At 46.6% G+C, this 284,928-nt stretch overlaps 12 protein-coding genes and 1 long non-coding RNA gene across 22 annotated transcripts in view; 7 read left to right on the top strand and 6 right to left on the bottom strand.

The window, feature by feature from the left end:
* Positions 1 to 3,105, top strand: part of pde3a (phosphodiesterase 3A, cGMP-inhibited) — a 98,306-nt gene extending 95,201 nt beyond the window's left edge. For all 4 annotated transcript variants that reach the window (XM_035427732.1, XM_035427733.1, XM_035427734.1 and 1 more), the window contains 2 exons: positions 9 to 276; positions 807 to 3,105. In XM_035427732.1, the coding sequence (XP_035283623.1) occupies positions 9 to 276; positions 807 to 1,117 (579 nt within the window). In that variant the 3' untranslated portion in view covers positions 1,118 to 3,105. The remainder of the gene's footprint in view (positions 1 to 8; positions 277 to 806) is intronic.
* An 11,246-nt stretch (positions 3,106 to 14,351) lies between these two features.
* Positions 14,352 to 40,063, top strand: slco1c1 (solute carrier organic anion transporter family, member 1C1). Of its 2 annotated transcripts, none has more exons than XM_035427308.1 (15): positions 14,352 to 14,484; positions 20,668 to 20,828; positions 29,409 to 29,550; positions 30,890 to 31,022; positions 31,579 to 31,700; positions 32,197 to 32,346; positions 32,741 to 32,839; positions 33,307 to 33,555; positions 34,216 to 34,380; positions 34,787 to 34,982; positions 35,713 to 35,878; positions 37,447 to 37,658; positions 38,396 to 38,460; positions 38,987 to 39,104; positions 39,661 to 40,063. In XM_035427308.1, exons 2-15 carry the CDS (start codon positions 20,682 to 20,684, stop codon positions 39,884 to 39,886), a joined length of 2,190 nt encoding a protein of 729 aa, XP_035283199.1. In that variant the 5' UTR covers positions 14,352 to 14,484; positions 20,668 to 20,681; the 3' UTR covers positions 39,887 to 40,063. The 2 variants fall into 2 exon arrangements, with proteins under 2 accessions (XP_035283199.1, XP_035283198.1); XM_035427307.1 differs by lacking the exon at positions 14,352 to 14,484 and adding an exon at positions 15,890 to 16,243.
* Positions 40,064 to 44,178: 4,115 nt separating this feature from the next.
* LOC118232374 (probable tRNA-dihydrouridine synthase 1) lies at positions 44,179 to 54,175 on the bottom strand. The gene is given in 13 exon segments (XM_035427309.1): positions 44,179 to 46,117; positions 46,706 to 46,806; positions 46,998 to 47,100; positions 47,618 to 47,753; positions 47,846 to 47,993; positions 48,500 to 48,600; positions 48,835 to 48,926; positions 51,538 to 51,799; positions 52,130 to 52,252; positions 52,717 to 52,834; positions 53,268 to 53,389; positions 53,498 to 53,625; positions 53,821 to 54,175. Coding segments are annotated over 12 exon segments (1,437 nt in total). The 5' UTR covers positions 53,590 to 53,625; positions 53,821 to 54,175; the 3' UTR covers positions 44,179 to 46,078.
* Positions 54,176 to 54,383: 208 nt separating this feature from the next.
* On the top strand, positions 54,384 to 180,158 carry cog5 (component of oligomeric golgi complex 5). Its single transcript, XM_035425284.1, has 22 exons — positions 54,384 to 54,440; positions 55,412 to 55,551; positions 56,040 to 56,097; positions 56,924 to 56,978; positions 57,136 to 57,205; positions 61,170 to 61,290; positions 98,944 to 99,074; positions 123,930 to 124,089; positions 124,504 to 124,616; positions 124,914 to 124,991; positions 138,709 to 138,790; positions 144,067 to 144,271; positions 147,237 to 147,398; positions 149,462 to 149,561; positions 156,718 to 156,828; positions 158,842 to 158,904; positions 162,256 to 162,359; positions 166,722 to 166,959; positions 170,872 to 170,948; positions 175,026 to 175,152; positions 175,662 to 175,741; positions 179,608 to 180,158. Exons 1-22 carry the CDS (start codon positions 54,392 to 54,394, stop codon positions 179,717 to 179,719), a joined length of 2,436 nt encoding a protein of 811 aa, XP_035281175.1. The 5' UTR covers positions 54,384 to 54,391; the 3' UTR covers positions 179,720 to 180,158.
* Positions 69,549 to 75,918, bottom strand: gpr22a (G protein-coupled receptor 22a). The gene is made up of 3 exons (XM_035425288.1): positions 75,523 to 75,918; positions 72,978 to 74,113; positions 69,549 to 71,198 (listed from the first exon to the last, which is right to left on the bottom strand). The coding sequence occupies exon 3, from the start codon at positions 71,192 to 71,194 to the stop codon at positions 69,896 to 69,898; it is 1,299 nt and encodes a 432-aa protein (XP_035281179.1). The 5' UTR covers positions 71,195 to 71,198; positions 72,978 to 74,113; positions 75,523 to 75,918; the 3' UTR covers positions 69,549 to 69,895.
* A 424-nt stretch (positions 180,159 to 180,582) lies between the features above and the next one.
* On the bottom strand, positions 180,583 to 190,320 carry LOC118231475 (HMG box-containing protein 1-like). 2 transcript variants are annotated; one of them, XM_035425286.1, is made up of 11 exons: positions 190,181 to 190,320; positions 188,448 to 188,619; positions 187,964 to 188,174; positions 187,551 to 187,674; positions 187,332 to 187,443; positions 185,360 to 185,475; positions 184,106 to 184,262; positions 183,740 to 183,884; positions 182,819 to 183,118; positions 181,837 to 181,978; positions 180,583 to 181,635 (listed from the first exon to the last, which is right to left on the bottom strand). In XM_035425286.1, exons 1-11 carry the CDS (start codon positions 190,193 to 190,195, stop codon positions 181,618 to 181,620), a joined length of 1,512 nt encoding a protein of 503 aa, XP_035281177.1. In that variant the 5' UTR covers positions 190,196 to 190,320; the 3' UTR covers positions 180,583 to 181,617. The 2 variants fall into 2 exon arrangements, with proteins under 2 accessions (XP_035281177.1, XP_035281176.1); XM_035425285.1 differs by having other exon boundaries at positions 188,427 to 188,619; positions 190,181 to 190,319.
* Positions 188,198 to 209,423, top strand: LOC118231480. The gene is made up of 4 exons (XR_004766075.1): positions 188,198 to 188,279; positions 205,415 to 205,503; positions 207,842 to 207,904; positions 208,553 to 209,423. It is a non-coding gene; the product is annotated as an uncharacterized LOC118231480 (long non-coding RNA).
* On the bottom strand, positions 190,985 to 206,789 carry LOC118231478 (cAMP-dependent protein kinase type II-beta regulatory subunit). Its single transcript, XM_035425290.1, has 11 exons — positions 206,290 to 206,789; positions 203,083 to 203,118; positions 198,505 to 198,557; positions 197,963 to 198,046; positions 196,238 to 196,344; positions 195,122 to 195,275; positions 194,729 to 194,830; positions 194,561 to 194,635; positions 194,233 to 194,301; positions 193,894 to 194,029; positions 190,985 to 193,552 (listed from the first exon to the last, which is right to left on the bottom strand). The coding sequence occupies exons 1-11, from the start codon at positions 206,552 to 206,554 to the stop codon at positions 193,419 to 193,421; spliced, it is 1,215 nt and encodes a 404-aa protein (XP_035281181.1). The 5' UTR covers positions 206,555 to 206,789; the 3' UTR covers positions 190,985 to 193,418.
* Positions 209,367 to 219,526, bottom strand: pik3cg (phosphatidylinositol-4,5-bisphosphate 3-kinase, catalytic subunit gamma). The gene is made up of 11 exons (XM_035425283.1): positions 219,307 to 219,526; positions 215,370 to 217,381; positions 214,745 to 214,810; positions 214,113 to 214,338; positions 213,587 to 213,690; positions 213,108 to 213,254; positions 212,819 to 212,909; positions 212,353 to 212,483; positions 211,621 to 211,732; positions 211,350 to 211,510; positions 209,367 to 211,083 (listed from the first exon to the last, which is right to left on the bottom strand). Exons 2-11 carry the CDS (start codon positions 217,368 to 217,370, stop codon positions 210,802 to 210,804), a joined length of 3,321 nt encoding a protein of 1,106 aa, XP_035281174.1. The 5' UTR covers positions 217,371 to 217,381; positions 219,307 to 219,526; the 3' UTR covers positions 209,367 to 210,801.
* A 2,869-nt stretch (positions 219,527 to 222,395) lies between these two features.
* On the top strand, positions 222,396 to 239,596 carry nampt1 (nicotinamide phosphoribosyltransferase 1). Its single transcript, XM_035425287.1, has 11 exons — positions 222,396 to 222,551; positions 229,353 to 229,509; positions 230,820 to 230,923; positions 232,222 to 232,350; positions 234,318 to 234,476; positions 235,139 to 235,275; positions 235,945 to 236,170; positions 236,500 to 236,619; positions 236,722 to 236,862; positions 237,554 to 237,688; positions 237,943 to 239,596. Exons 1-11 carry the CDS (start codon positions 222,498 to 222,500, stop codon positions 238,054 to 238,056), a joined length of 1,476 nt encoding a protein of 491 aa, XP_035281178.1. The 5' UTR covers positions 222,396 to 222,497; the 3' UTR covers positions 238,057 to 239,596.
* Positions 239,597 to 240,140: 544 nt separating this feature from the next.
* Positions 240,141 to 245,051, top strand: sypl1 (synaptophysin-like 1). The gene is made up of 5 exons (XM_035425291.1): positions 240,141 to 240,777; positions 242,572 to 242,690; positions 243,364 to 243,568; positions 243,768 to 243,959; positions 244,240 to 245,051. The coding sequence occupies exons 1-5, from the start codon at positions 240,706 to 240,708 to the stop codon at positions 244,369 to 244,371; spliced, it is 720 nt and encodes a 239-aa protein (XP_035281182.1). The 5' UTR covers positions 240,141 to 240,705; the 3' UTR covers positions 244,372 to 245,051.
* Positions 245,052 to 246,736: 1,685 nt separating this feature from the next.
* LOC118232280 (cadherin-related family member 3-like) lies at positions 246,737 to 257,105 on the bottom strand. Its single transcript, XM_035427144.1, has 19 exons — positions 256,938 to 257,105; positions 256,260 to 256,462; positions 255,695 to 255,851; positions 255,282 to 255,367; positions 254,904 to 254,998; positions 254,115 to 254,216; positions 253,886 to 254,031; positions 252,918 to 253,110; positions 252,066 to 252,225; positions 251,495 to 251,597; positions 251,296 to 251,394; positions 250,383 to 250,621; positions 250,114 to 250,282; positions 249,391 to 249,650; positions 248,889 to 249,082; positions 248,420 to 248,442; positions 248,265 to 248,290; positions 248,102 to 248,150; positions 246,737 to 247,985 (listed from the first exon to the last, which is right to left on the bottom strand). The coding sequence occupies exons 1-19, from the start codon at positions 257,038 to 257,040 to the stop codon at positions 247,630 to 247,632; spliced, it is 2,763 nt and encodes a 920-aa protein (XP_035283035.1). The 5' UTR covers positions 257,041 to 257,105; the 3' UTR covers positions 246,737 to 247,629.
* Positions 257,106 to 258,190: 1,085 nt separating this feature from the next.
* Positions 258,191 to 279,377, top strand: atxn7l1 (ataxin 7-like 1). Of its 5 annotated transcripts, none has more exons than XM_035425662.1 (11): positions 258,191 to 258,435; positions 262,978 to 263,073; positions 266,833 to 266,906; positions 270,479 to 270,635; positions 271,247 to 271,617; positions 273,315 to 273,397; positions 273,698 to 273,969; positions 274,259 to 274,445; positions 274,586 to 274,707; positions 275,454 to 276,198; positions 276,707 to 279,377. In XM_035425662.1, exons 2-11 carry the CDS (start codon positions 263,030 to 263,032, stop codon positions 276,722 to 276,724), a joined length of 2,073 nt encoding a protein of 690 aa, XP_035281553.1. In that variant the 5' UTR covers positions 258,191 to 258,435; positions 262,978 to 263,029; the 3' UTR covers positions 276,725 to 279,377. The 5 variants fall into 5 exon arrangements, with proteins under 5 accessions (XP_035281553.1, XP_035281552.1, XP_035281551.1 ...); XM_035425661.1 differs by adding an exon at positions 259,008 to 259,071 and having other exon boundaries at positions 258,193 to 258,435; positions 275,454 to 279,377; XM_035425660.1 differs by having other exon boundaries at positions 258,193 to 258,435; positions 275,454 to 279,377.
* Positions 279,378 to 284,928: the final 5,551 nt, after the last annotated feature.

Genomic DNA, 284,928 nt, shown 5'->3' with positions numbered 1-284,928 from the left:
CGTTCCAGGGGGACGAGGAGTCCAGCCTGGGCCTTCCCATCAGCCCCTTCATGGACCGGTCGGCGCCGCAGCTGGCCAAGCTGCAGGAGTCCTTCATCACGCACATCGTGGGCCCGCTCTGCAGCTCCTACGACTCGGCCGCCCTCATGCCCGGCCGCTGGGTGGAGCCCGCCGAGGGCGAGGAAGAGGAGGGGGCCGACATCGACGAGAACGAGGAGGAGGACACGGCGGAGGAGGAGGAGGAGGAGGACGCGTCCACGGGCTCGGAGGCCTCCCGTAAGACCGCTTTTCCGCCGCGTGCCAGCAGGATTCCCACCAGGTTTGGGTTCCATTCCACTTCAACTCGGTCAATTCAGGAAATTGATTGGAATTCACTTCCTGAAATAACTGAATTGAAATGAAATTTACCCCAATCCTCTCCGCATGGCGTTTGGCCTCAACTCTCTCTATAACATTCTCGTCATTTCTTCAGTTTCAGTACCTTCATAAGCCTTATTTTATTCAATTGAGCACATATTGCTTTTATTCACAAGTGCAATTCAGAGAGTTTTGCATTCGCAAATATTGATTGAATCCTGGCCATAAGTCTTACCAGTATGTGCTGGTTTGTGTTTCAGTTTCGATCCTTGACTTTTGCTTATTTAGATGTAATTTACTGGGGAGTGACACTTTCTGGTCAGCCCAGGTAAAGACTTGGTGTCCGTGAGAACTGGGCTGAAGTGAAAATGTAAGCTGTCAAGCTTGGGAAAAGGCTGTGATGTCAGCTGGCTCAGATTCTCTCTCGGTTTTGTGTTCGAATCTCACAGAGAAACGGGTTACCAAGAAACGACGAAAAGTCTTCTGCCAGATTACCCAGCACTTACTAGAGAACCACCAGATGTGGAAGAAGGTGATCGCAGAGGAGGTCCAGAAAGAGGAGGAGGAGTCAGGGCGCCACAGTAACCCCACTGAGCCAATCCTGGCCATCCATGAGGAGGAGGAGGAGCCAGGAAGCAAAGAGGAGTCTGTGGAAGCCCTGGAGCAGGACGTGGAGACTGAGGAAGAGGGGACAGAGCCCCTGGAGGAGGAAGAAGAAACCCCGGCTTCTGAAACCCTGGTGGTTGAGGACCCAGAGTGAAAGAAAGTTCCAGAAGAAGAGCGAGGGAGCAGATCGCCAGTATCCAGAGCCAGAACGTTTTTTTATTTTTTTTTAAAGAACAGATTCCTGATATTTTGTTGCCAGCACATCACTTAGACACAACACTGTAGAAGTTTGGGGAATATGTGCCTAAAGAAAACAGGGTGGGGAAGAGGCTGGGATTTGGGGAAATGGGGGAGAGGGCAGGGTGGCGGGTGGTGGGGGGCATAAGGGATTCTAATGCTTTACACCTTTATTAATGAGGTCCGGTCCTGGTTCAGAGAACTCAACCTTCCGTTTGAGGAAGCTTCCACAGTACAGGATCACAAAGCTCTGAGACTCTACACCCATTCCAACCACTCCCCTCTTCAACCCCATCCCCACCCCCACCCCAAAACCCCTGCTTGCAGTGGGAGGGGAGTCTGACCACCCAGCACCCCAAATCCAATGAGTTCCCCGTGGACTCTACAGACTGGTCCGTTTTTGTAAGAGTACTTTTTTTTTTTTTTTTTTAGAACAATGATATTTTAAAAATTGAAAAAAATTATGAAGCGCATTCTACACACGACACGTGGATCGAAGCTGCTCTCATGCTGTTTCCCAGGGACACCAGTAGCAGTGCGCGCTCAGCGGACAGTGGGAAGTTCAGTAGCACCCATTCCGTTGCTGTGAGTAGAATGGGGAAGGGAAATTGAGCCGTACAGGTCTGAAAAGCTTTATCCAAATTCAAGGAAAACAACAGTGTTTCACGTCGCACGGTGTCCCGTGTCCTTTTTTCCCCCACCTATGGTTAACGCCGTTCATAAAATCTGTCAAACCGCCTCCACAGTATTGTAAGACGTAAGAGCGAGCTCCGCCTATCTACAGTAGCATTCAAGATGTGTCATTGCTGCAAGCCAAATCCCTGCTGTTATTTTCATTTGCCTAAGGTTTTCTCGCAGATCTTGTTGGCCGTCACTTGTCTCCAGTGAGTGCTATACTCTTTGTAAATACGAGAAGGATTTATTTTTATTTTCTTACAGTTAGACTTAAAAAAAATTTTTCTTTGTCTATACCTGGCCAAAAAAGGGAGCTTCTTGGTTATTAAAGGATCACTAGCTGTTAAGGGAGTCATTAATGTAATTAATTCGTTTCTTTTTTTATTTTTGAAGCCTTAGTATCGTCAACGCATTGCAGTATATTTTGAACTGTTTTTTCAGCTATTTCCCATTAAAACTATTGGCTAGTGGTTTATAGCTGTTGCATCTGCATCTGTGCAGACAAAAGGGACAAAAGGGACACCTCAAAACAGATGGTCTGAACAGGGAGCTATTGGTCCGTCACAGAGAAACCAGTCTGTCGACCAATCCTCATAATCCAAAGTGAATGGTGTGGGACGAGTGCAGTGTAATTTTTTTTACAGAAACGGGAAAATAGTCAGACCAGATTCGCAGTGCAATAACTTTTGATCTGAGCAATCACGAAGCGTGATTGTGGTCACTGTCTGTGCGTAGACTCCACGCAGTGTGTAGACTAGTGCATTACTTTCATTACCATGCGCAGAATGTCCCGAGAACAGTATACTGTACATCTGGCTCACATTGCGGTTGTAACAGAGCAGTGTTTGTCCGGCGCTAGCAAGTATCTTAAAGCTTTAGTGAGAGATTCAGAACAGGGAAGCATGGCAGCCACATACCTGAGTACTGAGAACATCGAACCTCTTAAAGAAATCCCCCCCAACCAGATTTTTTTTTTAAAGTGCGGTGCATTTGTGCGGTGATTACATGGGTTCTGCAGAGTAGCAGGATGATGAGAAGCAGCATGTGAGGGCTTTCAGTGGAACGTCCTCTGAGGGGGCTTTGATTCCCCTTCCCCGGGCATCCCGAGGATGCCATTATGTTCCGGAACTCTCTGTCTTTTCTCGTCTGGGGTTTCCATGGCAGCGCGGTCACACTCGCGCGCGCGCGCAGGGATGGACAGGGGAGCAGCTTCCTGTGCCCCTTCTCCCCTTGCCCCTCGCCCCTCGCCCCTCGCCCTGCGATCACGCAGGATGCCGGGAGGCCCCCCCGCCCACCCCCCCCCCCCTCCACCGACGCGTTCGCGTAGCTGTCGACGCGCAGCGACTGATTGGATGTAATCGCTCCTCAGATGGAGCGGGACCGCAGCACCAGCCTGCTCTCTCTGGACGCTGAGCTGCTGATTGAAACAGAACTCAAAGCTGAGTGAGAAACTGGCCGGGCCGAAATCTGTACCTTTGAAGGCGGGCCCATTAAAAAGGCAGCGGCCATGCATTTCACCAGGCCTGATGTTTCTTGGGTTCCCCCTTTGAACAAATCTGGCGTACACTATAAAAGCAATACCTCTTGTTCCTTTTTTTTCTTGAACGTTATTTTTGCGCTCTCAGATTTTCAGGATTTTCGGTTTTTTTTGTGTGTGAGTATGCAGTTCAGTGATCGGTGCCAAATAACCAAATTTTTACATTTTGGATGTTACAATTGCCAAAATTAGTCCTGAACAAGTTTTCAACCCTTTTGTTCCAGGTAAGACCAGCTTCCATTAGAATGGAGGGCTTGGCCTTTTGAGGTTTAGCCGAAAGGTGGAATGGAATGTTGACCATCATGCTGCCTTGTGATTGGACAGAGCCTGTTTGAACGCGTTAAAGGCAGATTTAGCAGGATGTGGGAGCCCTGCTGAGTATAACAGTGCTCCATGCAGCGTGCCCTTTGACCCCAGTACGGCTCTCAGTCCCTGTCACACATCGGGCTGTAATGTGAATATGAATAGAGCCCTTTCAACAACTTCCCTCTGCGGGGGAAAAAAAATAAATAGTGGACAGAGGGGAAAAGGGGGGTGTTTATCAGCCCCTGAGTCTCACACTGCGCACTCGAAAAGATGAAATGTTGGGACTTACATAATCCAGTTATGTCAACAGGTTCCACGTAACTTTAGTAGCATCAAAATTGTATTGTTTAGTTACAGCGCCTTGATTACCTGGAACCTGTTGACGTAACTGGGTTATGTAAATCCAAGGTTTCGTTTTTTTTCCCTCAGTGTGCTCTGCGATGGTTCGTTCAGGACGGCGAGGCCGGGTATGCTAGTGCGCGGGCTGCAGGCGGGACGGCTAGCCGGGTATGCTAGTGCGCGGGCTGCAGACGGGACGGCTAGCCGGGTATGCTAGTGCGCGGGCTGCAGGCGGGACGGCTAGCCGGGTATGCTAGTGCGCGGGCTGCAGACGGGACGGCTAGCCGGGTATGCTAGTGCGCGGGCTGCAGACGGGACGGCTAGCCCGGGTATGCTAGTGCGCGGGGTATGCTAGTGCGCGGGCTGCAGATGGGACGGCTAGCCCGGGTATGCTAGTGCGCGGGGTATGCTAGTGCGCGGGCTGCAGATGGGACGGCTAGCCCGGGTATGCTAGTGCGCGGGCTGCAGACGGGACGGCTAGCCGGGGGAGGCGCACGATGAGTTATCGTCAGTCGCTCTCCCGCCGAGGCCTCGCGCCAGGCGCTCAGACATCACACGCTCATGCCAGCGGCGAGGAGGGGAGTTAGGTGTCCAGGCCACATGCACTCCACTGCAACTGATTACACGTGTGACCGCTGCCCCATGGGAAATTTTCTGACTTTTTTTTTTTTTTTTGCGTTTCAGTCTCGCTGTTACGCTCAGAAACTTTCACTCCTGTGGATTCCCATCTGGGAGCAATTTATTTTCCCTGCCGCAAATCTGAGATTGTTACTCGATCCTTGTTCGCAGTGTTGAGTAAGCTGGCGGGGGAAGGCGTCGGGGAGACGTTGTGCTACCGTATCCAGCGGCGACGCTGTCCGGCGGAGCTCCGAGCCGTCTCCAGGGTTCGCCGCTAGCGTGACCGTGTGCCAGCTAGTTTCACTGCCGGCATTGGGGAGGTTACAGTACCTCCTGTTTGTCCAGCGCAGGCCTGGCACCGCACTCGAACAACATGGCTTTAGTATGCAGTCACGGTAAAACATTCTCGGTGCAAGTTGCAGTGCAGTTTAACCGCAGTGCTGCTGTGGGCCTTCCTGCAGAGGTACTCCATTTTGGTGCAGTAGATCCTGACCCTGCCAGCGCTGGCCGTGTTCAGAAGGCCAGCATGATAGGCCAAGCAGAGGCACCTTCCTGTCAGCATGGTTTTTCACGGCCTAATTGACCAGTGCTGACTCATCCTGTCGGCCAATCGGCTGCCTGCGATCGGCCCGCGTCAGACGCAGTCCTCCGGCGCGTTGATTGCACAGCTCAGGGAGCGGGGTGCGGAGTGAAAATGAGCGCCCAGCCGGCCGCACACGTCAGCGGACGTCGGTACCTGCGCCCCCCCGGCGCTGCTGCAAATGGACAGGCCCGCTGCCGCAAATTGGCCCAGCGGGTTGCGTCCCGTCCGAGAGCAGGGCTCGGCTACGCGGCTCCACACGTCTCTTTGCACAGGCCGAAGCGGCGGCGCCGGAGACGGGGAGTTGATGGGGAATGAATGGCTGTTCGCCCCGAAGCCGGGGGAAGAGGAGAGCTGCATCTCATCGACGGGACGTAGGGAAGGAGGCCTCTGTCGTCGGGCAGGAGTCTCTCTTCTCTACGTGGGCGCGGGCTGCGCCCCTTTTGTGATGTGCGCAGATGGAACATCGTGTCCCGCAGCCACTCGTCTTTGTGCTGCAGCTTTTCTTTCGTGCGATTGTTTCCCAGCGCGAAAAACGCGCGCGGCGGGATCGAAGCGGTCGCGGCGACCGGGACGGTGCTGTGGCGCACTGCGGCGGGGGGCGGAAGGGGAGACGGGTCCCCTCGTGAAACCTGGTATTTTTTGTGATTTTGAACGGCCTCTTTTTTCCCCCAGCTCTGGCTGTAACTCAGGGCCACAGCCCATGCCTCAGACGTACAGGCTTATGCAATGGTGATGCATTTGCTGGGAACATGGGCACCAGTAGCACAGCAGGGGCTGTATGTGTGTGTGTTACTTTCGCTCGCTGTTTGAACCGATCACCTCCAACAAGGCCAGCTGGGCACCATGATCGATGTGTTAAATGTGACGTTTACCCACCCTTCTGAGGTAACTGATTTAATTTGTTGTACTTTTAGGGTTTTTTTTTGTTTGTTTTTTTTTTTACTTTTGTGTCCATATTTTCCACCTCTAAGTGCCATGTCCCTTTTATAGTTACGGGGTGTGTCTCGCAGTGATGAAAATGCCCCCCCCCCCCAAATGAAGCTGTCAAAGTGCTGTGGGGAAATGAACGCAGTGGCAGTTAGCGCTTGTGGGACGTCCCTTATGGCAAGAACAGGGTTACTGAGATTTTTAGATTTACTGTGAGCATTTCAAAGTGCTCCAGTGCTCCTTCAATAGTTCCCAGTTCCTCCATACTTAAGACCCCCAGTGACAAAGTCTTGCTGGGGATCATAATGACTGAACAGCCCAATGGCCAGTGGGGACTACGACCTTTTCCAAAAACCGCTCCCTCCCTGCAGCCCGCTCCCCCCAAAAAAACTGTCCAATACATTAAAGCAATGAGACTTCATAAACTGTGGTATTACTACCAGTTAGTCACACTTTGAAAATATGGTCTTATTGATCATTTGGCAACATGTTATGTCTATTGTTTACGCATGTAAGTGTTGTCATGACGACCTCTGTTCTTAAAGAGTGCCTGAGTACTCTTGTTGATGGGAAATATTTGCCTTGTTTGGCCAACAGGCAGTTTTTTTTTGTTTTCTTTGGGGCTCTATTTCTGTGTTTTATTTCTATTTAATGAAATATGCTGTGCACCAGTTAATACTAGTGAGTACACTTTTCAGATGCCTGTGACACATGAAGACAGATACTTCAATTTGCTTTTGAAGGCTCAAATGTTTTTTTTTCCCTGTTTTCTGTTTGTTGAAAGGCAGTGCATATTGTTGTGCTGTTGTACAGTGCAATTTTCTATTACAAAAAGGAATCATTTTCCCACCATTACAACACTAGTTCTTCTCAAGACAATCCCTTCACCAGGTTCAAGCTGGTCCACATCTTGAATGCAGGGAAAGCCCTTCTTGTGCTACGAATGTCAGGTACACATTTTTAGTATGAAAATACACCAGTACATTGTATTTTCATGCATGTATTTCTCTTCAGTGTGTAGTTTTGGAATCGCAGTTCTGGAGTCACAGCTGATTCCGTCACAGATATTTGAGTTACATTTTAATTGGGATCTATATCTGCCAAAATATGGCCTCCAGAACCCTGCATGCATTTGACCGTTGCCTTCTGTAGGCGAGAACTGACCTCCTAATTCTATATTTACAGCAGTTCTCCTTAGTGCTGTAGCAGCTTTCTGGGACAGTGGTAAAATACTGATTTTTGAATAACAGGTTATTCAGGTCATGCAGTAAAAGAGACGTTCCTGCTCCCTCACTGATCATTTTTCTTCCTTCACGTCACCCTAGCATTATGATTTTTTTTTTTGTCTTTACACGTTGTTATTCATTTGCCATAATCGTGAATATGCCTAATTATTGATTACAAGAAGAACCAAACAAGCTTTACAATGAGACTTGTATTTTTTATATAGTTGGCACTTCACTGACTGAATAATTCTGTTCTTCTCACTAGTATCTTGCACTTAACACATGTAGCAATACAAAAAAGGATAAATATGTAATTCACAAGTATTTGTTAAGTGAAATACTCATTGTTAGTTCATGTTCCATTTTGTACAAAATATATGCTGTACAGATAAAAAAAAAATTAAAACGACAACAAAAAAGTCTTTTAGATAAACCTTATTTATTTTTACCGTTTTTTGTAATTTAGACACTATACTGTAGCTCCTATATTGCCAGAATTACTGGAAGTGCCTCTTGGTATAATGTATTATACAGTAAATATGTAGAACCTATTTGTCACAAACTGAGCAGTGTGGATGTTGTAATGTGAATACAGTTGAATAACATGAATTTAATTCTGTGGTACTTGGTTGTCTGCGTTTTTATTTCTGCTTGACCGTGAAGGTGCTGGAGGAACTTCTGTCTCGGAGAGGAGCAGCGAAGCCTTGACTCGCTTCCGCTGACGAAGCTCCCGTAACAGATAACCCGTATTGTGTGCGGTGTGCCGTTCAGAATGTGTGACCGATCCGTGATTTGAGGATGAAAGATTTTACACGCGGTAGCCCATCGGGGGAAGCACTTTGGTGCCTGCGCTCGTTCCAGCTGTCCCCCCCCCCTTCGCCTGAGAGGGGAAGGCAACCGCAAGAGGATAAGCCAGACATAACATGCTCTCGAGGACAATAAAATGGTGATGAGAAAACTGGCAGATCAAAGGGAAATGTGTTTCTGGCTGGCAGGACAGACTTTGAAATCGTGCGCAAGGAATTCATTAGCCTTATTTTTTTTATTCCTTGGCCCGTGTTTGAGTGGAGTGAAGCACACTCCTCCAGCTGACAGCCAGCGTTGATTGTGTCATGTAGGCAGAAGTGTGGCCAGGGTTGACTTTGTTCTGAGCATCCTTGGATATGCAGCTGGTGACAACTCCCAGAATCGCAGAAGGATCAATCAACTTCTTGGTTAAACCAGTTCCTCAGACGAGATTGGGTGTACTCAGGATGAGATGGCTGTAAGTAACCTTTTAATGCTCCCAAAGTGCCCATTTTAAATAGAATGTTGTGGAATCATGCCCCCCCCCCCCCCCCCCCCCCCCACCCCCAGAGGCTTCTGATATCGACATTTATATTGGCGTCAAACACCTCCTGTTCTCTCACATGACACACACACATGCACATGCTGCATCTGCACTTTATGACACTTTATGTGCATAATTTAATTTCGCTGAGAAAGAGGGAGGGGTGAGTGTCACTTACGCACTGTAAGTGGGTTGAAACACAGACCTCAAGAGCTGCTTCCTCTGAATTCATTAGTTTAGGAATTGTCTAAAAGCAGTAGTCTTAGGTGTCTTCTATTCTGGCTTCCAGGAAGTCAGCTTTAGACTCAGTCAGAATGGAATTAAGCAGCGGCTCTGGTCCTGACATGCTGTTTTTACAGTTCATTCAAACTGTAATGGATGGTAATTATAATTTCTGATGGTTTGCAGCTGTGCTGTTGTTTTATTTAAAATTGTTCTGGACAACTAGTTTTCCTCACTAACTTCCTGTAATGAAGTGCAGTGTGAGTGTGTGTTTGGTAGTTACATGAGTGGGACCAGCCTTGCTTCTTTTCTAGTCATTTTGATATTCTAATTTTGATATTATATAACTGAATGCACACACAATATATTACTTGCCGTTGAATGTTGTTTTTTGAAGGATATATACCATGATTCTAAAGCTTTTACTGTTTATTGTTTCCCCCCCCTTTTTTTGCTTCGTGAATTTTGTTTTTTATTTTGTATAACTAAAAGCAAATACAAAATATTGTTTAGCCTGTCGAAGGCTATTTATGCTATTTATGCAGTTGTCTGTTTTGTTCACTTGGGGGTTAATGACAGGAGAATTTGTATGAAATCACTGGTTGATCACTCGCTGCAGGTTATAGGTATTACCCTATAGAGAACACTTACATATTGCATATGAAGCCTCTGGTGTGAAAGACAGGTATATGGAGTATAGGAGAATTTATGTGAAATCACTGAGCTCAGCACACAGCGTCCCAGTTGTCTGCCCCTATCTGCAGCCTTGATTGGAACATATGAAAATTAATCTGAAATCACCAAGAGTGGGTGTTTCACTTCGGATAGTATTACTTTATGAACACACTGACACAAAGCCCCTGTGGTAAATTACAGGTATTGAATTAATATGAAATCGCTAAGAGTGGGTGTTTCACTTCCAATTACTGTATTACATTTACGTGAAGCCTGTGGGGTCAATGACAGGTATTTGGAGCTCAGACAAATTCATATAAATCACTGTGTCAAAAAATGTAGGTAACATTGAATACACTAGGGCATGAAGCCCCTGATAGTCATAGACTGGTATTTGAAGCACAATACATTAATGCCCGTCACTAAGCAAATGTATTATGTTCTTAGACAACAGAGAACGCTCGCATGAGATGCCAGCTTCTGTTTGTGTCGTGGTCATGATATTCAGCAAAGAGTAAAGCTCCACAGGGTTATCTTTTTATTGTGTTGTTGGTGTATGTTGCGGAGGGCGATGGGTGACAAAACAACTCACATACAGAACATATATGTATGATTGATATGTATGTGTTTTGCATACACGCATGTCTGGAGGTTTTACACACATGCACGATGTCCAGGTGTTTTTTAGTGACATATCTGCTTATGTAAGGACCAAGAACGAAGCCACGAACAGTGGAAAATATGGCAGTGAAATACGACATGTAGAGACACAGCGAAAGATCTGTGGGAAGGTACCACCACACAGCTAGACTAGAAAGCTATTCTGGTCTGTAAGCTCTTGTAGCAGCAGGGGTGAATCAAGTCCTTTAATTATGCACTCAGAAATGGCGCCCCCACTTACTGTGACACTGTCACAGGACTGGACACAGTGTGTGCGTACGCAGAAGCAGTCCTCAACCCCATTCAATAAACCATATCTATAGAAAGACATCCTTTTGTGGTTTACTTGCCTGTTTGCGTGCTTGTTCTCTGTTCGTTTACAAGGACGCATATTTGAGTTGAGGCACTTCAAGATGCCAATGGGGACAGGTGTGTTTCAGTTCTCAAGAGGTAAAAAGTCTTCCGTCCTCATGTGGTGATGCCGCATTTTTGTATTCCTGAGGCTAACACTGATGTTCTCTATTTCTGCACTCCACTCCACTCTGGATAAGACTGTTTTTTAAAGTGATTTTAGTGCATTGTACTGTAATCCGGTCTAGTCATAGTTCGCATTGTCCTGTCCTTCCAGAAAATTAAAAGCATCAATAGAAAGATGTTTCAATTGTCATCAGACCACTGTATTGAAGCAATTGCCCTACTTGGATGCTTTTTTAGTTAAACATAGGTTGGGATGTGCATGGGTTGTATGTGAGACACTTTCCAGTAAATCTCAAGATACATTTCAAGTGCAAAACAAAAGCTACTTTTTATTGAAATGCACTGCTTTTAATGTGAATGCACCGACTTAAAATGAAACCAGGCAGCGACAGATGAGTGCAATTCACAGAGTTATTTGTCTGTGACAGCCGAACAGAAGAAAAGCCGTCCAGAGGTTCCAGGGCAAGAGAAGAGGGATCCGTGAGTGATTGAGTTGCTCTGTATAAATCCCTTGGAAAAGCATGTGCTGTAGTGTAAGGTCTGCATCTAGCATCTGGTCAGAAGAAAACAAGACCAGGTCAAAACCTAGTATATGGCTGGACCAGCCGACCAATGGTGTGACGTCATAACTCAGCCGACCAATGGTGTAACTTCATCACTCACTCAGTCGCTCAGTCACAGACATTCGCGTTTGTAGTGCTGGCCCCACTGTTGCGGTCCAGCCAAAAAGAGCAGAAAGGGAGACAAGAATCCATGTACTGTAGCGAGTGTTTAATTTGAGTAATATCCTGCCATATGGCTACCTTATGGACAAAACAGTATGCACTGTGGGGAAGTACATGTATACATCTGCTAGTATAGAATACAACATTATATGTTCAAGTCTATCCCAGGCAACATCCTCTATCAGTATTAAGTTAATATGGACCAGTATAGATATCCTGCAATAATTGTACAGCCAGACTCAAGTAGCTTAGTAGCTGGTCTGTGCAATTATTGGGCCAACGGCCTCAATTGCTTGTGCAGCTGGTGTATGCTGACCGTGGGAGCCAATTCGACAAGTGGTGTCGCTAGGAGACCGTGAATATAGTGCCAGCCAGAACCCTACCCCAGATAACCCTATGGCCAGTTTTGCATTGACCCACCAGACTGAATGTTCAGCACCACTGCCTAACTGACAAGTGCCTAGCTGGCTGTGTTACCTAGGAGACAGAGGTTTTATTCTGGGGTTAAATATGGAGGATAACCTCAGACACACAAAAGCAAGCCATTCCATAATTTCACACGCAGGTTTGGTAGTGGCATGAAACAAACCCATCCAATTGAATGAAATGCTAAGAAATACATTTTAAGCACATTGCTTTGTTATGATGTAGCAGCATAAGTTATGTCGATGAGGATACTGCCTTTAAACTCCTTTACTTCTCAATACGATTACAAACGAATACAACCACTTAGAGTATTACCCTCTGTTGAAAGATGTATAGACCATTATTCTGACACTTCAGAGCTCATGGTATTTATTTTCCCTAAATCAGTTGGCATTGCCACTGTAAATTAGTTAATGCAAATAAACTTAATCTAATTGCTGGACGGTATCATAGGAATCTGTGAGTTAATGACAACAAAGTTCATTGTTCAAAAATGCATTCCTCACGTCTATCACGCCAAACCACATTAATGAACAAGAAAAAACCATTTAAACCCTCCACAAATTTCCCAACGGACCACACTGTTTAGATGAAGTCAATATGTCCCTTTTTAGTGGAATCCCAGACCTAATGTGGTTTGGGGACCACATGTAAACATATAGAAAAATAAATGGAATCAATATATACCACACCGACGTAAGAACAAGTCGAGAACTTTCTATGCTTTATTTGCTGCAAATCCTTCCTGCAGAAAGGTCATTTTAAGTACTTTCTGAGACTGAAAAATCTAACTATGAGAACTAATCATATTTCTTTCAGTTCAAATACTCATTTTACTGTAAATAATCTTTTTTTGTAGACCCATTCCCTCTAAAATCCTTGACAGGTAGCAATGTCATCGTAAATCGGAAAACACATTTTGTTTGAGAAAGCTGGAAAAATCGGCTCTGAGATTACTTTATGATGAGAGCAAACATTCTGTAAAGGTCTGTAAACGTTCTAAACCTTTCAAATACAAATTCACTGGTTGATGGCTTCATAGTTACTGACGTACAAAAAATCAGCATAGAGGACACATCTCAATAAGATTTTAAGAACGCTCCAAATACTGCAATGGAAGAATGGAAATTTTTGGAGTTAGGTCCTAAAACTGCTCTTGCAATGTTCCTTGTACCACAAAAATAATGTCCAAGTGACACCTAAAAAACCAAATAAATTTTCACAGTTTGAATGTTTGCCCTTACAGGAGCCAAAAGCAGTTAACTGGGAATTCACTTTGCTGTTTAAAGTGTCACTAATTTACACAGCCAAACTACACATCACCATGAGTTCACTGGCAAGGCAAGGAAAATGTGCAAAAATAAGCATTACTTTAAAAAAAAAAAAAAAAAAAAAATCACCTCTGCAGACAAAATGGCAACTTCCAATTATGCCTGGAACTAGAGGCCGAGCATCACCCCTAAAATTAGGCACAGTGAACAAAGAACAAAGACAAGGAGCAAAAAAAAAAAAAACAATGGACGGCTTTCACAGCTGGCATACCACAACCTTGTTTCAGTATGAACTGTTTGATGTCAGTTTGATGAACTGTGCTGCAAAGTACTACAGAGACATCCAGCACTTTCCTGTGCAGGTGGTACAGAAAGCAACAAAGAATTTCTCGCTCCACTGAGGAGTTTATTTCCAGAGGAAGGCCCATCCAGCGATCCCCCTTCATCTGTTCGGCAACGTCTGACCAGACTTTTGGTTTCACATGCGACATAGGGGCGGCATAGCTCAGGAGGTAAGACCGATTGTCTGGCAGTCAGAGGGCTGCCGGTTCAAACCCCGCCCTGGGTGTGTCGAAGTGTCCTTGAACAAGACACCTAACCCCCCAACTGCTCTGACGAATGAGAGGCATCAATTGTAAAGCGCTTTGGATAAAAGCGCTATATAAATGCAGTCCATTTACCATTTACATGCGCAGGCGGACGGATGTTCCCCTTTCAGTTGTAATTGGCAGAGACAGTGATCAGTGGCCACTGTTTGCCTCTCACACGAGCAACAATAGTTAACTGCGTGAACGCGACCTAGAAATAACCAATCACCAACTCCCACAGACAAAGGCTCACTTCTGCTCTGATCTCGTTGTTTTTTCTTTATTTGAAAAATAACACAATGACAATATATGGGGCTGAGGGAGGGGGAGAGGAAGGGGGTGGGGTGGATGCGATTATAAAAGTGATGGCTGTGATATTTCTGTACATTCAACACCATTGCAGGCTGGGTCAAGGTTCAGGTTTGTGAAGCGCTAAACCAATAGGGTGCCAGGACACCACAGTGGGGGACAAACTCTCCTTGAGGAAGATCTGCATTTGGCAAAACCACAGGATAAAAGACATAACTGTGTTATATTTTTATGTTAAGGTATTATACAACTGACAAGTGGTAGCCCTGTGTGTGCATTTGAGAATAGTACTTGAAAGAGAGGATAAACTGAGTTCCGATATTGAGTAAGGCAGCGTTTGGATACTATAGTTCCCAGCATTCATCCCCATCTGCCAGCACCAGATTCTAAGGTATGCTGTTGCTTATGTGAAAAGACTGTGTATCTGAATGGAATTCATGGCTATTTTTTAGTAAGTGTATATCCTGATTGATGCATATGTCACCAGAGTTAGTTCTTTCAACAATTAAGGGTTGTGAACAGATCAATGGATTGCTTCTGCAGGTGCTAAAAGTGTAATGAGGAATTTACACACATTACCCAATTTGGCAGGTCAAAGGGGTGAATCCCTTTACAACAGTCAACACAGTGAAATGTGTCAAGAATTTGTAGGATCACTGCGGCTCTTCTTGTTTCCAGTAGTATTGATGGTTCTGACACTACCAGTTTGCCCTTCTACAATAGAAAGTACAAGATGAAGAAGGAATCTACCATATATTCCTTTTTTAGTACTGGTGATGCCAATCATTAAGTGATGAATTAGCGGAGTTGCTGCAATAAATGCTACAAAACACGTTCATGAGACGTTCAGCGTTTAAATCAGCAATATCTGACGAAGGCCTGTTCAAATGAAGAATTTGCTACAGTGGGGGGGGGGGCATTTCTTTCATCAGTCTGCTTTGCACTGTGGGCACCTGTAAAAAACGAATGTCTGAATATTGATATTCCACTCTAGTCTCTCCAGGAACTTCAGAACAGCCAGTTTGACTTCATCAGCATTTTCACAGGTACAGCCAATAAACTAGAAATTTATGTTCTAAAAATCTGGATTTGATTATTGAGTAGTGGAGAGCATCAGTGAGCATAGATACACTAAATAATGCATGGGACTGGATGTCACCCCTCTGTGCATTATTGCTAAAACTCTATCAACATAAATAATATTCAGAGACATTTTTATGAGGAACATTGCATAGCTGGTTTGTCTCCATGGAGACGAAGCACAGGGAACGGCGGGGGGGCTTGAGGTAAAATTCACGTATGTACCAATCATCAATTCCTGCAGCAATAATGAGCGGGTGGTGTTTTAAATGTGTACGTGGTGTAGGATCACTAGATGATTGATGGTAAACTCATGGAAAGGTGGATTTATTTTGTAATTTCTAAGTCTATCACTTTTAATTATAATGCGGAAAAGAAGGCGCGTATTAATTATCTGGTCAGATGCAAAGCGTCCATTCAGTTTGTTGCGTTAGGAGTCGCTTTTGTGAAACGCGCAAAAAACAAAACAAAAAAAAAAAAAAAAACAGGCACAAATCGCTACAGTTCGTTCACACGTAACCTATCGCCATGTATGTTATAACACATGCCGTGTTACTTGTTGAATGGCCCAAAAGTTTTCCCATATTTTCTTTTGGCAACCATTCGCAGCAGGCAAATTAAATTCCATACGCATTTGCTGAGAAGCTCCCCTCTGGCTCCCTCCCGCTCTCTCCCTCAAACGTTATCACATGTTCACAATTCTTCAAGCGGCTTGCACAAACTAAACAAGGCTTGAAACTGTTTCGCTCCTCGGGGACGCTATTGTTAAACCTGGCTGATTGACGTCAAAGATTATTCTATTGGAAACAATGTCTGAATTAACCCCAAAAGGAAAAAATTGTATTTGACAAGAACTTCTGAGAAATACCTTCAAGACGTCCTCGAAACACATCCTTTGTGGGAAGTTTCTGCGTGAAGCTTGTGACATCAGATCTACGGCGTTGTCTGTACATTGCACTTCACCATCATCGGGAATACTTGCAAATCCATAGCTTGTATAATACCCCCAGCCCTCCCTCAAAGCACAGTTAAAGTGTAGTTTATGAATCGTTCTCAAAAACACGACAAAGGTAAGTTATTGTATCATTTTTCCACTTTTCTTGGTGTGGCAAGAACTAAGCGCTTCTTTCTAGTTTTTGAATCATAATTTTGCCCATTAGTAGCGCGCGTCGTTGCGCTGGAACACTGAGCTAAATCCGCTGTAACAAATGGTCAACTCTTTACAATATTTGTATCGGTCGACCATTTCCAAGATGTTTTGTAATTGCGGGTGAGTGCAAGGTCAGTTTTCAGTTTCACATTGAACAATGACCAATTAATTATATTTCCATACTGTGTATTTAAGTCACGTTTCGGGTAATTTTGCTTTGATCATTGCCTTTATATCTTGGCGTCTTATTTTTCCTAGTTTTAATTGGTGAATATCCACCTTTACTTGGTTAATATTGGGGAATATTATGTATTTGTTGTGTTAAAACCACTACGTTTTTCATAAATACTATTACAGTTTTTAATTTTATTATTTACATTAGTAAGACTGTTGTGGTTACTCTTAAGGGTTTAAGAATAGCTTGGTTATGAAGGGTGGTCTTCTGTGTTGGAGCTTTAGTGGGCATCGGCTAAATATGCATGCGCTAATTAAGCAAAGTGCGCGTGGTCAGGGATACAGAGCTGGTTGTCATGACGTCTGACCCTTAAAAGCTATTCACATCTATTAAACAACCATATATGAGTGTCCGGCTGTCTACCAACTGTGGTGTTTCATACATGTATGGCGCCTTGTAAATGCTGAAATTATATTTGGAATGCGGAATTTACATGTTTTTTTATTTATTTTATTTTTTAATTTTTTTACAGAGGTAGAGAGCTAATCAGATAATATGGGAAAATGAATAACTGAATGTAGTTTTTAGAGCACAACCATTTTTCTGTACAGTTTGTTGAAAATTAGTTTATCATGCTGAGATGAGAGTCGTCTATTATATATGTATTTAAACCTTTATACAGTATGCTCGACAAGAAACCTTTTTTTAAAAAAAGGTATAAACTTCATTTCCATGTACAGTGAAAGAATTTATGTAATCCCGGTCAACTGTTGATCCTAATTATAAAAAGGATTACTTGAGGAATTCCAGTGTGTAGGCATCAAAATCCCATAAAAGTGTGGTAGTTACATGCATTTACTTGTGAACCAGATTGTATACTTTAGACCAGTGTTATGAAAATATAGCTTTTTTATTTGCCTGTATGTACAGTAATGAAAGGCCATTAAGAAGTGACATATAGTTTATTTATTGATGTATTAAGAATAAAAGATTTGGCCAGGGCAATCTGTCTTGAAATCAAATAATTGGTTTGTGACTCATTCTACATTTTGAAAAGTCATACCTGTAATTAAATCTTAGAAGTACTGGAAATACTCAAAATACTTGAAGATAATTGCAATCTTTAACTAATATGTACTTGAACACAATAGCCTAAAATACTGTATATCACCAATTTCATAGAAGAAATCAAATACCCCTCTCTCTATACACACACACACACACACACACACACACACATATATATATATATATATATATATATATATAATTGATTTTGAAAGAGGGCTCCTTATTGCAGTATGGATGGCAGGAGCTTCAGTCATGAATGCTCAGCTGGCTTATGTTTCAATAGGAATGTATTAAAGTGGACATCAAGGACTAAAGTGACATCTGCATTTAGATCTATGGGAAAGACATGTGTAATCAAACCTTACTGACTTCCTGCCAGCACCATAAACACAGTCTGTTTTCTTTCGGGGATCTGATAAGCGACACACTTCTGTAAACCACCTCACTCATACATACATACATCATTTTTTTTCAAAAGGGGTCTGTGTTTCCATAAGAAAAAAAAAAATCATTAAGTGCATGCCACAAAGGCTTGGCTTCAAATAGCACAAACCTGATGTCAGAATCAATTCTCATGTTTCTTCTTCTTGCCTTGGTGTGATGTGCGTGTGACTTTTCTTTGTTCCGACTGGTCTTTGTATTCCCGCGCTATTGATTACGTCAGCAGTCTTTTGTGGAGTCCACATTTTGCCCATCCTTAGTTCCAGTGTCAGTAGTCTCTGGTACTTTATCTATTGGATTTAATTTCTGTCTTTCAGTAACAACGCTCTAGGTGTAGGAGTACTGCATATATCATTTTTTTTACCATGTAGAGGTGTTGAGTCTGAGTCTGACAAGTGAACCTTTTCAGAACTACTGTCCTTTGGACAGCTTCAGATTGGCTCAGTTTAATTCTGCAGTTTCACAGGACACTTTTTCTTCCGGCTTCACCGTAAGACGGCAACAAATCCAAGCAGTCAGCACTACGCTTTGAAACAACTGAGCAAGCTAAATCTCAATTACCTGGATAAATAAACATTATTAGTTCCAAACCATGATTCTCCATAGTAATTCAGCTGGGGTTTTAATTGATGCGTCTGTTTTTATCAATGGGTTGAGATCTTTGATCTCTGCCACTGCATTAGGCTACATGGAGGGGAAGCTCATTTTAGCTGATTGTCTTGACTATTAAGCATCTCACACTGATGACCTCATTCAGGTCTGCCCATAGAGTTTATTTTCTTCATTCATACGCATGTGTTTCCTGAGCTGTGGTTGCACAAGGCTACAGCTACGGCCCACTCAGGGATACAGTGCTGTAGTTATGCGTTCTGCCAGCAGGGGTAATGCAGTTATGTCACTGTTATTTTGGCCGCTGTGTGACTTGAGATTTCATTTATTTTTTGCATTTATTGAAGAGGAGAAATCCTCATATCCTCCGTTTGGTGGGATGTTAGCCCAGTTAGCATCATGGTAACTGCCTTTTATGTTTTGGGTAGGTAGGTAAATGGGGAAGATGCTTTGAATGGCGTGAGCAATCTCTTAGGAATTACCAAGGGACAGGGCCCTGTAGAGAAGAAGATCCCACCTGCTTGTCAACCTCCTCGGGACCTCGGCCCATCTTAATCTCTGCTCGTAGAAAAACGTGCCATTTCAATGGGAGGGCTTCCCGAGGCGATACCCTTCCGTATGAAAATGGCACATGGCTTTTAGAGAGCTGGACCAATGGCTCCTTATCCTGAAGCAGGAGTCATCCCACTCTGTAGAAGACACAATGTCGTGCACCTACATGTAGTTCAGTTATGCTTCACCTGTGGAGTTTCCAGGGGTCTGTACAGGCATACTATATGTAAGGGCATGCCCAGGGGACCTCCCTATGATGGTGGCCAGAAAGGGCAATAAAACAAAACAAAAAAAACTCTCGATGAAACATCGTCCACTCTTTCCTTTTCGGCTCTCACCCATCACGTACCTCGTGCCTCTCTTACCACCGTCGTTTACGATGCAGTGCCACTTACGAGACCCAGCATTAAAGTTGGAGGCTGCTAAAACAAACGCAGCTTGTTTAATTTATGAGTGTTACCCAAAGTTACCCATCCCTGGACAAAGGCCAGATGATGCATCACCTCCTTGGACCTATGTTCTACACTGCCAACACGGAGTGAACTTTTTTTCACCAACAAAGATGGACATGTGGACGTTTTTCTGTCCACACTTAGAGAACACCTACTTAAGACTGTGACATCTGAGCATAGCCACTTAGCCATCCACGTGGACCTATGCATTTTTTTACAATGAGTGTAACTGTACGCATTTCTTTTGATAATGAGCTGAAAATGCACTGATGCGCTAGACTGTCTGTACAAGATACGCAGACCACAGGAGGCCATATCACCTCGCGCTCATTATTTCTCTCTGAGTAACCTGTCTTTTTTCTTATAATGGGACGGATCTATGCATGTGGTTCGTATTTAGTAATAATGAATTCAAATGTGACATTGTATCCCATTTTTAGTATTTGATTATTTCACCTGTACGCATTCTTCATTGTCTCAGGGCGTGGCATGATGTGCGTTGGTCTGCTTAGGCCCTGTTCATACTTCCCTCTGTTCACACACTCATTGTTCTTTTCTTCCCTACGTGTGCTAGCTTGAGCTCCCACTCTCCGACCAGCTGTTCTACACACATTAATATTACCTTCTGGTTACCTCGTATTATTGCTTACCTTCGCTTTCCTTGTAAATAATAAACCCCTTTAATTTATAAAATTGATGAAGCCATTCTATTCAGAGAATAAAACAGCTTTAGTAATAGATTACATTCCTAATACGTATTGGTAGTAAGTATTATTGCAAGGGTTTTGTAATTCCAATTGATTTTCCATTAATATTGTACTTTTAATAATTATTCCAAAATGATGGCTTAAGAAATTTTATGAGTCTGATTACTACATTTTGGTGCCCAGTATAAGAAGTAGTGGTGTATCGCCTATATAAGCATGTTCATAACCTTGCAGATACATTTCGCCTAATGACCTCTCGCCATCATTGTTGGTTGATAGGACCATAATTACACTGGTAACTACAAAGGATTCACATGCCTCAATTATCTCTTTACAGGGGTGCATGCATCAATGCCAAGAAATTGTATTAGGGAAACTTCACCCAAGGAAAAGGATATCTTTCTGTGGAGCATGGAACCTCTTTCCAAGGAGGGATGGTCACCTGGAAATGGACCCTCAGCATCCAGGGGCCAGCGCCCCTGTTGCTCTAAACTAAAGGTATGGGGACAGATTTGTCCAGTCTGTGAGAACTTTCTGCTATCCCTTCCCCTTCTCACCTGCTCTACTATAAAACTGTTCTAGTGTATTGCCCTGATGTCTGATGACTACCCCACAGTCCACACCCACTATGGGTGGACAGGAGGAGGTGATGGTTTTGGGTGTGCACGCTGTTATAAGAATGCTCAGCGCCCTGGTTCACAGCTTCCAGGGTGAAAATGCTTCTATAAAACGCTAGCGACTGACTCTGGTATACACTTTTTGCGGTTTCCGGACAGGTACTGGAGACAGTGCATCAGTCTGTGCTGCGTCACTTCCTGAAACAAGTCCTATTTCGTCACCGTTCATGCTTTTTCTGTGCCTGACACTGGGAACGTGGGCATTCCACAAGGACACAAAAACCGGAAAACCTCAGCACATTCAGTACCCCGATACAATATGAAATGAAATGGGAAATGAAGGTTATCCCTGCTATTGTAATGATATAGTATAGCTATGTAGCTGTGATTTGTTCACTATGGTGGGTGGGCTTGGACGGCCTTTGACTTTTTATCTCAAGTATGGCAATTATAAGCACAATGACAGAAGTGATTTCTTTGCCCCTGAAAATATGCAGTGCTGGTATGTGGTGAGGTATGCAGTGAGGTGTGCGGCATTGGTTCAAATAATGGAGAGTTTCTGGCATACCAGAGGAATGACAGGGCACATCATCCTTCACCTGTTTACTATTTCCTGTGACTGGCCATGTCCACAGTACCATTATAATCCCCTTAACCCCCCCCACCCCCACCCCACCCCACACACACACACACAGAATCTCAGGTTCAGACCAGTCACAACCAGATGATCTACAACAGGAGAAGGGCGCGGAGAACACTCCGGAAAGTGAAAATCGTTCCGCTCCGGCTTCAGTTTTTTGATCGCCCTGCACGGTGAACAAATACACATCCCCCGGCGAGCTGTTTAATGGTGTGGTTCAATGGTAGTTTTTCTGCCTCCCCCACTGCTTATGGCTCACACTGGGTCAACCGCTCGTGTTTTGGAGAGTAAGAAGGTGTGAGGGAGTTGGGGCAGTCGAGTGGGGTTCTGTTTCATGTTCAAAGTCGCCCGAGCCCAGTGGGTCAGTGAGTAGGGGCCCCTCTCTCTCACCAGCGCCCACAGCGCATGGGGACCCTGGTGCCGTCTGGTCCCTGCAAGCCTCTCCGGATAGGGGGACATTTCCTGGGGCCAGAACCTGTGAACTGAACACATGAAAATGTTTCCCAGCGTAAATTACGACCGGGTGGCGGAAAAAGCAAACCCCGGAGCTTTCTGTGGCAGATAATGAATAGGGATGCGTCCCAACCCCGATTTTAAACGTGTTGCTTAATGTTGTGAATGTTCACAGAATGCAAAGCTCCTTGAACGACTTGCTGTCTGTGTGAGTTGCGGTGAACTGTAAGCCGTGTCAGATTCGAGTGAAATGCAACTCGATGAAATTTGTACCCAAAAGAACTGGTGTGCGCCAAAACTTGATGCACTGACATTTTGGAAGTCCGGTAAGCCCAGGGTATGGTAAGCGAGTGTTTTATTTTATTTCTTGCTTTAATGAAAAAGTATGGCAGGTTGTGTTTATTTTTCATGAAAGAGAAGTCACTCAGAATAAAAGTGGAAAACACATTGTACTGTGCACCTACTGAACCCTTTTCTAGACTCTAGCCTTATTGAAAGGCCTGGAGGATATTTCAGAGCCAGTAAATAGTCCCCACATTACGTTTGGGCTCCTGTCGATGAAACCAGAATAGAGGGCTTGTTCTTACTGCTGGATTAAACAATAATGAAAAAAGCTTCTCAAAGAAAGATAATCTGCTTTTAAAGCAACTAAATTCACACACACACACGCACACACACACACACACATGTGTATATATACAGTGCAGTACATATGTATTTTGACACAATTTTTGTTGTTTTGGCTCTGTACTCCAGCACACTGGATTTGAAATCAAACAATGAATATGAAGTTTAAGTACAGACTTAAAGTCAGCTTTAATTTGTATGTAATTACATCAATATCAGGTGAACCATGTAGGAAGTGCAGCCACTTTTATACATAGCCCCTCCCCCATTTTGGTGGACCAAAGTAATTGGACAAATTATCATAATATTAAACATTCATCATATTTAGTGCTTGGTTGCAAATCCTTTGCCTTTGCAATGTCCATCGACGTCACCAAAACTGGAAACACGTGTAACCGTCCAAATGCGTACGGACTGTACTGTATGTGTGGTGTGTGGGCACGTATGTGTGTTTGTGTATTTGTAGAACTTTTTAACTGAGAAGGTCATGGTTTAGCGCTCCTTTCAGCAATAATATAACGAGTCTCACAGTTTGGCTCCTTTCTTAACACCCGAGGGGATTTTTCTCCCCCCCCCCCTCCTGAAATGTGAATAGGAACGTGCCATGTGCACGTGAGGCTTACGTTGACTGTTTGAAAGCACACTGTACTTTTAGACAAATGTATTGCCTGTGAAAAGGGCATTTGTACAAAAAAAACGGCTGAAGTGAATGAATGGAGCGCTCGAATGAAAGGGCAGGTTCTGATTCATAACACGGCTGTTCAAGGCCACGTAAGGCGGGCCAAACCAGCGCCGTTTCTCCCGTGTGTGGAGGCGCTGGAGAGTTTGCCTTGCATCGCGTTCAGTGGGAGATATGTTGACTGACAGGTCGCAGACCTCTGAGCTCCTGTTTTTGCCGTAGAGCATGGAACATGGCACGGCGAAGACAACGTTTGTAGGAGTTTCACACCACTCACCCTGCTGCTAGAAGTAATGTTACGAAGTACCTACTAGTGCATTATGGGTATACCTTACTACGACATAGTTTATTCCCTGATTTGGGATGCCCAATTGTATTTGTAGGCATGTGCCACTGCTACAGTGTCCCCTCTTAATTTGGGAGGGGCACAGACTAGGACAAGCATCCTCCAAAATGCACTTTGTCAGCCACTGTTTCTTGTCTTGACACAGTCTGCCAGCTGAGCTGTGCAATTACTGGCCTGTAGGAACGGCGAATGTCACAACTGGCACGGGCATGCGCTCACACGACCAGAAGAGAAGAGTGAGTGTGTGAAGATGTCCTGTCACCTGCCCTGTCCGCTGAAACCCTCCCTCCCTGTACAGTACATGCTAATTATGCCACGCCAGGTCACACTGAGCACTGGCCCGTAACACAGAACTTTTACCTTCTAACGGCAGGGCACTTTAATATTCCCCCCGTGATGCAGAATGAGACTTTCACATTCCGATAGTATGTGAAAGTCTCATGGAAATGTTACTCCGCCACACCGTGGCAACAAATAGAATCCTTGTATTTCACCCTCAGAACATTGGTGTTGAACTTGGGGAAAACATTCCCAGATTGTAAAACTTTTGGATCTTTGCCTGGACATGTAACAACCCCTGTAAATGTGCTTTTTTTACGATGTCATATTTTATGCTACATTTTTGTTAGCTGTGCATACTGTCAAGCAGAGTGACTGATTCTCTCTCTGCTTTGTGTGCTTTGTGACATCATCGGTTGTGCTGATATTCTGCATTCTATCACTGAACAGAAGCAGTGTAGTTCTGTTGTTTAATTGCTTCTGGCAATAGTTGCTCCACCAAGCATTTACAAGAGCACAGGGAATGCTGGGAAATGTTCATGTTTGAATTTGAGACAGGGATTGGGTGCATGTATTTCTCCCACCAATAAGGTTACAGCTTTCACAGAACATTTAATGAGATATAACTGCTGGCTCAGAGGAAATGGTAGCAAGCAATAATTAAGATCTGTTCCATTGATATTTAGGCAGAATTCACTTGAGTATAAGCTTAATTTAGATTGGTGGTTCAATGCAAATGAGCTTCATTAAGACTTGCTGTGCATTTCAATTTCTGCTCTTCGTGTAAATTGATGCTGCGTTTGCCTGTGCCAACAAACGAGCCATATTACTTAATTTCTTTCAACAATCAAAAGAATGGTCATGGAAGTGAGAATCTAATTTAAAATGAAAATGGCTGAATCCAGCAGTTTCAACTGCTCTCGCTGCTGCTTGTTTAATACATAAAAGAATTGGCATCAAAGGTTAAAACATCCCAATTATGCAACATCAAGTTATTTTATTGCCATATCAGTAAAAACTGAGTGGGATTTGTTGCAGTGGAGCTCGAAAGTCAAGACAAACAGTCACACAGTTCACACAATGCACACGTCAAATAGATTTGATTTAATTCTTGTCAAAGATATACAGTAAATTATCCATGAAATCGCTACTTTCTTAGCATAGTGCAAGACTTTGTTAACAAAGTTAGTAGAAATCCTAGATTAGAGACCATGTGTATTATTTAACCCTATTTATTTTGGCCCACTTCAGAGAAATGTCAGTACTTCTCAACTCCAGGTCCTGCGGACAGCAGTGTCTGCAAGTGTTTGCTCCAACTACGGACTACACCACCAGATTTCACTAACTTCCTGACAGTGGCGGTTGCTGAGGTGAAAATAAAATGTAATATAATTTACATACAATGTAAATAATTCCACATGAGCAACTTGTTACATGAAGTTGATGTAACTTTACTCAAGTACTGCATTTAAGTAACTCTTCAACAAATTTTTTTTTTGTTAAATTCTGAACTGTAGGCAATTCCATTTGAAATACTATTGTACAATGTAATACTGCAGTATCAATTGTATCCTCCAGATACTGCAAGTGCAATTGCAGTAGCACGGGGATATGGGAGGAGATTTGCGCAAACAGGAATTACTGAAATAAAATAGCACTCTAATTTAAGACTGCAGAAACCGTAGCTGTAAATTACCTGCCAGGCGTGTGAAACAGAATGAAGGAATGACTAAGAAAATCTTGCAATGATTTCAGACAGAAGAAGAAGAAAAAAACAGCAACATGATGTATGTCAGAAGAGCCTGGATTTGTCATCTGCTCCCAATTTCTGAATTAAGCATTTCCAGTTTAGGGTCAGTCAATTAGCCAAAAGGCTCCCGTGCTTGGAGGGGGCCAGAATAGTCCAGCGCCCACTGGCTTGTGTCCTATGAGGGGGGGGGGGGGGGGGCTCTGTGTGGGGGTGTTGAAGCCTCCTCAGTCTGCGAAAACAGTGAATGGCACCATGGACCGTGACCAGGGCACTCTGACCTAGTTTGAATCTGTTTGAATTTTGCAGAAACCGTAGAAACAAGGCCGGTATTCTTCGCAACCTACCGCATGCCCAGATGGAGTTACCAGAGATAATTGATTGTTTTCCTGGCAGAAGCAGGGGGGGCGCTGGCCGGCGTTGTCGGCGACCTGCGGGGTGGGGTTAGTTACGATGCCGGTCCTTACCGGTCTCTGCTGAGCTTTTCTCTCATGTTCCCTCCTTAATTTCGGCCTTAATTGATGACATTGATATGAAATGGCAGGAGGTGTGAAAGAACTAAGCTAAACATGTCGCCTGGCATTTGAACTAGTGAGGCCTCAAAATTGGTTTTTCACATTTATGACCCACTGATTTGAACTGAAAACAGGGCTTTGCTGTGCACAGCTAAACCGTCTTGATTGGTTCAGTGTACCAGTCAGTAGCTTCACTTACCGCTTTGTTTCTCACATTCACACCGCAGTTTCTCATCACTAATGAAGAACCGCTTTCTGCTACCCGTTCTCCTCAGAACTAACATCACAGGACCTGAGATTCCCCGTCTGCATTTCATAATACTGACCTGTTTTAGCTGTCAGAAACTATAAAGGAAATATAACTGCCACTTGCTGTGGCGTTTGAAAATCTCCGGTGTACTTTCTGTAATTTGTCCTGAGCTTTCTTCTGATGAATAAAAATCCTCATGTGACCCCAGAAAAAAAAGGTTATCCTTATTTCCCCTGGGGTGAGCATGTGGTACTGCAGCATGTGTGACCCTCTAATTGCAGCTTTGGCTTCAGATCCATGGACCCCACTCTGACACTAGAGGCATGGAGGGGGGTGTCTGGGTTCAGGCTATCAATAGAACTGTTATTGACATAAGAAATTCCATCTAGAACTGTGTAGAATTACTGGACTTATGCTGAATAATTAGGGCCCTATGGTTTGCACTTCGTGGAGAACCTTGTGCAGAATCACAGGACTCAGTAATAAACATGGAAATGCGTTTAAATTGAAAGGGCGCACTGCAAGACATCGCACATTATCATGTTCTGAAACATGAAAAGGTAATGATGCAATCCACAGATTAACTGCCCTAAACTCATGAAAGCACCTGTGTCCTCCCAGCTGAATCAAGCTATTGCAACATGTGGAAGCAGCTGCCTACAACTGCACTTAAATGATTGTCATTTAAAAACCACTGTCTCGAGTACCAGAGGAGCTGTCAAACCATTCAGTTTTTGCTCTCGCTTATGTGAATGTGATAATATTTATTTCCCCCGTCAGGTCGTACGCTGATTTGCAAAACAAACCTACCTGTGTAATTCAGAGCTGCATTACGCACGGGTGACTGTGTCTTGCTTCGTTGCTGGCAGTGACGCAGTACTAACAGCTGTCCCACAGTGGAAGCTTTCTCTGCCTGCGGTGGATGAAACAGTCAGTAGGCCGGGCACATCGTCAGCTCGTCATGTCCGTCCCGAGTTTGCTTTTCTCCCCCCCGGTGATTTGTTTGACCTGCGGCTTGCTGCATTGTTGAGTTATGCGCCGGGGCCGGTGGGGAGTTCTGAGCCTTGTGTGGGACGAGTTCACCTAGCTTTTTTCTCAGAGCCCTGCTTCAGACTCTCTCCTAGGCCTGTGCGTGAGGGAAGCACCGCTGACGTCCGATTGCTGACACACGGCTGTGCTATAAAGACAGCATACAAGAGACTGGTACTGGTGAAGGCAAGTTTACAGGGAAACATAGGTCAAAATGACTTTTCTGTTTCGACATACTGCAGAAAATAGACTCCTGCTGATATTTTTGGTATTGCTGGGGGGTGAAGGTTTTGTTTAAAGAACGGTGTCTGACCTCCAGATGTTTCTCATGAAATTTAGTGATGAATAGACTGTTTACAGTAGCTCCAGTTCAGCTGAAGAAAACATAGTATAAAATGTAAAAATCTAAAAATATTAGATAAGTAAAAATAATAAAAGCCAGTTAAAGTAATACAATTTGTTGTATCTGTTATAATTAGTAAATTATTCAGATGTGGTAATTAATATTCTTTAAAGGTCTGTTGTCAGAAGATTACCACTTGGTACATTGAATAGCTGACTCAAGTCATCAGAATGGAATTTTTTCTTGGGGTGCGATGGATTAAAGTTGTGAAATATCGCAACCAGCCAGGCTATACAGTACCTTACACAGTTGTAGAATATTTAGTTGTATTCTAAAATCTAATGGGAGTCAATGTAAATGATCCAAAACTAGCAATATCTGTTCATGTATTTTACTGTTAAAATCCAGGACAGATTTTGAATCTCCAAATATGTATTACATGAATAAATTCAAGAGAAATGTGAAAAGGTTTTCTGTATCTGAGTCAGAGTTCATTTCCACCTTGAAGAGATTTATTATTTTATTTATACATACAGTAGCTACTAGCAGAACATTTCACTCCGGAAATACAGTGGTGAAGACATTTAAAAGTGCGCCGGAACAAAAATGATGAATCATGCATCTGAAATAGACATTTATTTTTGGAAAAAATAGCAGTTCACGAAATCCAAAGATCCTTGCGATCCTTTTTATGTTCTGCGAAAGGGAAGTCTGAAGAGTTGTCCTGGTGTATTTGTGAAAAATCCGTACACTCTCCTACTTTAAAAAAAAAAAAAAAAAGGAAAAGGAGTCTTTTGGTGGGATGTCTGGTCGAGGGCAGCTGCTGAATACAGGATTGAAAACAAGGCTCCCCATGCTCACCCAGCACACGTGTGTTATTCTCAACCCTTACAGCAGACCAACATGGACCATCAGCTGTTTCCAATTATCGGTCCTGAGTCACTGCCTGTCTTTGGCTGGATGTGTCAGATGTGCTAGACTTTCCCTCCTAATCCTTACTCTGTCCAGTCTGCCTTTGAGCTGTGCCGCTATGGAAACACGGCTCATGCTTCCTCACGCTCCGGCTTTTTGATCTTTTTAGTCTGTATATGTGCATTTCTCTCCGTGACTTTGGTCTAAGCGTAATTTTATATCGCGTTTGAACCTGGGCCATGTTATGGTACATGTCAAAGAAAAAAACACTGGGTTTTTGAAGCTTCTTTCTCTCTGTCTCTTTCTTCTTCTTTCGCCTACTGCTGGGTGCTAAATAAATGGGATCTAAAAGCGAGGTGTGTTTCTCTACTCCCCTTGTTTCTCATTCTCTCTCTCTCTCTCTCTCTCTCTCGCTCTCTCTCTCTTTCTCTTGCCCAACATGTCATTTTCACATTTGACAAGGCTTGTCAAAGCAATGCCAAAGAAAGGTAAAAACAAGAAGTTCTGTCAGTTTGAGAATTTCAGAACGATTAACTGTACTGTAGCATCATTTAGAGTTAATTGTATTGTAAACCAATGTTTTTTTTAATCCACTATTGTATAAAGTTAAAAAGTGTCTCTCTTTTTCTGTTTCTTTCTAGATGTTTCTTGCAGCCTTATCCTTTGCCTATTTTGCTAAGGCCTTGTCTGGAAGCTACTTGAAAAGCACTATAACTCAGCTGGAGAGACGGTTTGATATTCCCAGTTATTTAATTGGAGTTATTGACGGAAGCTTCGAAATAGGTATGTAACATTTCTGTGTGCCACTTCGGTGTCCTTGCAGATTTTTTTTTTTGTTAAGTGTATGGAACATTCTGGGTGGGTGTAAGCACGCATCCAGAATTATTTTGTGTTATCTTTTGTAGAGGATACATTTAAATCTGTTTCCAAATTACAGTCTTCATAATGAGTCTCCGCAGTTAGACTTCAGCAGAAACACTTTTTCATAGTGTTACTCACATTATACAGTGAGCAAAAATATCTTCTGGTGGAACCACAGATCCCGGTTTATCAAGGTGAGCTCCATTGACAAGTGTTTTGTGCAGATTCAGACCCCCATGAATTACTGATGGACGCGATGTGATGGGCTTTCGTGACCTCTGTAGTAAAATGCCACGCGCTGTCAATCTCTGCACCAGCGAAAGTGGAAACTTTCAGACGCTCTCCAGACAAGAAAAAAAAAAAGGCCTGGTTTTATCTGTGCACTCGTGCACCATTAAAGCGCCTGCTTGTACTGTATGGTCACCGTGTGTTTCAAACTGGCGACCCGATCAGGAGCGTACAGTTCCAGAGGCTGCTCGCTGTCGCCGCATTCACGTTTCAGCCGGCGATGTTTCCATAGGAACAGAGCAGCGGTCCCAGCAACATGGCGGGATTTATTTCAGCCAATTAGGTTAACTAAAGAGCCTGTGTTTTTTTTTTTCCCCCCATTGGCTGTCACAGCCACATCACCTGTGTCCCCCGACTGTTCTCATGGCACCAGTCCACCAAGCCCAAGTTTAGGAGGGCCAAATTTGATTTGAGCTTCAAAAGGAGTTTTGCAAATTTCTTTTCAGGTGGAATGCAACGGCACACTAAAAGCTAGAGTTCACACCAAATGTAAAAACAAAAAGATAACTACTTTTCTGTTCAGTCTGCTCAGCTATAGACATTGTTTTCTTTATGCAGTTTTCAAGTGTAACTTAATTTCTTGGTGCTCCAGTGTGGAAGGACCTCACAATTCAGCCAAATGAGCCAACTTTTACGTGTGAACAGTGACTGCCACAAAGTTATTTAGTGACTGTGGAAAAAAGGGCTACCTTTTGACCCCTTTCAGAGAGCTGTTCACCTCTGGCACCTCCTCTTGGCTGGTGCTCAGTGGTTGTTATGGCTTTCTATGAAAAAGGAAAAGAGCGTGTTAAACCACATTATCCTCACAGTTCAGATTTTGGATTCTGGCCTTTTTGTTGTCATGTTTCTGGTTAGGACCCAGCAGCCAATAGTGGTGGCACAACTGAGATTTTTGGCACAAAAATGGAAGCCTTTTTGGCACTGTACACAGATCAGCCGTCCTTCTAAAATATTCTCTCGTGCATGTCCCTAGGTAATTTGCTGGTGATAGCATTCGTGAGTTACTTTGGAGCCAAACTACACAGACCAAAGATCATTGCCATTGGCTGTTTCCTAATGTCTATTGGGACATTCCTAATTGCGATGCCGCACTTCATTATTGGACGGTGAGTTGGTCAAAGTTATTAGGATGTAGGCTTTCCTTTCAGACCTCAGACAGCGGATAGAGAATAATCAAGTTAGATTTGTGCCAGTGGACATGTACTGCTGTTGTTTTATAATGCCTTTCAGTTCATAGACTGCTTACAGCTTGACCTTGTTATCTATGTATGTATCTCCCTCTAATTGTATTGATCAGGTTATTTGCTTCCATTCATTACTGGATGCAATGAGCTGTGCTGTATAATATATTTTTATTAGAATATCTGCCTACATTACAGGCAGAAGCATTTAATCAGTACATTCATAAAGGAAATGGCACTGCATGTTTTTACGAATAAATGGTATAGATTAACCATATATTGAAAGAAAAAAAAAATAGGATATAAATTACCGAGACCACGGGTGGAATTGTGGAACATCCGTCTTTGCTGCAAGTGTACTCAAATGCGGTCTGCTCCTGTAATTGCTCTTATTTCCTTTAGTCTGTCTAATGGGATCTAATGGTACGTGGTGCTTTCTCCCCTCCCTCGCTAAACAGTCGCATTGGTGTTTTGTACGCAGCTATAAGTTCGAAACATCAATTAGATCTTCAGTGAACTCAACCAATAACCTATCTCCATGTCCAGCAAGCTCACCCGACCTTCTGCCTGCAGGCGACGGGACCCCCGGACTGCCCAGTACAGGTAAGAGGCGTCGCTCCCACTCCCACAATGCAGTGCTACCGCTGTCACGTTTTCTTCAGACGTGGAGCACTGAGCTTACAGTACATGGGTCTTCTATGTTCAGTCTTTGTATTTTGAGCCTTAACCAGCATGCAGTGGGTGAGAGAAAATCCAGCCAATCCAGAGCCCACACACCATTCACTCACACATTCACACCTATGGGCAATTTAGAGTCTCCAATTAGCTTGCTGCATGTTTTTGGACTGTGGGAGGAAACAGGGGTACCCAGTGGAAACCCCACAGACATTTGATATAGGTAGACATAGGTAGAACATGTAAGCGGCACACAAAAAAGTCCTCGGTAGGGATTCGAACCCGGTACCTTCTTGCTGTGAGGCGAGTAGATCAAAAGTCTTTGAGGGAATTTCAGTGTTGCTGCATTGCCTCCACAGAAGTTATTGTCACACTTTCTAGTCATTGCTGCCTGTTTTTCTGTCTTCTGTTCCTCTGTCCGTAGAAGGGTGTGTACGGGAGTCCAGCTTCTCCATGTGGACCTATGTTTTATTGGGGAACGTTTTGCGTGGAATCGGGGAGACCCCAGTGCAGCCGCTGGGAATATCATACATCGACGATTATGCCCGCGAGGAAAACGCAGCCTTCTACATCGGTAGTGCCTCCATGTACACAAATTAGCACGTTGGCTAAAGGCTAAATCATCGGAAGTTCTCACTAAAGCAGATGACTACTCATCATACACTGTTAAATTTTGTTGATATCGTGCATTATTTTATTAGTCTATGGATTTGTTCACTTTTTTCTTTTTTGATAAGATTTACATTTTCATGGTTTTTTCATGGTTAGCTTTTGTGTTATGACAGATTTACACCACCTATGACACCACCTGTTACACCGCTTCTCAGGCATAATTTTGTGTGGCTTCTCAAAATTAATCTTCATGCAAATATTGTTCAGTTGAACAGAAAACTAAGATTGTCACCTCTCTTGCTATTTTTGCAGTCTGGTTTTGAAACTCATGCTGGCTTATAATTTCTGTGTTTCAGGATGCGTTCAAACAATCTCCATAATTGGTCCAGTTTTTGGCTATTTACTGGGGTCTTTATGTGCCAAAATATACGTAGACATTGGATTTGTTGACATGGGTGAGTCCAAGAGCGAATAAAGGCCTTGTCATACCAGTAACACCATACTTTACAGCTGTTCATGCTAGTATACTGCTTGTATTATGTAGATGCTGTCTCCTAAGCAAAACACCCACTTTACCCTCTGGATCTGCTCCAGAATTTTGTGTTTCCTCCAAACGGAACTGCATAATATCACAAGCATTTTGGCTAACTTGGCCAGCTCTGCACCTGCAGTTGGAAAGCTGTGTCATTGTTTAATCTGGTTTAATGTGCTTTAAACAAACCCAGAAAAAAATACAGCATTTCATTCATTTATATATTTGAATAAACGCCGGTGTCCTTGTGAATCTTAGGAGAAAGACCATACACTGTTTAGAACATAAGGCTGGGCAGTTATACTAATATGCTGGCTCTTCATTGTTCTGGTAGCCATCTTTATTAGCGCATGAAACCTCCCTGAGCATGCTCTGTTGTGTCCCTTTCAGAGAGCATCACCATCACCCCGGGGGACGCTCGCTGGGTGGGGGCCTGGTGGCTGGGGTATCTGATTGCTGGCGTCATCACCCTCTTCTCTGCCATCCCTTTCTGGTTTCTGCCCAAGTCCCTGCCGGCGTCACCGTCCCAGCTGGATGCCAAGTGCTCCCCGGAGCGGTCCTACTTCATCAGTGACTCTCCACACAGAGAGGCCAAGTACAGGCCAGAGGAACCCACCAACTTTGTGGAAATGGCAAAAGGTAAACAGTCACATTTTATCCCTGTTGAACTCATATAACCTCTGTAAGGCAATCCCTGACATCGGGAATCCTTCCTGTTTGCCACCGAGGTCACATTAGCCCACCCATGTGAAACAATAGTATACTAAGCATACTTGATGTAGACTTTAATTATACTTCAAGTATTCTTAAGTATGGAATAGTAAACTTCAGGTATACTTCAGCATACTATTTTTTTTCACACGGGCTCTCTTGCTGGGCCTTGAGGGCTTGAGCTTTTTGTTTGAAGATTATGTCAGTTACAGGTGGCAGTGTGGAGTAGCGGGTAGTGTAAGGATATCAACCCAAAATTCAACCCATCATTTTAACCCAAAATTCACAGGTTTGAATCTCTAATGGATACAGAACACTGCTTTCGTGTGTTTTAGCCGAGACTAGTTAATCTGTGTTAGTCAGTGGAATGTACAGTAAAATACATTTTTAAGTCTATGGTAATACATGACTGTGTATGTAAATAATATGCAGTAATTTTAAAATGTACTACTGATCCTCCTCAACCATTCAGTGATTTACGTCATGTAAGGCATTATTATTTAACATTATTTAATTTTAAAAAACATTTTGTACTGAATCTGGCAGTGATTATTAATAGAAATCAAATAAAAATTCTTGTTTTTGCAGAATTTCTACCGTCGTTGAGAAGCCTGTTGGGAAACCCTGTATACTTCATTTACCTGTGTGTGACTATCATCCAGTTCAACTCCCTGATCGGCATGGTCACTTACAAGCCCAAATACATAGAGCAACATTACGGACAGTCGGCGTCGAAAGCAAACTTCCTGATGGGTAGGGCAAGTTCTTAACTCTTTATATATTTAACTCACCCTCTTGCTCTTCGCACAGACGGTTTTTGTGTCCACAGCGATGAGAGCTGGGCGATAACAATGGGACTGCTTGTCAAAAGATGCATGTCTCTGAAGCTGTGCATTGATGTGCATTTTGAATAGTAATATAGATTTTTAAATGGGGGGGGGGGCGTGGTGGATGATACTCCTTTCATCCATGAAACGTATTTTTTTTTACCTCTCCTGGCTTCACCACTTCACTTTAATTGCGTTTGAAATTGCTTTGATGTAAATGAGGGAGTTGATCCCATTTATGAAGCGAGCGTCCTGTCTGCCAACGTGACTGGCGCACAGGCAGTCGGGTACCCTTCTTCCACCGTGTCCCTAAATGTGCGCTGCCCTCGCAGGTGTCATCAATATCCCGGCAGTGGCCCTGGGGATATTCTCGGGGGGTGTGATCATGAAGAAGTTCAAGCTGAGTATCATGGGAGCGGCCAAGTTTGCATTTGGAACCTCCCTCCTGGGCTACTTCCTGTCCCTCTTCTTCTTTGCCATGGGCTGTGAGAACTCCAAGGTTGCAGGGATAACCATATCTTACAAGGGGTAGGTCTGTAGGGAGTCTTGACTAATAGTATTATTATTATTATTATTATTATTATTATTATTATTATTATTAATAATAATAATAATAATAATAATAATAATAATAATAACAATAATACATTTCATAGCAAATGGACTGCATTCATTTAGCACTTTTATCCAAAGCACTTTACAATTGATGCCCGTCATTCACCCATTCACAATGGTGAAAGGCAGCCATGCAAGGCACCAGTGAGCTCTTTGGGAGCAGTTAGGGGTTAGGTGTCTTGCTCAGGGACACTTCGACACTCCCAGGGCGGGGGATCGAACCGGCAACCCTCCGACTGCCAGACAACCACTTTTACCCCCTGAGCTATGTCACCCCAGAACTTTCTAGACGACACAAAAGAAAGGTGTAAAACAAATAAGGAATACATTAATAGGTTAGATCTTGAATATTTACACTAACATCTCTTGGCTTTTGGTTCTCGTGTTGACACAGCGAGGCTTCTAATTAAAAACCTAACTAATAATATGTTAATAACTAATATTGCTGGTTAGCATGATGTAGAATTCTGCGATGCTATCAAATGGCTGCTGTTATTGTGCCAAACCAGTGAAGCCTGCTAATAGCATAGCTACGGATAGTTACTATGGCAAATATTAATTTGTGATTCAAAATGATGTATCAGATAAATGTAACTAAGGACCAATTTATTGTCTCCTCCTCTACATGAACTAACGCTAATAGAGTGGATGGAATATCTTACCATGAGAGGGCGCTGTTTGCAGACTGCAACTCTGGGTGCTTGTGTTCTGGGAAGGACTGGGACCCTGTGTGTGGGGAGAATGGGATGACCTACATCTCCCCTTGTCTGGCTGGCTGTCAGTCCTCCAGCGGATCTGGGAAAAGCACAGTAAGGCCACCCTGTCATTCTTCAGATACCTTCATACAGTAGCTATGCATGCATGTGACTGGGTTTCTGTAGTGCAGACATGAATATTCATAGTATTCTAATGTTTATGGAGAATACCTGTATATGTATAGTGACCAAGAAAATAGAAACAGCGGTAGGTAACCTCAAAGGGGTTGGTGTTCCTTTAATTCAGCACCTAACACACGCAGCATGCATGTGCTCTAATTATGGCTGATGTGTGAAAAAAGGCCACTTGAGTGAGTTAAAACGAGAGGTGATTGTTGAGATGTGCTTATGGGAAACTAGCTCCGCTTGCTGATGGTTCATACGGTGAAGTCGGCTTAGAACTCTGAGGAAAAGACATCATCAAAGGGGGACAGTGGGCAGAAGCGCATGTGCCAGGTTAATATGTTCCATGTAAAGCAGGTGAGGAACCACAGGTCAAATGACGAGTAGTAGCAACTTTTGTTAAAAATGGTGCAGGCCAAACACCATAATAAGTGCTTTTACATTGGTGCTTCCATTTTTGGCTGCACCGCAACAGCGAGGCCAGCCCTACAAACGCGAATGTCTGTGACTGACTGACTGACTGACTGACTGAGTGAGTGAGTGATGAAGTTACACCATTGGTCGGCCGAGTTATGAAGTTACACCATTGGTTGGCCAGATCACATAAGGGTTAACGTGCATTTTGTTTAAAATCTCTGGAATGTTCCCAATACAAAAACGTCTTTTTTAATATGAGCAATCTATGTTTAAATACATCAAAGTGTTTCACACCAGATTATTATTTTTGTTTGATCTTAAATCCCGACTAGGGTCAAAACAGTTCCTTCACAGTAGTGTTTTTATAACGAAGTACTAGTATTTAAAAATAAAAAACTACAGGCCTGCACAAATACAAAAACATACTCTTAGTTTCTAAAATTAAAGCATAAGTAGTCTCTTTTGTAAAGCTGGAACTTGAACTGTGAACTTTCCTGAACTCTCCCTCAGACAAAGATGAAAAAGTACATATTTATCAGTCCAATGTAAAAGAGAAATAAGGTGAAGCTGAAACATTACTGCTCTTGTGTAGTTATTGGTATGGATTAATACAGATGAGCAGAGCAATTTCCAGTGGCAAGATCCTCAAAAGTTAGATGTTTCAGAAGGATAACAGGAAAAAAAACACAGTAAAGTTATCAATTAGGAGAAATACCACTACAAAATGGCATAGCTAGTGTAGCTACTATGCAAAAACAAGTCTCTAGTCAAGCAACTATAACGTATACTTCTGTTTTGCATGTTACAAAATAACACAAGATCGATGCATGCTTTATGTTGTGCAGTGCTGTTATGTTTTTTGATTGCTGAGGAATTACTTCCAAGCTAATGACTTACTGGCTACTGTTAGTTGTCAGCCTAATGCCACCCGCAATTAAGCACCAGCTCTTTGTTGCCTAAACCTTGTGTGAGCGTGACTGGGATCCTCCGTCTTCTCGTGCCTGTGCGTGACTGGGATCCTGGGTTCTTCTCGTGCCTGTGCGTGACTGGAATCCTTGGTTTTCTCGTGCCTGTGCTCCCAGGTGTTTGAGCACTGCAGGTGTGTGGCGGCGGCGGCGGCGGTGGCGGCGGCTGCAGCGATTGGCTCGGCGCCCGGGAACCTCACTGCCGCGGTGGGCCACTGCCAGGCCCGGGAGGGCTGCGACCGGGTCTTCCCCTACTTCCTGGCCCTCTCCGTAATCAGCTCCTTCATCATATCGCTGGGCGGGACGCCCGGCTACGTGCTGCTCATCAGGTGAGCTCTGCGGCTGGGTGTTACCGTGGCAACCACACGCGCTCTCGGGTGTGTCGTCGCATTGATAACTGAGGACCAGGCACTTTGCTTCTTTAGGGGGAAAAAAGCTATGGTGGAGCAATAAGATTTATTGTTGCTAATTGCTATAAAAAGTGACCTGCACTCTTGTAAGTTTTTTGTTTGTTTGAATATAATGTTTTAATTATATTCCTGTGCCAGCTGTGGCCAACCGGATTTTACGGTTCCCCTCTGGGGTTTGGGTAAATTTACCAGCTGTGTACCACTGGGGCGATCATGTTTTAGGCTGTTTTGGAGAATGTTCAAATCATGAGAAACAATCTGAAACCAATCCCACAATGACCAACTAAGTGGTGAGGATAATTCCGTTATGAAAAGTGTGTTGTGTAATACTGTTATAACACAGGTAAGGTAAGAGCACGGTTCATTTCCTTGTTTTTTCATTTTTTGGCTGGACCGCAACAGCGGGGCCAGCCCTACAAACGCGAATGTCTGTGACTGACTGACTGACTGACTGACTGACTGAGTGTGTGATAAAGTTACACCGCGCATGTCTGTGACGTTGGCCGGCTCGGTCCAGCCATATACTAAGTTTTAACCTGGTCTTGTTATGATTAATTTAACAGTCCTCATTTGTGAAATGTTATTTTATTGCACATGAAGACACACACAGATTCATCATTTCCATACGTTTTACAGTGATAATTTTCTTTGTATAGATGCATCAAGCCTGAACTTAAATCCTTCGCGCTGGGTCTACACACATTGGCTACGAGAACCCTAGGTGAGCCCTGAGAAATTTTTAAATAAAGTTTTTAAATAAACAATTTTTAAATAAACATGTGCAGTGATTAATATCAAGTTATATCAACCCTGAATGGTCTGCCAAAGGCTCAGTTTTTGCACACCATCAACGGTGGAATTCAAACCAATCAGAGCACTGCAGCACAGAGGGAGATTCAGTTGCTCAGAATCTGCCAGTGATTTATTATGCAATGTGGACTTGTTCTGACTTGCAAGGTTTATTGTTTTTAGCATGCCTGTGTGCTGAAATCTGATTTGATTTTAGCCCCTCGCTACAATTCAAGGAGAGCAGCATAGGAGCAGGGGCTTCATTAAAGGGAATGGTGCCAAACAGTCCCTCTTCCCATCAGCCCTCCCGTGTTTGAATTAGATGTGGTCTCGGGATTTTGCTAAACAATGGTCTTCTTCTTTGGTTTATGGTCAGCCCAGTCAGTGTTTGACTTTGATGATGCGGTCTTGGGATTTTGCTAAATGATGGTCTTCTTCTTTGGTTTGTGGTACCACAGCGGGGATCCCAGCTCCTATATATTTTGGAGCGATCATTGACACCACGTGCCTGAAGTGGGGATTTAAGAGGTGCGGAGGGAAAGGGGCCTGCAGGATTTACAACACCACGGCCTACAGGTACCGCCGAGCTGAGGCCAGGCATCTGAGACCCCTCCATTTCTGTCAGTTCCTTACTGTCAGTTACCTGAAACCCGTCCGTTTTAGTCAGTTCTGTACTGTCAGTTACCTGAAACCCCTCCGTTGAAGTACTTTCAGTTGTCTGATACCCCTGTTGTTTCTGTCAGTTCTGTGACATCTCTAAAGTAGTGTCAGTCATTGTGACACCCTTCTGTTAAAGTGCTGTCAGTGACCTGACACTCATTTGAAGATCTTCTACTTAAATTGTACTTAAGAGAACCATATCTCACAAGTATCACAGGAAACAACATGGTTGGGTTTTGGCTTCTTGAAGAGTTTATAACAATTACAAGAGACAGTCAAATAATTTTACTACCTTTTTAAAACCATTGTGAGGTTTTTCTGTTCTTTTTTGAACATCACTGGGGCACTGCTTTGAAAGGATAGACCTTTGTTGGGGAGTTTGATATGCTGAGACAGAAAAGACTGCTGTTGTCACCCAGAGTTTCCGCTCTCCCTTGCTCTCCCTCTCTCTGCGCCTCCCTGCCACCCGCAGGATAGTGTACCTGGGCCTCACGCTGGGCCTGCGGACCGCCTCCTTCCTCCTGTGCGTGCCGGGGTTCCTGTTGCTGCGGAAACACATCAGGAAGGAGGAGAAGAGCGCTCTGGCCAACGGCGGGTCGGAGGCGGAGTCGCTGAGGAAGGAGGAGGCCAGCTCCCTCTCCCGCGACCAATCCGCGCAGACCCCGGGGTGCGACCCGCACCGGGAGACGCGGTTGTGATTCGCGCGGCGTTCCCGCGCGGTCGCCGAAGCGTGGCAGAAGTGCGGAAGAAAGCCCCGGGTCGCCCCGGACGCGTTTCATAGGACATAAATTATATATTTGTACAGGACCTGTGTAGATTATGTGCAAATAAAACGAAAGTTGTTTTTAATATAATTGAAATAATTTTTCTTGAATGTATATGCTCTTTTGCAAAAAAAAAAAAAGGAACTCATTCTTTTGTAGCAAAAAAATTGTTTTGTATTTAATTTTATGAACAAGTATTTGATTTCAAAATAGTGTTTATAGAAACTTGTTTTTTTTTTTTACCTAAGCAATAGCCTAGTTTGTGTATTTTTCTAAGAGCACTGTACACAACATTCTGCTAATGTTATGCAATCTGTTAGTTAGCTGTTTTCCTGTTCCCTCTTATTTTTGGTTTAAATTCAGTACAGTGCTGCAACTGTGGAAATACTCCTCTGCTTTTGCGTATCCATTAAAAAAAAAAACATTATCCGCGGCAAGTCATTTGTGTACAGGATAACGCCTATTTATGTCTAGGATAGGCCAGTTTACTGCAAGACTTTCAAAGGCCTGTAATTCAGTCACCCAGCAGAAAGATTCTGAGAGCTCTTCATCAGGTCACCTGCTGAACAGCCATTACAGACCCCTTAATTCAGGTAATGGGAATCATCTCAATTAGTCTTTTTACTAATAGGGATGTGGTGCATTTGCACCAGCTGGATATCACAGCCCCAGCTTGTTTTGCGATTAGTTGCTTTGTCTGCAGAAGGACTTGTTATGACGCTGCATTCATTCAAAGCAGTAATTTGTTCATTTGCATCAAACGCATTGCGATTGGTCTTAATAACAGCTTTGTCATCGGCAATTAGCTTGTTATTTATTCAGAAAGAGCAGCCACCAGGTCACATGGTGACTGAATTGCGGGCTACCAGTTGCACAGCTGAAAAAACAGAGCAGAGCAGGGCTTTGCCAATATGATATTTTTTCGTAAGACCCAATTTGGCCAAATGAGTCAGTGCTCATCATTAAGTATTCTTATTCTCTATTCAGTATTATTTGCAGAAGACGGTCAATGTAGTACGTATCACCGCTTTCTCTTATAATCCCATTGTAAATGTTAGTGAAGTGCTGAAGTATGTGACCTAGACAAGCATAATGGAAGTGTCGCAGAGAGTTGTCCAACGTGCAGTGCCGTTACTGAATTGAGATTCTACACTTAAGCCTTGGGAAATACCTCATTGTATCCATATTACCTGATTGTATGCGTGTTTTTGTTGAGATTGTATATACTGAGGCACAAGTGCTCCAAGAGTAATACATTGATTTAAACACATTTGGTGTGTATCCTGACATAACACTTCTTGGTCTGTACATTTTGTTTATGTCAAATGTCCTGGGCAGGATAAGCCTCTTCTAATAGAATATCCTTATTTTCAAGGGCTTGCTGTAAGAGACAAAAATAAAAACAGAATAGTGCACAGTAAACAAGGGTGAAATAGAATGTTAGGACAGAAGGACAGGCAAGGTGAACTAAACAGGTAAATAACTGCAAGAGAAACACAATGAACCTATTGTTCCAATTGTGGAGCATAACACTGCATAGAACATTCCGACGAAAATGTCACAAATGAAACGTAAGGCTACGCAGGATTCAACCTAAGTTAGGTTCAGTACTATTTCCAACAGAGGATATCAGTTAAAATTTAAAATTTGTTGTTAAAGTCTTTAAGATATATGAACTTAAAAACTCAAATTAAAGATTCTTCCATTCATGATGTTTGGCCTAAAAATGTCCAGGTTGGGGAGCATTTTGTCTTGAACCTTGCAGGTTTCTGTTTTAATTAAGACTCTGCAAGAACAATCTACCATCTGCAGTACAAGTTGTTTTTAAAATTTCATGACCCCCAGGACAGGAAGGGATTATTTTTCCTGTTTACAGTGCCAAGAGTTCTGGGTTGTAATCCTGCCCAACTTTGTTAATATGACAGACAAGCAGTTAATTTATTGTGTTCCTTAAGGACTCTGGCTTCTAACAGTGAGGCAATAGGGCAGACCAGCACCCGCTTTGGCTGTTGTCCATTTGTTTGTTAAGATCACAACTTAAAATACCAAAACATATGGCATTAAGCTGCTGGGTTGCAGTCATCAAGTGGAACAATTTGAGTGTTTGTTTCAGGGGCTGTTGTTTTCTAGGCAGGAAGTTAAGTGTCCAGAGCCATTACTTAAGTATGATTAAGAGCTCAACCCGCAGCCTTTAAGCATAAAGGACAAGTTGGCAAGTGTGGCAGAGTGTACTAGCCTGAGCTTGTGTGTTTAGCACGAGGGGGGGGGGGGGGGGGGGGGGGGGCGCTTGTCTTGATGCTGCTTTTCGTGCTTAATTTATCCTCACCGCCTTGTTGTTCAAACTTGCTGTGTGGACAGTCTCCTGGCTTTAATATGAACTTATCAGGAGTTCCTTGTGTGTTTCTGTATGTGACCTGTATTCGATGTACGGATGTAGGGTAATTCAGCGAGGGGTGGAGGGCGGGGAGCTGTTCTGCCGAGCCTTTTACGATGTGAAATGAGTTTCAAAGATCCCGTCTGAGCTTCTGAGTTTAGTCTGGTTTTTTTGTTTTGGTATTCCCACTGACTTATTTACCATTCTCGGTCGCTCGCATGTGTGAGTGTGTCGCAGGTCGTCGAGGTCAGCCGCTCAGCTCGCTTCCTGCGCTTCTTTAGTGTTTTTTAAATAACGGACGAGGGGGAGCCAGCGCTCTTTACTTCCACTGTGGGAATTGCAAGGAAGTTCAGTGTATGCTCAGCCAGACAGGAGAAGCACTGTGTCTTCAGTTTATACGTCCGTACTGCAGCTTGAGCAAGTTAAACAAGCGCCAGTCTACCCCCCACCCCCACCCCCCCCTCCCCCAGTTCCCAGCAGTCAAAGCAGCAGAGACCTTGCCTTCACTACTGGACCATAAGGGCTCGAATCTTGCTTGCCTTTTCCTTTATTTTAAGTGCCCAGTTTGACATGGCGCCCATAGTATATGGCAGAGGTTAGAGATGCTAGCAGCCGGTACAGCGTGTTACGAGCTCATAATTTTGGGTATGATGCAGCAGACTTTCAGGACAGCTTTTTGCTACCGGTACTTTCCAAGCAGGAAATGACAGTGGAGAAACACTGACTCTGTACAAGGCTGAGCGACAAGCATCTGCAGAGGTGTTGATGGGAGGCGAAGTCCAAACACGAAAGAATTCAGCAAAAAGTGCATATTTCACACGGCTGTGCACAGATCGCAAAACAGCTGTGTTTGCTTTAGACCGCCATTGTGTGCTTTGGATGTGCAGAGCAGTTTCACAGCAAAACGAAGATGAAAGAAATGTAATTGCAGACTACTAGCGTTTTGATGGACGTCAAACTTTCCCTTAAAAAAAATGCAATGCTTACAGCAGAAAAAAGTACTGAAACTTTTATGGCTATTGATGTTCACAGTCATAGTCCAACCCCTTGGACATGGAAACAGCGAAAGCAAGCATAGAGAGAACTCCCACGTGTTCCCATACATCTGTACTCATTTTCCAGTGCTCTGTGGTTTGAGTGTTTGGGTTCTCGTAAAAAAATATATATATATGAAATGCATCACTTATATATGGTACCCTCACAAATTCTTGCCACAAATTAGAAATGATTAAATGTGCAACATTTTCAAGATACGAAACAATACGACTTTTAGGGGCTGTTGAAAAATGTTCTGCAATATCTCACCTATCAAATGCAATCCTACTTTAAACACAAATATCTTCCACTAGATGGAAGCAAAACCCCAAGTATATCACAGCAACAGCTCTGCGTACAGTTAAGATTTCTTTTATTTCTGTAGCAATGGATTTTAGACAAAAAAATTATCATGGGAGCTTTCTTTCCATTATTTTTAGATATAATTTATTTAAATTACATTTCTGTTCCTAAAATTCCATAAAGTTAGAAGCAGATGGGAATCTTTAACAGAATCGAAGAGCAAGCACTACATTAAGACTTAAAACGGCAAATCATTTTAAACTTCTGAAAGCATTTGATCCATTGAATAATTGACTAAACTAAGTCAATATTCATTTCAGTAATATACCTATTTAGTTTCACAAAAAAACCAGTGTTATTATATGGCACATTTGTATTAAACATTTCTTATGAAGGCACTTGAAATAGTGATGGGAGAGTCAGTCTTTAAAAAACCCCAAAATGAGGGAAGCTATCATGAGAGATCCATTTTGAGAGTTCATGAAGTCCTGAGCCAATCAAAAGAGACACTGGCTGGTACACAAGCCTTCATTTTTCTGAGCGGTTTGCTTTTACATTCTTCAAGTTCCTTTTATTAAAAAAAAGAAAGAAAATAAAATTGTTGTAAAACTACACCATGCTGTCTTTTTTCTGGTGTGCAGTTCCCCAGTTTCTTAAGTAAAAACATGCAGCGGGACACTCCATACAAAAACACAAGATGACAGAAGATGGGAACCAGTGACCAAGGCTATTAAATTACAAGAGGAAATTAGTGGCTTAAGAATTGATTTTCTGAATTTCACAATTCCACAACTCTTTTAAAAAATCATACAAAAACAATGAGGGAAAACATAACTTCATGTACGTCCCCATTATGCAGAAATCAACAGCATCATTTCACTATGCACTACTCTGTCACTTACAAGTTAAACATTTAAACAATCACAAAAAAGAATCCACACAGCATGCAGTTACTACAGTACATTTTCAATAGGTCAAGCCTGCCAGTGTTCTTCAGCTGAATTGTACATTCACTCGCGCTCTTGTATATTGTAAGGACAGTAACCACAGGTAATTGTCAAACCCTCATTGCCAATACAGCCCTGACAGTAAAAGAATGCTACATTTGCAGCTGTTCATAAATCCAGAAACACAAGTCGCACAAATCTGAACAGTACAGTGGACCCCACTTGGCTGTAAGAATAGAAAGTGGATGTAGTAATAAAAATCCGTAAGACGGAATCATTACTATTCAAAAGCGTTCAAGAATAGTTTTCAGCATTAAGCATTCACAGAATGAAGAATCTTTTGATTCCACTCTTAATTTATTTTCCTTTTCTTATCAGGACTATAAATGAGCTACAAAAAGCTGCATTTCCATTTGAAATCTTTGTATTCTCGTGCCTAGTCTACCTAATACCTTTTTCAACTTCACATAAAATGTTTAAGTAAACAAGATCACGTTAAGTGCCTATTCTTCAACAAGACAACTGAAAGAAAGGTTCTTCCTGCCAATGAAAAACATTGCCTGTCGGAACCTTTCAAAGACAGGGACAAAATCATTCAAAACAAGGGAGACGGAAAAAGAAAACTAACTGCCCAGGCCAGTTTGAGTGCAACTAAAAAATGTGAAGGAGCTGTATTTAACATTGAACAGGTTATCTAAAAATAACGTTGTTATGTGATTGCTGCCAAATCACATGATGTGAGTGAAATGGTTTGTTCATTTTGACCATAATTCTAATAAGTCGGAAATCCAGGAACATAACTATAATTTTTCTCAGATAAAATGCATTAACTGAGTGCTTCAGCTGAGTAGACAATGCCACCATGTGGCTGATACATTTAGCAAAGTTCATATCCAGCACTGCACTGCGGTTCCTTGCTAGAAATTCTCATTCCTAAGATTATTATTATTATTATTATTATTATTATTATGTGAGATAGTTTGAACCGTACAGTATTTTATAAACCCATTTTTACACACCTTCACTCTCTGTTCCATTCATTTGAATGCAGTTTCCTTGAATATACCTCTTGTAAGAACAAAATTTTCTAGGATGGATTGTATTCTTACAAATCGGTTGCAGTGCATAAGCAAGTAAATTTGCCAATGGCAGACCCTACAGCTTTCCAATCTGTACCCCTCTCAGCGGAGGGTCAAGAGCTGCAAATTCTTTCCGCCATTTTTAAAGTTCAACTAAAATATCCAACTATCTTGACACGAGATTCTTTCTTCCTGTCCAGTTTCTTCCAGAAAAGATGTGCCTGTGTATCATTTTGTCCATTTTGACGGACTCTAAAGGGGGGCTGTCCTTACTGTTGCCTCAGTATACAGAGAGAAAGGTGCTGTAGGGCTTAGAGAGTGAAAGACAGCGTGGTTCTCTTACATTGTGCACAGGAGTCAGTAAACTAGCAGCAGAACACGTCCTGCCTTATTGATCCTTCTTGTCTCCAGATCCTTGCTGGAGTTCCTGGTTTAAACACAATAATAAGAGATAGGGTTCAATGTAATTGAATGAAAGAAAATAAACACAGTGACACTGATGACACTGCAACAGAAGGAAAATCGAATAAACTGGATTGCAGGGTAAATGTCTTCTTTAATGAAAGACTAGTTGAATGAATTGGGCACTATTACTGTAATTAACAGACCAGTCCTTCCCTGTCTTTGGCTCAACAGTGCAGTTGAGACATGAAGAAAGCAGGGTCTGTGTGCACTTCTGAGTGCATGTGTACAGCTTATATGCATGTGGGGAAAATGTGTGTGTGTGTGTGTGTGTGTTTGGGAGGCTGTGGGGATGTGTATGTGTGGGTTTGTCCGGGAGGCTTCTTGGATGTCTGTGTGCGAGTGTGTGTGCCCGTGTACATGTGTGTGTGTGTGTGCTTGGGAGGCTGTTGGGATGAGTATGTGTGTTTGTGTAGGAGCCTGTTTGGATGTCTCTGTGTATGTGTTTGTGTAGGAGCCTGTTGGGATGCGTATGTGTGTGTGTGTGTGTGTGTGTTTGGACATCTGTGTGTGTTTGTGTATGTATGTATGTATTGATGTGTGTGTGCTGTACCTGTAGTTGCAGGTGCTCCTTCAGAAGACGGTCGTACTCCAGAGTTAGGCCCTGTGCCTGTCTCCTCATAGCCTCAGCCTCAGCACGAGACTTCTTCAGCGCTGTGGACAAACACCTTTCAGAAGAACACTCTACTGCACGTACCCTGAACACAGAACCACAGCACCTGCACATCAGCACCACTCTTATTCCCCTGCACGTACCCTGAACACAGAACCACAGCACCTGCACATCAGCACCACTCTTATTCCCCTGCATGTGCCCTAATGAGGAGGCAGTGTGGATTACCCACCATTCCCTGCACCCTCCAGCTCCTGCTTCAGCTTCTGCACCTCCTTCTGGAGAGCCTCCTTCCCTTCAGCACTCTTCCTGTCCACCTTCTCCACTTCCAGGGCCTGGGAGAAAGAGTTCTGACCGTCACCTCCTTGCCCCAAACTTCAGCCTGATACTCCTTATCCAGGGTGCTTTCCTGAGCAAAGCTTGAGTTTTCCTTTGTGGTACATTATGCATTCATACAGGTAGATTGTCTTATTCTATATGCGCTTATGCACCCTATAGTCTGGAACAAATCCTGTGCTAGTGGGTGCCCTCCTGTACCCTCTGTCCTCCGTGGACATTGCAGTATGGGGCTGATTAAAACCACCATCAGACATTCCGAGTTGGGTAAGGATAGGGAAGAAAGCAGCAAGCCTGTACTTGTTAAATAATACATGCAGTCGCATATTAAACTGAAGCAATTTAGGTTAAGCACCATAACTCACTGGCCCAACAGCGTTACCCAAACAGGATCTGAACCGATGCAATGACCATCTGGCAACGAGCTCAACCCACTCACCACTACACTACAGTTCCAGAAGGAGAGAGACAGTCATCTTTTAGGTAGTCCGCACAGCCTTCTGCTCTACCGCTCACCTGTTTTAGGCGCTCGTTATCCTCCATGTACTTCTTGGCCGCGTGGTTGGCGTTCTCAGCTTGAGTCTGCAGGGCCGCCCCCGTGCCAATGGAGGCGGCCAGCTGGTTTATCAGGGTTACGACGCGCCTCATGACACTGTGAGGACACACACACAAACACAAACACCAGCTCACAGTTTACGCTTCAGGGGATCAGGGGTCACGTGACCGTGCGGAGGACAGACTCACAGCCAGAGGAAGAGGGAGAAGCCGGAGATGTAGAGGTTCCTCTGGGCTCGGAACAGCTTCATGTGCAGGTGGTCGAACATGTTGGGGTGCAGCTTGTCCTCTTTGTTCGCTTCCGCCCCCGAGTACTTCCGAACTTCCCGCACGGCATCTACGCGGGAGAGAGAGAGACAGGAAGTGAGGAGGAATGCTTTAGAGCTCCAAAGGGACCTGCCACACCTAGCCAACAGCAAGTGACAAGAGTCATTCCCACAGAAAAACACCAATTGATTACGAACGGATAGTGTGGAGCCTTTTCATAATTATATTCATGGAATCTTGGCTGCCAGCCACCAAAGACCCATTAAACACGGGATGGTACGATGTGAGAATCACTTGCGTTTGTCTATGATGCACACAGTGGCGGAAAATGCATAGATAATTCTCCATTCGTTCATGAAGTTATGAGCCAATGAAAAGATATACTGGCTGGTACACATGCCTTCATTTTTCTGAGTGGTTTGCTATTACATTCTTCAAATTCCTTTAAAAAAACAAAAACAAAAAGAAAATACTTGTAAAACTACACCATGCTGTCTTTTTTTCTGGTTTGCAATTCCCCAAAAACTTTTTGTCATCTGGATTTCAAAACAGTGTTAGCCACCCAAGTTTACTCACCAAGGAAAAGAACAATGAGAATTATTATCATTGTGAAAAAGCCTTTGTTCCAGTATGGTGCAACACTATCCCATATACTGAACTTGAAAACTTTCTGCCACCTGCAAAACAGAACACATTAAAAACACTTCTTCTCAGTCAGAAATATGCAGATATGCAAAGATGTTAAAATTATGACAACCTGAACATAATTCATAATTCCTTATTTCTTTAATTGTACAGACAGTAAGTAAAACAAAAACTGCTTTTCAATTTTGTGTGTTTTTTGTAGTTTTAAGTTTGCAGAATGTTTTAGTTATGGAAAGAGTGAAGGCATGGTTGTCATGGTGCTGTACCTCTGAGCTCCTATGAAGGGCAAACAGAGGATTAGGATGATACCAATCTCCACATAGAGGAAGAGTGCCACTACCGTCCACTGGAGAGTCATCTTTGTGAAACAGGTCTCCTGAAACAGAAAAGGGTTGTGGTTTTGCTGAACATTTTTGCATGAACATTTTCAAGTTTATGCAAACTTTGGAAGCAAATCAATATCCTGTTTCAGGGAATAATGAAGTTGCAGAAGATTAAAATGCAACGTTATCAGATTCAGTAGTGCACTGGTGTAGGGCCACGGGAAAACAGAGAACGCACGTCTAGCAATCAAAGGAAGTTATCTTAACTTTCCTTGCGTCAGTATAACAAGAGTGCCAGATGGTAGCAGCTGTCAAAAATGGAATGAGAATAATAACGCCGATACGCTGTCACGTGACACAGTTTGCCAATCGTTGCATTCTCGACTGACTCGACTGTACCATGGTCCATGGTTCTGTGGCTATTTTTAAATTTCTGTAACACTAGCCAACGACGAAGCCTATGTTTTCAAATGTAAACGGAGATTATTCACAATGACAAATAAATGAAACGTTCTTTGTCCACAAAGAAAATATCAGCAAAATATTGACAAAACTTCTAGTCACTGAGGGACAAGGTACGTCAGACTAGTTATGCAGCAACGTAATGACAGATTGACAACGAGCTAGCAATGAGCAAAGACCGAAGTGACTTGCTAGCCAACACACTATTGTTATTCTTTTTATTTTTAAGAGGCACACTATGTAACTAATCATTAACAAATACCCTTGCTAACATGCCCTTTTTTAACTATTTTCCTGAAATATGAGCAATGCAGTTACCGGCAACGCTTCAGAATCAGAAGATTACGTGCGACACACCTCCAGATGCTGGAAAACGGTCTCGTTCTCATTACGTCACACAGCGTGTACATTTAACACAAAGGTTAAATTTAAATCAGAATGCTTATAAAGAAATACAATAACGTTGGTCAACGTAACTCGTAACGTTTAAAAATGCACACAAAATCCTAATTTATATGTTTTATGTTGATGCAAGGGCTGGTTAAGAACACGTATTCGATTCCACGGGTCATGTCCTTTAAAGAGGACTGACAATGTTGTTAAATGGAAGAATTAAAGGCGGTCATGACAATCGTTACCATTATTCGTGAATTCAATTTATATGCAAGCTAACAAATTATTTTGCACTTTTGCAGTGAATATTTTTGAATAAATGTACAGGTATTTACACCAACTCTAGACAGATTTTGGTTGACACCCATTACAATTCATGCAAATAATGTTTGAAAATGACTCAATTTAGTGTAGTTTCCGAAAACTACAATAAATGTATTTTTCTTTAAAAGTTAATATGTTTGTATTTGCATAACGGTAACTGAACTATAACATGAGAAAAGAGAGCCCCTATATCACATTGTGGGGTGTCCTCATACATTTCTAATAAGACCTTTTTACATTTGGGTGTTCACACAATAATGCACTGACTCCTTATAAAACTATTTCTCATGTAATTTCATTTGCAGCAAAGATCACAAGTGATCTGATTGCAGAATGTAGCATCACCCCGAATAACCCATGTAACTGCATTATTACCTAGAATGTGAACACTGTCTTTAGCTCAGTGACCCAATTGTATCTCTGGCTACTCCTTGCAGATGGTGCATTTTGAAACCTGCAGCAGACCAAACTACAGCTTCTTGTGCCATCTTGTGTTCCTTTAGGTACCAGGTGTACATGTGAGACAAATCACAGCAAGAAGGTCCTGGGTTCGAATCCTGGCCTGGGCCTTTGTGTGTGGAGCTTTCGTGTTCTCCCCGTGTCCGTGTGGGTGTCCTCAGGGTACTCTGGCTTCCTCCCTCAGTCCAAAGACACGCAGGTGGGTTAATTGGAGACTCTAAATTGCCCGTAGGTATGAGTGTGTGTGAATGGAGAGTGTGCCCTGCAATAGATTGGCAGCCTGTCCAGGGTGTCTGCCACTTGCCCAATGGGACAGGCTCCAGCACCCCCAAAAACCCTGCCCAGGATAAACGGGTATAAATAATGGAGGAATAATAGCAGATATATACTGTATTATGAAATGCTGCTAAGGAAATGGTTCCGTAGCACTGATTCAAACAATCAATTTTTCATTTGGACTCTTTATTTGATAAAAATTTAAAAGTAACGAGAAAGGTAAAATCACAGTCCGCCCAACTCCCAAGGGCGTATCACGAGCCGTAGGTGTGGTGGAGGTAGTCAATGACAGCCGAGGTGCTGGAGAGGGCGTTGAACACCTTCCTCTCCGGCTGCGAGCTGATGCGTTCCATCATGTAGATGAGGTGATGATGAAAGCAGGTGAAAGGCGTCCCGTGTGCCAGGGCAAGGTCCACCCAGTCCCAAATGCACTCCAGGGGGGTCTCCTCGTACCCCGCAAACATGGCGGGGTTTGCCAGCAGGCCCCGTGCAGCCATCACTCCTGATGTAGGAGAGAGGAATAACAACAGGTATATGAGCTGAAAAACTATAACGCCGGCCTGATCAGGTCACCCTTTCTTACAGGCTAAAACATAAACAGACACAGAAACAGGTTTCAATATGATCTGATATGGTTTGCAGGGAAAACTATAATGCTGAAATTATTGAATGCCACTAAAAGGTTTCTCTGATTGAGACACCTTAGGTTCAAAGACAGAAATATACTGAAACCCTTCTTTGTGTGTTAACACAGAGCTAGTGCATACCATCGACTCCTGTCAGCTCATGGGTAGACTCCACATCTCTGAGGTTCTTGATGTCGCCGTTGGCGATGACCGGGACAGAGAGGCTGTCCTTGATGGTCCGTATTGCGTCATAGTGGACCGGTTGATGACGCTCCTCTGCTGTACGGCCATGTACGGTAACCCAGGAGACGCCGGCAGCTTCTGCTTTCTGACACAGGTCCACTGTGCGCCTCAGATCCTTGTGGATTCTGCCATTATTAAAAAATACAAAAACAAAGAGTGGATAAACGTCATTTTTTGATGTTGCATTCAACACACTGAACTAGTACTGCTGACACAAAGATTAACAAAACATGATACGTGAAGGCTAGAATAGAAATACTGGCCTTAACGTCATATAAGTCTAGCCATCGCACATTCATTTGACTGTTAGATAAAATGTGCTTGATAACTGACGTTCAGCATAAATGCTCACAGGCAAGCCGGTTGACTTAACCACACAACGCCTTTACAAACCTTGAGAATAGGTTATCTGCAGACTAGCCTTGCTTTGCCTTGCTGCAAATGCCAAAAATTACCTTATCTTGATGGACACAGAGTAATTGGGGTTGTCCACTTGGTTTCTGACCAGTCGAACCATGTCTCTGACCAGTTCAGGCTTGTTAATTAAGCACGCACCATATCCTTCAGCCATCGCCCACCTGGAGACAGACAAACAGTATGCGCCATGTTTACAGTCAAGGCTATGCAGTGTCTATGTGACATTTCGTTCAAATTTAATTTTTTACTGGTTCATTCAACTGGGAATTCACACTTTGAAATTCACACTTGCTCTGCTAAACTGCTCTTCTGCATAAAACTTACTGCAGTAGTTTAGTAATATTTGCTATAATGGAATTATAACAAAAGAAGAAGAAATCAGTCTGTCCATCCTGTACCATGCCGAACGGATGAAATAAAATACAAAAAATAACTGATATTTGACACTTCATCCATCAGAACACCTTGCATTACCTGTGGCTGCTAATACTTCAAAGTTTCTATGTTATATAATTTACACAGTATCCTTTGGAAACGGTACTGTGGAGTGATCAAGAGATAAGGCAATGGAGGAGCATAATAAGGGATGTTCTGTGGACCTGTGATTTGATGAAGATGCTCTTACCTCTGGGGACAGCCACAGTTCAGGTCTACCCCATCAGTGAATGGGGAAACCACACAGGCTGCATCAGCCAGAGTCTGAGCGTCGCTGGCAGCAAACTGCATGATCAGGGGGCGATCCCCTGAGAAGGGAGACAAAATGCCAAAAACATGTTACCTCATGGACCAATATACTATTTTTTCCAGCGCCCACCTTAGCTTCAGTGCTGGATGGCTGAGAAATATTCCAATTAAAACTCAATTCTGTCTTTCTGCATGACATGAAATACTAAAAATGACACCTTTCATCAGAGGTCCTAACTCAGTAAGGTAATAAAAGATCACATACCACTCGATTGATCTCATAACTTTTACCTCTCTGCCACAACCAAATTCCCAGACTCTCTCTCTCTCTCTCTCTCTCTCAAAACGGACAATTTAATTAACACTTGTTTAACTTAAATTCACAAAAACATGTAAGATTCTGCGCCAAACATCTTTTTCACAAGACAAATTTCCTTGAGAGTTTGTGTTGCAAAACTGATTAACAACTGAAAGACAAGTACAGAATCTTACTCTGGCTGGTTGTAAATTCACTGTCTCTGGCTTTGACAGATCGCATGAAGTCGGCTGCAACTATCATCGGAGTGAAGCATAAGTCACAGTCATATTTTCGCACTAGAGATCTGAACGCCAACCTGGAAATTAAGAATAAAGGTCATAATGTTAATCAATGAATGTCCTGAAAATGCAGGTGTAGCACTCGCTGAAAAGCCACAATACTGTATTCCTGCAATGTAACTTACTTTGAGTAACGGACCATCGGAGCGCATATTTTCACAACCTTGCCTTTTTCAAACATATCCATGATCTGTGTTGATTCCGTGCTGGCGTTCATTTTCAGCTATTTACACCCGTGACAGCGTATGGAGACCTGCAACAGAACAAGTATTTTTGCAATCCATGGAAGAACAGCAGCTAAGGACCCACACGCACTCCGAACACAAAATGTGAGCTGGTTCAGCTAAACAGCCCTCTTCGCAAGGTGTGTGCTCACCAAAAACTGATACTGTGTGTAATATCACACAACTAATTTAAAGCAACATTTCAGGTTTGTAAGATGCCTTACCATTCGCGGTGTCCCCAAGCTGGGTAGGTGAATATCATTCACTTCGTTCGAATATATTGTCCATCGTATTCGGATTTATTAGTTATAGCAAGCTAATTCCATTTCACGTGTACTAAATAACGATAGAAAGCACTAGCTTGGTTCAGGGATCTACCGTTAACACACACAGGTTTGAGTATATCATTTAGCCGCTATTTAAAACTTTAACAAGTCAACTATGACAGCAGATGTTATTATTAAGACATACATATTAGACCCACTCGTTTAAAATGTCCAACAGACAAAAAATTCAATATTTTTAAAATGTCATTTCAGGTCCACGACTGCACACTTGGCCATAGCGTGTTATCGTGGGTGGGACTTAATTATGACCCTTGACCTGCACATTTTTTAAATATATGTTTTAGAAATATGTTTTCTAGAATATTAGAACGGATTTTATACTAAATTTAGATTTTTATTTTCATTGAATATTTTGCGAATGTAAAGTATAAATTGTGGGTGTTTAAAAGCTATTAGGATTTAACTTCCCGGCGCTGCAATTTTACGTCATTGTGATGAAGTGGCCAACATGGAAGGAAGTAAAGAGATAGCTTCATCGAATGCACTTCTAAAAGATGGTAATTGTATCTTTTAAGTATATTCGTTTTCTTATTTAATATTTTTAAATTGTATTTGTATAGTTGACGTCATTTCCGGTCTCAAGTTTGATGCATTATTCAATGCAGTTGCTTATTTAAATGCTAAAATTAACAGGGAGCCACTTATATTAGCTTGCTAGCAAACCAGCAGGCTACCTAAATGGCATACGATAGCTACTAATTTAGTTGTAACTAATTTAAAGAAGTGTTTGCTGCTTGTTGTTGCCGAAGTGTGTGCGTTTGTGCCGCCCTGTCCACTCGCCTGTCTATTTTGATGTCTGTCCCTGTCTTCTATGTGTCTCGAGCTCAGAACACTCTATTCAGTGAATCCGCAGCGATCACTTTGGTGATTATAATGCTTACTATGTTATCCGTGGATTTTAATTACTGTCGTCTGCGATTAAATTATTGCAGGAGATCGCTCTCCTCTGGACAGAATCACCAGAGAGATATCACAAAAGTAGATTGTATTATCACTACAGATGCAATTGAGACAGAACTATTCAGGGGAGTGTAATTGTCAAAATGGTTCGTGTTAAATTTTATGTCCAATGTTGTAATGTCTTATATCTGAATGCACTTTTAATGGTGATTGGTTAAATATCGTTATTAAAAAATATATTTCAGGACCCTGAACCTGGATTACTTGATTTAAATTGGTAGCATTTGTGCCCCTGATTTTAAAGCATTGTCATACTGTAGCATTGTGGGAAGGGGATTCAATCTAACTCCTAAGAAAACTGTTCTCCAACTAATGTGCTTTGCTGTTTTACTTCAAAATGCAAGTTGAATAGACATTATTGTCATAAAAGGAAAGAGAGAAAAAGAAGCAAAAAGCCTTTGACTCAACCATCAAGCTAGATACAATTCTTAGAATGAGGGTAGATTTAGCCCACTGAATACATGCCTGATAATAATCCCATCTGAAGCATTCTTTGGTTCTCTCTCAGAATGCTATGTAGATTTCTGCACCGAGGACTTTGATGTGAAAACCTACACTGCTCAGGCCATTCACCATGCGGTCATCGCCGAACAGCTGGCCAAACTCGCCCAGGGCATCAGCCAGCTGGACAAAGAGCTCCACGTGCAGGTACCTGTCACTGTCTCATTCATGCATCTTCTATGGAGCTTATTTCTTTCTTTCTTTCCTCATTGTATTTGGTTTTCAAACATTTTTGTCTATGACATTGAGTAGAAGGATTTTTTTCTGGTAGGGGCAAGGTATTTTCATGTTAAACAACTACTTTGAAATAACATTTTTGGAAAAGAAATGGGGTGACAAGTAGTGTACAGCCATTTTAGCCATTCCCAGGCTTATTTAAAGCAGCTTAGTTCACCAATTTGAAGCTGGTAGCATCCAAATTAGTATGTTGAAAAGCATAGTTGGGAATTTGAATGTGGTTTCCTCTGTTTATAATATCCAGTTAACATGGGTGGCTTGCCTGATGAACACTGAGTGGGCATGTAATGATGCACCATTCTCACTGTGCCAGTGCAGTTTAGTGGAGCTTTTTAAAAAAATTTTTTTTTTAGAAAAATGGATTAAAAAAAATATATATAAAATATCCTTTTTTCAAGGTGGTTGCTAGACATGAAGACTTGCTGGCTCAGGCAACGGGGATTGAGTCCCTAGAAGGTAAGTTTTCCTTGCTGTTTGGCAGAAAGTTTTTTGGATGTTTTGAACATTTCAAGGTTTTTCATCATTGGTGCTTCATTGCTAGAGTCAAGGACAGTACAGACAGTTTTAATATCTTGCTTTGTAAAATGCGAAGGCAAAATAGCCTGTGTTCTCTTCAGACAAGTTGGGTGCAGTGTTAGACATTTGCCTTTGGGTTTTATTTTATGGGTGTGAAATATTTTACTCACCATCACTAAATATGGTGAAATTTACATATATTCATGATTATTCCTTAATTCTATCACACACAAAAAAGAAATAGTGAAGCCACCACAAGGTGGTGCTGTGGTATTGGGGTTTCGCAGCCTCCAATGGATTATGGTTTTGAGAACCTTTTCTAGTAATACAGAGACACAGAGTCTATAAAAGTTCTCTTTTCTTTATGCCTTTCACTGAGGTGGGTTAAACCGTTCTGAAGTTTAAATGTGCTTTAATGTAGGTAAAAAGCCAGAATGGCATGCAGTGACGATAAATTATTGCCATTTTTTATTTAAGTAGACGATTATTTATTTTGCATTCGGTGAAAACGTGGCCATCCTTTTGTGGTGAATGAAATCCTAAATACATAAATTGTGGGCTGCATTAGACCTCTTCTCCCCAAAGGTGCATATTTGTCACACATCAAATGAACAATGTTAAATGACCCATAACATAGCAATGCATTTTTCACCCATCCAAAATCCACAACATAAGCAATAAGTAGTGAAGCAAAACTCTTGTTGTCTTTGTCTGTTCTAGTTATTGAAAGTCTGAATGGATCTCTCTCTTTTCTTAAAATGTGCAGGTGTGCTGCAGATGATGCAGACGAGGATCGCTGCACTGCAGGGTGCTGTGGACAGGTACGAGTCTATCAGCCCAGGGGAAGCTCGCTGAGACAGCCAGAGATTATCCTAAAATCAGCCCCAGTTTGCAGTGCATTAACACTTACATTGGGTATGATCATTTGTTTGAAATCAAGTGGTTTATTTGTTGTTTTCTTGCCATTTCTCTATGCAGGATAAGGACTAAAATCGTTGACCCGTACAATAAGATTCTGGCCCGGACTGACCAGCTGGCCAGGTTGCAGGTAGGGATGAGTTTTTGTTTTTGGGGGGGGGGGGGGGGGGGGCAAAAGCTAATTCCTTCCACCTGCGGTAGACCTGTGGCCCCCAGGGTGAAAGAATACGGAATTGCCGCTGAATTCCGTGTCATTTTGGCTTGGTCACCCCTGCACCCCTGGCCCGCGCCTGCACTCTCCCCCAGCGAGGTGATTTCCATGTTTATTGGATGGGAAGTCTGGAGGAGAGAGAGCCAGCACATTTCTTTTGCGGATTGAGCCGGGGCTTCTTTTAAACGGCGAGGGAGAGAGCCCCTCTCACAGAACCGGGTTAGTTTTGATTGTGTTTTTATTGCCTCAGACACTGCAAAGGCACATATTGACAATGTGGTGTCACCTTGACAAGGTTTCTAAGAGACGCAACATTGCTATTGGAATAGCCGGGGTAGTTCTCCTGTAAATTCGCAGTATAACATCAGTGTCTCTCTCTTGACTGACTACATTGTGTGTCTTTTAGCTGCCTGACCGTAATTTCACTAACTCCTAAGAAGAGTGAGTAATCGTGAATTATACAAGTGTTTGAGGGAAGTGTTTTCAGTGATAAAATTGTTTAAGCAATGAAATGTCACGGGAAAGCAGCAAATGGCTAGTAGTAGTCCCCGCATAATCAAAAATAGACTCCCGTGGCTCTAAATCGGGTTATACGGCGGCGACATCACACGTCCATTAGATTTCTGCGGTAATGAAACCTTTATGTGGCATCTTTGCTTGTGGAAAATTATGTATCTATCTTGAGGTATGACATGTTTATTGAATTGATTTATTGAAGCATCGAATTACGCGAAGGAAAGAGCTGTGTCATTTACTCTGTTGAGAAATGACCTTGTAGTTTTCCGACAGGAGCATCTGAGCACCTCGGCTTTGTGTAATTTACTGGTCCTCTCTACTGATAATCATGAATTACTGCTTGGACAGGGTACAGCTGTAGTCCAGGGACTCAAGCGAACCGTCTTTTGAGGGTAGTCTCTACCTGCGCCTACTGTGACATCATTGCTTAAGCACGAAGCACTGTCAATATGTTCCATTTAGAAAGATCAATAGAAAGCAATCTGGTGACTCGCATGTAGCGAGTTTCATTTCTCTCCCCGCCCCTTTGAGTCTCTTGGCCCAGTGAGAAACCTTACCTCATGTCGGGGGGGGGGGGGGGGGGGGGGGTTGGGGGTCTCGGGGGGGTCTCCTGTTGCCAGGGTGTCAAGGCAGGTCCTGAATCAAATGGAAATTTGCACGCCTCTTAATCTGGCTGAATTGTGTTCTGAGGTCAGGAGGAGATCATTAGATGTTAAAAGACATGTGGGTTTGTAAGTGTCACGGCTGTTCAGAGTCACTGTCTCTGTCTCCTCCTTCCTGGGTGCTGCGGGGGACCATATTGCACACAGAATCTCCACACAGAGGCACAGTCAGTGTTCGTGTGCCTGTCCCCCCCCCCGTCCCTGAGATGGAATGGCTGCCGTGGGTCGGGCGCAGCTGTGTGTCCTTGTAGGGACGTGCTGTGCCGAGGCCATTTCATGTCTGGATTTGATGAACACAGGTGAACTCTCACCTACTGGGTGTGCGCTCTGAAGGCCGATAGGCATTTTGGTTTGGATTCAGGAATGGAGGCTCGTGTGTGATGGATGAGTGATTTCCCGGGTTGATCTGCAGTGCGAAGGTGAGAGGGCCTCTCAGGGATGTGGAAGAGGGGGTGAGAGTGTGGGGGAAATGGGAGAGGGCATGAGGTAGCGTGCTGTGACAGAGGTGGTTGTGAGGGTGTAACATAGGTGGAGTTGAGGGTGTGAGGGTCTAGCAGGGGTAGAGGTGAGGGTGTAACAGGGGTGGAGGTAAGGGGGGAGATGCAAGGTGTGAGGGTGTAGCATAGGTGGAGATGAGGTTGTGAGGGTGCAGCAGGGGTAGAGGTGAGGGTGCTGTGGCAGTTTTGCTGCAGTATTTCAGGGATTAATGAGAGGAGAGTGGCGGTGACATGGTGTTAGATTAGGTGACTGGGGGGGGGGAGGGCTGTCCTGGGGGTGGAGACAGGAGAGATGGGTTTTAGGGCTTACGTGCGCAGTTGGAGCCAGCTTGTTATTTACTGCGCTTTCCCCGCCCCCCCCCCCCCCCCCCCGCGTGCCCTTGACACAGGTTCCCCCAGCTCTGCGGGGTTTGGATGTCATTCCGCCTGCGCGTGAGCCAACCGCGCTAATCAGTCACCGCGTTCGCCAGCCCGGGGAGCCGCTCCCCGCCCCCCGCCCGCACAATAGCGGGCACTCTGTCACTCCCCGATAAAGCCGTCAGTTTGACACGCGCGGGCATGGGGGGGGGGGGGGGGAGAGCGCGCTGGCGCACATATGTACCCTCTCAGCACCAACCAAAATACTTCTGCCCTTTCCCCGTGCCCTTCAGAGACCCCCCCCCCCCCGCTGAACGAGCAGTGCCCGTCCAGCGCCAGAGCCAATATTTATATTCCCTTTGCTAATGGAAACGCTATTAGCATTCTGCGTTTAATTGCTAATGGAAGCAGTGTTAGTATTCCGAGCTTAATGAAGTGTTTCCTACAAAATGGTTCACATTTATTTAGCGGCGGACTTGTAACAGTGTCGAAAAGACGTGTTTTCGCGAGGGAAATGTCCTTTGTTTTTCTTCGAACGAGGGGGGGTTTGTTCTCTGAGCGCTCGGGTCGGGTCCGGTTCGCCCGCGTGGCGCATGAGAATGCTCGTGGCGCGCTGGAAGGGGCTTTTTAAAAACGCATCGGCGCTGCAGCTGCAATGCGCAGCGTGTGAATCAACATTCGGTGACATCACGGTTTCTGCATTCGTTTATTTTCTTTCTTCGTTTCATTATTAAATGCCATCGCAGCTTGCTGCCTCTTGTCCACAGTTGGTCTCCTTATTGTTTTTATTTGATTTTTTTGTGATTGTCAGGCTGATATTCAGGGTAGGTTAAAATAACTCATAAATTACATATTACCCATTTATACTTACGGGTGCATACTGGAGAAATTCAGGTTGAGTGCTTGATTTAAGTGCCCTCTTCTGGGAATAGAAACTTAAACCCTGAAGTTTCTGGCCTGTTTCTCTAGTTTTCCAACCCCTTTGTAGACTGTATACTCACAGTGAAGTGGGAACTTTGTGTGAATAACAGTTCAAAGGGACAGTCTCATTTTCTCTACATACTGTCAATGCATGTTTGAATGAGTTGGACTGCAAGGTTCTGTGTGTGTGTGTTCATCCAAAACGGTTTTTGTATTCAGGGGTCAATGATGCTAAACTAAAGCAAATTTCTGTTGCTACTTTTACCTTTCTTCAAGCCAAAATTGCCAATTTTATGACTGAAAAGTCTACGCTGGAGTGGCAAGGGTTTTTGTGATTGTGTACCCATGCTGACAGCCATGTTTATTTCTTTTTGAAAGCTTTTAGATTGTTTTTTGAAAAGAAAATGGTGGCCTCTTTGAGTTTTGCAGAAATTTGACAATAAATGGGGTTTTGTGTGAAATGTGTGAAGAAGAATTGGTAATAACATGTTGAGTGAAGTGTTGACATTGTTCCTTTTCTTATTGTACTTTTGTTTTCTTGTGATCTGATTTTGTATGTTTTCAGTGTATAAGTATGCACTTCATTTCTCTGTGTCCTTGGATAGAAACATGATGTTCTATAAGGGGATTTAAAAGTCAAAGTAAAACATTTGGATTTTTTAAAGCTTTTCAAAAGTTCTTGAAGTCTTCCCCTTCCTATCCTGTCTCTCTCTCGTTCTTTCTTTAGGTTGCCAGTAAGTGGCAGTTAACTTAATTTTTAATGCTCATTTTTTAGTCATGCAGTGCTTATCGTTTTTAGTTGTTGTGACTTAAAGAGGAAAAATGTCTGAGATGTAATGACTGTGTGTTGCCCCTCTCTCTCTTTCTGTCTCTCTCTATGTCTCACGCACACACACACACGCACACACACACACACACACACACACACAGGTAGCGTGTGACCTGCTGAGGAGGATCATCCGGATCCTGTACCTGAGCAAGCGTCTGCAGGGCCAGCTGCAGGGGGGCAGCCGTGAGGTCACCAAGGCGGCGCAGAGCCTCAGCGAGCTGGGTGAGTCTGAATTCTCCTGTCCTCCGCCCCTGGTCCTGTTCCCCCCCACTGCGGGGAGGGCCCCGTGCCTGTGTTTGGGAGGGTACAGGGGTGTGCTATCTGATGGCTCTGGCACTTTACCTGTTGGAAAAAATTGTGGGCTTCTGTTACCTTTTCCTTACATTACATCAGCGTCCATATATCTGTGTATTTCAGGTTTTTTTTTTTTTTTTTTTTTTTTTTTTTTGCTGTCTGTGACCTGATGGCTGATGGGAAATCAAAGCTGCTTTTAAAGACTGCCCTTCCTCTCCGTCGCTCAATGAAAGTGCGATTGATTGCGGGGTCGGGGGTCTAGTGCGGGGCTCATTTCTGTGATGTGTAACTGCGATCGATGGCGAGGGTCAGTGAAGGTCACAGGGGTGAAGGATGTGGAGGTCAGGCCCCTGGGCCCGCGTGTTTTCTGTTTGTCTGTTCAGTCGCAGTAGCTGCACCTTGATGGCGCTCGGATGCACGGCGCAGAGTTACCGCTAACCGGTGAGGTGTGTGTGCCTGCGCGTGTGTGTGTGTGTGTGCGCGCGCGCGCAGGTGTGCACACCGGTGTGTGCCAGAGTGAGTGTGTTTTACCCCGAAGGCATTCATCTTGGTTTAGCTGTGGGGTATTTTTAAAATGCACAATGGGCTCTGCTTTTGAAAATTGACTAATGTACGACCCAAATGTGCCAAAATGGCTGACCCTGATTTTCAGCAAAATACCTTGGGAAGTTTATGTGGGTTTGTAGGCCTCTGGAAGAGGAAGGCTGCTATGAAATTCAGTTATCTATTTATTAATGTATTTATTTGTGAGCTGAACATAGAGCCAGATGAGGAGTTGGTTACTTTCCTATTGTTTTTGATGACAGTGTGGTGATTACATGTAGCAGATGAATAGAGAGATCACAGTGAGCCTTGAGTGTGTCTGAGGTCAGTGTGCAGGGGTGGTTTTAGTGATGGCTGTATTTGTAACTGATCTGAGGTCAGTGATGCGGGAGTGAGTTCAGGGCTGGAAGCATCTGTTGTTAACCAAATGTGCATTTAATATGAATTGTTGAAAGCTACCTTTGTTCCTGTGTTACTGTTGCTGTCGAGCAATTTCAAGTGGAAGGCTCTATTGTGTTCACCAGCGACATTATTTAATTGAATTTAATGCGACGACAAAAGAACTAGGGCGGCAAATATTCACCACGGATTACCTCTATTTCGTTTTTTTTTTTCAAGTAGGAGCAAAATGAGCTTTTAAGAAACTCGATTAATTCAGCCGAAAGGACCGTCACCTCGCTCGCTCACTGTTTGTCTCCCCCTTTGGCGGCCATTTTGGTCTGCAGTGCCCTGGCTTCTCATACTGTTAGCTGACACTCGAGGGCTTGATTTGTGGTTACCGGTAAGAAGTATGACTCTGCTTGCTAGTGTGCGCCGTGTCGGACGTGCGCGTGTAGTCAGAGCGTGGGGGGGGGGGGGCAGGGACAGGGGCAGGGGGGGTAGCATTCAGATGTGGTATTTTGGTGCTGAACCGCAGGCCTGATCCAGGAGGGGCTGCCGCCGCTGTTGCCTGCTGATGATTGACGGGGCCCATGTGACTCCGCCTTCCTCACTCCAAATTCTTTAGCCGTGCCAGACTGCATAAACATGTCTGCCGCTGCATAGCACCGCCCTGACTGGCGTGGAATGGAAGAAGAGCAATATTTAGCCGTGAAGCTATTTCTTTTCTGTGGAAAGTGCTGCGCCCAAATTCCAGTTTTAGTTTTGTAAAATAAAAAATACCATTATGCAAATATATTTTATGCCCACCAGGTGTAAGGCGGTGTCTTCATTATTTGGAATGGCCCTCATGACAGGAGCACTTACCGAACCCTCTGAATGGATTGGCCTCATTGTGCTTTGCCTGCAACACAGGAACTGAAAAATCCCTGAATTTCAAAATGGGGGGGTGGGGGGGGGGGTGGAGGGAAACGGTTTCCCATGATGATGTCATTCATTCAGCCACCACATAGCACCCCATTTATTATTCATGTTTGCATGAATATTGCAGAAGCGCCGATGGGCCCCGCGGCCGGTGGGATTGGTGTGCTCCGCTTGAGCAAAGTGGCTGTTTTCTCACCATTTGCCTCCGCTCCTTTCACAGCCCACCCCCCCGGGTCCCGCCTGTGAATTTTCCACCGTGCGCGTTTAAAAAATATTATATATTTATTAAAGCCTTTATTTTTCTAGTTCTGTTTGCATCTGTTTGTTAAAACCTGAAGGGGCTGGGTGTTTGTTTGAGATCTGTTTTCTGGTGGAGGTGCTTTGTAATGACCGGGCCTCTTGGGCGTGGTGGCTGGGGGGTTTCGGCGGGAATGAGAGGACACGGAAGGCGATTGGAGAGCGGGCGGGCAGGCGGCGGGACGAGGCGGGTGGAGCGTGCGTCTCCGCGCGAGGCCCGCATTAGCGCCGCTGATGTGCGCCGTGCGCTCGCCCGCACGTCCTCCGCTCGCCCGCACACGTCCTCCGCTCGCCCGCACGTCCTCCGCTCGCCCGCACACGTCCTCCGCTCGCCCGCACGTCCTCCGCTCGCCCGCACACGTCCTCCGCTCGCCCGCACGTCCTCCGCTCGCCCGCACACGTCCTCCGCTCGCCCGTCGGTCCCTGAGCGGGGAGCCCAGCGGTGAGTCATCCGGCGGCGAGTCCTGATGAGCGGCTGGCTACCGCTTCTTTTTTTTTTTTTTTTTAAATTAAAAATCGAAAAATCGTTTTTTGCCTGAACTGGACTTTTTTTTTTTTTTTTGCTTTCCGGCAGGGCGTGTCATTTCCCTCGCTCCTGGTGAAATTTCGTGATCTCGTACCTGCGTCTCCAGGTTTTTTTTTTTCTCCCCCCCCCCCCCCCCCCCCCCCCCCCTCCCCTTCTCTCCGGGATCCCTGGGGCTGTTTCCTTTTAAGAGGGGCGTCCTGAAATTGACCGTGATCAACGATTCGTCAAGCGCAGGCCACTGCATTCGGGCCCCTCTATTCCGCTCCGTGATGGCGAAATTGCACTAAATTACAGACCGGCGCGCACGGGCCTAATACAATAGAAACACCATACAGGCAGGGTAATGTGATTTACCTCACTCTCATCTTTTAAAGCCTGCTGGTTATGCAGGCCAGACCAGAGAGAGGAGAGGACAGGAGAGATGGGGCAGGGAGGGAAGGGGGGGAGAAGAGGAGAGATGGGGAGGGGCAGAGAATTGAGAAGAGATGGGGGAGAAGAGAGAAGGGGAGAGAGGAGAGAGAGGGAGAGGTTGGGACCATAACGGCACTGCCTCCTTGATGAGAGAGATGGAACATGGGAATGGGCTGTCTGAGAGCCATATATTCCCTGCTGCAGTCTGTTCATACTGGCCAGCAGTGTGGCTTTGTGCTTTGGGAACTAGGCTTGTACCCACCAGGTCAAAGGTTCCTGGGAGGTTGTGACCGTGACCAAGGTGCCTAATCTGTCCTGCTCTAAAATATATCCAGCTGTAGACGTAGAAAAAAAGCTGTTTATGCACAGGTTCCTCAGGATATGCAAATAATGGCAAGCAAATACTGTAGTGCTATGTTAACAGGGCAGGCCAGTGTTATCTTTGGAATGGGGGCTGGTTGAGAGCAGGAGTTTGCTTGCATTCTAATGCGTTCATTTTGGGGTGCTTTGAGGCTGCTTACCTTGGTGTCACTGGGACTTCCTCGAAGAAACGCAGAGGTACTGCACACATCTTCTGTCTTCAGGACTGGCCGTGAATACTGATGATGTTTAATGTCGCAGGGGGCTTTTTGTGGCAGCCCTTAGCTCCTCCCACATCTTTGCCCCTTAACCCTTTGAACATTTTTGGAATGTTTTTCAAAGTTCTAAGTCAGTGTTCTAGAGCTCCATGCTTTCAGTTACCAGCCGTAACTGTTACATCAGCGTTAGAATGTTCAGTTCAGAACATTCTAATCACGGATGTGCGATCTTACGCTGTGGAGACGGTTGAAAGCTGAGGGCTTGGAGAGGGCCCGGGGGGGGGGGGGGGGCCGCGCTGTTCGGCAGTACCCGCCAGCCCGTAACTGCCCGCTCACGTCCGTTTGGCGGGTTTTAAAGGGGCTGGCGGCGGCGGCGGCGGCGCTAACGAGCGTGCGCGGGGATATGAAACGTGATGAAGTGCAGATGGCCGCGTGTGGCGTGAGCTGTGGACAGGAAGCCGCTCCTCTAGCTGCCGGCGCGGTGCCGCGTTTCACCGTGCAGGGCTCCAGCGCGGTCACACGCCCAGGACTCGTGGTTCCCTGGAAGAGAACTCCGCGCCGCGCCCTTTCGTGCCTGTTAGCCTCCCGTCTCAGATGAAGGTTGCTTGATCGCTTTCCTGAGTTGATAGGTTTGACCTGGGTTTGCTCAGATTAGAATTAGCTTTCCTGTGCTTCCACTGCAGATTGGAAAATTGCACCTCTTCGGTTTTACGGGTAAAATGTCAGTCGTGGCACTTTTAGACCATTTTTAAAAGCCAGTGTATCCTATTTTGTGAGAGGTAATGAAAGAAAAGTAGAGTGTATGGAAGAGGAATGAGAGGAGAAGATGAGGACACTGGGTAGAGAGGAAGAGAAAGGGAGAGGGGAGTGTGGATGAAAGGAGAGCAGGCGAGAAAGAAGAAAATAAAAAGTGGAGTTGACATCTCCGAATGGTTTTGTTTTTTTTTTTAAGCGAAAAGCTTCTAATATCGACCATGGCTATACAGGCCAGCGGCTCTCCTGGCCTGCTCCGCTTTAATGCGCAACTTTTGTTTCACTGAGATAATCAACTTCCCCCCCCTCAGGATTTTCCCATGGGGAGTTCGCTAATCTCTCTGTCCCATGTTTGCAGTGCACCTGCGGAGTGAGGGAGACAGCTTTTAGCCCACCTGCTGCCTCCGCCCCTGCCCCAGCCGGCGGGGGGGAGGCTGTCCGCCCCTCGTTGGAACCCAGAATTAACACGGCGGCGTTTTAGGCCCAGCGGGTCGTTTGGCGTAGACGTTCGCCCGTTTCCTCACGACAGACGCGCAGGATTTTCAGCGCGCGGCTTTTCGTCTTCGGTCCGAACGGGCCTTCCTTCCTTCCTTCCTCCATCCTCCGTCCCTCCCTCCCCTCGGCCTGCGGGTGGCGTGCGCACGCCTCCTCCTCCTCCTCCTCCTCCCCCGGGGCCGTGACCGTCACGGTGTCATTCCTGTGGCAGTAATGCACGGCGTTTGATTTATAATTGGATTTAATTCGATTGCCGGCCGTAATTGAATCACGGCGTAGGTACGGCGGCGTGGCGCTAATTCAATCTGCCCGTCGTTCTCTATTCCGCGGGATGGCGGTAACGGGGGCCAACGCTGATGCCGGCGTACGCTGCTGATGTCCTCGGTCTGAGTCCGTGCGGCCTTGTGGGAGGGTAGCTAAGAACCAGTGTTGTGGCAGCCCTATGTGTAGACCCTGTGTGAACACCAGCCTGTGCTGGTAATGGAATTGTGCTGGTATGAGCATCAGTCTGTTGGAATCTTGCCTGTATTACCTTCAGCCTGTGGTGGTAATGGAATCTTACCTGAATTACCTTCGGCCTGTGGTGGTAATGGAATCTTACCTGAATTACCTTCAGCCTGTGGTGGTAATGGAATCTTACCTGAATTACCTTCAGCCTGTGGTGGTACTGGAATTGTGCCAGTTACACACGCTGTGTAAGTCTCAGCCTGTGGTAGTAATGGAGTAGGGGCTGTGTAAGACTCAGCCTGTAACGGTAATGGAAGCATCAGAAGCAGGGCCCGGGGCATCGTAGATCTGCGGCCATACTGGAGCGGCATCATATCGGTGTTTATTTGAGATGGCAGCGATGGACCAGCCTGCGGGGTTGGCAGCCGGTGTTGAGGCCCCCTCCGTTCCGTCCCTGTGCCAGCCCTGGACTGGCACGCCGCCCAGCCTCAGTTGTAGTCATGTTTCTATCCTTGGGCCTTTTGGCAGCAGTGGCCATGGAGCAGGACACATCAGCATCCCCCACCCACTTCCCTGCACAGACCGACCCTTTCTGAGCACCTGCTTGGGCCAAGCGATAATATTACCCACATCCCAGTGCTTCACAGTACACAGGGGCTGAGCTCGTCCCGTTTTAATTATTTCACATTCCTGGATGTTTTAATTATTTCACATTCCTGGATGTTAGGGCTCCTAAAGTCAAATTTTCAAATTTTCAACCCCATTTTTATTTCTTCCCCAAAGTAATTTTAGCTCTTTCTGTGGAAAGGCAATCACATTCACTTACAGTACACTGTCAGGTAGAAATAATACATATCAAGTCATTATCAACGGTATTTTATGCAGATTACTTATTCCTTCATGAATATTGATGGGAAGGAAGAAGGTTAGAAAGAACAATGTAATGCATATATACCTGGATTATTCTGGAATCTCATGGTCAGATTGGAATAATTCAGTATGTGTTCTCACACAGAATCAGATTTGCTTGATGCATGGCTCTGAAAGTATGTGGTCAGTGTGAGAAGTCTTCACTGTAAGGTGTTAGTTATAGAAAGGCAGTCTTTGGCCTGAGCAACACTTTATGAAGTATTATGGTGTATGTGTTTCTCCCCATCACTCTAAGCTCCAGTTTGCAGACTAGCTACGGTCCTGTTGTGTATGGAATGGTCATTTTCAGTAACTCAAGGAGATTAGATAGAACATTTGCGCTCCTGTTCGACTTGCTGTGTGTCCTTGTAGAATGAGCACAAACCCAAAAATGGCAGAAATGGTGTGTAGCTCAGCCAGCCCACTGGTTAGCCAGGGTTAGCTTCTGTTTTATGGCATTAGCGCTAACGCGGTGAAGAGCTTTTAGCGTTTCCTTCAGGAGTGCTTTCTACCTGCGCTGAGAGCGCGCGGTGGTGCTGTAGCTCCTCGTTTTTTTTGATCTGGCAGGCGTTGGTGTATTTTATTTCAGGCCCGCGTTAAGCCTGCCCCCCCCCCCCCCGCACCCACCCTGCCACGGTGACACAGAGGCCTGCCCAACTCCCACTCACAGCTCCGTTAACTTCACCCTGTCCCCTCCAGGAAGAGAAGACTGATGGAAAGCGGGGGGGGATATTTTCATTGTGCGAGGAAAGAACGGACGGCTTGTGAATATTTAACGGTCTCTCTATGAATAAAACATTCATACGGCTGTATTTCCGCGGGGCCGTGAGGGGAGGGCTGCCCCGCTCGTATGAGGGATGGGGGAGATTAAAAGAAAATATATTAAAGTAAATAAAAGAAGCCGAATCGAGCAGCGGCGTGTCGCTGAGATATGACTGCAGTCACTGCCACTGCCGGCGCGTTCCCCTGCTGAACGGGACAGCGGGCGACATTAGAGACGCCCTGATAGGCCGTCCCCCGTCCCACCCCCTCGCACCCCCCCCCCCCCCCCCCCCCCCCCCCCCCCCCCCCCCCCGGAGGTCTAGACGGCCTCAGCGGATGCCGTTCATTGTTATTCCGCGCGGGTACGAGGGCTGTGACTGCGCAGGTTTTCTCAGAAACGCACGACCTTCCGCCGTCTGATGGGCTGATATATTGAGATGGCTGTGGCGGCGGGGGGGGGGGGGGGGGGCGGTGGGGGGGGGGAGGGCGGCGCGGGTCATTACTCGGTCTTTTATTGGGCGTTGCATGCACTTGATAATTAAAAACACCTCCACCCCCACCCCCTCCGCTTCGTGCCGGCAAGGTCAAACGCTTGGAATGCCGCGGCCACTTTGCGGTGTCGAGGACCGGGTCGACCTCTTCAAGAGCCGCCGCTCGCTGCCGACAGCTACGATGCGGGCGCGTGCCCCGGCCCCTATCAGAGCAGGCCCCTCCGCTGCCAGCTGGAGAGGCGGGGTGAGGCTTAAATAAAGCAGGCCTTCCTGGCTCTGCGTTTTTACAAATGTCAGCCGCCGAGATAGGAGCGGCGGTTGCTGCACAGCTCCGCAGCGCTGCGGCGGCATAGCAACCGTCGGCAGAGGGGCCCTAACCGGAGAGTCCCTGGCAGGGGGGGGGGGCGTCATTGCTACCCCCCCCCCCCCTCCCCTCCTAGAGTACACACTCCTGGTCCCGAGGCCCCAAGGAGATCCTTCTGCTCTGATTCACGAGTCCGCCGAGACGCCGCCGGGAGGACGGGACGGTGCAATCAATCTGGGCCGCGTGGGCCGGTCGGCCCTCCGCAGTGGGGAGAGGTCAGGCCAAAGCGGGGGGGGGAGAAAACGCTGGTGGACGCGACACAGAGCATTTCCCTGTTTTAGGCTATTTATTATAAAGGGACAGATATGTAGTGCCTAGGTGTCTATTTTATGTACATATATATTATATACACGTCTAAGGTATATACACAACGTATATTGTTACTGTTACAAAAAGCCATGCAATATGTACAGCATATTTTGTGCCATCCTATGAAACCTATCGTTTTTGTTTTCACAATAAATAGTAATAAATTATCCCACTCTGATAACTCTGTACATTTGATACACTCATATTTACACAAACTGCTTTGGACAAGTGGTTCCCTTAATCACGTGTCTTCTGTGTACCTGAAGTGAATTATTTGTCCTTTATCTTCATTGTTATTTATTTTTCTAAAATATTTAGTTTTTTTTTGAGAAAGTAGTCTGTCTCTTTACTCCACGTCTCCTGAGGAGAGACATTTCTGTCGCAGTTCGCTCTCCTCGAAAGTCACCTTTTTGTTCCTTTTGGGGTCGATCCAGGAGTTGTGGATGACCGTGTTGTTGGGCAGGGGGTCGGCCTCCACGATGGACACCACCCTCTTCTTCATCTTGCTCTTCAGAACCTTCTGGAACTTCTGCCTGGTGAAGGCGTAGAGCAGCGGGTGGAAGATGGTGGTGCCGTAGGCCATGACCAGGAAGCCCAGCCGCAGCTTGACCATGAGGTCGCTGGGGCCCACGCTCAGGATGACCGTGTTGAGCACGGTGATGGGCGTCCAGCAGAGCAGGAAGGTGGAGATGATGAGCAGCGACATGCGGAAGACCCTCTTCTGCCTCTCGCGCCGCTCGCGGTGCCGCTTGACCGCCCGCCGCAGGGCGATGATGACCGAGACGGACGTGCGCATGCCCAGCATGGGGTTCCTCCCCCCGCCGCTGCTCTGCGAGGCGTCGGTGGCCTCCTGCTGCGTCGTCATGGAGATGGTCTTTTTCTTGCGGGCCTTCTTCTTCTGGCTGGCGTGGAAGCGGGTGCCGATGCGGATGTTGAGCGCCTGCAGGATCTTGGAGTAGGTGATGAGCATGACCACGGCGGTGAAGAAGAAGATGGGGATCTGGGCCAGCAGGTGGTAGTAGAGGCCCAGCTCCGTGTAGTACTGGTTGGTGTGGGCCACCACGGCCGCCGCCGTCCCGTTCTGGTCCGAGCGCTCCTGGCTGAAGAAGCCCACCTCCATGAAGGGCACCAGGAAGCTGAAGAAGGAGAGCACCCAGATGGCGCCCAGGAGCACCACGGCCCGCCCCATGGTCAGCACCCGGTTGGCGGGCTTGACGGAGATGTCGTAGCGGTCCAGCGTGATGGCCAGCACGTTGGCGGCCGTGGCCACGCTGGCGAAGGAGACGCAGGCCTCGTGGAAGCAGCAGACCAGCACGGTGTTGCCCTCCAGCGAGAGCAGGATGATGACGATGGTGAGCGGGATGCAGCAGACGCACACGATGACGTCCAGCACGTGCAGGTTCATGGTGACCACGTTGCTGACGGAGTTGATGAGGTTGGACTTCATGCAGTAGAGCACCAGCACGGTCAGGTTGCTGCTCAGGCCCAGGACGATCTCCAGCATCAGGAAGCCGGTCAGGGACACCTGGAAGCTGACGGGGTACGGCGCCGCCGCCTCCATGGCCTGGCTGATGGACTCGGTGTTGTCACGGACGGTGACGTTGCTCATGGTGACTTCTTCTGCAGGCACGGGGGGGATATGCATTATCCTGCGGGGGGGAGAAGACGGGTGGAGGGAGGTCAGGTTGGCAAGGCGCAGGCATACCTGTCCTCCTCACGTTTGCGAATCTTGAGCGGTCTAGGCTATAACTGGAACGCTTGGTTTGTTTTTATGGGGGCGGAATTAATAGAATCCTTTCTCTGCGGGGAATTTTCAAGTGTGCGGAAGAAGATGTTCTAGTTTTAAAAGTGGACTGCTTAGGTATTTTTTTTTTTTTTGCTTTTGAATTTCTAAAACTCAGCAACTTTGGAAATTCTCCGCAGGCTGAGCTTTCAGTATGAGTGACGGGCGCTTTCAGTCAGTGCGACGTACGGGCTGCAGAGAGGAGGAGCATAAAGGCATCCTTTGTATCCCTAGTTGGATCACCTTTATTTGCATTCTGACCGCAGGGCAGGTGGAAATCTTTCAACAACATTAAGCTGCCACGAAAGACTGAGTACCATCAAGGAAAATGTTACTTGTGCCTATAGAGTGCTATTCTGCCTTTACACGAATGTATCTGTTGCAGCCAAACTGCCTTTGATCATTTTCAGTGTAGAAAAGCTGAGGGTTTGTTTCGGTTTTTGGAAAACTTTTTGCGGCCAAATGACACGGGATGGGAATGGCGTGTTTGAAATATTTATCAAAAGCAAGAAAATGTTATTCTATTTTTAGCACACTTGTGTTATGATGCACACTGGTTATTTCTATAAATAAAATCACAATTTGAGGGATTATATTGGGTAAACTGTGTAACACAATGCTTCAGACTGCTCTTTGCAGAGTTCATATGGAACTTTCTCAGGTGTGGGAGGTCTCTTGTGATATGTGGGCTTTGTGGTGGGAAGGCAGTGGAGGTCTAATCCAGGGTAGAGAAGGAGAGGAAGAGGCTGGGAAGATGGGAGGTGATGGTTAAGGTGTACTGTAGATGAAGGGGTGCTGTGGGTAGCTAATGGGTGTAGATGAGGAGATGCTGGGTAGCTAATGAGTGTAGATGAGGAGATGCTGGGTAGCTAATGAGTGTAGGCGAGAAGGTGCTGGGTAAAGCGTAGAAGCAGAGGCTGAGCAGGTGGCAGATGCTTGGTTTGGTGTACAGAGGAGTAGATGCAGCAGGAAGGTGTGGACATAATGTGTAGAGCAGGAGGTGTAGCAGATGGGAGAAACTTGATGAAGCTGGAGGAGGTGCAGCACATTGAATATAGGCTACTAGATGAAGTCTGAGGCAGTGCAGTGGAGTAGAGATACTCTATTAAGGCTGGGTCTATGTAGCAGTTTGGTGGTACTAGATGAAGTCTGAGGCAGTGCAGTGGAGTAGAGATACTCTATTAAGGCTGGGTCTATGTAGCAGTTTGGTGGTACTAGATGAAGTCTGAGGAGGTGCAGTGGAGTAGAGATACTCTATTAAGGCTGGGTCTATGTAGCAGTTTGGTGGTACTAGATGAAGTCTGAGGAGGTGCAGTGGAGTAGAGATACTCTATTAAGGCTGGGTCTATGTAGCAGTTCGGTGGTACTAGATGAAGTCTGAGGAGGTGCAGTGGAGTAGAGATACTCTATTAAGGCTGGGTCTATGTAGCAGTTTGGTGGTACTAGGTGAAGTCTGAGGAGGTGCAGTGGAATAGACATACTTTATTAAGCCTGAAGAGGTGCAGCAGATGAAAGGGTCTGCATTAAAGCTGCAGAGGAAGAGGTTGCCAAGTGAAGGTCACACAGGAGAAGGAGGTGCACTGGGACTGTAACTAACCCGCCCACCCCTGCCTCCCAACCCCCCGCGCCCGGCCGCGCGACTTACCCTTCCCCCGAGCGCCGCCTGTGCCTCAGGAGCCTGTCAGTGGGGCCGAGCCGCGGCTGCCTGGTCCGGAGAGACTGTCATCGGATCCCAGCATTCTCCCAGTGCCCCTCTCTCTCTCTCTCTCTCTCTCTCTCTCTCTCTCTCTCTGCTCTCCGCTCTGCAAGCACGCCCTCTCGTGTTCCGCCCACAGCCGACCTCCCTTCCGAACGCCTCCCCTCCGCCTCGGGGACAGCTATCTGGCCCCCGCGCCGCGCCGCGCTCCGCTAGTCGAGAGGCAGCGTCTGGAACGCTGCCACGTGGGGCGGAGAGCGCGAACTCCGACGCCCCCCCCCCTTTTTGTTTTGGCTGCCGCGAGCTGCTGGAGGGACAGGCGAATCAGGAGCAGACTGTCCGGGCCATCTCCCGCTTACCAGCGCTCCGTACTCCCGGCCAACCGGGCCGCCGAAGGTCTGTAGAACTGGCAGGCGCAGAGCACTCTGGGGAAACGCGCATTGTAGTATCCACGTGTCTTTATTTTCTTTTTGTCCTTTACACCACCCCTCTCTTTTTGTCTTTTTTTTTTTTTTTTTTTACATCTCCGCTCTCTCTCCGGTCCGTCGGGGGAAAAAAAACGGGTTGTGCCCTCGTACGCTGCCGCGCGGTCCGAGCCGCGGGTTTTCCGCGAGCGCTTAGATGGAAACGATTTGCGTTTGTGAGGGCGCGGGTTCGGCGAGTGAGAGAGAACGCGAGCGTCCGCGCTCCGGTCCTCCGAGGGTCCCTCGCTAATGGAAGACCCCTCTCGCTCTCGCTGTGTCACCTTCCCCCGTCTCAGAAGGGTCCGTCACCCGCTGCGGGGGTACAAATCCGCCTTCAAGTGTAAATCAGAACCAATCCGCCGCTCTGGCTCCACGGCAGAGCAGAGCCACAGACCTGCAGCCGGGCAGGACGTGGGGAGAGCCGGGCTGTGCGTGTGCCTGCGCAAAGGTCTCAGTGGAAGGTCATCCCGATGAGGTGGAGATAAAAGCGGGTCCGTTAGCCCTGCAGCCTGCAGGGGGCGCTGTGAATCACACTCCGGTCGCAGAGGGAGCAGGCGAGCCAGGCCGCAGACCGCGACGTCCGTCGCTGGTCCATCTCGCAGTCACGCCGCCCTCCACGTCCTGCAGAGCACGGGGGGGGGGGCAGAGACAAGGGGGGAGTGTTAGTTAAAGCCAACCTGTCTGGAGGGGAGCTGACGGCTGCCCTGGATGCTGTACACCCCTGTCGCTCTGGGACCCGGGAAAGCGCGGTCGCGGCCCCAGAAGGCGAACGCTGTGCAGAATTACCTGTCATGCGAGGAGAGGGGCGCGCGGCGAGGACTAATGAGCGAGGCTGAGAGCCCAGGACGGCGCGCGCCCCGACATCCTGCCCGTTTCTCTGAAACCAGGCTGCTGTCGCTTCCTGTAATGAGCGGGGCGCGCTCCCTCCCTCCCGCCTCGCGCGTGGCTCAGGAGAGATTAGGCCCGGGCCCCGCTCCACACACAGCGCAGGGAAACGCTAGCAAACGTGAACTTCCCTGACCAACCAGGAGGAGAGTGCCCTGGACTAGGACAGGGGGGTTTTGGGTGGGTGGGGTTAAAGGGGTAAAGGTGAGGTCAAAGGGCAGGAACCCAGTCCCCCCCCGGCTGGAGCGCCCGTTTGGCGAACAGCCTGCTTTCCTGATGCCGCTTTGCGCGGCCAGCGGCGCTCCAGGCTTCTGAACTTCCCGGATAAACTCACCAACGAGCGGGCGGTAGGCTATCACCAGGCAACACGTTGGCACGGAGACTGTTCTCCAACCCCTGCCCTCCCTCCCCCGCCGCCTCGCTGGAGCTCAGAGCAGGGTGGTTATCGTACTCCAGCAGTAAGGACCGCGCGCTGCCTCTGTCTACGCACAACATCGGACCGCTTCTCTTTCTGACCGGTCGTCGCAGCTCGTCTCTTTATTCCTAACTCAAGGAAAACTTTCATCCCTTTGGGGTCGCAGCCTTTTCTTATGAGCTGTCGACGTGGTCTGGATTAACGGCTGATGAAGAAACCGTGTCTCAGACAGTGGTCTGTTGACACTGATCTGGCGTGACTAATGCGTGGTGATAAGCGAAAGAGTCCAGCCGAGAGCAGCTACAGTAACACCGCGCTGACAAATCTCTGAGAAGCATTCTCTGAAACATCGAAGCACGTTCTGCCCGGCTCTCTCCTGACGGAAACAGGAGCGGACAGCAGTTGCAAATAAATAAGCACCGAGCGGCACAGTTAGCACACCTACGAAAATCGGCTACTTGTAGCCGAGCGCAAGCAGAAACAGGCTTGGCGGACACATCGACCGGCGCGGGCGAACGCGGCACACCTGTGTGCAGCGCGCTTAATTAGCGCTATCGCCGCTCGCCGAGCGTTTGCTCTTCTCGCGGCTCGCTGAGCAGCGCGCCGCGATGTTTGGCTTTCGCGGCGCGTAGCGCTCTCCAAACAGCTCGTCGGAGCGAGCGCGAGCGAGCTCCTGGTTCCCTGCTGCCTGCGCGGGGCGCGGGGGGGGGGGCGGGGGGAGGGCTGTTACCTTTCAGGCGAGATGTTTCGGGGGCTCCAAGTTGTCCAGTGCAGCCCGGTCTCTGGCCTCTCAGCATCCAGCTTTACCTGGGCACCCCCCCTGGCTGTAGCAGCCTCCAGGAACGTGGGGGGGACGGGGTGGGGGTGGGGGGGGCAGGGGTGTCTCGCGCTCCTTGGCTGAGCCGAATATCCTCTCAGTGCGTATGACAGCCGCTTCTCCAGCAGTCCCTCGCTCCCCAGCTATCCGAAAACGCAGCGTCCGGCAGAAAGCGCCACGGAAGAAACTGACAGTCCTGCTCTAGCGCTCCTCCTCTCTCACACTCTCCCTCTCGCTTCTGCGTCCCCCTCTCTGTCTCTCTCTCTCACGGGTGCTCTCTCTCTCTCTTTCTCTGTCACACGCTCTCTCTCTCCCCACTCTCGCTCACTGGCTCTCTCTCTCCCCACTCTCGCTCACTGGCTCTCTCTCTCTCTCTCTTGCTCTCTCTCACTCACTGGCTCTCTCTCTCTCCTGCTCTCTCTCACTCACTGGCTCTCCCTCTCTCTTGCTCTCTCTCTCTCTCTCTCTCTCTCTCTCTCTCTCTCTCTCTCTCACTGCAGAGGTTTGCAGTGCTCTCTCCTGCCCTGATTGGTCCCCTGTAATGGGCTTAACCCTTTCCTCCCCGCAGCGCCTGCTCCTTTGTTCAGCCCCCCCGGGCTGGTCCCAGCCGTGATCTCTCCACAGAGGGATCTGACACGCTTGGCGGGGTTTTAACGCCGTGGCAACGCAGGGTCCCGCCAGCCGCCCCCCCCCCCCCCCCCCCCCCCCGCTCCCGGACGCAGCATGAGGACACGGGCGCAATTACAGAGCAGCAGGAAGTGCCGCACGCGCACACACACAAAAAAAGAAAAAAGCAGCGGTACTACTATTGGACGTGTGCGTGAAATATTAATGGCAATGAGCGGGGCGAAAATAGAAATGTTTCCCTGTGGTGGTGGGAGGAGAAAAAAAAAGGGGGGATTGACTGAGGGAGGGGGGTGGGACTGAGTGAGATGTTTTTTTCATGCAGGAAACAGAAAGAGAGGGAGGGAGAGAGGGAGAGGGAGAGAGAGAGGGAGGGAGAGAGCGTCTGATTGATAGTTTTAATTACGTTTCCCTGTCGGATTACAGGGGCAGCGGGCGTCGGCCATTCCTTCTTATTTGCCTCATTTGGCGGTGTAATCAGGGCCCCGGGGCCGGCGCGGGTCTGGCCAGCGCGCTCCGCAACGGGCCCCCAGGAGCCCTGTCAGGTGGGGGGGGGGGGGGGTGGGGGGCGTGGAGGGGGGTGTCTTCGTGTCATTGCCTTTCGCTCTTCGTACATTAAAAAAAATTCCGTATACCGCTGTTGTCATGCTGCTAAATGCGAGCACATTGTTCTGCCTCTGGGCTTCTTAAATTGAATCCACCTGCCGGACAGGGTGACAGAGGAGAGGGGCGGGTCTTATCTGAAGCAACAACAACAAAAAAAAAATCCAAGATGCAAAGCATATCAGTATGCCTCACCTCAGAGATGCGTGTTCTTGCTGATACTGGACAGTATTAACGTTACTGCTGTTATGACCCAGGTCTAGAGGTCACTTCCAGGACTGTGTGATTCGGCTGTCCCTCTGGCTAGCGGCACGGTGTTCATGCTAATGAACAGGTTAGCCTCTGTGCCTGTGCGGGGTCTCAGGTTTTACGTCTCCATAACTCACCCCCGATGTGTCCTCTGTTGCTCTGTATCTATTAGCCTGCGCCCTGGGCAGTGCTCTTGTTGTTCTTGTAGCATGCGCTGTGTGCATCCCGGGGGCAGGTAAAGCCGCAGATGGCCCCTCGCGTCGTGAAAAGATGAGATACGGCACTTGCGTCCGGACAGGTCATTACGCAGTGAGTTATTGCAGCTCTTTAATTAAAGCGTGGTTAAGATGCGAACCCGTTTTGTCTGGCTCAGTGTCTCTTCAGCATTGTGTGTGTGTGTGTGTGTGTGTGCTTGCGTGCGTGAGTATGCATATTTTTGCATTTTTCTGCTGACGTTTCACAACGTGTCGAAGGTGATGTCAGATTGGATGGATGGATATAGCAAATGGAAATAGTTGACAAATGCACTCCCTCAGGGATTCTTACATCCTCGTAGTAGTTTAGAGGCCATGCAAGGGAACAGGAGAGATCATTTTAGATCGCAAGTGTCAACTTGAGGTGAGAGCAGCCTTGTTTGAGTGTTTTTCCATTGTTTGGTTCACGACTTGATTGTACACAGGTGTTTGTGTGTGTTTTGCCTGTTAGATAACGTGTGTGTGTGCATGCATTCATGCGTGCTCGTGCATATGTGTGTGTGTGCGTGCATTCATGCGTGCTTGTGCAAACGTGTGTGACAGAGGGGCGTTCCATTCCGTCTCACTTTCGTTGCCGTGGCGACCCAAGGAGCTCTCGGTTTGAGAGCGGCGGACGTTTCGCACGCGCCCACTGAGCAGCGCCCAAAAAGGCCTTCGATTGGGTTTGGGCGTGTAGGCCGGCCACTTGGACTGTCTCTCTCTCACTCTTCCTCTCTCTCTCTCTCTCTCCCTCTCTCTTTCTCTCTCTCCCTCTCTCCCTCTCTCTCTCTCCCTCTTCCTCCCTCTCTCTCTCTCTCTCTCTCTCTCCCTCCCTCCCTCTCTCTCTCTCGCCCTATCTCTCTCTCTCTCTCTCTCCCTCCCTCCCTCCCTCTCTCTGTCTCTCTCTCAGAGGGAAGGGAAGAAGCAGCGCTCATCGCGTAATCACCTCAGTGGATTATCACATTAACTCCTGCGGCTACAGTTTGCCGCCTGTCGTGGCCTATAGGGGGCGCTCCGCTCCCCGCGGGAACTAAACGGCCGCGGATGTGACGGCTCTGAGCAGACGGGCCCGTCTGAAAGCCCGTTCCCATTTTTAACGGTGGGGGCCGGGAGGGGAGGGGGGGGGAGCGGTGAACGATGGACTGCGCTCCAAACTTGGCGGCGTTCGGCAGAGAATGCGGTTTAATATTTCATGCGGGCATTAATATTTCAGGCCTGTTTTCTGCGTTCCCCAGACTCCGCGGTCTGGTATTGGTGCTTTTTTCTTCCCTCTGTCTCAGCCCTTTCTCTCTCTTTCTCTCTCTCTCTGTTCTCTGCCTCTCCTCTCTTTGTCTCTTTCTCTCTCCTCTCACCCCTCTCTCTCAGAGCGTAGCAGGCCCGTGTATACCCGAGCAGGTTGCTAAATCGGACTCCGGCTGTGCTGTAGAGCAGTGGGCAGCCATGTTTAATTCCTAACTAACCAACCCAAAATGTTCTCATAACGTCACTGGAATGTTACGTCGGTGTTATAACCAGTACACGGCGGCAACGTTGCGAAAACGCTTTGCGCTCGCTGGGTTTCCGGCTTTTCCCTCCGTCTCCAGCACTGGAGCGCGCGGACGGGAGGGGGGGCTCCCGGAAGCCCCCGGCTGGGCCTGAGGACTCGCCCCTTTTCCGCCGGAACGCTGGGAGAGACGGGAGGCGCGCGATCGCTCTAGATTAGCGCTCCGGGGTCGCGCGCTAAATGGAGCTGTTAGTTTGAAATATTCAAGCGGTCTGTTCTGTTTAAATCACGCCACGCTCCGCAGCGTCGGGGGCTGAGGGGAGGCGGAGCCGTGACAGCCGCGGTCTGGCTCCGAGGGGAGGGGAGGGGAGGGGAGGGGCAAAGGATCTCCCTCGTGGTGCCCTCCTGGAGGTCATTCTGTGTGTGTGACTGCGCGCTCGTTGTCGTTTGCCAGGAAGGGGATGTTGTCATGTGAAGCTCCGCCCCTTTCGGGCAGCTATTGGCCTGCCTGCCTCTCAGGCCTGCTAATGAATCCTCACTAACACTCGAGATAGCAGCCATGACTATGTGGACGCTCACTAGTAATAAGGTCTCTGTCTCATGAACACACATGCACACAAAACACGTACACAAAACCTCTCAGTCACACACAAGCACAGGGCTGCCCAATCCAGTTACTGTGGATCTATAATCCTGTAAGTTTTCACTCCAACCCTAATCAAACACACCTCATTCAGCAGCCGAGCTGCTAATTAGCAGAGCCAGGTGTGCCAAATTAGGGTTGGAATGAAAACCTGCGGGAAGGTCGATCTCCAGGAACAGGACTGGGCAGCGCTGCACTGCTCACAGAGACGGTGGGAGTCCTCTGAAGCAGCGACTGTGGGGCCTGTGAGAGGAGAGTTACACCTCAGTGACGATCAGCCTGACCCAGACAGGTCAGCGCGCTGGAATGAGAACTGTGTGGGGGAGATGATTACAGCCGCCATCTCCGCTCGGTGACCGCCTGAACCACTCTCGCTGGGGACCCTCTACACAACCACCCCCCCCCCCCCCCCCCCCCCCCCCGCCTCGGCAATATTAACCTGAACCACTCACGGTCACGACCGCCGCTGTCCGCTGCCGTCACTGACCCCCGCCTGAACGGTCCTCTCTGCTGGCCACCTGATCCTAAATTATTGCTGCTATCTCCACCTTGAGGGTGAGCGCTGACCAGTTACTTCCTTCATACAGAAGCGTGCTCGACGCAGGTTTGGCCTGTGGAAACATTGTGCCATACTGCATGTCTGAGGTTGTTACAGCCTCGTGTATTTGGCTGTTTTGGGCTCTTATCTCCATTTCGTGCTGGTGTACCCTGTTTACCGGGCAGGGCTGCGGTCAGGGCTCTGAGGCTGGGTCTTCCGGCGTGGCAAGCTGGTGGCACAGTGTGTGGCTGCTGTCCGTGTCGGAGTGGCAGTGACCTCATTGCCACCCTGCTGTTATGGAGGATTGTAGAGCTGTGTGGCACACAGTCACGTATACTCTACTCTCTCTGCCATCTTTTCAGCTCTCTCTCTCTATCTCTCTCTCTCTCTCTCTTTCTCTCTACCTCTCCCTTTTCCTCACTCTCACTACCTGCCTCTTTCCCTTTCCCTCTCTCTCCCTCTCTGTTTCCCTCTGTTCCTCTTTCCTTCCGCCTCACCCTTTATCTACCTCTTCCTTTCCTTCTCTCTTGCTTAATCACATTATATATCTCTCTCTCCCCCTCTCTATCTCCCTCTCTCACTCACAGTATCTCTCTCCCTCTCTCTCTCTCTCTCTCAGGATTCACACTCTCCTTGGCCGCAGTCCGAGCCCAGTGCCCGGCTGCACACGCATCATCATATATCTGCCTTTAGCCCTCCGCTCTGCCGAAACGCCTCGCTCGCGCCCATTTTATGGACTCGGCGCGTCTGTCTGTGATTACGGGCGGGGGCACGAGCGTTCGCCTGAGCGTAGGCGTCCGCGCGTGGGCGGGGCAACGGGGGCAGGCGGTCCGTAGAGCGCTAAAACCACGGCGACGGTGAAGTAAAGAAGCCGTAGCGACTGATCGAGCGCGGCAGCGGCGCCTGGGAATATCGGGATTAGGCCCCTCCGTCTTCCCAATGCCTGAGCCGTCCCGAATCAGCCGATTCGATTTGATCGCCCGGCGTCCCGCGCCCCTTCTTCCGCCGCGCTCACAGGAAGCGGGCCCCTTCTTCCGCCACGCTCACAGGAAGCGGGCTTATGGGACCGCCTCTCGTTTGAAGACGGATGAAAATAAACGGAGTGGCTTTGGCAGGGAGATTAGACATGGGGGGGGGGAAGAGGACAGGGTGCGGTGTGACGGTGGAAGAGCTGCTCTTGGTCACGTTCCCAGCGCCTGGGGGAGGCTCCCTTCGCGTGTGGACCGGAGACCGGCCCAGCAGGCCTCGTCCTGACCTGGGAAGCGCTCCAGTTCGCCGTCCCTGCGGACCGCGGGACAGCTGTGCACCGCGGGGTGCGCACTCTCAACCTAAGGGGGATACGAGGATGTCATCCGCCCCGAAACAGCACTCCTTACTATACATGTATATATCCTTTATTACATTTCCGTTACATCCATTATACCTTTGCTTTTCTCCAGGCTGGCCAGCGGAGGATGGATTCCCTCCTGTAACAGAGTTCCTCTTGAGATTTCTTCCCATCGGGAGTTTTTTCTCACCACCGTTTGAGGGATTTTCTCTCCACTGGGGAGTTTTTTTTTATTTTTTACCTTCTGCGATTGCTATTTGGGGGTTCAGGCCTGGTTTTTGCCCTCCTGTTACTCTGTAAAGCATCTTTGTCACAGTTTTCTATAAAAAGCGCTATGCAAATGCAATTGATTCCATTTGATGTAGTGTGGTATATACACAGGCACTGTTGAGAAGGATGATGTTGTTCCTTGTGGTAATGGGCATTTTTTCTAAAGCCTGTACTATTCTGCTTCTAACCAGAACCTGCAATAAATGTCCTTTTGCCAAAGGATTGCTGCAGCTTGATGCCATCAGACCCACCATTGATCTAAGGTACAGGTGGATAATGTAATTGTAATGGACTTATGTTTGAGCAAAACGTGTAGCTGCCTACTGTAGCTGGCATCCTGTGGCTCAAAAGGGGTAGCTGGATATTGTAAGAGACAAGCTGTTGATAAAGACCATGGCTGGATACTGTGAGAGACGGGATTTATAATGAATGTGATGGCTGATGGGTTACAGTGCTCATAAAGGATGTAATATTTCGGGTGTGTGATCTTTAAAAGACGCAGCTGTGCTGTACTGGATGTATTGTTTGTGATGGATATAGGTAGTGAGGACCCTGCTGATGAGGGGCTGTAGATTTTCTGGTGCGCACGTTTGTTTCCAAACTTTAAGACTGCAGGTAGAAACAAAGAGAGGCCCAACGAGACATCAGTCACTGTATTCGCTCACCGTGTTCTCCACTGATCAGTTTTAGCGTTCGCTGGGCTGACAGGAACGTCTCAACACCGAGAGCGTTCAGCGCCCTTGTGTGCGGCCATGTTCGGACGAGGTCAGCGCCGCTCGGGGGCACGTTAACGCGCCGCGGGCGGCACCGCTCTGAATTCCAGCGCGGGCGCGGCCGAGCGTGGCACGTCCGCATCCTCTTTTACTCCGCCTCGACGCATTCCCGTTTAGTACCGCCGTTCTGTCGCTAGGTTACGGAGTACTCGGGCTGGTCGATAGCGGGTTTACTCTAGGCTACAGGTAGCTCAGGAGGGCGACATAGCTCAGGAGGTAAGACCGATTGTCTGGCAGTCAGAGGGTTGCCGGTTCAAACCCCGCCCTGGCCATGTCGAAGTGTCCTTGAGCAAGACACCTAACCCCTAACTGCTCTGGCGAATGAGAGGCATCAATTGTAAAGCGCTTTGGATAAAAGCGCTATATAAATGCAGTCCATTTACCATTTACCATTTACCTCTCATAACGACCGCGTTCTGTGATGCGCAGGGTCATAGGGACAGCACAAAAGAGCACGAATAAAAGCAGGGCCGTGTCCCACAGCTGATCCACACCTCGGGGGGGGGCTGGGGTGGGGGTGCATGACAGACGCACGTCCGCCTCCTCCGGCGACGGGCCGGGTCCCCGCCTGGGAACGCCGCCCCCCCCCCCCCCCCCCCCCCCCCCCCGGCGACCGAGGCCGGCGCCGTTTTCCACAGGCTGCTCGGAAGCGAGGGACTTCCTGTGGAGGCCAAACATCTGTTTACGTTCGCAGTGTCAGAGAGCGGCGATGAGGCGTGGGAACGAGAGGATCTGCCGGGGGGCCGGGGGGGGGGGGTGCGGGGGGAGGACGGGGGGGTGTTGGGTTATCTAAAACAAGAGGGGACCAGGGACCCAACCGTCACCCGTCATCCTGTCACACAGCAGCGAGGACAGAGGCTCCGCGAATCAGGCTCATCAAATAAAGTAAATACTGTGTAAACAAATAGTCACGGGAACCGTAACATAGGGAGGAGGGGGGGGGGGTGCTACAAATGGTTTCCCAGGACAATACCATGCGCCCCTCATGGTGAACAGTAGTGACGGGAGGGATTTGGCGGGGGACCGCGCTGTAGCCGCTGCCTCTGAAAGCCGCGGTGCTTAAATAAACTGCCGTGCCCTCTCAGCGGCTCTGGGCATGTCTGGACTGCCACCCTGTCTCTGCCGTAATCCCCTGGCAACGCCGCTTTTCCCAGCCCGCTGACTTCAAAACAAACCGTTATCTGTCCTTCCAAAGGGGGGGGGGGGGGGGGCGGTGCGGCGGTGGGGCGGTGGGGGCCCGTCACATGAGAACAGGCCCCACAAAGCCTGCACACACCATTAGCTTCATACAGCCAGGCGGAGACAAAGAGCCCTTAAGGTCGCGCCGCGTGCTTCAAAGGAGTTTACTGCCGCTACCTGCCGTTTCCATCGCTGAAGCAGATTACACCCTGTTTTTTTCTTCCCCCCCCCCCCCTTCTCCCCCCCCTCCTCTGGTGGCCTTGTTGAGTTACAGCCTTCAAGGCTTCAAACCCATTGCTTTTCTGATGTGTCACTTGGCGATAGAACCTGGTACGGTCACTCGCTCTCAATTTTCACAGTTGGCTTAAAATGCTGTCTGTTTGCAGTCTGCCCTAGAGAGCTCGAAGCGTGTTCCTTTTGAACTACAATTCCCAACATGCAGTTGGGATGTGTGCAGAATCCCCCAGTTCATGCACCCTGAGGTCAGGTCATTTAGTTTGCTGAAAAATGGGGCTGCCAAGAACCCACAAAAACTGAGCATTTGCTTCCAAAATTCTGCTCTGCTTTCTGTCTGGGACAGGGAGACACTGCCGGGTCAGATTGTAACCTGGCACAGACGAAGATAAATGTCAAGAACTGCACGCTAGTTCGATAGCATGCCTTGGCATCTTTTTTTTTCCCATTGAATCCAGTATAAAGAAGAAAAGAGAACATTTGCTAGAAGAAAGTGGGTAAACACGCAGGCTCGACAGATGCAGGATAGTTACAGGAAGTCTGGTTAGTTTGTACGTTCAAAATATTGAGGGCAAGAAGAATGACCAGAAGCTGTATGTGTTGCGTTACTTTTGTATCCTGATTTTTGTATACCCGACACAGTTATACCTTTTGGGAAAGAAACTCAAGTGTATCCCAGGGTGATGACCACTAGAGTGTCAGTGTTTTTTTTTTCCTGGCCCAACATAGTAGAAAATATGTGATTGAGTCCACAGTCTTTATGAAGTCATGCTTGTGTGCATGTTAAATACAGTGTTGTGCAGGTACTGCTGTTTTGCCGCTCCAGTGACATCACTAGATTATGGAGAAGGCCTCTATATATTTTCTGCTCAACTGCATGTTTGAGGCCCTGCTGTGTTGGTCTGGATGTTGTAGATTGGGCAGTAATCCACGCACAGATAATGAAACATCTGTTTTTAATCCGGTCACGCTTACAGTACAGATGCAATATGGCGGGAGGAGGTTGGGTGGTGGTGGTGGTGGTGGTGGTGGTGGTTAATTTGTTTCTTGCCCGTGCGGTGATGCAGCCCAGAGGCCAGAGCTGAATCCTGACTCTGCCAAGGCCCGAAACGCTCCTTTAATGAGAAACGCTAAAGCCAGATTATTCCGTCGCCATCGGTTTCGGGGGACGGGTGTACAGCAATGGGATCGTGTGCAAATGTGATGGGGTATTCCAAACGGGGAAATAAATGGGGGGCTGAATTTGTTGTTTATAAAGTTGTATTTAAAGAAGAGTAAAGTAAAATATAATACAAAAGAAGGTGGGCTAAGGACAAGCACATGGCAGTACCACCCGTTTTGGGGACTGGAGAAGCCTCCCTCTCGCTTCCGGAATACTCCGGAGAGTTTGTGTTTACACTTGCCGAATGAAATGTAAATGATGAGAAGGATGGAGGGAATTAGGCGCAGGAGCTGGCTTCCTGCTGGCTCCCCGTCCTGGCCTGGGCTGGCATTTCTCTGGGTGTCGCAGAAGGGAGAGCAGTTGGTTCACTTCCTGTCTTCATTGGTGTTTGACGGGCTTTTGGCAGACGCTCAGGCAGCTTAAGGTGTGTGTGTGTGTGCGTGTGTGTGTGTGTGCGCGCGTGTGTGTGTGTGCGTGTGCGTGCGTGCGTGCATGCGCGTGTGCACGTGTGCGTGTGCGTGTGTGCGTGTGCGTGTGCATGTGTGTGTGTGTGTGCGTGTGTGCGTGTGTGCGTGTGTGCGTGTGTGCGGGTGTGTGGGTGTGTGGGTGTGCGTGCGTGTGTGCACGTGCGCGTGCATGCTTGTGTGTGTGTGTGGTCAGCTCTCCGTGCCGTTCGAGCTCAGTTTCCCAGGCGAGTGCTGGAGCAGATGCTCTCTCAGACCGAGGTGACGACCTGGCGCCCGTCCAGGAGCCTGGGGGGGTGGGGGGGGTCGCTCGCTCCCTGTGGACCCCCGTGTGACTGCCCTGGGCTCGTATGGACGGCAGCACTGCACAGGGAGGGGCTCCAGGGAGGGGGATGGAGAGCAAAGATGAGCGAGAGGGAGAGGAAGACTGAAGAGGGGAAGGTGAAGGAACAGGCAGCAGACGCTTTTGGGGATGAGAGAAGATGGTGGGATTAAGCCGGAAGGATAAAGGAGAAAGGAGAGGGGGATTTAAGAGGAGGACAGGGGCCAGCGCGCATGCTTGCACCCGCGGCTCTCTCTGTCCACCGCTCTGTGTGCGTTTAGGCTAGCCTTTCAGTCCCCCCTTCTCTGTGTGCGTCTATAGCTGCCTGTTCAGTCCCGCCACATCGCTCCTCTTACCTGTAACGGGTTGTGTGCGTTCATTCGGCTGTAGGGAAGCCGCTGCCTTTGTGCATCTTAAGCGCCAGGCTAAAAATACGAGCGACGCAAACTCCAGAGCTCTGAGCGCGGTCCGTACCGCGCACTGGAGGAATGTTCCGGGAGCTCTCGGGGGGCGGGGGGGATGGGATGGGGGGGGAGGCTGGGCTTTGGGTGTTTGTGTGAGGATGTTTAATTGATGAGAGAAAAAGGCTGCTCTTTTGTTTATAAGCGAAGCGGTTGGGGCCCGGTGCCGTGCTCAGAACCCCCCGCTCGTGTTATGGTTCCCCGGTCACGCGGAGGCGAAGGCCGCTGATGTGCGTATCGAAATAAACGTTTTGGTTCTGCGGCCCGTTTGTCATCAGTTTCAGGTGCTTCGTGCCCCTGAAGAATGCCGCCGTCAAACCGCGGGTCGCCTGTTTTCTGCCTCCTTCCATAAAGACTGGAGTACAGAAAGAAGGATGTTTTTCCTCGCTAACACTCAATAAATTTGAGCCCATAGACCATATTTTTCTTTACCTGTAGTGGTAGTGATTATTTAGTGATCGTTAATACACTACTTGGTGAATATATATCAGGGAAGTCTCAACATCGGGAGAATCTGCTCCTTCCTGACCAAATATGTCGTACAGCTACTAGTCCAAGCCCTTGCTGGCTGGTTTATGGGCCTGTACCATAAGGTCTCTGCAGCTAGTCCAGAATGCCTGTGCCAGCCTGGCCCTCGCCCTGCCTGAATGCCCGCATGCCACGGCGCATCTGAACGCCCTTCACCGGCTTCCGCTGGCTGCCCGCGTTCAGCACAAATCGCTCACGCTGGCACGCCAGGCTGGCACGCCGGGGCTGGCATACCAGGCTGGGAGCGGAGCTGCCCCTCGCCATCTTCAGACAATGGCTGCACCCCACCGCACCGCCCGCTCCAGCCAGACCTCGCTGTTCAGCATCCTCCCGCCAGCTGGCCGTCCCCCCCGGCAACCACTCCTCACAAACCCCCCCCCTTCTGTACCCTCATCTCCCGCTGGAGGACTGACCTTCCCAAACAGCCAAAAAGGGGGATTCGCCGACTGTCTTACACAAACTTCTAAATGCGCACCATTTCAAACTGTACTTGTGTTTCTTAAAAAAAAAATGCTTTTCTCCTTTTATCTGTCTTGAGGAATGCACCATGACTTGGTATTTGACGTGTACTTTGGCTTAGAACGTCGGCTAAAAGACTGAATCGTGAATTGTTGCACCAGCCCATTGATTCACTGAGGGGGAAAACAAAAACTTTTTCTCAGCTCATGTTGCGCTTCTGTGACCGTTGAGCTGCAGGGTTCCAGAGCCACACAATCGGCAGCCGTGTGGGAGCAGAACGCCCCAGCGGGGTGAGAGGGAGCTGCTGGTGGGGCTTTGTGTCCGTTAAGCGGGGGCCGGGGGAACCGGGGTGAAACGGGGACCCGTCGGTCAGCGCTCCCCGCCTCGCGGTTCCCCTGCGGTCGGAACATGACGGTCCGCTCGACCGCGGGCCCCCGTGTTCCTCCTGCCTGTTCCTCCTGCTCCCCTTTTGTTTTCCCTCCCCTCAGATCTGCCTTTGAAGCGAGCGTGTGGGGGTGTGAGTGCATTTACACAGCTTGTGAGCCTAGCAAGCCTAGCTCGCTGTCATTCTGAATCGCTCGTCCCAGCCCCGAACGCCATCCCCGTTCCAGGCCGTTACACCTTCTCTCCTGCTGAAGTCTGTCAGCTGCTACGCCGGGTTTCTACACGCGCAAGCACAGCGTTTATAGTGGCTGTTACTCAGGGCGTCTGTGTCTCTCTCACACGGTGCACCGTACTGCCTGGACACCGTTATTTATCCAGGGTACGCAGTCAGCCGCCTCATTTCCTGTCCTTAGGAAGGCAAACCGCCTCGCAGGCGACGGTCAAGCTCTGAAGAGCACCGGGCTTCTTAAAATGGCTCCAGCGTTTTTTTTTTTTTTTTTTTTTTTTTTTTTTTTTGGTGCAACAGACATGGACACACCTGCAGCGAATGCGACAGCGTTCGCGCACGGCGCGGGGACAATCTGCGGAACCCGACGCGCTGTTTTCCCTCCTTTTAGGCGTAAACGGCCGGGCCGGGCGCCGCTCGCCTCCCTCTGATGACATCTTTTTGAAATTGAAAGGACACAGAGCACGGCGGCGGCATGGTCCTGTCCTTTCAGATGACAGCAAATGAATTTGGCTGCGCTGTTACAGCCACCGAGCTGAGGACTCGCAGGACCGAATTTAGATTGCACATTTAGCCGCGACTGAGGGGGGTGGGGGTGGGGGGGTAAGAAACACACATCTCGGGTTATTCGCCTTCCCTTTTCTTTTTCGGTGAGGGGCGGGGCGAGACAGAACCGACAGAGACCACCGCGTTCTTCTCCTGCCTCATTTAGGAGCTGCCTTTTAATTGGTCTCTGCCTGAATACATTTTCCTCACAGGTAGATTTCATGCTGCATTTCACCTAATGTTTATTAATCAAGCATACTTTATTTCTTGATTTTTCTTTTTTTGTGTGTGTGTGGGTTGGGGTGGGGTGGGGTGGTGGGGGGCTTTTAATCAAGAGACTAGTTCTTCCAAGCTCAAAGCAGAATAATTGCCCTGCTGCGTTTAAACGGTTTGCTGGAGAGAGGGGGGTTGCTGGCTGGTTGCCAGGTCAGTTATACGTTGAAGGTGCCCGTCTTTCGGGTTAAATGCGGAAGGTAATCATGATTCATGTGAAACAGACGGCCGCTCGCTTCGCCCCGCTGAGTGTGATGGAACGGGACCCCGCTGGCGTGCGCTCCTGCCACGGCGGGGGCTGCCTGGGGGGGGGGGGGGGGGGGGGGGGGGATAGGCTGCGGCGAGCTTCGCGGCCGTCACACGGTCACAAACACTTTTCAGCTGCGGCACTGCGGCCACTGGCTTCCTGAAGTTATAGACAGATGTGCGGGGTGGATGGAGGGTGACATTACATTACACCAGACTTTTATTACACCACACCACACAATACTACATGACACAGCGCTATTACACACTACACTGCATTACATGATGATATATTACACCACTCTACAACACATTGCACCACACTATATTATATCACTACTACAGTACATTACACCACACTATATTATACCACACTACACTACATTACATTACACCACACTATATTATACCACACTACACTACATTACATTACACCACACTATATTATACCACACTATATTATACCACACTACACTACATTACACCACACTATATTATACCACACTACACTACATTACATTACACCACACTATATTATACCACACTACACTACATTACATTACACCACACTATATTACACCCCACTACACTACATGACGCCATATTATATTACATTGTACTGCACTGCATTATATCACACCACACTATATTTTATCGCACTATACTACATTACATTACACCACACTATTACACACTACATTGCATCACACTACACTACATCACCTTATTCCTTAATTTGTAGACCTCCTTCTGCAGAGCTTCTCCTGCACGCCTTGGATTTGTACCAGTCTTCTGCTCACCCCGTCAGACGTGTGGTTCTGACACAAATTATTGTGAAGTGCTTTGCTCCACGGTTAGCGCATCACCCAGGGTTTGAAGCATTCACGGGTTGATAGATTGATGTACTGGAAGAGAGCTATAGGAACAGCTGTGTGTGAGCTCCCTATGGTTTCATCTGTTCAAATAAAGACACTGTATCACAGTGACAGAGGCAATGATTCTTATCCCTCTTTTTATTTCACCAATTCGCTGAAGTGTGTTCTAATTGATTAATATTCACCCTTGCTTTTGGAAGCGCCTGCATGTATAAAAAAATGAAAACGTGGTGTTCATGTACCGCATACCACCCTCCCCCCTTCCATCAGGAGCCCTTTTCTGGACCGGCGTCCAACTCCATGCTTAATTGAATGAACGCGGGCCAAATGCCGGCCGCCCTGCGTCTTCTCCACCTGCTCCAGCCTCTGGGGCGCGCTGCTCTCAAGGTCGTGCCCAAGTCCTCCGGTCCCGAACTCGGTCCCGAGGAGAAGAAACGAAATGCGAGCTGTAACAGGGGTCGCCGTGACGATGAGCCACGTCAAGGCTGTCGCGCATCTAGGTCGCGCATCTAGGTCGCGCACGGAGGTCGCTAACGAAGGTCGCTAACGAAGGTCGCGCACGAAGGTCGAGTGTGAAGGTCGCGCACGAAGGTTACGTTTAAGGCCAGCGGTTTGGGGTACTGGTCTGAGGAAGCGTCCGTCCCCGCGTCAGTCCAGCGCTCGGGGCCTGGGGAAACGCCCTGCCGTCCTCGGACCGGCGCGGAAGCTTCCGGAGCGGCCCCGTGTGACAGCCCCATTCGTCTCCCTGTCATCCGCCTGGCTGCGGCGGGCCGTCGAAGGCCCCCCCAGCGGCGCGGCCGCGGCCCAGTGCTGTCAGGCCCCTCTCCGCTCTAACCTCAGACACGCCAGCGCCCCTGTGTCACGCCTCGACAGCTGTGTTGACTCGGGATCGGACCTGACACGCATGCACACACACGCGCACACACATTCTCTCACACACACACACACACACACACACACATTCTCTCACACACACACACACACATTCTCTCGCATACACACACACACAAGCACACACAGCCACCCACCCACACACACAAGCACACACCGCGTGCGCACACACACACACACACACAGAAAGTTGGCACACAGGTGACCTCTGATGCCCTTGGAAAATATAGCCCTGAATGCTGAGGAAAAAAGGACAGGGAACAGGCAGCGGATGGCCACGTACATCCCTGGATGCACACACTGACATGCGCGCGCACACACACCCGAACGCACACATCACTCAGGGCTTCCCCTCCCACTTTGACTTGTTATGACAGACTGTCCCAGTGCAGTCCTCGGGGTGAGCGCGGCGTATGCGTTTAATTAGCCGCTATTTTACAGAGTCTCTCGCCCCATCTTGGTTTGGAAGACCGCGGTCCGTTAACAGGACTGTAAAGAAGGGACTATGGCAGCGGAGGGAAATAGAATTTTGCCCCGTCAGGTTAGGCTGCGCCTGTGTACATGTTTTAGGAGCCTGTGCAGTATTGATGAGCCGACAGCGTTTGATGGATGAGGCCCGGCGCAGACGCCGCTCCCTCTCACTGCCTCCGAGGACTGCTCTCTAATTACTCCTGTGAGCGCAGACTGTGTGCGTGTGTGTGTGTGTGTGTGTGCGTGTGTGTGTCTGTGTGTGTCTGTGTGTGTGTGTGTGTCTGTGTGTGTCTGTGTGTGTGTCTGTGTCTGTGTGTGTGTGTGTGTGTGTGTGTGTACGTGTGTGTGTCTGTGTGCGTGTGTGTGTGTGTGTGTGTGTGTGTGAGAGTGTGTGTGTGTGTGTCTGTGCCTGTGTGTGTGTGTGTCTGTGTGTGTGTGTGCGTGTGTGTGTGTGTCTGTGTACGTGTGTGTGTCTGTGTGTGTGTCTGTGTGTGTGTGTCTGTGTGTGTGTGTGTCTGTGTCTGTGTCTGAGAGAGCGAGTGAGAGACTGGCTTATAATTAGCCGTACCGCTTCGATACGATAAATAAATACTAATGTCTTCTTGATTTTTATTGTTCCCTTGTTGACGCGCGTAATGTCGCTGACAGAATTGCGTGCTCTGAAGTGCCGTGTCTGGTCACTGCAGCAGAGCTTCACACCCCTCCTCCCCTCTCCTCCTCCGATATCGCCGAACGCAAACCAGGCTGCGATGACAGCGCTGATGTCACGGCCGCTGTCGGAGACACCTGTACGCCTCGCCTGAACGCCGCGCAATTAAGGAGGCGAGCCCGCGAGAGTCGCTTTCCCTCGGCTCTCGCCGCCCGCCGTTTATCGATTGACCGCCGCGCCTCGAACCACACAAACACAACACCTCGCGCAAACGGACAGGGCGTTAGCGAGCGAGCACCGCCGCCGCCGCCCCCGCACCGCATCTGTAGGGACGGAGTCGGGAGATAATTAGTCGCGGGGAAGCGGCGGACAGTGCCGGGAAGGCCGCCCCCCCCCCACCTCGCCCTGTCAGGGAAACGTCCGCGCCGCGCCGCATCGCTAATGGGGCCCGGTCGAGCGGTTACCGCCGGCGACATGCAGGCCCGCCTCACGCCGCTTAATTAAAGCGTGCGACGGGACGTGCCCTGGATGCCCTCGCTCGCCGTCCTCTTCTGTCGGGATTTCGCAGAGCCGGGCGCCCACACTGGCGTTGTTCCATACTCCCCCAACCTCCGCCTCTCCATCTGGGGCAGGGAACACATGTCCACCCGTCTGCGAGGATCCAAGGTTGCTCGTGCGGTCGGAACTCTGCCACTATCGCGATCTGATGGGGCTTGATGTGCGGTTACATCCCCCGAGCTGGCAGCCAGTCTATCGCTGATTCGGACCAATCGTTATGTTCAGCTGTGGAGCACGATGTCATATTATTGGTTCTTGCGTTCGAAAGAATGTGATGTGATCACCCATGACAGAGCCTATGAAGTCTCACTTTCCCTTCAGCTAGTGTCAAGATGAGATGCTGTAGATGGTATCAGGTCAGATCCTTGGCGTGACTCAGCTGTGCATTGAGCCCCCAGCCTTTCAGGATCACTGACCATCCAGCCTGTGCTGGAGACAAACGTCCCTGAATCTCTGTACTCTCTCTGTGAATGGAAGAAGCTGGATGCACAGAGCCAGTATGGGGTTCATTATGCCAGTATGGGGTTCATTATGCCAATGGGCTTTCCCAGGTCCTTGGGGTCTATACTCTAGCCTACCAGCAGGTGGTGGAGACTATCTTCCCTGTGGCCTGGTCGAAGGCCCAAGACCTTCTTTTGGTGATTTGAGCAGTCCACCTTCCAGGGCATTGACCCCAATCCAATCTCATCCTCTAGTTGTTTTTCCCAGGGAAAGTCAAATTCATGTCATATTTTCTTTGATTTTGTTGTTGTTGTTGTTGTTCATTGCTGTTTAATCTCCAAACACCCGCCTTTCCTGCTCATTTTTATTTTATTTTCTTTTCCTTGTTATTCGTTTGAATCCGAAAGGGCTCATTCGCGCACGGGCGGGGCTCCTTAATGGTGCTTGTGGGGAGCGTGGCTCTCTCAATTTGTCTGAAGCCAGAAATGACAGCACTCAGAAAGAGAGATGCATTATGTGCTATTAGCAGCCACAATGAGCGGCGAATTGGCACATCACAGCTATTACATCATTTATTTCTGTTTTTTATTCTGCGTATTAAGCAGTTACAGTTTGATACCCAGAATTTGTCACAGACGTCTGGTGTCTGGCTTCGGGGCGCAATTGCAGCTGACCGTCGGGGAATTGTCCCAGTTCCTTAAACACTATCTAACCCCCCCCTCCACTTCCTGTACCCCCCCCGATGAGGGTGCGCTTTCTCCCTGGCTCTTTCAAATAACTGCGTTTTCTTGTCTCGATCGTTTAGCAGCAGACTCGTGTCTGGTCTGTGAGTCGTCTTACCGATCGGAGCGTCCTCCCAGGGTCCGTTCGCCCACCCCCCCCCCCCCCCCAACCACCGTTCTCCCCCCGGCCCCTGCCCTCCACCTCCACGCCGTTCAGGTTCCTGCCCTCCACCTCCACGCCGTTCAGGTTCCTGCCTTTTCTGCTCCATTTCAGGAGACGCGATGGCGTGTTTCCCGCTCTTAAAGCCAGCCCTCAGAAATGTGCAGTGCATTTATGTGTTTTTCTCTCCGCGCCGTATCGCTGGGGAAACCGTGTAGCCTTTTTTTATTCAGCCTCGCTCGAGCGTTTGGAAGGCTTTTTCACTTCCCCACGCTGGGACTAAACTCTCCTGGCTTCCCCGAGCCTCCCGAGTCACCTGCCTTTCTTCCTCGCCCTCCTTTTTTCCCTTTTCCCTTCTGTATTTCTCGCAATCCCCCTCTCCATTCCTCCCTCCCTTCCCTTTATCAGCAGGTGTGATGGTGTCCTTTTTCCCCCGTGAGGAGAGAGAGAGAGCTCAGCCGATCGTCAGGAGGGGAAGGAGTTGTCCGTTCATTGAAGCACGGGGCGGGACTGACGCTTCGCCGTTAGCGTTTGACCCGCCGCGGCGAGCGGGGCGTGAACGAGCCTCGTCCGCACGTCCGGGCGCAGACGAAACGAGGACGGGACGCGGCGTTCCCTCGGACGTTCCCGCTCAGACCCCTGTCCGACGAGGCGCAAGCGAAATGAGCTCCAGCACGCTGAGCATTAGCCCACTTGCAGTCAAAGCTGTCCGTCAGAAGGAGGCTCGTGTTGTAACTGCAGACGCTGTCACTGTCCAGTTTGGCCACCCTCGCGTATACATGTGGTCTTCGCTTTTCGCAGACGGAGAGGGTTGGGCCTGGTAATTGTGTGTCTGCGATTTTCAGAAGGAAGAGCAGATTTATGCATCAAGCTGCAGGCGGTGTATTGACTTCCCCCCCACCCCCCCCAGCACCTGGATAATTCAGTGTTCTAGCCGTGCTTGTAATGTCGGTGTTCAAAATGAGTTTTTCAAAAGTAAAAGTGAAGGTATTGCCAAATTCATTTATTTTTCTTGTAATTATCGTCTTTTCCTTTAGATACACAGTGAACAGTGCAGCGTACAAAGAGCTGTGGAAGCGCTAGGACCTCAGCAGGCGTGACGCGTGAAGTGTTTATTATCGAGCTCGTTAGACGGGAAGTGTGATGAATGAAAAAAAAGCAACCGAGGCTTTCGAAGCCGTGGGAGACCGGGCCTCAACCAAAACAAAGCGGCGCGCACGTGACTCTGTAGCGGTCCTGCGAGAGGTTCGTTTGCACGCGCGAGGACAACATTTCGATTTCCATACGGACCCTGGCGGGGAGCGGGGGGGTCTGAGGAGGTGGGGGAGGGGGGGCGGGGGAGCGTAGCCGAGCGCTCCTCTGGAAGACGAGCTGCGCACCTTTGTGGTAGAACGCTCGCCGCGCACTGGCGGGGGGGGGGGGGGGGGGGGGGGGGGGGGCGATGGGGGGGAGGGATTATACAGCAGATGAATCTGGGTTGCGATTCTCGGAGTGGGAATTGGACCCGCACCCTGGGGAGCCCTCTTCTCTTACACGCACTCTTTAATAGCCACAGTGATTCAGCACATCTCTCTTAATGTCTCATCAGCATGTGTGTGTGCCCATTACCGCGATTGGCTTTCCTGTTGATGCTTGGTCCAGAGGGAGGGCTCTCCCCTACTTCTCCGCTCACGCTACGCCTAGCAGCAGCCTTGTCTTACCCGCGCTCGCGCGAACGAGTACAGCACCTGCCCCACTTCGCTTCAGCTGCAGGACGAGAGAAAGATAGACGACGTACGAATTCTGTTCAGAGTGTTAATGGCTGACTGTCTGACACACAGGCGTTAACGGCACAGGGCATGCCAGTGGAATTACACCGCTGAGGTGTTGATACGGGAAGCGGCTAAGCTAAGGCCTGGTTACCTGACCCAAACCTGATAGGGCTGGAAGGTACATGTTGTGTTCGGCTCGGGTTGGGCTGTGTTTTATTACCATGTATCTGCTTTCGTACGGTACCAGGCTGAATCATTATTGGTGATTTCTTTTGATTAATGCCATTTAATTGATTCAGGATATGTACATGCAAATTATTGAGACATGATTACACTGATGAGCTGCGTCTGAAGATGCTTTGCAGCAGTCGGTGTGTATTACTTCTACTTCGTGTTATCTGGAGAGACCGTGTTGAATCGATGGAAGATGAAGGCTTTAAAATTTTATTGAAGAGTGTGGTGAAGCAAATGTGTGTGCTTTTTCTCCAAACTTTTTCCCAAAAAAGTCATTGCAGTGCTCCGCAGACCCCAACATTAAAAAATCACAAATAAAAATTTCTCGAAGAGTTCCCAAAACTTAAAGCCCATATAACCAAGCCCTTGTTTTGCCTCAGGTTGGGTACTGGTAAAAGTATAAAGCCTTGGTTTGAGGTGGTCAGATCTAGACCCTGGTTGGGCCCTCAGGCTGATCATGTGACTGGGGGGGAAGTGATGGTGGATGGGCAAGCGCACAGTAAATTCAGAGCTTACAGTGTGCCAGGCTCTGGACCTTGTTGTCTGGCTCGTTTGATGGAGAGGGTTTGCTCGCTGGACCTCTCTGCAGATATCCGAATTAATGGGGCCTCAAGACAGATGGGTAAACATCCACCATTCTCTCTATCTCTCTCACACTCTCTCTATCTCTCTCACACTCTGTCTCTATCTCTCGCACACACACTCTCTCTGTCTCTCACTCTCTAGTTCTTGTCTCTCACTTTCTCACTCTGTCTGTTCGTGTCTCCTCCTCCCCCCCTCTGTTTGTTTCTCGAGCTTTCTGGGCCTGCTCGGCGCACGGCAGCGATGCTGCCGCTTTGATGCCGTTGTTGTTTGGTGGGAACTTTCCCCGAATCGATCCCCCCGCAAAGCCCCTCCAACCGATCGCCCCGTTTCACCCCCGGATCCCCTCCTAACGAGGATCTAATGAGAGCCATTAATCAGACGCTCCGCCTTCTGGAGCGGGAGATCGGGGCTCCCGGGAGTGAGAGAGCCGGGCCGTTCTTTAAACATTTATCTGTCCGCGGCATAAATCAGCCTGACGGGCGTGTGGGTCACCCCCTCGCCTGAGCCTCGGTCCGCCTGGGGTGGGGGAGGGGGGGTGCTGCGGGGGGGTGGGAGGGAGGGTGTTGACAGTGTTCTCCCACTCCTGAGTCAGGAGTCCTCACAGGGTCGTCGGTGTCACGTCCCCCCGCGGGACACCGTGCCCAAACACTCACGGCACCCTTGGAGCGCCTCGCCTCCCCACCCGGGGGAAATCGATCCCCGCCCCCGCCCGGCTTGGGCGAGCTCCAGGGGGCCCGAGGGCCCGCTCGGTTGGCCCGGGGCCCGTCTCCTACGCGGAATATTTGGCGATTGCTTCCCATCAGCCAGGCTGTGGCCGTGGCGCCCCCCCCCCCCCCTCTCCGCAGTGCATTAGAATCCAAACGGCCCCCACCGCCGCCATCCGAAAACCCGCTTCGGGGGCCAGGCTGACTCGCATACCGTTTAGCCTCACTTTGATTGATGTGTTCAGCTGGCCACTGGGATGCCTCCGCAGGCGTTGGCAGTGATATAAATTACATTGTGGAGAGGCGGTATTAATGCATCAGCAGCCAATGGGCAGGCTGTTTTAGTCGTATGTCAGCCTTTCACGTTTCAGTCAGCTAGTGAGTAAATGTGACCGTACAGGCAACAAGTAGTGCCAGTAATCATTACAAGAATAAAACATTGTGTTGTCTTGCAAAAGGAAAAGGGGGGTGGGGTGGGGGGGGGTACAAGCTAATTAAATTGATAAATTAACTGCTAATTAAAAAATGAATGTCAGACAGCAACTCTCCGGATGCCCATTTATTGAACCGAAAAATGCCAACCGGTTTGTGCCGCACTTGTGTTCAGTTTTTCCAGCATTAAAAAAATCTGAGATTGATGCTGTGTCTTGTTTATGTTCCTGTGTTATGAACAGCGTGGGCTACTTTGTTGTTCCCGCTGAGATCAGTTTTGCAATACATTTTACTTTTTTTATTTTATTTTAACGCGAACCATAACATTGGTTATTTACTGTCCGGGTTGTTGCAGGAATGAATATAAATGACAGTGGAAGTTGTGTCTTATAGCTGTGTGAATGAAGCGCACCCTCGTGTGAATGAAAATGAGTCTGGATGTAATAATACTGCTACCTTTTGGCGTCTTGCCCATTTTGTACCCTTTGTGTTTTATGAGCAAAGGCTGCAATTTACTCTGTTGACTGTTTACCAATCATATACCGAACTTCTCTCTTGATTTTATTATTTCACTGTTTACTGCTTGGTCTTCACATAAGGTGATTACCATTCCTTATTGTTGCATTTCGCCCTTGGTGCCCTATCTTTTGGCCATGGTGTGCCGTTAAATTTAGATTCATCAAAGGCCAATGTGTCCTTCCCCCAATGCTGACCCTGTATGTGTGCGTGTGTATGTGTGCGTGTGTGTGTGTGTGTGTGTGTGTGTGTGTGCCCATGTATATATGTGTACATACTATGTGTGTGTGTGTGTGTGTGCCCACTCATGCACACATGCATAATGCGTGCGTGTGTGTGTGTGTGTGTGTGTGTGCCCATGTATATATGTGTACATACTATGTGTGTGTGTGTGTGTGTGCCCACTCATGCACACATGCATAATGCGTGCGTGTGTGTGTGTGTGTGTGTGTAGTTGTACACAATCATGTTTTCACCTTGAAAGTGGGAGTGTAATAAGCAGTAAAAACACTGGGACCCAGGCACAGCAGTGCTTTAGTACTGTTTGCAGAGACAGAGAGAGAGAGAGAGAGCCCAACAGAGAAACACCATATTACTGCGCTAATAGATTGGATTTTGTTCCACATGACGAATCGACTGTAATTTCTCCTGCCTGCTGAGATGGTCTGGAGAGATTGGCTTTCGGCTCAACTAAAATAGAAAAAAATATATTTTATAGGGAAATGCGGGCGCAATGAATAGAGGGAAAAAACGAGCAAAGGGTTGACATGCAGGAAATTGACAGTGTTCAGTGTGGATATCAGATTCTGGACAGACGCTGATAAAGTGCCCGGCTCAACCAGCCTGGGCGGGGACGTGTGTTCTCCCCGCGGCCAAACCGCGCTCGCGACCCTCATTGCTCTCCGACATGAGGTTTTTTTTGTCTGTGTGTGTGTCTGCATAATAAATATGATGCATTCCTCTTTAACTTTTGTTGACAGACCGGGAATGGTTTTGTCGAATCTCGTTTGCGAATGCGGGGACGGAAGCCTGGAGGGTTTAGAACCCTGTCCCGACGCCGGGGACGGAAGCCTGGAGGGTTTAAACCCCGGTCTGACGCGTGCGTTCTTCTCTTCCAGATTACCTGTCGCAGGGCGTGGATCTGTCCGGGATCGAGGTGATCGAAAATGACCTCCTGTTCATCAGCCGGGCCCGCCTGGAGGTGGAGAACCAGGCCAAACGCCTGCTGGAGCAGGGCATGGAGATACAGGCAAGAGCACTGCACACACGCCTGGATCCATACCCATAATGCACTGCACAGAGAACCAAGCCCATGCATATCTGCTCCATCCTGAGCCCACGCATGTACATGTGCACACACTCATGCACACACACATACATACATACACACACACACATACATACATACATACACACACACACACACACACATACATACACACACACACATACATACATACACACACACACACGTACACCACACACATTCACGCACACACACAAACACACACACACACACACACGGGGTGCAGTTAGGAAGCACACCGCTACGCTAGGTAGTTTAGGATACGCACACACCTGCTTTTATTAAATGTGTGGAAAAATGACTGTTTGAAGTGTAATATAATATAAATTCTTTATATTCTGTGCACAAATGAATATTCCTACTCCAGCAAAGTCTGGTGATCTGCTTGAGCATCAGAGGTGAGAGCACCAGTCTCTCAGTCTGTAGCTGAATGGAAGTTTTCTAAACGTTAAAAAAAAAAGCGTTGAGTGCGTCTATCCTTAACGCAGAGAGACGCTAACCAGACCCAAGCCTGAGGCCTGGCTGCATTAATGGGGTTCTGTGACCTCACAGGGAAGCAGCTCAGAGAGCGAGGGAGGGGCACTTTTATATCATAACGCGGCTTTGAGTATCGTAGCGTGTTTTGTATGCCGCGCCGTACGCTGGCAGGACTTCTGTGGTTATCCTGCGAGCGCAGCACCGCTGAGCTTAATTGAATTGAGAGATAAGGGGGGAGAGAGAGAGAGAGAGAGAGAACATGGCCGTCGCGGATCACCTTGTCTCTGCGCGGGGGAGTCCTCCACAGGGGACCGGGGGGCTCGGTCGAGGAACACGGCGAGCAGATGGCGGACTCGCCACTTCCTGCCATCACCGCGCAGAGGTCTGGGGGAGGGGGGGTGGGGGGGGGGTGGTGTGTGTGTGTGTGTGTGAGGTACCGCGTCACACTGCATGGCACTGACCAAGGGGGGGGGGGGAGCATAGAGCCGCAGGAGCTGGGAAGAGAGGAACAGAGGAACAGAGCCAGTGATCGGACGTCTCAGATAAGGGATGGGCTAACGCAGGGCAGTCCAAACCTGGGCCTGGAGATCCACCGCCCTGTGGGGTTCCATTCCAACCCTAATCTGACTTGGCACATATGACTTCGCTAATTAGCAGCTGAAGAAGATCTCCAGCTGTTGAATGCGGAGTGCTTTGTTAGGGTTGCAGTGAAAACCTGCTGGACGGTAGATCTCCAGGAACAGGACTGGGCAGCCCTGGGTTAAGATGTTGGCCTAAGTATCTGAAACATCTCCTCCATCTCCTCCCCCCATGTTTGTCAGCATAAGCAAATGTAGTAGCAACCCAAAAGGGAGGCAGAGTCCAAGTACTGAACTGATGTCAGGATGATCCTTCATGAAGCAACCCTTCGATGTGGTGGCTTTGATAGGCAAGGCGCACAGGCAGGTGAGATTCATAACCGATCCACCCGCCTCGACCCGCTCGAACCCTCGGCCTTGCGCCGCGTTAACGGAAAGCAATAATTAGAGCGCGGCGTGCGCTGTTGACATCTTAATCCCCCCGTACAGCATTACTAATGGGAGGAACAGCGAGTGCGTGACATCCCTGATTGAGCTGTCAGCCCCATAACAAACGCGCGTGTGTGTGCTGTAGATGCAGTGTTAATGGTGGTGATGTGGGTCCGGTGCAGGCAGCTGCAGCAGGCTCTGTTGTGGGCCTCTTCTCCCTGCGTGTTTTTCAGTCTTTGCTCATTTTTTTTCACATTTTTATATATTTACATCTATATATGTGTTTATTTTTTTAACTAACATATTGATATTTGTTTTCTCTTTATGGGGTTTTTGTTACATTTTCTGTCAGGCTGTGCTTACTGTGAGTCTGTTTCCTGTTCCTGTATTTCATTATCTGACAGTTTTCTGTACTTGCATATTGCATATAGTAACTGTGTTGGAAGACTTTCAGTTATCCCCTTCCTCAGCATTAGCTGCTTCCTGCTGCCTTACAGAGGTGCAAGAACACTGGCGAGCCATTCAGAGTTTCCACATCTCTTAGGGTATCACCAACAATATTTCTGTTCTGGAAAACCTTTGAAAATGGTCTAAATATAATCCTAATGTCCTTGGGAAGTCATGAAAATTGTCGAAAAAATCGATTGCTCCTATCCTCAGGACTGCTTGTCTTGCTATTTGGCAACTTCATTCATTATGGTTGACATGTTTTTCATAATACGCTTATGTTATGCAGTGAAATGCTTCCATCCTGATAAACCGGCTTTAGCGTGTCAGTTAGCTGATGTTGCGGCTGAACTGGCTAGCTTTTAAGCTTTCACATTAAGCACGCTACCAAAAGACACTGCCGCCTGCCCTCGCCTGGAAGAACGTCCGCAAACCTGTCCGTGCAGCGACAAATCATTTGAAAGTAACGTGGCTCAGAACTCCAGCTTCAGTTGCCTTATTTCACAGGAATTAGACTATTGTAAAAATATAAATAGACCTTACCTTCATTTCAAATTGTCGTTGAAAGCTTGTTTAAATATAAATCTGGTTTGTGTGGGAGCCTTGCTAGAATGTTCCGCTGCTGCAGTGAAGAGTCTCAGTGGAAGGGATTTCAGGGATGGATTACACTCCTCTCATTCACTTAATGCCTCAAACATCTTTGCTCTGCGGGTCAACAACCTGTCAACAGACATCAGTGGCATATTCTGACAGTACATCAATGTGTTATTGTACTTCTGCCGGAGTGAAGAAATAATGGCAGCTTATTGCTTCAATCAGTGTTGAAGGAGCAGCAATGGAATTTGCACTCTTGAAATAAGACAGACTGGCATTAATGGCATCAGCATCATAATGTTTTGGTTTTAAAGTAAAAGTACGTCGAGATCTAATGTGATTGCTTAGCAACAGTATTCTCATGCAGCAGCCATTTTAACATGGGCTGTTTTCACCACACTTTACGAAGCCAACTTGAAAAAAAAAATGTATTATAGAGATTCCACCAAGTAACTGTCTGTTACAAGGACAGACATGTAGATACAGTATGCACACACATGAGCACACGCGCACACATAATCAGAGTATAAGGTCAGTATGTGTAATACCCTTTTTTTTTTTACCCAAAGTGCACTGCTACACTGGAAGACTGATAACTCTCATTCCCAATTATCTAGGGATCAGACAAACAGGCAGGAGGCGGTCCAAGATGCATTACTGCGATCCGCACAATGGATCTCAGCCTCACAGAAAGCCAAGTCGATACTTGTTTCAGTTTATATATAGACATATATCCTTGGCTTCAATCGCCAGGCCATGATAAATGTAAGCCTGTCCTTGTGTGCCTTTTATTCGGAAGTGTTGATGCTGCGACGCCAGCCTCCCCTCCGGCTTATTTTGTCTTGTAGGCCAGTGAGCTTCCCCCCCCCCCTTTTTTTTTTCTTTTATAGGATTCCGGCCCTCCTTTTGCGGAAAAATCAATGATTCACATTAAATAATTCAGTGCTGTGCCTTAACAGACTGCCCGTGAAGTAAGGTAGCCCTGCCTGTGGGCCGTCTTTATGGACCAGTCTGTCCTGGCCCATTATTACCCACTTTCTCAGCTCTCCGGCTCCGTTCCTCATTCTGAGGCGAACAAATATTGCTCATGCAAATGCGCCTTATGAAGCAGAGGCCGTCGCTTTTCCGGAGGAAACATTTCCACACCGCCGTCTCTCGGAACAGGCGGGAAGATCAAAGCCGCGAAGTTGTCGCCGCCGTTGTTTACCGTCCCGGCAGCAGTTGGTGTTGTTGTGCTTTCATATGCAAGTGCGATCATGCAATATTCATGATCGATTTCCTCCCTCGTTTGTGGGATTGAGGAGGGCGATGGAAGGCGGTGGGTGTGCGCGTTTTGATCGTCGGTTTCGGTGTGCCCTCGGTCGCCCCCCCCCCCCCCCCCCCCCCCCCCCCCGCCTCGGCTCGGCTCGGCGGCAGCGGCTCTTAGCAAGCGAGCGATCTCCGCGCCCGCGCGCCTCGGCCGACTGATTAATCTAGCGCCTCTGCGCTCACTATTGAGATGCACGTTTTAAAACGCGCCAGGAAAGCGAACGTCCGTGACGCGGACCGCAAGACGCGGTCGGTGGCGTTTTCTTGCGACGAGTCAGGCAGCGAGCGCTCCAGTTTGAAGAAGAGTGAAGTGCCACGCCCACCCCTTCCGGGAACACAGTGGGTTTAGCCGGCAGTGCATCCAAGATTATTTTCTTATTTATTTATTTATTTTTTAAAACCTTTTTATATTATTGTTGCAGAAACACGGCTGCATTTTGGACTGAGGAACGGAGGCGGTCGGTGGGAATTGCGTCGACCTGCCGAATTTATTTGGAAGGGGGCGGGGCTATTAGGGAGGGTGGTTTTCAGGCGTTCGGTTCAGTTGGCCGTCCGCGTTGCTGTACGTGCTCCTCTGGAAGGCCAGGCGGCGGTAACTGCCCCTGCACAGCATTCTAAATTCCATCTGCCTCAGCCCCACGTGCCGCGGCAGCCCGACATTTATTTCGGGTTTTGTTTACTTGAGGGGCCTGTATGCGACACGTATCGAGTGACTCGCGTGGCAACCGTTTATAAGTGGCATATATGATGAACTCCCACAACGTTCCCGTACTTAGTAAATTTATAAATGGCAATGCGCTAGTTGTGTGACAAGCGCATGATGTTTTTTTTTTATATATATTGTTCCGCAGCTATCTTTGTTTTGTTTTGATCCGAAGGTCCTTGCGCTTATTAAAACAGCATGTGGTCTTGTTCGTTCTGCGACACTCTGAGAAGTTTAATGTAACCTTCGTCTAGTTAGGCCAGCTGAGAACTTTTTGTGGTGAGGACACGGGGAATCAAATGGGGTAAGAAAGGTGGGCGAGTGATTTGGCTGCTGAATGTAGAGGACCAGTTTTGTGGAAATTCGACCTGGACACCGGGGTTAACGCTCCTACTTTTTCTAGAAGTGCCCTGAGATCTTTAATGACCACAGTGAGTCTGAACCTTGGCGTGTCTCATCTGAAGGATGGCACCTTCCGCAGAATAGTGCCCCCTATTGGTCCGTCTCCCAGGACACCTCCTTCCCCTCCACTAACCGAGCCCAATCCTGCTTGGCTTCAGCATTTCATCTGAGAAAGGTGGTTCAGCTGCTGGCTGTTTGGTTTATGACTGAACATCAGTCGCAGCAGTAAATGTGAAATTTGCTATTGCTAATAACGTGCGGGAATTCATTTTATATGACATTCACTGGTTTGCCTCTCACAAGGGACCTTGTTTTCTGAGTACAGTTTCAAATGTGTGGAATAGTTTATTTTTTACTGTGATCAAAAATTTTATGTCTTGTTTCAGTGCACTTGCACCACCGCCCTTCCCAAGATTACAGTCTTTTTCATCTCAATACCTTCTAAACTGACTGGCTGGCAGGGGGATATGGTACCCTATACACCAACACAACCTACTGACTGCAGTGAAGAAACTAGACATCATATGCTATCTGTATCAGACATTTAGTACAGTACAAGTATGTGTTAAATAACAATAATCACAATATTGCATACAGGGCTGTGGAAAAAGTATTTTTCCCCTTTCTGATTATTGCATATATGGCACTCTGAATGATTTCAGATCTTTAGACAAAATGTAATATTAGAAAAGGAAAACAGTAAACACAAAACACATTTTTAAAATGATTATTGAACAATTTGTCAAACACTCATATCACCCATGTGGAGAAAGTACACTAAATTATACATGGGCTATATCTGTATTAGGAACTTTTTTTGTATAAGAAATATTCCATTTTGAGAGATCCCTCGTTGGAGTCCTTTGCGTATACTCAGTGATTCTCAAACTCTGAGTCGGGGAAACTCGCCTCATAGAATCCCTGCTAAAGTTGAACTTTCCCAGTGCAGTGACATTGCTCAAATGTCAGGACATCATCGCGCTGTTGTGTTGATTGTGCGTCTCCTCAGACTCTCTCAGGAAGGGGGTGATGCTGACCTACTGATGCGGAACCCCTTCCTGTCCACGCGAATGGCACCACAAAACGCTCGGACCGTGAGAGAGATGAGTCATCTAAATCTTTAATTTCTCCATCTTCTTTCGTCTTTTTAATTCATTCCGGCCTCATACATTTGTATTGGCCGCTAAAGTGAGCTGCGTAGCGAGAGGGTTCGAGGCGACGCAGCCGACGCTCTTGCTGGAGTACCTCGGGGGAAATCAGTTTTCTTGGGGGCTAGGAGGGAAACGGGGGGTCTGATTGCCATGGCGACGCCCTTGCCTTGCCAGCCACAGAGGACGTTGAAAAAGGCGTGACAAGCTAGACGCCATACAATGGCTGGGCTGAAGTACCCTTTCCAGACCCACTAAGGACCCTTCCCAGACCCACTAAGGACCCTTTCCATGTCCACTAAACACTCTTTCCAGACCCACTAAGGACCCTTTCCATGTCCACTAAACACTCTTTCCAGATCCACTAAACACTCTTTCCATGTCCACTAAACACTCTTTCCAGATCCACTAAGGACCCTTCCCAGATCCACTAAATACTCTTTCCAGACCCACTAAGGACCCTTCCCAGATCCACTAAGGACTTTTTCCAGATCCACTAAGGACCCTTTCCAGATCCACTAAGGACCCTTTCCAGATCCACTAAGGACCCTTCCCAGATCTACTAAGGACCCTTTCCAGATCCACTAAGGATTCTTGCATGGAGCTACCCTTTCATACAGGATGCGTGGGGCTTTAGGATATTGTACTTGGATACACTGTGATCATCATTACATGTTGTACATGTTGTACCGTATTCAGAGATAACATGACCTTTAATATGGAGCCAAGCAACACTCCTAACATAGCCACATTCTGGGCTCTTGGACATCATGGACTTATTATAGACCTATTATAAACTTACAATCGACTTGGATGTCATAGACTCTGAAATATTTTGGCCTGCTGAACAGTGAAGTTATAGGTGCAGTCAAGGCTCTTACACAGGGAGATATACAGAACAATTGCCTGCTACATTCTGGGCTAACATCAACACTCTTACATCAACACTCTACTGAAATAATACAGAAATATGGACTTTTACACAGACATGGTACAATAGAGATGTCGTAGTCTCATACACTGACAATGTCTGAATGCTTATACGGCGATATAAATGGGGACAATCACAAAGTTCCTTTTAGTGCAGGAAGCATTTTCATTTTGTTATGGCACCTCATGGCCCCAATGAAGAATTTTGACATAAAAGTCGCCCCGTGTTATGATTACATCATATTTCTTACTCTTTTGTTGCTTCTCCTTTTTGTCTTTTGGTTCTGAACCATCACCTGCCGTGTCCCCATATTCATGTCCTGATATGAAATGTATATGACAAGACAATGGTAAATGATCATATGAATTACTTTCACATTTATATCTTCATGTCATGACATATACTTTCAGACAAATGAAAATTGTGTGTTTTTTAGAGGCTATATAACCTAAACGTGATAAGGATAGTCACATTCTTATAGTGTCAGTATATGGCTGTTACTATGGTATTGCAATAGTCCATTTTTACTGTCACCGGGCATATTCACCCTGTTTCTAGCCTCATTTTGAGAAGGCTCATTCTTCTCTTGTGATGACCTATAGCGCTGTTTTATTTTTGTTTTATGTGATATCTATACTTGACCAAGACCTTTGTAAGTCCGAATGATGGTTGGCCCCATCAAATTTGTGTAGTGCGTGAGCTTCTAATGCATTTTAATCCAGCGAGGAAGGATCTCTTCCTTCTCATCACACTGATAAGAGAGCAGACTGAGCTCTTAGGGCTCGGCTGCCACCATCCTGACCCAGATCTGTGGTGAGCTCAGGAGTGCTGTGCCGTGGTTCACAGCCATAGGTTTGGGGGGGGGGGGGGGTTGTAAATTCAACCCTGCAAAATTTCCCAATGTAGCACGTATGGATTTATCATGGTGAAGGATGGCAGGGGAGACGGCTCACGAGCTCAGCGTTAGCCTCTCTGAGATTCCCCCCGCCACCCCCCCCACCCCCCCACGGAGGAGATCTAATAAGGACGTGGCGCCCGCTTCTGAGCCGCTTCCGAGCCGTCTGGGACCCGCGTAGCAGTGGAGCCCAGAGAGGTGTCCCGCGCTCCACGTGACTCCGCCCCCCACCGCCGAAAATCTCAGGAAACGTCCGCTCGCTTTCCCTGGTGTGCTCGTACATGTGTGTGTGTGCGTGTGTGCGCGTGCGTGTGTGTGTGTGGGTGTGGGTGTGTGTGTGGGGGTGTGTGTGGGTGTCTATGTGTGGGTGTGTGCGCGTGTGTGTGCGCGTGTGTGTGTGCGTGTGTGTGGGTGTGTGTGTGGGTGTGTGTGGGGGTGTGGGGGTGTGTGTGTGAGCGTGTGTTCATGTGCGTGGGTGTATGAGGTCTGCCACGCTCTGTGCTAAGACAGGCTTAGAGAGCCGCTGACATCATTCCTACAAAGGGCTCATTTTTTCCTGTTTTTTTTTCTTTCCTTTTTTTCTCATCTCGGTGGGAGTTTTTTTTTCTTTTTTCCTGACGTTCCGTGTTGAAAATGAAACGAGCGAAGTGTTCCTGCCAGGGATTCTGTGTCTTCCGCATGACGGAACACGTGTTGCGTGCTCCAGAAATCGGACTGTAACGCACACTGGCAAACGTGTACGATTATGTGATGCGCTTCAAATCGCGTTGCTGCTTCCACGTAACATTCGATGTGATTTGACTGTGTGTGTCAGCTCGGCCTCTGCGTGAATGGCAGTGAGTTCTGTTCAGCCGAGCTGCCCGTGGAGTGCTGCGGTTTCAGACGGATGTCCTGAACAGCAAAGCACTACTCCACTTGTGGAAGATCACAGTTAACCATTTTGACTTTGGCTCATTTGTGAAGGGCGTCGCTGTGTATTGGGTGGATCCGGGGTCAGCTGTTTGTTCCCCAGTCTTCCTCTAATTGATTAAAATTATGTTATTTCTTTTTTCTTAAGTACTCTTTTTTTTAAAGATATTTAGCAAATACGATGAACCCTTTGAAATACAGTTTGTACTCATCACAGTCCTATAAGGTTTGAAAGAACATTATGGCGTACTTACTGTAACTGTACAAGGAATAAGCGATCCTAACAACGCTGATAATATTATAGTATTTCACAGGTCCTTCCCCCTGTAAAATAATAATATTGTGACTCAAAAATTCAGTTGTGTACTTACAGTGCAGTAAGTATTGCATTCTAATAACTGTTACAGAGAGCAATAAAGATCTTAGAATGGCTTTTCTCCGCAACAATCGTTTTATCCCCAGTGACTGTTGATTTAATTTGGCGCCATGTGGGAGTGGGACATTTTGAATGCTTTAATTGCCAAACTGGTTCCTGTAGCGGTGCGGGATCCTTTACCCTCACGCCGGATGATCCGACAGCGCAATCTCTGCGGTTAATCCACTAATCCGGTCGCTTCGGCTCCACCCTGAGAACGTTTTACCCAGGGTGCACCGGTGCAGAAGGCGTGCGGGGAACAAAATTAAAAGCGCTGGCAGTCGCACGGCACTAATGAAGCCATATGACGTGGGATTAATGGTGGAAGCTTCTGTGTGAAAGCCTCCTACACCCTGAGCTCTAGGGTCTCCGCTCTTTCTCGCTTGGTTATTGGTTCCGCGTTTAGTCCAGCTCGATTGGGGTTAATTTTGAGATTTGCCACCATTCCCTTTATTCGGATATGTGTAGCACTGTATAGCCTAACCAGGAGGTTTCAGATTCCGGCCCTGTTGCAGGTGGTAAGCTGTTGATGTGTGGTGTTCTGAAGGATACCTAGTCTGAATTTCTTCTGTAAATATCCAGCATTGTAAGTGCGTAACATTTACAGCGTGAGCCGTGTGTGTAAGACGCTCTGGGAAGAGGCGTCGCTTGGCAGCCTCCCACATTTGTGTTTCCCTGTCGTGAGTGATGTTTGATGTCGTCCTCCCTCATGCGTAGCGTTCCGCAGAACACCGCTTCTGTCCGCCTGTCCTCCTCGTTTTGTTCGCCGGTGACATAATATTAAAGCTGCGGCTCCATGTTTTTCTCCCCGAGCGCGGCGCTGCATTTCTCACCGCGTAGCGGCCTTCTCTCGCTCTGAAATATCGCCCAGAATTCTGCACTGCTTGCTGTAAGGTGGCAATAGAGGCTCTCACATCTGTTGTTGTGAAATGAAAAGACTGGACTGGTTCGGCTCTGCGTTTCTTATGACATCATCAACCTGCGTTCCGGTTGTGGTGAGAACGCAAGGCCCTGTACCCTGGAGCTCTAATGTCATTTATAAAACAACAGCACATCTTTATTTAGCTCTCCCACACATTGTCAAAGCACAATGAACAACCTTCCCTGCTCTCTGTTATGGAAAAATCAACAACGTCAATCAGTACCAGTTATGTTGCTGTGAACAAGGATCTGTATTCTGTCATTACATTAGAAACTAGACACAGGAAGTCTCTTCAGCTGGAGAACCCCCTCAAAAAACTATTGCAATCTTTATTATAGGGATTATGTTGTGACCGTTTTTTTCATAGATATTAAACTCTTGTCATTGGGTGTGTAATTGTGTGGATCGTATAACCACAGCCAGTTCCTGAAATAGCATTCAGACTACTCATGTCATGTATTAATATTGTTTTCTCTGTGTAATTCAGGATGAGGTCATTTGATACATTAGCCCTTTTGTAATGAAGTAGGTCAAAATTGATGTTCATAAACCTAAATTAGTCCCGTTTTCATCCTGCTTTTTAAAAATGTGTGTCTAAAATGGCTCCCGTTGCAGAAGAGGTCTTATTTTCCTGTACATTTTTTTTTTCCCGGTGGCTACCACCTTGCCTAGAAAGTCTCAATATTTTATGACCTTGCTTTGCCGGGGCGCTCCCGTTCCCAGAAACGAGAAGCCCCGCCCGGAGCGGAGCAGGGGGAGCCGAGGCACGTGTCCGATGCTAATCTGAGTCACACGGTCCTGTGGCGCCCCGACGCAGCGCGTTTCGCCCGATGAGTAACCGCGCTCTTGCATAAGCCAGTCAGGAAAGCATTCGTTTCCCCCCCCCCCCCCCCTTTAATGAAGTGAGTCACCGCTCTCGGGTCGCTAATGGAGGAACGACGACTGCGCCCGGGTCAGGGCGAGCGCGCACGTTCGCAAAGGGGAGGGCGGGGCGGGGGGGGGGGGACTCGTCCGGGCGACGGTCGCTAAGGTAGATATCGGCGGTCGAATAGCAGCGGGGCTGGACGAGTGGCAGTTGGGGATTGAGACGAATTCGAGGAGGGAGATGCGGTTTGGCTGAGCGAGGGCGCGTGCGAATGTAACGATGGGGGTTTAGCCGCACGCTAACTGTCGAGTGCGATAATTCGCCTTTCGGTTTTCAGCTGATATCGCGCCTCCCCCCGTTTCCCCCCACTGCTCTGTATTCACCGCCTGTACCTCCGCCCCGACGCCAAGCCCCCGTAAACGAGATAGACGACGGATGCCGCGGTCTAAGTTGCGACCTGTCTCTCTCTGCGAGAGTGATTATTATTCATGGATAATTGTCTCCCGACTGCGCGGGGGAACCTATTTATAGACGCGATCGCAATTTTCCAGAAAGGAGCGCAGACTCCGTGGCGCGGCGCTCCGCTCCGCTGTGCTGAAGAGCGCGTCCTGCTCGCGCCGCCGTGGTTACGCTGGTTTTGCCGGTTCGCTCCGAGCTCCTCTGCTTAATTGGCCGGGGCGAACGGCGCGCTCCTGTCAGACGCGGTTAAGCGCGACGGGGCCCTGGGCGGCCCCCGGGGGGGCGTGGGGGGGGGTATTGGGAGCCCCCGCGCCGGGGTTGAACCCGGACCCCGCTGGAACACGGCGTGCAGACAGGGACCCCGGAGAAGTCTGCTGCCACGGCGACGGGGTGCGTCTCCAGCGCGCGCGCCGGCTCGGCCACTAGGGCTCCGGTTGCCTCCTCTTGACTGTGAAATCAATAGGTGCTGGAGAAACTGGGCCAGGCCAAATGGATTGGAGGGGCCGGGGGAAGGGGGGGGGGGCTCTACATTCTTTTTACAAAATGGTACAGGAGCAGATGGGTCTTCGTCCTTGGAGCCCGGACCGTCATCATCACACTATAATGTGTGTGCGTGTGTGTGTGATCGTGTGTGAGCTCAGAAAGGCTTGCATGAGGAGGAAAGGAGTGGAGTGAGATACGGAGAGAGGGGGAGGGCGAGAGGGAATGAGAAAAGGAAAGTGAAAGGCTGTTGTCATCCCCTGCTCTTTTCCCCCCCTGTTGGGTTTAAAATGAACCAGCAGGTTTGCTTTTTTTTTTTTTTTTGTTGCAAGCTAATGCCTAACAAATAAGGAAAAGCTAATTTAATGTTGCTCCAAATCGTGCATAAACATAGATTTAATTGAGCGGCCTGCCTTGTGTGGCAGGAATCAGCATATTTATGCCGGAGCAGAGCAAAGGTGAAATTGGATTTTTCTCTAGCACCTAAAAAGCGACGCGCTGGGCACCTGGATCGGGGATTACACAGGTATTAAGTACGGCGCAGGTCTTCGGCTGCAGCTTTTGCAATCACGAGGTTCTGTTAGGTCAGAGTCTTTTCTGCTGAATCTCTAAAAGCGAATAATGCCATCAGCTTGTGTGGAAGGGCTCGAAATTACAGGGGGCGGAACCTTGTGAAAGCTATTCTTTAATCTGCTTCACCTGAAAATGCCCTGTCTTTTAAAAAAAAAAAGAAAGAAAAAAAGGGAAGAAAACCTTTTAGAATCTTTCAGCAGAAGAATGGAACGGAAGCCTCTTTTGAAATCTCATTCTCAGTCACACGGAGTTCCACCCCTCCCATCAGTGTCAGCGCGCGGAACCCGCCGGAATTTCCTGATGATGTTTTGGGTGCCTGGAACATCGGGGCCCCATTGGTATTCAGCCAGGCGGCGCCTGGTCAGTGAGAGCCGTCACAGAAGCCACCTGCGAATGGAAAAACTCAATCCGGTCTGCCCCTCCGCAGCTGAGGCCGGCCTTTTTCCCATTTTTCTCGCAAAAGAAATGTCCTCCTCTTCCTCTTCCTCCTCCTCCTCCTCTCCCGTCGCTTTTGGTGGTGAAGAGAGGAGAGAGAATGCACCGCACACAAGCGCAGATGTTCCATCTGGAGGGGATGCATTGGCGTTGCTTGTGTATTTTGGCGGAACAGTAAGCACAAGAGCGTCGCCTTTCTTACAGGGCTGTCCCAACTACAAGCGGAGACACGGCACTATCAGGCCCTCCCAGCGACCCACGCAGTGCCGCGCGCTGAGGAGATGAATTCCTCTCTCCTGTCTTTCTGTCTTTTCCCACCCCCACATGGGACTTCTTCGATGGCGCGGTTTTCTCGAAGACTTCTTATCGGTCTGATGCCGGGACGTCTAACAAACGGATTACATTTGACGTGAAACGGCGGGAAACTCGCTTCTGCTTGTTACTGCTTCAGGTGTACAAAGTGCTGACTTGAACCTTCAGCTGGTTTGTCTGAAGCCAGGGGTTGGATTGGCCCGGCCTTGCCAGTGGCTTTAGGTCTATTGAAAACGACATCCGAGCAGAGCAGTCCTTGAATTTTCATGGACTTGTTGGCATTTTTCTTTCGCCGCCCTCCCCATTACCTTGAAAGGTGCTCGGTTGTAGACTTCTACCTCACCAGTCACTTGAAAGGTCACTTCATGTGATTTTATCCTCTTTTTATTTTTTTTCCCCCCCCTTTTCCTTCTTGAGCTTCCTGATTCGCCCACTTTCGGGGAGGGCTACGTGTTACAATAACCTTCACATCAGAGGAAAGACCTCTTCGTCCCTCAAGGCCCCAAGGTTGCGGGGAAGACAAATGGCTTCCGGCGTGTGTCCCATTATTCTTTATTTCCCTTATATATTACGTCCCTTGCTCAGAGCAGAGGCAGCGGCAGACCCCCGTCCTCCAATGTGAGCTCCTAGGGGGGCTTTAATGGCTGAATCCCCCCCACCCCCACCCCAATGCGGCACCTGCTAGTGCCATTGCGGTTGTGTTAATCGGTACCAGGAGAGATCGCGTATGATCCTGGCTTAGTCACCTCGTTTCCCCTCCGTCAGCCTGGGAACAGCCTGAGAGGGGGGGAGAGCCGGTGTGTTAGCGAACGAACCGCTGGCTTGTGGTGGAATGTAGCGGAGGGCTGAGCAGTGGAAGAGTCCGAATGCCAAACGTGCGAGGGGAATGCCAGCCGAGCGGAGGAACGTAGGGGAAAAAAAACAGCGAGACTCGGACGCAGTTTTGGCTTTTATTTTTCATGGTTTCTCTTTCCTTTTCGCTCTTTAGAGTTAACGGTGAGATCGTTGAGCTCGGTCAGTAAGGCCGTTGGCCACAGGTTTTGTCTCCCGGGCATTTCAGGTTGGGGGCTGTGCTGTGTCATTAGCCGTACAGTCCTGACGAAGTCGAAATGTGAACTGCTTGCATGATGAAATAAAACCTCTTTATTTGTTTTTGAAGCATCAAGAAAGTGTACAAATGTATTCTTTTTTTCTTCATATTCTTAAGATGTTCCTGTGACCCAGCACCTTGTGTAAGGCTTTTTTTGGTGAGCATATGTTTGCTTTAATACTGTGTCCTTATCCAGCCTGGCCCATCGGTCCACAGGGGCCCTGTGGGTATTATGATGAGCTGCCATTTCTCGGCCTGCTGCTCTGTTAGGTCCTGCAGCAATGTGCCAGGAGCCCACGATCTAGCAGCTGTGATCAGTGAGAGATTTGGTAGCTCTCCTGTAGTACTGTGTGGAAACGCACGCTCCAGCTGGCTTGCTCCTTGCACCGTGTGTGGGCGGTAATTACACACACTGTGATCCTCTATCCCCTTAGGTCACCTTTCCCTCTTGTCAGCGGCATTCATCGATTGATCGCCTTATTCCGCCTTCTATTGATCCAGCTACCAACTGGTCAATAGACAAATAAGCCTGTTGTGACTTGGTTTATAATAGCACTGATGACACTCATATACTGATTTTCTGTCACCCTTGGCACGCACTTCTTTATTTTGTGAACGCTTAAAGGGTCCATTCAATCATATCTGATCGTACAGCGCATGCTTTATCCTCGCGGAAACACAGCGAACGCACAGTAAAGGCACAAACACACAGCGCGAGGTGCACCATGTCACCTCAGGACGGCACCTTCTTGCCCAGCCTTGAAACCGCTTTATATTTTCACTGCGTGTGTAGGAAAATAAAAGCTGATGTGTCAAACCATTTTGTTTTCTTATTTCTGCAGTGTGTGGACAGGCAATGACAAAGTGATTATCTGATGAATGATTTAACAAACCATTTTCCTTTTGATATTGCTCGACCTTATTCGACCTTATTTTTGTCTTTTTGAATTTACATTCCTCATTTGCTTCATTTGCTATTCCTATCCACGCAGCACGTATTTGAAACATAATTGAACTACATTTTGAACCAGCCAGATTCAATTCGACTTTGAGAAACTAATCTAAGCATTTTTAGCTTGGTGATTTCTTATATTGCGGAGGAATACTGTGCATATATGCTTACAGGTGTGAAAGGTCACTAGAGATTAAGGAAAAAGGGGTCCTAGTTGGTCTGAATCTGGACCAACATTCTCTGACAGCTGTGAAATGTAGTCAATCTTCTTTAATTCATTTTTTTTACGGGTGTGTGGTTATCTAGTAATTGGTGATCTAGCAATTTGAGTGTGCGGAGCTTTAGTAATTTGTGAGGGAGAGATAAAATCAGTGCGGCCAGGATTAACGTTTGGTTGCCTTGGCTTGCATCACTGCCTCCAAACGGATCCCCACATACAAGCGCTCGTGAGTCACCAGGAGAAGTTGCCCGTTGATTTATTAGCAAAGCATGCACACCTTGAATTCGGGGCTGATTTACGGTATCTCACTCGAGCAGTCAGCCTGGTCAGGCTCACGGTGCCGTGAGGTTGCGAGCCTGGCGAGCGGGGCTGGCGGTAATGGAAATGGCGGCTCCTTGTTAGAAGCAGCGCTCAAGTTACGAGTGCACTCTGTCAGCCCCTCTTTGGCCATCGCGTCAAGATGGCAGCGCCGCCGGTTTCTGAGCCTGCCCCGATGTTTGCTTTGCCAGGGAAGTTATTTCCCTGTGTCATTGTTGCATCTGGCTCACTCATTGGGAATGCAAGTGGGTTTGTCCTCAAAGGGCTTCCGCCATCTGGCTTCACAGCTCTACAGCAGACTGAAACAGTCTCTAATAAATGAGATGGGGAGTAATGTAATGGCTCTGCAAGTGTATACCAGTGCGGGCTAATAAATAAGGCTGTTGTAATACAAATAATTGTAATCGAAATTTAAAGAGTCAAGGTGAAATAAACTATTTTCATGAGATGAGAAATTAATTTTCATTGCTTTGGCATTTGACATTTTAGTCTTTTGTTGTTTGTTATGGTTATCATATTTGCTATGGCTACATCTGTCATTTAATTCCTTTGATGTCAACCATTTTTAGAGTCCATTACAGTTTTTGGATTAGGTCCTTGCAAAAGCCAAGTGGTAGTTTCAAATCTGGGAATTTCTGATATGAACAGCATATTTGCTCTCAGCCTAATTACTGAGTAAATGATGTATGTGATTTAGGGTTGGGCGACATCGGCACAGTTTCAGGCATGATTAACTTTTCTGAAAAGCTACTCTGGTCATGATTACTAACCAGCCAAAATGCTCACAGGTATTCCTGTATTTCAGAAGTCTCAATTAGCTGCAATGGTACTCCCACCAATTGTGATTTTTTTCATAAAAATGAAGCAGAGTAATTTGCACTGTAGTGATGTAGGTTCATTGGCCTCACCTCTTCAAGGGACATATTTCAGTTCATGTCTGACAGTAACATTATATTGTATGTATGATGGTACATGCTTCACTCTACCGTTGGCCTTTTTTTAATCAGTCAGTTATGTGCAGGTCCGTTAGGGAAAACAAGGCACCTGGATTAATGAATAAATTCATGGAACAGTGCGGACCCAGCACGGAGGTGTTTTTAAAGAAGCAGACTGCAACTCGGGACAAATGAAAAAAAAGCTAACATAATGAGCTGAACTGAACATTGAACTCAAAGATCTGCATGTCTGACCAGGCATACGTAAGTTGAATTAAGTCCCATCATTCCCCTCTGATCATTTTCCCATGTACTGCATTTGCACAAATACTTGCATACTTTTTTAAGGGCTGTGAATTGCCCTTTAAGATGTTCAACACATTTTTTTATTTAATTCCTGTTACTTAATCATGAAAGTAATACTTTTTGTCTGGGTAAAGCTTAGTATGTATGGCTAATGGCGACGTTGGTGTGTTCAAGACTTGCAATGATGGAGAGTTTGGTAACAGGGACAGAATATCCAGTATAAAATGTAAGTGCGATGATAAACTGTTGATGATGTCATAGGTTTGTTCTCACATTTTGTCAGTAACAACATCCCATAGCAAAGGGCAACAGAGAACTACAATTATCTGCTGCCATGGCTACCAGTAATAAGCTCTTGTGTTCCTGAAGGCACCTCTGTTTGAGGATAAACATCTGTCATGGGGAAGTGCCGTGCCGCTTTGGAGTTCAAATTTATTCTGGTTTTCCGCACATTTATCCTGGAGGGATGACGATGCTGATCCTTTTACACAATATAAATCTTCTGCCTTAATGTGAGGAATAAGTTCTGTGTATTCCAACGCCCTTCCCATTTTGGCAGTGGAAGTTTGAGAGCCAGGTTCAGAGAGAGAACAAGCGTGCATTTGGCGCCTGGCCCATGGTGTTTTTAAGAGATGGATATTGTTTTCGCTATGTGATGTGTTTTGATGTTCCTCGTGTAGCGTATGGGTCTGTTTGTCAAGATGTGTAAATTGCTTTTTTTTTGTACCCCGCAGGAGTGTTTTGAAGTGAGGAGGAAAAAACATGGCTTTCTACAGTTTCTGCATAGTAAAGATGAATGAATTGAATTCCATGAATTGACCCATTTAGGTCTACTACTTCTGTACAAATGCCTCCACCAGTATTTCTCATGGAAAGTAATGGTCCAATTTAGTCGTGGTAGCAAAGTGGGGTGGTAGTTAAGGAGGCAGGGTTTCGCCAGAAGGTTACAGGTTCAGTCCCAGATGTGGGGAGATGCTGTACTGGCAAGTTGGATTCTGAAGGTTCATGTTATCCCCGCTGCTTTTTGAGCCTGTGTATAGCTATATTCATAAAATACTTTAGTACATAAAACTAGCTGGCATGCCTGTGCTTTCTTATGTAAAATAGGCTCAGGGCTTCTGTGCAGACCGTGAGAGAGAGAGTGCGTTCCTCGGGCTGGGCTGTACAGTACCTCACAGGCACTGAGGGACCCCTAACTGCCGGGGGAGAACTTTATCAGAGGGACCCCTTCATGCGTGTCCACAATAATGAACCCATTAGCCATGAAATTGGCTTTCCCGATAAAACAACCGGAGCTCAACCGGAGATTTCGCCCTTCCCCACTTTTGTTAAAAACTTAATTAACGTTCTGCTGCTGGGGATCCGTATTAAGTGGCAGAAAAGGGGCGATTCGGGATGTGTCGGTGGCGCGTTATCTAATTCGCCGCCTCCTTGACGCTTCTGTTTGTTTAAGACTTGGTCCACTTCACGCTCTGATTGTTAATGGGGGGCTGGGGGAATACTTATTATGGACGCAGGTCTTCTGAATTCTTTTGAAGACTCTTTGAAATACGTCATGCACTTGAGCGTAGTGCTTTTTGTGATTTAAGGGCCGTTTGTCCTCTCAGAAATCCTTGTGTGTTTTTTTCCTGCTTCCGTAGAGCAGAGGATAAATCAGAGAGAAGACTTCACGGGCTTTTGCTAGCTAAGTATCATGTTTGCATTATGGGGAGGCCGTGTGATGTAGTGCCTAAGGAACTGCGATTGTGACCCAGGAGCTGCAGGTTTGAATCCCAAGTTTAGGTGCTGTCAGCTTACCCCTGATCGAAGATATCTGCTGCAGTGAAAGTAATTTATAGGGCTGTCTGCCCAGATAAAATGAATGCAGTGTAAATGTAAGAAAGCTTGTGTTTTATTCTGTTTTATTTTATCTTTTTTTACCTCACTTGCTGGTTTTAGTTTTGGGCTCAGTCTGCAGTTTTCGCTGAGTTTGGAGAAACCCCAAACTCTCCAGACAGTTTTTTTCTTTCTTCAGTCTGACTGCCGAGCTTGGCAGGTATCGTCCAGGACCAGAATCCATCGGCTCAACCCACGGGCCCTGCTCAGGTCGCGCATGCGGCAGTCGCGGTCATCGTAAATGAGTCATCACGGTCGTGCCCTTTGATCGGGGAGCGAAGCGTCTAAAAATCGCTACTCTCGCGGCGTCCCAGAACTCCGCGCGGGGACGGGTCCTTGGCCTGTCAGATCGACTGCGCGGTGTCAGCCTGTCACCCGCGCTCGAAACGTTCCGGGCAGCGCAAACATTCGATCCGTCCGCGGCGCTCGCTGATTGACGGGGAAGCTCAGACAGGAAGGCTGGCGGTAATAAATGTGGTTCGTGTTATTCTGAAAGATGCGCCGCGTGATGGGGTGGGGGAAAAAAAAAAAGGTTTCACTCCATTTCTTATCGGCTGTCGGTTTGTTTGACAAATATCCGGCCCTGCTTTCTCCGTGTGATCGACAGCGGATCAAACAACGAAGCTGTCGCTACCGCTTCCTCACTTAGCACGGCTCGATGTTTTTTTAACACCTCCGCCATTTTAATGCAACCTTATTTTTAGTACAGTACTTCTTTAATTATTTAGCGTTATACTTACCATAATTATAATTCTCCAAGACAAGCCGCATCGTAGTGTGTATTGTAATCAAATCCTATACAGGCTGCTGGCCTAATTCTCTTCTCCCATGTTACCACTTTCACTCTCTTATCCTCTTTTGTTGTGTTAGATAACCATATTTCTCTCTTCTCATTGGGTGGACGAACGTCCATCCTCCAGACATGTTCACCCACCCTTTTCCAATCTTCATCCAATCATCTCCTAAATACCTGCTACCCAGCTCTGGGCTCCGCCCTCAATTTCTTGTCTCGTCTGGGTGAAAAAGGTCCGGTGGCCATTAAAATTTTTGGGTTCCTGTTGATGGGCACAGTTATGCAGCTGACTGTGGAGGAGGGATCTGAGCTGTCTGCTGACTGGGGTCTGCCTGGGGTCTCTATCCTGGGGTCTGGCGCCATCGCTGTTACTCTGTAGCTTCGTCGGTCTCTTAGGGTCTCTGAGAGTTAGCGCTCGTCTGTGCTATAGCCCCTGTAGCCTACTGTGTGACTGACATCATGGAGGTACCTATTTCCCCTACCGTGGGGATAGAGAGCCAGTGAAGACGCTAACTGCTAAGACACTGCTCTCATATGGATGAGTGTTTGCACGTGCGTGTGTTCCTGCGTGAACGTGCTTGTGTGTGAGCGTTTGCGTGTTCGCGGACACGTGTGTGTGCCTTCCTCGGTGTGTCGTCCTATGAACGCGCGGAGCAGCTTTAAATGCACTCGTCACGTCCAGATCACACTGATTTTTTTTTTTTTTTGCCTTCTTTGCAGATTTATCTGTCATGATGACTATGATTGCATAACAGACAGGTAGATATGGAGGAAATAGACCCAGCGATGAAACAGACCCACTTTCTCCACACCTCAGTGCCGGCACACACACAAGCCTGCAGCCAGCAGCATAGAGCTGTCATTTAGAACAGTGTGTGTGTGTGTGTGTGTGTGTGCTGGAGCTTTTATTTAGCACAGTGTGCTAGAGCTGTCATTTAGTGTGTGTTAGAGCAGGCAGTTTGAACAGTGTGGGTGTGTGTGTGTGTGTGTGTGTGTGTGTGTGCTAGAGCATTTATTTAGCACAGTGTGCTAGAGCTGCCATTTAGAACAGTGTGTGTTAGAGCAGGCATTTTGAACAGTGTGGGTGTTGGAACAGGCATTTAGAACAGTGTGCATAATTAGAGCAGGCAGAGAGAAATGATTTAGCACAGTGTGTTAGGGCAGCCATTTTGTTTGTGTCAGAGCACACTGTCTGGGAGAGTTTCAGCACCTCACCCTGTTCTGCAGTATTCACTTTGTCAGTGCAGCCGGTCTTCATGGGCTTGTGACTGTTTGAGATGCGAGGCCTGCCAGAGACCAGCCAAGCACCTCTGATCCGAGCTGATCAGAGGCTCCCTTTGGAATTCCAGTTTCAAGTGAAAGTTTACCGTCTGTTTGCTGCTCGTTGACGTTGGTGTCATTGTGAATTGCGTGTGTTGGTCTCCTGAAGAAGAATGACACCCCGCTGTAGGATCACCTGTGCCGTAGGTGCAGTGGTGTACAACTGTATCTCCCGCCCCCCCCTAGGCTTCAGTCATGCAGAAATGTGTAACACTCATGAATCCTGGAATTCCTCACCTCTACAGCAGGTGTAATTTTTTGCACATTTCCAAGGCTCTTCTTTCTGATTGAAAACAGGTGGTAGGATTGCCGTGGAATTAAACTTTGAAAAATATTTTAATGTATATCACAAATGTGTCAAAAAAAGTAAAGAAACCATAAAAGCAGATGTTCCTAATAGGGGCCCAGACATCCCTAAAGAAGAGTTGTCATGTGGTATGGATTGCCACAACGAGCGTGGTCACGTGATTGATTGTTTGCACCGTCATTATGGAAGGTTTTCACATGATGAAAAGAATATGGCTGTGCGTGATTGGCCTTGTTTGACCACCCTTGAGGATTGTGGTCATTGTTCATGCAAAAGGGTGGTAGTGACATTTTGCTGGCTGCCCACGCAGCAGATTATATGTTGGCTAAAGCCTGACCCTTCTTTCTTCTCCTGATGAATTATACAGGTCATTCTTTCAAAAACATAATTATGTTTTGCTTAATGGTAGCATTTACATTTAGCCTCTGTCTCCCCATGACCCACGAGGAACTCTTGTAAATCTTATAAGAACAAAAAAAAACCCTTTTGCTTACCAAAGATTGTCAGCATACTGTACACATGGACTAGGAGTACTCGGTGTAATGATGCCCATTGCGGGTTGGATTTTGATGTTGCAGAAGCTCTGTGTTCTCAGATGTGAATCACTTATGTTTCACTAGTTCTGAATCTCTGCAGAATGGCTCAGGAGTTGGTGAGCTGGCTGAGAGCTTACACTGGCTGAATACAGAGTTGCTCAGTGTCTGAAAGATTCTGCAGTACACTGTTCCACCATTGCAGCTGAGTCACCTGAGATACCCTAAAATTGATTTAACCTCCAGTGAGAGACCGTGCAGGCATTTTGTCATTTCTGAAGTGAGCAAAATACCTGGTATACCAACAGTGTGTGAAAAAAAACCCTGATATACCAACTGTATGAGACAAACACAATATACCTACAGTGTGATAAACACACCTGGCATACCAACAGCGTGAGAAGCATGCAATATAGGCCTATCTACTGTATGAGGAGCACACCTGATACACGTAGTGTGATAAACACAGTATGTGAGTTTTGCACTGAAATGACCTGCAGAGAGCTGTAACCTGCAGTGAGATGTGCTGGCATTGAGACCTGCCTCTGAAGTCCCAGCGATAATAGCAATGCACCCAAGAGGACGACATCCGCACCTTTTTTCTGAAAGATAAAAAGGGAAAAAAATGTCAAGTTCAGGTTTGAAATATTGAATTATCATATGCAGCTATGTGTCGGCTAATCTGATTTGCATTCACTTTTTACTGAGTATTTTGGCGGCGGTTGACCTCCCCTGAAGGTCTTCGTTCTCCCCCGTGTTCTCGTCTTACGGGCAGGAGGCCAGCCAAGCCTTTTAACTGCATTTTGCTCCTGCCGGTAAAGGAACAGATCGTTGGACACCTGTTAGAACAAAGTGCTAATTCTGGTTACAAAGTGCAACATTACCTTGACGTGAGCGAGGCAGGGTTCCGTGAGGAACAGAGCGTAACAGAGATGTCTGGGAGCTACACGGGAACGCGGGGATATTTGCCTCGGCACGATTTCGGTCACGTTAGCACGTTAGCGGTCACGTTAGCACGTTAGGACGTTAGGGCATTATCCAGCAGGTGGATGTGACCCGAGTGGCAATTTACAGGCACTGCCCCACACTGGTTTTGGGACAGCCACAGTAGCCCCGTTTTATGCCCCCCCCTGCTCCCCCGTACTTCATGAGTCTTCTGTTTGGTGCTCTTTCATGCCCGCCTGTTATTTGGCTTTTTTGCGCTGTTTGTTCCGTGTGCAGCGGGCCACCAGCGTCTCGAGTGCACGGGCACGGGCGCATACGTGACAAACCGGTCCTCTTTCTGCTGGCACGTTACCCCCCAGCAGTCACACAGCCGCCAAACGGCAGGCTGCGCCACGGAAACCTGCGCTTCGTACGCACGCCACGCGTCTTCAAAAGGCACCAGCTGCGCCCCAAGCAGCTCCGCTGTTCAGAGAGAGAGAGAGAGAGGGGGAGAGGGAGAGAGAGGGAGAGAGAGGGAGAGAGAGAGAGAAATAGAGAGAGGGAGAGGGAAAGAGAGAGAGATGGAGAAGAAGGGGAGAGGGGGAAGGAGAGAGGGAGAGAAATGGAGAGAGGGAGAGAGAATGAGAGAGAAATGGAGAGAGGGCAAGAGAGAGAAACATAGAGAGAGAGAGAGGGAGAGAGAGAAATGGGTAGATGGAGGGAGAGAGAGAAACTGAGAGAGGGCGACAGAGGGAGAGAGAGGGAGAGGGAGAGATGCTGTGAGAGAAAGCTGCTCTGGCCTCAATCCTGGCTTCCTGCGTGTGACTCACCAGGGGAAAGATGCTCCCAGGAGTGATTACGGACTGAACAATGTGCCGATTGCTGCAGAGCTCTCATTAATGAGCGCTTTCATCAGGACCCGCTCTCCACTTTATATCTCATCTCACTGCCATTAGTGCAGCAGGAACTTGTGCATTATCCTGTCCTCTGATCTCTCTCTCTCTCTCTCTCTCTCTCCAGTTTCAAATTCAAATTCAAATACGCTTTATTTGCATGATCTTGTATCACTAGAGCAGGGAATTCATAAATGATGACATTAAAAAAAGGAACCTTTCACTCTCTCTTTCTCTGTCTCTCTCTCTCTTAAATCTTTATTGGCATGACAAAATTTGCATTTGTATTGCCAAGGCATGGCAAGGAACATGTGAAACCTCAGATGACAAACAGTACGAATTGGATAATATGATCATATATGCATACACATACACGTAAACAGTAATAATAATACTCTCTCTTTTTATTCTCTCTTTCTCTCTCTATCCCCCCATTCACATACTGACTGCATGTGCTCATTTGAAGGTAGCACAGTAGTAGCCTGTTCTGAACTGAACTCCCACAAACGCTCAATAAAAATTCAAAATTTTTTCTTTTTTTATTTGATTATTTTTAGATTTTCTTTCAGTGACGTGCGCAACTTGTCGTTGCCCCTGATTAAGCCAGGCGAGGACGCGTTCTGTAATTTTCGTCCGCAGCTTTGAAAGGAGTTGATTCTGGGTATTCTAATGTGACCTATTTTTTGCCGGACTGCTTGCGTCTTCTGACGTCAGCGCACGGCAGCACCGCGGATTCGCACGCTTTTTTTTTTTTTAACGATTTACACCTTGGAGGGGAGCCCGAGTCTCAGGCCGTCCCTGGCGTCTCCCGAACGCCGCGCTCGGCGCCGCGCGCTAACGTGCTTCACCGCGCTTCTCAGGTGCGCGCGTGTTTGTTTGCATCTTTTATCCCAGTGCGTTTCTCACATTCTCGGCTCTCGAGTCTCAGGTTTGCGTCGCTCGTAGCTAATCGGCCCCAACAGAGCCCTGGGGGAAGCTGCCTGTTCTCTAGCAGCAGCTGGGTTGCGTGCGGATGTAATTATCAGACGCGTCTTCTCTTCATTTTCCCAGAACCCCACTCAGGTGGGAACTGCCCTGCAGGTCTTCTACAACCTGGGCAGCCTGAAGGAAACCATCGGTAATGTGGTGGAGGGGTACAGGTCCTCCATCCAGGAGAACGTGGCCAGCGCCCTGGACATCAAGGTCTTGTCCCAGCCAGGAAACGCCAGAGGTGCAGTGTGTGATTGACAGTTACAGACGTTCATTCCAGTCTTAGCATTTACACTAGCGGCCGCAGCACATACTTCTTCCAATGTCATACAACATGTTGAGTTGAATCATAAATCGGCCAAGCCGTTTCAACTTGGTGATGATAAGATGACATTTATTATGTAATCTGTTTTGTTAGTGTTGATACTCTGTTGTGTGGGTATGTGTGTGAATGCATACATTGTTGTTTATGTGAATGTTTGTGATCTATACATCTGTGTTTGTGTGTGTGTGTTTTATATGTTGGTGCGTGCGTGCGTGCACGTGTGTGCATGAATGTGTGTGTGTATGGATGGGTGTTCTTATTTGACGGCGTTTGTGTGCATGTGTGTGCGTATGGACGGGTGCTCTTAGTGACGGTGTGTGTGTTTCTCAGGCGCTCCAGGCCGGGCAGTGATGCCGACCCCAGGGAACACGGCTGCATTCAGAGCTGCTCTCTGGACCAACCTGGAGAAGCTGATGGACCAGATCTGCGCTGCCTGTGGACAGGTATGGTATGACCAGGGCTGCGTCCTCACACAGCGCTGGCTCTTAGCTTTAAGAGGGGTAGATGCTCACCTGTATAACAGGAACTGGATGCTCAGAACCGATTATTATATGGTTGAGATGTCAATAATTACAAGTTTCATGTAATAGCATTGTTTTTTATCGCATCTGATTCAGCTGTAACATGTTTTAAGTGAGTTTAACTGTTCAGTCTGTTATATTGAGGACATGGCTGGACCCCATTGCTGCTGTGCTGCCGTTTCCTGTGTTCTCTCGTCATTAAGGCGTGTCCCTCTGCAGGTCCAGCACCTCCAGAAGGTCCTGACTAAGAAGAGAGACCCCGTCACGCACGTGTGCTTTATCGATGAAATCGTCAAGGTGAGACCGGCTGGTTTCTCTTTCCGTGGGAAAGGCACCTCAGAGAGACCAAGAGGCTCGATTCACATTCACTGGCTCATATTTCCTTGGTTTTTACTTTTCAGGACAACAGTTACTCCAATGAAAGTATAGTCTTTCGTTTCAGATATTCTGTGAAGTCGTGTGTGTGTGTGTGAACGAAGCCCTGCCTCGTGGAGTGTCGTAGTGTGATGTTAAAGTTCACCTTTGTGGAGTTTGTGTGGTGGTGTGTGTTGAGAGCTCGCTTCCACAGGGTTTGTTTGTGTTGTTATGAAACTTAACTTGCGCAGGGTGTTTTTGTATGTAAATGTTTACTGTGTGAATGTAGCCTGACCTTGGTGAGTGTTTGTTTGTGTTGAGAAGCTTCTTAACTTGTGAAGGTTGCATACCCACCCCACCCCCCGCCGCCATTTTGGCTCCTTGCGCCTGTATTTCCCCTGGCCCTGCGATCAGTCCCTTGAGGGCCCGCGACCCTGTGTTCAACACGTGCACCAGCTGGCTGGCTCATTAAACACTGAAGGGATCAGTGATTTTACCGTATGTCAGACAGCTGTCAGCCTGTGTGCCTGCTGATGTTGTAGCTACACACGGGGCTAGCCATCTCACACTGTTCACTGAATGGGGGGTATTGGGTAATGTAGTCAGTAGCTGTTGATATGACTGCAGGAACCCCCATACCTCTTTGCTGTTTCTGTGAGCTAGTGAGAGGAGCTGTGCTTTGGATATAGAGCACATTTTCTCTCCATTTGGTTTCTCTTGTTTGTCTTGTTGTTCCGTTTATGTCCTTATCTTTTCTTATTGTGCTGTCATATCTCTCCCCAGCTGACAGTAATAGCCTTTTGCTGCTCGAAAGTGTATGGAGTTTAGTACCGGTAAATCAGCCACTACCGGATAATCCGGGCCGAAATGACTTCTTTTAATGCGAAGGAATAAAATGAGCGTTTGTTTGCTCAGGTCATCTAAGAACAATAAAGCCCGGTGCGTTCAGCGGCTTTGTGAATAACGCGCTTTTGCTCTTGCTGTTGTGTTTGAAGTGTGTGTGTCGTAGGAGTGGCCTTCATACGACGGGATTGTGTTTGTGGGCAGTGTGTGTGTGTCTTCGCTGGAGCTCGCAGCAGCCGTGGGTGTTGCAGTGTGTGTCCGTGTCTTTGTTAGGCGCTGTGTTTGAGGTTTTGCCTTGAGTAGGTGGTGTGTGTGTGTGTATATGTGTGTATGTACGATTGTACATGTGTGTGTGCGTGTGTATGTGTGTTTGTGCATATGTGTGGATTACCAGCTACCATGGGTATTGTGGTCTTTGTTTCTCTGTGTCTGTGGTAGGCCCAGTGTAGTGTGGTATGTGTGTGTGAGAGAGAGACTGTATGGAATTTGCACATACCTAGGTTCATGTGCTTATACTGTGTGTGTGGTACCAGCTGTCATGAGTTCTGTCCCATTAGCAGAGGTCGTTAGATTGACAGGCTCTGACATGGAGAAGACAGCTTTTTCCACAGCAAGTGGGTGGAGTTTTAGGCAAGGACAGTAGAGAATCTGCTGTTGGTGGGAGGAGATTCATCGATCACCTTCACCGAGGTATATTTAGCATGCTGTTGAAGTAATGTCTGGAGATGGCTTTCAACGAGCTTACGCTCCCAAAATGATTAAACGAAAACAAAAGCAGACAATGTTTTGGCCGTGCAGCTGAGGAAGGTCGCTCAGACAAGCAGTGATTTTAGATTTAATTTATGAGTATGTACATCTATAGTTTGCACACATCTCCAAAATACACTTACAGAAATACACAAATGGATAGAGAGGTGGTTTCCCTCCACTGTCAGTGCTGGAAGAACTCTACCTCTGCCCCTGGTCTCTGGTCTTTCCTGTCCGAAATGAATTATTCCTGATGGTTTTAACAGCACGTATCTCTCTGTGTGACTTTCCTGTATTCTTTAAGGAGTCCTGCAGGCATGGGGAAATGTTGGGCGAAGGGCAGGGGGTTGTGGGACTGATGTAGGGGTCGGTACGAAAGTTCCAGTGAGAAATAATTGAAGGCGAGGAAAGAAGGAACTGAAGAAGCTCTCTGTCTCCCTTCTCTCTGTACGTCTCCCTCCATCCGTGGCTACCCCTTCCCCCCTCTTTCTGTGCCTCACGCAGACAGACTGAAGTGCGGTAATAATGAGGCTTATTAAAGTTCAGAGGACTGAGTGTCAGAGATGTGTGTGTCAGTTAAGGGCCTCAGTAACGTGAGTGTGTGAATGTGTGTCCTGGAAGAGCGTCTCATCAGCCAGGCTCACGGATACGCGAGGAGGCTGCTGATTAGATTTCTGCTTTCCCCCATTTCCCTCCTGCAGGGAATGGCCAGCGGCACGGCCTTTCCTGTGCCGCCGCTGCGCCCCCTGTGGGTTAGCAGAGAGTACTGCAGCGCTCACCTGCGAGCCACGCCTCCAGCGCAGCATGCTGTATGAGAGCTACAGCCAATCAGAGCAGAGGACCGCCCGTCAATCATAATTGCACTGTGGTCACCTGACCAAGCCTGTCCAACCTAGACCACGCCCCTTGTAATGTCTTAACTGTGAGAGGGCTTTCTTGCCACAGGAGACCGAGGTTCAGATTATATCTGCTTTTTTTGATAGTGCTCTGTACAGTATGTCCGCCATTTTGTGCCCTGTGCACACCAACCCCGCTCTCTTTTTTTAGAGAACGCTGCACAGCTCTCGATATTACTGAACACAATATGTAACTAAAGAGTGTTAATAATGTATGATACTATTAATCAGGCGGTAAACAGTACAAACTGTACCGCTACCTGTAATGGGATGACATCACTTATGTCCGTCACTGCACACTTCTGGTCACACACAGTAGAATTACATCGCTCTGGCTCGAGCCCTGGTTGTCTGTTCCATCGTGTCCTCAAGTGTTACAGACTCAAGGTCGTTGTGAACTATGTAGCTACCTTAAGTTTGAGTGGTGCGTTGATGAGGATGGTACGAGGAGCTGACCAACCAAGGATAATGAAACGATAACCGACGGTGTGCTACATTCTCAGAGTGGCGTTCTCCCAGCGTATGCGTCATGCCCAGACGGTCCTGGCTGTTCCCTTTCGCCCCCCACCCCCCCCCCCCCATCGTTGCAGGCATGGCGTGGCTGTGGGATCTTGAGTGCTGCTATCGTTGCGATATGGTTCATGCTCGTGACAGAAGACTTGCAAAACACTTGACCCTACTGCCCAAAGGCTCACTAGCTGTAGCACAGGAAAGCTCGCACAGGTTCTGGCCGTGACTGTGCTGGCCCAGGTGTTTGTGTGTTTGGTCCTGGGGAATGATGTTGGGTGGGGCCTGACAGGTAGATGGAAGGTCATCATTTCTAACCGATCCTTGCTTACGCGTCTCAAAGGGACAGTTCATTTTCACATAAAAACTGATATTCGTAATTTATTCATATCTCCACTGGAAACAGACAAGTCGTAAAAATAGCTTTGAAGTTACTCGAGGTCCGTTGTCTTGCGTTAGATTCACAAAGTCCCCAGTGCCCGGATACTAGCTGTTGTAAAGCTGTCAGGTTGAAAGGAACTATTTTTAAGTGCCTGAAATATCTCTCACCGCACAAAAGAAAACTGTCTGGGCCAATTGAAAACATATACTAAAACTGAAATATTATCAGAAAACTCCAGAAAGTGAACTCTTCCTTTAAATCCTATCTTGTGTGATAAACTGTCTTTGTCCTTTCTTTTCACCTTCTTTGGAAACTTTTTGTGTGTGTGGTAGAGCGTTGCCTCCTCCCCACCCCCGACGACTAAATTAAACGCCTCTGACTCCGTCCTCCTGGGCACAGGCTGTTACATCACCACCCCGCATGAGAGCATCGGGAAGCAGAGACTGGAGAACGACAGCCTAGCCTAGCCTAGCCTAGCCCGGCTTTCATATGATCAGAAACACGTGCCCCGTTAGGCTCATAAACATCAGAACGATACAATTCTCTGTCTTTTACTGATGTCATCTACGCTTGGAGCGATAAGATGCCGATATTAGCGTGATCGCTGCTAACGCTGCCGCAGTGTGTCAGTAGTCACGTGTTCATCGCGTGCTGCAGTGTTAAAGTGTGGATTCGAACGTTCCCGTCGTGTTTCACGAGGTGCTTTGAAGGACCGGCAGAGACGCCCGCTACCTGTGAGTCTGTGACGCGGGGCTTCTCCCTTTAAACGGTAAATCTCGTCCGAGCATGCTCCGCATGGAACTCACAAATCCACACGTCGGCGCGGAGCTCCGGCGCAGCTGCTGCCGTGGTGACCGCAGGCTCGGGGGCGGGGCCTCGATTAATGCAGAGTCGCCCTTGACTGTTTCTGCAGGGCACGCATTAGCATTCCGCGGCTACGCGGCTGCACAGCAGCACACACAGAGCTCAGAGCTCAGAGGCGCCGCGACCTGCTCTGCCCTTACATACAGACAAGCGCTCACAGAGGGACCTGAGACACAACACACATACTCACGCTACACTCGTACTACGCACACACTACACACACACACACACACAGACACACATACACACACAGAGGGACCTCATACGAAGCACACACACATCACACTACACTCATATTACACTCACACAGCACACATCACACTACACTCATACTACACACACACACACATGTACAGAGGGACCTCACACGCAGCACACACACATCACACTACACTCATACTACACACACACACACACACACATACACACACGCAGAGGGACCTCAGATACACCACACGTACTCACAGTACTCTCACACCACACACACACACACACACATACACGGAATGGGACCTCAGGCACACAAACATGTACACATGCGCCTAATCCAAATGCGCACATAAAAAGTCATACAGGTAACCAGCAAACACACATGGTGACGTACGCCCTTTCTTTCTCTCACACACACCTGCATACAGGTATCCAACCCACACGCATGCTTAGTGTACAGCATATGTTCTTTGTATGCCTTTATCCTCGGCACAAACAGCCCTGTGTAATTTAAAGGCCCGCGCGCGTCTGCGAGCGGCAGCGTGTAGCAAAGACCGGACCCGGGAGAGCATCCGAGGACAGCTCCGGTGGACCAGACCAGGCGCGCAGGAGCGTGATCGATTTCCCCGATCGCTCCTGCTCCGTGTGCCCCCTCCTGCTCCGTGTGCCCCCTCCTGCTCCGTGTGCCCGCTCCTGCTCCGTGTGCCCGCTCCTGCTGTGTGTGCCCCCTCCTGCTCCGTGTGCCCCCTCCTGCTGTGTGTGCCCCCTCCTGCTCCGTGTGCCCCCTCCTGCTCCGTGTGCCCGCTCCTGCTGTGTGTGCCCGCTCCTGCTGCGTGTGCCCGCTCCTGCTGCGTGTGCCCGCTCCTGCTATGTGTGCCCCCTCCTGCTGCGTGTGCCCGCTCCTGCTGCGTGTGCCCGCTCCTGCTATGTGTGCCCCCTCCTGCTGCGTGTGCCCGCTCCTGCTGCGTGTGCCCGCTCCTGCTGCGTGTGCCCCCTCCTGCTGCCTGTGCCCGCTCCTGCTGCGTGTGCCCGCTCCTGCTATGTGTGCCCCCTCCTGCTGCGTGTGCCCGCTCCTGCTGCGTGTGCCCGCTCCTGCTGCGTGTGCCCGCTCCTGCTGCGTGTGCCCGCTCCTGCTGTGTGTGCCCCCTCCTGCTGCGTGTGCCCGCTCCTGCTGTGTGTGCCCGCTCCTGCTGCGTGTGCCCGCTCCTGCTGTGTGTGCCCCCCCCTGCTGCGTGTGCCCCCTCTGGTGCTTCGCTCTGCTGTAATTCTAAGGGCCGTGGGGACAGAAAAGTCGCAGCGTACTCTGAGCCTGCGTTCCGTACAGACTGCTTAATTTCGGCTGTAAACGTGCTCCATAAATACACTCCGCTTGCTTGATTATTGATTGATTGACCGGTTGATTGATTCGTAGATCAATCCCTTGCGCTATGCTTGCCGGACATTAAAATTGCCAGTTTACTGCTACCGTGAAATTGAACGCTCAGCATATCAGGGGACTTTATTGTGAAGGGACTTGCAGATTTGCCCTCTGTGATTGCTGTAGACCTAGCCAGTCAGTCCACTTTTACTTTGAGATCCCTACGAGTGGCTTATTCACTCTAAATTGCGGGACGCTCAGAATGCCTGGAGACTTTTATTTTGAAGGGTCTTGTGGGCGTTCTGTACGTCGCCGTTGGCAGCACGGGTCTGCCTTTACGCCAGCCATTATGCCCACATTGCCCGCCGTCAAATTTAGCCCACAGCCGCGAGGCTTCCATCATGTGTGTCATCACATGGAATGAACCAGGAAAACATTTAATGAACCCACTCTCTCTCTCTCTCAGAAGTCACCAGTTCATTACCGTCATCCTGACCTGTTGGCCAGTCTGTGTGTGTGTGTGTGTGTGTGTGTGTGTGGTGTGGGATTTGTTTGTGTGCTTGTGTGTGTGGTGTGTTTATGTGTGTGCATGTGCTTGTGTGTGCTACACTGTTTTAAAAATAAACGTCCTTTGAGGTTAAGGGATGCCACTCCCAGTATGTGAGCCCAGGGCATTCTGGGAAGTGTTTCACGATGTCCCTGAATGCCTTCTGCTAGTTCATCGCTAGCAGGTGGTGATCTGTTTAGTTATGCTGCGAGAAGCTGGCACGTTAAATTTCTGTGACCTCAGCCCTGAGTGTTTGTTCTGTTCTGTTGGGTTGGGTCGGGTCGGGTCAGGTTGGGTCGGGTCGGGTTGCGTTGGGTTGCGTTGGGTTGGGTTGGGTTGGGTTGAGTCGGGTCGAGCCGGTTTAGTTGTGGCGTGTGGTGACTCTGATCACAGTCGTTCAGCACTGCCTGTTCTACACCACAACTATCCAGGTCAATATTTTTAATTATGCGTACGAGACTGCTCTCAGCATGAGAACAATTGGGTCGAGTACAGATTGGATCCTCTGGGGTAGTGTACAAATCAGACTCACTGTGTGCACACGCACACACACGCACACACACATATATAAGTAATCTTACTGTGTTTTATTAGTAGATAGCTAAAAACAGGGAATGATTGCAGTACTGTGTATGTGTGTAGATGACAGCTGTATTGTGTATATGTGTAGATGATAGCAGGAGTGTGTGTGTGGGTGTGTGAATGATAGCAGTATTGTGTGTGTTTTTTTTGTGTGGATGATAGCAGGATTGAGTATATGTGTAGATGATAGCAGGATTTTGTATGTGTGTGGATGATAGCAGTATTGTGTATATGTGTAGATGATAGCAGGATTGTGTATGTGTGTGGATGATAGCAGTATTGTGTATATGTGTAGATGATAGCAGGATTGTGTATGTGTGTGAATGATAACAGGATTGTGTATATGTGTGTGGATAATAGCAGGATTGTGTATGTGTGTGTGGATGATAGCAGGATTGTGTATGTGTGTGGATGATAGCAGTATTGTATGTGTATATGTGTGGATGATAGCAGTAATGTGTGTGTATGTGTGCGAATGATAACAGTATTGTGTATATGTGGATGATAGCAGTATTGTGTGTGTATGTGTGTGGATGATAGCATGTTGTGTGTGTATATGTGTAGATGATAGCAGGATTGTGTGTGTGTGTGTGAATGATAGCATGTTGTGTGTGTGTATATGTGTAGATGATAGCAGGATTGTGTATGTGTGTGGATGATAGCAGTATAGCTATGTGGCAGGGTGCTGGTGCCGTGGCTGGGTGAATAGCTCCTGGGGGGTGGGAAGGGGCTCCTCGCCGGCGTGTGCTCCCTGTCACCAGCTTATTTGACACCCGCTAACAAGCCGGGGCCGAGCAGACGGTCCCGCCGACAGCCCCGAACGGCGATTACCGAGCCGCCGCTCCCGCCGCGCGCTTCCCATCACGCAATTCCGTACGGAGCGGCGGAGCGCGGTGAGAAACCTCTGCTAGCGCTCCGACCGAAAATGAAGCACGTTTCGCGTAATTACTATGGCCGCCGTAAAAATAGATTCCCCCCCCCCCCCCCCCCCCCTGCGGACTGCTGCCCGCTTCGGAGGGAGTGTGGACGGTTTCTATGGAAACTACACCTTTTCCCCCCCCCCCTCCCACTGTGACATCTGCGAGAGTTTGGTTTCCGCGAAACAGATACGCTCGTAACGAGGCTTGGCACTCCGCCGCTGTGTAAGATATCGTCGGTGTCCTCCGACGTGAAACGGCTATATTTCCTAAAGCCTCGGCAAAGCCTAGAATGGAGGTGAGAGGCAAAGATGTTGATACAGTGTTTTCAGATGGCGATTATTTAACGCGTGTGAACCGTTCTGTATTTACACTCGGTACGCCGCAGATTTGGACTCGCTGGAAGTTTTGCTGTCTGTTATTGTGAACTTTTCCCTGAACCTTACACATGACAAAGAACAGGGAGAGGGACCTATCTGTGGCAAACTGCACAGGCCCTGTACACGTCGTATTTAATCCCTGCAGTGAGCGTCCGCGCACGTGTTTGTGCTCTCAGAAGACGTAGGAGGCGTCGGTTCTCCCCTGCCTTCGGTTCTTACGGGCCACCGAGGTGCACGCAGGGCCAGGGCTGCCTGATAAGTCTGCTTCTCTCCAGAGAGTCAGAACAAATCGATCGCAGACTCGGCAGGTCGGCGTGTCTTGATGTATATTCTGTGCCGGCGGGTCACAGCCTTCGCAGCTGAGTGCACCTGGGCACTGCCGTGTGTGTGTGTGTGTGTGTGTGTGTATTTGTGTGTAGGAGGAAGTGGGGTAGTGCGGGCTCGACTAATTTCAAAGAATACTCATGTCCGTGCATGTGAACATGTGTGTGTGCGTGTGTGTGCGTGTGTGTGTGTCTGTGCATGTGAACATGTGTGTGCGTGTGTGCTCGCGTATGTGCGTGTGCTCGTGTGCACAGAGTGCGGAGGCCGTGGTTCCATATGTGGGCAGATCAGTAGTTTTTGGCTGTAGAGCAGAAGGGCCCCAGGACAGCATCGTCTGCTGTTCACAAGCATAGATTAGCAGCCCGTTCGCTGGGTCAGGCTGCTGCTGTGTGGAGTGAGCATCACTCCACCGCCTGTCCTCTCGCTGAGAAAGCCGTGTGGTCGTACGACCGGGAAAGTTGTGAAAAGTGAAGTGGGTGTTGTAGCACAACCTACAGCTCGTGCTAAAAGTAGCTGTGCTCTCAGGAGGAGGTGTGGGAGCACTAGGAGATGTTCCTACTTAATGCAGGGTGTTTATGTATCTTCGCTTTCCTGCCCAGCACAAGGAAGTTCCTGTTAGCCCATAGCGCTCAGCTTAAAGGTGTGGCTACCTGATGCTGATGGGAACCTCCCACCCCCCCCCTACCTGGCAGGCAGCACCAATCGATCCCCGCTCCCCTGAGTGCCAGAAAGGTGTTTCTATGGGCAGGATACTTGTGCAGTTATTTCTGCTCCTGCCTCAGGTTACGTATCGAGCTGAGTCCAGGCTTAATAACTCTTTCTGCCGCTCTCGTTACTGGAGCTCAGATTGAGACGAAGGACGCCGCTCTCTCTCTCTCTCTCTCTCTCCCTCTCCCTACGCCTTGTGTTCACATGGTGCTGACGTCCTCGCTGATTTGTGCTCAGATGCGCACACACTGACGCTCACACAAATACACACACTCACACAAACATACATCACACAAACACACTCAAACACAAAAACACTTGGACACACACGCACGTACACACACACACACACACACAAACACACAGTAGGGCCGAGTGCTGTGTGCCCTTGCCTTGTGATGCATTTATCCCAAATAAAAGGGGACATGTTGTAAGACACATCCCAGGGGGTGTGAATTCTGAAGTTCTAGAAACCGAATCGCTTGTAGTCGAGGAAAATATCCAAGTACAACAGTTGTTCATTGGGAACAGTAAAAGTTATTTAAATGAGAAACTACAGAACACCAGCCAAAAACAACAAAAATATACAAAGGCCTTTAAAATCCAAAGAGCTCCCACACGATACATAATAAGCAAAGATAACAAATGCTTACTTTTAGTTTTCACGCTTAAACTATGGCACTTAAGACAGGGCTTCATTAGTCCTGCAAATGCTCACATTTCATGGAAATCATTTTTCAAAAATTAAAACATGTGAGTATAACAATAGCTATCAACATGTGCATCATTAAGAGGGTATTAGTATCTAAGTATTAGATATTTTCATGTTGATAATTTGAGCGGAGTTGTAGAACACACACACACACAGGCACACTCCAATGAGCACATTCAGGGGTCACTCTTGACATGACAGGTATACCCTAACAATTGTAATCTTCCCTCCCAGCAGCAAATTGGCCTTTAATGCCCCACACCGAAGCCCTGCTAGTCAGTTTGCATTAGCTCTCGCTACGATACCAGACCACGAGCTGTGTGCTTAGACGAAAAATCAGAGCTTTAACGGGATGCAGCACTCGACTCTCTTCATGCTGTTAATGGCGCATCGCACGTACGTTACCTTGAAAAACTTAAGCGGAGCACATCGATGCGCCAGCCAAGAGAAGAAGACGAGGGGGGGGGTGGAATTGCGAGCCAATTTCGAAGCGACTTTAATCTGAAAGCGCGCCCGCCTTTTGAAGGCTCAAAACCGAGGCGTAATGAGAGGGTGAGAAAGCACGCGTGAGTAATTGGCAGCACTTCATGTGCTGTCACACCGCGATTGAAAACGCTCTCGTCGCTCACAAAGGCCGCTTTGTTTAACGCGTGCCGCCGACTCCACAGAAGAAAAAAAAAGCCCCACCCCCCGCCACCGGTGACGAGCGCTCGAGTTTTGTGCTCGGCCTCAGCGATGCACGACGAAGGATTTGGGGTGACATGGTAATTGTGAATCGAAATCTGTTGCTTTCATCGCTCTTTGACTGTTTCAATGTCATAGCCGTCTTCGCGCTGTAAATGCGAGACGCTCGTTCTCGACGCGGACGAGGGCGAAACGCCGCGGGAGCGATCTTTCCAGACGCACCCCGGCAGCTACAGCGTGCCCTGAATGTCGGTTATTGAACCCCTTAAGACGTTCAATCGCATTATATCCGTTTGGCAGACGCTGTCATCCGGGGCGGCTGGCAAAACAAAGTGCGTGAGTGCCGTCGCGCGGGTTAATAAATAAGCTGGTGAGAGCGGCGCTGCTGCAGGAGCGGGTAATTAACGGGCAGGAAGTGTGGAATCAGCGGCACTGTTAGCCGAGTCTGCGGTCCTGATGGAGACAGTAACCTGACAGCCGAGCCATCGCAGGGCCCCGAACTGCGGGGCTGTGATTTAGATCCTCTTCTCTCAACCCCCCCCCCCCCCCCACCTGACCCCCACTTCTGTTTCCACACTGCCCCCTGCATGGTGCCATCGCCGCCATCTTTCACTCAGGGTGGGGTTCTCCCACGTTATTTGGCCCCTTGCTCACTACCCCCCCCCCCCTTAACTGAATCTTCCATTTCTGTCCTCTTGCCTCTCCCTTGCTCTCCTTGAATCGTTCCCCTGACCCCTGACCCCTCGCCCCTAGCTCATCTTCACCCCTACGGGACACTCCCACTGGCCCAACCACGAAGCTCCCCGCTCTCAGCCATACAAAACTCAGCCCGCACCCCACCCCTGTGCTGTCTACCCTGAGGCCCGGCGCTGTTGCTCGTCACGCGCCCCCCCCCCCCCCCGCCCCAGCCGCACGCTAACGCTGAGGGAGCTGTAGCGGGGTTTACTGGGCAGCCCTATAAGCCCTGTACTCTTCATGCCTTAATTGAAAGGCATTAGGTGGGTTTTTTTTATCCTTAGCATGTCGTTTTAAACCCAGTGAAAAATCCCACCTGTGCCCTGGGGTATTTCCACAGCCGAGCGCTCGCCCGCCCTCTCTCCCTCTCCCCCCGTTTCTGGCGCTTCTGAGCCTCTGCACCGCGAGCCTGACGGGGACAGGGGAGGTATTTTTAGAAGCTCTCGGGACTCGCGGGCGATGGAGTAGATGGGGGATTTTACCTGTGAAATTGTGGCCTCAGATGTTGGAACTTAACCGTGGAATGTGTGCACGTGTGCGTGTGTGTGTTTGAATTTGTGTGTGTGTGTTTCTGTGAGGTTGCGTGTGTGTGTGTGTGTGTGAGGTTGCGTGTGTGTGTGCGTGCATGGTTGTGTGTGGGTGTGTGTGTGTGCGCTCAGTCCTTTATTATGAAAAGCACTATCTAGGTGAGCATAAACCCCCAGTGCTAACAGATTTTAATATAAAGCATGGTGGGTATGTAGAGCAGTATTTATTGGATGTGGGAAACTTGAGGAGGTCCACATTCAAAAACAGCCTGATACAGCTTTTCTCTGAGCCTTCTGAATGTTCAGCCCTGGTCTGGGTGCCCTTTGACTTCCATTCAGTGTAGAGGCCCTAAACGACAGGTTGTCTGTGGGGGAGTACACTGTGGTGGGGAGACACATTTATCGACCTGTGTACTAATTTTCTCAGTAAACGGCTGTTGTGGGCGTGGCCTGTGTTCGCTGCCCCGCCCAGGTGCACTCGTGCTGTTCTGAGGCCGCTTGGCCTCTGTCGTGGGGCACGTCCTCTTCCGCCTGTCTGAATTGGGCGCCGGAGGTGTCAGTGAGGAAGGTCGTGACCTTGAGCGGTTGTTGCGGGGGCAGTAGGAGTCGGGGGGCAGAGTGGGTTTGGCGGTGATGCTCTGCAGATCCATTAAGGAATGAGTTATTTACCGCGCGGTAAGTGCTAACCAGCTACGGCCCGTGACCCGTTCAAGCGCGGAGGAGGGCATTCTGGGAAATGCGTGACATTGATGCGGCTGCGATTGGATTTCGGGGTGAAAAGACACGGCGCCTCGTAACCAGTCCTTTCAATTTTCCGGTCTCTCAAATACACTCCATCTCTCTCTGTCTCTCTCTCTGCCCCTCCCTCCCCCGTTTTCTCCTTTTATTTCCTGAGTCGCGTTGAATTGGGCTCCCCCACCCCCCTGCCCCCCTGTTGCCCTTCTCCCTGAGATTGATTGGGCCTTTGTGGCGGAGGAGCACCTCATCCTGTCACTCCGAGGTCCCCCCCCGCGCAGGGGGGGGGGAGAGCGCGGGAGAGAGCGCGGGAGAGAGCGCGGCTGTTTACCTCGCTCTCCGCGCCTGTAATTGTCCCGTGATGCCATCGTCCGCCCCAGTTATCGGGTTCAGATGCGTAATTAGGAGCCTTGTTTTAAAAAGGGAAGTGACATTAATCAAGGCGCTAATCGTTCGCGTCCCGCCGCGACTCGGCGAAGACGAGGCACCCCGACAACCATTACGCGCGATTCAGCCCGTCTCCCTCGACGACGGCGGCAGCGGCGGTGGCGGCGTCGAGCGGGCGCGAGGAGCAGCCGTAAATCTCGCCGCAGACCTCCGATGTCGAGGAACCGAGCGCCTAACGTAGTTTTCTGAAAAACAGCGCGAGCGCGAACGAGGGGAGCGCTCGGGTACAGACGGGAGGCTCGGAGACTCTCGGCCATTTTCTGTTCCGAGGGCGCTTCGAGATGATGATGATGAAATGTGCCTGCCCTTCACCGTGCCATCAGTCATGTTTACCGCTCTCACTCTCGTTTATTTACAGAAGCCTCGCGCGTCCGTGGGGGCTGTTTGACTTCTCTTTTTTCATTCGAGGCTGTCCAGAGGGCCGTTCGCTCCGATTCACCCCAGCCCTTGCACACTTATTTCATCACGGTCCCGATGGTGCAGGTCCGCTCCCGGAGCTGTTTCTGTTTGTTTTGTTTTGTGAACGCTCTCTCACCCGTCACCTGTTTCCCCGCAGGACGGACAGGCGGACATCATGTACACGTTCTGGAGCTCCGTCACCCAGATCCTTTCCGTGGAGTTCCAGAAGGCGACCGGGGGTGAGTGCTCTGATCGATGCGTGTTTGACGGAGTGTTGCGGATGTGGTGTGACAGCCCGGTGAGTGAATGCCCCCTGCCCCCCTCTCCCCAACCCCCCTCCCCCCCCCACCCCCACCCTGCCCTCTTCCCCCTCCTCTCAGTGAAGCTCTGCAGGTACAGCCAGAGCGATGAAGACACACACACACACACAAGCTCAAATAAAACTTGCCTGCGTCGGCACAGGCCTGATGCAAGCATTATGGGGCTGGCGTTCCATCAGGCGCGGTAGCGGCCGGCCCGGCCCAGCCCAGCCCGGCCCGGCTCTGCAGTAATGGTGTCAGCCATATTTCCCCGTGGAGAACGGCCGAGCCGCCGCCTCTCTTCTCCGCGGCCTATAAAAGCGCAGATGGATTTTATCCCTGCGGTGGGACGCGGTGTGAAATGATGGCTCATCCCAAATGATTCATTCCCCCGGACCGGGCGGACGGACCGGATGAAAAGGATGTCGCCGCGGCAGCGACTCCGCCATCAATCTCCCCGACGCGCGCGCGCGTGCCCGTTTCTAACGGCGTTCCCCCCGCGTCTCCGCGCGTATTTCACACCGGAGTGTAAATAAACTCCTGTTGTATTTAGAGAACGGCGGTGGGGGGGGGGGGGGGGGTGGAAAGGAGGCGTTTTAAGTTTGCGGCGAGCTTGTTTACACGGAGCTGAGCTGATAGGAGGAGCCGATATTTCTCGCGGTTTTTGCCGCTCCCCAGTACGTGCGGAGGCAGCTTTGCTGTCCTCCCCCCGGTGTTCGTCCAGAAGGCGCGAGCGAGCGAGTGTTTGCTGCGTCTGCTGCGTCTCTCCATATGTCGCCGTTCTGCGAATTCGCCGTGTAGCGGCGCGCAGAAGGCGGACGAGCGTAAAGGGGTGAACGTGACCTCCCAGCATGCATTGCGTCAGCTACTCCTCGCTCCCCCCCCCTCCCATGTAGAATGACCATCTGCAGGCCTAACCTAAGCCCCTCCCCCAAGCCCCTGTCAGTTTCTTCAGCACACTGCGCCTCGGGTGGAGTTATTCAGGGCTCCGCCCATCACATAGGCCCCGCCTTTACTCTCCAGTCATTAAATGGAGCTTCAGTGCAGTGCCGCTGTGGTCTGTTCCAAATGGTGATCCCCAGCTCCATTCCAGCTCGAGCTGGTGCATGCATTTCCTGCCTTTATTAATTGCTCCCTGTGTGGGCGTCAGTGACCCCTGACCCCCGGTCCCTGGACATGGCTGCCTGTGTAATCCTCTCTGGACGGGGTGTTTAAAGACACAGAGCTGGCTCCTCGTCTGCTAAGTTGACCTGCAGAGCTTGAGGGTGTTAAGATTTGCTTCCTTGTAGTTATTTTTTTCCCTTTCATTATGTGTGCATGTGTGGGAGTATAAGACAGAGGTCTCGCTGAGTCCTCTCCTTAAAAAAAAAAAAGAGAATAGAATGTGTAAGTTGGGTAACTTATACGTACGCACACATTGATCTGTCTGTCCCTATTTGTCCACTGGTTTGTGTATACAATGTCCTGAACTTTATAAACATGAGGTCTGAAGCATCATTATTCTGTATTTTGTCTTTAGGTACCATTAAATACAAGGTAAATTGGTGCTTACTGTTGCCAGAATAAACCTTTTTTTAGTCAGTGTGGATTGGTTTGTCTTTAGCCACTCCTCCTTCAGCTCCCTCTGGCTCACCCTTTTGTCCCCTATATGCTGCCCCATCTCACTCCTGCCTTTGCCCCTCCTCTTCTTGTGACTAAATCTATTGGGGGAGGAGCTAAAGAAGCCCTACATGCTGTAGTTAGTAGGTTTGTCCATCTCCATGGGGATTATTGATTAGTTATTAAAAGAAGCATGTTAATCAAGCACAGCAAAGGGTTTCAAACACAGATCTGTTTTGATCCAGGTTTTTTTTTCACGCCTCTGTTTTGAAGTCCGTGCAGTTTGTTCTGCCCCAGAGAATATAATTGTCATCCATTTCTACCTTAACGAGACTGATTTGAAGCGGTATGCATTTTTATGCAGATCCAATTAGATGATCAGCTCCGACAAGACAGAACTGAAATGGTAATGGTTTAATTAGGGTTGAAAAAGTACTCCATAAATGCATAATATTCCAGCAACACTAAATTATACATTCACCAATCCCCTCGGTTGCTCCATGAGAACCGTCGACATAATGTTCTATAATTACCCATTAATCACTTCAGTTATTAAAGTTCAATTATTATCATATTAATGATGATGTGATTTGGAAAACGGTCACCTGACGTATTTGGGCTCGACGTTCACAAAGCTTTCCACCCCTTTAGTCCGATAGCGTTTCCAGGATATTTGTCTTCTTTTTTTTTTTATTTCTTCCTCGAGCTGGCCTGGGATTTGTGAACAATGCGGCTGTGATTTTCAAGATCACCGATTCGCAGCGAGCCCCCATTTGTTTTCCGCCTCTGAGTGAAACCGTATCACTCCACTCAGGCGCACTCTCGCGCGCCTTGCTTCACCACACCGCCATTTAGCCGCGGTTCGTAGCCAGAGCGGCTTACAATGCGAGCGCAGATGCGACGACTGAAGTGCCGTTGAGGAGGAAAGTATAGTCCCAGGAGAAACAGCGAGTGCGTGAAGTGCAGCCCCGAACTGACAACATGCAAACGATCCTATTTAGCATCAAACTGAGTTATGCAAACAAAAAACCGAAATTATCCAAAAGAGCTCATTAAACTGCATTAAATGAACAACGGCAGAGAGCCCCAGGCTCTGAAAGCAGAAGTTAGGCCTCATCGGGAGTCAGGGCTGGGGAAAGCGCTGGAGATGGTCGTGGTGGAGGAGCTGAAATGGAGTCTGAACTGCGTCGGGAAATGGCCGTTCGGACTGCTCCGGAGAGCTCGTTCCACCATCGAGGGGCCAGAGCAGACAGTGGACGTGACCAGGGAGAGCAGGCTCGGAGAGGGGTACATTTCGGAAGGGGGAGCCAGACGTCCCAGAGTTGCGGTACAGAAGGGTCGAGAACGGTGTGGAAGAACTTGACTGGCCTGCACAGAGAACTGACCTCAACCCCATCCAACACCTTCGGGATGAATTGGAAAGCCAACTGTGAGCCAGGTCTAATCGCCCAATCAGTGCCCAACCTCACTAATGCTCTTCTGGCTGAATGGAAGCAAATCCCCGCAGCAATGCTCTTACATGTAGTATAAAGCCTTCCCAGAAGAGTGGAGGTTGTTATAGCAGCAAAGGGTGGGCCAACTCCGTATTAATACCCATAATTTTGGATGAGATGTTGGATGTCAGGTGTCCACATGCTTTTGACCTAGTAGTGTACAATATATCCACACATATACAGGCAACCAATCACACACATATGCACGCATACTGTATATGTACAAACGTATTCTCACTCATACAACACCTTTGACTATAAACTTGAACCTGGGTGCTTGTTCAGTATATGTGTTCAGTTTGTGAGAGGTTTCCACAGAAACCTCTCACAAATGAAGGCTCTGTGTGGCAGGTGACTTTCTCCCTACAGTAGGAGATATAGTCCAGGGCATTGTTTCACGTCAGACCTAATGGAGCTCTTGGCTTCTCTGGAAGGGGATGTGTTTTTAATCAAAGATTGATGGAGGACAAGTTGTGTTTAATCTCCTGGTCAAAGAGACAGCACAGGAGTCAGGGAAGTTTTTCCTCTTTCTCCCTATTTCTCTCTCTCTCTCTCTCTCTCTCTCTTTCACACACACACATATACGCATGCACACACACACACGTCTGTGTTCTCTATTTGCATGTCCCTTTAAATGCAGTTCCAGGCAAGTCAATAACACTCGCATCTTCATCTTAAGTCTTTATCTAAGTCATTACATTAAGCATTTGATGAAGATTAATCTTAGATTAAGCATTAGACTTTGAAATCGAATCACCTACAGACAGTACATCTATATGTTAATAGAAGATAGTAGCAGACAGGTAGCCTTCAAATTAGCTGCCTCTGTGCTCACTGCTGACGTTCAGACTGAAAATTCAAAATGGCTGCTGGCTTTGTTGTCCTTCTATTTTGTGTTCTGTAAGATTATTTACTGGAGACTTGTAGATCCCTGAAACTAATTGTTGGAGATCTTAGACAAACACAGCCTAAATGTATAATAGTACATAATAATAATAATCATTATTATTCTTATTATTAGTAGTAGTAGTAATAATTATCTTAATGATAATCCTAATTATACTCAAAATGTTAATCCTTGTATGTTTTTTAAAATATTTCTATTTTGATATCACTAACTGTGTATAGCGGGCAGAGCTATATTATGTTAGCAATGTAGTACAGCTCATTTTTCCTTCAGGGGACTGATAGTTTCCCCTCATTTGGCATCTTTAGTAAATTCTGAAAACTTGTCAAACCTGAGTGGTTTTTACAGAGGATGGCTTCTCCTTGTCTTTTATGTGCTTTTGTGTGCCGAAAGTGAGTCTGTTGCTGTCTGTCTTCTTCGGTTTGATTGCTTGAGTGCAGTTGATAGTCTGTTGGCAGCCAGTTCTGCCTGTTTTAACAGCCAGCGTTGTGCTTAGCGAGTCTGTGAATCGTCAGGGTTTTTTTGTTTTGTTTTTTTTTTTGCTGTTGTTGTTTTTCAGAACGCTTAGATAATCAGCCAGAAGTGAATTGCTTTTTAAGGGCTCGACTGCTGTCAAGTGTGCTTCATGTTTTTTTTTTTTGTACGGTCTTCAACAAGGGATACATTTTGCCCTGTGGTCTGATACATTAGGGTGTAATTATCATGATAATTATATAATTTACTATAATTTGTGCATTTTGATGTTGGTGAGGCTGCTTGATGTCAGTGGATTTAAGAGCTTTCGGCCTTAGCAAAAGCTCTCAAATTGTATCATGGTAATAATAATCAGGGGTGGGTTTCTTATGTACCCTACATGAATTGATTATGTTTAATTATTTATATTGTTAGCTACTGTAGCATTGGATAACACCAAGTGGGAACTATATTTTAACCCCTGTAAAATATCCCAGGTGCAAATGGAAGTGTGTGCTTCACTGACAGGACAAAACAGAAAAGACTGCATAAAGTTATCTTTTGTTTGCAAAACCTTTGAAAATAAAATGTCATACTATAAAGACCCCTCTCTCCCAGCCACCCACCCTCTCTCTCTTTCTCTCACATATTTTCTTCGCTCCTGCTCTCCATCCTGATTTCCTGACGACACTCACTCACTCATTCACTGTCACTCACTCACTCACTCACTCACTCACTCACTCACTCTCTCCGTCTTCTCCTAGCCTCCTCGTTCCTGAAGCAGACTCTCGAAGGCGAGTACCCGAAGCTCCTGCGGCTGTACAATGAGCTGTGGAAGAGGCTGCAGCAGTACAGCGCCAGCATCCAGGGGGCGCTGGCGAGCAGCGGGGGCCTGGACCTGCCCATTGACCTCCCTGCCTCCGACCTGGAGCCCCAGAACCTGTTCATACAGGCCAAGCAGGACTACGAGTGAGTGTGGAGGGGGTCTATGCTGGATTTGTAAACTAACGGTTAAGGTTCATAAGAGGTTATAACTGGCATAATTTATTCCGGTACATTCACTGTTTGGTTTACAACTCTTCGGTGATAATAAGAAGTAACTGGCTTTTCCTCAAATCTTACTAATCCCCTTTGAAGAATTTCTCTTTGAACTGCCACGGACTGATTTCAAAGACACTATACTGTATACGTTCATTTACAAAAATGTCTGCAGTTTTTCTTCCGGTCCTTTAATTATTATGATATAACGGAAAATGGATTGGTAAAATAGCCGGGGAACAGGGTACATATGGGAATTTGAAAGCTAATTTCTCTCACTTATGTTTATTGCTATTAATTAGTTGGCAGACACAGTGAACCAAAGCAAATTACAGAGCGTTTCATCTGCAGTGAAAATGGGCAGGCACACTCCAGCCGTCTGCAGAAAACCTGCGAACACCTACAAGTAGTCTGGATCGAAAACGATCTGGCAAAAAGACGTCAGGGTTTATGGTTTATGTTCCAGCCGTTATCGCCAAAACCGCTCCGGTCACGTTCCGGTGATGGATACAAGTCCCTCCTCTGCTCCGACCGCCTTCCTCCGGTTTCCCTGGAGACGTGAGTCTGGGATAAAAGATCGATCTCGGCGTTCGGTCTGAATTACCGCCCTCGTAAGAACACGAAGTCTCGATGAATAACGAGCGGCGAACTAAACGCTTCCTCTTCATCTTCTTTACCGGCGCTCGTCTTCCGTGGCGCACCCCGCCGTGAGGCGCTGGTCTCTCCGGTGAGAGCGGTCGTTAATACGCGAGCTGTCACGCCGCACTCCACGAAGCCTCCTGCAGATATTCGTAATGCAGAGCAGCAGGCAGTGCGGTGTTTCGGATCTCCGAGCACTTCAGAAATATTCACCCCCCCCCCCCCCCCCACAAAGCCCGGAGAAGCTCTTGTGGAAGACAGCTTCCTGAAATTCTGTGTTTTCTGTTTATTTGTATGTGTGTGTGTGTGTGTGTGTGTGTCAGTTGAGGCCCCTGGGGGGGGAGGACGTGCAGGAAGAGTTGAAAGTGTCTTTGGTTGTGCGTCCAACGCAACGGCGCTCGCGTTCTCTCTGGGAAGTCTCAAAGTCAGGAGAGGGGTGAGAAGGAGACGGAACGCTGGCTGCTTTTCACTCAGGGCCCTCACCTGCCCTTCTCAGGAGCCCCCGGAGCAGCGGTAAATAACCCTGTTCCTGAGATCTGCCATCCTGGGGGTCTTCACTCCAACCCTCACACAACACACCTCGCTCAACAGCTACAGATCTTGTTCAGCTGCTAATTAGTACAGTCAGGTGTGCCTGATCAGGGCTGGAATGAAAACCTACAGTTTGGAAGATCTTCAGAATCGTGCTTGGGTTGATTACTCTTGACCTGGAGTAAAGGGGCATCCACTCAGAGAGGGGAAAGGGCAGAGGAGTCTCAAACGATTCCCCAGTGACAGCCCTGCCATCCACAGAGGGAGAGGAGATATCGATTAACTCGGCCTTGCCGGATGAGCTTGGCGATGTGATCAGACCCGACGAGGCGATCTCTGTCGGGGGGCGGGGGGGGGGGGGGGGGTCGAGGGGGGTTTTGGCCAGGGCCCCCCTTTCTCCGACTTTTTGACCTTGTAATTACGCAGAGTGCTCCGTGCGAAATTGGTTTTCCATGGAAGGTCCTCCAGTGTCCTCGGAGAAATAAACAAAGATCCCTAATAACCTCCCGTCTCTGTGGAGATGCGTACGGCCGATGAGACGTAAACAAGAGGCATGTAAGGGTGAAGGGGCTGTAATGGAGGAGGAGTCTTTACACACAGCTGAAACTGCATCACTTTATTTACTTTATTTAGATTATGATTCTTAAAAAGGGTCATCATTTTCCCAATCATTCAGAATGCCTTGCGTGTATTTATGCAGATGAAACCAAGTGGGTCAAGTTAGTCCCTTCAAGGACAGAAGTGTCTCACTGAAGGATTTGGACCTGCAGCCATATGGTTTCAAGAAGTACAGTAGCTTCTGCAACCCACGGGTCTGCACTGCTGTGCACCAATTACATGTGCCGTGTTTGTCTTAAAAAGATAAGCTGTCCCTCAAAGAATAAATCAATTTACGAGGTTGTCACTGTCCATTGTTATACCAGGAAGTAAAAATCCCACATTCTGTCGTTGACGTGTAATTTATACGCGCACAATGAATTTGATCGTTCAAATGTGTGTCTGAAACTCTGTACTGTCATAATAATACCGCCCCTCAATCTGGCGCCGCGAGTGTCTGGTAACGTCTGCAGAAAACTCTCTGACCAAGAGTTGAAAACGCAAGAAGTACTGTTACTGTTTGCTGACTGAAGATAGGACAACATAGGACAACATTCTAGCGCTTGCAGAAGTCATCTCTGTTTTGCGTCTCGGTGCATTTGTGATGTGATGTAATGCTTGGCTTTGCAAACGGGCGCCGTGTTTGTTAGAATGCCTATTTCTGGATCTCCAAGCTGTCGTGGGATAAGGTGCGACTTGTGACATGGAAAGCAGTAGTGAACGTGGGGGAGGCTGGCTGCCTCGGTGCAACTGTTCAATCTGCTCCTTCGAGCATCTCCGGGGCCGACGCCGAGCCAGCTTAAACCCCGCCGTGTCGTCACCGCCTCCTTAGCGCTCACGCGGGGCGTAACGGCGCTGTCTCCTGTTGTTGTGTTGTGCTGTGAGGTAAGCGACTGGGCTCGTCCTCCGAGCACGTCGGGCAAAAAGCAGTTCCTCGGCAAGGCTCAGCCGGAAAGCACTGGGGCCCGGGGCCGTAAATCGGGGCCCCCTCCCTCTCCGTCCATTAAGTCATCTTTCCTCTTCTCGTTATGCGCCGCGGTGTGAGACGCGGTACAGGTTTCCACGGTTTCGCTCCCCGTCAGACGTAGTGAAGTGAACGTGGCGTTTGTGTCCGTGTCTGTTTCTCCAGCCCGGAGAAGGCCCTGAAGGACTCCCTCCAGCCCTACGAAGCGGCCTACCTGTCCAAGTCCCTGTCCCGCCTCTTTGACCCCATCAACCTGGTGTTCCCGCAGGGGGGACGCAACCCCCCCTCCACCGACGAGCTGGAGAGCATCATCAAAACAATAGCCAGGTACAAGCGCCATCCCTCACGAACTGGTAGATATACAACCTATGTCATATAGACTGCAACCGTAACAGTCTGTGTCAACTAGCAAGTCCTATGCCATTGCCATCTACTTAAGAACAGCTAATGTAAAATAGCGTCCTCTTACAAGCATGTACACTCCTAATGAGCACTACCCTATTCTGCCATGCCCATCTGTAGACCGGTAGTTTACCACACTGCTGGTTGGTATAATATAACTCCCATTATATTACACCAGTAGTGATTACAGTAGTGCCCCCTCACCTCTTTGCCTAAGGCTGGGTCCCATAGTTCTGCCACCTTATATGTTGTAATGTAACACTACCTCCCTATCTGCTATATCTAGTGTAAGTACTGCACTACCCCTGACAGTGATTTTCTTTACCATTGTCTAAAGTAGTAGAACTACTACCACCCTCCCAGTATAGCCAGGTCATGTACTACTGACCCTAACACAACAGACAGGTAATGTAACAGTGACCCTACCTGGCTCTGGTTACTAAATACTGCCATTGTGCTTTGTGGATAACTGCTTTTAAGTTCTGAGGCAAAATTGTCCACATTATTATTGAGAGGAACAATTTTCACTGCTTCTAACATTGGAGAGGCCATGTCCTGGCCCAACCTCCTATGACCCTGTGTTTGAATGCACTACAAAAAAACAAAAAATAAGTCTTGTTTAAGAAGTATTTTCGTATTATATTAGACTTATTTATTATTATTAATTACATTTTATATAGCACTTTTCCAGATGCTCAAAGTGCTTTACAGTGAAGGGGAACTCACCTCACCCACCACCAATGTGTAGAACCCACCTGGGTGATGCACGGCAGCCATTTTGCGCCAGAACGCTCACCACACATTAGCGAAGGTGGAGAGGGAGAGAACATTTATTTGGCCAATTAAATCTGGGGATGATTTTTAGTGGCAAGTTTTTTGCAAGAGCCAGATCTGGGATTTGGCCAGGACACCGGGGAACCCCCTACTCTTAGCGATAAGTGACATGGGATCTTTAATGACCACAGAGAGTCATTTCTATTTCTATTTGCTAAATAAGACAGAAAGATTGCCAATGAGGTAAGGCAGTTTGTCTCATTTCAATATTTGCCAGTGTGGTAAGACAATTTGTCAAGGATGCAGTAACTAAAAGCAAGCTAATATTTTCCAAATGAGAGAAAAAAAAAGATTTTAAGTCTCATTTGAAGAATAAAACGCGTTAAGACAGATGGTTTTTGTAGTCCACTTCCCTTCCTGTGGCCCTGTACTTTACTGATTTGTCTACAGACAGATAGTACAGCGCCTTAAACTTTACCTGTTGCTTCATTAAAAGACCCAGCTGAGTAACCAGCCTCATCACGTTGAAGCCTTCTTATGAATAGAAGCTAATGGCTCCGCTAATGCAGGCTACCCCTTGGCGCAGTGCATTACTGTTCGCCGATCGAAACCCCTCAGCCCCCCCGCTGTTTGACTGAAGTTGCGTACTGGCAGAACCGATTGCTGCTTTGTAAAGTACGGGAGTTAAAGTGGCAATTCATAGCCCTTTTAAGTACAGTTCAGAACGTGTTCTTTCCGCTTCACGGGGTCGTAGGATGTTGTAAGATGTTATTTGTGATTGAGACCGCCCTTTGGCGTAGGGAAAGGAGGAAGTCTTTCTCTTCGCACTCCTTTGTATTCCCCGTGTGGCAATCATTCATTTTTAATTTGACAAAATGAAGACGTATCCCATCATGGCCGTATGCAATGCTGTGTCTGGATACTACCTCCTCAGTGTGAATAATAAAAAAGGCCATTTACTTACACTTGGCCTACTGCCTGTTCGCACACTTTCATATATGCTTTCATCACATATACTCAGTGCTTATAATCTCCATGTGGGCTCTGCATACATAATGTTGTCACCTCTGTACTTTCACAGTCATTATTTTATATGGTAATATTATTTTATATGGTAATTACACTGCAAGAGCATAATGTGTAAGTACGAGTGTGAGCCAGGCTGTCGGACTCTTGACGCAGGTTTTTTGGGCGTGTCGTTTTCTCCTCCCCAGCGAGCTGAACGTGGCGGCGGTGGATCCCATCCTGACCCTGGCCGTGGCGAAGAACGCCGCCAAGACCGTCCAGCTGTTCTGCGTGAAGTCCGAGCAGCTGGTGAGTTTCTGCGCAACTGGGCGGTTTCTCTACTCTAACTTTCTTTGAAGTTTCGGAGAAGGCGGTGAGTTCACACACACACGCTCGGGCAGATTCTGCTCAGTTGGAGACTTTCTGAGAAGCTAGCGAGATCCTGTGAGGGTGGAGTGTGAGGAGGACCGTGGAGAAGAAGGCCTGAGGCTGTTTGAAATGGGGAAACCATCCTGATAAATAAAGCGCAGTGTGCCTTCTCCTCTGATGTCAGATACACATTTGAAAAGCTGAGTTTGTGTTATGTAAGCTTTCGGTAGTTGTTGAAATTCAGTTTCACCAGTGTGTGCCTGGAGCTACAGGCCTCCCTGTACTGTAGCTACCAGGTGTTTTCCGTTATCATTTTCCAAAGGGGGTTGGGTAATTGGGAGTAGCAGAGCTGAGATAAGCTGGTTTTAGATTTGCTACTGTGGTTTCAGATGAGGTGATTCATTTATTAAGTGTCAGCTTTCATTATCACCTAAATCAGACAGTCAATATTATTTTCTTTCAGATTATTGCAGCGGTTGTTGCCAAATAATTACAACTCAAAGTGTGTTTGGTTTCCGCTTTTTAAAATTTGTATTTGAACACAGGAGTTATTGTATTTCAATTTTCCGACCTCTCAGTAGCAACTGCATAGCTGATTCCATTTTCAGTGCTGTAGCCATTTTCTTATACTGTATGTACTGTAGCTCAAACAAAGGTGATGACTTGGTCTACAAGACGCAGTACATGACCCTCTACAATGTTCATGTCGTACTGCTTAGAAAGTGCAGGTTATCTCTGCCGGTCTAGTTAAATTGAGAAATAGTTTGAAACCGGCGGCAGGGGTGTCTGCGCCTGTATTCTGATGGGTCATGAATTCATTACTGTATCAAACTGAAGTGTAATTCAGGTCATGTTCCGAATAAAGGGAACCCCCCCCCCACCCCAAACCTCTCTGAGTTTGCTGCCGCCAACATGTCCGAAATGACGAAACACGTTAACAGCGAGGTAAAAAATAACTGAGTACAAGAGCTCGGGACCCTAGAGGCAGTCTGTACGCGGTGAGAAAGCTCGGGGTCAGTAGTTTTAAGGGCACTCTTCTCTTTGTTGGCGTTTTGGCTGGAGCTGGGCTCGTTGTCCTTCCGGCCCCAGAGAGCGCGCTGAAGCCACTCACCCAACTGTCCGGCCCGCAGGCTCGCGCTCGACGCTAAATTAGCTTTCCGCAGCCAGAGTCCACCTGTGAGCGCTGTGGACTGCGATCCTCGCCTACCGCTATCAGGCAAAATAAAAAATCCCTCATTCTTGCCCTCTCTTCTTTGAATTGTTTTTTCTTTTCTTTTATTTTTTTGCTTTCTCCCACATCAGACGGACCGGCCATCGCTCTGATGATAATGGCTGGCCAGCTCCTTTTGAGCGGGAGTCGGATATAGTGGCACCCTGTGCTGCCCGGAGGTCCAGGTTGGGCTCTCTGTCTGAAAGGGCCCGACTTGCGGGTTGTTAACTGTCATTTCATGTCACAATTTGAGGATGCCTTTTATGTTTGGGGTAAAATTGACACCAGCCGTTTAAATTTAGACAATATTCATGGAAAATATACGCCTTCCTAATGTCTTCCAAATCACTAGCCTTTTATCTCTTTTTTTTAAAAATCTCTATTTATCTTTAATTTGTGGAAAAACATCTCGTTTTAGCGCCTGAGGTAAGTGATTGTTTGAAAGCTGTACAGGAAAATGCCACCAGAATTACCCACAAAAATCAGAGGTAAAAAATTAAAAAAAGATTATATATTTTCTTACGTTTTTGCAGCTACAGCGCCTGGGGTCAAAATGACCCCACACAACGCCTTTGTATCCTAAGATAGTACAGGCCTTTTGAAAACAGCATTATGTTTATGGCACGTCTATTTAATCCCGCCAAATTTAGAAAAATCGTATCGTGTCAAGATAGAAAAAATAAGTTTAACTGGTTTTTAAGAGATGTCAAACACTGAACGGGGTCAAATTGACCCCAAACATAATGTGTGGCTTAAGTCATGCGACCGTGTACAATCTCCTCACTGCTGAGCTCTTTGTGTTACATCCTTTAGCCAGTAGTGGCGTGTGCATTTATTTGAGCTTGTGGGCCATATTAGTCTATTGGTCTCACAGTGTGTGGTATCTGGTCACAGTAGTGCTTTGTCCTGTAGTTTAATAACACCTTTAAGTTAGCGCTTTTACAGATTTATGCACATTGCCGCAATTTCCTGAAATGAACGTGTAATTAATGGGTAAGGATCTGAAAGCTGTATAGCGCTTGAATTGCTGGAGTTTGTTAAACCTTGGGGGTTCCATTTAAAGTCTCGCCCTCCCCCATGCGCCCCCACATCCACGCCCAATCCCAGGGTTTATTGGTTTCTCTGCAGCAGCCCTTGTAATTTGAGATGTCATTCGGAGCCCTTTGTACGATATGTAACCCTCGTGGCTGCAATCGTCGGTTCGGCTGGTAAGTCTTTAAAAAAAAAAAACTAAAAAAAAACGATTTAAAAGGCATTTCAGAAGGAGAGCAAATGAAAGCCTGCGAGCAAGGAGGCCCGAATGCTAAGCTACTCCTCTTCGGATAGAGAGAACGGCGTGGAAAAAAGAAAAGAACGCGCCCAAAAGTGGGGAACGAGAAGGCCGGGAAGTCATTACAACCCGTCCCGCACGGCGGACCCCCTTCTGCTGGGCTCAGATTACGCCCCCATCTCTGACCCGCTAATCCCAAATGGAATGGCCCCGGAGTCGCCGGCTTTCGCGATGCGGAAAATGGGGTTTTTTCGGACGCGAGTTCCGGACGCCCACCGCCCAGCTCTCTCTCTCTCCCCCCGAAGCTGTCCGTCTGTTTGCGATCAGCGGAGAGCGGAGCACCGGCGTGTCATCAAGTAAATACATGAGTAACGGCAGTGGTGTCACAAGGTCACATGTCACAGGCCTTCAGAGATTAAGGCCCGGTCACCAGGGCGCTCAAGTCTGGCTTATAACCTTATAATGTCATTCACATTACAACCTGCGACTCCTTTGAGCCTGTGAGTGCAGCCCAGACGGAGTGCTTCTCTCTCTCCTGAAGCCACAGCGTTTTCAGCCTTGCGTACACAGCTAGGCTGAAAGCTAGGTGACGCGGGGACACCTGTGTATTTCGGTAATCAATGTGAGCTTTTTAATCAGTGCGTAACTCCCCAGAAACCCATGCCACAGCTAAAGGTTGTACTGATTAGTCTCTTGTTTGCACAAAATCAAAATGTATTCAAGAAAATGTATTCTGGCTTCAGGTGCCGCAAGTGTACGTGGGAAATTCACTTTGCTATAACGCGTACTGGACATGTTTGGTGTGGTTTTTTTATTTTTTTATAATTGTTGTTATAGTTGTTCTCTGCCCACTTCATTTCTCTGCTCAGCTTTTGGTACAGCCTTCCAGTTTATCTCACAAAAGCGGAGATTAAATCTCCTTTAAAAGGCGAAAGCCAGTAAGTCTGCCTATTTCTCTCACAAAAACCGGGGTCAAATGAGTCTGCCCGTCTGCCTGAATCTCTTAAACCCAGATTGATTAAGTGCGCCTGCCTAAATACGTCTGCCTGTTTCTTTTTGTCGCCACTGAGCTTGATTTAGCCTGGTTCATTTAGAAAAGGTGAGGTCAATTATGTCTGCCCATTCCTTATTAAAACGGTGGTCAGCGGAGTCCGCCCGCTCCTTGTTCAATTGAGGTTGATTTAGCGAGCCTATTTCTCTTATAATTTGTGAGAGCTGGGGTTGATTAAGTCTGCCTGTTTCTCTTCTAAGAGCAGGGGTCGATTAGGCCCCGCCTCCTCTTAAACATGGCCGTGTGGCGTGATGGTGGAGGGGGGGGCCCGGGGCCCTAAAGGCTATGGGCTGAGTTCCCAGTTGGGGCACAACCGGCCGTACCCTTGAGACAGAGCACTTCATCAGATCGCTGGAAAACCCCAAGTAAGCGTCTGTGCTCGCCCAGGATAAGGCCGTCCGCCTCCCAGGGAAATAAATAAAAATAAGGCAGAGAGCTGAAGGAGATGATTAAATCTGTTTCTGTTTCTCTCATAAACGGCGAGGTGGACTGACTCCGTCAGCCGTCCTGGAGCAGTGTCTCCTGCCGTTGGTCTCCTGGAGCAGTGTCTCCTGCCGTTGGTCTCCTGGAGCAGTGTCTCCTGCCGTTGGTCTCCTGGAGCAGTGTCTCCTGCCGTTGGTCTCCTGGAGCAGTGTCTCCTGCCGTTGGTCTCCTGGAGCAGTGTCTCCTGCCGTTGGTCTCCTGGAGCAGTGTCTCCTGCCGTCGGTCTCCTGGAGCAGTGTCTCCTGCCGTCAGTCTCCTGGAGCAGTGTCTCCTGCCGTCGGTCTCCTGGAGCAGTGTCTCCTGCCGTTGGTCTCCTGGAGCAGTGTCTCCTGCCGTTGGTCTCCTGGAGCAGTGTCTCCTGCCGTAGGTCTCCTGGAGCAGTGTCTCCTGCCGTTGGTCTCCTGGAGCAGTGTCTCCTGCCGTTGGTCTCCTGGAGCAGTGTCTCCTGCCGTTGGTCTCCTGGAGCAGTGTCTCCTGCCGTCGGTCTCCTGGAGCAGTGTCTCCTGCCGTTGGTCTCCTGGAGCAGTGTCTCCTGCCGTCGGTCTCCTGGAGCAGTGTCTCCTGCCGTCGGTCTCCTGGAGCAGTGTCTCCTGCCGTCGGTTCGGCCTGCCCCCGACCTCCCCTTCAGAGGGAGCGATATTGGAGCAGGCAGCTGATTCGCTCTTCTTGCCTGTCTCCTTCGGCGAGGATTGATGGGGTTTGCCTGAGAGCTAGACGTTCCCAAGCTAGGCTGCGGGGCCTGGCTTCAGGCCACTGTCTGAGTTCACCTGCTCTTCCCAATAGCAGTGGTAATGCCCTATGTGCTTGTAATGTATTATTAAGTTGCAATTCCCATACTTAATAGTTCCAAGTGCACACACACGCACATGTAGACACACACTTCACAGTCATGCACGCCAGCCTGGCCACAGTCATGCACGCCCAGGCGGCGCATTAATTTTGAATTCGCGGCGGCGTCCCCTCCTGTCACGGGCGGATTTGGCTTCTCATTTCCACCGGCCACCCCTGGCAATTTAGCCTCGTTTGCCGGGCTGGCGCAGCTGAGGCCGCGCGTCGCGCGCGGGGAGGTTGTTATCGGGGGGGACGGCGTCCGCGCGGCGCTCCGCAGCTGCGCTCTCCTCTGCGCGTGTGAAAAAGGAAGGAGGCGCGTTAAGCGTGGGCGTGGGAGCGCGCCTGCCCCCGCCGCGCATCAGGTGTACCTATTTTGATCTTCTCCAAACGGCGGAAATGAACACGCTCTGGACTGTAGCAGCGCGGCGATGGAAATAACGAAGAGGCAGGGGGGACGGCCGTTTGCTGAGAGACAGCAGAGTGGTTAACGCTCGCCCTCAGAGGAGTGGAGCACGCTACCCGGCATTTCAGTAGCCCCGTACTTCTTTCAGCCCTGCACGCTTTGTAGCGTAGACCTCTCCCACTGATACGCTGATGCCTCCGGTCGCTGATGCACTGCATGCTGCATTAAAAGGGGCCTCTGTGTGAAGCCCTGTGTCTCCCACGCCAGACCGGGCCACGGGCTACAGGCTACAGGCTACAGGCTACAGGCTACAGGCTACAGGCTACAGGCTACGGGCTACAGGCTACAGGCTACAGGCTACGGGCTACAGGCTACAGGCTCCCAGCTCCCTGGGAGAGTCGTCGTTATTTACTCTGGAGCGTTCGGGGGTCAGAGGTCGGCCGCGGCGGCACTCAGCGGTGATTGATGACGCCGCTGCTCCACCCGTCGTGTTCTTCAGAGCGATCACAGCTGCGGCTTCGGCTCACGGATCGAACGCTGCTCGTATTTAGGAGACTGTGGGGCGAACGCTGGATTGATTTTCCAGAGCGTGTGTGTGGGGGGGGGGTGGGGGGTATTCAGAGGGGAGGGGTGAAGGCAGTACAGGTGTAATGAGGGTAACTGTGCTGACCTACATAAAGCCCTGCCTCTTGATGAAGGCTTGTGGCGGATCGTGCTCGCGTGCGGCCCCAGAGCTCCGCCCCGGTTCTCGGTTCTCGGGTTCAGGGACTCGGACATTACCCACACGCTGGCCACCGCGGTTTGCGGCTCCGGCCAAAGAGGCGCCGCGGTCACCGGTCAAAGAGGCTCCATGGTTACCGGTCAAAGAGGTGCCATGGTTACCGGTCAAAGAGGCACCACGGTTACTGGTCAAAGAGGCGCCACGGTTACCGGTCAAAGAGGCTCCACGGTTACCGGTCAAAGAGGCGCCACGGTTACCGGTCAAAGAGCCGTCGCGGTCACTGCCCGCTTCTCTTCTGTTGTCTGTCTGATTGTAACCCGGTTTCCCCTCAGTGAAATCCCATGCGCTGTATATCAGCGCACTGCTCAACACCTTGCCTGGCATGAGCACGCATGTGTGGCGAGGTGATAATTAACTGTTGCCATGCCATTTTTAGATTGTTGCCATGGCACCCCTACAAAGTGCTCTACAATGTTTTTTTTTTTTTTTGTTGTTTGTTTGTTTTTTTCCCTTGATCTGTGAATTCCCCATTTTTGACACGGTCTCACCTTTTAAACCGGGAATTCAAGACGTGGTTCACCCCAAAGTAGCACATTTTTTCTCTTCTTGTAAGTGGTTTTAAATTTTATTTTCCCCATCACTTGTGCAGATCAGATGGAAGGCTGATGCGGGGTGGGGATGCACGAGCCTCTCGTGAACGCAGGGGGTGGGGGGGAGGGATGATTGTGACATGGAGACAGTAAGCCAGCTGCGGCCGCCTTGTACCCCAGTGGGCAGACACACCTGCAGGTAGCGTGGATGTAGCTGAGCTGCAGCATAGGAGCTATAAGAGCTACTTTTTCCCAGAATCCTCTCTGGTCTCCCCTGAGAAGTCCCTCTGGCCTTGAGGTGTGACCATCTGCTGGCCTTTCCCCTTCTCGTTTCCCTTCTTTTCTGTTTTCTTTCTCTCAGTTTTCATGTCTGGTGTTGAGAATCGGCTTCTGTCCTTCTCTCCGCAAATCATCTCACCGACTGACCAAATGTAGTAGCGTGGCTGCTCCACTAGGGGCAGACCCTGTGAGGTGTGCCCGTTCGGTTGCTGTGACTCCAAACCCACCTTCCGTCCCTCCCCCTCTCTCTCTCCACAGCTGTGCACCCAGGGCGATGCCAGCCAGGTGATCGGGCCCCTGACGGAAGGCCAGAGGCGCAATGTGGCGGTGGTCAACTCCCTGTACAAGCTGCAGCAGGCCGTGGGGAAGGTATTTATCCATCTCGTCTCCGTTCTACCCCTCCAGTCTATCGCTTGATTTAGGAATATAGATCTAAGCAGAGTGCTCTGATGAAAGATGTGGGGAAAAAAAGAAAGAAAAGAGAAAGAAAAACAGTAGTGCTTGGTTGATTTTTTTTAAAAATCATCTAAAACAAAATGAAGTGAGATTCAGCAAACCTGGTTGATGATGGTAGGACTAACAGGTGAGCGTTTAAAGTTGTGATGCATTATGCTACATTCCATTATAGGTGGTCCCAGGACCTTATATGTTAACTGCAAATAACAAAATGTTTGGGCACAGCATGCAAGAAAGCCTCTATAACAGAAACAAATAAAACTGGTTGGTTTCTGTTCATTTCACGAGCATTTATACTGCAGTAACTGTGATGAATAACTGATGTGTATGCGGTATGCGTATCCTGGTTGCTGGCATTGAGAATGCAGAGAAACTGTATCCACATTTCAAATCCCCCTGCTTGCATGGGCAAATTCTGCTCACTTTTACAGTGTAATGAAAAATAATACTACCACAAGATAAATCAGAAAATAGAATTAGCTATTCGTATACATAATTCAGGTAATTAATTTTTTCATTTCTAAAGGAGCAAAATAAATGAAATGTACACAGTGTACTTTGTTATGTAACAAGAGCAACACACAGGGGTTCAGATGGAAGCCAAAAATCCTGAATTTCAGAGCGCTGTAGACAGTGTGCTTTGAACTCTGCCATCCATTGTCCCCTGTTGGCAGACCTATTGCTCTAGGTTCTACAGATAATCCTAAATTTTCTCTCTCCTCTGCATGTCGCCATGTTTAATCAAGCCAATCTACTCCCCAGCCAACCTCATTAATGGCTGGGCCAAAGTCTACCTTCTGGGCCGTTGGTTGATTAATCAGGCCTGGTGTTTGTTGGCGGGGGGGGGTAGGGTGGGGTGGGGGGGGGGGGGAAGATCGGGCTCATTTTGGATGTACGCGATCCAGCATGGAAGGGACATATCAGAAGAGGCTGCACAGCCTTCACTGGGGGTTGTGCTGGGGATCACCACAGTGCTGTGAGCTTAAATCGTATTCACAGTCACTCGATGCAGTAGGATGAGATTTTAAAAAAGCGCTTGAGCTGCAGCAGAAGTGGTGGGGGGACATTGCCGGGAGAAGCAGAGTTTGTTTTATTAAAAATACATTGGAGTAATTCTTCTTCCACCGCTTTGATGATTAATAGCCTAATGAAACGCAATTACCCTTGCGGTGAAATATTTAACGGGCGAGGTTATCGAAATTTTAATTTGGGAACGCGGCGGCGCGGCGCGTATGGCGCCTGTCCCCCGGAGCGGGGAGCGCACAGCCCGCGGGGGAGCGATGCTATTGGACGCCCGGGACGCTGTCCTCCTCGGCCGGGCGATCGCTGCCTGGAGCCAGGAGGGCGGGTCGCGGCCTCCGCTCGGCTCCCGGCGCGCTCCGTGTAGTTTTAGTGAGCGTGCCTGTTAGCCAGACGGCGCGGCGTGTGTGTAGAGAGGGGGTGCGACGGGCTGGGCTGGGCTGACCCCCTCCATCTGTGCTGCTGTCGCTGGTGTGCCTGGCGAGCCGTTCGCCTGGGACACGCAGGCGCGCGATTGGCTGCTCCAGGGCAGCTCTCTGCAGTAAAGACTAGCGCTCTCTCTCACGAACCTGGCCACAGGTACGAGGAGCTTTCAGTTTTTAATGTTTCCGGGGGGGAGTCGTCTTCGACGGGGGAGACGGTAGATAACGTTTCAATCACATTTATCCAAACTCCTTTCGGGGCCATTTTATTCTGCTGGGTCACTGGCCGCAGGGCTTGTAATAAAGTTGTTGTGACTTTAAGGAATTGAAGGAGTAGAGCTCTGCCTGGATGAGGCCTCTGTGATGTGACCTCTCTCTCTGAAATGACCTCTCTCTCTCTAAAATGACCTCTCTCTGTCTAATGTGACCCCATCTCTCTCTCTCTCACTCTCTCTCTCTCTCTCTCTCTCTCTGTGTTTGGCAGGTGATCTCTGGGATGGCCTCGTTCCCTCCGGCTGCAGAGCAGTCCCTCACTTCTGCGTTGGAGGTACTTTCTGCTCTCATTCTTCCTGCACCACTGACACCTCCTGCCTCTGCACCTCTGACACTACCTCTCACTGAGCCACTGACACTACCTCTCACTGAGCCACTGACACCACTTTTCACTGAACCACTGACACTACATCTCACTGCACCACTGACACCACTTTTCACTGAACCACTGACACTACATCTCACTGCACCACTGACACCACTTTTCACTGCACCACTGACACACCTCAGGCTGCACCACTGGCCACGGTGCCACTGGCAAAAACTTGTCACTGTTTTTGACTTAGCCCAGTACATATTCCATACTCCACCCCACATCACTCAAAAACACAATATCTCAATACTCAACAATAACTCCAGCACCTCTCCTCTGTATTTGTGCTGTTTAAGTGCATATTGAATGGCGAGATAGGCACTAGATAGCTCTATACACTTCACATCCATGACAGCGCGTCATGCCTTAATGAACATGCTCAGCATTGACACCTCTTTGCATGGCTGAGTGTGTAATGCTGGATTACCGTAGCCCAGGTTACATGCGCATCACTCCACGCTGCTCACCTCATCTCCAGCAGCGAGCGGTAAGGAGGAAGGAACGCCGCGGTCGTGCGGTCATGCGGTTAGCGGGCTCCGCTGTCGGGGTTTCATCTGTCAGTCTGCGGGGATGGAGACATCGGGAGATTGACAGGGAAGCGCGATTCACACTTCATATGGCGCTAAACCTGCACGGGGGGGGGGGGGGGGGGGCGTTACGCTGCTGACGGGTCGCCTCAAACCGAAAAGACAGATCGGTGTGGATCTGTTCCGTCCTGTTGGGAAGGACTGCTGTGAATATCGGGTCACACGGAACAGGACCCCCCCCCCCCCCCAGTCGTTTTTTCAGGCTGTTTGCGGGCCCCCCTCTCCTCCTCCTCCTCCTCTTCCTCCTCCTGCATCTCTTCCTTCGGGTTGCTGATATTCGGACCCACGTCCCTGTGTTAGCGTAGCTATCAGAAGAGCAAACGGAGCACTCTTTGTTTTTCTCTCTCCCGCACTGCGAGCACACAGTGATGTTCCAGAGAAGGGCCAGGTAGCGAGGCGGGAGTCTCTCGGGCTGCATCCTGACCTGCAGATTAAATGATTTCTCCTTTCGCCTCACAAAAAAAAAAAAAAAAAACATCTACTGAATTTGTCCACTATAGGGACCAACTTTTTTCCAGATCGTTATAGGTTCTCTGTTCATTTACTTTGGCTTCTTCGCTCCCTGTCCTTTTGTTATTGTTTCATGAATTGTTGAAGCCTCGTGCCGTCTTCAGTGGAATATTTATTTTAAAATGTTTTCAGAACTGATTTATACCATCTTTGTGTGCAGAGTGGGCATGTGCCGATATTAAAATTTCATAGTACAATTATCATTTTCATGATACATCAGTATAATCTTGCTAATTATTGAATGAAGTTATAAGTCTTAAAAACAGCATTAAAACATACTTCAGTGACAAAAATACAAATTTACCCCAATTAAAAAACATCTGTTTCAATAAAACATGTTGTAAAACAAATGTAAAAATGTTAACATTTTCGCCATGCCAAACTAGTATGAACAAAATACAGAATTCAGAAGTGAATATAAACTTTTTTTTTAACAAAACAACATGCAGCTTACTGTAGTAAATATATAAGTAAAAGTACAAGTACAAGTAAATGTAAGCATTTCAGCCTACTTTTAAACAAAGCAGTAACTGTGCAGCTTATTCAGAAATACATGTATTGGCCCTCTTTTAAACACAAAAATAGCTCCTTAATTTCACCAGAAAAGAACACGTGCAGCATGTTCAGAAGGGGGAAGGGGTGGGGGAAGCTCCGTTGTTTCTGGTGACGTTATCTCCTGCTGCAGAGATGTACTGCATGACCTCTGCCTTCCCCCACGGGGCGATGAAAATGAGAACGGCTCCCCCTGTGTCCGAAGCCGGTTACTGCTCTTCTCCAGTTTTACAGGCGGCTGGCTAACGTTAAATGTTACGGCCGGCTATTTCCGTAATGACTGTGATATAAATGAATTAAATAACCTTTAATGTTTTTTTTTTACCAAGATATACAGCTGTGTCGAGGAGGGGAGCTTATCGTCCCCTCCCTAGTGCAGAGCCCTGCAAACACACGCGCTCACGATCGGACACACACACACGCACACACTCACGCTCACACACACGCACATGCACACACTCGCACGCACACACTCGCACATACACACACGCACATGCACACACTCGCACGCACACACTCGCACATACACACACGCACATGCACACACTCGCACGCACACACACGCACATACACACACGCACACACTCACATGCACACACTCACACGCACACACTCACACGCGCACACACACACACACATACACATGCACACACACCGGTAGGGCCTAAGAGCAGGAAGTAAATTACGGGCACGATGTGAACTTCACCACGGGCGAGTTTTGCAGGCGGCGATCTGTGCGGGCGATCTCTTTATCTGCCTGTCGCAGGGGATTTGCTGAGTCACACACACACGCTCACACACATGTGCACACGCACACACACAGGTAAGACCTAAGAGCAGGAAGTGAATTACGGGCACGGCGTGAACTTCATCGCGGGCGAGTTCTGCGGGCAGAGATCTGCGCGGCCGATCTGTTTATCTCCCTGGTGCAGGGGTTTGCTGATGGACGCGCACAGACGCCAAAGGAACCGGCCTATTGAGTTTAGATTGACCTCGCAGGAGATGGAACACCGGATAAGCGGATCGGAACGGGGGGGGGGTCTGCGGAGGTCCCCCGGACGGAGGTGGGGTGGGGGGGAGGGGGGAGGGGGGAGGGGGGTGCGTCTGATGTGACGCGCGCTTTGGGTGGCCGCGTGTCACGCGGGGAAGGGAAAATGTCATCCGCCAGGCTAATTACATGTGGATCACAGGCGAAATGCCAGCCTGTCCGCTGCTCAATAGCGCTTCAATGCCAAATGTCCGTCAGTCACACGTGCCCCACAGTACCCCCGCGCACGCTCCCCGGTGCGTCCGCGTGCGCTTCCTCCGGATTCGCCGCCGTCCTCCTTTGTGCCGTGGATTAGGTTGCCGAGGCTGATTAGGTTTCGCCTTCAGATAAGGGAAATAAATTGCAAGCCTCGAGTTCAAAAGAGGTAATTGGCTTTTAAGTAGGCCAGGATTTTTTTAAAACTTTTTTTTCTTTTACTCTGCTTCTTTTGTGTCTGCGCTCATTAGCATATGCATGAGCTTGAGTCAGCGTGCGCGCGAGGGGGTGTTCATTCATGTGGCGCGGAGACTTTTAAGCCTTTTAACCTCTTCCTGCCCCCCCCACCCCCCGCTGCAGTCGCTGCAGGCCCTGATGGCCGCCGCCGTCCAGCCGCTGCTCCTGTCCGTCAGCGACTCCGTGGAGGCCATCATCATCACCATGCACCTGGAGGACTTCTCTGGGTGAGAGCCGCCTACATTTCCCACAAGGCCGTTCTGCACTGGGTGATTAGGGCCCTGCAGAAATTCCCAATCAGCTGACTTAATCCTTTCAGGTGTAAGATCACGAGTACGTGTGTGATTAGAATGTTCTTAACTGAACATTCTACAGCCGATGTAACAATTGCTACTGGTAATTGAAAGCAATGGAGTTTGACTTAGAATTATGTAAGAACATTCCAAAACACCTACTCTTCAGAGGATTAATCAGGAGGCATGTAATCTGCGTTTAAACTCTTTATCTGCCAGATGTCTAATCTCAGAAATTACTTGATAAATACCACAAGAGCATGGGGAGTTACTTCATGAAAGATTCATTATTAAAAGCTTGCCAGTGGTTGTCATCACAAATTAATATTGTGACACAGTTAAAAGCGAGGGTCGCCAAAGTGGAGCACGGACACGCCAAGGACATCTAGAAAAATAACAGACTGCCCACCGATCGGCACGATTAGTATTGTACACGTGTAATTTATTGTTGGATGTCGAGAAAACCACAATGGACCGGCATTTCAATTGCCATAAATATCAGAAGTCAAAAATGGAGTTTAATAAATGCAAGGGGTGATCTTCCACCAATAAACAAAAGACGAATGGTAGCGTAGAGGCCTGGCATAATGTAGTTTATGATTTTACACGGCCATTTGTCAGTGAAAACAAATGGCTCATCCTATGCGAATGACTCCAGTGACCATTCTTTACAATGTAGTTACTGAGATGGGTGTATTAACCCCATTACCTCAAAACTAGGAAAATGCAAACCTCCAATACAGTCCCTCCATTCAGTTTAAATGATAGTAAATCCTCTATTAGCATAGAGATCTTTGTCTATCATACGGTAATGAAGTCACATCAGTATCATTTGCACGCAGAACTATTCTGAATGAAATAGCGTATGTTTTATTTAACTTGTTAAAAATCCATAAATTAAATACACAGGGTAATAAACCATATGTGTAGAAACTTTCAATGAATTCCCTGAAAAACTCTGCACATACTGTTACCCCAAGCAGCTTTAAGGTAATGCAATTCCTTCAGCCAGCATGTTAATTTTTCAAAGCAATAATGATTATTTTTTCTGCAGTACTTCCCCATCTTGCTTAAAATTTTGTGCATTGTCTCTCCATACTGTTGAGCAGAATGATAAGTGAGTGATAAGCACACTTTTACTGTGGACAATCCACAAGCTCAGAAGCTTCATTTCCAGTAATGCACTTATCGAGATGATCAATGTTAAACAAGTGGTTTGAGAAAAGAGGACCGTGACATTGTAATTCAGGGAGGCAGGAACTGCCGTTGACAGAAGAAGTCGGGATCTTCTAAGGGCCTCACAGATGATACATAATTCAGTTCCCCGTTGGCCCGTCTCAAAGCTTTTCAGCGTGACGGAATGTCCCCGTGTAGACACGGCGAAGCCAGTCGTTACCCACAATGCCGCACGTCCGTTCCATTTTTAAGGCCTTATTTTTACATCTGTGGGACTGAATGTGCCGCTGGAGCGTCCCGGCACCGTGGCCTTTTCTGGATGAAAGGAGGCGCGGTGGACACGCTCCCCGCGCCCGACCGGCTCGTCCGCCGGGAGACGGATTAGCAGGTGAATGGAAGCCATGCTTCCTTTCAGAGAGCGGGGACTTCCGTCGTCTATGTCTGTGGGTGTGTGTGTGCGCACTTGTGTGTGCGTGTGTGTATGCACGTGTGTGCACACGTGTGTGTGTGTTTGTGTGTGCTGTGTGTGTGCGTGTGTGTGTGCACGCGCGCGCGTGTGTGTGTGGAAGGGGGGGTTGGGGGTGTGTATGAGTGTCTCAGTGATGGGGTGAGAGGGCTTCCTGATCCCACAGTAGGGGCTGTCACTGTCAGTCTGTCCTGTTAGTGCCCCACCGTTGAAAAACATTTTGAGTGGCATTACCCGTTGCGATAAGCTCAGGGTGTGTGTTCCATTAGTCGGGTAATTATCTGTTAAACTGGCAAATAACGGTTTTAAAAGAAACAGTTAAAAGGGTAACAGTTAAAACATTTGTTCTGATGAGTATGCATAATGGATTAATCATCATGTGTGAAACCCCGTGGCACGATCAGGTGACGGTGGAGGGGGCTCCTTGGAGCCTGTATGGTGAGCAGTGTGTAATACTGGCTTTGCGGTGCTGCTGGATTCAGATAATTACCGTACTTAGCCTATACGCATAAGAGCTCGAGCCCTTAGCACCTGAACCTGCAACAGCCCTGATTAGGCCCTCCTCCAAGCGGCGGACTGTAATTGTGATTTGCGTGAGGCTCTTTTTTTGAATCGGTATGAATGAAAAGGGGAATGTATGTGTGTGAGACGAGAAGGAATGTGAGCACCGTGGCAACGCAACGTGTGTGTGTGTGTGTTTGTGTGTGTGTATGTGTGTGTGTAAGTGTGTGTGTCTCTGTGCGATGGCTCTTTGTGGGGACCCATTCCCCCCCCCGGTCCAGACCCGCACGTTGAGATGCCAGCGCCATTGTTGATGGTGCACAATGTAAATTTTTTTTGGCTGCCGCAGGAGAACCCTGGTGACACACAGGACAAACGCATCTCAACCCCGTCTGTGCAAAGGAAGGGCTACAGGATGCCTCTGGATGTAGAGCAGTGCAGTTCTTAGACTAACTCTGGACTTATGTAAACTCACCTGTAAACTTGTGAAGGTCTAACTAAGCTGTTTGGTTGCACTGTCAATCAATCTTGTATTTGTTGTGCATGGTGGCATTTACAAATAGGTTGCCAAGCAGCTCCTCACAATTGACATTTTCCACAGGGAATATTAAAATACCTGAAAAAATACAAAATGATTCCTCAACCCATTAAAAAATAGGCACTGAGCTCCTGGACAATTGTGGGATAGAGAAAAGAGCAGCTCGAGTCAGCTCGGCCAGCATGATGACAGGGTGACTCAGGTCCAGCTGTGACCAGCTTCGCACGCTGTTCGCCAGTATGACCCTTGCAAATGAATGCTTAGAAGAACAAGCCGTCTGTCCTAGTGCCTGAATGTCAAATTCACACAAAGTGCTATACCTTGGTCCACTGGAAAATTCCCATTCATCTGAAATGCGCTGTGGGAAAATAAAGAAAATGCTCTTTTCTTCATGTCAAGAGAATGAAGGGCGGGGTGATTAAAGCAAGGTTTTCAAGTACCTCAGTGTCGGAGACTTGTGTGGCCATTTTAATCAGCATCATCTGACCCATATGTAGACTATTAGAGCATATTCCATCCACATGATATCATCAAGCAGAACAGCCTTTTTGTCTTCTTTTCTTCTGCGACATTCCCCTCACGCTGCTCTTTGTTTTTATCGAGCTTCATTAGAGTGCGCTGAATTTCAAAATGTCCTCCGAGAAAATGCTTTTCTCACCAGAGGGAGATTTTATCACGTCCATGTGTGAGTTTGTGAGCCATTGTGTGTGCACCTGCTTGCTGTTGCTAATCACCCTCGCACACACAGACGCATGTACGCATACACGCACACACACACACGCATGCACACATACACACGCACACGCGCACGCAGTCTCACTTGTATGCGCACGTGTTTGTGCATGTGTGTATGGGCTTGTTTGTGTGTGGGCGTGTTAGTGTGTGTGTATAACTGTGTGCCTGTGTGTTCTGAGTGATCATTAGTGCTGTTTACTGGTTGGTGGGTTGGTGGGGCGGGGATGTTATTGATCTTAAGGGGAAGTTAATCACATTGCAGAAGCATCTCTGTAAACAATATGTCCCACAAAGGAAATGAGGCCTTGGAGTGGCTCTTGTTTTCTGCTTGGTTGGGATTCGTTTGGTTTTATCTGCAAGATGTCTGTGCGATTGTCGGGTTTTGGTGATTGTTCATTATTAAAGGGAAAGTAACACTGCGAAGCGCCTCATTGTTTTAATGGCTACTGACCTGTTCCACCCCATCCAGTGAGAGTGATGAATGAGGGGTGATGGGTGAGCTAGGTGTGGGCCCCCGTCTGGCCTGGGGAGGGTCTGGGGTCTGAGGAGTCCTGATATGTGCATGTGTGTGAGCCTCAGGCCTGTGTATATGTGACATGTGTGTGCGTGTGTGTATGCCCCAGGCTTCTGTCTATGTCTGACACCAATGATAAACTGCTGTGTGTGTTAGTACGTGCGTGCGTGCATGTGTGCATCTATGTATATATGCCCCAGGCCGCTGTCTGTATCTGACACTGATGATAACCTGCGTGTTTGTGTGTGTGCGTGCCTGTTTGTGTGAATGTCTGTGTTTGTGTGTGTGTGTGTGCATGCGTGTGTGCGTGTATGTGTGCGTGTGTGTGTGTGTGTGTGCGTGTGTCTCTCTCTCTCTCTCTCTCAGACCTCTCTCGGCCCCGGGGAAGCCGGAGGTGCCGTGCTCTCTCTACATGAAGGAGCTGCAGGGCTTCATTGTGCGCGTGATGAGCGACTACTTCCGCCACTTCCAGTGCCTGGACTTCATCTACGGCAACACGGAGGCCATCGCCCGGCGCGCCATCGAGCTGTTCGTCCGCAACGCCAGCCTCCTGCGCCCGCTGGGCGAGGGCGGGAAGATGAGGCTGGCCGCCGACTTCGCCCAGGTGAGGGAGCTCAGCGCGCCTGTCTCTGTCCCCGCCTCCTTCCTCCTCATCATCATCTTCATTATCGTCCTAATCACAGTTCTGCTGCTCTACAGCTCTTCAGCCAAGTGTTTGTGTCCCTGCATCTGTCTGTGTGCCTGTATGTGTGTATCTGTGTATGTGTGTGTGAGCATATGCTTGCCTACATGTGTGTGCATGCGCACATGTCTGTTCCTCTGTGTGAGTGCGTGTGTGTGTGTGTGTGTGTGTGTGTGTCTGAGCATGCGTGTTCCCACATATGTGTGCAAGTGCACGTGTCTGCATGTGTGGGTGTCTGCATCTGTTTGGTCCTCGTTCTTTGCGCTTACCCATATGCTGGATGCTAGCAGTGTGCGCGGAGCGCAGTTCACACACATCCTGCCGTGGATTTATTCACTGAAGCATATTTAGCGGTTTTTATTTGAGGCGCTGCAGCCTCACAGACGCGGCGGTGTTGCGCTGCGTCCGCGCTGCTGCTCTGAGGGAAGGGAGGCCTCCTCTCCGCGGCCTCTTAAAGAGCTCGTTCCCGCGTCCCGCTCCGCGTCCTTTCTGGCTGCAGAGCGGCGGTTTCGTCCGAGGGCTTCATTCGCCCGGCCGCGCGGGGCAGCCAGACCTACAGACACGCTCGCAAAATGGGCCCCGGCCTTCTCAGCGGGCACACACTGTGCCAATTAGACCAGGAAAGGGGGGCGGGGGGGGAGCGCTGAGGGGGGAGAGAGACGGGGAGAGGAGGTGGAGAGAAGAGGAGGGGAGATTTTGAGGGAGCTGGAAAGGGGGCGGATAATGTGGATGACAGAAGATCTGTCCGTCTCGCTGTTTCTCACGCCCCCCCCCCCCATGGTTTCACACTCTCTCTCTGTCTCTCACTGTGTCTTTCTGTTGTTCTTTTCCTCTGCTTTCTTACCTCTCTCCTACTCTCCTTTTTCCTCCCTCTGTTCTTGCCGCCGCCTACGATCACTCTCGTCTTCGATGTCTTGTGATCTCCCCCCCCCCCCCCCCACTCCCTCTCTCCCCCTCAGTACCTCTCCCTTCAGCAGTGGTCTGTGTAGTTAATGGGAGCTCCAGGCCGCTGTGCTCCGCGCAGAGCCGTAATGGCCGCCGTTTCCTCGTCTCTACCTGTGAGCGAGGCCGATCCCCGCAGCCCGCCGCGCGTGTCACCCTGGCCCGCTGCAGACCGCACAGCCCGAGATGATATCGTGCCAGTTCTCCCCGGGGACGCTTTCCGGAACGCCAGAGCACTTCAAAGCGAATCTGACGTTAGCATTTGCGGCGTCCCCAGCTTTAGGGCGTCGAGTCTGTCCCTTTCCTCCTCCCTCTCTTTTTCCCTTGCTCTCTATCTCTCTCTCTCTCATTTTTTCTCTCTCTTTGAAACATGTCGCCTGCATACAAATGCTCAAGGCTGCAGTTTAAGAGCAATCAAACGTTTCCTCCCCTCTCTGTGAGTCGGAAGACCTTATCATCCCAGAGTCAAGGGGAAATTAAAATGGAAGTCCTCCGCAGCAGGAGGACATCTTTGATTAGGGGGGGGGGGGAGGGGGGCGTGCGCTATGACCCGGCAGCGGCTATATCATGTTGCAATTTTCCGTCCTGCGCAATTTCTTTCGATCTCCCGCCGCTTTTGAAGTCACAGGAGAGTTAACCTCATCCCCGCGGCGGGAATAAAAGCGCGATCCGGATCCTCGTTCCGCGAACGCGGGTGAAAGCGATGGCGGTAAAGGCGGAACGGCCGCCGTTCTCGTTATTTCGGAGGTGCCGCCGGATAGCCTCCGATCCCCGCGGGAGGGGCGAGGGCCTGGCGGAGACGCCCGTGCGCCGCCGGCAGTCTGGGGCGGCGTGTTAGCGTGTTAGCGTGTTAGCGTGTTTATTTAGCAGGGACGCTGCCTCCCCGTTCAGCCTGGACCCGTTTCACAGTCACCCACGGGCTCCTTTTCATCCTCTGTCCCTTTGGCACTTGCTAATGGACACGTAGGCAGATGCATCTAGAGATAATCATTAAAAATAGAGATGATGCTGTACAAGCAGTCCAAAACAAAATAAGTAATGACAATAATTAGAAATGTACGACTGCAAATTGTACATTGCATCGAGTATAGGATATCAAGTATAGATTTAGTACTTTTGTTTACTTCGCAGAGGATCCATATATTTATATGTGAGTGTGTTTGTCTGTGTACTTGTGCATGCATGTGTGTGTGCATGTGTGTGAATGCGTGCATGTGTGTGTGCATGTGTGTGAGTGTGTGTATCTGTGTGAATGCGTGTATCTGTGTGTGTGTGTGAGTGTGTGTATCTGTGTGTGAATGCGTGTGAGCGTGTGTGCATGCGTGTGTGTGAATGCATACGTGCGTGTGTATGTGTGTGTATCTGTGTGTGTGTGTGTGTGTGTGTGCGCTTGTATCTGTGTGTGAATGCGTACGTGCGTGTGTATGTGTGTGTGTGTGTGTGTATCTGTGTGTGAATGCGTGTGAGTGTGTATCTGTGTGTCCATGCGTGTGTGTGAATGCGTGTGAGGGAGGGAGAGAGACACTGTGTCAGTGTTAGCGTACAGTCAGTGCAGAGCAGCCTCTGTCGGGGGTGTTAATTGGCCGTCGGCGCTGGTTGGAGTCGCGGCCTCAGCTGTGGGCTCTCCCCCCTGCATTAGGGCTAATGAGCAACAGCGGTGCTGTGAGACGCAGCTGCTCCTGTCCTCCAGAGGGGGAGCTGTCTCACGCTCCTGCAAACCCACAGCTCACACGTACCAGCCAGGGTCACGCTACTATACTATATACTATAGTGCACTCTGTTCTGTATGTGCAGTGCACTCTGTTCCGTATGCGCAGTGCACTGTGTTCCGTATGCGCAGTGCACTGTGTTCCGTATGCGCAGTGAGGTCTGTATGCGCAGTGCACTGTGTTCCGTATGCGCAGTGAGGTCTGTATGCGCAGTGTGCTGTGTTCCGTATACGCTGTGAGGTCTGTATGCGCAGTGCGCTGTGTTCCGTATGCGCAGTGAGGTCTGTATGCGCAGTGTGCTGTGTTCCGTATGCGCTGTGAGGTCTGTATGCGCAGTGCGCTGTGTTCCGTATGCGCAGTGAGGTCTGTATGCGCAGTGTGCTGTGTTCCGTATGCGCTGTGAGGTCTGTATGCGCAGTGTGCTGTGTTCCGTATGCGCTGTGAGGTCTGTATGCGCAGTGCGCTGTGTTCCGTATGCGCAGTGAGGTCTGTATGCGCAGTGTGCTGTGTTCCGTATACGCTGTGAGGTCTGTATGCGCAGTGCGCTGTGTTCCGTATGCGCAGTGAGGTCTGTATGCGCAGTGTGCTGTGTTCCGTATGCGCTGTGAGGTCTGTATGCGCAGTGCGCTGTGTTCCGTATGCGCAGTGAGGTCTGTATGCGCAGTGTGCTGTGTTCCGTATACGCTGTGAGGTCTGTATGCGCAGTGCGCTGTGTTCCGTATGCGCAGTGAGGTCTGTATGCGCAGTGTGCTGTGTTCCGTATGCGCTGTGAGGTCTGTATGCGCAGTGCGCTGTGTTCCGTATGCGCAGTGAGGTCTGTATGCGCAGTGTGCTGTGTTCCGTATGCGCTGTGAGGTCTGTATGCGCAGTGCGCTGTGTTCCGTATGCGCAGTGAGGTCTGTATGCGCAGTGTGCTGTGTTCCGTATGCGCTGTGAGGTCTGTATGCGCAGTGTGCTGTGTTCCGTATGCGCTGTGAGGTCTGTATGCGCAGTGCGCTGTGTTCCGTATGCGCAGTGAGGTCTGTATGCGCAGTGCACTCTGTTCCGTATGCGCAGTGAGGTCTGTATGCGCAGTTTGCTGTGTTCCGTATGCGCAGTGCGCTGTGTTCCGTATGCGCAGTGAGGTCTGTATGCGCAGTGCGCTCTGTTCCGTATGCGCAGTGTAACCCTGTCTCTGTTACAGATGGAGCTGGCAGTGGCCCCGCTCTGCAGACGGGTGGCTGACCTCGGCAAAGCCTACCGCCTGCTTCGCTCCTTCAGGTGAGTCTGTGCCGCCGCCCCCCAGCTGTCCATCTGTCCATCCCCTCTCTATACCAGCGGTTTTCAACCTTTTCTGATCCAGGGCCACTCACACAGGCTTGATGGCATCCAGGGAACCCCATCTGGGGTTAAAAAGGGTTATATTTTTTATATTTTGAAATATTTTCCCAAATCTATACATAGTCATTGCATATCAAGTGTGGCCAGGGACCCCCTACAGTACCTTCAAGGACCCCCATGGGTTTGCAGACACCCTTTTCAAAACCCAGGCTCTATCCAATAAAAACACCCATCCATAGCCTTATACTCTTTCTCACAGCCTTATATCTACCATCCGTCCATCGTCACATCCCTGTGTCACCCAGCTATCCCCAAACCCTTTATCCATCCTTTAACTCCACCTCTCCATACCTTCACCTGCATATCCCTCCATCCAGGCAGTGTGTGTGTGTGTGTGTGTGTGTGTGTGTGACTTCTGTTCTGGGCAGCTTGTTGGCACCCCTCACTTAGTGACCTGCTGAAATAAGCAGACTCCTGGTCCTCCGGTTACATCAGCCGTTATCTGCGCTGACTTTACAGCACAGCCCGTGTCTCTTTCATAGAGACGCACGCGCTCCAACCCGCGTATCGCTGGGTACGAGGCGCGCGATGGGGAAGCCTCCGTCTTTTACGAGGAAGGAGACCTGATGCGCGGAGACGGGGAGGCTGGCTGGCGCTCTCCCGTAGCCTAGCGCCACTAATCGCTCCCGACAAAGGAGCCCTAACGAAGACGCGCTCCCGGCGAGCGACGGAGCCGCCAGCGGCGTTCTCGTCCCCGCCCGCGTCGCCTCTCGCTTACCGTCAGTTTCGCGGCTCGCGCTCTGTCATAGGTTAATGGCTCCGTTCATCGCCGCTCGCGAATCGTGAAAGCCGTTCCTGTTCAGCTCTGTTTAAAGCCCCTGAGCCCTTTTCATTCAGCACTTACGCTGCTGCGCTTGCGTCCAGATCTGGTCACACGTCACCGTCTGGCTGGTGGAGCATAGCTCAGGAGGAGTTCCAGAGTAGTCTTGCTTTGGGTGATGGTGAGTGCCCTGTATGTGTTCTAGAGTGTTCCTGAACGTGGACTCTGGAGTGGATTCCACTGTGCACGTTGAATCCGCCCCCCCGCCGATTGTCGTACATGCACCCGTACGGCTGGGGTTGTAAGGCTGGGGTTCCATGCGGGTTGTCACCAGCGTTTGCGAATCTTCTGTTCCATCTCGGAGGACAAGCTAATCGAATGAGCAGCGCGTGCGTCGCTCGGGCTGATCGGATCAGGCCGCGCTCTTCCCCTTCGGATGCTGATAATGCCGGCCCCGCCGCTTCCTCGCTTATCTGAGATGCGCGCGCTGCCGGCGGTTTCATCAATCTGCCGCCGGTGGCCTCTAATGCACTCCACCGCAGACGGCACGGCTTTTAAGAGCAGCCTGCCAACGTCTGCGCAGCCTGCCAACGTCTACGCAGCCTGCCAGCGCGCTTCACAGAGTTCAGCTTCATCAAGCCCAAATCCTGCCCACATCCTACTAGCGTCCTACTCACATCCTACTCACATCTTACTCGTGTCCTACTCACATCCTACTCTCATCCTACTCACATCACACTCACATCCTACTCTCATCCTACTCACAGCCTACTCACATGCTACTCTCATCCTACTCACATCCTACCCTCATCCTACTCACATCCTACTAACAACCTACTCACATCCTACACACATCCTACTCACATGCTACTCACATCCTACTCACATCCTACTCACATCCTACTCACCATCCTGCTCACATCCTACTCATGTGATTCACACTCTGCACTTCCACACACTTCCTCCACCATTTCTGCTCCCTCCACTCTGTGGCTACGGCATGGCTGCCCTGGAGCAGTTCTGCTTTAGCACCAGAAAGCACGGGGGGGGGGGGGGGGATTTCATTAGAGGCTCGCAGGGCTGAGACTTCAGCGAACCCCGGCCCCGCCCTCGGCCCTGCTCATCTGGCCGGGCTGTGCCGGAGTGTCCGCTGCTCGTGAATAAACATGAGCTCCGGCTGACGCACGCGGAGGAGAGACGGTGTCAGGTCGCGGGTAAGCCTAGCGGAGCTGGCTCGACTGCTAATGAGCCCGCGCTGCGCCAGCCTCAACTGCGCTGGCACAGAGCTGCTGTTTGGGGCGGGTCCGCGCGGACGGGCACCGGGGCGGACTGCGCTGGCACAGAGCTGCTGTTTGGGGCGGGTCCGCGCGGACGGGCACCGGGGCGGACTGCGCTGGCACAGAGCTGCTGTTTGGGGCGGGTCCGTGCTGACGGGCACCGGGGCAGACCGCGCTGGATGAAGGGCTAAAACGCCGCCGGACACGGGGACAGAAGACCCCCGTCCCGTTTCCATCTACCTGTATTTCAGCATGCTGACTCCACACCCTCTGCACGAGTGTGACTGTAACAGCGCAGGAATCTTTTAGTGGCTGAATTCTGGGGATACCAGAATCAGAAGATCAATAGAAGCACTTATGTCGGAGTAGTGAGGATGCACTGCCATCTGGGAACAGGGGGGCATTCCTTCATAAATATAACTTCATGTTTCAGACTTTGAACTATCAGTGCTAAGCTGATAACCCCCCCCCCCCCCGAAGTGCACCTGGCAGAATTCCTGTACGTTACTGTGCTGAAGGGATGCTGGAGGGCGTGGCTTTGCAGAGGGAGCTTCCGTCAGCTGCATTTTCACCCTTAAGACACCAAGTTAACACTTACTGCTTTGGCATTTCAAAAAATAGACATGTTGCGTGTATTTTTATTCCATAATGAATCACGAATCGGCTGCGGTGAAGTGCATTAACGAAGCAGAATTTGTGTGAAATATTGCGTTACGGTAGGATGCATCACGGATCGCGAGCTTACGATGGTGAAGGAGCTTTAATTAGGCTTTCTGCTGCGCTGGTCACGTTAGGGTGCTACAAATGAGCGTTGCCCTCCTTCGCTCGCTTGCGGTGTGGGATCAGAAGCCTGTGGCTGCTTCTGCCGTGTGCGTGGGGGTTCTGTTAATTTACTCACGCGCTGACAGAAAGACCCAGAAATATCACGGCCTTCTCTCCCATCCGCACACTCCCGTGCCCACACTCTGTAACTAGCCGTGCAGCTACCGTGACAACGTCTCAAACGCTGCACGAGGACGCCGATCTTCAGGTTCTGAGAAGTGTGTCGGGTGTGTGCGCAAACGCGTTGTCGTTACGCCCGACACACAATGATGCGTACCTGCACACGGCCACACTGCGTAAAACAACGCTTGATTACCCTGTGTCTATGTTTTGTAGGATTTTTGAGGCTTTTGTTTTTGCATTGTGTGGCGTTGTATTGCCGTGTGTGTTTATGTGTGTTCCTTTGTTGTGTGTGATTGTGTGGGAGTGTATTGCGGTGTGTGATTATGTTGTACTGCGATGTGTTAGTATGTCTGATATTTGTAATATGATGTGTGAATGCGTGGGATATTATGCTGTGATGTGAGATTGTGGGTGGTTATCGTAATGTGTGATTGCCTGTGGATGTCAATGTAATGTGCTGTATAACTGTGTTGGTTATTAATGTGCTGTGGTGTGTGATATATCCTAATGTGATGTGTGATAGTGTGTGGTTGTTAGTGTGTTGTGGTGTGTGATGTATTGTAATGTGGTGTGTGATTGTGTGGTTGTAAATGTAATGTTGTGTGTGATTGTGTGGTTGTGAGTGTAATGTGGTATGGGATTGTGTGTGGTTATTTGTGTGTTGTGGTGTGTGATTGTGTGGTTGTGAGTGTAATGTGGTGTGTGATTGTGTGGTTATTAGTGTGTTGTAGTGTGTGATGTATCCGAATGTGGTGTGTGATTGTGTGGTTATTGATGTGCTGTGGTGTGTGATGTATCCTAATGTGGTGTTTGATTGTGTGATTATTGCTGTGCTGTGGTGTGTGATGTATCCTAATGTGGTGTTTGATTGTGTGGTTATTGATGTGCTGTGGTGTGTGATGTATCCTCATGTGGTATGTGATTGTGTGGTTATTGATGTGCTGTGGTGTGTGATTGTGTGTTATTGTGTTCCAGGCCCTTGCTCTTCCAGACCAGTGAGCACATCGCCAGCAGTCAGGCTGTGGGAGACCTCATCCCGTACAGCACCATCCTGCACTTCCTGTTCACACGTGCCCCGGCTGAGCTCAAGTCTCCCCACCAGGTACGTCTGTCTGTATAATGAACATATTACAGTATCACCACTCACACTTATACAAATCACACTCACACTCGTAAGGAATAACACAGCACCAGAGGTGGAAAATCCAGGTTCAGAAAGTAGTCCTCCCCAGTATTTTGTTCAACACCTGGATTTGCTAATTAGCACAACTCTTCAGCCAGGAGGCAGAACTACAGCCATTAGTAAAATCAGCTGGCTGAGTTCCTGGGTGGAAGAAACATATGGCAGGACTTTTACTTTATAACCCCTGGATTTTGAACTACTACATATCGCATATCTTACATTACTTCTACAGCGCAACAGTGCCCAAATAACAGGGCCCATATGATCACATGAGGACTTTACTTGTACCATTATAAACAAGTCGATGTAATACGTTTCCCTCATTGAGAGGTGGAAGGCTGGGACGGCCCTGTTGGGCTGTGTCTGAAGCTGCCTGAGCTCCCGGAGAGGGGCGTTGGGTTTTAACGTGTGCCTGTGGTTTCCCACAGAGGGCCGAGTGGTCCATCGCCCGGTACTCCCAGTGGCTGGACGATCACCCCTCAGAGAAGGACCGGCTCACCCTCATCAAGTAAGGCTCCCTGTTCCAGCAGAGCTGGGGTACCAGAACCCCGGAGAGACTGTTGATTGGCTACCTATCTTTGGCAGTTTTATCGCTGCGTCTTTATGAATACTGTGCATTTCCCCTTACATTTGTATTGTAGTGAAAATTAGTGTAGCTGAGCACTAATGCCAGGTGTTACAATAACCTGTGGTACTGCATGGGTCTTTGTAACTGGTAAAAATGTAAACAGTGTAGACTAATGATGTTGTGTTTAGCTTGAATCTGAGAGATATTACTGCAAGCCAGTTGCTATGTTACAGTGTAGGATTTTATAAGGGTTTTTGCCTTTACCCTTTGACTGGATTATGGTAAACCAAAGGCAGCTCAGCTGGTGCTTATAATTTTTTTATGAAGCTTTTATCTCCCTGTATCTGCCGAGCTCAGAGGATATCCGAGTGAATCTAACTGAAAGCCCAGGAAGACAGGCTGTTCTGGTCAGAGAGAGTGGTGCACTACTGACCACAGAACCTTTTGGTTGTTTCTTAAGAGTCTGAGTGATTGACAGCCCAGTGTGCAGCAGCTCCACCCATTGTTCAAGGTTCAAAATGGCTCACTCCTCCATCACTGGCTGCATGTTTCACACAGTTTCAGTGAATCTCAAGGTGCTCAAAAAGCAGGAAGTGAAGGTTTTCCAGTTGCACCTCCAAAATATGTTCAGTTAACTTTGCTTGGTTCAGGTGGGATTGGACGGCGGGAATTGGGGGTGCAGTCACAGGGGATCAGATTTATGTTCACCTGTCCGGGGCTGATATTTGAAGATTAACCTGAAGAGTTGTAGTACCCGCAGAGGCTGTTTCCTCTGTCCTTCAGATACCAGTCTCCTGACCCCCCCCTGTCTCCTGTCGCAGTGGGAGTGCAGTATCTCTAAAGGGTCTTGCAGGAGCAGGACAGGATATTTGTCTTGTCGCGAACGTCAGCCGATAGGAGCGGCTTAGGTTATCGACCCTTCGGCAGGCCTAACTGCAGCCCCGAGACCCGGCCGCCGGTTATTTAAGCCCCTGCGCTCGTCTGGGTGACAGCCGCTTATCAGAACGACTTCCTGCTCCTGCCAGGGCGCTTCCTTTCGGCCCTGCGCTGAGCTCTCTAATGTACGAGCTGCAGCGGACACGCTCACAGCAATCCTCGGCTTCTCCTCACTCCTACGCTCCAGCCCGACGATTGAGTTCTTTATATGAGCCATGTTTACATTTCAGGCACTTAGCGGATGCTGTTATGCAGGGCGACTTACACAACTTACATGCTCTACATAAAGGATTTTATGCGGCTAGGTATATATTAAAGCACTTCTCGGGCACCTTGCTCAAGTACCTTGCTCCAAGGGTACAACAGCACTTCACTTGGGAATCAAAGCCACAACCACAGAGTTTCTAGTCCAGTTCCTTAATCATTATGATATACTTCCACCCTTAATGACGGCCAGTTCCAGGTGTGGCAAATGGATTAGTTGCAGCTTGGAAATGGAAGTGGAGGGAATAAATGAAGGCCTCTTTGTTTCACTTGAACTGCACAGGCCAACCACTTGTTTTCAACTAATTGCATGTTTAATAACATGATGCAGTTTAAGTGCCCCTCAATCACGGTTGTGTGCGTCCTCCTTTGGTTTTGATGACACTGCGCGTGATGCTTCTGTTGCCATTTATGGTGTCTAGGTGTTCCCCGGAGAGGTTTGTCATGCTCCTCCCGGTAGTCATTCCGGCTCTTTTTGATTGCTTGATTCTTGCTTGTGAACTGATTATCTGAGGTTGCGTCAGAGTCTTGTAACTCTGTGCTTATTTGGAATTTGTCTTGAAATTATCGTAGAACAGAACATAGATTTTTTTCCGTCGCGTACCTGTTTCCTTCACACGCTTTAATGCATGATTCGGAAATGAAAAAATGACATTTATTCAGTCAGGTGAGGAACCTTTAAATACATTTGAATCCATGCATTCTGTGAATAGATTGACACGCCCTGTGTGGAAAGGAAGCTCTTGAGATGCTATATCCAAATGACCTTAAGTATCCCAAACGTTCTTTATCGTCTTTGTCGTTGGCCTTTTGTTCCGAGTGCATTCTGAACCACTTCCCCCACAGTATATTATGGTAAATAATTTCTCGCTTGCTATTCCTGGAACGGTAATACCTGGATGTAATTTAATGTAAGGCAAAGGTAGTTAGCAGCCATCTGAGAACTTCTTTATCACAGACATTACTATGGAAACTGGAAGGTTCTACTGCTTGTGATTGTTGTTTTTCTTATAGCCATCAGTCAGCTTATGAAGGGCAGTGACCCCCCCATTCCTGAAATATCCAGGCTCTCCTGTGGCTTTAGCCAGTGAACACTAACACACTGCCCCCCCCCCCCCCCCCCCTTAATTCCCCCTCTTGGTAATGTCATTTTGAAGCTTCTGTGTAATTCATGGAAGTTGATAAAGTTAACTTGAAGAGTAGAGTGACCCATAAGGGATTACATTTGCGTGATTTGATTTTGATTTAATCACTGTGATGAGTGAACAAATCAGGTCCTCCTGGTTTTTATTAAACATTGTTAATAGAGTTCCATGCTCTTCTTCAGTACAGTTTTTTTGTAGTATTAAAAGATCATTCACACATTCACATTTATTTGAGCAAATATTAATTGGTTACACATTGACATTTTCTCCCATTTAATCATCTTTTGCCACAGATGATCCATTGGTTGGTTTCATGTCATATATATTCATACTTCAGCACATACTTGCCAGTGCTGAACTGAAAAATGTAGCTGTTAATTCCTACCATCGACAATAAGGCTATTTTCTTTTGATAAATGACACCTGTAATAGTTCTGTATAGCATTTTATGACCTCTACATGGTATTTTTACATGTTCTGTTTTTTGTGTAGTCTGTAACTTGTGTGTTGTGTCAATGTTATCTGGTAATACATGGTAATAAAATACTGATTTTGGAATAAATTATTTATATATATATATATATATATATATATATACACACACACACACACACACATATAGATGTGGATATAATGTGGATGTCAATGTAATGCAGTGGATCCGTGTGAATATATACTGTGATGTGAGTGCACCCTTGTGGTGGTAGGAGGAATTTATTGAGAAATAGGGGCTAAGACAAAATGTCAGTTAGAGACGATCTTATCATTAAGCGTTTGTCTGTGTGTGCTGAAATAACATGCATGTGCAGCTGCATTCATAAATATTTAACCGGATGTCTGGGAGAAAATGGAACCACCGGGAGAGTAAAGTCAGTTCCCCTGTAAATACTTAGCCCTGTGTACCAATGTGTATCTGTTGATGAAGACAGCTGGTGTGCTTACTTATTTGTGTTCATGTGTTGGCTGTCAATGTATTTTGTGTGTCTGCGTGTGTGCGTGCATGTGTGTGTGTGTTTGTGTGTGTGTGCGTGCGTGTGTGTCTGTGTGTGTGTGCGTGTGTGTGTGTGTGTGTATATGTGTGTGTGTGTGTGTGTGTTTGTGCGTGTGTGTGTGCGTGCGTGCGTGCGTGCGTGCATGTGTGTGTGTGTGTGTGTGTGTGTGTGTGTGTGTGTGTGTGTGTGTGTGTGTGTGTGCGTGCGTGCGTGCGTGCGTGCGTGCGTGCGTGCGTGCGTGCGTGCGTGCGTGCGTGTGTGTATGTGTGTGTTTGTGTGTGTGTGTGTTTACCGGTTTGTGTTATAAAGTGAAGCAGTGTGCCTTTACTCAGCGTGTGTCCCCTGGTGTGTCTTCATTGATTTTGGGCGTTGTGTGCGCTTGCTGGTTTGTCGGTAACCGGCGTGCCTGTTGGCTGGGTTACGTGTTTGGTTTGAGCTGATGAATGGGGCTGCTCTGTGTTTTGGACAGGAGCGCCCTGGAGGCCTATGTGCAGTCGGTGAGGGCGCGGCAGGGGAAGGAGTTCGCGCCCGTGTATCCCATCATGCTCCAGCTGCTGCAGAAGTCCGCCTCTGGGGTGTAGGAGTCCATCGCTTGGGAAACTCCCCGGGTCTAAGGTCATTCCCCTCCATTTCCTGTACTCCAAATATGAAACCTGTCAGCTTAACAAGAGTAGAGGCAATGTATAAAACATAACCATTTTTTCTGATCAGTTTTGATTTGTTTTCCCTTGATCATTTTCCTGTATAGTTATTGGAAAAATATCTCAATTAATCTGTACATTGCTATCCACATTGTGAAATGATTTGTTACAAGTGGTTATTGGTTTTTTTTTTTTTTTCAATTTTAGAAGGTTGGGTAAAAGTATTCTTTGAAACTCTTCAAAGAATTATCCTTTATTTGATTATTTTGAGTAAATCTATATGCTATTGTATATTTACTGTAGATTACACTGCAGATCCTGTAAAAGTGCAATATGGGATGGGCCTTGTGGTTTTAAGATTAAAGGGCAAATATGTAAACTGGTGTCTTCCATGTCCTTTTATTCTATTTTTATTTTTTGCATTTCTTTCCGTTTGTTTTTTTTTCGGGGTGGGGGGGTGGGTGGGGTGGATGGTGCAATCATGCCGATGTAATGAAAGACCTTCAAAGAGGCGTCTTCCTTTATTGCCAGTGTCTTTTATTATCCTGGGACAGAAGAGCCTGGACACAGGCTTCCAAGGCCTGGTCACATTTGTGTAGCTGCTACCTCAATCTGCGTTGTCATAGCAACCCATGCCCCAGAGGAAGACGCCACAGGTTAATACATGGAAATGAGGTGCGTGCGTACGGTAACAGAGCCAAAATGAAAGTCTTTCATCGAAAGGTTGTTTAAGAAAAACTCCACCGTCACAAGACCCAAAAAAGGAAGCCAAACACACAGTAACCACAACCAGGCAGAGAGGATCGATTACAAGTTTAAACTTTTAATATTTATAATATCATACAAGGACGTTCTGTGCAAGAGTTTGATGGAGCCAAGCACCTGTACATTATGGACATCAGAGATTATAAGAATTCAATGGAGAACCAGGAGAGCAGACAGGAGCTGTACAGTTTGGCCACGATCGTGTCAAAAATTAATCAAATTCTCTGCTCGTGAATATGGGTTGCTTGTACAAGATTATATACGTGAATAATATATTTATATATTTATATATATATGTATACATGTATATAAAGTGCAAAAACACTTAGGGTGTAGTCATAGCCCTAGAAGTGCTGTGTTTGTGTGTGGGTGTGTGTGTTCCACTCCAGCTATATGTCGTCATGTGATTTCTCTGTGTCAAACACACGGGACGTGTGTGACAGAAGGTCCTCACAAGCGGGTGTCACACTACGCTTTAACCCCCCCCCCCCCCCTTCCCCACACTCCCCCCCCCAGCCCTTACGGAAATACAAAGTTAAATGGATTACCATGTCTGTGCAATATATTGAGTTATACAAATATAATTGTATGAACAAGCTGAAGTAAAGCATTTTAAATTTCCCCTTTTTCTTTTTTCTTTTTTTTTTTTCTCTTTACATTTAAAAATAGACATTTGTTTGCAGCTCCTCCTCCTCCCCTGCACTGTAGCACCACAGGATCTCACCTTTCAAGCCAAGAATATGAAAATTACCTGAAAAATAGAACTGAGCGGTTTCTGAGTTTTGTTTTTTTTAAACTTTGGAAGAATAAGGCAATTTCGGTCAATAGAAACATAAGAAAATATCTTAAGCACTGTTAGTTACTAGATTATACGCTTTTTTTTATATATATAATTTGTCTTTCATTTGCTCTTTTTTTTGTATAATGTCTCTATTAAGTTAAAAAAAAGCAAGTATATTGGTAATCACAGTAAAGTCTTATCCATCTGGCAGAATACGGGAAGCCGTGCTCATTCCACCTCCGGTTCTCTGACTCCAGTTCACGTTTCCTCGGCAACCTCCTGCGTCTGCCAGTTAATTCTGCTGTGAACCCTGTGAGAGAGAGACTGGAGGTTAATCACACAGTGCTAAAGTCTGGCACTCGGACTGAACTTTAGCCTATGCTGTAAGTCACTCTGGATAAGAGTGTTTGCTGGATTAACACAGTGTTATATAATGTACCCAAGTACAGACAGCGGGGCCGTTGATGTCAGCATCAGTGCCCTGACTGGGATTTGAACCCGCAACCCTCACCGAGTTGGTTCTCTTGCGTTTCCAGCAGTCGGGGTTGAGGCGCTTCTGCTCCTCGGCCAGGGCCTTGGCCTCCATGGTGTACATCCTCCTCTCCTCGTTCTTCATCTTCTTCCACTTGTCTCCCAGGATCACGCTGATGGCTCTGCAGAGGTAGCGCGTGCGTTAGCACTCGTTCGCTCCCATAGAAACTCAGTGTACGACGCGTGGCTGCGGAGAATCGACTCAGTGTGTTATATGTGGCTGTACAGAATGTTATCTTAAAAGCTGGAACTACGACTGTGGAAGATGCGTAAAGCTTGTGGCTCCTCCCCCTCTGGCGGTCCTGCAGGGCAGCAGGCTGTTGCTGGTGTGTCAGTTCTGGAAGATTCTTTCCCCTCCCTTCTGTCCATTGCTGATGTCAGGGTGCTATATTCCCCCCGTGACCATGTGTGATGTAACGCACCCTGTAGCACTGAGACCCCTATGACCCCATGTCAGCTGACCCTGTTAAAGGAGTTGAACTGGGACTGGAAGTGAGGGTCTGCCAGGGGATCATGGGATAGTCTTGGGGGGGGGGGGGTTCTGTTCCTACAGCTACAAGTGCAGTACAGCCAACTGACGCTGTGGGGCTACCACTCAAGCCTGACTACAGCTGAGGGTAATTATGCAATCTTCTGTGCAACCCACAGCTTTCCAGGAGGTCCCTCTGTTTGGTCTTTTAACCCTTTAATGTGTAAGATCACAAATATGCGATTAGAATGTTCTTAACTGAACATTCTAACGCTGATGTCGCAATCGCATCTGGTAACTGAATGCATGGATCTCTAGAACACTGACTTGGAACTTTGGGGAAAAAAATATCTACTCATCAAAGGGTTATGGGGTCGGGGTACTTTTTTCAGTTTTTCAACACACCCTCACCCTTTTTTAAGAAAATGTGCACTGTAAAACACTGCGACAATGTGATTGTAAATGGTGATGTAGAAATTAGTCTCCAACACACCTGTTGTCCTTCCCAGGGTACATCTGTGTGTACTCCACCCGGTACTTCTTGGCAAAGAGCATGAAGGCGTTCATTGGCCGCTTGCACTTGGTGGGCGTGGCACTGCTGGCTGTCCCTGAGGTGTGGCTCCTGCTGGCCTTGCCGTGGGGGGACTGGGAGGGGCCGGGGGGCTCGGCGTCCCGGCCCAGCTTCTCGCAGTCGGGGCTGACGGCGCCCCCGCTGGACTGGGAGGCCCGGCGCTGTCGGGCCATGCTGCTCAGAACGTACACGGCCGAGGAGTCCAGAGGGGTGAAGTCATAGCTGCGAGAGAGCGGCGTTAGAGTCGCGCCTAGCATACGTAGCCGAACCGCTCATGCAGACACTAGACTACAGCATACACCTACATTATACACAGCCAGGCTGACACTACAGCATACATCTACATTATACACAGCCAGGCTGACACTACAGCATACATCTACATTATACACAGCGAGGCCCCTCATGAAGGCACTACACTACAGCATACGCCTACATTATACACAGCCAGGCTGACACTACAGCATACACCTACATTATACACAGCCAGGCTGACACTACAGCATACACAGCGAGGCCCCTCATGAAGGCACTACACTACAGCATACACCTACATTATACACAGCCAGGCTGACACTACAGCATACATCTACATTATACACAGCTAGCCTGACACTACAGCATACATCTACATTATACACAGCCAGCCTGACACTACAGCATACATCTACATTATACACAGCCAGGCTGACACTACAGCATACACCTACATTATACACAGTCAGGCCACTCACATACACACAGGCCTCTGTTACACAGTCAGACAGCCAAGGTCGAGGACCCCAAACACAGGCGCACACAAGCCTAACGTCCTGTGTTGAAGGCCCGGGTCGAGGGCCGTACCTCCTGAAGGTGTCGAACACCACCGAATCGTCACAGTTGATGGCGTCCCTGTGCCCCGGGGGCAGGAACACGTCTCCCAGCTGAACCTCGTAGCAGGGGATCCCGTGCTGGACCACCGTCAGGCTCGGGTAGAAGGAGGCCCAGCCTGTGGGAGGAAGAGGAGCGGGGAGAAGAAGAAGAGATGACTGAGCGACCACGGCCACAGCGCAGCCTGTCCTCTGGGGCTCTCCGGAACATTCTGTGCGCCCGGGTTGTCTGGGTTACAGGTACCGTACACAAGACTCTGGCTGGTGCACTACGTGGTGTCTTTCATGGTGTTGTTTGTTTGATTGTTTGCTTCCGTGCATCATACGATTTTTTTATTACCTTTATTTTTCACAAAAAAGGGATGATCCAATCTGCATTCTGCTGTTAAGAGGCCATCTTCTGGCGAACCAGGGTCAAAGGTCAATTTGAGAACTGACTGGCCGAAAGACACGGTCTCCTCATGGGCCACTAACTTTAGCCCTTCAGAACCATAGCTCTGCAACAACACCCAGAGAGAGAGGCGTTACAGACGCAGTCCAGGTCTGAGCGGCACGCACCAGCACACAAAGCATATGCACACGCGCCAGCACACAAAGCATATGCAGGCACACATAAACACACGCATGCACATACACATACACACGTGTATGTGCGCGCACACACAAGAGGAACACTGTTGCCCACAGGACCAGAGAACAGTTCTATATCTTCTATATAGAACAATGGTTGAGAAGTTGGAAGCCCCCTGCCCCACTAAGGTTTTTAGTTTTAAACTGTTACAGACCTCAAAACCTTACTTAAACACTTAACACTGTCAAATGTCCTCGTTTTCGTATCCACAGTAGCTCCTGAGACCAGATTAATGGGCCGTAGTACAATTTAGTGTCATCGTTCAGAGTCTTCTGGATGGCTGATTGGCTGCTGCAGTGTTCTAAATGGGCGGAGCTACAGCTGCCTGCCTGACAGTCCTGTGTTCTCTTACTCAACCATGACGCCACACAAACTGCAAACATTTCAACTCACCTGTGACCTCCCGGCTGCTTAGAAAAGCAAGCATTGCTCAAAAAGATCTTTCAAAGGCTTCTAACTAAACAAATGGATTCAAACACTTCAGATCAATGAGCAAAAAACTATGAAAACCAAAACCGCACCCAATTATTTCCTGAAAAATAACATTTGCAAACCAAGACACCTTTGAAAATGCATTTAAGAATAAAATGATCAATAAAAAGTCCTGATGTGCCTTCCTATTACCGGTCTGTCCAACTAGCCATGGATCAAAATTGAATTAATAATTTATTTTCCAGGAGAGTGCAAGTTTTGTTTTCATTAAATGGGGATAAAAAGTTCTCTGCACTTAGGGATATGGGTGTAACCAAGGGTTTGTGTGTGTGTGTGCATATTTGTGTGTGCATGTGTGTTCGTGCATGCAGATATGTCTGTGTGTGTGCGTGCATGCATGCACATGTCTGTGTGTGTGCGTGCATGCACGTATGTCTGCGCGTGCGTGCACATATGTGCATTGTGTGTGTGTGTGTGTGTGTGCGCGCACGCGTGTGTGTGCACATACGCGCATTGAGCGGTTCACATTACCTTCAGGGAGGGGGAAAGTGCCTCTCTCTCGTCTTCAGACTCATCGTCAGAGTCGCCCAGCTCCTCCACGTCCTGCCACTCCACGTTGGGGCCCCTGTGGAAGCGCAGGCGTGTGCCTGTGGGGCGGGGCCACATATTCATTCAGGTTACGGGGCCCTGCGCTCGCTCAGTACCTGCTACCTTCACCCAGAACACCCTTCTGGCAAATCTACCTGCTAGCTTAATGCCCTTTGTTATCAACTTAAACAGCAAACACATTTAAGCAAGCATTATATTTTCAACCTTTGCACAAAATGTCTCCTGGTCATTGAAATGAATGAAAAATTGGGTACAGGATGTAACTCTAGCTTAAAGCGTTTTCTCAGAGAAAGTATAGCTAATGTATAGGCCTTTTCCAGACCCTATACCCTCTTCCTGTATGTATTTAAGCAGTATCCGGTTGAGAAAGCTGATTAAAAAATACGTCATACTGTTTGACATACTGCTTTCACAATGTTAGTGCTATAACCTTTGCAACTTTAGACTGCCAATCTCAAAACAACCTAAACCCTTCAATGGAATGTAATTCTGAATGGAAGATCTTTCAGAATGGAGGATCAAGAGCTGTAATAGCCAGGTGTGTCCAGCAGAGGGAGCACAATCTGTTTTACATACACTCTTTCATAAAATGGCTGAATAACAGCGAGAGACCCTACCAAGCAAAAGCTTTAAAGGTATGCATAACCCCATTTACAACATAGATATCATTATTTTTATTTTTATTTTTTTAAAGTAAAACCATTTTAACAATTCATCAACCTAATGTGAATTACACAGCCCATAAATCACAAAGTCGCCATCGAGAATTCATTCATAACAGTTGCAAATGCCACGCAGTGCCTCCATGCTAGAATTATGCGGGTCAGTAATCTGTGGGTGGACCTGCTGACTTACGAACCGCCGCGGAGCAAAACAGAAACCGGCCTGAGCCGGGTGACTGCATGGCAAGGGATTACCTGCCAACGGCTGGGTGAGTGCAGAACGCAGCGCGTTCTTTAAACCCTGTGACACGGGCCCGCTGCTGTGGAAGGCAAGCGAACCACAGTGCGGTCATGTGACCGGTCGCCACGGCGCTTACGTCAGCCCGTAATTCAGAGAGGCAATTAGGCAAAGCCGACGAGGTGGTTCACCTTGTGGAGTGTCAGACCCGGTTACATCACACCGGCTAAATCTCCCGGTCTCCCGGTCGCCTCTCTGACTAATGAGGAGCTGTGCTGCTTACACAGCAGCCAGAGTCGCTCGAGTGCGTCAGGGCCAGCTCTGAGCCATGATGGAGTCAAATCTGTACCGCCAGTGCTCCCCTCCCAAGAGAGTTCAGTCAGTGTGAAGGCCAGGAAGGCTAAGCCTGCTGCTACATTTCTGCTCGCTGTTTCACTTTCTTTTTCTCTTTTGGTACTTTCCACATTCAGTCATTGTGTGCATTACGTGTCCAACTTACAGGGACAAGGTGCAAACTTCCTAGAAACTGCTGAAAAAACATTTAATCTATATCAGAACGCTGTTTTCTTAAATATCTTGCAACACTGACGCATACATATGATTGTAAAGTTTATTTTCAGGCTCAGTGTATTTGATGATACCAGCATTTATGATACAAAAAGCTGGTGAATAAAAATGTGTCTTAACACCTGTTGTGTGACACAATCTGATATGCAATGAAAAAGTTATACTATAAAGCTGATCTGATATGAAATTATGAACCAAAATAATCTTGAACTTACATAATAGTTCATCTGGTATGACATAACAGACAGACAGCTACACTTTCTTTAGAACAACCTTTTTCCCCCTTTTGGTTTCTCTTCACGCCTAGTTTGGAAGGCAAATCGCATTCCATTGTGATGTCATCACAGATGCAAGTCTGTCCATTGGCTGCACTAAAGTTCCAGCTGGTGAGCCCCTGAGCGTGTGCTTAACCCTGCGCTGCGCGTACCTTTCAGAAAGCAGTGCCAGGCCGTGGAGGGCCACGAATGGGACCAGCCCATGTCATCGTCGTCCGAGAGCGAGGAGGTGCAGAAGACGCCCGACTCCGACTCGCTGCTGGCCTGGGAAACGGGCAGGGAAACGCAGTCAGTGCACTGCAGCTGTGCGGTGTGGGGGGGTGGTGTGGTGCGGTGCGGTGCGGTGTGAGGTCAGAGGGGGCGGGGCGTACCCTGACCCGTCTGCGCTCTCTCAGGTGACCGTGGGCAGGACTGGGCGCGCTGCTGGAGGCTAGCGGGGGGCGGGCGTAGGAATGTAAACTGTTGCTGTTGGCAAAGATGTGGACAGGAGAGGACCTGAGGGGGCAGACAGAGGGGAAGCAGCCTTCATTAATGCTCATAAGGATGGGTACAGGTGTGCATGACAATGATCTGCTTTAGGAATGGTTTAGGGGTATTAGTGTGTGTGCACTTAATTACCAGCTGTAGTGTGAACAGGGGTGTGTATGCGTGTGATGCCATGCTGTAAGATGAACAGGAGTGTGTGTGTGTGTGTGTGTGTGTGTGTGTGTGTGTTGGTGTGTTGGTGTGTGTGTGTGTGTGTGTGTGTGCGTAATGACATGCAGCAGGATGTGCAGGCACTGACCTGTTGCAGGGGGAGCTCTGTAAGAGAGGACTCTGAGGGCTCGTGGCAATGTTGGCCAGCTCTGTCAGCCAGCTGGTGTTGGGGGAGCCGCTGTCGGGGGCGGGGCTCCAGCTCTCCCAGGGTCGCTCCTGATGGGACACTCCCGCTGCCACCTGGAACGCCGCTGGCGACGCCCGGCTCTCCTGCACCTCCTGCAGCTCAGGGAGGTCATCTGGAGGAGAGGAGGAGAAGGGAGGAGGCCAACCAGGAGTAATGAGCCAACCAGGAACTCGGCACTACCGGGACAAGTGCAGCAAAATGTACTCTGTCTGTCAGGGTGAGTGCACGTGAATGTGCTTCTGTATGCTAATCCATGTGAACCATTCAATGAATGCATCTCCTGGTGTCCATGTATGTGCATCTTTCGGTGTCTGCATGCAGCATGGCTGCATTCGTGCTTGTGTGTCTGTGTGAATAAGATTACCATACTCCATGCGACTCTCACTGGTAGGGCATCCTGGAGAGGACGGCAGATCCTCGTTGCACTTTAGCATGTCGAAAGCTTCATCCATTCCTGAGACGCTCTGCAGCTCCACCTGCTGGCCTTTCTCTATACTGCGTGGCACCACTTTAGTCTTCACTTCCCACACCATATTATGCCATGTCAGCTCCCCGGACTGCAGACACACATAGCAATGAAAGAGATTCTTCGCATACCCAATAAAGAAACGGCACAAACCCGGTCTCTACCGCCCGTGTAAATGCAGACAATATAGAAAGGCAGGACGCTATCTGGGGGTAAATGCTGTTTCAAAACATTGGCTAATTTACATAGATTAGGATTATGCAATTACAACGCAAAGTTCACATATATGCTTGAATGTGCAATTAGGCATCTCGAGTCTGATAATACCTAGCTGTCTAGTTTGCTACATATTAGGAAAATATTATTATTGCAATATTATCGATACTTTTAAGGGAGCATTCAGAGAAACACAGCTTTTTAAACACGTTTAACAAGATAAGTAATGATCGTTTAACCCCACTCCTTTAAAAGATAGTGTTATTAATCAGTATAAGCACACACATGTCGTTAAATATAAATTATATATATATGCATAAATATTTCGTCAACGTCATCACATTATTTTCATTCGCCTACGTGAGCGTCTAAGGATTGTGAGCGTCACACGGAACAATAGAGCTGGCTCAAAATTATCCTTTGTACTGTATTCATATTCAAGCTAATGAATAAACGAATATATAACCTCAAGGTAGACTAAAATGTTCAAAAAGGACGACTGAATGAATTAAGCTCTTTGTCCTGAAACTTTCTGTCCGTTTTGTTAAATGCTATCATGTGACCCTTTGCATGCAAGCCTTGTTTATAAACTTTATGGACTGGGCGCATGCGCAACAGAGCTCATTCATTCAGAACTGCGTAACAAAAAGTGATCAATAACACAACAGGACAAGAATGCATTGATTAGTTAATAATTGTTTGATCGTATGCAAATGCGTGTGACAACGTAGCATTTTCATGAATCCACTTTTGGATGTAATAAAAAATCTTAGCAAACTATTAAATGTATGAGTTAGCTACCCCGATGAAGAAATCCACACTCCAGCTAGCCAGCGTGAAAATAAAACACCATAAAACCTTATGCCGTCCTTTGGCAAAACAATACCGTGTTTAAAACCCCAACAGCTTCCTCCGGAAGACAATACATTTTATGGACATAAATGGTTTTAGCTGACGAGCAACCGACATGGTCTGATGAAAAGTTAATTTGACAGCTGGCTGTTGCTTGCAATATGTGGACGGAACTCTTTTGTTTGCTAGTTCATGTCAAAATAAAGGAAGCCATGGTATTTTAGCCAGCTAGATGAAGAAAAAGAATGTCAACAAGTTCAGACATTGTGCTCTGTTGACATGTCATTCAAGATGGTGAAAATGAATGAAGCGAAAACGTCACGGAAGGACAGCGACCCGAAGTAAAACAAAACAAACTAGCTAGCCCGCTAGCTTGCTAGCTATCGTGAGTGCCAAAACAACAAGCGTCACAATGAAAAAAAATCACTCTAACAAGAGATGTCACTCGAAGTCAACGCAATTATTGACAATCTGTCATTTCATTGAATTCACAGAAAATGTTAAATGAAAAGTTATTTCCTTATTCCGCTGTATGTATTCAATCTTTTGTTTCTGAGCTATCTGTAGCTAACTTTCTTACTTACCAAACCCGTCGCCATTACCAAGTATCTCTGGCGTTCTCTAGGGGGGAGGGAATGATTACTTTTAGATACGAAAGTCTATTGGTTGCTTCCAATGTCAATATGTGACAATCCTCTTCATAATTGGCTGAATTTTATGATATACGAGAATGTTTGAAGCCTTTGTTATTGCTACATTTATTGGCTATGCTTTACGCCCGTTACTTGTGTCTTGCTGTTAATTGGACAAACTGGCTTACCCCTCCTCCATAGTTTTTTAATCGCTGTATTCAAATGCAACAAGGTTCATTTAACTACAGTTCCCACACTACACTCGGAACAACAATAATTGTCAACAATTTGTCATACTATCCACCAGGCGTACGTTTTGTAATTCCTTTAAACCCAATTACCCGATGATAATAATCAAACATATAACATGTTAGTATCAATGTGAGACAGCCCAGTTTGCATATCATGCAACATTAATACTGCAGTTTTCTCTATGCATAATTCGATCTACCTGATGATTACAAGTAATGATAATGACAAGTGATGACGAGAACATAACTGAAGGTATTGTGTACTTTGCAGGGTGAAGTTGTACAACAAATACATTGCATGCATTTTACAGTGTTGAAGGGCTGTCAATTCCTTTTCAAATGGAAACTACACTTATCAGTCTCAGATGTGGCGGTTTATTCAAACTCAATTTCAGTTTACATAAATTATTTAAAGTATCTTCAATGAGATATGTTGATACAAGATGTAATTAAGAAAGAGCATATCAGACAAGCATTTAAATGGATGAAATCATCAATTGCACACTCATTTTTTAATAAAACTGTACTTTATTGTAATGAAAATTCAAATATAACCAACAATATAATACTGAAAATACTCTGGCATTGAGATTCTGTCGACCTTTGAACTGCATTACAAGAAATGGACAGCACAGCCAACACTAAGCTAGTGCCAGAGGGTTATAACAGGATTTAATACAGACCAGTTGATGTACCTTTTGTTGTTTTGTTTACTTTCTGTTAAACATATAAAGTCAAGTTAAACTCTATGACAGATTCAGACACAGAACTGATGGGGGGGCGGAGTATGCCATCATGTAAATACTATGAAAACAAGGGATTACTGTTGCTTGTTGCTTAAAGAGGAAGGAAGGCGTGGTCTTCCTGAAGGAACACGTAACCATGCCGGTATTGTTGTGCAGAGGTAGACGATAATTTACCCAAAACCAATAAGCTGTCATTGGAAGTAATGGCTGACCTCAAAAGTTTAATTAAATGCTGCTACGCTTCTTTTTAGAGGTTTACTGAGACTAGGAAAGCTCAATTACATCAATAACCCGATGAAAGGTAGAAGCTCAAACAAATTGAAAGAGCAAGCACAGAAGGCAAACAACAACAAACAAAAAAAATACGATGGACTGGTGCTTTGTGATTCAAAAGCAAGAAAAACATTTGCCATCTATACTGTTGACAAAATAACTTGTCTTCAAATACTGGCCAAATTCCAGTTTTTCATAGAATAAATAAGTGTCCCGGTTTGCGAGTGCCAGAATATAATTACCTGTCACTCTGAACCCCTCTTGCAGTATTCAATTATTATTATATATTTTTTTTTTTGCCAACACATTATTCCAAAACCAAAAGACAATCCCCATTTCAAACAAAACCACAGTGAAATATTAATCATTAGTCATGAGACAAAATTAGAAAATGTGACCGATTCCAACATCAGTGACACAGATCCATACTGATCCGTATTTTGAGTGGTTAAAAAATTTAATCAGTCCAAAAAAGAAAAAAAAAGGAATAAAATAGACTCACACAATCTGCTGCTGTAGCAATTAAATCGGCATCATAATTTCTGGTAGCAAGTAACTTCCAGCTGCTTAATTTCAGAGGTGCTGTATTTTTAATTTCAGAAAGCAAATCATTTTGTTCTTCTATCTTCTCTGTTTGATTTCTAGGGTATAAAAGTCAACACGTTGTAAGCTACATATGTACAACCTTAACAGATAATCTAGTCAAGATCAGCACTTTAGATAAAACAAAATTCAAGTATACATAAGACATACATTTGTGCATTGGGCCAAACATCTTACACAAAAACAAGAAGCAGCCACTATAAGCTATAAAGTGTTACAATAAAACAATAAATGTACACTTCCCATTTGAAATAACAATTTTGAAAGATTGTGTTTCTCGCAACATTAACCTACAATTGGCAAGTCTTTAAAATAACAAAGTCAGTAACACTGTCATAGAGTCAATGAGAACGAGCATCTTTTGGTAGGTCTGACTTGGCACAAGTCTTAAATTGTATGTATGTGTGCCACCAACAAGAGGGGGATTGTTTTTTGTCTTTTTTATTGTCCGAGAATAAAATTTTGAAGTGCAGAAAAACACCCCATTCTTTCTACCCCATTGCTGTGCACACAAAATTGGATATAATATGCAGGCCATGGAACTAAGGTCAAGATTCAACCTGCCTGCAATGCACATTTGTGCCTTCAACTTTTCACTGTACAATTTCAGAATCTGTTCTGATTTTTCCAATCCGACACAGTTTTTGTCCATTTTAGCAACTACCAAGACAAATGCGCAAGTATCCCAAACATGAAACGGAATAAAAAAATGTAGAACTGAAAAAAAAAATGTTTCACATCCTGCAATTCTGTACTCAGTGCTTAAGATACAGTGCACTGTGGGTAGACTGGACCGAAAGCACAAAAAGTCAAGGAGCGGTTTTGACAAAGTGAGATATAAAGGGAAATTGGGAGGAGATATCAACTGAAGCCATCTTAAATAATGCCATAATATTAAGTATGTGTGCAGTACGTGTGATTATTGACTTTGCTGAAAGATTATGGACTGGGTGCATAAAAAAGCTGTTAAAATGAATAAGAAATAAGTAGACATAAACATTTACCAAATAGATTAACACCTTGCCTAGCTTCATAGAATATACTAAGCAAAGGTACACACAAGATGTAATCTATGCCCCAGAAAACTCATTAAGCATTCCATGAAATCTGGAAGTATACCAACATATTTTGTCTAAAATATCTAAACTGCTATCGTTAATGTGGAGCTACACATTTCAGAAAGCAGAATAAATAAATACGTGTAAAAAAATACAAGTGGTCATGGCAACACTTGGCATCTAGAAGTTGACGGCTTCCCCCAAAACACCTTCCTTTTCTTTCCTTACGTGCTGCAAGTCAGTTTTTGCTGTTGGGCTCTCATGCACTTTGATCCTCAATGTCAGTGTTACTTCCAAACAGGGCGACTAGCTGCTCTTCGTAGTTTTCAATGTTTCTCTTCATGATGTCCATGCAGGGGCCCAACAATCTCTCAAAGGCCTGGATGTCCATTTCTGTGAGGTTAGAGATAACTCAAATGAATGCAAGGCAGAACAACAAAAGGACACAAGGTGTTTGACGCCTATAACAAAATTATATGGCCCAATTTTTAAAAGGAATTTATATGTTCAAATGAACAAAGCTGTTTAAATCATGTACTTCAATATATAACTAAAGATACATTACCATATTAATTGACTCAATTTTTAAACTATCCCAGCAATAACACATATGCATATCTTTTTAAAATCCCTAAAGTACAAAGTTATATATTTAGTTTACAGAGTTAATTTCAGTGTCACACTACAGCAATATCCCAGTATGATCCAGGACAGGAAATGGAAGAGGGCGGTACCTAAACATTTCACTTCTCCCACGGCGTACGCTGAAGCAGCTCTAGGCTTGTTAGTGACCAGAGCGAGTTCTCCAAAATACTGCCCTCTGGTGCACAAGGCAATATCCACCTCCCCATTCTCCACATCTTTCTTTGACTGCAGGGGAGAACACACAATATGCGGTATCACTGCATTCGCCCCGCCTAGCAGGAAATAAAAATCCATTCCCTGGAATTCAGGTTTGAACTGGATATTGCTACCACCTGTGGTCAATTAGACAGTGAACTGCATTACAACGGTCAGCTGCACCCAAACCCTATACTTTGACCTCAAGTCCAGTGCTGGCAGCAGAGACTTACTTTGCTCCTCTTCATCGTGATTCTAACTTGTCCAGATTCCACAATGTAGAAACAATCAGCCAAATCTCCCTGAAACACATATCACGATACATTATGGACAACAATCAAGTTGAGTTGATGCACCATATTCCATACCAGAGGTGTAAGATCCTAGAATATTCTACATTTTTGTTACAGTTATGGACCATCGGAATCCACAGATGAAAACACTTTGATAATGGACACATTATAGTGTGGAAGAGCAAAGAACAGCAGATCTGGGCCTGCAGCATCTAATAGAGCACTTTGCTCCAGAGCAAATGTAAAAAAGAGAACCCAATAGAAAAACCTGAGCAATGATCTGTTCCCCGTCGTTGTAAACTCTTGAGGATAACACATCCACCACCTTCATTCTCTCAGAGAGCTGCAGTGGAAAGAGTCAAGGTACCAGGCTTTGTTAAATCTCTCTCAATCCCTCTCAACCGTTTAAAAATGTAAGAAAGAAGACGAGACTAACTTCGAGCGATGTGAGCAACGGAAGGGTCTCAATGAAGGCCTCGTACATCCTCCGCTTCTTGGCATTATTCTTCACAATGATTCTTCTGAAAGTCAGTCGGTCCTACAACGCACAGCACAGCGGGTTTTCCTCAGGTTCGAAATGCTTACACTGAGGGATTGCTACATGCTAATTTCAGTATAATGAGCACTAAGTCCTTCAAAAAGAGAAAAGTATATTTGTAACTCATCAGATGATTTTCAACTTATGTCAAGCAGAGGGAGCTATACTCTGGTCATGTCGATAATAGAAGTTAGCGCAGATTCAACACCTTCCCCTCGTGTACTCCAGCAAGAACCTTAGTTTAGGTCTTTTAAACATAGCAGATTATTGAAGGGTTGTGTGAGAGCTCACCAGGCACCAAAGAGCACCAGGTGAGGTAGCAATGATGGTGGCCGCCCTTGGAGTGTTGTACATCAAAGCCAGCTCCCCAAAACTCCCACGGTTGTCATACGAGCCCACGGAGCGCTCTGTGCTGTCAACCTTCACGAAGATGTCAAAAGTACCTCTATAACACGGACAGGGATTGGAGGAAGACAATACATTTAGAAGAGGAAAGCTGCAAACAGAAACTTCTTTCATCTGTCCCACTGTCTGACTCAGTCAAAGACTTTCATAATTTCCTAGAAAGACAACTCCGGGCCATGAATTAGGAAATCAGCCACAACTATGACTCATTAAAACGCATTACTAACAGCAAAGAACAATGGTAATCTGTCAAGAAAAGTTCCATACATGGAGGAAAAAAGATTTAACTGAGACGATTTACTTTACAAATACGTGCAATTATTCAAACCTGATCGGCTTAATGCAGTGTCATGCACACTAATGTTCTTCTAATTTTTCCTATTATTAATATTACAGTGTGAATGTGGAATGTGGTAAATGTTGCCAGAATTACAGATGGGATTTCATGGCAAGTGTTGATGAGACACACACAGTAATGAGATCTGAGAGGCCATAGTAATGCTCTGCACTGAACACCTGATATGTTTGCCTTTTCACTTTCTAAAAGTGCTATAAAAGCATCTAAAATCCTGCCTTCGGCCTCAGTGCCCTCTTTATCCTATAATGTGACCCACGTGCTGATGGGGACAAGGCTCTGGCAGTGCCTGCGCAAGATGCTGAACTACTGAAAAAGATGCATGCCTTCTACAGCTCAGTCCTGAATGTACCACCTCTAAATATCAGAAATGAAGAATCGCTTGCCACCTGCCAACAGGGACTGTTTCAGATTTCACCTGCCACTAGAATTTGGACCTAGCATCCATCCAGTGAATTCTATTCAGTACAGTTCCCAAGGCTGGATAGGAACTTTTCAGAATGTGCGTATTAGTCTGGTGGAAGTGAACCTGAACCTGTAGCATTCAGCGCTAATGCAGTTACTCCTGTACGTAGTCATGGCCAGTGACAGCAGCGGTGACATCACATTAAGACCAATGAGAATGAAACTAAAAGGGGCGGTCCAACCTTTCGATGACGTAGAAGTTGTCGCCATCGTCATCTTGGTCAATGATGTGCTCGCTGGCCTCCACCAGCTTCTCAAACATGGCGTCCAGCACCTGAGACATCTGCTCCTGTGAAGGTGGGAGGACGAGAATGGTTGGCAGGTGACAACCAAAAATTCAGAGGCCACTGGGAACTCAAATACGGGTGAACTGATAACCAAGAGTCAGAGTAGAGTCCCAATACAGTGACAATGTAAAGGCATTGCAGTTAATTCAATTTCAAGGCAGGGATAACAGAAAATGATGTGTTTTTAATGCCACCCACTTTTCAGACATATTGCACTCCGCAGTCCTCCAGGCACAGTGCACACAAAATAAAATGAGTTATCTGTTTATTTCTATTTTTGTCTTTGGAGAGCTGGCTGCTGCTGCAGTACTCACAGAGGCAAGATAAGGGGTGTGAACTTCAGCAGAAGTTGAAATTCACTTTAACCCTAACTGCCCACTAAGACGCAGGACTGGACTGACTGTGTTGACTCGGTACATTTACTTTACCGAGCTCTCTCAGTTAAATGCAAGCTACAGCCATTTCCATTTGGCACACTGCACTGGTATTTTGCATTGCTAGTCAGATGTTCTGCAGTCTAGGGAGGTAATCAAAGCAAAGCAACAAGCTCAATGATTACAGACATAGTTTATATTTATCTGTCTGGAGTTTCAAGGATTGACAGACTGAGCGTCGACCTTTCATGTGCCTTTTTGAAAATAATATAATTTAGCGCATGCCTCTATCGGACAGAACTGTAGTCCAGTAGGTGGCAACAGACACCCGACAGGAAAAATCTGTGCTGCGTGAAGCAATGTTCTCCATTTTATGTTTACGCCACTGAAACTGCAGTTGAACTCATATGACCTCTCACATCCATTTTTATGAATGTTCTTACTCCACGTCATTCGTGAAGCATTTAACCTAAACGCAGCCATAACTCATGAACTATAGTTTCAAAATAAGTCACAAACAGTCAGGGGTGTCACCAGGGATTTCAGGCCCCATAAAGAGATTGGGCACCACCCCAGAATATCCTGCGTTCTGTGTTCTGATGTTTTTTGAGAACCCCTCAGTCAGAAGCCTTGGAATTATCCACCCCCCCCCCCCCCCCCCCCCCCCCCACCCTCCTCGGCACCCCTGCAAATGGCATTACCTCTCACCGAACAGAACCCTGAAAATGTTTACATTGCATTTGCCGTTTTGCAAGATGGACGCACTTTAATCTGAATTTGTGCAGTAAACATCCAGTGGTTTGAACAGGTAGTATTTAAAGTATAAGCTATATGTCTAGCCCTCAGATAATCTGTTGAGCAATTAATTAGTGTAATGAATTGGAACTGCACTTTACTAATGACAATCAAAAACGGAACCTGGACAGAGACTACAGCAATGCGCACTATCATACAGAAACAGCACATCAGCCTGTACTGTAACCCGATTCACCAGCACACCATGCCTCTCCTCCAGTCAATGAAGTGACCTTTTGTCCTCCTTTGCAATTCATATCAAATTTTCCTGGCTGCACTTTAGAATCACAGCGCTTTCCCTTTCTTACAATTAGAAAAACAAAGGAGGAAGAACAAAAATTGAATAAATCAGTAAATAATAATCCCAAAAACACAGTTTTTGTAGACAAGGAACCACTGGCCAACAGCAGAGAACAGAAGAAACCTGCCAGCACACATCAGTCACTCTTACCGGGTCTAAGTTTTTGAACAGAAGGATGTCTTTGCAGGCCTCCTGCAATCTCTGCCGCTGCTCATCTGTTTTGGGATGTGTAATCTGAAAAGGAACAGTGAAACGTTATGAGGTCAGCCGCACTGGCCTTTGTATTACTGGCATCTGGGCTCGTAACCGCCGTTAAATTCACATTCAGCTGCTGTGGTACTGGCTTCAGCTCTGAAGAACATTGCGGGCATGCTTTTCCCTGCCGCTAAGCCTTAATTGCAACACAGCACGCATGCAGATACTAATATACATGCACCCCAAAAAACCCCAAAAAGTGAACGCCAAATATGATCACTGGGGATAAAAACGGAAGCCCTGCTGTATCATTTATCAGCGTGCATTATGAGTACATTATGCGCTGCCACTTTTCAGCACAGTACAGCAGCAGTACAGTTGGTACACCGCTAATCCCATTAGGACATCCGCGGTTACACAGGGGCGCTGTGCTAGCATAGCGTCAGTGCGGTAGCACTGCAGCAGAAGCAGCAGCAGCAGCAGCAGCAGCAGCTTACCCTGGGCTCCTTGTCTTCCTCGTCGTCATCTGGGTTGAACGCTTCAGCGCACACTGCAAAAGCAGACACAAAGTAAAGCACCCCATTTTCACAGCCAGGTACACAGTCATCCAACACAGCTCACTGGACATGAATTTGGCACGGGAACTTTCAGGGGGCCGGTCTTGAGAATGTTAGCGTACTAAGCAGATACAGAAACAGAACAGGAGATACGGACCTAGCTGAGTAAACAGACAGCATTCTGTAAACATGTTCCAGTACAGTGAATGAAGATTACTATGATATGCAAGCTAATCTTACTGTGCTGTTGGTTCACATTGGTTAACAAATAGTATAGTAAGCTAGGCAGAATCGTACTCCACAGGGAGGTTGGACACACTATCCTCTTTGTATCCACTTCTGTACTGTTGGAGTTAAAAAAAAAAATATATATATACAACACAAAGGGCAGGGCTGTGTACATACACCTTCAATTCCACAACAACTGTATCACTATAGGGTCATTTCATTTCCGATTAAATTTCAGATAATTCAGAATCTCAATTCTGGATATCTGTTACTTGCACTCACTTATTTATTAAGTTATTTGTTTATTTATTTAGGCAAAATGGCTATCTAGATTAGCATCTATTTTACATAGTCAAGACAGCAGCAAGACAAAAAAATAACAATTCAAAACTTTATGCACTGTATGAAGTAACATCCACAGTATTCAAAGCTTACAGACTGTAGTACATCAATGCAAAAGAAGTGCTTGCATGAGATTTTCATCAATAATATTCAACAAGAAATTCAAGATTTTGGCTTGGCCCAAAGGCACAATAAAAAACCACCACGGGTGGTGAAGCTATAAAATGGACACTCACATACTTAGGCGTATCCCTTGATACGGCCACTAAATGGATTTCAGCTCCTTCCTGTTTCACTGAACAAAGCTAGACGCTAGATGACATCACCAAGAGCTTTTTCAAACATATTAATCTGAATATTTAATGAAATCTTAGTGTACACTTAGTTTTTCTGTTCCGTTTGTCGACGACACTCCAAGAGGTTCTTGGATCAAGCCTGCATTTGTGACAGTATAATAATAGTAATAAATAGTATATTTAAAAAACTAGCAAAACTATTAATCATAGTAAAATAGTCCTAACTAATGTCAGGAAGGACTTGTATTTATTTTTATTCTCTATTCTGATGTATAAGGAAATTCAGTTTAGCAACAGCCTATGTTATGTTATGCGTCTTGCACAATGATATACTTCCATTAGAGGCACTTTCATCATCATGAACCGAAATATTCTTGAAAAAAGAAAATGTACCAAAAACCCGAAACATTTTAAAGAAGGAAATGGGAGTGCAGTTGACAGAAAGCAGACATAATAGAGAAGACATGGGCCATTCCAAACATTGTCAGGATGATGAAGAGAAATTCCAAACGCGAGTGGTCCATCTAGACTGAAGCACCCCCTTCCGTTTTAGGGAAGCCCCTCCCCCGTTTTAACGTTTTAAAAAGTATTTTATCCATTTTCTCAGCAACTGCTCGTAAACAGGATCTCTTTTTACTGGATATCCACTGAAGCTGTTCACGTTGTAGTAAGTGTTCAAGCATACAAGAGCAGATCCTCACCTGGAATTTCACATTTTATAATCAAAATTTGGCCAATCACTACACCACACTGCCATGCATTTACTGCCATTAGACCAGCCATAATACAACGCTTAGTCACATGTCTAGCCAATCGCCATGACCAAAAGTGCTGGCTATTTTAGCGTACTGGTCTGCTGTGGGACTTGAAACCTGGATACAGATAAAACTCAGAGCTCTCTTTTCCTCTGACTAATGACTGGGTCTTAATGAATCTCTAGCTTAATGAATGAAAGCTTAATGAATTGTGTACACAGAAAGCCCATTCTGCTTTTCCATTGATCCTAGGCCTCTCCACCTCAGTTATAACATTAGCTCTCTAACACCCATTGGTTAGCAGCTATACTTTCATGTTCCTCATAGTGCTTTTCTACTGGTATGCCACACACACCAGGTGATCCAATGTCACACATCTCAGAAGCAGTTTCCTCAATTTTCCTGCACACCCCCGAATGCTTTCGGTCTCCTCTCCTGTCCTGGATACTGGAAGGCCTGCTCGTTTTACAGCAGGTATGTGAGGTTATACGAGTATTCCAATGTGAGTGCGGATGTGTCAGTATTCTACAGTAGTTGAGAGGGATGGTGTCCGTATTCTACAGTAGGTGAGCAGGGAATTGTCAGTAGCCTGCAGCCAGTTGAGTAGCACCAGTATTTTGCAGTATGTACATGCTACAGCAGGTGAATCAGATAGTGTCAGTGTTCTACAGTAAGGCAGTGTCACAGGTGGAAAGTCTAGGGGGTCAGAAAGTAAAGGTCCTGCCATGTGTTTCTTCCACCCATGAACTCAGCCAGCTGATTTGACTAATTAGTTCTACCTCCTGGCTGAATAATTAGCAGGTCAAGGCAATTGGAACAAGATACTGTGGAGGACTTCTACTTTCTGAACCTGGATTGTCAGCCTTCTAGCGAGTTGGGTAATGTCTATTGTGGGTGAATGTGCTTGTGACCTATCACACAGCCCCAGTTTGTGACTGGAGCTGTGTAAGTATTATATACAGATATCAACTTTATTCCAGTTATTAATATCCAGCCATGTGACAACCACAGTGGTAGCTCCACTGACTGGATCAATACCTCCTCCCACAATCTCCACATTTCCTGTAATAGGACACTTCCTTTGATGTCACTTCACATCACCTGGTATAAATTCACTTTCTGGCTTTTGCAAAAACTAAGCAGTTTTGTGGAGTTTATTTATATATATATATATATATATATATTTAAATATATATAAAGGGATCAAATTGATGGCTATTATTTTATCATCACCAAGAGGGGAAATGGAATGGGGAACAGTAAAAGAAGTGAGGAGGTTTCTATAAAAGCCACAGAATGAAAAAAGACACATAGCTCTTTGTGGGCCTATATTTTATTGCGACATGTTACTGGAAGAAGGACCAGCCAAAAGAAACAAGAAGTGATATTTTATGTCCGCAGACGGGAAAATATATGCACAACACCACATTCATACGTGAGAAGAGGATATACTCATTTTGTGCGAAGAGACTGTGAAAAGCTCCCCGTTACTGATCCGGTGCCCCTGAGAGAACAGCACGTTCCCGGTGACTGCTGTTCCATTATTAATGTGGGGCAAGTTTGGGCGCTGGGAGTCGTTTGAGTTTGACTGCCTGTCCCTGAGAATGGACACCTATCAAGTGCGAAGCTGACAACTGTGGCCCTTAAGACACAGACACGTGCACGCACGCACACACACACATACACGTGCACGCACGCACAAGCACGCACACACACACATACACGTGCACGCACGCACAAGCACGCACATATACACATACACGCACGCATGCATGTGCACATACATGCACACAATCACACGCACGCCCACATACACGTGCACAAAAACACATGCACCCATGCACACGCATACACACACACACATACACACACACACACACACACACACACACACACAAGCGCACGCACCTAAACAAACACACACAAGCCCCTTCCTCCATCCGAGCAAAGCATAAATTTTCATCTCCCCCTGAGGACCACTTTCACAGTCCATTTTCACCATCATCATTTCCTACAACTCTGGGTGCATTTACACTATATTTTCCTCTCTGCTCTAGAATGCCCAGCCTCAATGCACTACACCTCCCATACTGCTCTATACTAAACAATAAAACATACATGCTTGTATAGCCAAGTATGCACTAAAACAGGGGAAGGCAACCCTGGTCCTGATGTGTCAGAAATGTTTTTTTCTCCATTCAAGCATATAACTACATAATTGTATTAAAGACTAGTCATAATGTATGCAGGTGACTGTAGGTATTCAGCATTTCATCTTTCAGACTGTTAATAATCCATCAAACTCTTGCAATCAAGCTTAAATGGAACAAAAACCAGGAACATCACTGCCCCTCCAGGAGCCAGGGTTACATACCCCCGGTCTAATGCAACTGAATTTATGCATGATAAAACAATAACAAAATTACAAGATGTATGAGTGTGTCAGTGTCTGTGCGTGTGTGTGAGAGAGAGAGAGAGAGAGCGAGAATGCCTGCATGTGCTACCCATGTTTCTTATCTTATGAAACTGAAAGCGTCGTGGTAAATTTGTTATGCAAAAACTTTTGTTGTTCTTACTGTTTGAAAGAGGAAGTGAAAAGTAACTATGCATTTCTGGTCCTGTAGCTGGAGAGAAATTGGTTTTCCCCCAGTGAAACACCAAGCTTGTGTATTCCCTTGTAAAATGTCATAAAGTGTCACTTTAATTTCACAGGCTAAATTCATTCAATTGGTTTATTAGACTGAGAAATTTACCAACATACAACAAAAACAAATTGAATCATAGACAAACTAAGTTATGCAGCATTGCTAGCACAGTAACAGACATGGCTGCATTTCAAAAAACCCAAACCTGACAAAGAGTCACAACATATCAGCATGTAAAACTGACTGACTTACCTGAAGCTCTTCTTACAAATCTGTTGATCACTGGAGCTGGAAAAACAAAAGTAACCCTTATCATCACATCTTAAAATAACACACTGGATTAGAGCCAAAACTCCAAATACAGATGAAGTGTAAGCCCAGTTTAATAGCTCTAGAAACCTAAAAAATCCAGTTTTATAATATATCTTTGCTTTCTGGAGTTAAAATTTCTCTCTAATTTAATGGTTTAGCTTTGCTTTCTAGATTTTACATCTAAACCAGCAGCAACCACCCCAGTTCCTTACGACACATGATCCTAATTATTTTTAGAGATGTGTTTAAAAAATGTAGAGGAGAAGAGCCTTGCATGGGGTAAACTACATTATTATAGCTGTTAGCTTCTTGCATGGGGTAAACTACATTATTATAGCTGTTAGCTTCCTGAGGCTGTTCCTGCTGACATCAAGACATGTTGCACCATTCGATTTAAGTTAACAGTTCCATTTTAAGTTGGCCATCCTGTATTAGCATCACTCTGTCGGAGATCGTTTGCCAAAAACACAGGACGGTTCACTTGGTCACAGGCGAGTGCCGTGCTTTTTTTTTTATTTACGATGTTGCCTGCTGAAAAAAAAAAAACGATCTGCTTGAACACAAGTGGCTGGACTGCTCAGGTATTTCAGCCCAAGCTGTGTAATTGGTTTTCCACCACAGGAGAGGATTCTGGTCTACCGGCAGTGGCGCTTGTTTTCTATACATAACCATCACTCGCTGCAGAATATTAATATAGTAATTTTTTTAAATTCAAAACCTGATTGGCTATGCATCAGTGGCAAAAGGGTCACTCAGAAGCCAGAGATGGCCTTTTTCCAACATGGGACATGTTAGAATTTTTGTGCGCACATATGAATAAAAAAACAGGCTACATGTTGAAACAATTTTAGCAATTCAATTAGTCTTCTATTCAAGGAATATTTGAACATTGAATCTAAATCTGACAGCCCCATCTCACACTGGCAAAACAAATACATAATAATAATAATAATAATAATAATAATAATAATAATAATAATAATAATAAATAAAAACAATTAATAACATGGCCACTTCCATAAGAATTAATTTTTCCCATTAATATCAATGTTGTTATACAGGGTAAAGTGAAGACTCCATGTCACCTCAACAAACTGTTATTGTCCGTGCTGCAGCGTGTTCATTGGACTAAACTGCGCTGTATCTAAACATGTGGTACATGCTCTTTAATCCTTTGAAGCTCGTGATTCTTTTCTGAATAAAATCTGAAACAAAAAATGAAAAGCGTCCGGCAATAAAAGCACTTAGCACTGAAACAAAAGCTCCTGATGAAAGATACATGAGCATGGGGGCCATTTCAAGACACCAGGCCAGTCAGCCACCACAGCTGCTAAAAGCTTCCTTGTTATCTGTCCTCTGTTGAATTGGCTCTACATGAAACATACTACAATGAAGATTAAATCATATGATATCCGATATATAGGCTATATCAGTCATACTGCTACTATTAGCCTACAACTGTCTAATTACAAGGTCAGTTGTTGGACTGCAACAGAACACATTAGTTCAGCTTTTCATACCACCTGATTTAAAAACACAATATAGACAGCCAGACTGAAGTGCATTGTGGGAACACTGACTTTCAGCCCGAGTCTTAAAAACAAAACCTGTGCACTGAGCATCTGCAGCACTTTTAACGCTCCCCACATGGCATTAATTTAATCAATATCATCACTGCAAAAACATTTCCCTTTCGCTTTCATCATCTTTTTTTTCCTCTTTTAAAAAAAAACTCTTTTCATTGCACAGCGGATTGGAATGGGAAAATTTATGTAAGAGCTCTTATTTTAATTGAGACCTACAGATGCCCTCAACAAGCTTTTTGTCTCATATGGACCTCTTTTTCATCTATGGTGAGACAGCAAATTTTATTTCCCCTTCTCCCCTTTCACATTGTACTCAAAGATCCTCAAAGACGCTACTCAAATAACTAAAAAGTATTCACCAACTCTTTTGTTTGGGGGGGGGGTTATTATGAGCCATGAAATAAAATATGGAGCCATTCAGTGGTTTAGCAGGTGAAAAGCTGACCTTGATCTAAAGGTTGCAGGTTCACATCCTAAATCTTGTATCAGTGAATGCAATATTACCTCAGCAAACAGTGTGCTAAAATGTAAGTGTGCTGGGTACAATAAGAATTATTATTATTATTATTATTATAAGAATAGTAACAATAATAATGCTTTGTTGTTGATGTTGTAGTAGATTATTATTATTGTTGTTGTTGTTGTTGTAACAGATTAGAATATTGAGTTTTTGTTTTTGAGTCCAGCAGAATAAACACAACCTTCACCACAAGGACTGATTGAGGAAGGCCCTACCACTCTGTTCTGCAGATACACGTTCTTCACCCATTGCAGGGTAAGTGCCATTCGGTTTTTTCTTTTAAACACCATGTGTGGAGGACAGTTTTGGACCTTGATTGGATAAGCCAAGGGAGAAAGCCAAAGCCAAACATTAAATTTCACTTGTTTCCCCAAGCCGGACTAAAGAAGCACGCCCAAGGCACTTGCTTGACAGACATTTCTACACACGGCTACCTAAGATGAGTCAGTTTCAAACGAACCGTAATCTACAATTCTCAAATACGAAATTACCTGGTTGTGGGCCTATTATAAAATTATACAAGGTCTTTTTGAATTGCGTTTTAAGTATTGTCGTATTTACAATGCTGGCATTCTTCTCAGAGGATCCACTTGGCCTTTCTAGCAGAAGATCACTGACTGTTGGGTTCCGTCTGTTTTGCAAACACAGCACTGAGGCCGCCTTGGCAGTAGCTAACAAGCTGGCTGGCCCATTCCAGCAATTATTGTACGATGCGTTAATCTGAGATAAATTCATGTACAATTGGGTGACCGTTCCTATTATAGGAGGATGTTGACAGTATTCATTCAGATTTATTTACCAATAAAACGCAATAGCATGTAGCCTATTCGGCTATCTTAGTGAGAGCATTTCCCATTGTCATTCACAAAAAAAAAAAAATGCGAAATCATGGCAGAGGTAAACGTTATTAGCACTGCAAGACACGTTTAGACTGAACGCTCCCAGGCGTTTTGTGTTGTCACTCTAATGCAACAACTAACGGTAGCGAATACGGTTCTATATGCCACTACTGATTGATGAATATTAATGTTAATCTGTTACCTACGAATTCCTCGTCCTCCTCCTCTTCATCCTCCCCATTTTCCGAGTCGATCTGCATGGCTTCCTCGATAAAGTTGACTGCCTTCCCAGGTCTAATAGCCGAATTTTGGTCATTGCCAAAAGCGACCCCTTGGCTCTGACTTTCCTTCAATTGAGTGAAGTACTGCAGGGCAAACTCCAGCAGATCTCGGGGCTGATTCCTCAACACTTCCACGGTAAAGCTCTGCAATAGCTCCGTCAGTCCTTCGGGAATTTCTATACTCATTCCTATTGACAATCTCTGGAGGAATCAGAACAAAATTACTAGTTTCCTTTTTTTAAATCAGCGTAAAAAATCGTGTAAAAGCTATAATTTCGGGTCGTGCGTATTTTAACAGAAAACGTTGCATAAAGCTATGTTCCCATTCCCGTGCACCCCGAAATGAACGAAGCTTCCTGCTATCAAGCCTCTGAATGAATGAAAATGGCAGTAACAACTGTAGCTAGCTAGCATCTTTAGCTGCTGGCTACAGGAAACCCACGCATGTGACCCAAGAAACCATGGTAACCACCCATCCAGGCATTGCGTATGCGAACCGCTGCAAAACTGCAGTGGCAAAACCTACCTATGTATGGTCTGGCAAAATGTGTTATGTCTTGTTTGATGCAACATTTATCTCTTGTAGTTAGTGCTTCTTTGGTAGTACGAAGTCTGAAATGACCACGATTCCCACTGCGTAGCAGGTCTTTTTAATCGGAAACAATTGTAACATTGCTTATTGTCATTATCTTTTTGTTCTTTTTTGACAGTGCATGTTTTGCGCATGAATTTGGATTGTTGAATTACAGATTGAATTATGTACATACATAATGTATAATGGCAGCAAATAATATAGGTTCATAGATTGAATTTAAATGACTTAAAAATATAATTTGTAGTTCTATGAAACAAATACTAAATTATATTGACTAAATTAGTCTTAGCATTATAGGAACTAAATGAAGTCCTCCGCCTCACCTCGAAAATCTGTTTTAATTGATATCTAAATACAGTCTTTGACGTCATTGAACTAATTTAAAACGAAATCTGGGTTAAAACACACTGGTTTAAAGTAATATAACTGAAGGGTGTTATAGCCTATGTGGGTAGTAGGCAGCAAGCGTGTGTAGCTATATACGTCTTCAATTTTGCTAATTATTAATGTAGGCTATACAATTGACATTTTCCATTAGTTAAGTTCACTTTAATAAATAGCCTATGGTACGCAACGCATTTTAGAGGAAGGGTATTTTCTGTTTCTGTTTAATTCTAATAAATGCGGGGAGAATTCCGTTTTTATGTGGTTGCTGCAGTTGATTCTAAATCAGACTAAAAACTTGGTACTTGCTACAAACAGAACACTTTTAGTGACACCGTCACAGCCTGTTGTAAGTGAACTGCGCTTGATTTAGTACAGGACCGAAACAAAGACTGGGCTCATCTCCAGGGCGACTTATTGGCACTTTCCCACATCACTAGAAGCACGGGGATCTGGTGAATACTTATACATATTTCTGGTTTTATTTCTGGTAGAACATTGTCTTTCACAATCTCGGGCACATACTCTTCCATGAAAATGACTGAGCATATTTAAGGGTAAGGGTAATTTTGTACTATTCATTTGCTTAACTGACAATTTTAACAAGATTTACTTGCAGAGCTCACATTTAACATATCATTCAACATACCATCTATACAGCCTGGTATTTACTGAAGGGAATCTATGAAGAATATTGCATAAGGCTACAGCAGTGGTATTTTACCAATTTAAGTTTCTACTAATATGATAATGCAGTGTTGTGCTCAGGTAAAAGCTATATCTGAACACATGATACCTGCTCATTGGACACCTAATTACCCTAGAGTCTACAGTGTAGCTTATAACTTGTCCCACATTCTACAGAATGGAAGCTAAAAGGCAGGAGTGGAAGTGAATGGCAGGTATCACATCCAGGCTAGCAGGTGGCCCGTACAGGTGAGCAGGAACAGGTAGAGGTGGGGCTTACTGCCAGCCCCAGCCGAACAGTGCAGCTGCGTATGGCGCCTCCACATCAGCACTGAGGCGGCCACATCCTGTTCTTCTCCGCGGCGCTGCCTCCCCCACGCTGACCCACATCTGTCACTGTTCATCTTCTGGATGCGCGTATCGAGCATCCTGCCCGAGCAGGAAGCAGAAGGAAGTGTGTGTGTGTGTGTGTGTGTGTAACAGTCCAGCCTTTAATACAGAAACCCTCATTCCCACAGGTCCTGTGCCGGAGGTGGAAGCGTGTCCAGTAAAACACGGTAGTGTCTAATTTAACATCCGCTGTCGGGCCGGTTAGAAGGACTCGCTGTCTCTTCAGTTTGGTACTGGGCACTGCATTCAGTCAGGACCTTGGGAATCCAGACTGGAATCCCGGTGGGAGAGATCTAGTCCCCACTGCGCTTCACCCTGGGAAAACCGACCAACATGCAGTTGCTTCGCGTTCCTTTATTTCATTCACAGCAGAGAAGGTGTAAATAATTTGCCCTGTCTTCTGTGGCTGTGGTTCCGTGGAGCCGGGTGAGAGACAGGACTCAGGCCAGCTCAGTGGGCATGAATCAGCTCTGACCCATCCACCATTTTCAGTGGAGCCGACTTCCTCAGCACACTGAATCACGGAGCTCTCATTCGTTCAGCTGACGTCTTTAAAGCGAGGATTTTTACCAAAAGTGGATTTAGCTAAAATGTCTGCCAGCCAGTAAAAACAGAGATGGGTAGAGGACAAATATTTCAGCTGCTGAATTCAAAATAGTTCTGCACTCGAACTGTTTTTCCCAGTAAAGATGTGCCTAAACTCACAGGCTAAAATAATAGTGCAATCTGATTCCGTTAAAAATGTCAAATGTTTAAAAAAAAAAAAAAAAGTATGGTTTTTCAGAATTTCCTTAGTAACTCACCAGTAACCTTGTAGAAACTCTTAATTGTTACTCCCTCAGAGAATAACATAATTTGACTGATAAGTGCAGTATTCCAAAAGTCATGCTTTTGCTGATAGTGGGACTTTAATGAATTTTTAGTAGCATAGTGAAACAAAAATAAGCATCTTTTCCTTATTTTATTCAAAATAGTTCAAAGCAACATATAAAAAAGTCAATTTTAAAAGGTCAATTTTCATTAAGACATGGTTCATAAAAAAAGCGAATGAGGGGAAGCATACATCCAAACTTCCTGTTCCTCCAGTCCCAGAAAGCAGTACAGTATTTTGCATTACAGTAGCATCTTCAACCATGCCAGCAATTAACAGTGAACGCCAAGAAGCACCACATCTCCAAGTCTACAACCAGGACCACAGCCTCACTTTCCAGCCCACAGTCAGGTCTAATAACACATCTGGGCACAAATCTGAATTAAACTGAGATAACTGACAATAAAACCATGGGGTCTGTCACCCATTCAACCGGCAAGAAGTTGGTTTTTCTCAATTCCCAGAGGGAAAGTGAGGAGAGGAGGCCATTCACCTCCATGCCATTAGGTGGCGTGTGTGCATATTTATCTCAGTTCACAGCAGCTTTCACACCAGATGTATAAGGTAGGCCAGGCAAATGGTGGGTAAGCAAGGCTAACTGACCCCATGCATCTCACACAATACACTGCATGCATAAATTCCCTGAGAGCTTAAATTCCCTGAGAAGTCTTCAAACTACCCAACCATCAACCATGTCAATCATTAGCATATAAAAGATCATGACACTACTATACAGTATCACCAATAATGAAAACACAAATGTTGATTTATACATATACAAATAAAAACCAAAACAGTTAAGACATTTTCAAAAAAGAAATACAAAATTGATATTGAACACCTACACCATTTATCAAGTGCAAAAAATGAATCAAATTGTAATATTACTTTAAAAATCTAGGCAGCATTCAAATTTGCTGATAAGCACATGTACAACAGGTTTCTTGATTCAGAATTTGTTATTTTATATATGGAACATCTGTTTGAATATATCAGTGCAAACAGAAGACAGTGCCAGCCAGACCAGCCACAGTTAGCACCAATGTTTCTAATGTTTTTTGTCTGTGAACTGATGGACTGACTTGCTGAGATATAATCTGTCCAGCAGAGGGTACTGTTTCATTTTTGTACATATAATTTGTTTCTCAAATAATATGGCCTATTCATTAAAATGTCGCACTTTCAGTTCATGCATCAGTTAACAACGCATACTTGGGGCACATTTTATCGACAGTTAAACTTTCTAAAGCCAGGAGGGCAAACAGACAGAGATCCAGTATTACTGTTAGAAAACAAGTGAATCTAGTAAAGTTTAGGTGAAAGGAATTTAAGTTTACTGTACTGTAAGATATACCTTAAGAACGGGTTAAAGACTTGGAATTTTTTAAGTTTAACTGACGACCACGTCTTTCAGTTAGATTGCTTTCAGGTCAGACGTGGTCTACAATGTGGGCGAGCGGACCCTTAAAAACCCGCTGTCCGTACAAGCACAGGGAAAAGGTGGCCCTAGGCCGAGCGCTTCTCCACCCCCTGTTTTATTCCCAGCACCAGGTGTAGGAACCAGTTGAACTGCACCGTCCAGCCCTTGTCCCTGCAGATCTCGATCTGGTCCAGGAAGTGGCGCTGGGCCTCCTCCTCCACGCGGCCCACGGTCAGCGCCTCGCGGATGTACTCGATGTCCTCCTTGCTGGTCAGCTGGGGCATGCCGGTCATCAGCATCATGGAGAAGAGGATGATCAGCAGGTTGGTGTGGTGTCGCAGAGCCAGGTACGCCTTCACACACACGTCCTGCCAGGGAGGAACATGTACACACACGTAAACACACCATCTGTCAAGGGATGAGATGACACATATATGTGTGTACACACACCCACACAAACACACATACAGTACATCCAAATACACATTAATTAATTGTTAATTCATAATAATTAGTATAATCCAGTATACATGTATTAATTCATATCACATGTTTTTCTCATGATACACCATGCCATAAAAGAAAGAAAGAAGGAAAGAGGAGAGGACAGGAATGCAAAGGGATATTTCTGCACCTGGAACTTCTGAAAATGAGGGCTGCTGCTTTTCTTCCCAGTTGTTGCCATAACATAGAGGAAGTCTGGCGTCAACACGAACGGGACCCGCTCCTTGCTGATCCCCAGGAAGCTCTTGTAGTTTCCCAGTATGTGTCCAAAATCAATGTGGAACAGGTTACCTAAAAGCAGGGACATTGTTTTAATGTTACCATTAAACCAACCATTCCTGTCCCTGCCCACTGCCCACGAAGTGTGTATCCCCAAATGAGCGCAGAGACACACTGAGTACCTGATTCTGTGATCATGATGTTGTCGTTGTGACGGTCTCCGATCCCCAGAACGTAGGTGGCCACACAGTAACCCGCGCAGGAGTACACAAACCGCTCCACAGCCTGCTGGAACTAGAAGACAGGCACAGAGTACCCATCAACTGCCTTTCAAAGGGTGAGTACTTCATCAAAGTCCTGCAACCTCTGAGCATCCTCTTTACATGCACCTTGCCTTTATAGACAATGGTTTATAGGCCTCAAACTGCTGACAGGGTTCCCCAGTCCACAAAATGGGAAAGGTTGCCTGACTATGTTGATACATGAAACTCAAAAGTCTTTAATTACTAAATAACTGCATGTACTGTATACTGTAATGAATATACTGAAAGTAAAACAGGAACACTGTTTAGTTTGACTGATGTGCATCTCATCTGAAATTGTATTATATACACCAACTCTTTTTTTTTTCTCACATATTACCCTTATTCGACTCCTATCGCAAACCAGCAGTGTGTCAGCTTGGGAACCAGGGTCATTAATTACTCATGTGGCTCATCTCAAGTACCACTGCATCCAGATAATTCGCAAGGTTTAGAGATCACAGTAGATCACAGCACAGTGCCTTCTGAACACGCACACCGAATATGGAGCCTTCAGGAAGTGTTATGGTGGGGTGCTTCCTTCCTCTCTCACGCACAGCGACACACTCCAGGCTCAGAAACAAAAGCGCTACGAGGGCGGAAATGGCCGACCTTGTCTTCAGTCAGACACTTGTCTCGCAGCCACTGGTTGAGGATTTCGTCTTTGAAGGCGCCCGTGTTTCCCACAGTGCTTTGCTGGATGTTGGCGATGGTGGTGGCATCCTTCACTATCTCAATCATTCCTGTGGAAGGAGGAGGGGCGTCATTCACTCTGCTATGTACAGCGTTCAAACTTGTTCACAATGTTTTGAGATTTTATTTTTTTCCAATTTGGAATCTCCAGTTCTGCCCCTTCAGCTGCCGCCATGCCACTGGTTCTCCTCTAAAGAATTATGGCAACTGAAATACATTCACTCTACCGATGTCTCTGACTTCATGTCTGTGATTATTTTCCACAAAAATGTCACCCAGCCAATATTTATATAACATTGCACCGCACAAAATCAATAATCATATTCATATTCACTTGTTTTAGCAAGGATTTTATTAACGTACACTTATGGAAAATAAAACCTACCTATTTTATTTCCAGTCGAAATACAACCATATGGCAACAGGGACAAATCAAGTGACTCGGCTTCCCATATAGATTCCATTATCAGCAGAATCTAGAAGACAGAACAACACAGTCAGGTCAGCTGTAAAATCAGCAATTCCCCACAGAATTTCATTGACAGATCACACTCTTTATTCTTTCTTTGAAAATATTAAAAAGTTTCCACAGTAAGAAGGAAGTGAAAAGCTTGTTCAAAGACACAAAGCTGTATTGGTCTGTGCTGTGCTGCACACCAGATGACTGTGCCCACCTGTAAGATGAGCATGTCCTGGCGAAGGTCATCGCCATCCTTGAAGATGATCCCAATGGTGTCGCTGCAGCGTGTGGTTGGGTCAGCTCTCTTGAACTGGAGCCAGAGTGGCTTCTTCTTAGACGCCATCACTTTGCACTGCTCAATCTGCAAACAGACAGCAAGCTGTAGTGCCTCTCATATCACGTCTGCATTTAACAAAGGATGTCAGGACACGGATAAAGGACCTTAAATTTTCAAGGATTATCTTTTGTTGAAGAAGTCAAATACAAATAAAAAACTGGGGCTACTTTGAGAAAGGAATTTCATGGTGGGAGTGAGATTACACTAAAATAAATTTGGGGAAGTTTCAGTAAAATAAATTTTAGATTTGTTTGGTGGTAACACACTTGTAGCGGGTTCTGGCACTGAATACAGTTCACTCACTGTGGCTTATGAACAATAAACAAAATAATTTATAAACACTAAACAAATCTCACCACCAGAGCTCCAGCTCGCAGGCCTGGGTCATAGGGAACCCTGAAGCTCTCCGGCAGGCCTGATGTTTGTAAATTCTCCAGTTTCTGCCGCAGTTGAAAAACAACTGAAATTTACAGGAAAAACCAGGAGTTAGAGACAACATTTCTCAGGTATAAATATGACATATAATTTAACTATCAAATCAAAGAGATTGTGCCTGTCAACTACCAACAGCATTCATATCTCTGATTGGATGCCACGTTAATTTTGGTAAACCCTTGAGCTCAGTCTTGTGCTATTAATTTATGCTAGTTGGTCAAATGATACTGCCTACAAACTTGATCAAATCAGGTGGGGCCACGTTTTGCACAAATTTTTGCATGCAACAATTAATTTATGATACAGAAATAGCATCATTGCATTGTGTTTCACTTTTTTGGTCTAACACAACTGACAGCATTAAGAAGCAACTGGACAGAAATCAAACCAAGCCAAACCCAAGGTGACCTGCAGTAATGAAATTTGGCTGCGATTTCCTGGGGTTACCTTGCATGGACACGTCATACTTGTCAGCGGACATGGCCTTGACCTCCCGCGTCACCTTCTGCAGGGCCTCGATCATCTCCACCTGTTTGTGAAAGTCCTGCAGCATGGCGTCGCCACAGCCGCGCAGGTACGCCTCCAGGATGACGGCGTATCGCTGCTGGTAGTGCATCGATTGGGCGATTTCACTTCGCAGGAACCAGAACAAGAAGTGGCCAATCCGCTTGCTCTGTTAAGAGAGACGTGCCACAGGATAACAGTGGGACAATCAGATGCAGAACGGATGTACCCTTGGACAGAGTTCCGGCATGTTCTGTCATACGTGTGTAAAAACAGATATACACTGATGAGCCTACACTGATGTGTGGTGGTTAAGTTAACCCTGTTTGGAACAGTATTGTTGATAGCATTGTAATTCATGAGAGGGACAGTAAAACTGCGGAGGTAAGCAAATACTATATAAACGCTGAAACTTACGATGACCTCTATATTTACTTTTTCATTGCATCACTGGTACACACTGCTAAACATGGAAATGATGAAATGAAAAAGTACCCACCATATCTAGCATAATCTTAGAATCAGTCTGAGGTAGGGTGTTTCAGTGGTGAAGACAGAGGGTAGGCAGGACTTACCCTCAGAGCCCGTTTCAGTAAGAATCTGGCTAATGCACTGTCATGGTATGGTTCAAACTTCACAGCCTACACAGAACAGAACAGACAGCAAGTTTTAATTGTTGATAAGAAATTTGCAAAAGGCTTAATTGATAGGTCTGCTAAGTTAAAAGTTGGTAATGTTAGAGCACTGCCAAAAATATCAAACTGCAATGCAAAACAAATCTATGTTCTAGTGTGTAAGTCCTTCAGCTTGCAAATTACTTCATACACTATTTTCCACCTAGAATTCAAAGAGTCTCCAATGATAGAGTGAGATGAGAGCTGATTTGAATGGTAGACTATGGGAGCATTGTTTTCAGGAGTGCAGAAGGCTTATTCAAATTTCTAGTAGTGTGCCACTGTCTCATGTGTATAGCATGTAGATACTGGGCTAGTGCACTGCTTGTAAAACTGTAGATCGATACTTGGATGTTGGGTCTCACAAGTAAACTGCACTTAGATACTGAGGTAGTGCCTTCCTGGTATACAGTAAAGTAATCCAAATTGTCATGTATATTCCCCCTCTGATATGTCTGTATGTGCATCCTTCCAAAACTAAACATTCTAATAAATAAATCTGCACGATTCTTAGCTTGAGCCTCACCTGTACGAGCTGCAGCAGGTACCTCAGGACATCGTCGTCAGCCAGTGTCTCCAGCTTACGAACAGCCATGGTGCGCACGTTAGCGTCCGAGAAGTGGCAGTCCAGCAGCTGCATGGCAAGGCCCACATCCAGCGGGCTGCGGTCCCAGGTGTCGCTCTTCTCCAGGAGTTGGTGCGTGGCTGCCACTGCCTCCTGCTTGCCCCACTTCACTGAACCTAAGAATTTGGGGTAGGCCTTAGGGAGCCTCATGCACCCCTGTTTGAAGTGCCAGAGCAGCTCCTTGTCCTCCGGGCTGAGTGGGTACAGCGGGTCAGTGTCAACGATCTGGTCAAACTGCTTCCGCAAATGGTTGGGCATCTCCCTCTGCCCCCTCTCGTTCTCGGCCTCAGAAACGTCGCGGCTCTTGGGCAAGGCGATGGGGTAGCAGTACTTGTCCAGCATGATGGCGATGGCCATGGAGTTGGTCTTGTCCGGGTTGGTGGCGGAGGTGAGCTTGTCGGCGTTGACGCTGCCATGGTCCTCGCTCTTCTCTGGCATCTTCCACATGTGCAGGATGTACTCGCCCTGTCTGAGCAAACAGCGGTGGTCCACCACCAGCAGGTTGACATAGTACAGCAAGCGAGTCTTGGCCTTTCCCTCTTGGCTACTGCTATCTGGGTAGGCCCCCTTGGAGGTCTGTGTCTGGGCCTTGCCACAGTTCACCTGCAGGTTCAGTCGGGCCCCCTTGGGCAGGTCTTTCATTTTGATGCCAAACTCTAGCCAGGTGTTCCAAAGCACCTCTTCAGTGAAGGGCTTGGAGGATGTCCGTTCCTGGGCCAGCAGTTGCTGCCCATGGAAGATGCTGGCCTCCACAAAAACTATCAGTTCTGAGTTGCGCGGCAAGGTAGGGATGTCGATCCCCAGGACCTTGACACGGAACTTTCGATTGCAGTCCCAGAGGGAGATGGTAAAGACCTTCTCATGGTCTTTCTCATCGATAGTCAGCTGCTCATGGGATCCGGCCACACCCGTGCAGTCATCCACCAGTGACCAGTCCTCTTTGTGGACCACATCCAGCTCTGGGTCCGGTGGGGACTCCAGCACCAGGTGGATCTCCTCACTGTTCTTCAGACACTGCCTCACCCAGTGGAAGTCTTTTATGGCATGGTTTCCAAAAATGTAGTCCTCCCTGCCGCAAACCCGCAGGATGAAATCGGCCTCACCAACCTCCTCGGGAATACCTAGCAGCGTCTTCTTCTTTGCAATCTTACTGAAGAAGCATTGAAGAACCTGCACAGGGGTATCGTCAATGGACACCTTGATAGTCTGGCTGGAGGTACTAGTGTGTATTACCAGGAGAATGTTGTTGTTGGTAATCTTGCTGATGAGGTACTCTGGGAGTGGCTTTGTGCTTACAAAAGGATCCATAGAGTAAAGCTTTGCATCTCTGTCCGTGAGCTCAAATTTCCGGGGGGTCAGCAGCTTCCTCCGAGTGAACTCCAGCTCATCATCGTGTACGTTGCTCACGTCAGTGACATCATACCCGATTAGGTAGTTCAGGTACTTCTGATATTGAATCGATTCCTCCGTGGGCTGTGGCCTGGTGGCCAGGTGAATCCTACCCAGGTCTCTTTTCAGCGCCTTCCAGTAGCGAATGCAGTCCAGAGTCTGAAACACCTGGTGCTTATCATAAATCTCACACCAGTTTCCCTTCTTCTGGTAAAGCAAGATGCAGTGGTCAGGCGTGTACTTCTGGTAGAATTCGGGGCACAGGTTGGCGGCAACGGCTTTCAGCCACACTTGGGCCTTGACCTGCTCGACCGTGCAGTTACCAGTCACGTCTAGCTGCAGCGTGTCTGGGCTCTTCCGAGGCTTGCTGGTGGTGGGGAGGACAAACTCAATGGCTATCTGATCCATCTCTTTTGTGGAGCTGGAGGTGAAAGCTTTCATCTTCCTTCTCCTCCTCTTGTTTTCGTCTCTAAAAACTACAGGTTGCTCATCATCGCTTACGTGCTGTTCCATACTCAGAGTGTCTGGAAACAATATAGAAACAGGACAATTTAAAAGACCTGACTGATTAGCCTGAGACAGTCCTGTGCTAAGAAAATAGTACATGGCAGTGCTAGAGCACTTAACTTTGTCAAGTGCCTTAAAAGACAACTGAACAAGACATTCTATAATATATTCTTATATCAGGTAGACCACTGAATTTAAATGGTAGAAATAATACCGGTAATTAATATTGGTAATGCAGCTTGAACACTTGGAATAAATGCAATATATCCCTTTAGTCTGTAATAAGTCATAAAAAGATAAAGTTCTTGAATGCTATGAATAATACAAACAACATAGCGTTTTCTTTGGTGTTTTATTACTACTTTTAAATAAATATTACTTTCATTTGGTATTTTATTTACTAATAAAAGGTAACAGTTAAATAATGGACAGGAAACTAAATCAAAAGAGAAGGCTGGGTTTTCATTAACTAAATAAAGAATTTAACGCAGAGAAGATCTTAGTTATAGGCCTAGCTTTAACCCCAGGGATCTCTAATTCTCACCTTGCGATCTCAGGACACAAGCCTTTGTTTGGAAGGCAGTTAGATTGCTAGATACATTTTATGCACTTTCAATAATAGCAACAGAAATATATGGACATATGGGCATTATATTATTATTAGATTATTTCTGCTCTACCTTACCCATCTGATCAAAACAATAAAAAGGGCCGTAACAAAAATGAAGGGAATCGTTCAAATTTATATGTAAATCTGTGCCTGCTCAATTCCCCAGCTCCCTGATATAACTATGGAAAGTACAACATAACAGGTTATACCAAAACTTCTGCAGAAACCTGCATGTTTCAGCAAAAGAGAAATCAACACGTGCATAAAGATAATAGAAAACCTATGCAAAGTTAGTTGTGTTTGGTGTGCAAAGGGTGCTCTTGTTGCCAATGGCCATGCAATAAACCCGTTCTTTAAACAATGCATTTCGTGTTGGGTTTGTCATTGGTACGACACGTTCTTTAACTGTCTAAAGATAATCATTGTTCTCTCCAAGAAAGCATCCCAGAGATTAAAAGTTTCCACTGCAATTAACTGAGATAATCCCGCCAAGATCAGGTAACAGTCTAAGATTTTCAAATAAAAAGCACAATGCGTGAAAGACATGTCGCCTTTGCATCCAATAGTGGTGATGTCTGGTAAATATATAACTCTGTTAACAGATCTCGAGCTACCGTTTACATTCCGAAACGGAACAGGTGTTATTTCGCGTTATGTTGTAAACAAACCGACAGACAATACACGCACTGTTCTCATTGAACAGCAACGAATAAGACTAGCCTGTCTGTAAGTTTGGCTACTTCTTCTTTCGTGTCGTCTATGTAAAGGAAGTCTTGCAAGCCAGGAAGCACGCAAAGAACGATGAAGTCAGTTTTAAAAATAGTCTTAAGGGGTCTAAGGACTGAAGTCGTATGCTAAAATACGCAAATAATTACGAAAGAAAAGAAAATTAAAACAGACGTGATTTTAAAACAAGGTATAAAAGAACTCTATCCGCTAAAGTCTGTCTTAAATAGTACCCTATATGCTTCATGTTGACAAGCCTATAGCCTAATTATAAATTTGGCCTGCAAAATTTTTATTTACGATAAATAGCAACATTTATACCGTGGACATTACGGCTCGCTTATAACCCTAAACTACAGGTAGCACTGACAAAAGACAGTCCCACATGAGTAAAACTAACAGGCGTACAACACCCAAGGCTACACTATAGAAGAATAAAGTATGTACTTGAAACAACCTGACAGTAATTACATTCAAACGTAGCACGCCTATTCGAGGTTCAGACAGAAGCCTCTAGAAAATAGTCTATAAGGCGCCGCAAAGTAACGGTATTGGCAGCAATAATCAGTGAGGTAGGTTCAGTCTTGTGGAAAAAGGAAAACTTACCACTCAGCAGCACATACAAGACGTATGCCACCAGAAGTGTTCGGATGGCTTTTCGGCATTTAGGCAGTTAAGTAAAACCTGACCCGCGGGAAAGTTTTCTAAATTGTCTTGCTTGTGTTGCTAACTGTGTAAATCAGCCGCAGAAAGTATGGTCTACGTGTATTGCTTCTACTCAGCCTATTCCTGTTTCACCGACAGCTAGAACATGTTATACTCCTATTGGCTGCTTAGTATCCGCTTTTAAATGGCTACTATTGTAGTTCTTATGAATGTACGATGTAGCTAGACGAAAACTTATGTTGCATAAAAATATTGTTCCTGTTCGTCTTGGAAAATACTTGTATCCCACTCACTGTTACAGCCTTGGGTTCCCTGGGAAGTCTTTAAATGAGTAGACGTAGATATACTGTAATAGTAAACAAATCCGTAAGTATACATGAAATATAAAACTTATGCCAAGTTTTCTTTACCCGACTCTCAGTTCAGTTTTACCCGCCGACTCAGTCACTGAAGTTAACTGCAAATGTTATGTAAACGCATCAAGCTAAGATTTAATTAATTGAATTGCCTTGGTGAGCACGAGGCGGCACAGTTTTTTCCCCTGCGCTAGCTGAAAATATACGAGATCTCTTGATTTTTTAACTTAATTGTTAACTTTCATTTCAGTTTTAGTTCCAGTTTCAACTTTAATGTAAAATTGACTTTTATAATGGGCTGTTTCATGCAGTTATAATCTCACTTATTTTAGCCTGCCGCTGTTTTATGTATATATTTAATAATTTCATGTATGAATTCAATTTCACAGAATAGGCTAGTTACCAAATAGATTTCATAAGGGGAATACTGCCACCTTCTGATAAGGATTGACATTGCCTATCTGGGGAAAAATAACTCCGCTATTGGTAGTTCACTGATAAAATGCGGCCAAATCGTAGTCACACATAGGAGTCGATTGTTTAAAATTTTATTGAATTATTCTATTCTGATAGTAATATATTTTTTTTTTATTTTAAAAAAACCCACAATGACTCTCTCTACCACTAACGGGAATTATGTGTATCCCAATATTACAAGCTTAAATCATAATCGGTTATAAAGATGTTATCATAATGCGATTATATAATGATTTGTGATTGCTGGAACTGATTTAGAATTGTTGGTAATAATAATCACAACAATAATAATAATCATCAGCATCATCATGGGAATCGGGTGGCAGCAATACGCACTACAATGAGCTGATACATGTAAGAGGGATGGTGGCACGGTGGTGAAGTGGGTAGCACTGTCCTCTCACATTACATTACAATACGTTACAGGCATTTGGCAGACGCTCTTATCCAGAGCGACGTACAACAAAGTGTGTAACCAAAACCAGGAACAAGTGTGTTGAAAACCCTAGAGGGAAGTACAGTTCTAAGTGCAGGGAACGACCGCATAGTTTAACTTGGACCCTGTTGGTTAATCTGATTAATACAACAGCAAGAAGGGTTTCCTCTGGGTAATCCGGTTTCCTCCCACAGTCCAAAGACATGCAGGTGGGCTAATTGGAGACTCTAAATTGCCCATAGTTATGAGTGTGTGAGTGAATGGTGAATTAATGGTGTGTGTGCCCTGCGATAGATTGGCAACCTGTCCAGGGTGCATTCCTGCCTCTTGCTCAATGCTCACTGGGATAGGCTCCAGCATCCCGCATTACCTTGACCAGGATAAGCGGGTATAGATAATGGATGGATGTCATAGGGAGGGGCAAATATCCTAAGGGCCTAAGAAACCTTGTCTATGACACTGGATTGAAGGTTTTTGACTTTACTCTGAAAACAGTGGAAAGTAAGGTAGAGTGATCAATCATCTCAGAAACCTTTCACACTTGAAATAATTCCAGCTGTGCTCATTTACAGTTGTTATTTTTTTCTTATTATTACAGTTACTACTGTTGTGTTTCTCTGAAAACCAAATGGACTGTGAATCCATATTGTAGCAAATATTTTATGGTTCAAAAAGGGGTTTGGTCTAAGAGTTAGGTGTGGTTTTGATAGATTAGGAAATAGAAGTTAATGCAGACAAAGTAGTTTACACAAATAATACTAAAATTATGTTTTTTTCATCATAACCTGTATTATTACCATTCAAACAAACCAAGTATGCAAATACTTTCCTACTTCATACATCACAAAAGCCATGATACCTTCTAATCAAGTAGGCCTTGGAGGCCTGTTCCCAGCTCAGTATCTGCCAAGATGTGGGATTCACAGAAACCAATGGCTTCTCTTTAAAGCATTACCATGTTAAGCTTTCATCTTAGATATTTTAACCATAGGACCTTTTATAAGTCATTTGAAACTTTGAAAACCAGAAATTTATAACAGGCAAATAATGCAAATAAATAATTTACAATTTTCCAAGCAACTTGACCCTGCTGTGAATTGTAAACACGAGGCTTTATGTTTGCTAGAATCATTCTACTGAAATCATAGGCTATTTACTGTCACTGATACGTTTGGTAATGTCCTGAATTATTATTATTATTTTGCAATTACTAAACACAACGGGTTAATTTCAAAATAACGAATTATTGCTGCAACTGTGCTCAGCAGATTGCCATCATTCTGTATTATCACGTTGCTCAAGGCGTAACAGCTGGATAGCGATTGTCCTCTGATCTTTCATCAAGCGAACGGATCCTTCCTATGTGGTAGGCTATTGTTGAGAAAGTAATTACAACACCGTTCCACACGATCTGCGCAGACGCGAAACATATTTAACATTAATATTGGCTACGCCACCAGAATTCGTAAGCTTGCCAGTAAGATTTCCAGTTAATATTATGCAATGGCTTAACAATCTCTGCTTTCTGAATTCTTGCACAGCCCAGCGCTCACGCATACCAGAACCTGACAGTGACATCAAGACCATAATATTAGGTAGGCTACAATACCAACCCAGCTCGTGGTCGCGCCTTCGACAAGAACGGTTTCAGCACATGGAGGCGTGTGGGGCGGGCCGTGCTTACTCACCTCCAATGACTCGTCGCCAAACGCCCCCCGCCCGCTTTTACTGGGAACATGAGCTTTAGGCCCGCCTCCTTTTGGTTGGTACATCATCCCTGGTCAGCGACGGTGCTTGGTTGAGTCCCCGGCACAGAGCACAGAATAACAATACTGACAGACGCGACGCAAGACAAGGGGAAGATGGAGAAGAAAGACACAGACTTCAGTATTTTGTTAGCGACTGATTCCTACAAGGTGAGGACGTTTATGCCAGGTGTGGTGCTGGTATCGTGTGATCGTCTGGTGCGTTTCGGACTTAGCTGAGTGAAAGTGAAGGGAAAGCAAGGTGGCTTTATCCTCCCAAGGCCATCACGCTTGTCTAGGTCGCCAGTTCTCTAGGCCAAATGGGAGGCAGGATCGCAGGTAGCTAGCTTGCTAGCCAGTATGCACCGAATTCAGTGTACCTTGTCTTAATCGCGATGACTATCTCCTGTACTATATTGGTTCGTGTGGTGATGAAGTTATGCGGTCTGCAAGGATTTATTTTAGTTCAGCATGCAGGTGATGTGCTTTTATGGTGATCTTTCTAGCAAGCGAAATAGGCTGTGCGGGGGGATTGTAGATTGTAATAGCGAGTCAAAAGATGACCCTTTCATCATCCCACCCCCCGATTGTCATTACGAAATCATCTCTTCCTCGTGTAAACATTGGCTAGCAATTCATCTGCCTGGTGTGCTTGATCACGTTAACAGAATGAATCGGCCAAAACCACCTTCATAACTGGAACAAAACTGAAAGTAACTGAGGCGCTCCAGTAAAAAACGAAACCGATGTATTCCAAGGCGACGCGCTTGGAAGCTATATGTGACTAGCTAGCTATATGTGACCTCTAGCAGTCAGCGTATGCTATGCATTGATAGGGCACTGTAGCCAGCCAAATTGATCTTAAAGTGTAACGGTAGCTACCTGCATAGTTCAACTGGACATTCGACAATTATATGTTTGTCTGTAGCCTAATTCATGCAGTGATATGTTGTCAAAAGTAAATGTGATGTTTTTTCTTAGACATTTTATCGAAATTACATCGCAGCGAAAGCAAAGGGCTGTTTCAATTAAAAATGTATTTTAAATAATTCAAACTGTGTTCAGACATGTAGAGGCTGCAACTGTGCAAGCAGCCCTGCCATACACTGGCTTGATAAGAGCGCGAGCCAAGATTTCGCTTCTACTCCAGATTTAAACTATGTGAAAACTGTTGCACAACGAAATCCGTTTGCCAGGACCCCAGATTTGATTCGATTTTGTCTCATTTTTGCAGGTGTCGGACGTAAATTCCACTACCTGCGAAAATGTCACTCCCTTCACTCACTGAGCACGCGCGCTCAGCCGTAAGGGATTTCCGACAAATCAATATGTCAGTTATTTTATGGGATGTATTCACATTTCTGTGTCATTGCCAAAAAGGTATGAACTCATAAAGTAGCTTACTCTGCGAGAACAATTATAGGTTATTTCTGTTCTGCTTTTTCACAATCGAAATTAGTAACGAAAGAAACAAAAAATAAATGTGGGGAAAGTATAACGTTATGAAAATACATAAAACTGGCAATTGGACAGCTGTAAGCACTCTGAACACAAATCATGATGGACTCCAGAGTATCACTATTCAAAATCACCTATGTCTATGTCTTCTGAGATTGACCTAGTCTTTCATTTTGCACTGATCTAAGTGAATTTATGTGTAGGCAAATGCATGCAAAGGTATCGTATGCTCAGGATGACTAAAAACATAATTAAACCTATGATTAAGTATAAAACAAAGTTATCAATGAACATGATCAGAATCGCGGTGTGTGTAAAGGTTAGGTTTTGGTGCACTGAAGAAATTAGTGTTTATTATTCTCAGGTTCTGTTTTATTTTCTGATGCTGCAAACTAAGGTAATGACATCATGTAGATATGCTGAAAGGAAAAGCACGCAGGCAGATGTCTTTGTGGATAGTGAGTTCCACAGAAGACACATAAATCGGACCAAATGACAGCACGTTCGCTGAAGCAAAACCAAGAATACCCCTCTCTCTGACATGTGGACAAGATACCCAATTTCACTGTTTAGAATTGGATTCAAGAGAGTGAGTGTGCTTTTGTGTGCTTGTTTGCATGTATACAGTATGCCTAGAGGTGTGTGTGTGGGCCTGTGAGTTTTTACAAATACCTAATCTCATGATGATTGTGAGTATGTATTCCAGCATAACCTAGGGTATTCTTTACATTATTTAGAAATGGGGTGCTCAATTGTTGGGAAAACTGCATTAAGAAGTTTCTTCCAATAGATAAGGCTAAGTGATCAGATAGCATCGCCCGTGTCACTGCTGTTGTGCTAAAAATGGCAGATGCCCTTTAGCGTCTTCTTCATGATTACCTAATACATTTAGTGATTTATCTTTTCCTCTTAGTCTCTAGAATTAAATACATTTTGAATTTTAAAAAAAATCATTGTTGTTGAATGATGAATTGTTTTTGTTTCCTGTTATTGAGAGAAAAGGTATTGTCTTCAGTTGCATTGTGATGCTATCAAGAAGACCATACATTCTTCAGATTAGTCTATTTGGAAATAAAAAACAGAAAGAGAGAAAGGCAGATATTTGTATTGTGCATTCACCAGTGAGAGAAATGTGTGGATATTCAGAGCTCAATTGCAGATAAATATTTTGACATGTAAAGAGACATGTTTTGTCTTGTGCTGGAAGAAAGATATTTAGATATCGAGAGATCTGTCTAAGAGATATTAGAATTTGAGAGCTGTATAACCGTGAGAGAGGAATTTAGATGTTGAGAGAGATTTGGATATTGAGTGTTTTATGAGTGAGGGAGAGAGTAATGGGATGATGAGAAGTCCAACTGGGATCCATGTCAGCATTTACTTTTGGATGAGCTAAATCTTCACAATTATTAATGAGGATGTTTCCTCTGGAGTGGAGAATATTCTAAAATGCCTTAACGTGTTGAACATTGCGCATCTTTAATACGTAATGACATTGAGATTCTGTTGCCCAGCTCACGTGTCTAATAAAGACATTTTTTTTCTTTTAAAGATCACATGCCCTGAAAGAAAAGCTCATCTGTTCTCTAATTATGACTAAACTGAACAGGGCACGTGCTGCATTTACAGTAAGGCGGCTGCTCATGTGTGAAACGGTTTTTCCTGCAGTGCGCTGAAGAAACAGTCAGTGTTCTCCGAGACCTTCCTGTGAAGATGATTCCGCACGCTAGATTCAGCTTGCTACTTCGACAGATTTCCCCTACCTGGCTGCCTGGCTGTATGTGCAGTAATGTACGACAGCGCGACCACGGCGAGGTGGAACGCTCCCGTGATGTTGAGGGATTGATGAATAGAATTTTTTTTTTTTTTTAAAGGCTTTTCATGTGCTGCACATTTGTATGGAGGATCAGAGCGGTGTGGGAACGCCACCGTACCGCACCCACTTTGTGTTTGATCTTCCCACTAAAAGCGTAATGGCTTCCCCGTGCTCTGCGTTAGGGCTGTGGTTGGCTCTGTGGAGCAGTCGGTTAGACAGGCCTGCCTCAGAGGAGCTGCCTCTGTCGGAGCTCAGGGGGTACCCCGGGTCAGGGAGGCGAGGGTTCGAACACCGTTGGGAGATAATTCCCAGCATGCTGCAGTCTTCCCCCCCCCATCCTTCTGTCTCCCAGAGTGATGGCGAGGGTTCGAGGCACAGCTCCCTTGTTTTGCATTTTTACAGTGAGAGCTGGACGAATGTAAATATTTGTTCAGTTTTTCCAGCCATTAAAGAGCAGTCTCGATTTTCTTGTTTTGTTAGTTCACTGAAAAGGGCTTAGAATCCACGTCACCAGGAGTATGGCATTGAGGAGGAAGAGATTTTCATTACAAACCTCTGAACCGTTCATTAAGTGCAATACTATCATTGGGAGGTCTCAACTGGAATTGACTACGTTGGAATCGGTTGTGTCTGTGCATTTGTGTGTGCACACGTATGTGTGTGCATGTCTGAGTGTGTGTGGTGAAGATTGCCTCGGCTCTTAATTTTGTACAAATTTGCTTGTGCAAGCTTGAGCATCCTTTGAGGTGTTTGAGCTGTAGTGCTTAATCATGGAGGAAAAAAGTTACATAAGTTTCTTTCCAGTGAATGGAGAAGTGACCGGATAGCTTCGCTCAAGTTCATCATAGCAAATGTCACCGCAGTGAGTACGGGTGATGGGTTTGGGTGTGATGGACCTCCTCTTTCATTTCACCAGAAAGAGGTCCACAGAGCCAGTGTCTGGTAGTGCTCTTCAGACTTCCTCCATCTCAACATTGTGTAACAGTTTCAGCTTGGGCATTGGTGCCCCTTATGGCTATGATGTGGTCCTGGTAGGGCTCAGGGAAGTGTTTTTATTAAATATATGACTATAAAGTGCATCTTTAAGCAAGAATTGTGTGTATTGCATTTACACAGAGTAGTGGAATAGTGCACTGGACACTTTTTATACATGCAGTATGCTTTCCAAATCAAGGCTGCCTCTTAATTTGCCCAATCCTGAAGTTTTCAGGCCTAATCCTGGATCTGTTCCTTCACTTACCTGATGAAAAAACAGGACTTCAGGGCAGATTCAAACTATTCCGCTTCTGCAAGTCTTGAAGTTTAAACCTGTATCTGCTGTGAATGTGGGTGTGTGTCGCTTGTATACATGTATTTGTGTGTGTCTGTTCTCTGAGGTTTACTCGGTGATAATTATGAATGCTACTTTGGCCGATATGTGCCTGAGTAATCAAGAGTCTTACTTACATTTTTTTTTAGCTACAGTACTTAATCGTTGGAGATTGTCAGAGTAATTGTAAATGTAAATTAATTAATTTACAGTAAATTCTGGTATTTGCATACCTGCGGATATCAACTGGGTCCCTCCCTTAGGGCATTGTTCTACCAGGTAGTGGAGGAGTAGAAAGGTTTCTTGGAACCACAGAACATAATGACATTTAAAATTTGCACTCCTAAATGGCAGTAGAGGGTGAGAGTCGGAGATGGTAAGCAATGAAACGTAGGCCAGAGAAGGGTGTGGAGTAGAGCGTGATGATCCACCGCACTTGTGCAAGCCACATGCTTTGGATGATCAGGTGTACAGATCCACCTTGTTTGTCCTGTTTCATGTGTTAGCGCGCACACGCCCACACACACACACACACACACACAAAGGGTAATTCTCTCTTGACATCAACACGCATTCTTGCGTTTCCTTGGTGAAGCTTTGCATGTGCACTGAAGGGTGCTGTGTAAGTATCGGTGTAATATAATTATCGCAGCTGTTCCGTCTCCTCGCGTTCCCTGTGTTTCCTGTGTGCAATTACATGATACACCTGTGACATGTATAAAGAGCAACTCGCTGTGGCGTGATTCCCACTGTGAAACCACCTCTGTGCAGCGCCCTCGATGTAGTGGCCCCTCAGTAGAGCGGTCCTCTCAGTGGACTGGTTTTGTCAATAGATTGGTTTTCTCAGAGGAGCGGTTCTGTGGTAGTGGTACCCAACCCAGCACCCCAGCTCTGAGAAAGACACAGGGTGATGAAGCAGTAAGAAACCCCTCAGATACACCAAATGGCGCATCGAGGTCACCAGCAGTAAGAAACCAAAACTTATCACATCAAGGTCACCGACTGTAAGAAACCCCTCCGCAAACCAATCAGCGGAAGTATCTGAATGGCAAAGGAACGTGTGTAGTCCTACCCAGTGCTAGTACAACAGGATTCATTTAATGTTACCTTGATTATCTGACTCCAAAATAGTGTTTTAACCTTTCCTCTGTGCTAACAGTTAAAAATAGACATGAGACTGTTGTCCACTAGCAGAGTTTGTCTACATGGATCGCTATCTAACTCGGTAGATGCGGACGTGTCTTTGGCTTGTGTCGCCTGCATAAATACAATTGTGTATCCTGCTACAACACTAGTGTATAGTTGAGTGACTGCGGGGTGCCGATATCCTGAGTTCTGTGTATGTTAGGACCTTAAAACTGCTAGGAGTGCAGTGGTAAGATTCAAAGAGGAATGCCAGGTTAAAAGTAATGCAGTTCATTGTTCAGTGTGTTTATTAATAATGACAATATACAATGGTGCAAAGTGTGAGTGGTGAAATGGCTATGCGCATGTGATGTATAGGAGACCGTGTTGACGAGTCTCCCCGAACCATTGCATGCTTCCCTTTGTATACAAAAAGATCAAAGCAAAACACCATAGTCATGACAAAACAGTATAGATCAACGGTCGATCTCTGTAAGCATATCACACCAGGTTAGCCTTTGTAGCTGACACACCAACTTGTTCCCCTTGACGTCGGCTTTCCAACAATACAAAACATGATTACACTGTATTATGGAGAACCTGAGTTTTACATAATGCTGATGCAATCGGATGTTTTGTAACCAAGCACTGTTTCTCTGTCGCACTTGCTGACTCCCTGTCACACTTCTGTAAACCGCTTTACAAAGTGACACAGATGGGTATGGGGGTCCGACAGCAAGCACACAGCTGGTATTGAGATGGTTCTGCTCAAAGTTCCTGTGTTTCATCCATGTGTAAAAGTTGCTTTAGCACAATGGTGTCAGTGGGGTCATCATGGTGGGGCTCAGGATAGGTTTTTATAAAATACACTACATGGTCAAAAGTATATGGACACCTGACATCCAACATCTCATCCAAAATTATGCCCATTAATATGGAGTTGGTCCACCCTTTGCTGCTGTAACAACCTCTACTCTTCTTGGAAGGCTTTATACTAGATGTTGGAGCATTGCTGCAGCGATTTGCTTCCATTCAGCCAGAAGAGCATTAGTGTGGTCAGGCACTGATTGGGCGATTAGGCCTGGCTCACAGTTGGCTTTCCAATTGATCCCAAATGTGTTGGATGGGGTTGAGGTCAGGGCTCTGTGCAGGCCAGTCAAGTTCTTCCACACCGATCTTGACAAAACCATTTCTATTTGGACCTCGCTGTGTGGCTGGGGGCCATTGTCATTGTTATATAATTTTCTCTGTTTATCATTCACAGGTCACACATTACAAGCAGTACCCACCAAACACTAGTAAAGTGTACTCCTACTTTGAGTGTCGGGAGAAGAAGACTGACCCCACCAAGAACAGGAAGGTCAAATATGATAAAACGGTCTTTTATGGATTGCAGTATATTCTCAACAAATACTTAAAAGGTATGTGTGTTTAAAAATGAATAGTTACAATTTGTCTTTTTTTCCCGGTAAACTCTGTTTTACTGTCAGCTGAATAGTTACAATTCAAACGGGAATGCATAACATTATGTCGACCCCTGTAAGAGAAAATTTTACATGGTCTGACTTATGGATAAAAAAAATGTTTGTACCCAGACTGTACTCAACATAGGCTAGTTTTTTTGGCCTTGTGTTAGATCATTGAAGCCTTGAGAGGAGTTTTGTTTGTGATAATGTCGGTTTCGAGATGACTGTCATGTGACGAAGGCCTGTGTTAAGCAGTGATTAACCCTGAGGTGAAGCGACATGTGCGGATCAGTGGAGGGAGGAAACACTGCCGCTGTTATCGCCGTCCTGTGTACCGTTGGGAAGAGCAAACTGAAGACCTCATGTTAAGGTTTTTCGCCAGGGCCTCAGACCGCTGCCAGCCACATGAGAGTCAGTTATTCTTCTTTTTAAGCGCGAAACAGAAGTGAATTTCATGGTAGGAGTCGGGTGTATTAAGGTCTGCTGTGGGACACCGGCGGGCACAAAAGAACATCTGCTCATTTGTCCCGAGTGACGCGTAGAGCTGCTGCATCGCGCTTACAGTGCATGGCAACATCCAGTCAGGTCTTTTTTTTCACATTATAAGTACCTGTTTAGTCATTCTTTGGGGTGGTGAAATATTTAAAGGGAGCGTAACAGTGGGCTAGCTTTTGGGACGGTGACGTCAAGCAGATTTGTACAGTGGGCTTGTTTTTTTTGGGTATGTTGTGCCTTTAATGACGTGAGAACTGAGGGGGTTTATTTTGGGAAGTAGTTTAAAACTAGCACTGGGCTAGTTCCTAGAGCACTGACTTTAAGCAGGCTAAGAGTGGGCTAGATTTCTGATGTCTGTGGATAGCGGTGGACTGGTGTTTGGTATGGTGTTGCTTTAAGGGAGGCCAACAGTGGTGGACTTTGGGACCCCGTGGCTTTAAGAAGGAGCGCTTTAGTAGAGTGTAAGTACTTTGTCCTAGAGGGACAAAGGCTTTCCTGTCAGTTTGAGTGAAGCTACTAATGCAATAACAGAGGGATGGAGAGGAATGAGAGATTCCAGCAGAGTTTTCTCTCTCCCTCGCACCCCCCCCCCCCCACTTTTTTTTAGGTTACTCTCTCACAAACTTGCTCTCTTTCTCACCCTGCTCTCTTTATCTCTCGCCCATAATTTTGCTCCCACCTGTCTCGCCCCGTCTCATATTGTCCCTCATTTACTCGCTTCTCTTTTTTTTTTTGTCTCTCACCTCTTCCTGTCGCTTTTATTTTCCCAGGAAAGGTGGCCACTCGGGAGAAGATCCAGGAAGCAAAGGAGGTGTATCGCGAACACTTTCAGGACGACGTCTTTAATGAGAAAGGCTGGAACTACATTCTGGAGGTATGCAGGAACTGCCGACAGGGGTTGTGAGTGTACTGTTGCCAAATACACTCTCCTCTATCTTATATATTGTATGAGTAAAATAATAGGATTGATCCTAAATTTGATAAAAGCAGGGAGCAGCTAATTATTTAGGCACGTCAAACTTTGCTGATGTTGTTTTAATTCATTTTAAGATGGATGTCACAGGAGAATGTAAATTAAAGGAAGACTATCCTGGAATTTTGATTTGTAAGAATGTTCAAAATAAGCTTATTACCATGAACCAGAAACATGGTGCACCACATAAAGCAGGAGACAATATGTTACGAGATATGATCAGGATAGTTTCTATGTGATAGTTCCATGCTAAATTAGTCTCTGTACTGAACTTTGCTTTGCTGAAGTGAAATGGTCTACATTGTGTTTGAGCTTAGAAGCTCCCTCAGGAGGGTCCTGTTACATGCACTCACCCTGGGAAACCGCATCTCAGATTCCAATTCAAACATTTTTGCTTATCTTTAACATTTATTCAAAACTGTAATTTGACACTTTTATTAATAATGGGTGAAGGCTTGGTAAAAATCTTCTTCGATATGTCCATGTCTGCCAAGATGTCTGTTCCTGTTTGTTTGTTCATGTTTGTTTTTGTTTGAACAAGAGGCGCTTCTTCCATGGGTACTTGCGCCAGTGGTTATTTTGCACATTGTCCATTTGCACAGTTGGCCTGTACAGCTGCTAAATTTGAGTACATTGCTCAAGGGTACAGCGCCTGTACCTCGGCCCGGAATTCGAACCTGCAACCTCGTGGTTACACAAGTCCACCTCCGTAACCGCCGTGGCATGTTGCCAACAGCTTAAGTGATCTGCTCAGACTGCTTAAATAGCGGTTTAATTCAGCGGCAGTGCCGTTATCTGATTGGGCACCAGTGATCCCTCTGGTTGCTGGCGCGCCTGCAGTCTGCCTGTGCCAAGGGCGCTCGGAGAGCGCTGCTCCAGTGCCAGGACTGTGCAGCTCAGCTGGTGGACTGCGGAGTGACAAGCAGCAGTTGGCAGCATGCGCTTCGGTGGAGGGCATGCGCTTGTCTGCGTGTGTCCAAATTGATATTGAATTGAGGATGTAGCAGCAATTAGATGGGCCTGTGAATTCAAGTAGGCATACCATATTTGGAGGGGAAAAGGTGATTAAAAATTGTGAGAAAGAAATAAAATCAATAGTGGATTGGTTAAAAAAAAAGTGTGTTAATCACTGATTTTTAATGAACTGCGGCTTCTGAAAGGTGATGGGTAACACCCTCTTTTTTTCCCCCCGGGTACAGAAGTACGATGGGCACCTGCCCATCGAGATCAAGGCGGTGCCGGAGGGCAGCGTGATCCCCCGCGGGAACGTCCTCTTCACCGTGGAGAGCACAGACCCGGAATGCTACTGGCTCACCAACTGGGTGGAGGTCAGTGAGACAGACAGCGGGCAGTTCCCCCTCCCTGACTGCTCCCACCAATGCCCCCCCCCCCCCCCCCCACAGCTCCAAAGCAAATCTGACTGTCCAGTTTGCTTAAAATCTGTTTTTTCAGGCCCTGATCACACGGGCTGGCTTTTTTCCCCCAAACGATCTTTCGGTTAAGTCAGTTAACGTTTGGCTCTTAACTGAACGTCAGCCTGGGGTTGCCATCACTTGACCGGCATCAGTCATTAGTCCTAAGTGGAGAAAACGTGTGGTTGGGAGAATGTTGTGATGATGACACATGGTTCAAGCATTTCTTCATCTGGTTTTGGTTTGTTTGTGCTCCTTGGACAAATTATGAATACAAATAAGACTCAATTCATGATTTGGAGCCTGCCTAACCACTAAATGTAAAACCAATTTGAGATTGATTGACATAGTGGTCTCAAACTATTTTGATTGTGCAATACAGTATGAGTAAACAATGTAATGAATAAACCCCTGTGCTTACATCTTTTTATGCTGTCTTTCATGCAGGGATTGCAAGTTAAAAGTGAAGGGATTATAAGTACAGAGCAGTGCTCAGTTAGCAGCTAAATCGAACCTAATTCATTTATAGCAGCTGAAAGGAAGACCAGGGTACACAGTAGACCCACCGTACCAGAGATGCAAGAAACTGCCCCAAATGACAACTGTGACAGTCCATGCTTCTGTGTCCTCCAAACCTTTTCATCCTCTAAACTCTTATCTGGGCTCATTGGTCCCTGTACTGGATTAATTATTCATAGTTTAGTTTATGTCCCCTTACAATATAGTCCTTATGCACTATGTCTTTGAATGGCTTATCACTTTCTAAATTTATGATTAAATACATGTAAACTACGATTTGATAAATTTAGACTGTCTGCTTGACTGGGTTAGAAATTGAAACAAAGATAGCTGAATAATGTAAATTGTATATACGGTATATGTATTTTCTTCTTGTGAAGAGTGAAGATTCCAATAAATTGACAGTGTGATTTAGCAAATTATATATAATTACCTATCATTTATTTAATGTTATATTTATTTTCTGTGCATAAGCCCTATTCTGTGGTGACTCTCACAGCATGTAGTTCATCGTTTACGCTGAACAGATGGATGTTTACTGAAGTTTCTTGCTCTCATCTGCCATGTGAACCTGAAACATTCTGATTATGATAATGGATAATAACACTAATAATAATAATGGACTTTATGATCGTAGCGTTCCCGTGAAGGGGTAAGCTGACCTCAGCCGCCACCAATGATGCGAAATAACTATTACAACCCTGGTAGTGTTCTAATGTGTAAACGTAAAGCAAACATGAGCAGTGCTGGATGATTTCTGGCTGCGGGTGTTATGCGCCTGTCGGTTTTCAGGGGTCTTGGAATGGGGGACAGACAGGGCGTGAAAGCGTTCGCTGGTTGACCAAAAACAAAAGAAAGGTTTATCATTCCACCATGCGGGCATTGTGTTTCCATCGACCTGACCTCCGAGGGGTCCTGGAAATGGCCAGGCCGTCCCTTTGTGTTGACTTTACTTGCACTGACAGTTTTCCCAGGAATGTGTACGTGCATCGACCGTCGCCGCAGCTGGCGACACCATCGGGGGCTGGAGCCGCGTTGTTGTTGGGTTTAGTTACATTCCAGCTGGCTGCGCCCAGTCTGCTGAGGTCTTTATGGTGATGGCGCATATTTTCATTTGGGTAAACATGTTGTTGGAGGTGATGTCACGCTATCGCTAAGATGTAAGCACAGGCGTTCATTTGTGGTATTTTTATGAGCATCTCCCGGTTACAGCAATGGTGTGTGCTGCCCTAAATATTTAGTTCTCCAGTGTAGCAGATACAGTGGACCAAAATGGAGACACAGAAAAGGGTATGGTCACTTACCAGGCAGCTGTCTGCTGAAATGATGTTCCAACTCCCATCCCCCTCTGGCTCACCCTGCAGACGATCCTGGTCCAGGTCTGGTACCCCATCACCGTGGCAACCAACTCCAGGGAACAGAAGAAGATCTTGGCGAAGTACCTGATGGAGACATCAGGAAACCTGGAGGGCCTGGAATATAAGCTGCACGACTTTGGCTACAGAGGGGTCTCATCACAGGAGGTAATGGGCTCTGTGCCCCTGCCGCCTCATTTCAAACCCTCATTTGAAAAGCATGGACCTTGGTGTCAATCCAGGCAACTGCCAGTCCACTGTCTTATCTGTTTATTTACTTCTTACATCGACAACTCAGTGACTTTTAATAAGATTTGAAAGTGCCTGCGCCCTGTTGTTAATTGACAGCAAAGCTTTAATTAGATCTTAGCCAGTGTTAACGAGATGTAGTTTACTCAGTCGTGCTATGAAGAGGACACTAACAAGGTTTCAGGAGGAACTGGGCTGAATATCTGTATTTTGAGCAATTGTGGTGATATGTAATTGTACAGAGGATGTTTACTTTTTTTGTTGTTGATAATAATAGTAATTATTATAATAATAATTAATATTATAAAGGCTTTGTTCAAAAAGCCAACTCTGATTGTGTTGAAAGCCATTAGTTTCCAAGCTTGATCCTAAAAGTGTTTAATAGTGCAGAGTTTGAAATCCAGTTGTAACTTCTGTTTTGAAAGAATTGTTGTAACCGTATTGGCCGATGTGTCTTGTAAAACTTTGTCCTTATGGGTTTGCACTAAGTGACTCTGCATTATCTGAAAGACAGTGGGATTCACACAGACCCAGACACCACATCCCATTATAAACTGTAGAATGTGTGCCATTGGTTTCAGACTGCAGGAATCGGGGCATCTGCACATTTAGTGAACTTCAAGGGCACAGACACCGTGGCTGGAATTGGCGTCATCAAGAAATACTACGGCACCAAGGACCCTGTGCCCGGATTCTCTTTGCCTGCAGCAGAGCACAGGTAACCCATAAACACAGGCAGCTCAGGCGGAACAGGTTGTGCTGCACCCTCTGTCCCCCAGTGTATATTCACATTATTCAGAATTATAAAGATTATTCACCTTGATATTTTCCCTCCTCATGCAGTAGAACTGAAGCAGTTTTGTGTTCAGATATATGTTTTGTAATTCCGGTATGTACATACCAGTTTGGCTTTCATTTTAAATCAGGGCCATGCTTCAGTTGAAGTGCTGTGGTAAACTTTAAACACAAGGCTTGCTCACTGCAGCAAGGCCATTTACTGCTGCCTGACTTCACCTTTCAGCTGTCCCAGTGCATTCTGGGAAAGCTGGCAACTGTGGCGATGATTCCCTGTTATGTAATGTTCCATTACTCAGATTTTTACTTTCCCAAGGGTCAGTGAATACCTCTTACATACACAGCACAAAGATCTGTACCCGTTATTCAGTTCGGTTTTTAGAAATCACCACATCATTTCTATTATAACTGGCTTGTCTCCCTGTCCTTAATCCTCTCACAGTGATTTAGGTGCCCTCTGTTGGTCTCAATGTCTTACTGCATTTCTGAGTTCATAAGCAGTGTGTTTGAGATCCATTAAATCATTAATTTTTTTTAGTGAGATTTAGTGTCACTGTTGTCCCTTGCTCATCATTCCTTATTCTTCTTACAGCACGATCACTGCCTGGGGGAAGGACCATGAAAAAGACGCCTTTGAGCACATTGTGAAGCAGTTCCCCTCCGTTCCGGTCTCCATCGTCAGCGACAGCTACGACATCTACAACGCCTGCGAGAAGATCTGGGGCGAAGACCTGAGGAGTCTCATCGAGTCTCGGAGTGCCGAGGCCCCACTCGTGGTTCGACCGGATTCAGGAAATCCCCTGGACACAGTACTGAAGGCAGGCCTCTGTTTCTGCTTTGAGTCCGGTTTCAGTGTAGAAATTTGGGCCCACTCTTAGGACAAGATTCAGTCAACATTTGACACTAACTTATTATTCAAAATAAACAATGGTCTTTTTGCAGTTTCTTTCACCATGACAATCGCTTTGGTTGGCACAAAAAATGTACTCGCCAAATCTGTGCCTTAGTCTAATAAAGCCTTTCTGAACAGTCAATATATCACACTAAAGTAGCCATACTCAAGCACTGACATTGTGGAAATGTCTATGTGTTTGACACTTTCGAAAACATGACACATATCCAGGACCTCGTTGCGCTCCTGTTTTAGGTCCTGGATATTTTGGGGAGGAAGTTCCCCCCTACAGAGAACAGCAAGGGTTACAAAGTGCTGCCCCCCTACATCCGAGTGATCCAGGGGGACGGAGTAGACATCAACACCCTTCAGGAGGTGAGTGCACATTATCTGGGCATTTTGCATGTCCCGTAGGAAGCCAGTATGTGTCCGTATGAGAGGGTGCTGAACTTCTGCTCCTGTCCCTTCGCTGCGCAGATTGTGGAGGGCATGAAGCAGCACAGGTGGAGCATCGAGAACATTGCCTTTGGATCAGGCGGGGCACTACTGCAGAAGCTGACCAGGGATCTCCTCAACTGCTCCTTCAAGTGCAGCTACGTGGTGACCAATGGCCTGGGGGTGAGTACGGACTAGGCATGCAACAGTGCCAGATTTTGATGGTACGATTATAGCCTGAGGAAAATTACGGTTCCAAGGTTTTAAGATTATTACGGGGTAGTTTATTATGCGACAATATGGAGGGAAGAAATAAAACACTTAAGAATTTCATAAATGTTTTATTGCTTTACTCCACTGAATAAATTTTAAACAATGTTTTGGTTTATAAATGTTTTATTGTATTTTTCCTCACCATTCTTTTGGACCTGCGAATAAACCATGTAAGCTTACTTTATACTGAAAACGTACACAAGTGAAAAGTAGGTGCATTTTAGTGATGCCGCATCCCTGCAAAATCAGCTTGAGTGAAAACGAAAGTAAACTTGCATAGAGGACTACTCTGCCGTGAACTGCCCCAGCCCTAAACTTAGCGAACATTAGCTAGTTAAAATTATTATTATTTTTCTACCTTGCTTGGGCATGCTGGGAGGGATGGTGATCTCTAAGATGCAATTCTGAAATTAAAAAGTACCAGTGCATGGATATAGCTGTCACTAGCTGTCCTAACCCTGATTTATTAATGCTGCCGTGTGGCCTACTCATGTGGCCTTGTTCTGATGGTGTGTTTCCCTCAAATACCCTGGACATCCTGCAGTGCATTGAAAACAGTCCAAGGTGCTGTGATGAATGGATTCCATTTTGTTTGTCGCAGGTAAATGTGTTTAAAGACCCTGTGGCAGATCCCAATAAAAGGTCAAAGAAAGGTCGCCTCTCCTTGCACAAAACGCCAAGTGGAGAATTTGTTACCCTGGAAGAAGGGAAAGGGGATTTGGAAGAGTATGGTGCGGTATGTATTTATAGATTTGTTTGTTTGTTTGGCTTCTTCTGTTCTTACTCTTCATTTTGTCCTGTCATATTTTGATCCAACAGCCAGTCATTTCACATCTTTTTACCTGGAAGGGCCTGCTTTTATTCAGCTGCAAGAAACTAAGATCTGAGCGACAAATTAACAATGCAAAAGAATCACATATAATCTGTACCAGATAATCTTATAGCGTGGCTCTCTCTCTTTCTCTTTCTCTCTCTCTCTCACACGCACAGGACCTCCTGCACACGGTGTTTCTGAACGGAAAGATTGTGAAGACGTACACCTTTGATGATGTCAGAGACAATGCTAAGCTGAAGGATGGTGAACTGGTCGAGCTGCTCCAGTAAACCTCAGCAGCTCCACCACACCCTGGGTACCCTCCCCTTCCCACTCCACACCTGGGTATCCCCACTTCCCAAAATACTGGTTCTCTAAAGGACTGAAGATGTTAACCCCACTGCACGTCACAACCTGGGCACATTTGCCCAAAGACTTTGTAAAAGTACATATACACTTACCTGTGCAGTGTACAGAGTGGTTTATGTTTGAAATTCCAGAATCTACTCGGCTTTGTTGTACTGTTAGTGATGGGAACATGTTAAATCATGAGATATTACCACAGTTAGATGATTTGTATTCTTGTACATAAGAACAAGCTCTCTGCTGACCACACACCTTTGAACAAAATTAAATAAATGTGTACATTTACAAATGTTTCTAAAAAATGAAATAAGCTGTTCAGCTCTAGATCGTAAAAAAAAATTGTTAAATGTTGCTGAATATGATCGCTGTGTATGCTGACAGTTGTTACTTGTTAATGAGGATTATTGTATTTCTTTATGCAAATTATGTTGTTGATTGGGGGAAAAGCACTTTTAATTTTGCAAACAGTTTGCCTTTTATTTCGGAACTAGACCTTTTCCCTGTCACAGATGCCAAATACTAATCTTAATATGGCCAATTCTGTAGAAATCTAACCTGTGATGTAGCAGTAAGACTGTCTTAAGTTAATAGCAAATCCACAGCATTAGTATAGAAATGACAGAGTCAGTTGATTTTTGTACAAGTACAAATATACGGTATTTGTTTATACATCTATGTTTTTTATCATTTTAAAAACAAATACTTAAGAGCATGCCACAGTTTTATTAAATTATTATGAACATGAATCATTTTACTTGTTTGATTTTACAATTTTGATACTTAGCATTGTTTCAGACTTCAGAGAATTTCTTTTTTTTAATGAAAGGTAAATATTACTTGGAACTTATCGGTCAGATTCTTTTTACATTGAGGTGGCCAAACTTCTCTCTTGTACAATGGTTTATTACTAGAGGGAGCTAGCTGAGTGTGGAAAAACAGATCATTATTATTATGATTATTATGATTATTAATTATTAATTACATAATGATAATATTAAAACATTTTATACCAAAAGAAAATCATCTAAAGCACTCAGTTGTGGTGTGATTGACATGCTTTTAGCTCCCGTATGTGTAGTAAACTGTATGAATGCCATATTGACTGACTGTATATGATGAAGATGGGTTTTTATGTACTTGTGTTGTTTTTCCAGTATGTCCTTCCTTCCTATTCTGGTGAAATTTTGAATAACATTACTGTGGAATTCTTGTCAAAATATTAAATTGACCACCCTATTTGCTGAAATATATTTTCTTTTATATTGTAAACTGGAAAGAAATGCAAATGCATTCCTTTTTCTAGCTGCTGTAAGATAATTAAAAAAGAACTCTGAGATGTATTTCACCAGTCTTAATGCACTAGCTTTTAATCAGATAGTGAAAAAATATCACATTTTGCAGAAAAAAGAATCTGTGCTAGAAACATGTGTGAAGGTTGAAATAAAAAAAGCAATATCAGGTTGATTCTGTCTGCCTGTGTTTTCTTTTCTCTGGCCATTTAGTTTTTCCAAATTCATGAAATGACAGCAATTTGTGACTTGTTAACTTCACAGTGCTTTTGGGCGTATGCATTGGGCCTAATATGTTTTGGTGATCCCTTGGTAGATTTTTATAGTTTAGAATAATTGGCTAACATTGACTTGCAACTTTAATGCATCTCACTATTTTGGCTACTTGAATAAGTTTTGAAGAACAAGACAGAGCAATTACATTAAATCGCTTCAACCACTGGGTCTTGTATATTTCCCTAAAATGATCCTGCATATCTAGAGTTTAGGATTGTCGGGTTCTGTCAGACGTTTTTGCAAATAATAAAACATAGGCCTAATAAAGAGTTGGTTGTGGAAGGTTTCAGGGCTGCGAGTTTAAATCTGGATCATCAACATCCGAAGGTATTTCCAGAACTGCTTCAGTAAATAAGCTCATACTATAGATTGCCAACGTTAAAATGTAACGGTAGCTTAGTTTTGCATTCACCCTACGTCGGTTAAAGAAACGTAGGCTAATAGCGCAATAACCTACCCTTGGTCTGCACAGACGGGGAAAATTCGGCAGCTGTAGTTGTTGCATCGCACTTCGCAGCATTTTGAGGATTCGTAGCTTTTCTGAGTTGGAAGTCAGATGACTTGCTTTGAATACGGGACCCTAGGGGAATTTCTGAATGCTTGAACAACGGAGGAGCAGTGGAGGAAAAAGAATCAAGAACGCATAGGCTACTTGCTCTGCTGGCACAAGGAAGGCTGCTCCATCCCGAACAGCAAACCAGCTACCGAGGAAGTTTGCTCTGGACCATTTGCTGCTAATTCTAAGTTCTTGAAGAGCCATTATTTGCAGAAGAGATGAAGAAAAGTGGAGCAGTAAAACTGAGCATTTAACGTTGCATTAACCGTGAGATAACTAGCTAGCTAACAAGAAACTAGTTATCGCACTGCAGCTTGAATCTTAAGATTTTGTCAACTTTGGTTGGCTGACGTTACTTCTCGGGTTTCTTCTCCTTCCATTTTTTGTAACTTTTGAAAATCAGTGCATATTTGTTATAGCTATCGATAAGTTAACGTTAGTTCATTTACCAAATGATGACAGCACTGCGCTTAAACTTGTCTCCTTTGAGGGAACCGCTTGGTTTTATCAAAGTTTTGGAGTGGGTAAGTGCCCATCAGCATTCCTTAGCTTTGGCACAATTTGGCTGTTGTAAAATATAGCTTGGTTAGCTAACACAGTTTAGCTGGCTTACGAAGTTTTATCCGACGTCATCAGGCCTCTCTGGGAACAGCTATATTTACGATTTTAAGTGAAGTTAATAACTTTTTCCTGATTTGCAGCAAAGCTTGCTAGCTTGATAACTGTAGTAGTTTATAATTTAGATTAGTTAAATTAGCTCATTTACATGTAGCTACCAGCCAGCTAACGTTCGATAGCGTAATCGACGACAGAATCGCAACCTGTTGGCTAACCTGGACTAATCTAAGTAGAATGACACATATTTCATGGACCGACTAGTTAAATATGTCAGTATTTAGTTAGCATGCTCTACTAGCTAGCTAACAGTTAAAAATGACCTGCTCATTTACGGACCTTTGACAGATTATTATGTTAGCTATACATTCATGATTTTCTGTAATAAGTCAACAGTTAACTTAATACTTTTCTTGACACATAACCATTCATGAACTGGTTACGCATTTGATTCGCACTTGTTTATGTTAACTTGACATTGGCTACCTGAACTAAATCCACTGCGCCAATCTAACTGGCAGTTTTTTTTTATTTTTTTTTTTCTTTTTTTTTTTTTTATTTGTTTTTATATTTTTTTATTCATTCATTTTAATTCTGTATTGTTAGCTACGTTAACTGTTATTCAGTTCTAAAGGGGTGTCAATGCTGGCATAGCTGCTAGCTGACAATACTGTTATCAGTTTTAAAGCTGATTTACAACAGTATTTGGCAAGAAAGTGATGACGCGGTGTAGGGAATTTGATCAGCTCAGATTTTTTTTTGTTTGTTTGCAAAACAACATGTTGCACATAGATCTGACTAGTAGGGGTGCGACCCGTCAATCGCAATTTTTTGACAGTTCATTTTGTTTGTTCAACACGGTAGCTAATTATGTTTTGACACGCTTGTCACAATTTCTGATAAAGCTTCTAGGCTTCTCCTGTGACAAATCTGGGACAGTAATTTGTCCACAGAAGTTAAGGCTGAGTTTTAAAAAGTAACTTTAACGTTATTATTAGGATCTTCACTGTTGCATGCTCACATGTATTGCTTGCAGTCCAGTTTCATTCTCCTCGAGGAGCAGCCATTAATGTAATATCCAGCCCTACGCTTGTGCAAAGAATTTGTTCACGGTGGCCCAGGCAGCTGTTGTTTAAGGCGTGTCATTGCGTGTTCTTTGTGTATGCTTTGTGTTTTCTGGTTTGCTATATAACTGGGTATGCGTTTTACAAATCGGCCTGTGTGAGAAGCCAGTTTTTATTTAAATGCAGCGTTTGGTTTAAGTACTATCAGTGTACTTTTCACTATGGTAATGATTTAATTTCCCTGTCACAAGACTGAAAGTACCGGGAATTCCAGTCTAAACTAAAATTTCAATAAGTGATCAAAAGTGGAACCTCTTAAATCTATAAATCATGGTGGTGTAAATCACACAAATGAAGTGTTTCACGTAATAACGGAATGTGTTGGCTACCCTGCAGCTGGTTAGGCTACTGCGTACTCGCAGCTTAGATTTAGCATTTCTCAAATTCCCAGATCACCTCTTGTAAACCACGGCCCAATGAATAAGTGTGCTTCAGTGTTGCATACACAGATTAGAACAGCATGGACAAACTTAAGAAAACAAACCTAGCATAACCAATAAAATATTAGTTAAACATTTGTAGATTTAGCTGATGGCTCAATGCTTATTCATTTTTATTTTAAATGTTATTTTCTTGTAGCTTGCAGCCATTTTCGCATTTGGAAGCTGTGGAGCATACGTTGGGAGGACTGTTGTGTCTGTGCTCTGCAGTGAAGGCAAGAATGAAACATTGAGTGCCACTTTCTCCTACCCCTTTAGGTGAGTGATGCATAGACTCAGATACAGTTAGTAATACCAAATAATATTACTGATCAAGGTGTCAGTAAGTAACTGAGATGTCCACTGAGGGTTCCCCAAACTTTACATCAGACGGCCGATAAAACCCTTAATTAAAATGATTAATATTTTGACTATTTAGCCGACACACTACAGGCTATGGTCCTGTTGGAAATATTGTAAAGGGTTAATAACATGGATCATAAGTTAGGAAGCCACTGTCCATGGGGTTGTCCAAGTCAGTGTCTGTGAGTGTCACAGTGTCTTTGACCTTGAAGTGTGCTTATCCTAACTATCCTACCTAGGAGTGGTATCATTTCAGCGGGTTTCCCTTGTCTTAGAGCTGTCAGTGCAGTGGGAAAAGTTCTCACCAAAGATTCAGTACAGTTTCCAGATGATCAACTCCTGTACTATTTCAATTTTTTCTATTTCCTAACAGCAGGAGTTTCCAGTGTAACACACTCATTACCACACTAGTAATAACCGTATCATTGTATTTGGACATGATACATAATCATAAGACACGTTGTAACATGTTGGCTTAAAACAGTAGGCAGCCAGAACCTTCAGTATTAATGGAGTAGAGTATCTAGTGAGTATAGAGTATCTGTGATGTCACTCCCAGAAGCCCTCAGCATACGTGTAATGCCCACAGGTTAAGCCAGGTGCCGCTGGTGAGCAGCAACACCACGCTGTGTAACCGCACTGTGGCAGAGACTCATCTCGTGGGAGACTCGTCGTCCTCGGTGGAGTTCTTCGTGGCCATCGGCGTCCTGGCCTTTCTCTACTGCATGGCCGCGCTGCTGATATACCTGGGGTACATGCATGTCTACAGGGACTCGGACTTTGGGCCCATCCTGGTGAGAACAGGGCTGGCGTTCCACAGTGGACTATTAGCATTATTATCAGCAATAGAATTGTCATTATTTATTTGTATTATTCTTATTATTATGATATTATTATAATGAATCATTAGAACGATGTCGTATAGAGGTCTTCTTGCACACAGAGAGATGAGAGGGAGCGTTTGGTCCCGATGCGTTTGCGTTCTCCCCGCAGGACTTCCTGATGACGATTGTGTTCGCCTTTTTCTGGCTGGTGTGCTCGTCGGCGTGGGCGAGGGGGCTGCAGAGCGTGAAGGACGCCACGGGCACGGAGGGCATCCGGAGCACCCTGGCGCTGTGCCAGGAGGGGGGCGTGGTCTGCGAGGTCACGGAGTTCGCCCCCACGCGCAGCCTCAACGTGTCGGTGGTGAGCGCTGCACCATTAACACCTCTCAGGGGTGGGAGCCGCCACTGTGGGGGCTCCTGAGTCTCACAGATGCGCATGCAGAGGAAGCATACAGAAATCTAGGGTACAGCATTCATGGATGATTCCAAGAATGTATTATACAAGTAGCCTTTAGAAAATGCTGCTGTTCGTCCATGCTGGTTCATGTGAGTTTTATTCTGATACACCAGACTGTGTGTGCCTTAATTTGCAAGGGTACACCGCTAGCAGACTGATCTCTGCCTCTCTGTCACTTGTCCAGGTATTTGGCTATCTAAACGTGATTATATGGGCCGGCAATGCCTGGTTTGCTTACAAGGAGACTCGCTGGCACGCTCAGAAGAATTCCGCCCAGCATGGGGCGGGGCGTGGGCCGGTCCCCGCCCCCATCTGACCTCCAGGTAGCTTCCATCGTCCTGACAGTTGACCCCCAAAGGCAGCCAGTGTCTCCGGGCGTCGCCCCAGTAGCGCGGAGCGCTCGCTGAAGCTGTGGTACCCCAGCTGCCTGCACCCGCCTTGTGAGCCCGATTCCTTATATCAATCATCGTCTCCCTTCTAGGTTAACCGCTGTTCTTGTGAAGAAAATGGCCTCTTAATTTCAGCTTTCGTCGTTTTTTACAAATTATTTTTACTCCTGTAGAAGTATATTACTCCATTTTGTGATTACACCACTGCTATCGTTTGATTTTTCACTACTTTCTTTTTTTTACGATTTGCATGCTTTTATTTGCACAAATAATCTTTTTACGATTCCAAAAATGTATCCATTTATCACTGTTGAACTGTAACTTGAGGTTTGCATTAATAACTGGTCTAGTATAAGCATAAGACAACCATCCAAAGTGCCAAAGCATGACATGTGTTGTGCTGCATCTCCTATGTGTCATTCTCCTGATGGTGTGCGGCCCACCCTGAGGACTGTAGCCTCTCCAGCCTCCTCCATGCAGTACACCTAGCTTTAATTTGTTGCGGTCCTACTGGGTTGGAAATCACCTGTCAGTCTGTATTCACCAAAAGCTGCGTGCATACCAAATAAGGGTTTTATTCCCCAAATAAAAGCCCTATAAAATGCAATCGGTGTCTTCACAAATGTTTTTTTATATAGCTGATCCAGGAAGTTGTTGGGGACTATTTCCGAATTCTCTTCCTTTTTAGCTTTTACTCTGAACACTTTAGCCCTTCCACTGCATAATCAGGAAGAAGGTTGTGTACACTGTACATTCCACAAGGACATTTGTGTATGAAACTTTATCATTCCACTCCCGGGTTCTCTTTAAACATATATTAAGCCCAATACAACTGAAAATGAATCGGTGACTTTACTATGTACAGTAGGTCTAGCATTGTCATTTTGCTCTGGGATATTTGTCCGAATCCAACAGCAAAAATTCAACCCAAGTTATGTCAACCCACTGTGAAATCCCCGTCTGACTGCGTGCCCTCCTGACCACACCAAATAAAAGCCAGTTTTGGCTCCTGCGCCTGGAATTTGCTCCAGCTATAATACTGCTCTTGTTTGCTGGTCTATCTTGTGACTTCTGATTGCCGTTTGTCTTCCCTATTGGTGTCCGGAAAACAAACACAACATTATTTGAGCGGTGGGAATACCGCAGTGTGGCCAAGGCCCACAGTAGAAGGAACCGGTTTGCTGCTGGAGGCATTGCCTCATCTACTGATGCTGTCTTTTGGCTTGGGCTTGACATGTTTCACCAGTCCCCCAACTGGGAAAAGGACCCTCTAAGCCTTCATTTCATTTCCAAAATATTAAGTCCAATATTCATGATTCTTGGATCAGCTCCTTACAGCGACCTGGAAACCCCATTAAATTGACAGTGATGTGCAACGTATGTTAATTATACCGCACATCCATATTGCAAGCAGGTGACAAGTTGAACGCTTTCTCAAAAGGCGCAGACTTCACTTGTTTAATTTTAAAACCAAAAGTAGAATAATTCTACTTTGCTTCAAGTCTTTAACCAGTTATCCAACTCCCAGTTAAAGTCATTATCTCAGTCACTGTGAAAATATTACTGTACTTAAAGGGATCAGCTGAAACTGTCCTGTATGCTCAATGTGCTGAGCTCATTTGACAGAACTAATGCTCTATTGTAAGCATGACAAACATTGTAAGGATAGAGAGCAATAGGCTAACGAGTAAGCATCTGCCTGCTCATCAGAAAACACTAACATTTTCCAGCCACAAGGGGGCACTGATGTTGCAAAAGTGCGTATTCCATAATGGAACACAACTCTGCTCTGTCAAACTCTCCCTGCCACTTAAAACACCATGTCATACCCTGAGACAAGAATAATAGCTGGGATAACACCTCCAGACAGCATCAGCAGTGTGCAAGAAACAATCCCTGGTGTACAGATATTCAGTTGAACTGTGATGATTGATTTATATACACTTGCCTGTTAATGAAGTGAAAAATTGAAAGTTTACAGTTAACAAGAGCAGTTTCCTACTGAAAGGGAGGGAAAATGATGTCTCAAGTGCTGTTTTCATTTGCAGGAATTTATGCCACTTTAGAACTTGACTAACTTTTCTTGCAACTTGCCCAATAGAAAAAGAATGATGTACAAAAATGTATAAAATGTAAAACTAAAATGTATTTGCTTTTACAAAATAGTTCAGAAAGCAACGAATCAACTCCATAAATTCATGTTAAATCAAAGGGAAAAGGGTTCCAACTCAGACAGAACGTATGCTGCACCATGACAATGATAAGGAGTCAGCCATTCTCAGGTGTGAATTAATTAATGAACCCAGTACCGAATGCATAATTAGACTTAGTCCCAGATCTGTTTTCTCAATCAGTTTGTTGTGGCCTAGTCTGATCTGTGACTGTTGAAATGCATGACAGGACTTTTCCTGGCAAAGCATTATGTAAAATTGTGTAGCAAATTTCCTTGCAACATTGTAGTGGAAATGTACGTATATATTGATACCTTTATTAGCCGGTGGACCCGGTTTCTGTGGGCAGCTGCTTGGCATGGTGGGGTTACATCAGTGTTTTTACGTAGTGTGAAATTATATGTTATCTGGCGCACGATTTCCTCATACTGGAAGGGCACGGATGGTTAAAGCAATCTCTCACTTGTGACGAGACTCTCAGTTTGCGAAGTCAACAGTGCATAGCTCCCGGCAACACTTCAAACAAGAGCCATGGGGTGTGAAGGCTGTTGATGCGTCGGTTTGCTATCTCAGCATGGGATGGTACTACCAAAGTACACTGAGGTGTGGCTCACAAGAAAAGCAATGTATCACAGTCTGCCGCTGCTGGATTTCCATACAACCACTGGCTTTTGATTTTTACTTATTTAATTTACTAAACCCACAGATCTGAAAGAATATGATTGAATATCAGTAACTAGCTGTTCAAATCAAATTATACTAATTACATTAATGACATTAATACATTAGATAAAGTCTAACATTTATATGCTAGAAAAATATGCTTGTTATCGAGCTAGAATTCCACTGGTAGTTATCACTGATCAGCCTTCTCAAATATAAAACTTTTTCTAGCCTCTATTTTACTTAAAACTACTTTGCTCTATTGGCATGTTTTTCAAGGCACATATGAAAGGTTGGTTAAATTAATCCTCTATTTATCTTACTATGAATATGATGGTGGGTGATACAGCCCTAAACTTCTGATAGGTCTACTGCTTCCAGTGTTGCCATGGGGATATCCCTTGACCTGGGTCTTGTTGTTGATTGTGAAGACTGCTGTCTACTTTGGGATCTTGGATTGGGCTGTGGTGAGCCATGGTTGGACTGATTCGTGTCGCTCCTCTGCTGTGACTGGCCAGTGCCTGACCTCACTGTCCCACGTGTGGTCTGTAATTGGGCGGTATCTGATGTTGAGTCTGGATTGGCTCTCTCCTCGGGGCTGACCACCGTGCTGCTCTTCAGCTGTATCTCTGGCTTGGACTCGGTGGTGTCGTCCTTCCACCTCCTGGCTCCAGACTTAGTGTTGTACTCGTAGATCCTCCCTGTTACTGCAATTAACCAATCAAGTGACAGTAATGCAATTCTAGATAGTCCTGCATTAAGGCTTTATGTCTCACTGTACTTGTATTTCTGCTGCCTTTGACTGAATTGAAAGCAAATTTACCTGGATCTGCTGCTTCCCCATCAAACACAGTGCAGATCTTTGTAATCTCCTATCAATAAAAAAGAAGGGTAATTGGAAAAATTATGGAAAAATATACATTTCAGAGCCCGTACTGGGTCGCAAAGCATTGTGGCTCACACTCAAAGTGTACTGAACACCTTACCGTTATGATTTCTCTCTGGATTGGTGCTGAGAATAGAGCAGACATTATTTAAAAAAAACAGTTTTCAAAAACATTAATGAACATGTATATGTACAAGAGATCCATTTTTATGTAATTTTATGTAATTTTAATGTATAGTGAATATAGTTAAGTACCTTTCTCTGGGACACTTGGGACACTGCAAATAAAAAGAAAACAAAATTTAGAAATGCAATATTGCAACAAAAACGCTAATTATTTTTTTCTCTCTGTCTGACCTCATGCAATATTCATTCTTTGGGGAAAAAGATGCATAGGGCCATAACTGAGATATATGCATTCATATGCAGATGACTTGTACACTATGGTCAGACATTTTGCATGCAAAACAACAGAGTTGAAGTTTTCAAGATGATTCCTAATCTTTCAATTTTTTTCTAATGAACTTTTCTCCCGATTTGGAATTCCCAATCATATTTATATCATATTATATCATTGCTGCAATCTCCACTATGATTCAGGGGAGCGCAGACTAGCCTGTGTAGACATAGTGTATCAGTGCAGACAAGGTGCAGTGTGAGAGAGATAGGTAACATGTTGAAGGTGTGAGAGAGATGTTGAAGGCAGAGAAGAAGAAACACTCACAGGGTCTCCTTATCCTCCACGGGCTGGGGCTCACAGCAGCTGCAGTCTACGGTGGAGAGATACTTCCAGCACAGGTAGAGCAGGTATCCCAGAATGCCCAGCAGCAGCAAGGCAGCCAGGACGCAGATGAAGGTCACATACCAGTCATCCACGTCAAACGTGTTCTCCCTTACGGCGATGTACGTGATCCGAGGCTGGAGGACATGTTTCAGTTCAGGTAATTCTCTGATCACCGTAATCCTGCCTACTCCTGGCTTGCTGATCTTGAACAGTTTTAATGTGAAACAATGAAAAAGTATCTAACATGAACCCTGTGAATACTCTGGGTTGATATAAGACACTGTGTCAGGGTGCTTGTTTAATGGACGTGACTGGTATTAGCCATTTCTGGCCGGTTACACAGGGTTAAAACCAGGTTCTTGATAAATTCTGTGACATTTCTTCCAAAATTCTGTGTTACACACGAAGGGTGCGGAGAAGTCTGGTGGACGTGCGTGCTCACAGTTGTCGTGGTGGTGATGGTGGTGGTGAGGTCAGGGTCGAACACCTGGACGTTGATGACGACCGTGCCGGTTTGGGGCTGGTCCCTGGGCGGGGGCTCCCCGGCCATCAGGTTTGCGTCCGAGACGAGGACAGTCAGCCGGTACTTCCACACCGTGTCCCGGCCACCGCTGAAGTCAAAGGGCTCCTTCAGGATGAGCCGGGTCACGTTGGTTCCCGCCGCAGGGGAGAACACAAAGTGGCCGTTGAGATTGCTGGCTCCTGCGGAGCCAAACACAGGAGACAAGAAGCAGATAGCGATGCTGTTGAGTGTTCTGACCTGTGCCGAGGAGACTGAACTATAGCATTTGTGTCCACAGTGGGGAAAAAAGTAGCAAGACCTTGTTAAAGATTGTCTATCTGCATGTGTATGAATTTTGGAAGCTGTGCTTTTTACAAATGTACCAGCTGGAGGAGGAGTGTGGCATAGCCAAGTGAGTTTAAAACAGACATCCTTAACTAGGGCAGTATACATAATTTACAGTTTAAGATGCAATATTACATAATCCGTTAATGCACAGATTTTCACGGGAAATTTGGCTTACTAAAGGGTTGCTAAAGGGTACCACAGCTGTGTCCTGCCTAGGACCTAAAGCTAGTTCACTCTGAGTTAAAATCAAGTGCCTTAGCCAGTGCCAAGCTACACTGAGCTACAGTGGTGATGAAGATGAGAAAGAGGATGCACCTGAGATGGTGTAGATGAAGGAGGTTGGAGGGGAATCCTTGTCCGTACAGGTGAGGATGAAGCTCTGCACATTGGACCCTGGGCGGAGGTCCACAGGGACTATGAGGTTGGTGTTATTGGGTCCACATACAGGAGGCTCGTCATTTGCCTCAGTGATGTTGACAATGACCTGAAGATGAAAAAAATGCTTCAGAACACGGCGGAAATCTGAGCTGGTGAGCTCAAGTGCTTGTGATATGTGATGGGTTAGGTTGAGTGTACGTGGTCACCATGGCTGTTGCTGAGAGGGGCTTAACGGGATCTCCGTCCACCGCTCGGATGACAAGCTGGTAGGTCTGGGTGGCCTCGTAGTCCGGTCGCGTGAGCAGGCTGATGGTCCCGTGCTCGGGGTCCAGGTGGAAAATGTTGCTCAGGTCGCTGGTGCCCCCGCCAGAGATGAAGGAGTAAGTTATGCCCGTAGCGGGGAAGTCCCTGTCGGTAGCGTTCACCTGACCAATCACTGCCCCTCCTGGAGCAAGGACAGAAGCCATGAAAATGAACAGTGTACAATGGGCTGGGGAGAGACCAGGCACATCAATAGGACATTACAACCAAACCAATACAGAGACTACCAATGCTTAAACAAATATACTATCCGCCACCTCAACAGGAACAGAACAGTGCTGTATGGGAGTTAAGGGACCTGTAACCAGGAAGTTGCAGGTTTGAAATTTAGATGTGACACTGCTATTTGTCCATCCATCCATTTTCTGAACTGCTTACTCCTGATAAGGGTCATGGGCGGACTGGAGCCTATCCCAGCATACACTGGGTGAAATGTATGCTGGGATAGGCTCCAGCCAGCCCCAATGCATCCCAGGGCCTACACATCTTTCACTCTTACATTCATACCCCAATGATAAGTTAGACTCTCCTGTTAACCTAACCGATATGTTTTGGATTGTGTAAGGAAACCCAGGCTGACACGGGAAGAACATGCAACCCGCACAGTAAGGCCCTCAGCTGAGAATAAAACTCGGTACCTTCTTGCAGTGGGGTGGCAGCACAACTCCCTGCACCACCGTGCTGTACCACTGCTTTTGTACTTAGCTGAAATAACTTCAGGTTCACTCCCTTGAGTTTTTTTAAAAAGGGTGTTTAGATATTCTGGTTCATTGTGTTGAAAAAAAAACACTGACTTACTTCCCAGAAGCTCGGAGATCTTGTAGAAGTAGGATGAAGGAGTGAACACAGGGGGGTATTCATTCACTGGGGTCACCGTCACATCAATGTAGGCATTACCTGCACAGGTACGGGCATGTGTGGATTATAGCTCAGTTCATTCAGGCAAAACATGTTCTCAAAACCAGATTTACCTTTTAAGGCATGTGGCATCACGTACCTGTCAGGAAAGTGTCATTCACGTCAGCAGCCTCCACTAAAAGGCTGTATTGATTTCCAGCGTAAAGATTATTAGGATCCTCAAAGTCCAGGCTCCCATTCAACTGTGGAAGATTTCAAGTTTTTTTCAGTTACACTTGTAGCCGTTAATTAGGAGCTCAGGCCAGCTGGAACAAGTTCAATCACAGAGGAGCTTGATGATTATAGATCTTTCGCTTGCTCAAGGTAACAGTTTGTTTACAGTAGATCATGGCATTCTCTACATGAGTCATCAGGCAGCACTTATAGATCATGCAGGCAGAGTCTGATTTTGCTGTTACATTTTTCCACACTTAACACAGTAATAATTTATAAACCTATGTATTATAGGATATTCACTGGCAATGAATATGGGGCTATAAATTCACTATTTGGTGTAAAACAGACCTAGCCAAGGCATTGACTATCAAAAGGAAGTGGATGCCCTCTAAATAAAAGAACACTGCTGGAAGCACAGGTCGGTGTGTGGTGATTCAGTCTCATAGGAAGAGCTGAAGTGATCCCTCTGCGTTGGAGTCAATCAGTCCACTCACCGTGATGGACCCCGCGGGGCTCAGGGTGAAGAGCTGGTTGCATCCGAGGCAGGAAAGCCTAGTGAAACTGTACTTCCTGAACACGGGGTCCACATCGTTATCCTGGCATGTCACCATGGTGATTAGGGCCCCCAAGGCCTCCGTCTCTGTCACTGCCCGCCTAAAAACATTTGACACAGAGAACATCTCAAGGAGGAGGCCAGGTTGGCTTCAAGGATCACCACAAAAAAGAATACATGATATTGATTGGAACCTTGTGGAATTTGTTTGCCTGACAAACTTAACCTTTCTTGAAATATATGAAAAAAAATTTGGCTTAAAAATGTAGCTTTAAGGGAGTTTAATGCAGTTATTAGTGCTTTACGGAAGATTAGTGTCAAATAACAATTTATCTGTTATTCGAAAAACAAATTCATGGAGAGACAAGCACAACACAATACCCAGGGGGAATACCCACAATAGAAGGCAAACATGCCCCAGGGGGAGAGACGCAAGACACTGGGAAGTCTAGGCAGAAAGGATACACCTACAACATCAGTCTCAGGCCTAAAACGCAGATCCTGATCAATGGACGCAGAGACGTATCAATGCAGTATTTACTATTTATATCGGACTTATCATTTGGATTTGGAGAGAGCCTGCAATCTGATTAAGAAGTTCAAAGTTGTACTATGTACTGTTTACTGTGTATCTAGGTTCCCACAGGGCAATTAAAAGGTTAGTAAAGTGCTAAAATTATTGCAAAAACAAGTCTAAACATGACACCAATGCCGTTTATGATAGTCTTCATGTGTTCGTGATTGAACTGATGTTATGGTACTGGGGTGGGGGGGGGGGATTGTTTAGGCATACCTCTGGACGTCAGGAGAACAGATGGGAGGGTTGTCATTGATGTCTGTGACGGTGACGGTGAGCTCGATGGAGTGGGAAAGGGGGGGTCCGGGGGGGCTGTACGTGGCCGTCACAGTCACAGTTACGGTGGGATCGTCCCGCAGGGGATTGCTGTCACGGTCCATTCTGTTGGCGATGGTGACAACACCTGAGTCTGAAAGACAGGGGGGAAAAAAACGCTCACAGCTCACAAACACTCCTGACAGCCTTCATGGAAATACGATTGAATAGACTTCCTTTGGGGGCAGTGGAAGTGGTGGAGTATTTGTTCAGAGAGCTTTGTTATAATGTATTATATGTTTTCCAGTGGTGTCTCGTAACTTACAGCTACAGGCCATATCATCAACCAGGGAAGTAGGTTTAGCTGGCACGTTATACACCTCGTAGCACAATAAGGTCTGATTTGGTACCTGAACTGGAAACTCAAAAACTTCACAGGTCAGCAGATTGATTGCAGAGTGAAAAGACTACGCACAGGTATGAACCGTGCAAGAGCTGAGCAACCCATGCTAGGTGAAACAGGTATGCCGTCTGTTCATCATTAGGCTCCACAAGACATGACAAACAAATGTGCAATTAACGCCTTGTGCAGGTGGTCAGTGATCACTAAACAATGGCTGTAACTACTTGCACTTCTGATATGCAGCAACACATTCTACACGCAGAGCTTGCTATGTGGGTGTGGGTGAAATATTGGTGAGAGAATAATTTAATAATAATTTCCAGTTCTAAGAGGAAGGGAAAGGAAGTGAGAACAGCTATCAAAATGGGAAAATCTTGTTTTACACAATATTCACAATGACCACTATTGATACAAAAGTCAAAAAACGAGTAACATCTCATCATTTTAAACAAAGGTTGAAATCAGCTGACAATATTAATCAACCTTGATTCAGCGCCCATAAGGCGAAGGTGACTTACGGACTCACATGTATGGATGACGAGGTAACTGTTGGTGCTGATCGTGTAGAGGATGTACCCAATGTAAAACGTGTCACTGGGGACCACTGCAGTAATGTTGGTGAGGATGTGCCCCGGATTCAGCTCCTCTGGAATGGTAAACGCTGTGATTTTGCTGTAAAGGAATCCCATGACACACACTTCAGTAAAATAAATATTTTCCATCGTATAAATTCCAGATGAAGATAAGGAACTCACTTTAAGAACTGAGGCTTGTCATCGTTTGCATTGATGATAAGGACTGTCAGTGTTCTGACTGCAGTATGTGTTCCATCGCTCACAGTAAGGTTGAAGCTATAACTGCAGAAGCAAACAGATCATGTGATTACAGACACTTTAATTCAAGTGAAAATCATCCCATCCTAACCTGGAATGACCAAGTGCTTGTCCCATCATTACAATGTCCTCCATAAAACTGGGAGGGCACACACTCTGTAACATGCAGCTTGATTATTAGGACACCCTGTTGTAAGTCCCCCAACCTGGGTGATGCTACACCTAACCATGCCCAAAAGAGGAGACTACGGCCTGACTTTTTTAAATGTTAATTGCTCATATAGTTTATATTAGGGAAGGAGGGAGATGCCACTATTTGTATTTGTATCTGTATTTCTTCAACCACTGCTTGTTAGCAGTGCCAGCAAATACATTTTCACAGACACCAAGTCCTTTCACTGATACACAGGTATCAGCAAATTGTATATATATATATATATATATATATATATATATACATATATATATAATTCCCACAAGATTAGGATGTAATTCTATGAAATTGATAAGTAGGCCACACAAAATATTATTCCATTATTCCAAATTCTCAATTGTTTGAGATATTAAATTGTCCCTTTGGGATTTCGTATCAGTATTTCCCTTGAGATAAACAATTTCCTCCTTAATTTTCTCTTTGAGGCTATAGTACCTGCACTACTTTTACCGTTTTATTTGTAGAACCACTGAAAGTGAAGGGGGCTCCAGTCTTACCTCCTGGGGTCAGTTTCATAATCTATGGGCTTTGTAATGAGGGATCCTTTGTCTCTGTCAACACTGAATGCTGGATTTGAAGGAGTCAGAGCATACTGGATAAATAGATAAAACACATTCAGACAGTGCCAACCCCCTCATACAGATTCCCATTGCAACACAGACAGAGAGAGATACAGACAGAGAGAGAAATAGGCTCCCTTCCACTATGAGTAATATTTGAAACAAAGAGATTAAAAATTAAATCAATTTGAATTATCCTCCCCCAAATCCCTGAAAAAAAAATAAAAGACTAAAACAAATTGTCAGTACTACTGGAGGGGGAGGGCATAGCACTATTGGCTGATTGGAGAGCCAGAGATTACACAAAAGCTTTACGGTAAGGGGTTTGTTCTCAGGGTCAGACACGCTTGGCTGATATATCACTCCTGGTGGAGACTTCTCCAGCGTATAGATGACTGAGTCTGGGAACATAAAACACATTACATTCAGGTGAATTGGCAGCATGAGACCAGATGGAAGATGACATTTAGCTTATGATGTTCTCTAAAAGTTCTTAGTTTAATTTTTTTCAGATTTCAGGTGACATAACGTATTGAGTGAAATAAAGCACGTCTGTGCTTGTACAAACACGCATGGCCATTCTGCTCTCTCGTTAAAACTAGGCTTTAACGTTGGCCCAAGGATGTGATCAGTTTTTTTCCCCTTAACCCCCCTTAAATTTTTGTAAGCACTTAATGTTTTTCCAAAAATGTTCTCAAACAACCTTTTCTCCATCCATCCACTCCCACCTTCATCTAGAAAGACGGGGGCTTCATCCACGTCTATGAGGAGGACAGTCAGTGTCCCAAGGACAGCGTCTCCTGCACTGTCCACCACGAGGATCTGTAAAACAAAGCTGTTGGGGGCCATCTCGAAATCCAGCCTCGGGGTTCCTGTGACAGTTACCTGTGGAAAACAAAAAATTCCTTGCATGATGGATAAATATTGGGTCAATGAGAATTGGAGTAAACAGCACCAGGATCCATTCAAATGCTCAATGTGAGGTCTAAAATGTGGTTTAAATATGATGGTGAGGGGTTTAATTGGGGAGATATTTATGGTGGATGTAATATCTATATAATTTGTGTGGATGTATCTGTCTTTCAAGTTTGTACCTGAAACTGTGCTGCTTTTTAAATTAAATTGACGTTTTTCTCCCAGCTCATATATTTGCTCAGTGGTGTCAACATATCACTTCAAAGTGCCTTGTTGTTCCAGGCAGATGACATGCCCTTCCCTTGGGTTAAGGAAATAACAGCAATCACGATCGTGATCTCTGGTCAAACAATGTGAAACATACCAACCAGGTCTCACCTGAGCTGTGCTTGCGCTGACCATGGACACAATGAAAGCCCTGGTGAGGGGGTTTGTGTTCAGGATTTGGGGGTACCCAGACGCCACTGAGGCTCCGGGTGAGAAGGACACTTCGAAGGTGAAGACTTTCGTGCTGGCGGGACTGTTCTCTTCCAGCTCAACTGTTCCAGGCAGGCCAGTGAGACTAACGACAGCAGCTGTATCTGAGTAATCAAAATCAAAAACTCTAAATGACTTCATTTTACATTGTATGTGCAGTTATTGTGTACTAGTAACAGGAACTTAAATTCAGATCAAATAAAGAAAGCATATAACAAGTCTAGTACAGGTATTAATGTACCAGCACAGCACAGCTCAGCCAGTCAAAACCTGACAAAAATACACAGTATATTATAAAGAAATAATGTTGTTGTAAACAAAAGTAGGTTGGTAGAACAGAACTGCTACTGGTCTGCTGGCTATAAAAAAAAAACACAGTATTCATATGCATATCATTCAACTTCACAGAATGAAATGAGAGGAGCAGCACAGCCCATATCTTGGTCCCATATCTCATTCAGATGTCCCCATGGGAAGGATGTGTTCTCTCATGAGGAATTTAAAATAAGGGGAGAGTGATAGAACCAAAGATACCCCCACCCACATATTCACATGCCCATACAATGACTAAAATCTTACCTTGTAGTAATCCCATACCCAAAACAAGGGACATAACCCATTTGAGTTTCTTGCAGTCCATTTTTTTTTTAGGTGTACATCGCACGTCCTGTCTCAAAGCCATACAAGTTCTTTGTCTTCCTTGTCCTGTAGGACGTACCAATAACGTGGCCAGACCACGGCCTTGGAACGGCCGTTAAAATGACGTTGCTAGGAGGCCTGTTGGTGGTTACAGAGCGTCGTGGCTATGATTTCCCACTGACACTTTACTCTGTTCTAATATTTGAGCCATATCTAGCTTGTCGGGCATGTAGTTCTGCTTAGTCAGTTTGTGGGCCTCAGCACATCCTGAAAAAACCAATGCACAGGTTTGATGAGCTTGATGAGCAGGCATCAGTAATGCTTACTGTTTCTTAATTTCTGCCATTCCGACATAATCAGAAAAAGCCCATTTCGGACAGCTGTTTTCTTAAACTGTAGGCACCATAAGAAAAAGTTACACCCATGTCTGTCTGTTATCAAATTATGTTATTTCTGTTGATTTGTTCATTTTTCACTCGTACTTTTATTTCCTCTTATTGTGTTACACATATGGAGGTTGCACATATTTTTAAATTGCAGCCATAATTAATAGCACATATATACTATTAGGAAAGACATTTTCGTTAAAATACAAATGTGCAGGTATGGAAGGAGATACAGGTAAATGATGACTTAACAACTGGAAAAATTATGTTCGAGCGCCACCTAATGATTACTCCTGGAAGAACATGTAGGATTCTAAGAAAAGCAGCTTGGGGAGTTTTCCAGCAGACGTTTATTGTACCAGGTAAAGGTACAATTAATAATAATAATAATAATAATAATAATAATAATAATAATACTTTCTCAGGTCTTCAGGCAATGTCCTTGAAAGAAATGTAAATAACAGCAATACACTATCTCACTAGAGCAATCAATTAAATAAAGCGAGCCATTCGATTGTACAAAATTTAGCAAGTATTAGCATAACTGGAAAGTATTTTAGGTGTGTATTTTAGACGTTTAAATAATTAATTTGAATTAATTTCAATGTGTATGGTTTTCCATGTGTATTTTACCAACAACACGGTGCTTCCCAGATGGAAAAGCTTGACTTCTTGAACTCTACACTGCCTGAGCACCCTCGTAGGAACTCCCACTCGTCAGACGCCGGAACGAAAACGGAATTTGCCGAAAATGATGTCAGACGCTTTGCAAGTGTGTGTCACTTAGCTGGTTGTTTTTCTCTCCGAGGTAAAGTTATAATCCTCTATAATTGGTTGCACGTGCTACATGTGATACATCTGCATCGTTGACGAATTATAATTCGATGTGTGCGAAGAGAAAAGCAACGCGTGCTGGCTGCGAAGGAAAGGAAAAAATCAACAAGAAGGAAGAGCAATGGCGACATTGGATCGTAAAATACCCAGTGCGGATACGTTCCAGTGCAAACCGTGGTCTGCTTACACCGATACAGCTGTATCACACTGTTCTGACAGTAAGGATACGACATGCTAAATATCGTTTTTCATTTCGATTTTTCACTAACTGGTACTAGAGTTGTTAAACTGAGATTGACTAGCTAGGTAGCACTTGCTAACTTGCTCGCCTGTGTCCTCCATGCATCTCTGTGCTTAACTAGCTTGGTAATACCACTTTTCGGAAACTACCTAGCCAGCCACGCACAGCAGCTTGGCATCTAGCTTATTAATTAGACAGGCAGCTGGCTGCATTAACTGAAAATGCATCAACTGTCTATCATGATATCATATTGCGTAAAGTTATGTATTAATAAACACGCTCCGCAAGTTACTGTATCGTAGCTTGATATCTGAGTCTCAGCGTGTTTGCGTATAGCACTCGCTTGAATCAATGTGTATCAACTGTCAGTGTGAGAGTTCGTAAATTAACTTAGCTCGGAGCCACTTCAACAGGGAGTTGAACTGATTTCTGGCAAATCACTACTAGGACTACCATGCACAGCTGAATATATGGTTCGCTTTATAATTTAGCCATGGTACCGGATCAGACGAAGCACCTGACGTTTATTTTTTTTTTTATCTGACTCAGTCCCAATATTAGAACATACGGAAAGATTTCGATAAGTAGTGAAGCAATTAAAGTAGGAAAGAGGGTAAGTGGTAGTTCACCGCCTTTAAATAAATGCTCTTAATGAAATACCTGTATTTTAAAGTTGCTAATGTTAGCTATGCTGATCGATACTCAAACAGCTACACGCATGACATGCATCCACTTTCCCAGAAGTGAACCGTGCGCTGTCACTTGGGACATAGCAGGTTGCACGCTTTAGTGCCTGTCAGAGGTGGCAATGCGAGTCTATTTCTACGATAATTAATGGCGTTGAACTTTTTTGCTTATCTTCATAGATTAAGAAACGCGCCACAGATACGGTTTTGTAACATTGCTTGCTACGTCACGTTTTCCTGATGAACACATTTTATTTCTTATCGTCCCATACTTTATAAATATGAGATGCAAGAGACCATTTGTTTGCAAGTTCAGTTTATAGAACTGAATAAAGGACCTCTGAGCATCCCAAACTCATCTTGTGTTTTTTACGAGAAACCCGAGAATGTGTTTCTATGAAATGGTGTACTTAGAGCTTAAGTGTGTGATCTCAGCGTCCCTGCCCCCTATTGTGCTTACACATCGGGGGTGCATTTGTAGGGTATAGTGTTGAGTCCCGTAATACACTTCTTGCATGTTTGTCACTTTCTGCTTTTCTTTACATGGCGCTCGAAGAATTAGTGGGGGGGTTGCCCGCGGAGTGCACGTGCTTGGCGATTGAAAACACCGTTTGTTCGGGCGCTCGGTATTAGCTGGATAGCTGTCGCACGTCACGTTTAATGCGCAAGGGTGTGTCCGCGCGCTGATAGATTTATATTGGGAAACGTTGCGCTATTGGTTCTGATGTGCCTGTACAATATCAGTGGCCGATCGTTCTCGACTGCATGGACTTCTGACTCCTTTGGTAATTTGCATGGCTTCATGCTGATAATTTAGATCTGCCATCATTGTGGGCGTACTGAGTGGGAGGAGCACACCAAATCGTTTTAAATAAGAGCGTAACTCTGGTTAAAACCTGAGCGGCATGATGAACCAAAACACTAACTTAGTTTCACAGCAGTATCCCGGCCCAACAGCTCCACAGAATCCGAGGCACAGGTGGCCAAGTCAGGAGCTCTTCTGTGGTGTGTCTCGTCAAAGGTAATTTATAATGTGTGTAAGCAGCACATCTCTTTATTCCTGTCAGTGCTGGCCATTTAAAATCTCTGGAGGGCCGATCTTCCCCGAAAGTGCAGAGACGGTGGGACAGTGGTGCAGATGGTCGGAGTCGGCTCAGTGCAATGAGGTCATTCCCTATACAAAGACTGAAATGTCCGTGGTCTTTGCAGGAACCTGACACAGCTCGTGGTTTCTCCGGTGTCCTTAACCACACTTGTGTAATCATGTCAGATTTCATTAAGGGTCCCGTTCCACTCACTCACACAAGCGACATGAAAGTCTGTGTGAAATGTGAGTTGATATTGCAGTTGGCGCCTAGGTTGGATTTATGTCAGAGGATTTACAATTTTATCAAGTTACACTGTATGACCAAAAGTATCTGGACAACCCTTGGTCTAGTGCTGTTTTTCACGATTTGGGCTTGGCCCCTTCGTTCCAGTGAAGGCAAATCCTAATGCTAAGACATGCAACCACAGTCTAGATGAATCTGTGCTTTCCTGGTTCAGCATGACAATGTCCCCAGGCACACAGCGAGGCCCATATAGAAATTGTTTTATGGAGAACGGTGTGGAAGAACTTGACTCAGAGCCCTGTCCTCAATCCTATCTGACACCTTTGGGATCAATTGGAAAGCCAACTGCGAGCCGACCTCACTAATGCTCTTCTGACTGAATGGAAGCAAATCTTTGCAGCAGTGTTCCAGCATCTTGTATGAAACCTTCCAGAAGAGAGGAGGTTGTTATATAACAGCAAAAGGTGGACCTACTCCATGTTAATGCCCATAATTTTGGATGAGATGTTGGATGTCAGGTGTCCACATACTTTTGGCCATTTAGTGTACCTTCAGGAAACATAATTTGCTGGAGTGAAAGTAGTTACGTCATATTTCTCTTTGGTAGTTTTAATGTCAGCTGAGCTGTGTTTTGGCCCAGCGTTTCGGAAATACTTACCCTGAAAGTGAATGTGCTTTGCCGTTAACACTGTGGAGGCACCACTCCCTCATCCATCCAGCTTCACCAGCATGGTCAATATTGCAATAATGTTTAATGCGGTCGGGGCCAAGAAACAGGGGAAAACTAAAAACATGGTGAAAATTCTCTTGCCATCAGTGCTCACTATGACAAGTGGCCCAGGTGTTCACACTGGGAATCTTCCCATTATATAGCGATTATTACATTGGCTGTGGCATAGCATTTCGGCATATGACACTCAATGCTGGTAAAAATGGAAATGCTAAGACTAAACACCATATTCATTAAGCATAATCATTTAATTAGTTCAGTAAAAAATGTCAACTTCTCTCAGTCTTCCTCTCTAAAAATAGAAAGTTTGCGCTCTGATTCGTTGTATTCGGTAAAATGCTTTTTATCTGGACTCATAAATGCAATAAAGGATTTTTTTTATATATGGCACTGCAAGTAGAGATAACTCTGGTTGACATCTGGCTTTTTTACAACATGGTTTGAGATCAGGCACTTCTTTTACGATGCCGGTGGAGATCTGGCACATTTGCCACTACACAGTGAGAGCAACCTTGGTTATCAGCACAGAGATCAGATCCTAATTCTCACACAGTCTTCAAGGGGCAGTCAGGAGGCATGTTGCTTTCAGATCTGAATGCCAGGTCTGCTGCTCTGTTTGGTGCGAGAGCAGCTTCAGCCCCAGGAGGTTTCATTGCTGCCTGTATCTGTATCACTATCGTCACGGTAACATATACTTTGCCGTGACGACAGTGATGTGCCAGTAGATGCCTACAGAGCTGTTATTTTGCCACCAGCCAGTAAGGCAGGAAATGGCAAATGGTTGCATGTCGATAAGGGGAATTCCTATGATTTTTAAAATATTAGTAAGAGATCAACTTAGTTAATGTGGTGGAAAGAAAGTAGCAGTATAAATTAAATTTAAATTAAACATTAAATTGTGACGCCTATTAAAAGTGACCTGTAAAACCGTAAATGCTATTGGGTGCCACTATTTTCTCCTGCTAATCTGTGAGCATAATTCTCAACATTTTCTTTTGATTATGACTGGCTGTGTTCAAAACCCAATTGGTATGAGTTCACAAGAAGGGGTTGTTATAGCTGTTTAACGTTGGCAGAATCCTTGTTTGGCAAACAGTTGCAGCAGAAAACTACACACGCCGCTTATTTTCTTTGGCAGACACCTAGGAAATGGCATTCATGCTTTTATACGTTCAGTGCTCTGTGCTTTTATGTGTTTTTGCAGATTATACATTTCTATTTGAGTGTAATTCAAGTGAAACCGCGTTCTCTTGTACTAGCCTGAACTGGTTCTCTCTTTTTAATTTTATTGGATGATTTCTGCTGCAAATTGTTACCTGATCGGGCCTGTATCTTAGGACGGATGTTACAGGCCTGTGAGCCAAAATGGAGTACGACTGTAAGTCAGCTGGGTTCTGCATGTGTTTGGAATTAACGCAAACGCAAAGGGTGATCCACACTTCCTCAATAATCTCACAAGTCGGCAGCTCGCAGCCAAACCAAAAACAAACACCGCTACACTTTCTCGCAGATCCATTTAGCTTATGTATTTAAAATAAGGAATCCCTTGCAGTTACTTTACAAGATTGTGTTAGCTGAAATTTTGTCCTGCGGGCGTGGATATCTGAATGTCTGAATGTGATGCTTCGATTGGCTGCAGGAAATGCATGACCCGATCGAAGTGAGCGTTGTTGCTGAACTGTTTCCCTTTGCTGCTGCACATGAATCTTGTTTGTTTTTGTGTTATTTGTGGTGCCTGCTCACCATAAGCTGTTCTTGCAACTGTCTTGCAGATATGCACTTGTTTGGACAGTATACGGCACATGATGATTCCTGTCTTGTTTCATGCAATCAAGTTGTCAAACCCCATGGCTTCCAGACACATTGTGGTAAGTGTTATGGCTTAATTTTTAAAAAATGCAAGTGCATATTATTAGGGAGTGACTGACATATTGTGAGAATAGGTATAGATTGCTAATCTAGATTACCAAACCGCAGCCTGGCCCATTTATGTTTAGAACATTACTCTTTCACGTTTTTCAGTCAGTTTTTGGAATGTCATTTTTTGTACCTGGAAAAAATGGTGAAAAGGCTGCTGGGACGATAAGAGTGCATGAACATTCCTGCTCATTATTAGTTACATTTGTTATAAAAGTAGAATAATTGACAGACTTTCTAGGAACACCTTATCTGATGCGCCTTTTAACAATGAGTCATTGATATTTTGTACAGTAGTGTATCAGGATCCAGCAGGGATTCTGTTCTCTGCACCCTGCGGGGCATTAGGGGAGCTTGCCATTGGAGAGTTATGGGACAGGTCAGCATGCACAACTGTTGTGGTGAGAAATGTTTGTGGCAGGGTACAGTATCCTGAATCAGCTGATCCACAGCTGAGCATGCTGTCACATCCAGCGCAGATTAACGGTATCGCTTGGTGTTAGCGCTTTAAAAGATGTGTTCATTTTGTAGGAAACTCTAACCAGCCCCGCGTTTCTTTCACCGTTCAGGATGTGCGTTCGGGCCTAGTATCGTTGTCTACTGGTTTCGAGGCTGCGCTCTGTCCTTAGCTGGGTGCGAAGCACACTTTGTCGAATCACGTTGCATGTGAGGGAACTCGCTCGACTGGCTCGCTGTGCAGTCGCTGAGCCGAGCGCGGCGGTGCAGAGATCTGTTTACTTTCGCTTCTCGCTCGGCTGAGCTCCGAGCGGCTCTCTGTGCGATGGCTGGTCGGGCGGGCGGGCACGCGGGCAGGCGGGCGGGCGGGCGGGCACGCGGGCAGGCAGGCGGGCAGGCGGGCACGTGCCCATGCGCGTGAGGGACCGAGGTGTCCGCGCAGCCCCGAGACCTGGCAGCCTCCGCCGTGTCGCTCCTGGCCGCGGGCCAGCGCCCCAGCAGGAAAGACCCGCCCCGCTGCGAAGGCGTCCGTTAGCGCCGAGCCCCTTTCTCCGCGGCTGAGCTGTCCCGCGCCGCGCAGGAGCTGACGGGAGCACGACGCTCGAGGCCCAGGTAACCAGCGCGGGGTTTGGAATAACATCACAGGCTTGGGTTCGGCTCCAGGGTCAGAGGCTCAGGGACGCGCGATGCCGTCTCTGTGCCACCGAATGTGCGAAGCTTTTTTTTTCTTTCTCCTGCGTTGTGTAGTTTGCATTGAAGTGTGAGCGAGCGAGTGAGGCAGGGGGCGGGACTGCGTGTGCCTCTCAGCAGGGTGTTTTGATCCCTTGTTTTCGAGGGCTCCGGGGTCCCCTTGCCCTGTGTTTCCTCTCTGTGTTCGTCCCCGTGCAGCCGCGCTACTTGTGGCTGCAGCCGACGGCAGCGACGCGCACCTGCTCTGTTTCGCCTCCCGCCGCTGTCCGGATGTAAACAAAAGACAGTTGACATTTTTAGTGCTGCGTCGCGCGACTCTTTCCTGTGACAAAAGTGAAACTAGCTGTCAGGACCGTGCCTCTTATCAACAGGACGCTGCACTAATCTGAGTGACGAAGTCCAGGTCATTCAAGCTTTTACGTGTGTGTTACTGTAAAGATAGATGGCTACGCATTTTATTTGTACATTTGCATTTAGCCATTTGAAACACCTGTTTCCAAAGTGAATACTTTGATGTGCATGAACAGTTTTACATTCTTTCTTATTGTAGTGCAGTTTCTATGACCTGTTTTTTTTATCTAGAGGGGTGCCTACAAATATATTCAGAGCATTGGACAGTTCTCATATTTTGCTGGATTAAAAATGGCACGTTCACATTTTTATCCAATCAATATTTTTAGTTCAAAACTTCAAATATTTGGCACCTTTTTCCACAATAAGTTTTTTTTTTTTTTTTTTTGTGAATGTCCCTACCAGCTTTGCACACTGTTTGTAGGATTCTTTTTGGTAGATTTGCCCCAGCCCTCTCGTTTTAAAATTGTGCCCTAGATTTTTATTTACAGGATTGAGGTCAGGATTTTGAGTGGGCCGCTCAAGGACATTCACATTTTTTATTCTGAGGAACTCCACCAGTGTGGAATCGACCCTGTGTTTTGTATCAATGTTCTGTTGAAACGTGACTCCTCCATCTTCAGGCCTTCAGTGGCCTGAAATCAGTTTTGTGCTGGTATTTGCCTGTACTTTGCCGTGTACATTTTTCCTTCGTTTCTGACAAGTTTCCCAGTCACTGCTAAAGAGGAGACTCTCCGTAGCATGATACCGCCACCACCACCATGCTTCACTGTAGGGACAGTGTTAGCTTGCATTTGTAGCGATACATTTGTTCCAGGCCTGATGCTGTGCACTTTTTACCAAAATGTACTGTTTTTAGTCACCATAAAGCCTTTTCACACATTTTAGCCGGATCACCCCTGTGCTTTCTTGCAATCTCCTGCCAGGCTTTGAGTTATTTATTTTTTTGGGGGGTGGGGGTGGGGGGGGGGGGAGAGGGTGGTGGCTTTGTTTGTGCCACCCTGTGCTCATGAAATTGTTGAAGATGTGCATCCATAAACATTTGCAGCCATTGAAGTCCGTAGTCCTTTTAAAATATTCATTCCCTTCCCTCTCCAGTGTCCTTCTTTTTAGTCACTGCGGTGGAGGGATGACTTTTCCAGGACGGGGTCTGAGTAGTGTAAGGCACTTTCTGCTCCCTGGTTATTGAGCCAACAGTGCTCACTGGGAGATCCAAACTTATTTGGTTTATTTTTTTTAATCATTCTTCAATCTGTGTTTTTTGATGACTTGAGTAATCTGCATTATTCATTATTCTGCCGTGGTGTAATCTTCAGGATGTGGTATTTGTACAGGTTGCAGGCTTATACCAGGACAGGGATAAATTGTGGTTTTGTTGTTTAGGATGTAGGATAATATTTTTCACCAGTGGTTTTTCTGTGGTTAAAAAATTAAATATTCCTGCGTTATTGACATGGTTGCCAAAGCTGACATGGCTGAATGTGGTGGATGGCTTGGTTACAGGCGATAGGCTGCAGTAGTTGCCGGCTTGCTGACCGCCCCTCTCTGAGCTGAGTGGACTTTGCCCTTAGAGTACTACAGCCGCTGGTGCGCTGCCCACCAGACCCTGTTTACTCACCTGTCTCCCTCCTCAGGCTGATTAGTCGGAAGCCCGCATTACCAAGGGTTCCGGTTTGGATCTGCTGTTCAAAGGTGACGTTTGGTTGTTGTGATTTTTGCAATGATGCGTGTTGGGGTTAATTTTATTTTTAAAAAGGTGTTCTTGGTCTTTGTGTTTCTTCTCCCTTCCGCCCTCTCTTAATAGTATGCGCATGTTCCGCACGGTGGTTTCCACACAAAAATAAAGACAAATAAAGCTGAATGGCTTTTGGATGTATTGTAAACCAAACGGGAGAATTGGCAGGAAAACCGCTGGACCGAGCATAGCAACGATCAAGCCGTCGCTCCTTTGGCCGCCTGCGAGTGGATCTAAATATTTATCGAAAGGGCTGACAGGACAACCTGCATCAGCTGGCAGTTGTATTACCTCATAACGCCCGTCGATGCTGTGGAAAATAATTCTAAGGTGCTCCAGTGGCAGGTCTCCCCCTGTGCCTTTTTATAGTGCGGCTGCTCCCAGTTTGTTTGCCTGATGCTTGTGTTTGCGTGCGTGCGTGCGTGTGTGCGTTCGCGTGCGTGTGCGTGATATTATGATTTCCCTGTTGGATCCACAGGCTGGGGAGTACTTGCGCACTGAGTAGAGAGGACAGCTCCATCTCTGCCCCCAGAGCCATGCACAGCAAGAACCGTAAGTGGAGGAGCCATTTTACTCTACTGACGAACTTTTATCTGAACTTTTATTATGCTGATGAATAATGTTAATAAATGTTAAACATTTACTAGTTGGAAATGAATAGAAATGCAATTGGTTTTACGAACAGAGCAGCACTACTGTATTAGGAGTACAGTAATGTTGCTCTACGCACACAACATCTTTATCACTGCTGAAATAAAATGAAAAAGATCACCTATTTATCTCTGTTTGGTAAGACTCCTGAACTTGCCTTTTTTTTCCTTTGGTTTATGGTCGTACTTGCCCAACTATTGTGTGTTGTACACAGCATCAGGGAATGGATGTGCTTTATCACTTTGCTAGATTGTGAAAGCAGATTTTGATCTCAGTCTCCTAGCAGAGATTTGCACTTGCTCAAAGCACCATTGGTGCTGCAAGGAAGAAGTTGGGCTTGTCTCCCTGGTATTACCTTGACTCCGCCCCCTCCGCTTCCTGGGCTTCAGAGGAATTTCTCAATGTAAACTGTCATTGTTATTATTGTGGTCATCACCATTGGATGCATTGCATCACCATCTCGGTGCTGACTTCAACAGTTCAGTCTCACTGGGATGGTCACGTTGCCATGGGAACAGCCTGGGTGTTCCCAGCTGACCCGCAGCTCTGATGTCACTCTCTCGTGGAGGAGCAGGGCTGTCGTGGGAGGCTTCATTATTTTTTTTATTTTTTTCTCGGCCAACTGTTCACCATCAGAATGACAGATGAGCCTGTACATAGACAAGATGGCTGTATCATACAGCCTGTATTTCAGCACAGAAGAGACATCCAATTCAAACTTTATACTGCATATTTTTGTGCTAGTCAAAGAGTGGTTATTGTTTTTATGTTCTTTTGCTGAAACAAAATCCCTTTTGTTCATTTGAGTGCACTATAAAATTATGACCTTAAGAGGTGAAAGGAATTATGGGCCATTGGGGCTACAGCTATTCACTCAGGAGCTCTGGAAGTGGGTCTACCCTCCCACACTGGCTCATGTTTGTGAACAGCTGCTCTATGCCCTATGAGAGGTAAAGGCAGGCCCGGGATGTCATCTGGGTACTGAGGCACCAGCGCTGTGTGTGCTGACTTTCATTCCAACTGATCCACTTTGTTTAATTAACCTTTATTGAGTTGCTAATAACAGTACTGCTTTTTGGCATCAGTGTTGGCCACCGGTCTTTTCTGAGAGAACGTGTTCCCGGTGGTGTGATTGTACTGGTACAGAGTTAAAGATGCAGGATAAAGCCATCTCTTAGGCTACGTTTACTACACTGGTCTTGATGCCCGGTTCCAATTTTCTGCCTAAATCCTATTTTTTTTGACCACCTGTTTATATCTACTTTTAAAAGTGACCCATATCCGATACCTGTGTTAACACCGCTTACACTTGAAATCAAACCGCATGTGTACATGAGGGTTTGGTTACCAATCCACATCTTAGGTCCCCAACGAACATTTCGCTTTTTTGGATTATACTTCGCCCCACTGCCTTAAAAGGCATCATCCACTGGCCTGAGCCTTTGTCATCCATTTAATTTCTTTTAATATTTAACGTTACCAGCGGAGAGTGGGCGTGCATGTAATTACTTTTCACAAATGCGGGGGGGGAAAAAAAGCAAATTTTGAATGGTAAGAGAATCGGAATTACCCAGAAATTCTGGTCTGTGCGTTTAAATGACATTGGGTTCATTGGGAGATATCGGATTCCTGTCAGATTTATTTCCACATATGAATGTGGCCCAAAACTGATCTGAAAATCTCAGAGTCCGTGGGCTTTTTCCTGTTTGCACGTTCATAATACATTTCTGATCTGTGCCACATGTGAGCAAAAAATCGGATATTGGGTCACTGTTACCAGGCAGTGTGAACGTAGCCTTATACTTGTTTTTACTGGGATCATCCTAGAGGAGTAATTAAGTTTAATTCCAGTTAACATGTGGGAAATAAAAGCACTGTAAAGTCAAGTCATGAGATAAAATCTTAACCTTTATCTAATTCACACAAACTCAGCATTTCTGTCACAATACATGCACTTCAGGCAGCTTGTATTTCAGTTCCTGATCTGTATCGAGCGGCTGCTGAATAAGAGGCAGCCAATGAGGAGGTCAGCTGAATGAATGCTGGGTTTGGATTGGTTGGGAAACCCTGCTTTAAGTGCATTGTGATATTGAAGGGGGTGGACTTTGCTGCCTGTTCTGTAATCAATGATGCTACTTACGAGGCTCCAAACTCCACTATCGATCGGTAAATCGGGTTTAGAAACAGAGAGACGTCTGGTTGAGAAACAGGCTCCTTGTGCCAGATTAGATTAGTCTCAGGACTGATAGGGCAGGTGAGTGGACTGGTCTACAGTCGACCCCCGAACAGGACCCCCCCCCCCCCCCACCTTCATTCTGTTCAGCCTTTCAGCCGCTGTGAATGAAAGAAATGCAGTGATCGCTGTTTCCACTTCTCTAGCAGTTGAGTTTTATTCTGTTACAGCCTTTTTTTTGCTCCTTTCTTGTTGTTTATGTACATGGGTTTTAATCAGACGAGCTCCTGCTGATTTTATGACCATGTTAATTTTATGACTGTGTTAATTATAGAAAGAGTTTAGTCATCTTATTTTAAGAGGTTTCTAATCACTGCTCTGTTTTTGTCGTTGATTAAGCACTCATGATAGACTGGGTACTTCATCCAGCTCAGTCAAAATAAAATGCATGCTCGGATATTGCCAAGCTCTGTTAAAATTCTCTAACGGCATCCACATTAACAACAGAATGCATGCCAGTTCAGCACACGCTCGCTCAGAGTCCTGGAATTGACTTGCAGTACATTAAGTTGTTTGTGTGTGTGTGTGCGTCTGTGTTTGTGTGTGTGTGTGTGCGTGTGTGTGCGTGTGTGCGTGTGTGTGTGTGTGTGCGTGTGTGCGTGTGTGCGTGCGTGCGTGCGTGCGTGCGCGTTTGTGTGCGTGCGTGTGTGCGTGCGTGTGTGTGTGTGTTTGTGTGTGCATGTGTTTGTGTGTGTGTGTGTGTGTGCATGTGTTTGTGTGTGCATGTGTGTGCGTGTGTTTGTGTGCATGTGTGTGTGCATGTGCGTGCGTGTTTGTGTGCGTGTGCGTGTGTGTGTGTGTGCGTGCGTGCGTGCGTGCGTGCGTGCGTGCGTGTGTGTGTGTTTGTGTGTGTGTGTGCGTGCGTGTGCGTGCGTGCGTGTGTGTGTGTATATGTGTGTGTGTGTGTGTATGTGTGTGCGCACATGTGTGTGCGTGTGTTTGTGTGCATGTGTGTGTGCATGTGCGTGCGTGTTTGTGTGCGTGTGTGTGTGCGTGCGTGCGTGCGTGCGTGCGTGCGTGTGTGCGTGCGTGCGTGTGTGTGTGTGTGTGTGTGCGTGCGCGTGCGTGTGTGTGTGTATATGTGTGTGTGTGTGTGTGTGTGTGTGTGTGTGTGTGTGTGTGCGTGCACATGTGTGTGCGTGTGTTTGTGTGCATGTGTTTGTGTGCGTGTGCGTGTGTGCGTGCGTGCGTGCGTGCGTGCGTGCGTGCGTGCGTGCGTGCGCGTGTATTTGCACTCCAGAGAGGAGGCAGGGGTCCCCCGTGGTCCCGATGAGGGACAGAGCCCCGCTGGCTCACGGCTCCGGCAGCCCGTCCCAGCCGAAGCCCTTCAGAGCGCCCAGAGACGGCAGGGCGCCGCACACGGTCTACCCACCGAAAGGGGCCCGAGGCCGGCCGTGGTGAGCGCAGCCTCCCCCCCCCCCCCCTCGCTCTCCACCGGGCTGCTCCAAATCAGTCCTGTTTAAACTGAAGAGATTTTCATTAAGCCTGGGCATTAAACCGTAAGGGTAATCATTGATTATTTTTAAGCACAAGAAGTATCCGCTTTCTTTCCCTCTCTTTTTGTGTAATCATACCTGATGTTCCAGACTTCAGAGGCCACCTGAAATGCTTCTGCGGAAGAAGACATCAGCTCTCGTATCTGTTGGGTGCTGATAAGGCTTTTATCTCTACGGAAGCATGTCACATGGTCTCTGAGGTTTGGGGCTTCGCTGCCACATCACATGGCAGCAGTGATTGCTATTGTCCTCAAAAAGTGTTCTGTAATTATCCTCACGGTTTAGTGCCCGGCCCTGATAACCGGGTTTGTCCTCATGTAATGACTCACACTTCCTCCACACTTCCCATCTGTCTTTCTGCTCTTCCTTCATTTTCATTCTCTTGCCCTTGCTTACCCCCTCCCACTTTTGTACTCATTCTCTCAATGAGTCTCTCCCTTTATTTCATTCTCTCTCTTTCTCTCTCCCTCACTCACTCACTCACACGCGCTTTGTCTCTCTCTGGCTCTTAGTGTGTCTGTTCCTGTGGTCAGTCTGGAGAAGATGCCCTGTCTGGGGAGGAACGACGGGGCCCACGTCCGACTCAACTGCACGTCCACCACGTCATCTTCCTCGTCCTCATCCTCGTCCTCTGCTGCCGCCGTGCTCAAGCCCTCTCGCAAGCCCCCAGACCGGGTTCCTAACGGCAGAATACCCAGCGGCCCCCCCTCCGCCCCCGACAGACGACCCAGCGCCTCTCCTTCCGCGCTGGACCGGCGGCCGGCCTCCTCCCCTGGCCCCTCCCCCTCCTCTCTAGACAGACGGCCCAGTGCCCCGCCCACTCCGCTGGACAAAAAGCACCAAAATGGCACCAAGGGCAGCAAGCCGTGTAAGAGGATGTCAGGTGAACACTGGCCCCGCCTCCTTACCGTCATCACAGCTATGCCTGAACGGCTGCTTTTGTGCTTTTTTTTTATTGAGCGTTCTCTCTCTCTGTTTTCCCTTATGGTCGCCCGGTTATATTTCAGTATATGTATTTCAGTTATTGATTGGGACAAAATAACTGTTGAAAGCAGCAGTGGCAAAAACTTGTTCTAGTTCTTCAGTGTCTGTATTGGCTGATTCTTGGCTGAGTTTTGACCCACTTTTTCTTCCACTTCCTGCAGAGGACTTGTGGTGGTCTGTATGCTGACATGGTAGAGATGCGTATGTAATTGTACAGACTGTTCTCACTGTGACGCATTTCCCATTTCTTGCATCAGACCGCAGATCACTAAAGATCTTGACACACCAGAAGTTGCTTATGGTATAGATGTCCTAGTTATTGCAATAAAGCCCATGAATACTCCCAGGCTAACCCCTTCTACAGCCATAAAACCCAGATGAATGAGTTTTATATCTTTATTCAAGCATAACCAATACATGGATAAACCCAATGCGAGTTTTATATCTTCAGCTCTTTATTCCAGCGTACATGAGCTGCATTGTGTATTGTGTGAAGGCCTGAGGCATTCCCTGGAAAGCTATGTCGCAAAGCTGTGGAGATGAAAGGGGAGGGGTTACCTGTGTGACTGGCAGTACCTGTGTTTCGCGAAAAGCCTAATTTCCCTTTTTCCCTTCGGAGGCACGCGCTGACTCCGCCCTTTCAGTGCGCCAGCGGTGGTTCCCTGCTTCTGAAGTTTGGGCCGATAAGCGTTAAGCGTATTTGTTGCTGCGCAGGTGGTGGTGTTGAGCGAAGTCGGTCAGCGCTGAAGACGGCCTCTCATGTTTCCGGATCATTCTGAAGGGGGGGTGGGGTGGGGGGGTATTCCTCCACACGAGCGGCCTGTCGGTAGCCGGCGGCCAATGCGCAGGGTGGATTTCCACTGCTTCAGCCGCCAAATCTTCCTCTCGTTTTTTTTCTTTTCATTTCTTCCGTCTCCAGCGGTTCTTTGCTGTAATGCAGCTCCGGGGGTATGTTGTTGTAGGTTGTCTGGAGTGGAGAACTGTGTGGAAATGACTGTCATGGTGATAAGTGGAATGGGGGAGGGGGGTGGGGGGGTAACAGGATCCCCCCCCCCCAGGACCCCCAGTGGGGGTCCTCTGAACTGGCCCTCAGGGTAGAAAGTGGTTTTGGTTTTTTGGGCGGGTCCGTCCCGCTGGCAGTGGGACTGCTGAATGGAGTTCAGCTGGTAATGGTATGCACACAGTGTGGGATGTGGGATACTGAGCAGCGCACTGGTGCGTGCTCGCAGACACGCTCTGTCTCACTGACTGACGTGTGACCGCCATACCCCCCCCCACACCCCCCAAACAACAACATCCAATCCCAGCGCTGTCCTGCCCGTGTTGACATTGGAATCAGAACGCCGGTAGCCAAGGTAACGGGATTCCGAAGCCATTGAGCGAGAACAGCGGAGACATTCAAATGATCGTTTGAGCCGGCGTGGTCACCACAACAAACATAGCAGCGGAGGCTAAAAGCACCTGCCTGCTACTCCCAATGCTGGGAGTTCAGGCAAGGGGCATGTTGGTGTGGCATGCATATCTGTGCCTGAAGTGACCTGCCTGAAATGTCTTGATGTATTAATTTCTTCTTTTTATTTCTATTTTTTTTTTAAGCCAGGGTATTTGATCCCAACAAGCACTGCGGAGTCCTGGACCCTGAGAGCAAGCGGCCCTGCACGCGCTCTCTGACCTGCAAGGTGGGCACCGTCCTGTGCTCTCATTGGCTCGGAAGACTCTTCATCTGTGTCTCATTGGGTGTTTGTCTACAACAATTGTGATATTTTGCGTATGGTAATAGATTGTTTCTCACGTATTGATTTTATTTCCCCCTTTTACTGGTGTGCCGTATGAAAGTTGTGAAATTATTTTTATGGAACGCTGTAAATCTTTAGATAGTAAATCATACAGTCATACGGTCTGTCATTCACCTGGTCTGTCTTTTGTCAGGGGCTGCATATGTTTCTGATTTTAATCCCGTGTGTGCGTTTCATCCTCAGACTCACTCTCTCACCCATCGGCGGGCGGTGCCAGGGCGGAAGAAGCTGTTTGATTCGCTGCTGGCGGAGCACAAGGGGCGAGTAAAGGAGAAGGAGAAGGAGAAGGAGAAGGAGAAGGAGAAGGAGGCGCAGTCCGCCCGCGAGCAGCAGCGGGGCCGTGATCCCGGTCACGGCCTCCCTGCCCAGTCACATGACCCCCCGTGCGGCCCACCCACAAACGGCAAGACTCCGTCTCCATCGAAGGCCAGGCCTGTCTGCGCATACGTGCCCAGGTGAGTCTGCGGCCCTGCTGTGCACATTCTCAGCAGACACGCACTTAAAACAACACCAAAATGGGTTCCCAAATTATATCACTTACATTTTTCATTTACTGATATTTGTTCCTTTTGAACGAACCAAAACTGGAAACCAAAACTTCACCAGTTCAGTTTTTATCTACAAGGGGGTGGGGGGTCTGTGCTGGTTAAGATTTTGATTGCTGGTTCTGACATGTAGGATGTTTTTTCAGTGCTGGACACTTTTTGGCACAAATGTGAGTGTGTGTGTGTGGTCTGTGTTCAGGACTCCTGGCAGCAGGGGCGGGGTCAGTCAGAACTGCTGCCCCGGCCCGGCCCCCGACGCGGGGCCCCTCGGCCTCGGAGCGGAGGGGGGTGGCCGGCCGTCCAGCGAGGAGGACGAGGGCGCGGTCCCAGACGAATCGGAGAGGCCGGACTGCCACTGCTCGCCGCGCCACCCTCGGCCCGTGGGGGTGCGTTCCGAAATTTCACAGAGCCCGCGACGTGATGCTCATACCGCTCTGTTTCAGTAGCGCTTCCTTTGACATGGATAACATGTCTCTCTCTCTCTCTCTCTGTTTGTCTGTCTCACTCGCTCTCTCTCTCGTGACAGTGCTGCTCTTTTGGCAGTCGGCTGATGGGGCGGGGCCACTACGTCTTCGACAGGCGGTGGGACCGAACGCGTCTAGCGCTGCACCGCATGGTGGAGAGGCACGTCAACTCTCTGATGTGGCGGTGAGCGCACCCCTCCCACACCCCGCCGCCACCGCCGCAGAAACCGCCGCAAAACCTGGCTCTCCGCCAGGTCCCGGAGATCCTCTCCATTTGTCGGATATGATCAGAATTCATGTTCGCTGCTGAGGGACAAGACAGGCCACTCGCTTGTATCTGAAATCTCATATCTCAGAGTGATGCTGTTTACTAATGGACTGTTTAATGCAGCAGTTATCAAATTCAGTGCCTGCGGGGTCCAGTGGATTCTGGTTCCTGGTCGCTGAACTGGCCCAGATATTTTATTTTTATTGAGCAGCTTCGGCGCATCTCAGCGCAAGCGTGTAATTGTGCGTTAGTGCAGCGGTGATCCCTGTGGCGTGGATTGAGTCCATACTGCGCTGTTCCACTACACGGCCAGGACCCCTGCAAGACGGCTCTCGTTGGCCAGAGCATCACCCGAGGAGGGAGGCTTTGGGTCAGAAGAGTGTGACCTGCTAATGTTGTGCCATATTGTTGCTTGGGACATGGGCAGCGTGTTGTTGCAGCTGGGAGCGCAGCCGTTTGAATCTTCAGAAAGCCGATGCCTGTGTGGAATCTGAGCCTCTGGGAAGTCCCTGACACTCCTGGTTTAAATGGCATTCAGAAATGGAGGATTTGAGGATGACACGGGCAGATTTGCTGGGTTAGAGGTCCTCTTTGCCCCGGTGCACCTGATTCTTGCTTCAAACGGCCCTAAATGTGTTGATGTCACTTCCTTTGTGTTGCAGGAAGATCCCGCAGGCCGATGAGAGCCCCACCCCCTCTCCGGGGGCGATTCCAGCTGCGCAGGCCTTCCTGAGCCCCTCCTCCGGCGGCTCATTCGGCATTGGCCTGCCCCTGCTGTCCCCGCCTGCGGCCTTCGTCAACCAATCAGAGGGCGTCTCCATGGTGTCCTACTCTGCCACGTTCCCCCCCGGTGGCGGGGGTGTGTTCAGCATCGTGGACTCCTCCTCCATCGTGGCTCCGTTCCCCGCCCTCTCTGCCATGTCGTCCCGGGGCTCCAGGCCCCGTGCTAAATCCAGCAGGCCCCCGAAGGCGCCCCCGCCCACCTCCGGGGCGCTGGGCGTGGCGGGAGGCGGGGCAGCGGGCGGGGCAGAAGGCGGAGCTGTCGGAGGGAAGAAGAAGAAGCCCCCGCTCTCCTACGTGGCCCCCCACAGGAGGAACAGTGTGGCCGCCGTGCCCCCCCTCAACCCCCACCCCGCCCGCCCCGCCTTCTGCAGCAACGGGGTGCCCCCCCTCAGTGCCAAAACCGAGCCTTCCCCGCACGACACAGACTTCACCGTGCCACGCCCCCTCTCCGGGGACCACGCCCTGTCGGTCCACAGCCCCCTCCCCTTCTCCGCGGCCTACGGGAGGAAGCGGAAGAGCTGCGGTCCCGGCGCCAGCATCAGCAAGACCGCCAAAACATCAGGGCTGAGCAGCATCTTCAGGAAGGGCTTGTTGGAGCCCCCCCACGCCTCCCTCCCCCGGCAGGTAAACCCTAATCTCGCCTGGAGCTCCTGAGTCCCGAGTCCCGTACTAGTCACCTTATCAGTACCCAGCGATCGCAGCACAGCCTGGCTCAGGGCTACGGCAGCGCTAGTGGATTTGCGCGGAGAGGGCGGCATAATAAACGCACACATTCGCCCACCAAGTATTTGCGCTTGCATCGGCATCTGGATGAATCTCCTTGGTGGCCCGTTGTAGTGAATCCGAACGTTCATCAGCTGTCATATTTCTCTCAGCGTAGCTGTAGTAGCTGATCTTTCCCCTGCTGGTCTCAGTTTGAAGTGGCTCGGCGAGTGCGAGCTGCAGCTTTTTGTGTTGTTTCGCTACACATGTTTTGGAGGAGGAAAAAGGGATTCAGTTTGATCCAGCATTGTCTCTGGAGTTCAAAGCTGATTTGTTCCGGCGGGACATGAAAGGGGCTCATTGTTTCGGGGCCCCCGAATGTTTCTCTGGGTGGGCGGCGGCCCGCATCCACGGCTCTTTGTTGTTCCAGCCCGCGGTCCATCGCTGACGGCACCTCGCGAGAGACGCGGAATGCCTGAGCGGCGCGGCGAGGACGGGCCACGGGGCGTCACCGCGGCGACCGACGTCCCCGCCGCTTGCGGTGGGATCCAGCGCAGCCCAGCGATGACGTCGCTTCCGGGGGGGCGGGGGGGGGGGGTCATCGCACTGTACTCATCCCGAGGCCTGGGCCTTTCGGCCGGGGCGGGCTGAATGCTCCTTTGGGAGGTGGTCGGTGTTGCTCCGGCCGCGCTCACAGCACCACTACTCACTCTGCTCCACTTCCCCTCCAGCTCACCGGTTTAATCCAGCAGGGCGGAGCTGTCATGGGAACCGGCTCCCTTCGGAACGACACTAACATCCGCCCCCAGCCGAGCAGCTATACACAATTACAGCAAGCACTTAGCGTTATGCAAAAAAAACCCTGTTCTGAAGGGGAAAGAGTCAGCCGATCTTTAACTTCTACAGCGCAAAGTGCATTTCATTCACACTCGAGATGTAACCGGATCCCTTGTCTTGTTCTCTTGTGAAAATGAGTACTGGACTTATATGGAAGCTTGTTAAGCAGAGGGACATGGCGGGTGTTTCTGTGGGGGGGGTTTGAACATGGGCCACCTGTGCACCCTCTGCTTCAGGCTTATGGATCAGACACGGCGAGGCTCCTGTAGGAGAGAGCGGCTCCTGCTGGTCAGTGTTAAAAGTGCACTTACTTCCAGGTCTCTTCACACCTGGACTGCAACTGGTTGCAGGACGCAACCGGGAAATTTGTACCAAGGGAATTTGTACTACTTGTCCTGTTCTGCAAGTAATGTCAGGTATTCAAGGAGACATTTCGTTTTTACATTTCGCACAGCATGGAGTCAAGACCTGGCACCCCAAATTGTAATATTTTATAGCATTGGTTTTGTATAATATTTATGGTTCCTTTCGATACCTTTCTAACTGACCAGAATAGCGCTACAGATGTTGAGCAGAATTATATTTGTATTTTCTTTTTAAATATGAAAGTATTATAAGCGTTCCTATCATTGGAAAGAAATGTGTACATATCATTAGTATTTTTGTATTTATTATTTTCTCAGAGCTAAACAGCATTTAGGAATTTTGTCCTGTTCCCCCCCCCCCCGCCACAGTCGCATGAAATGTGGGTTAGTGAGGGGCATGGCATCACCTTGCTTGTGGTTTTCCTGCCTTTATCTCGCTCTTCCCAGAACGGCCTGGTGTTGGAAGGGTGTTTGCCTTGGCAGGGCGTCCGACTGGATGAGCCTTTTTGTTTTTCTTGAGCTCTTTGCCGCGATGCTAAACCGTGAGCCCCACGCCCCGTTCTGAGGCACTTCCCCTTGCCCCAACGGGTCCGTGCCGACACCCAGCCCAGAGGTCCTTCTCTAGGCCCAAAATGAACATCTGCGTTTTCCGGCGTGCCTTGACTGAAGGAAAGTGACACCACAGCAGTAGTGTGGTGAGATTGACCGCCTGTGTCCCTCAGGCCTGTTGCTCAGGAGCTGGTCTGAGCTCATTTAAGCTATTGAAGTAAATAGGAAACGGAGCACTCAATTTGGGGACCGTCTTTAATTTACATGGCGCGGCACGCTCGGGCCTTGTCTTCCCTGTGCAAATGCAATGCCCGAGTATTCGCCAAATTTCCAAGAAGGCTTCAGCAAAGCGGCTCCCCCGCCGCCTAATGAGACCTTGACAGATGCACTGGATGTCCGTGCAGTGATAGATGATGTCATTAATATCCACTTTCAAAAAAAAAAAAAACACAGAGGCTGCAGTGCGACACTGTCGGAGCTGTGAACAGTTGTCTTCATTATTGCCCCGATGCCAAGCGGCGAACGCAAACCCGGGTTTTAGCGGCCGGCGCCGTCGCGCTGAACGACCCAGTCAGATTACTCGCTCGTATGCACTTTCTCCAACATCAGGAACTTTGTCTGCACTTAATTATGTATATTAGCTTTAAAATATGTAGGCCATTAAAAAAAGATTGCCTGCTGATGGTAATACCAGCTTTTCCCCCATAAATCTTGGAGCTGCATTTATGTTTCAGTGGCTGGGGATACGCAGTAGCACTCGCCCACATTGTTGCTACAGTGTGTCTTGCTGGTGACTCTTTATTTTTGTTTGATTCCTTCCTTTACCATCATTGCTTCCTGCCCCTGTACTGGACACAGTTCTTCCTCAGTTCTTATCCCACCCACCCCCACCCCCACCCACCCCTCAGCATTGTGGAGCTCAGGTCATTGGGGATGTGTTCAAAGGGGTGTGGATTGCTGTTGTCTGGAGAGCTGAGCACTTCCACATCCTCTGTAATCCAAGCAGAGGTTGATTCAGGGTTTTTTTCATATGGACTGCCTGGGAGGGTTCAGCTGTAGCCATGGAAGAGTAAAGCTTCATGAGCCCATTACGTGTAAATCGCTTGTCTGTACTCCGCGGAGTAATCCCATAGGAGCTGGTGGGAGACTTGTAGAAAGCCTTTTGATTGGTTCATACTACAAAACCCTGTAATTGGTTCAAATCAGTGAGTCACCGAGAGCACATTGCAGCACTGGAATAATATATCATTGATATCAGAGTCACTACATGTTGCCTTAGGGTGAGGATTCTGTCTGCAGTGCTCTTAAGGTGACGTCTGCCATTTTACATTGTCGTGGAAGAGTCTTCATGACTCCGCGTGGATTACGGTTTCCACGTGCCATCACTCGCTGAAATTAATTTGTTAATAAAGAGGGTTAATTTGTCTTGCTGCCCCTCACAATCCAAATTGTAGGTGAACAAAATATGACAATAAATGCATGTATGAGCACACTGGTGATTAGGAGGTATTTGCAAATGGCTATCCCACTGGAATCAGTTGTTCAAAATGGCTAAATGATGACTGCAAGATTAAACATTATTAGAATGAATTATACTATTTACTTGTATTATTAGTTATTGATGATAGTTTCTGCAGTTGAGCAACAGACCTTTTTTTAAAACTGCGTCTCCTACTCTTGAGTAATGCGAACATCATCCTGGAGGAAGTTTAACATATCCTCTGCTGTGTGGCTTTGATCTAGCAGAGGGGTGTAAGGGCACTAGTCTTGGAGGGCTTGCTTGCTTTGCAAGTTTCAGCGGCAGAAGTGATTCATTTCAGTCACTGGCTGATTGGCTAGAGTCTACACACCTTGTTTCCACAGTCTAAATTGGCTGCTGATTGAAAGGAAACTGAGGAAACCTGCAGAGACCGCAGACCTCCTGGACGTGAGTTTGACGCCCCTGACCAAGTTGTCTGCTTTGTGTTTTCTGAAGGCCATCTGTTCCTGTAGATCTGTCAAACGTCTGAGTGTCTGAGAATCTTTCTACCTGGCATTTGCAGTTTTACTAAGGTTTTTTGTATTTGCCTCAAATGTCCAAACTAGCAAATAATTCTAACCGTTGTATATGCTCTTCTAAAAATGTTTTAGTTTAAATGTTTCAACATTAAATTTTTATTGGTTTCCTTCACAAATGAGGAACACGCTGCCTTTTCCTATAGGATATTTCAGGGTTTTTTTCTGAGCAAACCTTGCTGTCCATAACTGCACCCCAGTGTTTGACCTGCTGCACAGAAGCTAATTTGTATTCATTGACATACTTTACTCTTCAGTAATATGAGTTGGACAGATCTCCAAGTTACTGCCCAAGTACAGTATCTCCATGCAGTTTGAGTTTTGTGAAGCATCACAAGTCTTCATTCTTCCATCTCTGGTTTTAGGAGATAAGCATTTCTGATTTGACCATGGGATGGCTTCTTATTTCCTGATTCAGTTGATTTTGAATAAATGTGTAAAGTTATTGCCGAACTGCTTGCAATAACCGCTGATGTCCTTGGAAACGGATGTCTGTGTGACTGCGATTTTGGGATTCCCATGCCAGATACCTGTGATATAGTGCCTCTGTCTCCCAAATTTCCCATATTGGTGAACCCTGAACTGTGGTTTTAGCCCCTGTGTTCGGCTCCATTGCTCTGCCTTGCTTCTCCACTTTTCTTTAGGATGGAGTGGAGGCAGCATTCAGACTTGGTTCCACCTGCACACTGAAAATGTAGCAGGTGAAATGCATTATTTTTGTATCTAAAGTCCCAGACTGAAATTGGAGCACGTCAGGTGTGGCAAGGAAAAAGTTCTACATTTCTGTTCTGCATTACGAAAAAATGATACTTATTAAAATTATTGGTACTAATGTAAAATTAGTTCTTTCTAGTTTTGGGAAGGTTTTTTTAAACCACAAAGCTGTTACTCTGCTTTATTTTTTATTTTATTTTATTTTTTACTTGCAACTCTTTGAAATGCCATTTTCTGCTTGGAGATATTGCCTCGTTGCAGTAATCTTTGCTTAAAATAAGGTTGTGTGTAGGAATACCAGAGGAAAAGCTGTCTCTCCCATGTACATTGACTTGTAGTCTACCAACCCACCCCCTTCACCTTGGAAGATGGTTAAAGGACCATTGGCTGGGGAGGAGGTTGTTCTGTAAGCTGTGAGGAGTCAATAATTTGGGGGTGGGGGGGGGCGTTGAGAAAACAAGGGAGGTAAGGAAGCGGGTAATGGATGGATATGCTATCACTTACCACCTACTCAAATGTCCCTGTGTTCTGAATGCATTTTATTGTTGACCTTTTTGTTGGGGGGGGGGGTATTTTTGTAGTTGTTTGTTTTGTATCTGGCTTTGTAAATAAAAATTAATTTATATGTTTGTAAGAAAATCAGTGTCTAGCCTCTTCAATCAAAGTGTGTGGCGCTTGCTCCATTGAGCAAAAGCGGTGGTCAGCTGCAGTGGGTAGAGACTGAATCATGTTGTGTGCAGTGACGGGCAGTGGGCGGTAGATGTTATTCTCTCCGGACAAAAGAGGAGGCTTTGCAAAAGCTGTGGGGTGTTTTTTTTTATTTTTTTTTTTTAAGTTGGGCTTGCAGCAGCACAGTTACAACATCTTCTCCCAAGGTCCTGAACCATGGTACCTGCTGCTGTATCCTCGCCTGGTCGATTACCCGGACATAATGAGACGTTAAGAGGATTATCTTCAACTGCACATCAACCTAGCCTTGCGTCCAATGCGGGTAGAATCCAGCTCAAAATCCCAAAATGAAACATTCACTGAAATACCAATGTTTGAACACTTCACACTCGTGCTCTTTAATTATGTAAACCCCCTTGCGGTGGCTGGTCCAGAACAACAGAGAATACGTGTTTCTGAATGCGAGGCTCTTAGATCTGGTATCAGTGTTCTGACCGTGGCTGTGTGCTGTTTATACACAAGATTGCTGGGGATAGAAAGTGCTTGCCACAATTTCTCTGTAGAGAAACTGCTCACCTATGGTAAATCCCCACCCACATGCAATCTCGGGCTTGACCACTGGAGGCACTGCAATGTGAGTGGCGTCATACATTCATTTTTGTCCACCTTGTGTTAAAATAACCGAGCTTAAAATAACTGAGCTTTCAGTTCACCGATGAACTGAAAGAACTTGGCAGCTCAGCTTTATTCAGATTCCTCATGGCTGAATAGAGGTGAACTGTGGAGCTTTAATCCACCTTAAGTGAGGGCAAATTGCCAGCAATGATATAATAATAAAATGGCTCAATTGTCACACAGCACATCTTGTACACATCCTGCTCAGCCATTTGTAACTGCTGCATTTCGGGGGATAAATGGAGGTGGAATCATTCTTCAGATCATTTGGACAAACATCACTTTTCCCTTGAAATCCAAAACAAAGTGATGAGTTTCAGCTCTGGGGATGATGACATAAAAGTAAATGTCATGGACTAAAGCCCTCCGTAATTATCAAAATTATGTGAAGTGGGTCAGTTGTTCTGATTCAACCAAAGCATGAGCATTTTGTCATTCAGGAATTGTAGCATGCATTCACCTGCATTGTGTTTTTAATTGATGTCAGTAGTACTACTTGGTCGTGACACATTGTATTGCAATATTTTTCAAGACTTAGTATTATTTTTAGTTCCAGCCTTAGATCTAACTAACATCCTTTTACTTGACTGAGAATCAGAACAAAGCAAGTTACACTTTCTCTGTGGTCTTAAGAATTAACAAAAAGACTATGCCTGTTTGTCCACCTGACTTTGGACAAGAATACACTGGTGAGATGAAACATGAAATTTCCTATTGTTAATCATGTGCAATCTCCTCTCGGCTATATTTTTGTGTAGGTGAAGTTTATTGTGAGCTTTGAGCTGTTCAGTGTGTTCAATTTTTATTGAGTCCCAACAGGTATACCTAACCTTGGACCAGCTCTCACAAGGTCACAGGTGAATGGTCCATTATGCTGGCTATGGCATGTGTGTGACCAATGACCATTTTGGGCTACATTTTGAATCGTATTGTGGAGTGAGCTGAGAGTGGCCAGGCTTGACCTGTGCTGAAGTACATCTGGAGCATATTTAAATGTAACAGAAATCACTGCATGAAAATTTGAGTTTCTGGAAGATATTCAACCTGTTAAAATCAGTCATGAGCAGTAGTTGCCCTGAATCAACACGTGTATTTCCAGAAACTTCTGCACACTTCTGGGCCCTGTCTGTGATCAGGGATCTCTGGACTCTGGATATTCCCAATTAATTCATGGACTCTGCCCTGAAATTTCACTGCGTGTCCTGAGACATGGACAGCCATGTCTGGTAATGTATGCCGAGTGTCTGGACAACACTTCTGTGAACAAAATTATGCCTGTTTTTCCGACAAAAGTGGTTTTCGACATTCGCACTTGCCGGATATGGCAGAAATTTCTGTCCGTTTTCAGATTTGTGTCTGCCCCGCAAATGCCCCTTTTCATGCAGTGAATGGTGAGCTATAAGTGAATCTATGTCCAAATTAAGACTAGTCTAAGGCTTAGTCTAAGCACCTCCCTACATTTGGTTTAGAACTGTTTGAGTAGCATCTCAATATCACTATAGAAGCTCTACTGGTCATTAATGGTTCCTCAGATTTTCTTGGCATGTTAAAATAGAAGCCATGTTTGCCTGGGGCCATCGGCACGACTTACAAATGTATTGTAGAAACTGGAGATAATGTTCAACAATTCTTTGTTCAGACCAAGGATAACAGAGACATTGGTAACAGATGCTCTGATACACATTCACAGTCCATAAATTACATGGCATAGGACACCAAACCAACATCCCGGTTGTTAGCTGTGCTAATTAGCCAATGGGCAGGGAATCATGAGTGAATGGGCCAATACAGAGCCAGTCTAGCAAAGATGGTAAATGGTAAATGGTAAATGGTAAATGGACTGCATTTATATAGCGCTTTTATCCAAAGCGCTTTACAATTGATGCCTCTCATTCGCCAGAGCAGTTAGGGGTTAGGTGTCTTGCTCAAGGACACTTCGACATGCCCAGGGCGGGGTTTGAACCGGCAACCGTCCGACTGCCAGACAATCGGTCTTACCTCCTGAGCTAAGTCGCCCCCTAGATTCAACATGTAGGATCCGAGAGACTCATTAGGATCTGCTGAACGAATCACAGATGAAAGACATGTAGGATGGGAGTGAGGAGAACATTTCAGCACATAAAGAACACACACAACTGTTTCAGCAAGCCCTTAAGTTTGACTGTTTGTTTTGTGATAAAAAAGAGAAACATTTGGACCATTGATAAAAAAGTAGTTGGTGAACCTGATTACGGAGAAGCCTGTGTTCTACAACAAAACCCAAGTAGGTTATTCCAACATGATAGCAAAATCCAGTGCTTGGAGAAAGACTGAAGAACGGAATTAGTGGTAGATGATTACATTTGTGGGTTTATGTGTGTGTGTGTGTGTGTACAGTGCATGACCAAAAGTATCCCGACACCTGCCTGTCCAACATCTCACTCCAAAATTTTTCACTAGATGTTGGAACGTTGATTTGCTTCCATTCAGCCACAACAGCATTAGTGATGTTGGGTGTTTAGGCTTGGCCTGTAGTCAGCATTCCAATTCACCCCAGTGGTGTTCAATGTGGTTGAGTTCATATTTTTTTGTTGTGGTGGTGGGGGGTTGGGTAAATAAAAAGTACACTTTTCGCTAAATAATTTATGGTCACGAAGAGTCATGTTTGTCAGATTCAACCACACAGTCTTGGCTAAAATTAAATACATATGAACATAGGGTCATATCCAAGACTAGTCTTTGATATTCACAAGGTAACTTCAAGAATAGACATCCAAAAGGTTTTACATTTACATAACTGCAAGAATGT

Source organism: Anguilla anguilla, chromosome 7, assembly GCF_013347855.1.
Source record: "Anguilla anguilla isolate fAngAng1 chromosome 7, fAngAng1.pri, whole genome shotgun sequence".
In the NCBI taxonomy this organism is placed as follows: Eukaryota; Metazoa; Chordata; class Actinopteri; order Anguilliformes; family Anguillidae; genus Anguilla; species Anguilla anguilla.
This window is presented reverse-complemented; position numbering and strand designations above follow the sequence as displayed.

Coding starts and splice junctions, on each gene's coding strand:
- gpr22a (XM_035425288.1), bottom strand. CDS start 71,194: ATGCATATCCCCCCCGTGCCTGCAGAAGAAGTCACCATGAGCAACGTC.
- LOC118231478 (XM_035425290.1), bottom strand. CDS start 206,554: ATGAGTATAGAAATTCCCGAAGGACTGACGGAGCTATTGCAGAGCTTT. Junction 198,047..198,504: donor AGGAAGACAAGGAGCCCAGG/GTAAGCTGCTGC, acceptor GTTCCTTTTCAG/ATTACACATCCCAAAACAGA. Junction 194,302..194,560: donor GGGAACAGATCATTGCTCAG/GTTTTTCTATTG, acceptor TATGTGTTTCAG/GGAGATTTGGCTGATTGTTT.
- slco1c1 (XM_035427307.1), top strand. CDS start 16,216: ATGAATCGTTCTCAAAAACACGACAAAG. Junction 32,840..33,306: donor CATTGGATTTGTTGACATGG/GTGAGTCCAAGA, acceptor TGTCCCTTTCAG/AGAGCATCACCATCACCCCG. Junction 39,105..39,660: donor TACAACACCACGGCCTACAG/GTACCGCCGAGC, acceptor TGCCACCCGCAG/GATAGTGTACCTGGGCCTCA.
- nampt1 (XM_035425287.1), top strand. CDS start 222,498: ATGGAGAAGAAAGACACAGACTTCAGTATTTTGTTAGCGACTGATTCC. Junction 230,924..232,221: donor GCTGGAACTACATTCTGGAG/GTATGCAGGAAC, acceptor CCCCGGGTACAG/AAGTACGATGGGCACCTGCC. Junction 236,171..236,499: donor CCCTGGACACAGTACTGAAG/GCAGGCCTCTGT, acceptor CTCCTGTTTTAG/GTCCTGGATATTTTGGGGAG.
- pik3cg (XM_035425283.1), bottom strand. CDS start 217,370: ATGGAACAGCACGTAAGCGATGATGAGCAACCTGTAGTTTTTAGAGAC. Junction 214,811..215,369: donor ACCTGCTGCAGCTCGTACAG/GTGAGGCTCAAG, acceptor TGTTCTGTGTAG/GCTGTGAAGTTTGAACCATA. Junction 214,339..214,744: donor TACTGAAACGGGCTCTGAGG/GTAAGTCCTGCC, acceptor CTCTCTTAACAG/AGCAAGCGGATTGGCCACTT.
- LOC118232280 (XM_035427144.1), bottom strand. CDS start 257,040: ATGGCTTTGAGACAGGACGTGCGATGTACACCTAAAAAAAAAATGGAC. Junction 248,443..248,888: donor GTGGAGGATAAGGAGACCCT/GTGAGTGTTTCT, acceptor TTTTATTTGCAG/TGTCCCAAGTGTCCCAGAGA. Junction 248,151..248,264: donor TCCAGAGAGAAATCATAACG/GTAAGGTGTTCA, acceptor TTTTATTGATAG/GAGATTACAAAGATCTGCAC.
- cog5 (XM_035425284.1), top strand. CDS start 54,392: ATGGAAGGAAGTAAAGAGATAGCTTCATCGAATGCACTTCTAAAAGAT. Junction 124,090..124,503: donor CCAGCCAGGAAACGCCAGAG/GTGCAGTGTGTG, acceptor TGTGTTTCTCAG/GCGCTCCAGGCCGGGCAGTG. Junction 147,399..149,461: donor ATCATCAAAACAATAGCCAG/GTACAAGCGCCA, acceptor TCTCCTCCCCAG/CGAGCTGAACGTGGCGGCGG.
- LOC118231475 (XM_035425285.1), bottom strand. Junction 188,175..188,426: donor TGAGAGTCGCATGGAGTATG/GTAATCTTATTC, acceptor CCTCTCCTCCAG/ATGACCTCCCTGAGCTGCAG. Junction 185,476..187,331: donor CTGGCACTGCTTTCTGAAAG/GTACGCGCAGCG, acceptor CCCGCCCCACAG/GCACACGCCTGCGCTTCCAC.
- atxn7l1 (XM_035425660.1), top strand. CDS start 263,030: ATGCAATCAAGTTGTCAAACCCCATGGCTTCCAGACACATTGTG. Junction 271,618..273,314: donor GCCGTGTAAGAGGATGTCAG/GTGAACACTGGC, acceptor TTTTTTTTTAAG/CCAGGGTATTTGATCCCAAC. Junction 273,398..273,697: donor CGCGCTCTCTGACCTGCAAG/GTGGGCACCGTC, acceptor TTTCATCCTCAG/ACTCACTCTCTCACCCATCG.
- sypl1 (XM_035425291.1), top strand. CDS start 240,706: ATGATGACAGCACTGCGCTTAAACTTGTCTCCTTTGAGGGAACCGCTT. Junction 243,569..243,767: donor CGGACTTTGGGCCCATCCTG/GTGAGAACAGGG, acceptor TTCTCCCCGCAG/GACTTCCTGATGACGATTGT. Junction 243,960..244,239: donor GCAGCCTCAACGTGTCGGTG/GTGAGCGCTGCA, acceptor TCACTTGTCCAG/GTATTTGGCTATCTAAACGT.